The 288,358-nt window shown below is 40.9% G+C and overlaps 5 protein-coding genes and 2 long non-coding RNA genes across 18 annotated transcripts; 2 read left to right on the forward strand and 5 right to left on the reverse strand.

The window, feature by feature from the left end:
- Window positions 1-12,267: 12,267 nt before the first annotated feature.
- Window positions 12,268-156,553, reverse strand: pacrg (PARK2 co-regulated). Of its 6 annotated transcripts, none has more exons than XM_005463970.4 (6): window positions 156,326-156,553; window positions 132,832-132,966; window positions 78,882-79,053; window positions 70,182-70,331; window positions 65,009-65,233; window positions 12,520-12,641 (listed from the first exon to the last, which is right to left on the reverse strand). In XM_005463970.4, the coding sequence occupies exons 1-5, from the start codon at window positions 156,392-156,394 to the stop codon at window positions 65,031-65,033; spliced, it is 729 nt and encodes a 242-aa protein (XP_005464027.1). In that variant the 5' UTR covers window positions 156,395-156,553; the 3' UTR covers window positions 12,520-12,641; window positions 65,009-65,030. The 6 variants fall into 6 exon arrangements, 5 of the variants coding, with proteins under 5 accessions (XP_003458863.1, XP_005464027.1, XP_005464028.1 ...); XR_003215318.1 differs by lacking the exon at window positions 65,009-65,233 and adding an exon at window positions 66,790-68,615 and having other exon boundaries at window positions 12,551-12,641; window positions 78,882-78,957; XM_003458815.4 differs by lacking the exon at window positions 65,009-65,233 and having other exon boundaries at window positions 12,268-12,641; window positions 156,326-156,551.
- LOC102077110 (uncharacterized) lies at window positions 64,687-65,201 on the forward strand. The gene is made up of 3 exons (XR_267861.4): window positions 64,687-64,837; window positions 64,924-64,984; window positions 65,116-65,201. It is a non-coding gene; the product is annotated as an uncharacterized LOC102077110 (long non-coding RNA).
- A 49,005-nt stretch (window positions 156,554-205,558) lies between the features above and the next one.
- Window positions 205,559-239,731, forward strand: LOC100704118 (uncharacterized). 2 transcript variants are annotated; one of them, XM_025901099.1, is made up of 6 exons: window positions 205,559-205,702; window positions 236,875-236,928; window positions 237,766-238,038; window positions 238,474-238,614; window positions 238,725-238,752; window positions 238,835-239,731. In XM_025901099.1, exons 1-6 carry the CDS (start codon window positions 205,696-205,698, stop codon window positions 238,947-238,949), a joined length of 618 nt encoding a protein of 205 aa, XP_025756884.1. In that variant the 5' UTR covers window positions 205,559-205,695; the 3' UTR covers window positions 238,950-239,731. The 2 variants fall into 2 exon arrangements, with proteins under 2 accessions (XP_025756884.1, XP_003458854.1); XM_003458806.5 differs by lacking the exon at window positions 205,559-205,702 and adding an exon at window positions 236,193-236,776.
- Window positions 231,234-232,281, reverse strand: LOC112843148 (uncharacterized). 2 transcript variants are annotated; one of them, XR_003215312.1, is made up of 3 exons: window positions 232,073-232,281; window positions 231,844-231,958; window positions 231,234-231,742 (listed from the first exon to the last, which is right to left on the reverse strand). It is a non-coding gene; the product is annotated as an uncharacterized LOC112843148 (long non-coding RNA). The 2 variants fall into 2 exon arrangements; XR_003215311.1 differs by having other exon boundaries at window positions 231,844-232,281.
- On the reverse strand, window positions 239,333-243,160 carry LOC112841642 (platelet-activating factor receptor). The gene is made up of 2 exons (XM_003458807.5): window positions 243,000-243,160; window positions 239,333-241,119 (listed from the first exon to the last, which is right to left on the reverse strand). The coding sequence occupies exon 2, from the start codon at window positions 241,111-241,113 to the stop codon at window positions 239,989-239,991; it is 1,125 nt and encodes a 374-aa protein (XP_003458855.3). The 5' UTR covers window positions 241,114-241,119; window positions 243,000-243,160; the 3' UTR covers window positions 239,333-239,988.
- Window positions 243,161-249,348: 6,188 nt separating this feature from the next.
- LOC100704653 (platelet-activating factor receptor) lies at window positions 249,349-265,136 on the reverse strand. Its single transcript, XM_025901098.1, has 3 exons — window positions 265,049-265,136; window positions 258,756-259,583; window positions 249,349-250,546 (listed from the first exon to the last, which is right to left on the reverse strand). Exons 2-3 carry the CDS (start codon window positions 259,572-259,574, stop codon window positions 250,145-250,147), a joined length of 1,221 nt encoding a protein of 406 aa, XP_025756883.1. The 5' UTR covers window positions 259,575-259,583; window positions 265,049-265,136; the 3' UTR covers window positions 249,349-250,144.
- A 4,970-nt stretch (window positions 265,137-270,106) lies between these two features.
- LOC109196048 (platelet-activating factor receptor-like) lies at window positions 270,107-276,322 on the reverse strand. Of its 5 annotated transcripts, none has more exons than XM_019349239.2 (3): window positions 276,209-276,322; window positions 274,472-274,660; window positions 270,107-272,176 (listed from the first exon to the last, which is right to left on the reverse strand). In XM_019349239.2, exon 3 carries the CDS (start codon window positions 272,165-272,167, stop codon window positions 270,947-270,949), a length of 1,221 nt encoding a protein of 406 aa, XP_019204784.1. In that variant the 5' UTR covers window positions 272,168-272,176; window positions 274,472-274,660; window positions 276,209-276,322; the 3' UTR covers window positions 270,107-270,946. The 5 variants fall into 5 exon arrangements, with proteins under 5 accessions (XP_019204784.1, XP_019204786.1, XP_019204785.1 ...); XM_019349241.2 differs by lacking the exon at window positions 276,209-276,322 and adding an exon at window positions 275,440-275,455; XM_019349240.2 differs by lacking the exon at window positions 276,209-276,322 and adding an exon at window positions 275,430-275,448.
- Between the last annotated feature and the right edge of the window lie 12,036 nt (window positions 276,323-288,358).

Consider the following 288,358-nt stretch of genomic DNA (forward strand, 5'->3'; position numbering starts at 1 on the left):
AAAGATCAAACTTGCAGTCCATATCCTACAACATGCCTATTGTTACTCAAGACTTGTATATCTTGTTATCCGTCTGGGACTGATTGATCAATGCTCTGGTAATCAATAGAGACTTTTCATTGTCCTGTCCTTGGGAGAACCTTTCAACATGTCCTTTGAAGATTAAAATACTTGATCGATGAAATGCACACATGCAACCAGCTACCTCAAATTACATCTGACTTTGTGTGAAAATAAACCACAACTGGTGCAATCTTAACAGCTGTTGGTTAAGAGGCACCCAACTATGTCTGAGCCATGACCTTGGCAGCCATTCGATTTGTTCACTTGTTGCTCACCCACTTGTGTTTTTGTTTAACAAAAAAAAGAAAGAAAGTTCCTACAGTGGGTGCTTAAACAGCTGCATCATAACCTCCTGGCTTTACTTTGTCGCCACTGTGTTGCAATGAAATACAAACAATCAGGTCCAAGGTATTAGAATCAGTGCAGCATGTCCAATAAACTGATCAAACAACACTAACTATATGTGGTGATGTGCTTAGACTAACATTGTCCCGCAGTATTATTAGCTCGAAAAACATATGCCACACATAACATACCAATCAGCCAAATCATTAAAGCCACTGAGATGTGAAGCAGATAGCATTGATCATCTCGCTGTAGTGCAACGTTCTGTTGGGTTCCCGGCAATCACGTGGATCTTTCTTTAATAGCAATTCCATCTGCTAACGGTGGGCTCCCTTAGCAGGATAGTGTGCACACACATTCAAATCCAATTCAGGATCCACAGAGGCTCCCATGTAAAACTCATAGGATCAACAGAATCTGCCTGTCTCCCAGTGTCAGGACCCCAAAGGACTGGTGTCCATGCCCTGAATTGTTTTTCAATTTTATTTATAATAGTGCCAAATCACAATAACAGTTGCCTTAAAGCCCTTTACATTTCAGGGTACAGACTTAGCAACAATACAGAGAAACCGCCAACAATTAGACAACACTCCATGAGTGAGCACTTGGCGACAGTGCGAAGGAAAAACTGCCTTTTAACAGGAAGACACCTCTGGTAGAACCAGGCTCAGGGAGGGGCTGCGACCTGTTGAGCGTGAGGGGAATGAGACAGGAGAAAAGACACACCGTGGACAAGAGTCAGGGATTAATAATACCTAATAATTAAATCCAGACAGGTAAATAAAACACAGAGAATGAAAAAGAATCACTCGTTGCTTCATGGGAAGTTCCCAGCAGCCTCTGCCTATTGCAGTGTAACTAAGTGAGGGTTCACCGTCACCTGATCCAGCCTAAGTATACATTTCATCAAAAAGGAAAGTTTTAAATTTCTTCGCCTGCTCCGGTGTAACAAGGGGGGACCTATACAATATTAGGCCGTTGAGTATGACGTCAGGGCTACATCTAAAATGCCTGCTCAAAACCAAAAGAAATAAAAACTAGTAAAACACGTGTAACCAGCCGTTCAGTCCTAGATGAGGGCAGTTAGGAGAGGAGCATGTCACAGGAGGCTTCCCGTCAAAGCTGGAGGACAGATATGGTTGCCTTAACAACCGGTGCAACACATTCATGGATATAGCTACATACATTATTGCTATAATTACTGAGCTTCAGGTCAGACAAACTGAGCTCAGAAGAGACACAATCCTGCTTCAGATTGTTTCTGAACTACCTATTATAAATCAAAAGGACTTTAGGATCTAAAACTCTATATTTGAAGTGTCTGGAATTAACCATTTGATCACAATTTCAACCAGTGACCAGGGAAACTCAGATAGTAACACTTTTGCATAAAGGCTCGTCACTTACACCGCCACCAATTACACAGGATATGTAATATTAGTCCCCGTCGTCCAAATGGTCTGCATTATCACAGGGCTATCTTAAACCCCAGATGATAAAACATCCCTTGAAGTCAAACGCTGATAAGTGATTTCAGTGGATAAGACTAAGCAGATAGGCAGAGGGAACGAGAAACCCAATTTTCATGTGACTTGGAGATAGCTAAATTGTTCACGGTGTTGACTTTATGTTTCTCTTTTTTCCCCCTCCTGCCTTATTCTTTGAATATAAGCGATGGAAAAAGTCATAGTCTTCTTGTATCAAAAAGAACCTGGCATTTATTCTGAGCTTTGAAAATGGGTTTAGTTCTTATCACCAACGGTGTGCATGGTAATTTGCACCTTGCCTAGCGCTCATTCTTCTGAGATGGGTCACATACGCCCTGTGTGTGTGTGCGTGAGTTTATACGTGTGTGAAACAGCAACAGAGAGTTAGAAGAACTGAGCGAAACGCAGCAATAGCATACCTAAGTGTGTGTTTCTGTGTGTGTGTGTGCCCATGCATGCTTGTGTCTTCTGACAGCCCGAGAGTAAACAGAAACGATATTAATCCCCCCCTTTTGCTCCCCCTGCCCTTGTGTTTTCGTCATTTTTAATAACACGGTTTCTATTCAACAATTAATCCAATTAACAAGGATCCAGATAATTAATGAACATGCGTTTAGGCCCTTTTGAAGAGAGGCTGTTAGCTCACTCACAATGAGCTCTGAGAGCGCCTTGGGTTCTCGAATGAAAGTATGCTGCTGGAAACAATCGGGCCCTCGGTGGGGCCCCTGCAGCTTTTCACGGCTTGCCTCGGGGGCCACAGCCGCGGGAACGCGAGTCAGAGCTGGTGACTCTGTCGAGGCAAGGCTGTCTGCGATAAAGACTGCAGCTCTGGAGGAGGCGAACAGAGAGAGACCCACGGGCTCTGATAACACGCATACATACAAACAAGTACAACATCACTCTCTTTTTCTACCGACTTGCTAGTTTGGGGACTGTGGGGAAAAACTGCCGGCAGAATCTGGGTCATTTACATTTTGAGGAAGGTGTGAGCACAACGAGAAAGAAATAAATGTCCTTCTAGCAACCACAGCACATACAGAGAAACGCATAATGCCCCTATTATTCATTTTAACTTGTATCATAGGCGTGACATGACAAATGCACTATTCTTCCTTGTGCATTGTTTCCCTCACACTTGTTTGTGCTTGGTGGTACTAAACAGTGTCCATGCAGTATTTTTTTTTGTCTTCGAATAATCACCTGATGTAAGCATTGGAGATCCAATGGACAAAGAGTAAGCGCGTGTAAGTGAAGCAAAGGTGGGGCATGTTCAGATGACAGGCTAATAATGAACTTCCCCTCTAGGTATACTTTAGTGGTCTGTAAAGATTTGTAAAGGTCAATCAATTTACAACCTCTAAACTGCTTTGTAGGCACTTATTTTAAATGTCAGTATTGCCACGTATGTTGATATTTAACTGTATCTGTGTTTACCTCTCAGTAGCTCCTATCGCCTATTGTTAGGAGAAGCTCCAAACATTTCTGGACAGAGTAATTAAAAAAAGCATTTTAGCAGTAAAAGTAGTTCTTAACTTCGAGAAGCTGAGAGGGAATTTGCCTTTTTCTGCACAATTCTTCCAAAAATACAGCCATAATTTATTATGAAAAAATATTTCGATGGTGGAGAGTTATATTAATGATTAAATTGGGGCAGCATCACTGAAAATACTGGTTTGAACAGCCCTTTTGCTACTAAAATGTGTTTCCAGTGCTGCTAAATATCTCTGCCATCTGTCAGAATTCTTAATGCTCATCAGACTTAATTTTACCTGACAGTATAATAAGTGAACAGCACCACCGGTTGCATTAAAAATGTCCGGTTAATTTACAGCATCTTTTTAGTTTCGTGTAATATTAAAAATGTATTCACTAAAGTATACAGCATACACTGTAGTTTAAATACAAGAAGCCGTCTTAGCTCTGAAAAAGTGAAGCCATTGTGAAAGTAATGAATAAGCCTGATATTCTTCTAATGACCAACAGGGGGTGACCCTGCATGTTGGAATCATAGATGGTACAAAATATGGAGATAATGTCCGGGCTGGAAGCTGCAGTCTATCTAAAGCCCAGCAGATGTGGTTGCAAAAAGACCTCTGTTCCTATGTGACATCGTGTGCACATTGCTCAACGGCTGTCCGCCACATTCGATGTGATGGAGCCAGCGGTTGCTAGGGAAAAATTATATTGTCAGAGGATTCTACCTCTTGCTACGTGAAATCAATTGCAAATTCCCAGATGGTTGTGGACCAGTGTCTTGGCCTGCGTGACTGGGGGTCTTAGTCACTTGAACCTATATGATTTTTACATCCAAAATGGCCGACAAGTTAACGTCACATGATCACGTGACTGTAAAGCCGCAGTAGAAGGCTTTGGAGCACCAGATTTCTTTCTGTCGTGACTCTGTAAAAGCTTTCCCGCTCAGTTTATGGCCTCAGCCACTTATTTTGGGTCAAACTGAATAAAATGAAAGTTGCCAATCACAAGTTGTTAGCCAATGAGTTTCACAGACAGACCCGTACTTCCCTGTCACATTTCGAAATGTTCAACTTGAGGCTTCAACTTGAGAGACCAGTGGCTGACGACATCATGGTTACATCCATTTTTTATACTGTCAGTAGCTGCAAATAAGAAGACATTAAAAAAAGAAGACCCCAACTTTGACTATGGTGAAAGATGCTAATTTTGGGAATTATGTCCCCTTTTGGATTAAAATAGATGACAGACCAGATAAAGAAGGACATTTTAAGGAATCAGCTGCTGTTTTTCTCTGATAAGTACATTTTAAGTGTTTTCCCTATTCAAAACTATCATGTAATTAATATCACAGAGAATCACTCATAGCCAAGCTAGCTAGCTAGCTAGTATTAGCTTTGGCTCAGTCTTCTTTTCCAAACATGGTCACGTCCCATTTCAACTGAAATGGCGCTGGCCAAATGCCAAATCAATGTGTGACGACAATGTGTGGCTACATTCATTTTCTATCTACAGCCTATGACACATAACAGTGGCCTGTCAGTCAGTCACTTCGCACATCAGTAGGAAATGAATTCACAAAGCATAATGTCATTCATGCCAGAAGGGCCTTTCCCTTTGCTTGTTTCGTTCTTGTTTATTCTTTACAAATAGTTGCTCTCAGCAGCTTTGGGAGTATATCTAAAGAGGAAACTCACATAAACTTTCAGAAGAGTTTACAATGATTCCTCTAATCTACAAATATAAACCCTGGTGCCTTGGAGTGGTTTCTATATATATACTTAGCTAGACTGGTGTGAGTGCGGTCTCATTTGTGTGAATTTCTAGCTCGAAATACCTCGACTGCATGTCGCCCTGTGATCTATTACAGATGCGAGCGACGGGGTCAGAGACCTCTATACATCACGTTATATTTGACGCCTGCCTACTCAACACGTTATAAGGTTAGTAAAGGGCAAAATGCATGTTTTGAAACTTAGCTGACTTAGATTTGTGGTCTCTAAGTGGTTGCAGAATTCATGGACAGGAAACCAGACCAGGAAAATATCCATGTGCAAAAAATACACATAGTGCAGGTTACACTTTAAAGGAAAAGAAAGAAAAGCCAGCTGTTGGAGTGCTAAAGCATGGGGCAGCATGAGGAAAAAAAATCTATCACAATTCAATCTGACACTGCAACATTCAAGCTCTTGTGTGTTTCCACAGCCGCTTCTTACCCCCACCCCACCCTTCAGCTATACACTATTTTCTATTTTGTTAAAGGTCACCTTGGGTGTTGTAGCGTAGATGGTCCAGTGGTTTGGCAATCTGGTGATGGAAATGCCTGTTGGCTTGCCTGTTGTCACCCAGACAGGGGAAGGGAGGGAGGGAGAGAGGTGTAGGACAGCTGGAACTACTCGTGATAGTGGGCTGTGGATGGGAAAACATCGCCTCCAAACTCCCACCTTGAACCTGCTGATCATCAATCAGACACACAAAAACCACTCTTTACCATTTTGCAGGATGAGGCACCTGTACAGGCCGGAGGATATGTTTCGCAGGCCGCCCGCTCCTCGTTTCATTCCTCGTTGAGATCACACCGGTGTCAGCGCAGCTTAAAGAAGTCCAGCTGATGCTGCATCTGTCCGTACCAATTGTTAACAGTGTGGACTCGTTGCCGCTCCTCCCGAAGATGCCTGTATTTGTTTACTTGCTTTTTTGCCTGTTTGTTTGCGCCTGCCAAACCATAGCAGGGAAAAGAAATGAGTGTTTGTGAGTGATAAGACCTGTAGGAGAGGAAGAGGAGAAAGATGAACAGAGAAAGTGGGAGACGGATAGTGACGGAGGGGAGAGAGGCAGAGAATCCTCATTGATCACATCTGCAAAGAGACGGATTGATCCCGTGGTGTGGTCTGGGATATGAACACACGCGCAAACACACAGAATCACACTGGCAATCATGAGCACTGGTAAGAGAATCACTTCACACCTAAACAGCGAATCAGGATGTGAGTTTTTAGCAGATTTTTATTCATATTTAAGGGGAGTTTTGTGGAGGGCTGCAAGAGGGAAACAGAATTTGAGCTTTAAAGTGTTTACATTATTTCTCCTCTCTTGAATTAAGCCTGTGAATTAGACACCTGGCATATGGAGAGGCAGATAGATAAATCTCCATTGTGCTGTCCTGTCTCGCACATGCTCAGTAGCTCCCCGGATGAGCAACGGAGTCCGCCAGGCAGACGAGAACAAGACGAATCATTCCCCGGGGGGCATTTATTTCTGTTGCACAGCACAATCCCTTCATTGCCGGTTCTAACAATCTGCCTTTTGAGACTATAACACTGCAGTAAGAGAGACAGGACATCAGAAAAAAAAAGGGACCAGATGAAAAGAGGAAGGAAGTGATAAAGAGGAAGACAGATGAAGACTTCCCGAGTGCTTAATCAATCCTTCAGTGTGCACGGGGCTACATTACTGCATGCAACACCACAACACAGCTTTTTATCATATTAAGTGTGACCCACATGGCTGAATCATTTGATTTTCAACACGCAGAGATGTTGCACACAAAGTGGGACATTCGCATTCAGCTTGTTTGTTCAGATAAGGGAGCGTGGTGATGTTGTTAAGTGGCAGTTGTCGCCTCAATTCTCCTCTGTTTTTCACTTGCGAAGGGGGGAAAAAAACAGACAAACAAGTGGTTTCTTCTTCGGTCTCTTATTTCTCTTTTCTGCAGCTGACTGCTCCTAAATCTCAGGTCTGGCTGGAGCTAGACAGCTCTCTCTACCAGGTGACACAACATCCCCCTTCCCTCCATTCATCCATCTCGACGTGGCCCACACAGCCTCTCTTTCCCTTCATTTCTCTGCCCGCTGGATTCATCTCAGGCTGCCCGTCTGTCTCCGAGCTCAGGTGCAACCAATCTCCCTGTCCTCCTCTTTATTCAGCGTGCTCTCTCTCTCTCTCTCTCAAACAGACAGCACAGGCATTGTCATGGTGCCTTTTCCTCTTCATAATTGTCCCCTTCCTCTTCCTTCCTCAGCCTTTTCTCTGCTTTTCTCAATCTCCTTTTTTCCCTCTCTGTCAACAAAACGCTATCAGCGTGTTTGTGTAGCTTTTGTCGCGCAGCTCACTGCAGTATAAAAGCCTTTGTTGGCCTGCCACCACTATGATGTGGCGAGACGGAGATGCACAAGGACAAACTTGAGCTCTGTGGAGCCGGCTCTCACGACGTCACTGTTCATTCTGAGAGAAGCGTCTCATCCTGCTGCTGCTGGGGTGCGAGCTAGACACGCACCTACTCACTTGACTGAGTAGTCAACTGTGTTGATCTGTGTGGCTGGATGACGTCTGTGCATGTATGGTCCCATGTCGGCGTACCGAAGTGTTTCCGACAGTGAAATAGCTCGCGTGTGCTCCTCGGTAGGAGTAGCTGCACGGCGGCGGCAGCTGTTGTGAGTGGCTGAGCTTGCTAAGCTAATAATAAACCTTGGAGCGGAGCGAGTGCCTGTGGGCCCCACACCATCTATGGTTGACCCTTGAAGTTGAGCTGTAACAGAGAGTGGCCATCAGGAGAGATCCTGGATTAGAGAAAGCCATCCCAGTAACATGTGACTTACTGGAGTCAACCTAGAGCCTGCAACGTAACAACGTAGCTGGACGACATTGTTGCTTTGACACTATGTGGTCCAGTGTAGAAAATCGGGGTAAGTTTCTAAGGGATGTTTGATCGATGTTGGACCGATACAATTAGCACTCATTCATTCATTCATTCATTTATTTGTTCATTTCAGGCACAACAAAATACATATGTTGAACATAAAGTGCACAAAACAAAAAAAAAACAAACAAAAATTACCTGAAAAGGAGTGGGATGAAGAAAACTTATTAAATCCCACCCCTATACTCACTCATCAACAAAAACAATAAGCTTCCCACAGCTACGCCCATCGTTGCAAAGCATCATACATATACATACGTACATATATATCTACACACACATGGACATATATGTACATACATACACGCACACTTTTTTTTTTTTTTTTTGAATATATACCAGCAATGGTAAGAGAAAAGACATTACAGAGCACACTAACACCATTATTGAGTATACTGTGACCAGACCAACTGTTTGTAGAGGAATTTAAATCTATGAATATTTTTGCATTGTTTCAGTTGTAAACTCAGACTGTTCCAGATTTTCACACCACATACAGACACACAAAAACCTTTACGGGTTGTTCGAATTCTGGGTAATTTGAATTTTCCGAAGCCTCTCACATTATAACCTCTTTCTCGAATTTCAAATATAGTTTGTAAATTTGCAGGTAGAAGTTTATTAAAAGCTTTGTATAAGATTATGGTTGTATTGTAATTAACCAGATCCTGGAATTTAAGTAACTTTGCCTGAAGAAAGAGTTTGTGAGTATGATCTAGATAACCAGCCTTGTGAATAATACGCAGTGCTCGTTTCTGTACTGTAACTAATGGATTAGTTGTATTTTTATATGAATTAGTTTCTCATGAAAACGCGACAACACTTTGGAAAAAGAGACAAGCAGATATATGGACACATTTTGTATTTGATGTCAAGAAAAATAAGACACTTTTTAAACCATGTGAAGCAACTCTCATTGGAAAAAACACAGCAAACTTCGCCTACTATAATCTTATGATTTCGTCAACTAAAATTAGACTAAACTAAATGGTGTTTTGTCCAAAAGAATGTGACTAAAGCTAAATCAAAAATTACTGTCAGAACTAACAGTGGTTCAGAGGAATTTTGTGGTTTTCATCCCCATTAAGGACGAAGGTAAGTGTGCAGGAATGGTTAATGTTGGGTTTGTGACACCTTAAACAGCAGAAACCTGTAAAAAACATGCCAGCGTGTACGGTGTTTTTCCAAAATGCAGTCAGAAGGGTGTTAGACTTGTGCAGAAACTGGGATAAACACATCTAACCATGATTCAAACAGAATCAGCAGATTTCCCCATCTATCTCTGCAGCTATCTCTGTTAACAACAACCACAAGGATGGTGTGAGGTGGTTAAGTAACGCGTTAGATTAATACCACTGACTCCACGAGCTATCAGCGAAATCTTTCAAAATAGACAAGGAATACCAAACGAGAGCACAAAAAACAAAGCAAAACTCGGAAATCCGCTCAACTGAAAATAATAATGTGGCTTTATCTGCGGCAGATAGTATCTGCTGTAAGGAAGAGGAGCAGATTGCTGTAACCTGTGCTCTATGACTGGAGGAAATACACCGAATGGGTGGCAATTTATTTCTTTGTGAATGTTGGTGCACCTGCCGTCATAAGATGATCAATTGCTCATTATGACTGAGGGGAGAAGGGTCAACATATTATGATCAGGATCATTTCAGCTCCGTGCTAAATTTGTTGCTGCTGTGTTTTGTTTTGTTTTTCCGTGTCTGAGAACAGGACGAGAGATAAGGTGGGGGGAAAAAAATTCGGGTAATGTCATGCATGTCTTTCTGGCCTGTAGGTCTGAACCAGCCATGCGGCGATGCTTTTGATAGAGCAAATAACCTCAATGGCTGCCTTCATTCCTGTTCATTTCGCACTTCACTCTATTACTTGCATGAGCAATTACAGCAGTGTAGCTGCTTGGCGTTGGGTTGCCATTACTGCGTGTGTGCGTTTGGTTGTGTTACTCAGATTGTAGGGGTGTAAATATGTTTACACGTTCACATTGTGGGGAAAAGCAAGGAGATGATTAGATTTTTAAGGTGGAAGTATGATTTAAGGTTAGTTTGGGGTTAGGTTTAACCTATGAAGATAAACTGAGTGTTTCTGTGCAATTGCAAACTCTGTGTTAACCATCCTGGTATCAAAATAAAGGTAACACTTGTGAAATCTCCTCATAGGTGTAAGGATCACAGCAGATGCTACTGTATCTAAGTAACTGAAGGTGGAATATAAAAAATATATAAGATTTTCTTCATATTTCATATCATCTAACACCTTTAAAAATATGTTGCAGTAGACCAAAAACTCAAGAAATCCATGAATGTACATACGGACATTATCTGCTGAAATTATCCGTTTTGAAGGCCATTTTTGCAAAAATTAAAATCATACCAGCAGTCACCTCGAGGTGTTTTATATGCAAGGTAAAACCCTTCAAGAATAGAGAGAAAATCCCAACAATTAGACGACCCCCTATGAGCAAGCACTTGGCGAAAGTGGGAAGGAAAAACACACTTTTAACAGGAAGAAACCTCCTGCAGCTATCGGTTGGGGGTGAAAGGGGTGTAGGAAAGTAGAAGTTATGGTTAGGCTCACTCTGAACTGATCTTCTTTTTGAAACCATATTCTAAAGCCTTCCTTTACACACTGTCCCCTTTCTTCCCGATGAGGTCTCAGTGCTGATTAGCGCCTGTGATGTGGCCTAATTGGGAAAAAAAAAAATCACATTGCCTGGCCCTTTAAGTGTGACAAAGCAAAGTGAACTCTGTAGCATCCGTATAATATGGCTCGCATGACACGGTGTTCAAAGATGGGAGGGGGTGGCGGTGAACAGGGGAGAGAAGTCCCATTTCTAAAACCAATATTTGAAAAAAAGCTTAACAAAATTGTTCGCCCTGTTTCACTTTGTCCTTTTCTTCTAGTTCTCCTCTTTATCTCTAAGCTCTTTGCTGGCCAGCCGCTAGCCTGTGGCTCAGTAAAATTGGACAGGTGAAGCGGGACAGCAGGGCGTCACTGATACAGTTCGACAGAACTGCAGGCTATTCAGAGTTCGATATGCTCATTAAGTGAGAACACGGGTGAAATTGTACGCCCCCCACACCCCCTCCGCAACACACCCCTTTAAAAAGTAGTCAAGTGGCTATACCGTTGCTATCTTTGTTTTGCTATGCAGCTGCAGTTATTAAGGTGAAATATGTGCTTTGTCTCGGAAGGGAACCTCTCCGCACTCCCTTTCGTCTTTCACTACACAGATCAAGCACGAGGCAGGAGCAGCTCGACTTGAGTTCAGCAGTGTGGAACACCTATTCAGTAACGTTCCTTTCAGGATGTGCTGAGGTTGAAATATGAGCATTATGAACCTGTCTTCTGCTTGAGAATAGATTCCTCCGCAGGCCTGTAAAGCTGCTTTCGCTGGAGACATGACTTACAATAAGAGATGGCGCAAGTGTCCTTGTGAGTTTCAGAAATCAATTACGCTGTGTTTTCCCCCATGGGTCGCAGGGTTGTATATGTATATGTGTCTGTGAGTGGATGTGCATGTGCGTGCGGGAAATATGGCTGCTAAAACTTCTGCTGCGTCTGTGAAGAAGTTTACAGCCGAGGATAGAGAGCGAGGAGCTTCATTCAGCACAGTGTGAGAACAGAGAGCTGGTTACTGAGTTACTGGCTGCTCCGGATAAACAACGAGGCAGGCGTGTTGTCATGCACAAACACCAACAAATAAGCCCGCATACACACCAAGTGTTCCCTAAGATCACTGTGGGGTATTTGAGTTCAAATATCCAACATAAATGCACGTTCAGACAGGCTCCGTCTCCAGCTGGGTTAGTGACAGAATGAGTGCAGTAGTACAATACGATACAAACCCCCCCCAAAACAAACCCCGCCGCAGTTTCTGCGTCACTGAAACCAATCTTTTCTATATCTCAAACAGTATTATCAGCTTTTCAAAGGAAACCTTTGTGGTGAAGCGATAACGGCTTTCAGATCTGGAGATATAAAATACTTTTTATTTATATTTCGAAATATCATAAATACACACATGCTTCAGAGACAGCTGTAAGGAAATGCTGCTGGAGCTGTGGATGCCAGCGTAAGTCTTGTCGCTGTACATCTCCTTTAGTGGACATAAATCCAAGATGGCCAACGCTTCAACAGCAACATAAGTGTTTGAAAGGCGAAAAAATAGATTCTGGGTAAAGATTTACTTAGATGCAACAGAATTTTTAATGTTTTCATACATTTTAATAGAGGCTTTGAAACAAACGTCAGTATGCACCGAGGACTTCCCGTCAGCTGTCTAAATAAATCACTAAAGAAACGGGAACAGAACAACAAACTGATAGCACTTTAAACATGCCGCTGTAAATTAAATCTTAAAGACGTGGACATGGCTGACAACCCCCTCCTCCCTCCTTAGTTCGTCAGGCAGGACTGATAGGTGGGGATCATGTATTTTATGTTTATATAGGCGTCGGGTCCTCCGTAGCGCTCAAGGATCTGGAGAGTCTCCTCGATCAGTTCGCCAATGTCCTCTTTCTTCCACTGGCCGTAGTCGATGCCATCTCCGAGATTTTCTAGGGGACGAGCAAAGACATAAACCAGACACAATGAGGAAAAACAAAACAAAGACGGCGTATATTCTAGGAGCGCCCGGGTCATTTCAGACTGTGAGGCTGATGTCAGGGCTCACAAAGCACCACCTGTGGCCACAGCGCATTGCTTTGAGACTGCAGACCGAGTCGGCAAATGCCATCCTTCCATCTGACTTCAAACCCAGTGGACAGACTGAATTTAATTTACTCCTCTTATGCCGCGGCCAGTTGGGACCGAACGGCAAAAAGAGTTTTTAACTGTTCAGCTGAAAGTTTAATGAGGCGGCCTGCGGAGGGGAGAGCGGTGGAGAGGACGCACGAGTTAGTGTGCGCTCTGCTGCTGCACAGAGCACGCGCCGGTGCACATGAGGCATGAGCAGTGAGCTGGAGTCATGCTCCAAAGGTAGGAATGTGCGTGGTGTGTGTGTTTGTGCTGTTATCTTCTTTTACTTATTTAAGTGTGTGATTTTGATTTGGAGTAAAATCTGAGACAGTTAAAATCTTCAAAAACACACAAAGGAGCTGATCCTCTGCATTTCAGTTAGGACCCCTGTAGTTTATAGTTGTAGATTACGGCTTTATTCGGGGATCTCAGACTCAGTGGGTTGCAAAGAGGTTTGCAGGTAATGCTCAAAATGCCATTAGCTGAACTGGGATTGTAACTGAGCTTGACTCTGTGGTTTACTGAATTTAAGTAGATTCCACAGCTGTGGACGTACGTCTGTACGTAACCAAAACTCGTTCACTGCACGATGAAAAAATCTACATCACTTTGACCCAAGTGGACTCCTTTAATGCTGCGCTTTGGCTGCATGTTTGCATACTCCACTGTGATTAAAAATAAACTTGTGGCTAACTGAAAAGCAGTGAAACCTGCCCTCCGCCATCACACACACACACACACACACACACACACACACAGTCACAGTGCAGTAAAACACATAAAATAACAACAGCCGAGCACACAGCGCAGGAAGAACTTGTTATCAGGAAAACATTCCTGAGGTGTCCAGGCTGCACTCCTCTTTCCTCCTTCCTTTTCACCAGCAGGCACACTTAAACGCACACACATCCACACACACACACACACACGCACACACAGACGTTGACTTTATCAGCACACAGCAAACTGCCAATCTCATGCCAGTGCACCGGAGGCTCAAAACACTTTTCAGAGGAATGAGACACACACACACACACACACACACACACACACACACACACACACGGACGTCCAAATTTGTTGCCAATTTAAGGCCCTGCTCAACTAACATATCCTGAAGAAAGAGTGTAGATTTTATTTCTGGAGGCTATAAAATAAAACAAAGAAAAACAAACCGGTCATTTGAGAAGAGAAGAGAAGAGAAGAGAAGAGAAGAGAAGAGAAGAGAAGAGAAGAGAATCATCAGGATGTGATGTGAAAAATTAAAAGCAGCACTTAAAGGAGGACCCGGCAACCCCTTCTTTCACTCCTAATTAGACTTGGAGAGAGAAAGGGGACACTAAACCTCACGATCACCTCTTCCAAACACTCCATCCTTTATTCTTTCTCAGTCTTTTCTAATCACTCATCTTCCCTTACAACCCCACCAACCCTCACCACCCCTCCATCTTTCTCCTCTCCTTTCCACTCGTCCATGGCCTCCTCATTAAAACACAAAGACAGCCAGTCCCATAAAGTGGACTGTTAAGCAGTAACATGTCTATGATCTCAGTCTGCAGCTCTTGCTGTTTGATATGTGGGGGGTGGGGGGTTGGTTTCCAGCTGTGCTTTGACCAACAGTTAGCCCAGATACACTTAAGATTTTTACAGCTTTGGCTTTATTTAGCAGCTATTTACTGTTTTCCTTTTAGAGATACAACAACTGCAATACTCGCATACACTGAGGAATGCAGCAATCGAGAAAAGCTCTTATTCACATCAAAACTCAGGCAGTGGTTCGTTTTGGAGCGGCCCACAACACAGGCGTCCGCACCCTACTAGTTAGCAAAATCTTAAATAGCATCTATAATGCAGCCAGTGAAAGAAAATCAGAGATGTGTGTAAGCTGGGCAGTGAGAGGTAATGAGTACAGTGACTCTTACAGACTTGCAGTCTGCTTCAGCTGCGTGTGTGTGTTTGCGCAAAAGCATGTTGGTGTAGGTTACAAAGCCAAGTCCGTGGAGAGTTGCCCCCTGTTACTGTGGAAATGAGCAGCCAAAGCCAGCCCAGAGGGGGAGCTTGGCCTTCAGACAGAGAACACAGGGAGTCGGGGAAGAGGTGCAGCTTGGGAACCAGCGGAGCTCCGACCAGTTTCCTGGGGCCTGGAGTTGGAGCAGAGAGGTTGTGCAATCTGGGGCCTTTCAGCCCATCCAAACACATCTCGCCCGGTGAGCTGTTGGGAGGCCAGTAGCGTCTAAAGGCAGAGAGCAGAAGAATTTTCAGTGATTCTCAATATTTAAAGAGCAGAAAGGGGAGAAGTGTGTTTAAGCAGGGATGGAGGAAAAGGAGTGAGGAGGGAGAGGAGGGGTGAGGGTGTTAAAAGCAGCCTCTGCAAATGTCCTTCAGCAAAATAACTTCTCTTTCTACCCCTGCTTTTTTTTCCTTCTCTCCCCTCCCTGCCTTTTTTTCTTCTTCTTTCCTCTCTCCTTTTGGCAATATCCGCAACCCTGGGCAAAGAGCGAGACAGAGGGAGAGAGAGGGGAAAAAAATCTTTAAAAACAATCATAATAAAAAAAACCTCCCACCCCGTGAACAGAAGGAAAAGGGCCCTAGCAGGAGCCGGCTCTATGTTCCTCTGAGGAAGAGGAAAGGTCGATACAGAGGCAGACAGCGGAGGATTCTCGGTGCAGCGACATTTGCTACACAGAAGGTTCGAGGAGGAGGAAACGCAAGGTGGCTTGGAGACGCCGCTTTGTTTCTGCCTTTTATGCTAAATCCCCAGGTTTAAAGGGGGCCTTTAGCACATAAAGCGAGGTGAGGAAGCTGGAAGGAAGAGGTGAAATTATCTATCTATATATCTGTCGATGCTGTGATTTCTGCCAACCCACAGCAGACCAAATCTAAACTACACACAACAACAGCTGCAGCCTTCCTCCTCCACCTCCTCCTCCTCCACTCACACCCTGGTCTTTCTCCATCCCTCAATCCCCACGGTCCTAAACAACCTGTCTTCCCACATCAAGCTGAAGACGAGCTGTCACAGATGGAGGCAGTGCTCGCTGTTTCTCCGAATTACCTCCAAATGTACAGACAGCGGCCTTTCGAGGCATATTTACTGCTGGCAAACTGGGTCTAATGGGTTATAAGCAGACCTCCTCATTGCTTCATTTTTCCCTCTGAAGCTGTAACGGAGCTGCGCTCTTACCCAGCCCAAAGATTTCTGACTGAGGTTAGCGTGCATTATGTGTATGTTGTGAGGTTATAATCCCCTTCTCCCCTCTGCTGCCAGGGACCGAGTGACACACACAATGCAAAGGCTTTGGGAAGTTTAGCTCAAAATTCCAGTGCTGGCTCAACGTAGCATCAACCCACCTGCCTTTGTTTCTAATCAACTTACGCCTGATTACGGAGGTTCCTAATGAAAGCAGCTTAGAGAACAGACCCCCCAACACAATAGCCCTTTGATCACAGCAGCCAGATGCTGAAGAGAATCAATGAATGTGAGAGACTTGTTTTTCTTTCCTTCTTTTTTTTTTATTTCCTCTGAAGGGCTTTGGCCTTGCTGGAAAAGGGAAATGGAAGAATGCAGGTTATGAGTATGATGGAGCAGCTTGAGTTCCAGGAATATTTTGAGCATTGCTGCACAGCTGACTGTGTTACAGGAGTGCATGTGTTGCATATCTTTCCTGCTCACAAACCCGATAGCACTCGAAGTCCATTTTTCAGGCAGACTAAAGAGCGTTTTCATTCAGAAACAAAACCGAAGAGAACAAAGTAAATTCCATGAAATTCAATTTTTAAAAAAGCATAAATGTTTGTAATTGTTCTTTCATAGTTATATAGGTGCAGTTTAATGTGACTGTTTACAGAATTTGAGCTTAAAAAGGGCTAGAGAAAGTGGTCGTGCATTCTCTTCGCCTTCTGGGTACAGTGTTTAACACCTTCAGGTCTCAAAGGACAGGGAGAGAAGAGAGCACAGCGGCGGTCTGTGTGCAATGGAGGGTGTGTGGGTTGGAGGAAGGAGGTGATGGGAAGTGGATGGGACCATTGGAGGAGGTCTGTGCTTAACAGCAGGGCTCTAATTAAAAGTGCCTCACAGTTGGGTGCCAGGCAGGCCTCGCATAAAGGGACTGTGGTGGAGAGTGTGAGACTTGGTGTGTGTGTGTGTGTGTGTGTGTGTGAGAGAGAGAGTGAATGTATGCTAGTGTGTGTGTAACCACAGGTGTCTGTGAAGGAAAGGCAGAAAGACAGAGTGAAAAGGGGCTTGTATATGCTTTTATATGTGTAATTCTAAGTACTGTATGTAGTTTTATGAATTTACTGCACATATGTGTAGATGACATAAGCATTTTTAAGTGATTACATGTGACAAGGGCAGAAAGAGCTAGAGAGCGAGTGGGAAAAGGGTCCTTTCTTAAAAATATATACTTGCAAAATCTAAGAAAGGCTCACAGGATGTTCAAAAATACAACAACACCATTCTTTGTTGCTTCCCACCTCAGCCTCAAATACTTTTCTTCCCCTCTCACTGGTTATTTCCCTGTGCCATTGTCCCCCTCCCACCATAATGGATTAGCAAGAGGCTGACGGACAGCACAGCTGTGGCTCACATACACATCCACATCTACACACACACACACACACACACACGCATACGTATACATAAACATGCACGTACCTGGAGCTGGGCTCATTCCCTGGCTGTTGCTTTTCCATCACAACCTCTGTGTGTAATCAATAATAACATTTCAGCTTAACACAGCTAGCCCCAATGAGGGCTGCGGCTCCAGTCACATTACATTAAACACATACACACACGCAAACACACACATGCACAGATATCCAGAGGAGAGACGTAAAACAATAGGCTCATGGTCAGCAGTAGTTTATTAAAGCCTCGGCTCCTGCACCGGCCCTCATCTGAGTGCTCGTGCTTACTGAAGTCTAACCTTTGCTGTAGGTCAGCGATCTCATTTTCCATGTGTTCATCCAGCCCAGCAGTGCTCAATCTATAGGCTAGGTGAAGCAGAGTACCACTTCAACCCTGTGAAAGTTGGACATCAGCAAAGCAGCAAAGCAGCAAAGCAGGTGGATGAGAAAACGTGTCAAGGTCAGGTTGCAGCCCGGAAAGTAAGGCCGGAGGAGTGTGTAGACAAGGCTGAGACTAAGACGTAACCAGTCGAGGATGCTCCTGAGCTGCTCAGGTGCTAAAACTGTTAGATTCCTATCGATCTGGGTCCCACTGGCTTAGTAGACTACATCTGTGCGTGGATATACAGAAACTGAATTCCAATTCCACGCTTCCGCCAAAATCATGCCGTGTCTTCGGCTAATCCCAGGTTGTGCGAGGGATTCAAAGCCCGAGCGAGGCAAGGTGAGAGGCTCATCGCACTTCCACACATCACAAAACCCTCATTTTACTCATTTCTTTTTCAATTAGCCCGCACGACCTAGCCATGACCGAGAGCAATATCAGTTTGCACCATTTAGTCATGCTTTTAATGCACAAAGAGGGCTCATCTTAGATGATGGATCAATGCTATTTGCCAAGCTGTTACCATGTCCATTATTGTTTCAATTACCACCACTCAGATAATGGTTATCCCAGGCTCATCGTATCCAATTTTAGCTTGATACATGCATCTCGAAATCAGCTCCAGCATGCTTATCACAGGTTTAAAGGAAAGAGCCATCCCATAATATGTGTGCAGGTACATTACACTGATGGCTTAGATGGGCAGTATACGTTTTAATTCTTTTTAGATCAAATTTCACATTGTTTTAGGCGCATAAGTGATCCCCGTTGGCCTGCTGAGGTTTTAATCTGGGCCAGAAAATATGCTTTTTACCACGAGTCTGGCTAGACAGTGGGTCATGCATAACCCAGCACCGCCTACAGACAAATCCCACAGAGCAGCAGCAAAGCTACACTCTGAATTCAACTGTACTGAACTCTAAGAGGCTGCGGCGGCTCAGGTTTCAATAATACAGAGGTCGATCCTGAAAATTTGGCTTTCTCGTGGAAGAAGAATGCCAAACGTACCTGCCGTTCTTTTCAACATCCTCCACAGAGATATTATAGTAGATGATTGTGGACCACGGACATGTTCACCCTGCTTCCGTCTCCAGTGAAAGATTTCATAAACTGCAATAACTTTTATAGAAAAACGTATATTACAGTGGAAGCAGAACAAAACAAAGCTTTTAACAGTACAGCCGACCACAAAGGACCTACCCTTTCCCACTCTGCCCGTCTGTGTCTCTCCCTGGCTGGGAGCTGAGTGTCAGTGCTGTCAGGTGTGAGTCAATGCCGTCAGATGCGATCTCATTACGCCAACTTACCTCAAGGTTAGCAGCGGGCTGCTGGCTAGGCACAAAATCGATCTGCACCAGGGACAGGCGTTAAAGGCCACCGCAGTGTGCAGTGCGCACACCCGGACACAAGCCAAACACGCACTGCGCTTTGAAATGCAAAGGCCACTTAAACAGGAGTCGGCACATAACATACATACACAGAGAAACTGAATGTGTACTAAGAGCCTGAGCCCACGGGAATTTGGTGTAGCTTATATATAGATATAAAAAAGACTTTATAATGGCCACTGTTAATAAATAATCAATTATTTATATCTCAAGTTTAGTTAATATTGATTTTACTATGAAAATAAAGTGATAACAATGTTGCTAATTTTTATTAATTTTACATTTTATGTTGCTTTTGCCATTAGATTAGTGCAAAAATGGTTGCAATTGCAATTATTAATGCCAAATAATTCTTTTTGAATTAGGCACTATGTGATACATATTAGCAGATTAAAAAAAAATCCAAATCTCTGCAGCATCTTTATAATAGCCATATAAACAGTGTTTAAAAATCACGTACTAAATATTGGCATTAATAAAGTATTTATTACATTTTAAATTTTAATGCTTTAATGCAAAAAATATATGTAGTTTATAGCTATTTTACATGGTAATCAGTAACCCTATAATGAATTTAAATTTAGATTTATGTATATAATACTTACAATCTCTTTATAAATCACTTAATTCCCAAATACTAAAATAACAGAAGCAATAATAAACTGGTAAGAAACTGCTATTCTTTTCAGGCAGAAAAGAATAGCTATAACTGTTTCTAATCAGCCATGATACATTTATAAATATTTAATATTACACAAACTACTGAAAAACTGACATTAAAGAAATCATTATTAATTAGCAAAGATAAATAATAACAGTTTAATTGCCTGATAGCAATTAAAAAACGAAATACAATTGAATAAATTAAATAAAAAAAAAATACAGTAGAATATGGATGGATTCACCCTTTTTAAGGAGTGGAGTGTTTGCCCACAATTTAAAAACATGTCCCCGCACATTTACACATCTGTGGAGGTCACAACACCACGCATTCCTTACATCTCAGCATGCAGAGAAGTTAAATTAATCATGGTGACAAAAAATATACAAACAAAAGGGAATATTTTAATTCCTATTCAGGGTGGCTGATGGCTTTCAGAATACTGGAGGGATTAATATTAATAGCAAACAGCTTGGCTCGTGCACTTTTGCTCTGGTAGCAGGTGTCTATATGTGGGGGATACAGGCGCCTTGCTAGGGCTACCTGCCTTCCCTTCCTCTCATTTACACATCTTAATGGGTGCAGAGAGCATATGCTTTAGCCGATCATTTTTTTAAAGATTTACTTTCCTTGAGAACTACTAAGCTATTGAATAAAACATACTGCACAGCTTGGGAACAGTGTGGCTACTCCTTTCCATTAACACCTCCACGGTGAAAATCTGGATGCACGAGTAGTACATTTAACCTCATATTATAGTCTATAAACACTGTGAATAAACAGATTAAAACAATCCTATGTTTAAGTCTCGTGGTTCATGTCTAAGGAAAAGAGCCACGCACACACACAAAAAGGCAAGGGAAGCTGAAAGAGTTTTCTAAGGTGGTGCTGCTTTTGATCAATTTAAACTGAATTTGTTCTGTAACAAACTGAATTCATCTCAACTTTAAAGGCATGAAAAGAACAGACTCGCCAGACCCACATCAAGGCCAACCATTAAACATCTATTTAACTATTTAACAGAAAAAAGAAGATGAGAGATATTTCAGTGGAAAAGGACAGTTCAGATGTACGAGCAAGCCCCGGGTTGTTACAAAACAATTCAAAGACGGGTCCCGGCATGTGAAAAATCAAAAAAATTGCTAAAACGGACTCGATTCGGAGGAATATCGTCTCGTAAACGCAGCAGAAGTCCAGACGGCAGCCCGTGTGGGTTTCAGGTGGAAAAACTGACAAATAGAAAGCGATGAAAAGAGAGAGGAGGAGAGGAAGAGCGAGACGCAGAGGGAGGAGGTCGGGCGGTGCAGCAGATTCCAAGAGCGTTTCCCTTTGTCCTCTTTGCTCGTCACAAGAGGAACATTTGAAGTGACGTGCTAATTTAAGTCAGTGACAAATCAAAGTCCTTCATTGATGTTACTCTAAAGTGTGCTGAGTATTCTCCCTGCACTTCACGTTTTTTGCAAGTCACTGAAGGAATGTGACTGCAGTCGAAACATTAAAAAAATAAGGTGTGTTTATTTCTGTATTATCTCCTCACACCTAAAATAGTACCTGTACAGCCTTATGACTGCACAGCCACACACGGACGCACACACATACTTATGCCCATACACAGTGATGGGCTATGTGCCTGGCTAATAAAATCACTTTAGCCTTCATAACCACTTTAGCCTTGGAAGCTGCCATCAGTGGAAGGACAAACACACACACACACACACATTCACGCACAGGAACGAACAGTGAGCGGTCCAGCCCTTCCATTAGCCTAATGAAGTGGCTCCCTAAGATGGATGACATGACATCACCTCCACCACCAATCACAATATCACCCCTAAAAAACCTTCCACTAAAAGCCCCACCCCTCCTCCGATACCGCACCCCCCCACACCGTTGCTTACAGCACCAAATGGATGGCGAGCTTTCCAGGACCCATTCGGCCCGCTCACAACACTTTTATTGGTCTGGTTATTTATCTCTTTAATGCAATTGGCTGGAGCAGAGGCCCCATGGATGGGGAGAGCTAGTAAATCACGGCGGGTTGAGGGCAGCGGTGTGATTAAAAGAACTTCGGCTCAACAATGACAATGGCACCGAGCGGACGGCACCGAGTCCACTTACATTCAAAGCAGAAAGTAGCGCAGGGGAGGGGAAGCTGTTCACTGATGACATTTACAAGAAAGGACAACGCACATAAATACAAAAGTGCATTATTGTTTTTTTCTCCATGCAGACAGAAAATCAAGTTTTTCAGCCAGTGAAAAATGAGGATGCTTTCTCCTAATCGGATAAATGGGAGTCACATATACTGATATCTGTTGTGTGATATTATAAGCAGTACTTCTGGATGTAGTATTCCCGTTATGAAGCTTTGAGTTGCCATCTTGGCAAACCCTACGCTGGCCAGTGAGCAGCCAATGAGCATATCCTGAATAAAGGTGTCAGTATACCTGCCGCATTGGTCCAATGGTCTCTATTTACGCTCACCATTAAAGCGCAGTAAGCCCCTGCAGCATTCTCCTGGACAACAGGTGTCGCAAGTCACACAATACCACCACACCAGTGCTGATACAGGAAGAGAAGAAGTCAAAACCCAAGACAAAGACATTTCTGAGAGTTTGTTTCAAAGTTTTTTCCACAAAGTCTCGTGTTTCCAAACTGAAATATTAAAATCATGGCAAAAATCTACATGACACAAGTGTACATCTACACTTGTGTCTTCAACTCAGCTGAGACTACGTAAAAAATAAATAAATCAAGAGACAGGGGTAAGCGGTAAACACAAAAACGACCAGATCTTCCTGACTCAGAATGACATAATTTACAAAATGGACTTCATTATCTATTCGATATGACCCGACACTAGGGAGTGAGTCCATGAAGACATGAAGAAGGTGCTCGCTGAGGTCTCAGGGTAAGGAAGCTGTTTTCCCATATACGTCTATACAACCGAAAGAGCCAAAGGCTTTTTGCAAAAACAGGAATCGCCCCCTTCTGGTCATTCAGATAAATGCGTATTTCTTGCATTTCTATGACTTTCCGCTTCAGACCTGGAGGTTAGCTCCATATTTTAAAATATCGATGTTCAATATCAAATGTTTCCTTGTCATTTTGTAACGGGCTGAAATCTTTAACCACCCTTAAGATGCTCTCTGTTAATGGGTTAGAAAAGAACAAAACAAAAAACAGATGCTGTCAGTGTCACGGTTCAAATCTCATGTACTTGCAGAAACTTACATGCCTCTCCACTCATTTAGAGTTCTATTGCAGATGGCAAACTATCTACCAAAACTACGGACAGGGAACACTTCCTGGTTGAAGTCACATAATCTAGTCCCCTTTCGCTCCTTTTCCTCCGTCACTTCCACTTCCCAGAAGGACAAAGGAAAGCGTTTATGGGTGGAAAGCTGCAGGTACAGCCATCCATAAACAGTCAGTGTTTTATAGGCAGCGGTAAGGCCTGGGGTTCTGTCAAGGTTTATGACTGCCCAAACTCTTTAAAGCAGGAGAGTTTAAGTGTGGTATTTACATAAAACAAGCCAAGGTGTCTGTGTGAAGCAGACCTCACCGCAGCACGAGACATGCTTAGCGTTTCTTACAGATTGATAATCTGAGGGTGACAATCACAAGTAAGAATATTACTATATATTTATATTTTTTCTCTAATTGTGGATCTAAACTAAAAATTGTCTTGTCTAAATAGTATGTTTTACACCTGAGCAGCTGTGTGTAATAAAGTGTAACTCGCAATATTTTATACCTTTGTAGCACAAACACATTCAGTACACAGCCAAACTTATCTCCAGTGTTAATGTGGCCTCATCACCTTTTTTGCACTGGCCAACTCTTTGTCTCCTACCAGCTTTCCCCTTTTTCCTCCAGCTTTATTTATTTATTATCATACTCCTCATGGGAGGGAAAAAAGAAGATGACTGATTAAAACACGGTAAACTCTATTCAACTATCCAACAGGACTGCACAGGTATCTGTGTGTGCGTATGTTTACTTATTATTAGCGGATGTCCCCTACCTAGTGAGGAAGGTGCATCCCAAACCGAAGCAGAAGGGGAGAGTATAGGAGGCATAGGAGGATGCACAGAGGGTGACGGGATGAGGGGGTGTAGAGATGTGCTGGGACAGCAGTACCACCCTGATGTGAGTCATAGGACACATTGTCAGCAACCATCCAGCATCACACACTGACTCATTACGCTAGAGGAGAGAAGGCGACAACAGTAGCCATGATCAAGGAGAATGGAAAAAGGCCCATCAGTGATAGATGGAAAGAGAGGAAATAGTCAGCATCAGCAGTAATGGTGGTGGCCTGTCTGTCATCGTCAGCGATGATGATGATGATGATGATGGTGCAAACACTTTCAAATGTTTACAAGTGCAACGAAAACATGGTAAATTATTGATGCTCTGAACTCCATTTCTTCTCCATTTTAGGTGATCAGATTAGGCTTTATCTCATTTATACATATTTAATTTTTTTATTTGGCGACTGCCTTTCCAAGAAGCAAATGTTTCTTTTTTTTTTTTAAAAAAACACCTTCAGGGCAAAGGAGGTGGATATGGGCTTTTACACAGCACACTCTCACTTTTGATTTCTTACTGCCACTCAACTTTGTTTCTTTTAATCCAAGCCAGATTTTTTCCGTGACCCTAAAGAAATCATAATCAAGCCTTAATCACAGCAAGATGAGAAACCGGCAATGATTGCATTTTCCCCATCTGTGATTTGCAATGTCCTTTTTAGTCCTTCCAATAAGGTCATAAAAAAATTTCTTAAGGACTTAAAAATGTGATGAGGACAATAAACAATTAACTGGGATATTCAATTAAAGGGAAAAAAAGTCAAGCAATCTGACTTTTGCTTTTTTTTAACAACAGTGGAAAAAATGAATCTTTGCTACATGTATTACGTACTATATTTATAGTTGGAGGGACTATAAATGCAATTTCAGAAGAGCCAGATGTAGGATATTCTTACTAGCATGCAAGCAAAACTTGGATACATTACAACCAAATTTGGGTTAAAATGAAGCTAAGCTGATGCACTTGTGTGAAAAACAAGTCTTATGAAATACTAAGTATGCCGCATGATTCAGTAGCATGTAGAAGCTAAAACTTTATATAATTGTTATCATTGTTTTCTTAATATCACCATTTTGGAGGGATTTTTCCCTCTCGTCTTTACAACGTTGTTTCAGGTCATTGAGATCTGCAGATATTTGCCACAACATTTCAATCAGGTTGAAGTCTGGACTTTGACTGGGCCAGTGCAACATCTTGATTCTTTTCTTTTTCAGCCATTCTGTTGTAGATTTGCTTTCGTGCTTGGGATCATCGTTCTGTTGCATGACCCAGTTTAGGCCAGGTTTTAGCTGTTGGACAGACGGTGTTTGACTCTAGAATACTTTGATATACAGAGAAGTTAATGTTCAACACAATGACTACATGGTGTCAAGGTCCTGTACCTGCAAAACAACCTGTCGTCTACTGTGATTCATAGTTGGTTTGAGGTGTTTGTGCTCATAAACGTATCCATTTTGGTCTCGTATGTCCAAAGGAGATTGTCCCAGAAGTCTTGCGGTTTGTTCAGTTATAATTTTGCAAACAGTCTGAGATGAAGCTCTAACATCTTTTGCAGTTTCTCTGAACATCGCACAGTCTGACCTTGAGGCAATAGGACATGAACTCCTGGGAGGATTGTTCTTTTGAATGCTCCAGCACAGAACAAACTTCCAAAACGTTGCCTTTTATAGAGGTGCTCACACTCCCTGATCATCCTTTAACCAAACACATTTAATTAGCATGATCTCACCGCTACACACCCTCATAATTCTTATGAAAGCAGCAATGGTGTAATTAGTTTTTCTGTAGAAAACTTTTGCTTTTCCATGACGATGCCTAAAACACTCAATATTCTACATTTTTCTCCAGTGAGAGGGAAAAACAAGATGTGAAAAAGCCGATTCAACATAAACGCAGACTTGCAAAATGAAAAAAGAAAGAAGGAAAAACTCGTTTTATGTTTTTGAAAGATAAACAGTATAGTAGTAATAATATATTGATGCCATGTTGTGATACACCCTGATAGCTCAATAATCACAACTGCTTAATAATCCCACCACCTGGTGCGTTGACAGAGGAGACAAATTCATAACATATGGCATAACTATCTCCAGTGAGAACCACAAATGAAATGTCACAATGCAATGGATTTTCCGGACTTGTTTAATTATGCAGTCTGCTTACACCTCGTTCTCGTTGACAATATTTAACACGCAGTTGCGCTAAACTGTACAACGTAAAATGCATTTTCTTTTGACATCTTGTTGGAGTTTTTTTCCCCTGAACTTCAGAATAAGACGCACGTTTTGAAATATGTTGGCATCTATCGCCGATCTCCAAAGGTTATCGAGTGCTGCATGCGTATGAATATTAGCGTATATGTGATAGCGCTTTAGATGTGATTAGGGCTTTGAGATTTGAATTATCTCTCCGTTATGTACTCCTGCAACAGACACCTTCATGTCACATTCATACATCACCATGCAAATAGCACAATAAACATCCCCCCGATAAGCCCTGTATTTGTCTAGGGATATGCTGACAGCTGACAGGCTTTATTCATAAGGTGTGTGTGAGGCTTGTGAGTTTTTCACTTTCCAAGCCGACGTTTGTATCCATGTAGTACCCAGGCTAAGCACTGTCCTCTGGCCAAGTGGAAAGCAGGACCATTAGGTCGGCAGAGAAGGGACCATTTATTTGGCTCTTTTTCTGGCTGTGGCTGTATTATCTGCCGTGATGCTATTTGTCTGAGACCAGCCAAGCCGCCAATGCGTCAGGAGTTTGGGGGGGAGGGTAGATGAATGATGGGCTCCGAGACTCAGCCAGTTTTGCTTCGCTGACAAACTGGGGCAAGAGCTGGAGGGCTGAGGCGATGAGAACGATGACAAAGAGCGAGGATGGAGGCAGGCACAAGGGACACTCTGTGGTGGCCGGTTCACCAGAGGACACAGTTTAACAGCACCTGTATGCAATGATTGATCAAAAGAGGAGGAGAGAGGGCAATGGTGTTTGGGATACTGCATGATATAGGATGAAATGATGTGACAGACATACAGAAGAAAACAGAGTTCGAGAGGTATAGGTGTGGAGGAGGAAAGTAAAGACAGAGGGAATAAAACAAACAAACAAAAGAAAAACTACCAAAAAAAACACACAAAGAGCAAGGGCCCCAGATGAAGTCATAGCAAGAGAGTGGGAGACAAATAAAGAGAAAAGGTCGCTGGTGCAGGAATGTGTGAGCAAAAGAGACAGAGAGAATATATATTTGTCCCCTGATGGGAGTGTGTTAGGAGTCCATCTGGGGAGAAATGAGATCAGTAGCTGACTTAGTGGTAGAGGAAGACTTTGCTGCCCTGGAGCTTACACACAGACTCAACACCTTCTCCCATTCTCTCTGCTTGGCTCTCTGGTCTCACACAACCTGCAGCGCATTTAATCTGCTGGACCATTTTGTGCATGTGCTCAGGCTTCTGTGTGTGTGTGTGTGCCCACGGACACCTGTGCAGTCTTATTACCCAGTCCTACTCCACCTCTCCATCAAATGACTAGGGCAGCATGGCCCCTGCCCCACTCGTCTCTCCTCGCTATTTTTTCACTCCATCCCAGCTGAGACCACACAGGAATCTCCTCATAGAATCACCCACTAAATCATCTATCCACCAAAGAGACACCTTGGCAAACACTCTTACTGCCAGCTTTCATTTTCAATCCAAACACACACAGGATACACAGTGGGTGGGTGTGCATTTGGGGGGAAGATACGTGGAAGAGCTGCATTCATGTTTTACTTTGCATATGGACCTAAATGTATTAATTATAGGAAGTTATCAGTAACTGCTGTTAGCAATCAGGGTCTTTGGTGGCTCAGAATGGGCCTTTGGGGGTTGACTACATGTGCATCATGTGAGTAAATCTCAGGGTAATTTGGGGTTTTATTGACTTTTTTGTAACTGTTCTATACACAGGCTCAAATATAAACACACACTCCTACTATGTATCTTAGCAAGTTGCCCCTTTAAATTAATGTCAGGCTTGAGCTTTGGTAGTTCCTCGGTTGCTCCTGAACATCCTAGCCAAATTTCCTCTCCTTGTGTACAATTATTTGAACTCATGATCTTGGAATCTATAGTTCTCCTCCTTAGATCTTCACTCTTGCTCAATCCAATGAGTTCTGTCAAAAAAATATTTTTTATGTTGCAAAGTGAAACTAACACTTGTAGTCAAGCATAACCACTAGTAGAAGTTAATAGGCCATGGCTAAGATTTAAGTGAGTGTATATATATTTTTGAACCTGTGTGGATTAGTGGTTAGTCATTAAAGATGAATGTTGTAGAATTATTCCAGCCTGGAAAAAGCCCCAAATTACCATGACATTCACTCCCATGATGAGTGTATTTATGTACTTCTGACCACAAATGTATCATGGTGATGAATGTGTGTGGTTCAGGTTTGGGGAAGACTGTTTTCGTATTTCTCTGTGTTTGGTTGCAGGTGGTTTGATGTGCGGATCCAGCCTGGTTTGCGCCCTCGGGTAGAGCCGGTTTGCTGTCGCACACCTGCAAGCAATCTGCTCATTGAAGGCTGTTTGTTTAAAGCTGCCTGTGACTGGCTCTGCACCAGACTGTCCTCATCACTGTGGTAGTAAATTAGATTTCTGAGTTGGTTCCTGTGCTTATTCATCAATGTTTAGTAACTCCTGTCTCCTGTGTTTCCTCCAGTGCCCCCGGATTCCCAGTCTGCCACCTGATCAACCCTCTCAAGAAACTCGCCCTCTGGATCACAAATAAAATTTCCACAATCCGCTTATTTTTGCCATACAGCTCCTGTATGCTGACCCACTCTGAACTTTGCCTCTCCTTTTTCACAGGCCCTCCCTGTGTGCCAGTGTTGCGTTTAGGGACAACTCAGGTTTTCTCTAAATATGTTTCAGAGTTGTTTTAGCTTCATCAGCGGCTTCTGTTAGCTGTTAGCTCTGTTACCTAAGACATTTGCTCTCTTGGCCACTTGAGGCTGGCTCCACAGGCAAGTCCATCCCCACAAACCCCCAGCTTCAACCATGAAACAAACTTCTTGGTAGAAGAATAGGTTTGATCTACAGGCAATTTCACCTGCAAGGTCCAGTTATGCTAGTCACATAACTGGACCTCTGGACTGTTTTTGTGGTGGTAATGCCTTCTGGAACACATTTAATTGAGTTAACTGAATCATAGTATGACTTTCTCTGTTGATGGTTATGAATGGGGCTTGCTAAAACTTCTCTCTCTCATTCAAACTTGATCAGGCTTGCTTAAAAAAACAAAAACAAAACAAAAAATAAAAACAGGCAGCATGGGATTAGCAAAAATGCTTATGCTGAGGCTTTGAAGTCACAGTGGCAATGTAGTCTACACTACATTAACTTCATCTGGTCTGGTGCAACCAGGTGACACATGTACTGTGTGAGTCCACTGTGCAAAGGATCCCTTTTATACAGCATAATCACAGGGTGCACCCAAATCCACTGACGCATATCAACATCCCAGATGACACAGCACTGATCTTTTTCTACCCAGGAAACCAAAGGAAGACAGAAGAAGGCTTATGTATAGTTCTGGTGACGCTGAGATGAAGTGTGCCAGAGGGGAACCAGATGAGGTAGGAGAGGAAGGGAAGCCATCGGGGAGGCAGATTAGAGAGCCTGGAGGCTGCTGAAGAGGGGAAAAAAGGAAAGAAAAGCTAGAAAAGGGATGAAACACAGAAGGAGCGCTGTGGAGGAGTTAGCTAGTGGTTAACAGTACCTGACAGAGATAACACTGCCGGTAGGCTTACCTGATTACAGCAGTGTGCTGGAGGACAATAAAAAGACGTATGCACATGGCGCGTCATCCTCATACACAAACACTGCAAGCACACACACACACAGAGCCAAAGGGCTCAACAGGAAGCAGTAGCTGCAAAATTCTGGATAGATTCGTACATCAGAGTGGACTGTTTATATCTTCAAGTACTTCTGTATTGCATAAGGTGTGCGAGTGCATTACATTCAAGAGGAAGAAATACATCAGATGTATTAGCGAGTTCGCCAAAGCTATTCCTCCCCCTCACTCTTCTCTGGTTGCAGAGCAATCAAGCAGAGGCTCATATAATACAGTCTCTCCGCGCTCAAACTTTCCTCTTGATCTATGTTTCATGGTGTACGAGACCGAGCCGGAGCGCACAGCACTGCGGCACTCGTATAAAGTCACAAAATTATCCTGGCCTTACAGGACAAGGAAGCGAGAGGAGTTAATTAATCACTAGTGCCTCATTTTCTCTTTATAACGCTCTCATTTACTCTGTGGCTCATTTCTGTGTGTCACTCTTCGCTCACTGTCTTCTCCCACTGCTGATCTGTGTAAGGTGTTTGATGAGGGTAGCAGTGGCTAAAGAAATAACTGATAGTTTTATTTTATTTTTTTTGGTTAGCTCTAATGCCAGCTTTGCTCTTTATTAATGGATGGACCCAACTTTATGCAAGCAGCATAAAGCCGAACGATTAGCTAATTAGCTGCGTGTGATATTTCGTGTCAAAGAAGTCGGTTTTCTCTCTACACAGGCTGTTCTTTTAAGTAGAGATGAAATTAGTTTATCATCAGGAAATTAATCAGCAACTATTCTGATAACTGATTAGTCTTTTTTTGTTTCCACAAAAAAATAGACACATTTTCTGATCCCAGCTTTTTTTTAAAATTAATTATCATGAGGTCTTAGAGGCTGTTTGGCAGACAAAAACAACAATTTCAGGACACTGCCTTTTTACACTGAACTGAAAAGTTGATTGCTTAATTAAGAAAATGATCAATTATGGAAGTAATTACTAAATTCCTAGTCTACTTACAGCTGTTGCAGCTTTTTTAAAAGCTTCGCCTAGAACTGAAGACCAGGGGAAAATAATCCCTTGTAAATTTGATCCTAATTAGGATTATCTTTTTTTTTTTTTAAATTATGCTACATGTTCAGAGAAACTCATTTGACTTCCTGGCTCAAGAGAGAGGGACAGAGTTGAGTCGATTAGTCATTTTTGGTGATCATTTATATTAATAACAAGCGGGAGTGTGTCTGCAGCTCATGTTCCTGTGATGAACGCTTTATTAGTTGGTGTCCGATCTTTCTTGAATATTCATTATTAGTGTACACATATAGATTTTTATGCAGCCGCGGGTACAGTGATTCCTTTTAATCGCCAGGAGTGTTATAAAATAATTAAACACTGAGAAAAGTTAACACATTCATGTGCAGTTGCACACATCAAGGTAATATGTCGTTAACAAACTGCGCCCAAAGTGAACACAGTCAAAGCCTCGCTGTATGAACTTCCTTCAAACTGCAATCTGAAGTTACTACACGACCCACGGGCCTCCTTCTGCGGTATCCTGCAGAGCCGCAGCTGGACATGGGCGTGAGATAGAAAGAGCCAGATGCACGGCGAGAAAAAAACAGGAGTGGGAGGTGGAGAAAAGCCAGTCAAAAGTTATGAAACGTGCCCCTTGAATAATCAACGCCCAAATCAATTTGTTCAACGTCCAAGGGAAGCGGATGGACTACAGAGGAATGTGTGGAGTGGGCGGTCGCTCGGTGCATCCAAGTCCATATCTCAGACAAACACACAACAGCCAGAGAGACTGCCTGAGTGTAGAGAGAGATGGCCAGGAGGGATGGGACCGAGCTGAGAGGGACACACACACACACACACACACACATACACACACACACACACACACACACTCTTCTTCTTCCTCTCATTCGTTCTCCAGTTTTTGATAGATACTGCAATGCACATAAATTTCCATATTTCTTGGATTAGTGAGCACTTCTATGTTCATTCTGGCTTCATACATTTTTAACAATACTTGCTATTTGGCCAAAAGTATATGGACACTGATGCTGGAACATTTCACTCATTAAGTTTGAGCTAAGAAGACAGATACAACTTGCATACCTCTATCCATCCATTTTCTTCTCCTTATTCAAGTAGTGGGGGGAACGGCCGAAGTAAGGACGTCCAGACCTCGGTCTCCCCAGCCACCTCTTCTAGCTAATCCCGAGGTGTTCTCGGGCCAGCTGAGAGATGTAATCTCTCCAGCGTGTCCTGGGTCTGCCTTGGGGCCACCTTCGGGTGGGACATGCCTGAAACACTTCACCCAGAAGGCACCCAGGAGGCATCCTTGACGCCAGAGCTTGCATATCTCTCAGTTAAATATAATACCATGGTCCCCGTGGTTCACTGCTGGTCAGCCGTTTTGTTTCCTTCACCTCTCTCTGTGTGTCTGCCTGGGCGTGGCAAGTTGCAGTGCACATATATCCCTGGTCCTTCCATTCACTCTTGCCAGACTATTCTGCTGCTAGGGTGTAACGCTTACGCTAGATCCTAGAGTTTTACTTGTTTGTTAAGTTTGAATTATCCTTGGCTCTTTCTCCTTGTACTCTAGATCCTTTTGTGCCAGCCGTCACATCACAGGCCCAGTCTGCCGGACTAACGCCAAAGAGCGTCATTCACCTGCCAGTCCACCCCACCCTGCCTCTGCTTTGGCAGCTAAAGACCTAAACATCATTTTCACAAATAGAAATCAAAATATTCCTGCAACAACAACACAAAAATATAAGCATTTCTTTAATTTTTCCCCTCATCCTCTCACTGTTTATGTCTTTACTCAAAACGTCCTGACAGGAAAGCTTCATTGGACCAAACTGAAGTATGAGTACGACTTGTGGAGGTGCAGTGCAGTACAAGAGTAGAAAAGGCCCGCAGGCAGCAACTGGCCCACTGTGCCCCGCTCAATAAAGGCAGTCGTTTTATGACCCCGCCTCTTGGCATTTTGATTTTAATACTCTTCCTCTTTTCCTTGTGTCTTTCTCACTTCCCCTTTCACTGTTTCTTTTGTCGCCAAAAGATCTCTTTTCCTTCACTTCTATTTGAATTCTTGCCTCGTCTCCAAGAACGGCGTGCCTGTCTACTGTCTCTGCCTCCTCGCTCCTGAACACTGGCAGAGAGGCGGTCTAAAGTGGCGGTGGGAGGGGGTGGGACAAATGCTGGCCTAACCAGATTAGCAAGTATCCTATTTCTTACACTGACAAATTAATTTCCGTACAAATTAAATGAAGGGACTCTCCCTTGATAATTCCCTAGGAAATTGAAGATGGTTTGGAAGAATGTAATAAAACAGCATCTTCTACAAGACACACACACACACAAAAATCTAATTACTAGCAGAGAAAAATAAAGGTAGGCTAATAAATTAGGGGAAATATAAAGGCAAGAAGCCAGAATACAATATGGTCTCTGAAACCGAGTAATGTGAAACAGAGCGGTTACTAGTCAGGTGGAATTAGGGTGAGCAGAAATCCAGAAAAGGGTGAGAAAAGAGAAAAACAAAGAAACAAAAACCAGCCATGTCTATTACAGGATCTGCTATATTCCTGCAGGCAATGGCAAGGCAAAGGTAAAAGACAATAATGAAAGTGAGAGGGAGAGGGTGGGTGGGATAACAGAGGATGGGGAAGGAAAGGAGAAAATAAACAGCTCCCAGACAGAGACAAAAAAGAGAAGGATGGATAAAGAAGAGTGTGAGTGGCAGGCGACGGCACAAGGCTGTCTGGGCTCCGGCTGTTCAGATCCACTGACATTTACAGAGTGGCCGATCGCTCCTTGCCATCCTACCCTTGAAAAGTTCAAACGCACACTGATCCACAGAGGAAATGCTACGCCATGTGGATTAACACACTCTCTCACATCTCTCTGCAGGCCTCCCCTCTGTCTTTGTGTGCTGCTGCTGTCAGTCTGTCTGTTTGCGCATCCGTCTGGTTTCACGTCTGTCTCTTACCCGTTTCTGCATTTTCGACAGCACAGGACCAATTCCCCCTCTGATTCAAAAACATAGCAAAACTTTCCGTATGTGCGACGGTGTGCTGCAAGCTTGTATGTGTGTCTATATTCTCTCTAATGCAACCTTTAACCAGCTTTTAGCACATTTTTTCGAAATAATCTCTGTCTGTAAATGCATCACGCTGGATGAACACGGGGGCATGTGTGTGCTGGTGTAAACAGGTAGCTAAGGGCTGGATGTCTGCAGAAAACACTACAGAAGCAAAACAGCAATGGTATTTTTTATTTATTTTTTTTGCTTGGACTGACAATGGAACTGTCACTGAAAGTAACACACAAGTGACATGGTGGAGAAAATAGATTAGGAGTCTTTGCAAAACAAATATGGTGACATACCAAAGCCGTACCGGGAGTATTATCCATTTCCAGGACAATGGGAAAGGAGCTCCCACACAAGAAGGATTAATTTACAAAGGGTTTCTGAGCCTAGCTTTAATGTTTTGGCTCAGTTTCATTGTCAGGAAGTTGGGAAGAGATAACAAAAGTCCCTTTTTTCTGTAGAGTCTACATAAAAGATGGACACCGGAGATGAGAAATAGGTAGGGTGCGAGATAAAGTTTTCTCACTTTCCAGGTGAGCAACAGAAGTGACTACCAATGACACTGAAGAATACATTGATTGACATATGACCTAGTAGTAAATGCATAATAAGGCTACCTAAGCAACCGGAGCCTGGAATGTCCACAAGCAATCAGCTGTCAGCTGCAAAGCAATGTGCGACGAGTGGGCCGCTTCCAGTGCGGACGCAGCTTAAGATAGCAACAGCCAAAATCCTCAGATCGACGCTTCACAGGGCCCGGCTAACAGATGGTTGACCTCATGGTTGCTATGTCCTTCTTTTATAAACAGTCTATTGTTTCTGACAGTCCACACTAAAACAACTAATTCAACATCAAATTAAATTATAAGTCAGAAAGAGAGTTAAACCAACAGAGAGACTATTACTTTGTCTTCGACACATTTCACTGTGTGAGATAAATGGGCATTATATATGGGCATTGCTGCTCTGCCACTCATTGGGCCTGTAGCAGGGGAGCAAGTCCCTAAAGTCCTCAGAAAAGTCATTGCATCTAGCAACACAGGCACTAAGCTGGCAACAATAACGCGTACTGAAGTGTGAGGTCAGTGAGAAGGATGCTAAGGGAATCGCCGAAATTGAAAATCCTACCCAAAAAAACATAAATACAAAGATATAAACATAATAAAATGTAAAAAATTTAAGTTGAAAAAATTGGTTAAGAAGTACACTGTGTGCATGAGGACCTGCCTCAGCTCTGATTGGCTGACAGACAGACAGACAGAGGGTGATGAATGGGAACCCCCGGCTGTGGAAAGGTTACTAAGATAGGTCCAATTAGAGATGAGCAGTCGCTCAGGTTTTGGCCCAGCAGAGGAACTCCCCAGCACCATATCAGTGACATTTACCCCTCACACTCTACTCACTGACACACACACACATACACCCACACACACAGACATATGTTTGTTGATACTCTGACGGCTGGGCCATTCTCCCACGACAATGACAAGAGAAAACAGTGTTCCTATCACATGATGTGCACCTTAAACAGAAGGCGAAGCCTGTAATAGCTCATGTGAAATTTACATTTATAAAGAGTAACATCAAATGGTGCAAACCTGTCTAAACACTGTACTTCTTAAACCTGCAACCATGAAAAAAGGCCACGTTCCTTGTAGTGCTAATATTTACCAGCCAACTTAAGCTCCTGACCACAGCAAGTCAAACAATGCTTAAACTTGGGAGCGATACGAGTGGAGCAGACGTGCGTCTTTGTTATCTGGCAATATTTGGATAAGGCAAAAACAGACAACAGCTCAAGAGTAATTTTAGCGCCTTTGCTGATTATCGCTCTGGCTACGGTGCTTGAACTTTCAGTGCCCCCCCTCCCCGGCCCACACGCATCCCAAAGTGACTCCACCTGTGGAGATGATGGTCGGCCTGCCCTCTTCATCACCTCTTAATCAGAGTGTTGGCACTGGCTGCCCAGAATTGGATCAACCCCTGTGACCCCTGCTGCTGCTTTCCTTCCAGAGGTCAGCCTCACATCGCTGCGCTCTGCGTCTGCGAGGCAGCGGCGCGTTCTCTTAAATAAAATCTTATTTCTCTCTCTTTCCGCCTCTTTGTCTTTATCTCCCTCTGGCTTGGTGTATTAACCCAGGCCTGATCTTTTGCAGCTCAGACTTGAGTTTTTTCTTTTTTCTTTCCTTCTTTATTCTGAGTTTTGCGTAACAGCTCGTGTTAGTCTGGATAGAATGTTTATTTATTTGTTTATTTATTTTCGGTTTTGAGTGTGTCAGTCGATATTACCACGACCAATATTTATGACAAATGATTAACAAGACAAGCTATTCTTTTGACCACAGGTAGAGCAGGCATGCAGAGGCATAGCTTTCTTGATTGGATTCGATTGCAGGACAGCTGTAGTGTAAACAACACTGATTGCACATTGTCTGCACAAACTCTTACTTAGTGTCCAAGATTAGGGTTTGTTCACCCTCCAAGGACTGGTAAACAATGACAGAAAATAAAATAAATAAACCCACCAGCTGCCAAGAATAAGTTTCACTGGCTGCTTTTATTGTAAATTTGTTACCCAGACAATTTGCAGCCAGAAAGTTAAGGACACCAAAACAACTACTTGTAACTGGAATAAATCTCTCCCGGTTACACCCTGCATTTAGCTTTAATAACTGACTTTCACAGGTCAGAGTAATTTTCCAGGCAGGATGAGAAGATGTTACATCATGTGTGCTCAAAGTGTCAGTATATCAGCGATGTGTGACTATACAGCAAAGCTGCTTTCAGACATTAATCTGATGTCTTAATGGGGCATCTGCATGTCTAAATGAGGACCATAGTAAAAGCGGTCCCACCAACAACCTCACTAAGCCAGACCTAGTCACCCCTTTCATAATGGCACAGGTCTAAAATGCTGTCAGGGGTTGTGGTGCTAGAGAGAGGACACAAATGCAGTTCTTGGAGGCAGACTGTATGAAAAATGAGCCTTTACTGGCCAATTAAAAAAAGCAAGAAACGCAAAGCCCCAAAATGAAACAAAACATGAATCTAAAAAGAGGAGAATGACGAGGATAAACAGACCGAAATGACAAAGACAAAGGGAAAGACGGGATAGCGGGCTTTTCAATTTCACTAATTTGACCCTCCTTGTCTCCTCTGTCCTCAGGCCTCCTGCCCGTGACCAGGAAATCAATCTTAGTACGGCATGCTGAAGGATCTCTCTTCCTGAAACGCATGTGAAGGACAGAGGAGGCTTGCTGGCAGAGCTATAATTGAGGACGCACAGGTGCATCCTTTGCAGAAGTGTGTTGTTTTTTGTTTTTTTTAACCTCAGACAGACAAAAGAAGCGTAGCAAGAGGGGAACTCTAAACAGCTCCTTTTTATTCATACGCTGTTTCACTTAGGTAATCAAACTTGGCTTCATTGGAGGAATTCAGGGTGTGCAATTTGGGAAATGAGAACAGATACAGAGGGGTGATTGGTGATTAGGCACATGTGGGGATGAAACACAGGTGAAACGAAAGGAGACAAAAGAGCAAAAGATCAAGAAAAAAGGGAAAAAACCCTCCATAAAGATGCACAAGCGACACCCTGAAAGTGAAAGTCTTACAAATACATATGCCATAGTGCCACAAAAATGTTCCTCTCCATACCTTTCAGTCACAGAACTGACACTGTGCCTCTTTAGTAAATTCAGCAGATTTTTAATCTTAAAAGACGTTTTGTGCTTCTGCAGACGTTAGCAAATCTGTCCCAAAATGTTCCTGTTTCTTTAAGATTCCAGCCTTTATAATAACGGGATATTTTTCATAGCATGTTCTTGTTTACATCACCTGCATTAAACAGCAAGGTAAGAACACGTTGGTGAAGTAAGATGCACATTTTGTTTGTTATCGTCTGCTCGTGTAGTTTCAAGACTGGACGGATGTCCAGGGTCACGCGTCAGGTAAGGTCGTTCAAACTCTCAGTGCACTGCTCTTCTCTTTTCCTAACTCCTAATCAAGTCTCCTAACCACCTTTCCTTGATCTCGATGACGTATTCATCTAGATCAAAGAAAGGTGGGTAGGAAAAGGATCTAGGACGCACCCTTACTCTTGTTTGAATGCATCCTTCACATTGTCAGAGAAGTGTTGCTGTTCTCACCTTCCTGTGTTCACTGACCTGCATATTCAGTATAAACGTTACATTTATGTTTCTTTTGCTTCTTAAAACTAACTCAAGCTAAACTAAGAAGGCATCAACAACACATACACGCACATGCGCACACACACAAACAATGTAAAACCATGCTTTTCTTGACTTCCATTTTAGAGCCACATCCAATATGTTGCCTGATGCTTTGCTCCTGAATCATTCCCCTCAGGTATGTAAGCTCTTCATTAAAGCTGTGGCAATCAGAGAGGGGGGGGGAAGTACTGCTCCTCGTAAAGAGAATAGATTACTTCCCCATCTTTCACAGAAAGCTGTTTGCAAGAGTAGACACTCTCCTCCATTTTCATTAGCGACCTGACTACTATATATTCTCCATATAATTGAGGTTGAAACCTTTTGCACTGTAATGGGTCTTTCCATAACAGTCTTTTAAAAGTGAAAGTCTGCCATCCTTGGGCACTGTGTGATACGGGCTCGTGTCGTGCAGAGTGAATGTGCAAGTGCTTTGCAAGGTGTGTGTGTGTGTGTGCTGTTATCAGACCCATCAGTCCTTCTTATGCCACTTTTCAAAGGCAGCTTTGAAAAAACAAAGGCACATCCTCATGGTCTGAGAACTAATATTGGAAAAAACTAGATGGACAGAGATATTTTACACACACATATGTGTATATCGGTCTTTGTCATGTGCAGCCAAGCGTTTCAGCTGGTGCAATTTGGCAAAAATAAGCGTAATCTTCGGAAATCCAATTTTTTATGCATGAGTTTAAAATTCTCCTAATCATTATTTTATTGGACTCCTTTTATGTTGCTTTTATGTTCTGTCCTTTAATGAAGTTTTATGCCCGCTGTTGTTTTATGATAAGATGTTTGTGCAAGAATGAGATTATAATGTTTATGATTATTTTATACACTACAAACCACTTTATAGGCCTAACAGTAAGCAATAACTGCAGGGCTTTCTGAAAAACACAGGCTTTGATACATTCACCCGCTGTAGCTACTAATCCTGCCTCTCTGCTCTGCATGCAGCGCGCTGGGCTAGTTGAACTCACGTGGCCGGGGTTTCATTCAAACTACTTTCCTTAAATTATCAGGCAGGGGAGATATTACCGCACGGTGAGCTCAAACACAACGCAGGTGACACTTTTCCCTGTAATCTTCATTTTCTCTCTGTTTCTCAATCAGACTGAACATCTGAGAAGATGACATCTAAGGGAGACTTAAGCTGATGAAAGGCAGCTATCGGGAGTCGTATTTAAAGCAAAGTCAAGATGGTCAGCGGTAAATGCAAGGTAAATTACTCAGCTAGAGCAATTTAAACGGCTAATGAAATGAAACATGTCGAGTATGCCATAAAGCAGCAATTTTAGATCAGATCTCCTTCAGGGCCTTGGATGATTTGAGCTTTGCTTTCCACTATAGATGGATAAAAGTATAGAGCAGACACTGTGGCATAATATGAAAAAAAGAATGATCTGCTTTCGCCTTCAAGTAGATGAAAGTCATATAACCCCCTCCTCCTACCCATGTGGCTTTAGCTTGTGGTATCATCATCCAAACCTTTGAAAACAAGTTCCTCATTATCTGAAAAACCCACCTGCACTCTCCCTGCATCTCTTACTTCCAGCCTATTAGCCTAGCTTACACCATCAAACCTTCTTTGAACATGGACAAGTCAGCATCCCGAAGTTAGTGTGGGTGATTTGTAGCTGTGTGCAAATTGGAAGTTGCAGCCTGAGTCAAAGCAGAGTCGTAAACGGGAGGGAGGAGAGGACGACAGCACTCAGATTCAGAGAGGGAACTGATGAAGGCCATCAGCCTCCCGTAGATCAGAAGCGCATTCTTAATAACCATCTCGTCAAAACACGACCCTCTGCTCACACCCCGGGTCAAAGTGTACAAAATAACAAATCAGAGCGTCTACGGGGAGGACTGACGTACAGGCTGGCAGACAAACTGCATTTCTGTCCCTCTGCTGAGAGTAAACCCCACAATTCTCTTAATTCTCTCAAAATCTTTTACACTTACAGAGTTTCTTCTACTCAAGTTCACCTGTGTGGCTCTGCGATGTGGGGAATTCATAAAAAAAGAGGGTAAAACTATTCTTCTTCGATTATTTTTGAAGCCCAGCTTTTAGCTTATTCATCCAGGTTGATGTGGTGTGCAGTGAAGTGACGAGTTTGAAAGGTCACTGCTTCAGAGGTTGTGAAGTGTATTCAGGCTGAGCGCAGAGTTAATTAATTTTTCTTCACTTTTGTTATTTTCTCTTATTGTGTTTTTTTTTAGGGCTAAAGGATTTTAAATGTCTGCATCTAAACAGAAAACACTGCAAGCTAGCAATAAACACATGGATTTAAACCAATCTACATTTTTATATAAATCTGTGTATGGCTAATGCTCTAGACCCGGGGAGGGCAATTAATTTTCCCAATGGACCACCAATAAGCTGAACTCAGTTCAATATTTTATAAAATTGCTGCTGGTAAGAGCACACGCTACAATTAGGCACTTGGAAATGTGCAATGAACCCAGTAAAAACACCAGCATTTATTATCACTGTTTAATCAACATTCCTAAAATCAATTATGAACAAAATGCGCCTGTTTTTACAAAATCTGTGTCACTTCTATGTGCTAAGTGAGAGAAATCTGGTCTGTTTTGGGCTTAAAGAAGTGCATTAGAGTCAGGTTCAATGTCTGAGGTTAAAATATGAAGGACAGCAGACAGGTGATCCCCACTGAGAGAGGATCTGAATCTGGATTTGTTAAAGTTTGTCACTTGGCTTGAAAGAAACTGCAACCTTCTTGTGAAAGCTTTCAACTTGCCTTGCAGTTTGGTATTTAGCTCAGTCATTAGTGCAGTCACATCAACAGCAAATGCAAGATGTGCTGTGAGCTGTTCCAACACATTTTCACATTGCTTTCAAAATGAAAGCAACAAAGTTGTATTGTGAGTTGCAGTAAAATGGCAATTACGTTTAAACAGTAATTTCTCATTGACCTCATGCAGTCCAGTCAGGGACAACCCAAGAGCCAGATGTGGCATGGGGTCACATGTGCTATAGACTCACTCAACACACACAGATATCATCAATATCATTTCTGCTCCTTTTGGGCTGAATTCATGCCCAGTGAAAGAGACTATTACTGTCTAACACCCTGCCTGAAAAGTGATAAAGTTCACATAACACCTGCTGCTTATTAAGTTAATTACTTTGATAGCATATTGATAATCGGGGCATAATTGGGTGAAAGTTGGTTATGTTAATGTACCAGCATATGTGGTGTCAGGACTGTAAACTTATGCAGGTTAGAGAGACTTTAGAGAGGACGTCTAACTGAAAGTACATAAGTGAAGAAGTCCTGCTCTCTCGTTTCACAGTGGAAATGACACCAGTGGTTAAGAATGTTGCGTCGCTGTTCAAAAACTCTCCTGCACACATGCTATTCTTTCTGCTTTTCAGACACTGAAGAGCCACACATTGAAACAAACTGAAGATTTTACTCAATTTCATCACACATGTATCTTTACATTATTTGGTACTATGGCCATCACCCACATCTTTTAGCTTTGTGTGTAAGAACGTCACCTTTGAAAGTTCTTTATAGCTATAACCAAGATGTCCTGAGGGACCACCTTTTCTATTGAAATACAATATTTTCACTTAAGATTAGGGTTACATCTCTCATCATGGCCATTATATAACCGCCTACATCTCCACAAGGCTGCCAAAACTATGCCATCACTGATCCGCATACAGCTACACTGTTACCAGTAGATGTGAAATGCTGACTCAGACCAGGATCCCCCAGCTTATTCTGGTTTCTGTGTCAGAGGGTGTCTGTGTTTGCTTAAATTAATGCGCATGTGTGAGTACATCTTGCTTTTAGTCTCTGCATCTATAATGTATGAGGCAACACTGTGCATGTTATCGTGAGCATGTATGCCATTGTTTGTGTGTGTTTCTCTACAGTGATGTGATAATGCATCAGCATCTGACATTGGTTGCGTATGTGTAAGAGTATGTGTGTATGTGTGTGTGTGTGCGTTGGTAGCTGTACAAGCTGGCCCTCCAGGGGACCATCAGTGTGTGAGTCTTTCAGAGAATAATAAATTTGTGCAGGGCGAGGAGAAGAGAGGCTGGGACCACCAATCGATCCCACCACTGTTTCTCAAATTAGGAAGGAGGGATGAGCGCGAGAGACAGGAGGAAGAGGAAGAGAGGAAGAAGAAAAAGTCAGACAGAAACAGAAAGACTAGGGGAAGGGGAACTGAAGTAGACAGTGGCAGAAAGCATTTTAATTTGAAAATGTACAAGCAGAAGGGAAGCACGTGTGCAAAAAAAGCATAAAGAAAGGAAGAGCAGTAGATGCAGGTACTGTTGCAGTGATTGAAGGAAGTGAATGAAGTGAAAGAGCCAAACACTGAGTCCAATTAAGTATGATCCCAGTGGGGAAGAGTGTCACCATCCTCCTCTATCCGGGCTACACGTCCGCAGCTTCCAGGGACACACTGCTGGTCACGTGGCTCAACACACAAACCTCATGACACATTCACTACAACTAATAACACGTACACGGCTGCACAATTTTCTCACAGCTGGAAAACACATATCTTAACGGATTGTTCACACAGAAAAGACATTAACACACATGCATGCACACCAATGTGCAATCGTGCACATCTCCTGAGGGACACAGCCTTTGGAGGACCTGGGGAAGAAGCGGTGCCAAAGATGGCTGGCGCCAGCAGCTACTGCTCCCAGGGTGCAGATGTGTGCCAGGGGCTAACCCACTCATCTCTGCTCTGCCCACCCACCAGCTGCTGCTGAGGGGTAGCAAACACGCTGCCCCAGAGTAAGCCAAATCGATTACAAACACACACGTTACGTCCTCCATGCAAAAAGAATACACTCGCATCCACAAAAAGGAACACGAGCACACACACAGATGCACACAAATAATCTAACTCATGTCTCACACATAAACAGGCGATGGCCTCGGGGGTGGCTTGCTGTCTCTTAGAAAGGCCAAGTTAATGAGTGAGGCCTCCGGCTCTACAGGCTTTGGACTATAGCAGACAGAGTGTCTGAATGACTGACTATGGCACTACAGTGGGATTAGAGGGATGCTTCATATTGACACAGAGAACAAATCGACATACTCTAATAATTCCCTTTCACATTCTGCGGCGGTGTGAGAGGAAACAGCAAATGGATAGGAATAATAGAGGTCGAGGCTGACGGTCCCCTGTGAGTGCTTTCACCCAGCTCCCCCTCCCCAGCACATCCCACGCTCAAACAGACAGATACGTTAATGCACACATCTGAACACATGCAAGTGCGCACACAGACACAATAGACACACATTGAATAGAGACAAGTGATCCTTTTGACTGCAGGCACTGAGTCCTGAGTTACAAGAGAAAGACAGCGCGAGAAATACGATTTTTTTGGTGGTGATGGTGGTGGGGGAGCGTATGAAAGGCTGAGCGAGGCAGACTGAATGGCAGGAGGGAGGTGACGAAGGAGGAATAGAAAGTGTAAAAGTGTAAAAAGAAAGCCATGTCTGCATTTCAGCATGTGTAAAAGGCAGCGAGAGAAGAAGCCCTGCTTCAGATTTAATCTGGGCCTGGATGCAAACAACACCCAAAGCCCAGCCTCTACAGGGTGCTACGGGCACAGAGAGTGTGTATGTGTGTGTGTGTGTTTGTGCATGTAGGGGTGGGGGAGGCTGAAGGATTGGTTGCCAGGGAGATTCTGACATATCGGGCCCCACTCCCTGCTGCCCTCAGTTTAGCCTCGACAAGTCGGAGAAAACGCTCAGCGGCGGCCCGGCTAATTTACAATCTTTCTCTCTTGTTCTTTCCCACCTGTCTCTCCCTCTTCCTCCTGCCGCTGTCTTCCTTTGTTTGCATCAAGGTTATATGATTCTCTGCTAAGAATGCTTACTGGTCTTTGTACTAGTCTTGACAAATTTTCTTAATCGGTTTTACCTGGACCACTGAACGATTAATCTCCCTTTCTCTTAGTCTTTCTAGCACCTCTTCTCATTTCTTCCTCTTCCTCTTCACAAGCCTCAGTACTCACTTTCCTCTATTCCACTACTTTACTCTCACTCTAAGATAGGCTGATATGGTCGGGACCTGTTGTTCTCATCTGGTGACAGCCAAACAGGGCCTGTTGTAATTAGTGTGGAATTCTAATGAGCTTATCAGGTCAAAAGCAGCTTAGTCCTCCAGGACCCTAGCAGGGTGGAAATTAGCCCTGCTCCCCTCCCAGACAAAACGCACACACCCGCCTGCACATTACACAAAAACACATTGTGCATACCGATGATACAAGCTCGATTCATTAACAAACACTCGCTGACAAATTCAGCCTCACTCTCTCCCCTCATAAAGGGATTAGCCCACTTTACATCAGCCGGTTAACAAAAAAGCGAATTATTAATGCGAGTGGCAACAACAATAAAGAAGGCAACAGCACTGATGTGTAAGGCTGTCACTGTGCAAAAGGAACAAGTAGCTGGAGGGGTGAATAAGTTATCTGAAGACAGGATTGTAGGCACAGATAAATAAACAAGCAGATGCTCAAACAGGCGCATGCATGCAGTAATCGCCAGCATGTACACAAAATCAGTGCAACCTTTTTTTTTACTCTTCTGTGATGGTGTGGAAAGGAGCAGCAGCTTTTAACATAAAAGCTCACGTTCTTATGGTCGGCAGTCTGCTGCTGCAGCCAGACATCTCCATTAAGCATCTCCACAATTAGTTCTGTGGAAGTTGCGCTGATATGCAGAAAGCAGAGGGGGAAAGGCGAGGTACATTGATTAAGCACTGCAACAGCTGCACCAACTGAATTACACTCAAGAATTTCAGTTGCGCATTTCAGCCATCCTCAGATTTGATATTTCCATTAAAAGGAAGCCTATTTCAACTCGGGGGCCTTAATAAGCCTAAAATGTGCTCTCTTGTTAAATTAGTCTGTAAAACAGATGGATTGTTTTATAAATCCTAAATGTTTGACCCGCAAAGTCAGCCATAACTACGCCAAATGCATTATGGGTTAAGGATATAGGTGTTATTTCTGGTGGACTGAGGTAAGAAGTATTAACATTTTTTTCTTTTTGTTTTTAGTGAGCAAAGTGGGCTTCACAGCCAGAAAGTATTTGCAGATAAAGACAACTTCAGAAAAAGAAACATGGCTGTGTTTTTGGTGCTTCTCTCGTCATTTTCCTCCATGTCCTCCTTCACTACATCCATGAACCTTCTCTGACGTTTTCCTCTTTTCCTGGCAGCTCTTAAACATCCTTTGTACAAAAAATCCACTATTCCTGCTCTGCACATCTCCAAACCATCTCAGCCCTGCCTCTTTAACTTTGTCTCCAAACCACTCAGCTAGTCGTTTCTAATCCTGTCCATTCTGCTCATTCCTGCATAAAACGTTAACAACTTTAGCTCTGTCTCCTATCTCTTGGTCAGTTCCACTGCATCCAAACCATACATCATAGCAGGTCTGACTACCCTCTTGAAAGCCTTCCGTTTCACTCTTGCTGCTGTCCTTCAGTCACAAATCACCCCTGACACTCATCTCCACCAACTCCACCTTGCTTGCACTCTCTTCTTCACCTCTCTTGTGCACTTTCCATCACTTTGGATGGTTGACCCCAGGTACTTAAACTCATCTACCTTCTTCTTCTTGCATGTTTACCTTTCCACAACCTGCTACGTAGTCTCACTACAGATCATAATGTCCTCTGCAAACATCAACATCCTACCTGACCTCTGACCTCATCTGTCAGACTATCCATCACCACGGCAAACAAGAAGTGGGTCAGGGCAGATCCCCCACCTTGAGCCCAGGGACCTACCACAAGCCTACCACTGTCTCACTTTCCTCATACAAGTCCCCAACCATCCTCATATACTCCTCACGCAGTACCACAGATCTTGGCACTCTATTATTTGCTTTCTTTAGAGCTACAAAGACACAGTGCAACTCGTTCTGACCTCCTCTATACTTCTCCATCAACACTCTCAAAGCAAACATCACATCTGCAGCGCTCTTTTTCGGCATGAAGCCGTACTGCTGCTCACTGATCATCGCCTGGCTTCCTGTGATGTAGAGTCTGAGTAATGTCTTGTAATGTATTTCTCCTAATTTACATTACACCCGGTTTCAAATTGAAAAGGCGGGACAGAAAACATGGTTATGGCGCTAATTAAACATTATTCTTGCAGAAACAGTGATGTTGGCCCATGAATGAAAGGATTATTTCAAATCCCTTTCCAATCTCTTTCAATATCAACGTCTTCATAGTGGGGAAATCTGTAAAAAAACGTATAATGAATGTACATTTGATACAGTGGTGAAATTGTTAAATGCACAAAGATCAGCTACACTGCTAAAACGTTTGCTTGATATTGTGTAGATGCAGCTCATGTCGCCAAAACAGCTCCGACCCAGCAGGGCACAGACACGGGACCTCTGCGGGTGTCAGCAAAAACATTTACGTGGGTGGTGTGTGTCACCTTAATGACGGGACTAAAGGTTTCACAGCAAATGTTGCATTGTAATGAGATGATTAATGTTATCCCCTTTACCTGTCAGCACTTTTAATGTTGTGGATGATCAGTGTATCATTGTATGTCAGTGTGTAATGGTGGGAGGCCAGAAGACAGTAAAGGATTATGGGAAAACAGGAGGAGGGTGGGCTGAATAAATCCATTTCCTGTGTTTGGTGCTGTAGCACAGCCCTTCCATCTGTTTTATTCCAGACTGGTTAACATCCAATCACTTACTGTGATAGTCCTGGGTGTGTGTGTCTGTGTGTGTGCCTGCATTTCTGTACCAGGAGAAAAATAGGATGCAAAAACTCCTACACTCAAAATGCTTAGATCTTGAAAGCAGAACGGTGAAGCAATGCGTTTGAGGCAGAAACGAACGCCGCATTTCGCCCTTTGCTCTCTCTGAAATACAGCATGACCCGCTGAAACAAGCAAAGCGTATCGCCTGGCACACGACACAGGAGATCATCAAAATGCAATCACGCAGCCACGGGAAAATATTAAAGTCTGCAAGGTGAAAACATTAACCTACCTCTGTTAAAACAATAAAAACACTGAGACATTGTTATTTTTGTAAAATAGTGGTACAAATAACTTTCTTTTCATGCTTTAGTCTTGGGTGTTATAGTCTGGATTTAAGCGCATTAGAGGAGTCTAAATGGACCGTCTCACTTGCCTTTATTCTGTAATACACACATCCTAACGTCATCGTGTCATTTAAAACCACAATGTCATGTGGAAAGTTGCCCGAGTTATTACTTATAAATGTCTTCCTGTTGGTAGATTAAGCCATCCATCTTTATGTAAGTGAAATTTACACATCTATCCAATACATCTTGCCTAGCACCCCCTGTTATTAATGCAAATCCTGGCCTTAAAGGGGGACCAGAAAGGGCCAGACACAACTGAGAGCAAGAGAAAAAAAAGAGCAAGAGCAGCAGTCTTCCAAGGTGAGCAACACAGACAGCCACAGCGAGACCACATAGCCGTGGTCCCTGAGAGTTAATGAAGCAGTCCTTCCCTAATATCTCAGCCTGCATCCACTACAGCACAAGGTAAGAGACTGGCAGATAACCCTCTCCTCTCCTCTGGCCTGAAAACTAATCCTGCACACAACTCATCCCTCACCACTCACCCTGTAAACCATACCTACCTCTGTCCCAGACAAAGGCATAAATCTGCTCTTGTTTCCAGGTAATAAAGAACTTCTGATATAGCAAGAGAGCAAGAGTGAGAAAGAGGGAACTGCAGTGGCAAAGAAACAGATTTATTATAGGAGTGAAAACACATCCTGACTAATGACGTGAGTAAAAGATTCATGGTGTTGTTGTCAAATGATCTAATGAGCATGGTGAGAGAGAATTACAATTAGGGAATCTAATGCAATCGCAAAGTCGGACAAAATACCGAATACCAAAAATTTAATGTTTTTCTAGCGGAAGGTTGTTCAGAAAATAAGCAGAAAGTTATTTTGCCATTAAGTTGAAGCGAAACTGAAGTCGTTTTTATTGCCAATAGTTTTATATTAAGTGCATAAACACAACAACAGTAACAAATGGAACAATCAAAGCTCTATATGTTTGACTCAGAATGGAAATACTATGTTCCTTCACGGCCAGCTGCATCCATGAAACACAGCAATGGAAAAGATGCAAACATTTTTAAATGTGGGTGATTTTTGTTTCAAGACTGATACCAGCAAGACAGATACTTCACTGATTAGCTTTTGACTGTTAAAACGAAGCTAAAAGAACCGTCTTTGATCAGGAAGCAGCTAAAACAGCTCTCTGTGCTCTGTTTATTCTGTGGGGTAAACTGACACCACAAATCTAATCACATGTTTATTTTAAGATAGCATCACTGCACCAGTCTGGATTTATATAGTAGGAGTGGAGTGGAAACTCTCTTTTTCTTTTACCTAAGTACCAAAAGTAACCTCTAACTCTATCATACCAACCCGTGATAATACCAATAGTAATAACAATGTCGTATCATGATATATAAATGATTGTGTCTTAGGAAGTAGAGCAAATCATCTAATGATCAGCAGGTTAGTGGTTCAAAGCATCCTTGGGCAAGATGCTAAACCCTGAGTTGCTCGCGATGCATTCATCAGAGAGTGAATGTGTACAAATGTCAGAAAGACAGCAATTACAGACAGAAAAAAAGTGCTTGTATGAATGTGTCTGTGAATTTTAACATGCTTTATAAAGCGCTTTGAGTGCTCAATTAGAGCACTCAAAGCACAATAAGGAAATGGAAAGACCTGAGCAGTTACATGGTGGTTAAGAAGGGCTTTAAGAAGATGGTTAAAAAGCTTGACCCAAGATAAAGTATCCCAGGTAGAAAATATCCTTATTATGTGGCAAATATTGTTCAGCTCCTGAAGAGTTTCAAGGTTAAATTACTTTAGTTATCATTAAACTCAAGTGTTAGGCAGTTATTTTATACTTGTAGTTTAAATTTCCATGGAAAACACTATCTAGGCCTAACATGTCATGTGCTGTGTCACTGTCACTGTATACAATGGTGAGTCACTGCTATTGTCTTATAAAGCTGCTGCTGGCACCTTGTTTCAATTGATTCACATTTCGAATTAGACAGTCTGTCATCAGCGACAATCGCTGCTGCCTGCAAGTTACAATCACTGTGTATCTCTCTGTATTTTATTTTCCATATTGTCATAAATATCACAATCATAAATAAATATCGTTATATAACTTTGAGGCTATGTCGTCCACCCTTTACCAGCATCTTACCTTACCTAAGATGCTCTTAAGTGCTACAGAGTAACTCAATCAACCTACTGTGGTGTTATTTTCTGTTAAAACATTACCTGCTCTAACCAAGGCAACCCAGAGCCAGCATCACAAGCAGTAACCGGGCCACTGGCTAACATCATTATTCTGACTGCCTGTCACTGGCAGCAGTAGACACTGTCGCTATGACTTGCCACCTCAGTAATGCCGGCGCGCCAGATGGAGGAACGCACAAATTAGTCACCGGACTTGTCTATTCCTGCCAGACTAACACATCTCTTGAACCAAGAGGGATAGCGTTTCTGTATTTGCATTTCCAGACGCAATGTGCATTTTGTCAAACTAACAAATGTGTTTTTAATAGGAATATTTTTCTCTGTGTGCAGAGCAGAGGCAGCCTTAAGACTGTCAAACTGCTGAATGCGCTCAGGTTTTTTTTCATGGTGGGGGTGGGAGCTGTGCAACCTTACTTAACTCTGAATAAATAAACACTACTTAAGAAAAAGATTACATTTTATTTATATATTGTTTTAAGAGGAAAACCCCGATGCTTTGCTGATTTGCTTGGGGTTCTGCCTTGGTTATAGTTGTGTTGGCTACCAAAAAGGTTAAATAACACTTACTCTTTGAGGTCTGCTTAAATGACTTGCTGGGATCTTTTCCTTTTTTTTTTTTTTGAAAACTGCCTACAGCTATACAGAAGCCTTTCAAGCTGTGTGAGTGTCTGAGGATATTGCCTTACTACTGCTCGTCCCCTGGGAAGCCTGGGTTTCTGCACTGTCTCACACATTGTATCTGATAACATTTCCACTAATATCAATATTGTATAACTCAAATGCTTGTCACATCTCATTTTTCTCAGTTTCATCAGCAAAACAGACCTGACGAATTGTATTTCTTGTAATACGACAGTGCTCTTCACTTAATATATATTTGATCTAGATATTTGTCTTTCACACCAATGCACCAGACAGAGAGGGTGACTTTGTTATTGTTGTGTTTGATTCAGGCGCACTTATACGTCCATCTGTTTCCACAGGAGTTTGTTAATTAATATCTTTGATTCCCTCCCTGGTAACTGCACCTGTATTCTCACCCATTCGTAGCACCTAGGTTTTTACAAATCTGTCTTCAGCACAATCAAGTATAAAGCAGAAATCAATGCCATCCATCCTGTTTCTTGTGGAGACAAAGTAAAGTAAAGGCATAAAGGTTAAGTCTGCCCGTCTGTCTGTCTTAATGGCAGAGTCGGTCCTCTTTAAGTAACGCCAGCTACTCAATTATATAACAAAACTCACACAGGTAACAAAACAGGAGCAAACTTGTTAATGTGCACGTTTAGTTTAGTACTTGATCGAATGATTCATCAGTTTTCAGGTTTCCCGTTGTTTCCTCCTCGCAATCTATTTGACTGTCAGTTGGCCCGCGACACATTTAAGGATTAAATGTGCTCCATTTCCATTCCACCACGGCAAAAATCACATCTCGTGTCTTGACGCCCGGCTGTCATTTCACAGCCATGCGTGGAGCACACCAGAGATCTCAATCTTTAATGCGGCTAATGTCAAACAGGGAGAAACGGAGAGGGAAGGGAAGAGAGGCAAGGAGGAAAAGACACCGAGACCAAGAAAGAGATGACAGCGGAAGAAGAGAGACAAAGGCGAGAGAAATCAACAGTGATATTCTTGGACTGGATGTGAGGCGGTAAGTATGAGAGGATGGGGGGGAGGGAGGGAGGAGGAGGAGGAAAATGTCACGGCCAACCTCTAATGAAGGGCCTTGCGGGAACTATAGTTAGATAAATTATTTAAAGGCTTTCATTTAAAAATGTCCAAAAAACTGTGCTGCGATGATTTGCGCAGGGGCTGGGGAAAGGTCAGCTGTGTGTTGGGAGTGCTTCATTAACCTCCCACCACCTCCCCACCTCAATTATTTCTGTCAAAGAGCACCTGGAGGGGAGGGGGGGGAGATAGGGAAGACGGGAGAGAGGGAGGGAGCGTGACTGCTGCGGTCGAGCTGATACCACTCTGCTGCTGGTGTGGCTGCCGCTCAGGAGATGAGAGCTGAGGGGCTTCGACTATGTTCAGCTTATCTCAGAACCTGGTGGCGGTCGTTTCCAGGTGGAATGTTTGGGTGACTTCAGTGTTATAAAATCCCCTGAGATGTGCAGGGGTAAAGGCTGGATGAACTAGTACATGTCCTAGTATGTCTGTGTGTGTGTTTGTGTATGTAAGTGTGTGCGTGTGTGTGAAGAAATGGGTTGGGAGGAAGCTGGCTGGTGCCCAGGGCTCGGGAGTGTTAAATGCTTTGATCTTGTAAAATGTTTTCTACAACCGTGGAGCTGACGGAGCTGCAAGGAAGTTTGATCGCTTAAACACATGCACACACACACACACACACACACACACACACACACACACACACACACACACACGTTCATATAAAGTTACTTTTTTCACATGTGTAGCAGGAGGTCGAAACTTTCTGCCATTTTTCACTCCATCACTTATCTCATCTCTCACGTTGCTCTTTTAACAGTCCATATGTTGAAAAACGTTACTTTCAGAGTAAAGTGTATGCGTTTGTGAAGAAGAAGAAAGCATTTAATGGTTTAGCTGAATTATCCTATTGGAACTGCACACAGTTTCAACAAACGTAGATACATTTGTGGTCCGAGTTTTACATACACCATACCCGTCATCAAGGGTAGGACTGTCATGGTAATTTTGAGCTTTTAATGATTTCTTTGAACTGCTCTTTCTCCGGGGTGAATGATTGTACAGCATACATATTTTATGTTTTTTTTTTTTAAAGAAATGGACAGTTAAGTTTGTATTTACTTTGTATTTTCTAAAAAATACCTTGTGTTGTTATTCATTACCACTTAGCAAGTGTTTACAAACCACTTGCCATCTTCAATATAAACAGCATGGGACTGTGGCAATCTGCTCACGAACAAAGCAGTCGCAAGAATGTTGTCTGGGTAGCACCGTATACCTCTCTTAGATACCTTGCGTTAGAAATAGCTTTCAGCAATGACTCGCAACTGGTCAGGGAATACTCCTTTTCTGTAGTGACTGGTGGTTGCTAGGTGGTCCTCAACTGATGAGGAAAAGCCTCAACTCTAGGCTTTACCTCATGATGTAAAATGGTAAGCCGTTCAATTTATATTTCCAGTTATCTACATGCCAGCATTATTGCTAACTACTACATAGTTCTATGTGGATTAGTTTGTGACTGATGACGTAATTTGGAAATGATAAGCTAGATTATTAGCCACATCAGCACTGGATCTTATACAGAGTGTTTTGCTACAAGACATGTCTGGAAACTGGGTACTGTTAGCAGAAAAGCTAGCAATAATTAACTAACATTAGCTGAAAAGAAAACCAATTTGATGCCCGTTTGGAGAAGAAGCTGTCACTAGCTGTCTCCCATCAACTTCTTTTATCTTACCCTGCTTTTCTGGAATATATATGGCTCCATAAACAACTGAAATAATCGCATTAGCTTGCTGTAGGGACAGTATAGCATTGCATATTTTCCCAGTAGGTGAAAATGAAGCATGTGAAATAAAATGTCACATACTGCTAAGGTCATGATAATGCACCACTTTGGGGAAAAAAGGAAAACCCTTAATAGGTGTCTTTAAATGTTCCCAAGGCAGGAATTTATCTTAAACCTGTCTATCTTCCTCTCTTTTGCTCTTTGTCTTGTTATTCTGATCCCATCCCAGTGAGGCAATAGCAGACTAATTGTCAGGCTGTTCCTCTAATGCCTGATTTCAGGGTTAGAGGGCAGCTGTCGGCTCCCCTGAGCTTGTAAAGAAGATAGTACCAGGGGGAGAGAGAGAGAGTGAGAAAGAGAGAGAGGGGAGGAGAAATGAAAAAAGTAGATGGACAGGAAGTATGTATTTTGCTATGATTCCCTGAAATTTTACAGATTTTCTAAGAATCCACATGCAGGAGTGACAACAGTCCAACAATCTGCAACACAAAAATAGCAATAGTGAAGTAAAAAAAGTGTTGAAGCTTGGCATATGATGGAAGATGGTGTTTCAGTATTATGTATTATGAGCCCTATTCAGCTAGCAAGTGTCAGGCTGTCTTCTACTTAAGAGCCTTAATATAGGCTGCTACATCAAAGAGGTGACTAATCAGGCAGACGGAGAGAGGTGTCATAGAGTGTCAATCCTTCAGGGCCGCTGCATGTCTCTCAGGAAGCCCAGTCCATCAGCTTTGACCTCAAATACCCAACACGCAGCACATGCACGTGCTGTGTATGCAAAAAACACACAAGCACACGTAGCGGCGTGCAAACACAAATGCACATATATGCCCAAACACATGCATACGTCCATGTTCGTTTGCTAACATAAGCACATACATGTACTGCAGGCATGCTAACCCAGCAAAACTCATTTAACTGCAAATCAATGTGAAAGATGACTTGGTTCAATGATAGGTCTCTGTTGATGAGAGCTGATTAAAGAGGTAAAAAATGGAAACTCATCTTGATGTATTTGGGTCAATTTCACGTCCACGGCCGTTGCTTGGTCAGGCCTATTTCTAGCAGAAGTGGTGGCGGTAATTAATGGGTGATAACGGACACATTTAATTGGCTGTAATCTATCCGATGAAGCGAGGAGCTTCCATTCTTTTGAGGACAAAGGCCCGCTGGGAGGGCGGAAGAATGTAGCTTCATCTTTAATGCTGCAGGCATACAGTGCAGAGTGGACCATACATCAGCATAACAATACAGCAACTCTGTGATGCCAAACAATTAAAAGCTACACTGCGCATTTAAGACACTGTAAATACACATCCTTCACTGCGTGAGCATGGCTGCATCTTTCTCCATGAACAAAGTGCAGGATAAAAAAGTCCTTTCTACTTAACATAAAACTCAGAAAATCAGTTCAAGCAGGCGATGCACTATATGTACTCATAGCTGTTTGGTTCTGCCCGAGAGCTCACTATACAATCTAGATCTTCCTTATGATAGAGAAGAGAAAATGCAGTCTGCCAAGAACTCCTCCCAGAAGAGGGGTGAGGACTTATTTGCATTGAAATGAACTGTCTGAGGCATGTGTGTGTATGTCTCTGTGTGTGGCAACAATACTTGCTCTGTGTGTTTTGTCAAGAGGGTGCTGGCTTGTGTGCATGGATCACTAGTGATGGGGTGACTCTGCAATCTCACCACCCGGCCTCCAGCCCCAGGGGGATGTGTGCATGTAGCTGTACTTACACATAGTCTGTGTTTTCTGTCCATTCCAGCTCCACTACCATGCCTTCTCTCCCCATTAATCCCCTATAGTAACTGGCAAACGTAGCAGTGTCAATGCCATTGAAATGACGGTATCATAGCTAATTCTTCACTCATCTGTAATTGTTCTAAATCAGGTCCTAACCTTAATTACCATGGTTACCAAACAGTTAAGACACCATTTGCAAGTTTGGATTTATTTTTTTGATTGGGGATTTATTTTGTGTGAAAGGTCATGGGGATGTAGAGCACATATTTCACCTCCGGCTCTCTTATAGCTAAGAGACAAAACAGTGGATGCTGCAGCGTAAGCCTTCTGTACCTTACATGTAGTTTTGCACAAGCCAGCCTAAATCTTTTAAGCCCCGGGTTTGCCACAACATTAGTTTGGAGAACATCAAACAATAGTTGATTGAGTCTGGCAGCAAATCTGCTACGGGGCATGGTTTTACTTAATACTCACAACAAGAGAGATTGTGTTATGATTTCAACTGACAGTGCTGTTATTCTAAGAAAATTTCTATTGAATCTTGCCAGTTTACACTTGGTCTCAATACAACATCGCTCTCCTCTTTCCTCATTTGCTTTCCCCCCCTGCAAAATGAATACTCCATATTTTTCTCCACTGAGAGCAATCAGCTCAGATTAGGGATGGGTACCGAAACCCAGCATTAAACAAGCACTGGGGCTAAAACACAAAGGCTCATATTGATAAGCTCTGACATTATCAGCTCCGCTGTCATTACTGAGAAATTATGATGCATTTTTACTGTTCCCTCTCCAGCAGAGATCACTCTTGGAGTCTGTGTATAAGGGGCGGACGCAGCTGTCTTTCTTACAGGTTTCAGCATCATGCAGCAATCACACACACACAAACCCACAGAGACCCTGCTCTTAGTTAGAGAACTATATGTTTAAGAGGGTGGTTAAGATATTATAGCAATGGTTATAATTCTCATAACTGGGCATTATGCAATATACTCATATGCTTCACAATCTGCCGCACAGTTATATTATAAATGAGGCCCAAAAGCTAAATTGTTTGGGAAAGGCCACACCCCTTTCACCTTAGGTCTGACACGTTTGGAAAAAGGATTTAATCAGCATATAGCCACTTATAATATTATCAATTGATTAAACTGCCACTTATTTCTCACTCCACTGATTGTTCTGTAAAAATGGTTCATTAACCTTGTGAAACAGATAAACAATGAGAAATTTCTCAGAATTCAAAGTGACACAGCGGTCTGACCCATACTGTAGTTAGTCAGACAAGCAAAGAAAAGAAAACTAGCAAAAACATAAAAAAAAGTTTTTTTAGCTATGATCTTTAGCACTGTATTTTTATTAGTCATTGTGTAATAGCAAAAATATGTAAAGCAATTAAGATCTACAGCACTAAAAACGATATATTCCAATATTTGCCTCTAAATTCTGGTGGACTACAATTATAAAAAATACTCAGAAGCATCTTTTGGTAGTAATTGCTAGTAATACATTAATTAAACCCTTTAACAGAACTAATATTTATCAAATGCGATAAACAAACACAAAAAAGAAAATAAAAAAGGGGGAAAAATAATGTGGAAATCACAGACAGTCAAATCAATTATAGACAGTTCCAATAACAGAGGAGCATTTTTACCATTAGGCCTATGCAAACATTTTCTAGGGTAATAGAAAAAGTCATTAATGAAATTGCCTCTCTGTTCAACATTATATGGAAGACATTATGTGTGTTGTCTAAGATGAATTAAATTTAGGCTCTAATAAAAATTCAAGAAGGAAACTTTGTTTAGATTCATTCCCAGACTGATGTCGTCCTTTGCTCGGTTCTATTTTGTCGCAAAGCCAAAGCTTGCAGCGGTTTTATAAACAGACAAGCACAATGTCACAGACTCACCAATCAATCATCTGTTTGTTAGCAGTAGGCCTCAGAATACATTAGCATAGCAACATTCACATGTAATATTGCTTTTTTTTTTATTGACACAAGAATAAATGTATTTATTCTGTGTGTTGTTCCTGGCTCTGTGTGTATGTGGATGCCCACGAGTCTCTGTGCGTCTTATTGTCGCGACTTCAAAGCTGAGGTCTTATTGGTGCGGTAGCTGAGCCCGCACTGATGTTCAAATTGAAAGCCCATTTCGTTACCACTCCATTATTCTGCCTGATTGCCTTCTTGTTAGCTGCTTTCTGTGGGAGGTTTTGATTTTGCCCTGAAAGACATGTCTGGCTGCTTTGACGTCATTTTTTTTCCAGCACTGAGGCAGCATTAGCAGGTATACTGCTGTTTGCAGGGTAAGCAAGTCCATATCCGGTCTATGACTATGTGCTGTTAAATGAGCTACAAACTAGCAAATAATTAGCAATTATGCTTTAAAAATATCTAACGCCTGGTTCTAAGTATGCTTAATCTCTTGAACTGACACAGCTCACTACCACTGTGCTGTGTACTCCTGCCTGCAAAGGCTCATTCTCCAACCTGTTTGCCAGATCCATTTGAATTGCTCAACAAAATTTGAGATGTGGGTGGTGATGCAGAGGTTTGGAACCAGGGTAAGTTGAGCCTCCCTGTGCAAAGCATTATCTATGGATCACAGCACGTCTCCACCGAGTGCTCTTTATAGGTAATCAATAGGCAACTGGCTTATGATGGCTCTCACTCATTACAACTCTTTAATAAAAGCCCACCCTGCGGTGACTGCTGCATTGAGCAGTATGAATACACACAGCCACATGGGAAACCAAGTCTCTGTTTACTAAAACTCACAAACAAATACTGAGCACATCATACTTGCTAGCAGGCAGTTTAATCTAAATCATCTATAGCTGCTCCGACAGCATTACTCATTAAGAAATCTAGCCCCTTTCTTACATATCCTATTGGTGAGGACTTCTAAAGTATCTCTGACTTAATCAATATGCACATCACCCATTTGATAGGGCACTATGTCGTGAGAGTTTCCAGGAGACTCTGGAGAAAAAGGTGGCGCACCCGCTTTAATGCTCCAATCAATGCATTGCTGCCTGCATTTATCAGCGACTAAACTGCCAGACTACAATTCTCAAGCTGAAAGCATCGTTCTTGTGACCAAGAGAGCTGAGCGTCAATTTGCATGGTCTCACATAACCTTCAGCAACATACGGTTTCCTCTCTTATTCGCCCCTAAAGCTGGAGGTGTGTATCCTAGTAGCTATTTTCCAATGGCTGAAAAGCAGCTGTCCCATCTCTTCGCACATATGGAGCCAGGTGATGAAATTCATACTACGCCAAAGTTGTTGTTTTTTTAAATCTCTGTACTTTCCAATGAGGGGAGGCCTCGTGTTAATCTATAGGGGCGTCACTTTGTTATATATAGAGGGTGAGGGGAAGGGGTCCCTGCATGGATCAGTTTCCCATCACTTTGCCTTCATATGTCCAGGAAACACAGGGAGACATAAATAGAGAAGGGAGTAAGTGACCCTGCTTCAACTGCTGCATACTTCAGTAGTCAATAAGCACAGATGTTCTCAGTCTACCTTAAATTACCCTACAGCATCTGTTTCAGCTTGCCATCGGCCACCCACACACATATATATGGATGCAAATACACAGCACCCTAAATGAAAACACAACAAACATTCAACACTTCAGTTTTTCAGCTATACAAATGGAAGTCTCCATATATAATTAGGGATACCTACTGTAATAGGAAATTTGCCTCCACTACTCTCTACTTTAAGTACAAATATAAAACAGTACAAACCAAAGAGGCTAAAAATCATCAGCAGAGAACCTGCTGACTTCTTCTGTAGAAACCAGAGACAGTGTGCAGTTATGAGCATCCTTAAGGTGCCAGTATCCGAGGGGAAGATGACCTTTCTCTTCCCAGAATAGCAGGCCTGTGGGAAACAAAGACTATGGTGACAAACACAAGAGAGTGACTGTGACCCCGTAGGGGCCAACACACATGCTCTGAACACAGGCTCAACTCCAGAGTTTGCTCACCTGCGTGCAACACACACACACATATATAAAATATATATATGTAAGCTATAGCCTTAAAACTTTTGCTTCAAATCACCGATTTCTCCAATATTGGATTTCAACGATAAAATGAGCAACAATCAGAGTTGAAATAGTTGAAAGAATATCTTTGTGGACCATGTTATGCTATAATAGTTTTGGCATTAGATGAGAAGAGTTAGATGAGTCACATAAGAAGTAAAACACCACATGCATACGTAAATAAGCCACAACCGTCTCACGGTTAGCCAAACTTAACAGAAAGACTCTAAATCAAAGAGTGAATGATAACAGTAGCAGCATTTTTCTGTATTTCACTGCCTTTGAAGTTCACGTGGCTGTCTACTTCTTGACCGCCTATAGTGACGTCCGGGACTCTCGTTGTCATGGTGCGGTTGCCAGGCAACTCCAAGATGAGTGAGCTCACAAATGACCATGAACCCTACCCAGTTCAGACTACAGAAAACAACGAAAGAAAAGAAAAAGTGTTCAAAACTTTAAGTGAGAATTGTGTTATTTTAGAGTCACCTCTCACATAAAAGCCCCCTTCCGCCCCCAGGCCAGCAGATGTCATATTACATACATATTTTAGCCTAGCTTAAAAATAAAAAAACAATTAAAATTTAACTCCATATGATTCATAAGATTATGGGTAGATTTGTGTATTTAACCCTGTGTCTGCAGCTCTTTACTGCTGCCTCTTTCCAGTGAGCTGAGTGTAGAAGCATCGGCTCCACCACAGATTACACCTGCATCAGAGTCACTGTTGTTTTGTGAACTTTTTTTCTTGAGAAAAACAGATTCTCCTCTGGATGAATTTTACTACTACTTAAAAGATACTGTATTTTTAGTAGCCTTGTACACTTCTGTTGAAGTGAAACCTTTAGAGTACTAGCTGAAATGGAAACTTATTAACTTGTCATTGGTCACTGGGTTACCTTGAATGAGGAAATAGTAAGTTTCCCTGGACCTTTAAGATAAAATGTCCCTGGTGTAGCAGCATATTTCCATATATTCTTTTTTTTAAAGCAACCAGGAAAGAAAAATACATTTTTGAAGAAAAAGGTGAGAGGAAGATACTGAAACAGTTTGCTATCAAAGCACCGTGAACCACATCTGTGTAGTATAGATGTGGTTCACAGTAAAGGAGAACATTGAGGCTTGTAGAGAAATGAGGTGAGAGAGTCTGGGGATTTGCCTCTCCATCCACGCAGACTAAATATTTGATGGGAGGAGGTGGTGGAGAAGCCAGAAGCTGAGGGGAGAGGAGGAGAACCATGGGTGCATCTCCTTTGGGAGTAATGTAAAGTGTCCCAGGCATGCAGAGGGGTTGGCGGGTCAGCACGTTACAAGAACTGCCACAAACCTCAAGGTGAATAATTCATCTAGCTTGGGTCAACAGTAGAGCAGCGTTACGGGGGGCGGCGGCACGAGAGAACAAAGAAGCCAAGGCTTTTAGCACTTGGGCTACACTGAAGGAAAAAGCGAAAACTAAGCATCAGTTCGGTTATGAAAAGGAGGACTGGGAGCAAACACGGAGCATAAAAGATAATGTTAAAGCCTTGGCTGGTAGTGAAGGTGAGATAAAGTTAATTATGTGGCCACTGTTGCAAGGTGTTAGATGAAGGGTCCACCTTACATCCTTATCACCAACACATACACAGAAAAGAAAACTAGGAGTACCGGATTTGTATAAATCACCACAGCAGTGTTTTGTTTATGCTCCCAACATCTTTTGATCCTGTGTTTCCAAAGCGAAGATGTTAGAAAGTGCATGGCATGTGCAAAACTTTCACCGCAGAGGTCAAGAATCTGCCTATAAAATATGATCCCAAGCAGACTGCAGCAGGCATACTCTACATTCCACGTGACGGTGTGACGTAGACGTTGATGTTTATATCCCCTCTATTGACTTTGAAGGGCACAGAAAGTGTGTGTGCATGTGTGTGTGTGTATCCTGCGCTCACGCTTGTGTGACAGAACAGATCCTGAAAGTAAATAAGGCACTAAAGTGGGAATTTTCTCACTGTTTGCGCAGCAGTGACAGTGTGCCCTATTGCACTCGCACGCACGCACACACACATATCCTGATAATGGTCTTCTGTGTCTGTGCAACTGGTGTGGTAACAATATTATTTACAGATGAAGCTGCACTGAATTAATTATGCAAACAATGTGCAATGTGCATTCTAAATGATAATACTGTACATCGCCAGCAGCCTATTTAAATATTAATCTTTCCTTTATTAAATGAAATTTAACCATTAGCAATGTTGCAGCACTGAAAAGGCAACGCGCTTGAAGCATATTCCATGGAGATAAACATTTCAAGTGACTCTATTGAGCACACCGTTAGCTCGTAGCTGAATACTGAAGTCATGTGCTACATTTGAGAGATTTGTTTAATGTATGTCTTTAACACCGTGCAGCTTACAGATGACAGTTTATGTCAGGGAACTTATTTTACATGACAGGCCACACACAGCCCACTTTGATCTTAAGTGGGCAGAACCAGTGAAACTCTCCTTTCTGTAGACGAAACGAAGCTTAACTGCAAATTTGATCCCTGCGATATATTATTGCAAGGAAAAGCAGCATTTCTTTATCAGGTTTTTCTACCTGATAAAGAAATGTTCCTGTATTAAAAAAACATCTGTCGGCGTGACTCTTTGAGTTTAAATTGTGAGAAATTATTGTGTAAAACAACATAAAAGGATTTGAGAGCACATTGCTTGGACTGTTCTGTAATTATAAATCAAAAGGTTTTTGTTAATTCACAGAAAACAGCCTTTTAAAAGAAATAGTGGAACATACAGGACTTTTTCTGTCATTTAATTGTTAAATTGTATTATTTTATTACTTTGGTGCAGTATGAATGGCCATGCAGGGATACTTTTATCAGGATGAAAAGCTGTAAAACTAGAAAATATATAAAAATTAAACAGTTAAAAGTCAAAAACATGTGCTGTCGTTCACATTTTCCAAAGCCATTTATTGGAGTCTGTGCCAGGCATTATTGGACAATGAATTCTGGAGTTATGATAAAACTAAAAAAAATAATTGTGAGTGAACCATGATCTTGACTGCTGAACATCAAATTCACCATTTCATTGATTCTGTCTAGGACAGCGATCAGTCTACATGTAACAGTCCAGTTCTTTCTGAGACCTTCCATTCATAAGAATTTTACCCTCAAAATTCAATCAGCTGATGAAAAAAATAATGAAAAAAAGACTGGAAAAAAAGTTCCCTCGAGCTGTAAATGAGGATAAGATGGACAGACAGATCAGACAGACTGACAACAGGAAAGTTGGCCACAGCTGTCACCAGTGCAATGTAAAAAATAAACTAAAAAACAACAGAATAAAATAGAACCAACATGGTATGAGTAAATAAAATTCCAGTGTTCCTATCACGCTTTCTGAAACATTTGTATGATAGAAATATGATTAAAAAAAAGCTGTGTTATTGACTGTATGAGCAAAATATGTGGGGTGTGGTTGCTTGCCTGTTGTTCAAACACATCAGTTTGAGACGCAGTGCAGAGACTGACTGGCATATGACGAGATAAGGGGGTATATCTGTCAGTGAAATATGCCCAGAAGGGGCAGTAATGGGGTGTGGGTCTCTAAAGGGGTAGGGCTGGGGGGGGCACACTGTGGCAGCATTACGCTGGCTTTGTTTGGTTCAGTGAGAATGACTATGGGTGACTGAGTGGTCTTCCTGGCAGCATTAAAGTGGAACTTCTGTGTGAAAGAAGACAGAGGTGACAAAAAATGACAGTCGCAGATGTAATATGACTGCCACAGTGGGGACTCCTGAAAATCTCGAGCGCTTTGCAAACAGTGACCTGTTTGAAATGCGGGTGTATCACACGAATCCAGACACAGGTGATAAAATCTATTTCATTCATTGTTTATTATGAGTGTCCTTGCCGGAGACAACAAAATCAGGAGGCTGTAGAAATGCCATTTGTTATTTATTTTGCAAAACTGTGCTTTTTTTCTCTCTCTCCACGTTCAAGCGGCGGACCCATTCGTGGAGGTGCGCTTATGAAAGCTGACAGCCAACCTGACGCAGGGTGCGAACGCTGATCCAAAGCGGGCCGGACAAATGTCTGCACACACACCAGCACTCTGTCGCTGCCTGCCCGCGGAGATGTCAAACACAATGATGTGGGAAGAAGCTGGAGGAGAGCTCTCTGCTTGCCACTACCAAGTCAGGAAGCCCAAAAAATTCTCATGCGAGGACACGGATTCATACGTATGAATACACGCGAGCCATCGTCACACATGCACTCTAATCTGAATGACAACAAAGCAGCCCACGAGTCTAATCCAGGTTGTGACTGGAACGATCACCTGTTTTTAGCAAACACAGTTAATGCCGGCCTATTCATCTCACTCTTTTGTCTGGTTTCGATAATTGTGTTACACATGTCAGGCCCCCGGAGCCAGGACAATCCTGCAAATCGTTTCAAAGTGCCCCAAATTCATTAATTACAGAGTGTGTTAATCTCATTGAGATGGGAGGGAATCGGGTGAGGAAAGGACCCTCATAACTCATCCAATTAAGTAATTGGGTGCTTCTTGGATTTAGAGGGAATGAAAGGAGCAGCTCCACTGAGAGTGAAGACTTATGTTTCATCACTAAGGATACGGTACCTACATATTCATCTACAAAGCAGAAGTTACTGTGTTCAGTAACCCGATCTTAGCTGTCTAAAAGCTCAACATTCAGCTTTTAGAAGACTCATCCAGAGCCTAAATTCTTGTCCAATAAATATCCAAGATTTAAATTTTAGTGAAGATTGCTGAACTAGCTACTCCTAGGAACCACAGGGAAGGGAATTACTGTGGATGTTTTTTTTTTATAATGAAATACACCCATTCTACTTCATCCATCAGCTTAAAAACATTTTCTGCATCTTCTGTTGCAGTGATTCCCAAGGTGTAGGCCAGGTTCCCCTGGTGGACCGCGAAGGTACTGCAGGTGGTAGTTTGTAATATTATTCATTACTCATTGCTCTGACTAAATTTGAAGTTTGTGTCCTAGTGGCAGGTGGGTCACACATTGGTCTTAACACTTTGCATATGACTTGGTAGCATTAGTAACGTATAGCCAACAGCCTGAGTTGTTTTCGTCTTTTCTAAATACAATTTTTAAGGAAATGTATCACTTTCTCTGTATTTTAATATAAGTGATGATTTAAGACTGGGTTGGCTGGTTTTTAACTGGGCCGCAGCACCCTTACTTTTAAGAATAGCTGTCTTGGTCTAACTCACCAATTCACACCTGTCGGTGGTCAAATGTTGCAACTCGCTTTAGAGCCTCCTTTATTTAATGTTTTGCTAAATATAATTGAGTTTTCAGCAAACAAAACAAAACAAATTTAAAAGTTACAAATGTAGATCCCTGAAAATGAATAAATCAATTAAACCTTTTGTGGTGGTGGTTAAGGTCAAGGAAATATGAAATAGAAAGGTAAGCAATCAAGCAACTCTGCTGACCAGTGGGACTGAGAAGATGGTGAACGAGGGCATGTGAGTTCTGCTGGCCGTCCTCAGCAGCAGCTGAAGTGGTGCTTGTTAAAGTAGCAAACTGCCTGGGCAACGAGGCCAAATTCTATTTCATTTCAAGTGCACTGCCAGCTTCGGTGCTTTGTCAAAGATCCCGTAATTCCCCTAAGTGCTTTACATCGCAAAAAAGGCACTATGTACAAAATGATGAACAAATCAACAAACATAAAGCCGGGCTCTTTCTGAGACGCTCCTCTCAAACAATTAGTAAAAAAGTACATTATGTGGCTTGATGGAACAATAGAGGCAGGCATTCATTCCGGCTGGGAAAGGACACGTGAAATACGTCTTCTTCTTCGTTTTCTGAGGGTCGATCAGACCAAGAGAATGAGTTGTGTATGCTGGGTGTGGATATGTGTGTGTGTGCATGCTCATTGAGCAGTCTGCCTGTCTGACTGCGGAGCAGCCCAGATTATGCATGAATCTGGCTGCTTATCAGCTGACCTTTAAATTGGAGCCGCGGAGTGACTGCAGGCCCAAGGGCTGACGCTCGCAACTGATTGGCTGCTCTGCCTCAGACCTGCTGACAATAGAAATTAACAGAGCCAGGTGGGCATATCCGCAGGCGCAAGGAGTATTGGAGTGGAGGGAGATAGAAAGAGGTAGGCGGGAGGGGGTGGGGGGGTGGGCGGCATTAATATAAAACTATATTTCTACTATTTTCCTCAACCTTGTGTCTTTTTTTAAGCTTCAGGAGAGAAAGAAAAAAAAGTCATTATGTGCTGTGAAGCATGCTAACAGTGCAGCAGGTAAGGACAGGCAACTCTGTATACCTGGATTTCATCTCTTGCTCACTCATGCTATATCTTCTTCCATTTCTCTTTTGGCTCTCCGTTTCTCCCATTCATCTCGTATTGTAATGGCGGAGGGGTTTCGGCAGGATGTGATGGTTTGATAGATATCTCCAGTTGGAGGGGGGCTACGTGGGAAGAGGAGCCCGGGGCTGAAGATGAGGTGTGTGTTCTGACGTCCACTGGGGGAAAAGCAGCTCTCCGTGCCTGTGGAAGATGATGGATTATAGTGGGGGCATGGGCTTATGTGTGTGTTTTTGTGTGTTTGTGCGAGCGCGGCTCCTCCATTGCGTTGCTATGTACACAACGAAAGCGTGGCAGTGAATTAATTTTTCACAACAGCAGCTGGAAAAGGTCATTAAATAAAGCAAATGTTTGTGAATGGGAATCCCCAGGAATTAACTTCAACATCATACACGCCACAGTGCAGTGGTGTGGCAGTAAATGGGAGTATTATGTTGTATTGTGGACAGGAGCACAGGTGGTTGAGTACACAGGCATACGCTTGGCCTTCTGTCTTATTAAAATGAGCCGAGGGAAAAAAAAAGGGACTCTGGATTTAATTTCCTTGTGTTTCTGCTCAAGGTGGCCTTTTCTCTTAGTATCATAGTTGAACACAGTGGAATAGGTCTCCTTCTTCTTCTCCTTCCCTACGATTTCCTGACTCTCCATCTCCTTGTGTCAGGGTGTGATGGAGGGGGGCGGGGGGCGGCGGTTGTCTGGTCAACCACCTACCCGTGTTTATTTCCATTCAATTCCAAACATCGGTATGGGCTGTAACTGAGCCGCCGTATAAATAAAAAAGGCCCAACGTGACCTGTGAGTGTGCCTGTGATCATGTCATGTGATACTCAGATAGAGCGCAGTCATGAGATAAGATACAGCCACAGTGCTGCATCTGTCACCAACACAAAAACCTCACCAGTTGTCCAGACACAGAAGACAGAGAGCCACTATCACAACTTGTAGAGTGTGTGTGTGTGTGTGTGTGTGTGTGTGTGTGTGTGTGTGTGTGTGTGTGTGTGTGTGTGTAGGCTCAGCAATGCATGTGGGCGAGACCCTATCATAGCTGGCCACATTCCTAGCAGAAAGATAAAAGAGGCTAAATGAACCAGATCACTGGTGTGTGAGCAATAAGTGTGAATAACTGTGTTTCTGTGTGTGTGAGAGAGAGAGAGACAGCGAGAGTGCGCTTGTCAGTGATGAATAGGTGTTTAAGGACCTACACCTTACAGATAAGCGAAGAAAATTATCAGGGCAACAACAACAATGCTACCCCGGGAACCAGACGAATCGGAGAGCTCATGTTTCATTCGCTGTGGCAGAGCACGCCAGGCCCTCCTCCTGGTCATACAGATTTCTAAACGCTTTGTCTCCGCTACACCAAACACAACAGCTTTAATACGACAGCTGCATATAAAAGCTATATGATTGAGCAATTTCGATAAACACACGACCAAGATGCTTGCCACTGATGTGGAGCACCCTGTTAAATCCACTTTTGTCACTATTAAAGGAGTTAGATGGATAAAGAAGAACAAAAAACTGAACTTGAAGACTTCATCTGAAGGCAAGCACTAACATCTGGGGCTGAAAAATGAAGCAAATATGAAAGTCCAAAAAAAGCAACTTAAATAGCCACTTGAGGCTGGCTGTGAAAACAAGCCATCCCTAATAAACTCACAGTTTCAAATCCTTCGCTCTCGCCTGTCCTTCTTATTTTGTCTTTATTTTAAGTTGTATCTTTTTCCTTAATAACCAACCTGTTATAACAGAGGGCTGCCCTTCCCTGCACCTGGCTTTGTCTTCCTGCCAAAACAGAGTTCTTCCTTCCCACTGCTCCCCAGTGCTCGCTCATAGGGGATCATCAGAAGTGCTTTGAGATGGCTGCTACTGTAAACTGAAAACTGATTTTAATTTTAATTGAATTATAAATGCACAACTTAACAGCAGAAATGTTTAGGGAGTATACTGTGGAGTGATTATTTTATATAACCAATCTGTTGAATTGTTTTAACGTCCCAGCTATTCTTCGAGTCACTGAAATGACCATTTTTGGGTCCCACTGGAAGTGATTTGTGTCGAAAAGACACCATGTATGCAGGATTTTTTTTTAAAACTTGAGTTAGTGTTCATAGTTTTCTTTATATCTCCTCAGCTCACCAGGACCTATTAATCGTAAGGTAACATAACCGAGTGTGAAAAAGTGGAATTTAGTAATATAGAATCTGTATTCACTGATCTAGCCAATATCTAATCTACTAAATAAAATCAGTACTGGCATGCATTTCATCTTCATTCACAACCCAACAATATATTTTCGATGTTGTTTACTCCGCTGCAGTCCCCTCCTGATATGATGTACAGTACGGCAGATGAGTTCCCATCCTTTGAGCTCAGAAGAGGAATTTGCTGGATGACGGAGCACATCTCTCCTTCTTAAGGAACATTGTTGCATTTCATTAGGGATAAGATTCATCACATCAAGAAAACAAGAGAGCCATGCAAATCGTATTGGAGAAATTCCTACACTGTCCTCAACATTGTCTTTCTAACACACACATGCACACACACATGCACACATAGACAAATACACAAAGAACAGTTGATAAACAAAAGACACAAAGCAAACAAAAGCTGAGAGCGCTGATTCAGGAGACAAAAGGGTACATCAAGGATGGTGATACTATGTGATTGCTCATTATTGTGCACTTCAAAATGACGCATTACTGTGACAGTGGGAAGAATGGCAGCCAGCAGCCCGGAGTTAAACAGGCATAATTTTCTCTCTTTGAACAACGACAGAGGCCTGGATCCCAAAAAGACTGAACATGTGGGTTGGTGGGTTGTAACGCCGTTCTTCTGGTCAGAGGGCCAGCGCTCTGTCTGAGTGAAAGGACACCCGAGGGTCCATTTTGGAGATGGCTGTTAAGTTCCGGCTCTGACCTTGGAAAAATGGCTCAGATAAGGGCTGTATACAGACCAATTTAACAGGTCACAACCCTGTCTCGGAGTGGGAGCGACACAGCGGAAGCGTGGGAACGCAGCCTAAGGGATCTGTCCTGTGATGAGATGTCGGTGATATCTAACTGTGGCCCTGACCCTGCAGCAGTGGCTGTCAGCCTATTGATTCGGAGCTCGAACAACTGGGCAGACAGGAACAGAGTCAGGTTGTGTAGCCTCATCTGGACCAGCGTGTGATGGTATATGTGCAAGTATATGTGGGGCATGTCGTAGATGTGTAGTAAAGCATTGTGTGCCCAAGGCTGGCAGACCGACAACAGTGAGCAGGGAGAGACAGAAAGCACTGAAGGCAACAGCTGCATATGGGATACAACAGATCTATTCATGACAGACGTACACAAATGTGGACACAGACACACATATTTGGCAGGAAATGGACAGTGGTCCCGTTGTGGCGCAGGAGATAAGAGGGATGCCATGCAAGCTCTGTGAGTTACAGTGTGGGAGTTACCGCACACAACTAGCCGGCCTTCTGTGTCTTCTACTGTATTAACACAATGATCGTGCCTGTCTGCTAGAGGCTCGGTCTGAGGCGCTGAGACAGCCGATTGAGCGTGGGATGGACCTGGAGGTGTATATAAGTAATATTAGATAATAGATGGACTTCAATGAAAGCTTTGATATTGATATAAACAAGCCATAAAACAGAAGAGAGAAACAAAGACAAAGGCACACAGAGAAAGACTGTGAGAGAACAACAACCCTGAAATATTTGTGGATTAGGTAGAAAGAACACAGAGTTCTAGTTCACACAGTGTTTGTTCCCCCCTCCCCAAAAGGGAAGCATCTATTCTCTGTATTTGAAGTTATATCTTTCTCTGTTAGAGGGGAGTGGGTAGAACAGAACATGAGTTGTGACAGCTCATCTAAGGCTGAAGCCTCAGACGGTGATCGGGGGGGAAAAACACGGAAATTATCCAGCTATCTATGAACTTACAGTATATAGACGCTCGCCTGCACCGACATACTTTACTTTGGTAACATTTTCAGCCTAAACTCTCGTCAAACTTTACAGGAGAGAAACTCTGCCGGATGCCTATAAATTACTGAAGAGGAAGCTCTGTCCTTGTTTAGCAGATTGGGCCCTGTGCTTTGGACCTGTATGGACCTCTCTCTGGCAGAGGCTGGTCTCAAGAGGTGGATAGCAGAGACGCCTGCCAGGTGAGAGGTTGGCTCGGATTTAATCGATGCCTGCCAGAGGAGGACAGAGGAGCAGTCGAGGCAGGTGGACAGGACGCCATGGTAACTACCAGGCAGATATATTCATGGTGAGGTTCACCGGCTGACTCTGGAGCTTTTGGTGTGGCGGGGAAACTCACGCTTCAAAACGGTTTAGGGGATTGATTTGACAGCTAATTTACGGAGGAGATTTGCATAAGGCCGTGCGCTAATAAGGCGGGCTTTCCTGTTCCGTCCTTTGTCTTTTCTCACTATCTCAACAAACAGATAAATGTAAGCGAATTAAAGAGACAACAGATTCAAATTGGATATTGATTAAGAGACTAAAGCCTTGTGTTTTCTCCCGTTAAAGCTTGTGTTTAGATGATTGATTCACAATGTCAGTCTCCACACCCTGCTGTGGTGTTTGGGGCTGGTTGTGCCTTTAAGCCTTCAATGGGGCCACATCATGTCACACCATGCTAAGTGCTTTGACACAGCCACACAAAGAGCCCTGCCTATCTGATGCCAATCTCCCCAGGTCCTGGTGTCACCCAGGTGGAGCCTTTCAGAGAGAGCAAGGACAAAGTCTCCTCCTCAACAGCACTGCACAATGCCGCCTGACTGACAGCAGAAAAGACAAAATTGAGCTTCTCTGTCAAGTGGATGCTTAAGTGGAAGGAGGAAAAGTAAAAAGGACTCGAGGGCAGAAGCTTTGAGTCTACAGCAAAGAAAATGCAGAAAACAGAATCCTTTTTTAGTTGGACTCAAATAAAAAGAGACACTTAACCTCTACGTGGCACTTCTCAGGGCTGTCGAATCACCTGGTTCACGCCCCTCCCCCCATGACTGCTGCTCTGCAGTCATGCCAATATTAGAACAAGCTTACACATTATCTGCTCCAAAAGACAAACACCTTCCACATCATCTGTCCTTGAATCGAACACTCCAGAGCTTGGTGCCTGAAACTCACTTCTGTTGTTCTTGAAGAGGTTAAAAACGGTGAGGATCTGCCTGAAGTAGGGCACCAGAGCTTCTCCCACCTTGTCTGCAGACATCACCAGGTGCTGCAGGACTTTCATGGTGGTGCACATCACCTGATGGTTCCTTGTGTTCAGGGCATCTGGAGGGCAGCAACATAATTTGATATCAGTTAACAACATCAGTTAAATACAGTAAATTTACACATTGCTTCTTCATGTAAGTGAAGGCGATGATCTGCACAATCAAACAGAACCTTGGGAATGGGTTTAGCAGACTCCCTTTTCCTTGAAAGAATTTTCCTTAAAGCAGAGCTTTGATTTAGACTAGCTTGTCTGCAATCAGTGATTTCAAATGCACTGGGGAGGCAGGAGTAAGTGAGAGCCAATCACTGGGCTATTTGGCCTACAGCTGCACTTAACTCCATCTCCCACCGATAGAGAGAACAAAAGAGAATGATGGTGGGAGAAATGGAGAGCTCGTGATCCAGAGAGACAAATATGGAGAGGAAAAAAAGGGGGAGAAAACAACATAAGACAAATGTCAAATCAGAGATTAAGATAGATGAAAGACAGAAAGCAAAGGGTTAGAAAATAACTTGTTATTAGCCTTTAAAACTGGCATATTCATACTTGTTGTTTTATTTCGGCTGCTTTGGATTTTATGTGGCCCTTTGAATGAGCACTGGTAATTCCCTTTGTGCAGTCTAAAACAGTATATCCCCACCAAAAAAAGTCAAGTCTCTTTATGAAACCTTAAACTGTCATTTGACGCCTACTTTCACAAAAAAGGGGTTTGCAATACCATCACACTGACTATTCTGCCAGTAAGCACTTAGAAAAACAAATGTGAAAGACATGAAAAAAAGAAAAACCTTTTAAAAGAAATAGTCAAAAACAAAGAAATCAGCTACGGAGTGCAAAAACACTCAGAGCCTGTGGTTGATGGTGAGGAAAATAGGAATAGGAGAGAAATGCCGCTATTATACAGTTTCAATCTGGTAGAAGATACTAGGACACGGCAGAAGTATTAAAGCCAGCCATTTGACTTAAAAGATGCAATGAATGAGGATATCAACGTCTCCACGCCAGTTTAGAGAAACTGTAGCCACAGGTTTTGCTTCGTGGTTATGCTACTGACTTTGGTTAGTAAAGCTGTCGTAATATTAAATGCCACAGAACAAATGTCAGTCGACAGGCAAGTCAGTCAAGATTGGAAACAAACAGGTTTGCCTTTCAGTCATGTTGATGATGACAACATTCAAAGACAGTAAATTGTTTGTTTAACGTGAGGTGACACAAATTCACAGGAAAGCTCTTTCATCATCTTGGCCACCTGGAGGTATCCGGTTCCTCCTCTTCATAAACTGCTGATGTTGCAACTAAAGAGAATTTTGTTTCTGTTATAGGGAACAAAGGCCGCATCTTAATGAATGACTCTGAAACTACTTTGCTTTGGAGATCTTTTTAGAATTTCAGCTTGATTATCTGTTCAGCATGGACTGCTTGTAGCAGTTTTCTATTAACAGCAGGTCTCTACCATTCCCTGTCGTGGGTGGTAGAGGCTAAAAACAGAACTAAAAGGCAGGAAATACTTCACATTCACCAGAAGCCAGAAAGCCGTTCTGGGAGTCCATCAACTGCTGATTTTTAGTGAAAAATGCTATTTAAAAAACATTTAAAAACAAGGCAAGACAGTCCTTATAGAATCATTGCAATAAATGGCATCCATCTCTTCCTGTCAACATGGACCTCTTACCTGCATGCAACAAACCCCCATGTGAATGGTCCATAGCACTTAGACTACATGAAAGCTGGGGGTCCAAAAATTCCATTGAAATGTTGAAACTGTTTATAAAGATCATCAGAAACATGCCTAAATGACAAAATGAGTGGCACAGTGCTTCATACCAAAAGAAACAGTTTGCTAAAAATAAGTTTTAAATAAAAAATAAAGGTGAAATTTCTTTTCACTGCCCTCAAGTCACAAAACCTAACGAAATAAAAAAAGTTTCTGGATTATTATCCCCATATCAGTGGCTAGTACACACACACACACACACACACACACACACACACACACACACACATATATATATATATGTATACACACAGTGGTTGGACAGTGTTGAAACAACATTGCATATTTGTGGAGGAGTTATTTAGGCTGTCCTTCGTGATAAAGTCTGCAGATTATCATAAACATAAGCAGCTTTGAGTTTTGTATTTTTAGCACAAACTCATGAACACAATTTCTACCGGCAGCATGTGTGTATATACTGTATGTTTCAAGATGAGTACAAAATTGATTGTAAGGGTCAGCAACACTATATGAATAGCCCTGCATGTAGCTCAAAGCCTTCCGGAAGCGAGAATAATGACTAATTAACTTCCATAAACTGCTACTGTGAGCCCCTGTCTAAATGAATGGAGCCTGAAAGTGGTTCTACCTGCCTCTAACTAACATGTAACAGTAACTAACCCAACCAGTGGGATTACATGTTTGTGTGCAGCTAAGTTAAACCCTTTGTCTTTCAGAGGAATTGGAGGGACATTTGCGATCTCTGCCATGACAGAATTCTCCCATGAATCTCTATTCATTCATTCATGGATCTCAGTTTTTCTGAGTGCTACTTAAGTCTTTTGTACATTAGAATCAATACATATTTTAAGTCATTAGTAGAAGTAGTAATTTACCCATACCCATCTGCAGCACCATATTCGAACTCACATAAGACTAACCGAGAGAGAGGAAAAGAGCACCAGCCCTAAAAGATTGTGTGTGAGCAGCAAAGAGAACAGCGTACTGCATCACCCAGTGTAAGTGTTAAAACAGCTAATATGCAAACATGGAGCAGTCCCGAGCACACGGAGTCACACTCTCATACACCACTCACACATCACACACACAAGCGCACCCGTACGCATGCACGTACATGAGTGCACATTCCAGTGCAAGCATTTTACAAGCAATGGGACAAAAATGTCAGCCTCAGTCATGAGCACAGGCAGTGCTGAATGTAGCAGTAACAAAACACGAACCAAGTTACGCAATGGTAGAAGAGTCACATAAACAACATGAGGCTCAAAGGTTCAAGGAATATTGCATACTGCATTCAGAAAAGACTAAGTGAACTAGGGCCCCTGCTTTGTGTCCATCTGAGAGCAGGAGAATGAGAAGGTGCGTGACTTTGTCTGTGCCGGCGACAATGTGCGAGTGTGTGAGTGAGCGAGTGAGTGATTGAGTGTGTGCTGAATGAGCAAATGTATTGTGCTTCACGCCATCTCTCCATCGTTGCCTTAGTGTCTCCCCCGGATAGACAAGCGCCGTGATATCTGCCATCACCGAGATAAGGTGGAATGTGGAATGACAGGAATTTCAAACCTACATAACAAACAATGAAATTCTAATTACCAGCCAGCGCAAACAATTTTCCCTGCTGTGACATTTGGACCGCGGGACTGTTCAATTATTCATCAGCACTCTTGCCTCACTGCAAAAAAGAAAAAAAAAGAAAAAGAGAAAGGAAAAAAAAATTAAAAGAGCCAGAGTGGAAGGCAGCCGAGGGCCTGATATATTAATGCTGGTTTAAAACCTGTGTTGGGACAAATCTGAATAATCATCTATTCATGCTAAGGCCTGTTTCGTATTCAGCGTGGAAATAAAACAACGCTGACCCCGTATTCCGCTTCCTGTGAAATGTCAGAGGCAGGGGCGACACCTCGGAGAGTTTAGCAGTGAATTGTTCTCGCTCGGGGTATAAATACACTTCTGAGATCAGAAGAAGATGTTCTCGTGCAGAGGCGTAACTGAGGATCTCCTTGTAATGAAAGTCTCATTTTAGTTCAAAGCCGAACAAATGCTCTGCCAATCAACTGCACGCAGGCATGGCTCAGAATCTTCCTCCTTATTTAAGGACGCCAGAGAAAGCCCAAAACAACAGCGTTTCAAAAACATTCTGCCTTGTCTCCTGAGTCACCTTGGATCTGTTTGGCTGAACAAAACCATTTTTTATGACTTTACTTACACAAATTGATGTTTCATAGCAAACCATTTGTCATTTCAAACACACACCGGGAAAACAAAAGCCTTCTGAAATGCGTCAACGCCACAAAAATATATTAAATGCTAGAAAATCTGCTCTCGCCTCTTTTCCCACAGTAAGGTATTCTTTCTAAAGCAAGCAAAAGGGAGCATAGTGTACAGTAGGAAAGAGTTCAGTCTTTAAGTCACTGAGGACAGGGCCTCAGAGTATAATGTCAGCCAGAGCCTTCCTCATTGTGTATTCTCATTGGGTGACCTGCAGTCATCATCAAAATTCACCAGGGCCTGACGTGGCTCCGTCGCTCTGCAGATAAGAGTCTGCCAGCCACACTGAAGATGTATTAACGTCAGAGGAGAAAAATATATATCTTGCCATTTTAAACTGTGGATGGCTTTTTACTTTCTTCCTCTTTCTGCCATCCCTCCTTCTTTCCAACGCCATAGAAAAGTAATTAATCTGCAACAGAGACACGGACTGGCGGCTTTGCCTTGTGGATGGCAAAACGGGACTGATTTTTAATAAACGAAAAAGTTAATAAGGAGCAAGCCATTTAAAATTCCATTATCAGGGCGAAGTGTGTGTTTTCATGAGGAGCATAACCATCACCTTTGGTCTGGCCTCCAGAAGGCAAATGGCCAAAACTGCTGAGCAGTTTGAACTTATAAAATGCTGTCTGGGTTACTGAGTAGCCAAGTACCACTGTGTATAATGTTTAGTTGTGTGTAAAGTGAGTGCTTCATTACAGAGGGCCAAATAGACATTATGCTTTCACGTGCCTGTATAGAGACTTACAATCTATCTGTGGTGGTAGAGGAGGTTGCAAACACACGTGTGCAAGCAAAAGGAGGCAAACCAATGCTTGAATTAATTATTAATATGAATACTTACTGCTGAAAAATTTTGAAGCACGAACTGGTTATCTCATTTATCAACAAACTCCAGCTGAGCGACGTTGAACTGCAGCTGGTAGGCCTTGCTCTGCTTAGTGTAGTGGCAGCTCATGAACCAATTCTCCACCAGCTGCAGGTTTTGGTTGGAGTAACCCTCGAGCTCACAGCATAGGAAAGGAAGGGCTATCTTCACCAGCTTCAACACGAGAAGGTGGATTTGAACAAGAGAAAAAAAATCAATCAAAAGATTCCGAGAATGTGGAGAAAACTCTGTGCACAAAGGGCAAGCTTGACATTCAACACCAGATGCCTGTGATCGTTAGGCCCTTAGGTGGCACTGCATTAGAAACATGGAAATCACTGCCTGAAATCACAGTTTTCTGTGCCACCCAAAAATGTAGGTTAAAGCTCTATCATGCAAAAAAGAAGCCACAAAAGCTGCATCTCAGATGGAAATACAAGCTTGCACATCTGGAAAGCTACCATCAATCCTGAGCTGTAAATACAGGTTTTAAAGCAGCAACATGCTCATATCCAGGGGGCTTTCTCAGGAAAGAGCTTGCATATTTCAGCAAGACAATGCTAAACCACATCAATTATAACAGCATGGCTTTGTAGTAGAAGAGTACAAGTTGCTGAACTGGCCAGCCTATAGTCCAGACCTTCCCACAAGTGAAATGTTTGTCACATTATAAAAAGAAAACTATGACAACAAAGATCAAGGTCAGTGGACCATCTAGAATGCTACATCAGACATCAGACAAATTTGGGACAACACTGCTCTCCTAAAAGTCCACCAACTGGTCTCCTGAGTTCATTTATTGTTGTTAAATGAGAAGGAGATGCTACACAGCGATAAACATGGGACTGTCTCTTTTTTCTTAAAATGGTACATTTTTACATAATCATTTGATAAAATATCGTTTTATGAAATTTGCAAATCACTGCATTCTGCTTTTATTTAAATTCCACAGAGCATCCTAACTTTTTGGGATCTGGGTTGTTATAAAGCAGTAAAGCGTACGTGCACACCACACTTCGGAGTTACACTGTATGATGTGAAACAGTTAAGACCGAGCAGCTCGTGCTCAGTGCGACTTTCTGCCAGGGTCAGTCTGTCACCGTGTCTCTGTGTCTCCAACAGGCCTGCCTGGTGTTGGCCGTCATGCCCCTCTGCCTCCACAGACATCCAACACCCACACATAAACAAGAAGCACACACACTGCACACACACGTACACACCCCCAGCCAACTGCCCATGACATGAACACTACCGCAGGCTCACTGGGCGCCACTTAAAGGCTCCCACTTTGAAACTGACACTCCACTTGGCAGTGGCGCCAAACAAAAGAGTTTCTGTGTGTGTGTGTGTGTGTGTGTGTGTTTGAGACTTTGTGCCTGTGCATGTGCTGAAATTTTTTCAACAAAGCCACACTTTGCATTCCTCCAACTTCTTCTTTCCTTAGTCTTCCTTGTTCTTGCCGCGCATGAAACCTTTCCTGTTCACATCCCTATAAATTCCGACGTCTATTTTTGAAGTCGTACACCACTTCGCCCTCAGGCACGACCTTTCCGCCCTCCTTAAATGTGTGTGTGTGTGTGTGTGTGTGTGTGTGTGTGTGTGAGAGACTGTGCGCACGCGTGTAAACGTGTCAGCCTGGAAAGGTAAGGAGGCACAGCATGATGACACAGTTAAATGTAGCATGTCACCACATTCATGGCAGATTATCAGGCATACTTTTAGAGCCAGCGTCTTCCGGCAAATGCAAAATAGAAAAACAGAAAAAAACAAAACAAGGACGCTTCACCCTTAGGGTTAATGTAATAATAGGAACTGTATGACAGCAAAACTAAATTAGGACGTCACATCAGGACTGGTTGTATAATGTTAGAAGTGGCTGTAGCAGTAGACTGCAAGACAGGTGATTCTTTTCCTGGTAAAGCATGTTGTTCTATTTTTGTTGCATCGAATCTCCAAAGCAAAGTCTGAGAAAAGTCTAAGAAAGATATGTATGTAAATATAATAAATATATATTATATATAAAACTAAAGTGAGAAATCCATTTTCATCAAGGTCAGATTCCTTACCCCTCTTACCCTCGCCCCTTACTGCTAACTATAACTTTACCAGGCCTTTCATTTTTAGTGTTTTTGATACATGAAAGTTAGATTTTGTCAAGGTTCTGGGTCACAGACCCAGCGTTTGTGTTTTGACTTTTGATTCTGGTTTATTTAATATTCTGTTCCTCGTATTTCGTTATTATAGTTGTGATCTCTGTTTGTAGCCTGAGGTCTTAGTTTGTTATCTAGCCTTTAGGTTTCCTGTTATCATTCCTCTCTGTGTTCCCCGTCCTCTTGTGTCTAGTTTCCTGTGTTGTTGTAGCTCCCTGCGTAGTCTCTCTCTCTCTCTTTCTTGTCCCTTGCTCTCTCACTCTCTGTCTTTTGGTCATGTCTGTATGTGATTCTTAGGTTCTAGTTTGGCTACTGCTTGCTTCCATGTCTTCTATCCCCTGTAGTATAAAGCTCATGTGTCCTTGTCCAAGGCTCTTGTCACTTCCTGTTTTATTCTGATAGTCACTTGTCCTGTGTGCAACATGTTCGGTTTTGCTTTGCCTGTCTCGTCAGTTAGATTATGTTCAGTTCTGTTCCCACCTGTGGTTCATTCCCGCGTTTGTCCTTGTGTATGTAAATAATGTCTGCATCTCCCTCTTTTTGCTGTTTGGATTTCTAGTATATGCCCAGTTTTAATCTGTAATTCCAGTAATAAAGTTGCATTTTGAGTTCAGTTCTGTCTCTGAGAGTCCTGCATTTTGGGTCCTTTCCTGCCTGCTTCCCACAGTGTAATGACAGATATAGCTTCCATGCCCGTATAGTGAAGCCAGCATCGGCGTACTTCTAACTCCTTTGGTCGCAAAAAGACCTCTGCTTACGTAGAAGTAGCCTGCAGGACAATGACTCTCTCCTCCTGTGACGTCAGTGAACACTTTCCTGGCCAGTTTATGGGTTCAGTAATCGCTAATAAAGTAACATGTGGTTCATTTTTTAAATTTGGGTCATTACTCAAGTCAGAAAGGTGCTCATGCAGGACAATCACAGTGACGTCACAGTGGCTGGGCCCATCTTGCCTCAAGGAAGCAGAAAGGCACACACTCAGCAGCTGGGAATGCCTTTTAGTCTTGGGATCTGTCAGAGATCATAAGCTAATGAGGCTGCCACCAAATAGTGAATAATGAAATAATGACATGCAAAAATATTTATTAAGGCTGCAGTTTAAGTCTGAGATGATTACTCGGCTGTCTATCAGTGATAAAATAATAATAATATTTACATATACAAAGGTTTGGAAAAGTAATGTAAATGATGATGAGGACATTTTGCTGCCAAAGCTAATTGAAACACTGCTATATTTTCATCACAGAAAATTGCCATGATAATAACTCTGTGTGATTGCAAAGCAGACTTTAGCCCTGAAAAGTAATCATTAAAACCATCAAGTTACACATATTTGAAATTTCATCTTTGGTTTCTCTCTCCTTCTAATTAGCTTTAAAGATTTGATTTTCATGTTAAATCCGGCTCCTTGTTTCTACTAACACTGTAAATGACATGGATTTGTCTCCAGGTGACTATACATTTCCCGAAAAAAACGTGAGAGCGAAGCGAAGGTAAAATGACATGACACACTGGGTCACGTGAGAGAGGAGCTCTGTTTTGTGTGGTTGGTAAACCGTGAGTGCGGGCACCCTCCCAGACTTACTCCTGATGGGCATGATGAGCTGGGGGATGACAGGCAGGATCTTGGGGCCTCCGCGGTCCAGCATGTCATGGATTCCCTGGCGGGCGAAGAGTTCATACGGAAAAGCAGTCTCAGTTAAACCATCAAAGAACAGTGGCAGGTAGTGGTGGTAGTCCAGTGTCTCGACGTCCACCTGAGGACAGAAACACACATTTATATCACAGGCAACATCAGCTCCCTATTAATCTTACTACTAAACTTACTAAAAATACTTAATCTTAAGCTTGTCTCATTAAAGCTTTGGGTGTGTAACAGAAGGTTATAAATGTAAAAGCTCAGATTTTGAAATTTAAGTCAAATTTAAGTCAAGACTTTAACTAAGCCACTCCAAAACCTTCATTTTGTTTTGTTTTTTAGCCATTCAGAGATGGACTTGCTAATATGTTTCTAATCATTGTGCTGCTGCATAATTGAAGTGTGCCTGAACTTCAGGGCACAAACTGACAGATGAACATTGTCCTTCAGGATTTTCTGGTACAGAGCAGAATTCAGGGATCCATCAGTTATAGCAGGTTGTCATGGACCCACACTATCACACCAATGTTCTTTGGACTGATGAGACAAATGTTGAATTTTATTTGTAAATGCTGCATCCTGTTTGCGATGGAACGGCCTCATGGATGCCATTTTTTCCCAGTGTCGTTCTTATTGCTGAATTGTGAACTCTGACCTAATTGAGGCAAGTGAACCTTGCATGTCTTTAGATGTTGTTCTGGGTTCTTTTGTCACCTCCTGGATGTGTTGCTGATACACTCTTGGAATAATTTTGGTAGGTTGGCCACTCCTGGGAAGCTTCACCACTGTCCAAGTTTTCTCTATTTGGGGACAATGGCTGTCACCGCAATTCACTGGAATCCCAAAGCCTTAGAAATGTCTTTGAAACCCTTTCCAGACCGATCATGCCAATGATTTTGTTTCTCAGCTCTTTCATTAGATGGTGGTTAGATGCTTCTTGTTGAGATCTTTTAGTCTTCTTCACTTTCTCAGACAGTTTACATTTAAGCAATTCAACAGGTCTGACAGTTGTCAGCCCTGCATGTGGCTAGTGAAATTGAGCTCAGCTTTCTATGAGTTGAATTAGTTTTCACATAAGATCAGGAAGATTTATATTCTTTTCACTTAATAAACGAATCATAATTTAACACGTATTTTTATTTATTTGTCTTATCTTTGAAATTGTTTGATGACCTGAAACATGTAAGTGCGACCAAAACCGCTTATCCTTGTCAGGGCTAAATGTGATCAATATGGAAAAAAAAGAAATCAGGAAGGGGACAAATACTTTATCACAGCATTGTTATATTCTGGATTACTCCCCTAAACATAAAAAAGAGAAGTGTGTGTTAAATGTGAAAGAGGTCCTGATTAAGTTTCAGGATTCGGTGAGCTGGTGAATGTGTTGCTTACAGCCATGAGGCCCCCTCTCATTCTTTGCCCTTTCTCTTTGTTTGTCCTTGGCTCTGCACAAAACTAGGGCTAAATCTCCTCTTGCCCTCATTTATAACCCTCGCAGTGAACACATACACTCACCTACACACTCTCTCACACACACACACACACACACACACTGCTAGGGGACAGCTGTTCAGAAGATCATGACACCACAGCATGTGGCGTCCTGTGGGGGCTGACATGTTAACACCTGTTTACACCATTTACAGGACAGACAGAGAGACGTGCAGAAACACAATCAGGTGGTAGATGAAGACATTTGTCCGGCTACAGGCTGCTGGCAGACTTTCATGTTGTTCAGTTGTGTGTGTGTCTATTGCATGACACGTGAAAGTGAAGTCTTTCATGTGCGAGAAGCTATTGGGCCGGAGCCACTCAGGCACAATGAACTCGAATGCACAGGTGATCCAAAGGAAGCTGTCCTTGAGTCACGAAATGCACGCAAATCTCACATCTAACCGTGGCTCACACAGCATGTGCATGTATACCGAGGTACCGAGTGTGTATCAATATATGCTTTAGTGCACAGGCAAAAAAGGCTATAAAAATTACAATAAGGTCACCTTCCCAAAATGACATATCTCTCCCAACTCCAAAGTACTGAAATAATTTTTAAGTGACCACGTGTATGTTCACATGAATTCTTGTGCCAATGTGCTCAATGCTATTCACTTTACCTGTCAGTGGCTTTAATGTTGTTGATGATTGGTGTGTACAGATGCACCCTACTGGGCCACGCTGCTCTGTGCTGAAATGTCACCCAGGCAGTGACACTGTGTGCTTTTAAGTCCCTCGCCCTCGCCCCACTGCCGGTCAGAGCCGAGACTTCAAAGCAGGGCTGACCGCCCCTACCTCGCTCAAGCTGCCAATCCTCCCCGACGCACAGCTAACTGCCCCCCCCCCGGGTAAACACAGAGATGGAGGAGGACAGACTAAAGATGGAGACAGGGCAAAGATGGCGACAGAGACAGAAAGCTTGCGCTGTTAGCGCAGAGAGAGACAAGGCTGATTGCTTTGAGGCAATTTGCCGGCCAACCTTGACCTTTCCCCGCGCTTGGTCAAGATCATCACCGTGAGTCAGGCTGACTGGAGAGAAGAACAAAAGCAAACACGAGCCCAGAGAGCAGGGGTGGACAGGGGATGAGAGGGTGAGGAGAAGCGAGATGACACTACATCACCGCGCGGCTCACTAGCCAGTGGCAGTCAGTGGTACACAGGGACACGTCATGCCATAAGCAGCTTTTCTGGATGAGGCTACAGAAATAACACAAACAGCAGACACAATAAAACACTATCAAAAAACCCCTTTTAACCAGTACACTTGGCCTTGTAGAAGCAACTTTAAAAATCCTTAACTATTAACACTGGACATAGCAGGCAGTGAATTTCCCAATGTATTATTTAAATACTACTACATTAGAAACAATGCTAGACACAAAGTAGGATATTTCATTCAGCTGTAAATGAGATAAATTGAATGATTATTATGGAATTAAATAACATAAAAAGGGAGGAAAAACACCCTAATTTGAGTAAATGGAAAAGTATAATACAGAAATACAACCTATAGAAAAAAATACCCACAAAATGCAATTAGTATAAATGTAAAAAGATGTGAACGCTACACCAAAATGTGAAAACTTATCTGATATCTTTCCCCCCAGCTTCAAATTATGCTTTAACATAATATGCGACTTTTTAAAATGAATTCTTACTTGTAGAAACAAAAAAAATGACACACAGGAGAGCAAAAAGTCAAAGTAATACCTGGGGCTAACAGAAAGTGGCACACGTAGTTTTACTTTTCACTGTTAGCACATTATTTGCTCTCACACGACTACGTTGTGAACCTGCGATGTTGCGTGAATAATTACCTGAAGCATTAATTTGCTGCTGTTGTGAACTCTGATGCTCATAATCAAAATCACATAAACAAGCACTTAGGGACTGACTGAAGATTCCAGTTAGCACCGGCAGAGTGAGGACAATCAGCAAACACTCCTGCAAGCTCGCACTGTTTCACATAAACACATACATTCCCGGGGAATCTTAATCAGACACTGTGCTGAGCGCTAACTCTTGCATCCGCTATTGATTGTCCGCCCAGGTTTGTTTGTCTTTGGGTGCCTGAGGGAATCCCCCCGGAGTCTGGGGAGTCAATGAGAGTGGAGCACAGAAAGACTATCAGCCCAGCAGCAGCAATTAGCCCTGGGACTCAGACCTGCGTGTCTCCTCTGGTCAGCGCTGCAACGGCAGACAGACAACAACAGAAGCAGGCCAGCCTCTGCTCATTAAACAGCGGTATCAGAGGCCCCTGACAGCCGCAGGAGACCAGGAGGAACAGAAAACAGCAGGTTGCCACTTTAAATACATAATACCTGGACGCCATTTGGTGTGAGGTGTGTGAATACATGTGTGGGTGCCCGTACTCATGTACGTGCCACTCCATATGAAGCCCGGGAGTGTGCACAGACGTGATAAGCTGCAGTTTTTCAGTGGCGGTGTGTATTATTTCTGATACACACTCTGAGGACATAAAGGCTATAGAGGGAGTGTGAAAGTGACACGGAGAATGGCGGGGTTGTTTTGGGGGGTTTGAACCTGAGGTAAGTGCCGTGGACTATGTCACATGTGATCTGATGTAACAAACACGCTGACACTTCCCATTATATCGACTGTTAGCTTGTGGGTCCAAGGTTTTGTGGGAGGGGGCGGGAGTCGCTGTGTGTTTGAAAGTCAGTTGGTAATAAACTTACATTTCCAAAAGAGCAGCAGCAGAAATCTAATCAAAATAAAGTAGCTGATCAAATCCTGGCCTGGTGACGCACTGGTGTTGTACCTGCACTTTCAACTGAACTTTTGCGCTGAAACAAAAAAAACACTGTCATCTTATCTTGCTGTCTTAGTGAAGCCTGCCTCATAGAACAGGCACGAAACAGGCTGCAGTGCAGCTGTTTGACAGCGATGCTATTTTAATTGATGATGCCATAATGACTTGACCTGGATTCTGCCTCCTGTTAACACAAGTACAGGTTGCTGTATTTAGATGAGCTGGCAGATGAGCTGCTGTCAATTATTTCAGCTTTAAGAGGAGAACAGGTTTCCTATTGGAGCCGCTAACACTGTGAGTCATTCACCGCACAGTCACTGTAGCCAAACAAGCATCCATTAGTTCTGCTGTAAATGTATTACACAAGACCAAAAAAGAATGCAGAGCTCACACATGACAGAAAAAAAAAAAACAGTGTGCGTGCATCTAAAAGATAGGCTCAGGAGAGAAATACACCCTAGAAGAGCTATAAGTTATGAGGGATGCAGGAGGCAGGTGTGAACCAACCGGCACTAAAAATAACCACACAGCACAACAGTGTAGTCTGGGCTCCACCACGTAATTAACTAACCAAACACTGACTGTACATTGTGTGTTGGTCATGTTTTCATTTTTCCTCTATAACCTGTGTTGTCCAGCAGCTTTAGCAAGCAGGATCATGATCTGTTGAGCCAAACACACTTGCCTTGCTCTATAAACTCTCTATAAACTCTTCTCAGTCAATTTCTTTTTTTATTCATATTAATAAACAGATAGTGTACCGATGCCAAAGTTGACAGACGGGGAGGGTCAGATTAGCAAGAGAAAAGAAAAAGATGATGATGAAAGAGATGAAGAACTGGGGGAAAGATAGAAAAGATAGAAAATAAGAGAAAAAGCACAAATAAAGTCAGATTCTGTTTCATTTTTTATATGCATGCATTCTTCTTTGGTAGATGTCAGATTACAGCACAGTCAGTCTGCAGCCACATCATCATGACTGAGCAAATTTTCTTAAATTTTCTTAAATGAGATTTAAAAAAGGAAATTAAATTTGTTGCAGAGCTCAGTGTATCTGAGTGTGTGCAGAAACATTTATCTCCTGATTGATATTTTGTTAAGAAGTCTTGTTGCTATGATCATAGTAAGCTGTGAATAAATTTGATATCCTCTGTGTCTTTTTGCAGCAATATAACACATATTACATATTTACAAACCTTGCTAAGCATACTGAGGATGGCTCAGGATACCATGCTGTTTGTCAGGTTTTGTCAGTTTTTGTGGTGAACAATCCCAAATGCAAACTCTTGGGCAGATGAAAACAACCTTTTATTGAAAGCAAAACAAAATCCATTCACATGTCATGCAGTGCAGGACTGCCAGGAAACACAGGAAGCTCAGAAACAGGACTCGGTACACAGCATGAAATTAAGGCAAGCTCAGGAAATAAATGCACAAGAGGTAATAAGGGCAAAGGGGAGACACCTGGGAAGTACATAAAGCTGAACTAAATCTGAATAATGAGACACAGGAAGCAAAAGCACAGACACATGTCTATCAAAATAACACAGGATGTAACTAATGGCCAGTGCCATCCTCTATGCCAGGGGTGTCCAACTCCAGGCCTCAAGGGCTGGTGCCCTGCAGGTTTTAGATATCACCCTGTGTAAACACACCTGAATCAAATGATTAGTTTATTACCAGGCCCTTGGAGAACTTCAAGACATGTTGAGGAGGTAATTTAGTCATTTAAATCAGCTGTGTTGGATCAAGGACACATCTAAAACCTGCAGGACACTGGCCCTTGAGGCCTGGACACCCCTGCTCTATGCCGTTGCATGCTGGAGCAGCAGGTTGAGGGTCGCAGATGCCAACAGACTCAGTAAACTGATCCACAAGACCAGTAATGTTGTGGAGATGGAGCTGGACTGTCATGGTTTGCCAGGGCAAGCTGTGTGGAGTGAAGAATAATGGACCCAAACGCTGGCACTGGCTGAGATGTGAAGAGGGAGCTTTATTGACGTGTGGTGAAAATACAGACAGCAACGGAGGTGACGAGGACAAAAACTAAGACAAACCTAGACTGGGAAAAAACTAGCAAACGAAAATGAAACCTACCGGTAAGCTCACGGGAAGAAACACAGGATGACGCCAGGGTGAGACACGGAGTGACACAGGGAGGTAACACAGACGGACCGACAATGAGCATAGGTAAACACACATTATATATACATACGGAGGGGAATGAGGAATGCAAAAGAGGACGGAGGCACAGCTGATTCTAATTGACCAGACGAGACAAGGGACGCAGACCTTGAAAGTAAAACAGGAAACACAGAACACAGGGGAGCCACATAACAAAACCTAGAACTAGAACTCAAGAAATACTAAAAGACTAAGGAGCTAGACAGGTAGACACCGTGAGAAAGAAACCAAAAACAAAAAGTCCAAAACATTAAAAAACACTGGGTCACCGACCCAGAACCATGACATGGACTCCCTTAAAGTGGAGTCGGAGAGGTGGATGTTGTTCAAGATAAGGACACCTCCCACCCACTCTATGACGTGCTGGCCAAACACAGGAGCAGGTTAGGTGAATGACTGAGATTACCCATAATGCACCACTGAATGGCACAGGAAATCATTCCTGCCTGTACAACTCCTTCATCTAATGATCAGTACACAATGCAATAGTTCCACCCGTTTGCACATCCTCTACAGTGAAAATAACAAATAACCAGGTTTTCCAGTTTACAGATTAGAGTAAAATGTCAGTCATAAATAGTTAATCTCTGTAATATTCAGGATATTTATAATTGAGCTATTTGTATATATTAGAGCCATTTCTTATATTTTGTAACTCTGTTACTCTTCTTATTGTCTTGGAGCAACTGTAACCATATAATTTCCTTAGGGATTAATAAAGTATTCTGCTTCTCATTCTGATAAACAGCAAACACTAACAGGGTGATTAACTGTACAGAGGGAACACAGGAGAGGCATTATAAACCAACAGAAGAAATACGGTAAGTGGAACAGAAGCACTGAGAACACAATAGGCAAACTAAGAATCAAACTGCAGACGATTAATAATCACTAGAACTTAGGAGTCCAAATATGCAAAATGCACATTTGGGTAAAAAAACCCAGGATAATGACAATATTACACTAACGCTGGGCATTAATGCGATGTGATTGTAGTAATACATCAGCGCTCCCTGTCATTGATATTTCTTTAACCAGAAGCCCTAGAAATTCTCCACCACTTACTTTTTCCTTTTAAAACACGATTTAACACTAATAACATAACAATAAAAAAATGACCTTTTTTACCCAGCAAAATAATAGTAACTATTATACGTAAAATGGAGTGTGTATATTCAGAGTTTTCTCTAGTGAGCAAGCAGATGCCGTGCTGAGCGGAGGCACTGAGTACATTTTTATTAGACCAAAATTTCAGCCACTAAGTTGGCTAATACCTGCTGCTTTAACGCATCAAACCAGCTCATAAAAATATAAAGAAGTTTAGAAAAGGAATAAAGAACCAGGCAAATCTTGTGACTTAGCACTGTTTTACCTATTTATTTGACATGTCCATCCACTTAATGTCTATTAATTACTGAATATGATCTTTATATGATTCTGTTTATTTTTTTATCAGTGGAAATCAACTCAAAGCGTCTTGGTCTACCTAAGAAGGTCTGCTGCTCTCCAACAATTAGGATTATTGCTAAGGCTAATCTCCCTTTCTTGACCTTTATCTCGTCATAGGGGTTTGGCTTCCTAGATTATCAAATAATAGGTACATAAAGCATTGGATTAAATTGTTATTCAGGGGGAGCATTTCCCAGAAATCCCAGTCATTGTTTAAATCCCCCCCTAGTGTGGAGGCCGAGGTTTTTTTATGAAGATCAGATGAATCCGCCATGACACAAGTCAATAAGTAGGAAAGGTCAGTTCACCATCAACATGACACATACTGTGTGGATAGCAAAATCACTCTTACTACTATAAATGCATAAACTGTAAAGTCGATACTAACATTAATGGTTGGGCAGAGATGCTCAGCATGTTTAGTTCGAGATTCATCTTATATAAAAAAACATGAATTCAGCTTTCAATTTTTTTCCACACACAGAGAACAAAGATAACAATACACATAGGAAAATCGTGCCTGAACAGATGTGTGCAAACGTTTTTTTCTGTAGAGGTTGCTGAGTTAGCCAAATCCTGAGAAATAACAGCTGGTGCCCACCTGACTGTAGGTTGCTGCTAACTTTGTCTCTTAAAATGCCACTGAAGCACTTTTGTACATCCAGCTTCCTGTTCTCTGCGAAAGTGTTAACACATGTTGATGTCTCCTCATTAACTAAATTAACACAGTGGCAGCAAAATAAGTTCTGGCTCTGACATAAATATTGTCTTTTATTTTGAAGAAAACTGTGTTTGGGTGGATGCTGCACCTCTTACACACAGCTTTTTTTTTTTTTTTTTTAAATAAGCTGTTATAGCAGCACCTCTCCAACATTTCAGAAACTGTCGTGAGCGCACAGCACAGACAGGTAATAATTTATTCATACTAATCCAAGCTTGTTTCCAACTGTGCCACAGGTGCACAGCACACCTGTGGCCACAATGTTTCCAAAAATCAGTCGGCATGTTGCGTGAGCTCACTGTGAATACAAGACGGGGGGAAAAAAATTAAAGGGAAAAGGATGAGAATATTTTGACTTTCTTGGAGGTCACAATAAGAGGAGCAAGACTGGAATAGGCAAACCATAAGTGAGGGAAAGAGGAGTGAGTCACTCTCGCTATCTCCCCTGACAGCTGTTTCCATCTAACAAGCATGCAAGTATGCTCAATTCAAAGCACTAGTAGCCGAGTGCATGGTGTCAATTGAAATGATACCTAACACAGGCTGGATGAGACAATTTCGTGGCTTCAAAGATAGTTCAAAACCGGGACATAGTGAGTTATGAATTTTATGTGAACCAACCGCTCTCTCTCTCACACACACACACACACACACACACACACACACACACACATACACATACATAAAAACATGCATACAAATACATGCTGAGATGAAAAGAACTTTATTTAGGTACGCAGTCGTGCCGGCAGTCTTAAATGGGGTGTTGAGGATTAAAAGCAGGAGGTTGTTATTAGTGTAACAAACATTAGCCAGGCGAGCCAAAGGAGCGACCCTGTAAGACAGTGTTTCCATTGAGAATCTGTTTCTATTAACACTGTTGTTAAAGGTGACGAATATTCACGGTAGATGTTACAAGCTGCAAACTGTTGGAGCGTTTCCATTTTTCCCGATAAAGTCTTCATCGCACGGTGAGAGAAAACTCAAATGAATGTTTTAGCTCACATAACGTGTCATTTGAGTATGTAGCAAAAAATGGGAGGAAAGAAATGCTGCAGGCTTTTCTAAAACAGGCATATTTGCACAAACTGTCATCGTGAAAATCATTACAAAGTTTGTGCTTCTACAGTTTTTTTGTGTGTTTACATAAGAAACAAAGAATAAATTTGGCTCGTTCTCGCACTCCCACTGAGAGCCTATCACAATTATTCCTCTCCAAACGAGAAAGGAAGTAAACCAATTAATTTGCCACATACATTTCAAACTTGCCAGCAGAAAGCTGGTAATATCCTCCGGTGGATGTGTTTACCAATTTCAATCAGCTCATGCCGTTTGTGTTGAACAAAACATACACTGCTGCCTCTGCTAGCTGCACTTGAGCTGCCAAAATATATCAGGCACTGTACGACTGCAGCGGATGACAAAATGTAAACAGAGTGACGCAAGGGCTGATGGAGGAGTGGAGGGGATTGAGAGCAGTAATGTTAGAAGAAGCTGAGAAAACGGTGCGGAAGCTGCTCCAGTTTTAAAGGTGAGGCAGCTAAATAAAGCTCGGATTAGGACTCCGCTCGGTGTGCGGGACCCTCTGCCACTGCGATGGAAGTAGGCCAGAAAAGTGGAGAAAAGCTGGAGGGATTCAGGAGTCCGTGACAGGAGTCGTGGAACAAAATAAATGTGATCAAAGGTTTCGTTCGAGTAATATAAGTCCAGACCTACACGTACGCTTGCATGTGAGGTACAGATATTTAAAACAATCTAGCGGTGTGACCGTTCCTGCATCTTGTCTAGCAGAGCCACAGCGTCTGCTTTTAGCTTCCAGTGATTACAGCTCAGCAGCCGAGCTTGACAACACACGGGCAGAGTGTAATCAAGTCGGAGAGAGCGAGGTGTAATCAGCATTTCGCCTCCAATCAGCCCCAAAATCACTGTCTCTAATCTGCAGCCAGCCATTGATGGGTTTGATTGATAGGATGGATTTGTTATCTGGCTGTGGGGGTCTGCAGGGAGCAGAACAACAAGCAAGAGACACAGTCAGCTTATCAGCTATTGCTACATTTGTTACCGCTCCCCTTGTTGAGCAAGCAGAGCTTTTCCTCACAGGCTACAACTGCAGTTCTCCTCTCGTTTATCATACAGAAGAATTAAATGTGGACACTTCAAAGTACTTCCACACACAAGGGTCCCCGGGGGCATGTGTTTTCTCCCTGTTTAAAATGGAAAAGGCCTATCCATCACTGGCTGTTTGTGACGGAAACAGAAACCACAGCGAGTATTTCTCCTTGTGTGTGCGTCTGCGCGTATGACTTTGCAAGTGCATGTGGGGTATGCATGCATTAATTGCTCACGCATAAGTGTATGTGTCTGTGATTTGTACGTGTCAGAAGCCTTGGAAAGATATGGGGACAGATCCATACTTTTTCTGCAAGCAAATACCGTGACTGCAGCATCTACTGTCTGCAGTTTTGATAAATCTCGCTCCTCTGCCTCAAACTACACAGACGAATCCTCACAAATGTTCAAACAAATATGCTCATTTTCAATGAGCATGTGATGAATGAGCTCCATTGATTTTGTGCACAAAGCCAAAACAATATAGACCAAGACGAATGCTTGGCCTGTTTAAGATAACAAGGGAGCTTTACCAGGTTGAGCGACAGTCTTTCAGTGCGTTTCAAGAAAAACAGTCAACAAAGACTGGATAAAAACAACTAAACCGGTAGTTTACATATGTGAATGTGAATGTTATACCAGTTTATACTGGATTTGGCTTTCATTTTATTAACCTTCAAGTGAGCAAGAGGGGTAATTTGTGATATTTAAATGTCCCATTGTGATATTTTTAACTGTTGCAATAATGTTTCTTTCCTATTTGGGCTCACCTATAGTCTAGGAAGGATGATCTGATATCGTCGTGTTGGTGTTGTTCCCAGATCATCATGAAAATGTTGTTCCAGGTTCAACATTGCAAGTGACCAATCACATTGTTGTGACGTAATGGCGCCAAGCCATTCGTGCATTTATGGAATTCCAATGTTGCAAGGACAATATCAATTGTGCTTACCGTTTATTAAAGGGTTAGGGTTAGGATTAGGGTCAGGGTCCGTTGATCAGTGGACAGAGGCGGTTTCTCGCAGCTTAAGTACAGTTTTTTGTTTTACGGCGGTTTTTCCCGAAGTCGCAAAAGTATGACGTCACAACATTTTGATTGGTCACTTGCAATGTTAATCCTGGAACAACATTTAGTATGATGATCTGGGAACAACACCAACACGACGATATCAGATAGGAAATATTTGTTTTTTTTGTTTTTTTTGTTTTAGGTTAATAGGCTTTTATTTTATTGCAATCTATAATTTTTTGGCAATTATCCCATAATTAAGCATCTTATTTTGACAGTGACAACCCACCTGCAGGGAGTCCACAATCTAGTATACGCCTAGTGCCAGACGGAAAAACAAAAAAATGGGGGAGGTCTGCATCAGGATGGGCACAAAGATGATTTGTGGATGTAGTGAAGGAGGATAGGTAGAGAGTTAGTATGACAGAGGAGGATGCTAGGGTCAGGGTCAGGGTCAGGGTGAGATGGAGGCAGATTAGCCACTGTGGCGACCCCTAATGGGAGATACTGAAAGAAAAAGGTTTTGCCTGTTGCATTTTTCTGGGTTTTTTTTTAGTGATTCTATAAAAAGTATTTAAAATATTACACATCTACAAGATGTTTGTTTAGATTTAGTTTTAAATAGAATTAGAGAAGTAACAAAGGAGGAAAAAAACAATCTGTGATGCATTCAGTGTAATTTGTTGTTGATCAAAATATTACTGATCACCAGTTGGTGTTAAAATGGTGCTTGCACAATGTAATACATAATTTACTCAGGAATACCTCATGCTTAGCAAGACGTAACAGACAACTTTAACAGACAAGTTTATTTGTATAGCACCAAATCACCACAACAGGCACGTCAAGGCCCTTTTTGCTTCAAGATAAAGACAGAACTACTAGACAGTAAAGACAGTAATGGGTCATTCCTCAAATCATCGTGGGAAATCACCACATGCGATTTTATGGTTCCTTTTATGGTTGTATATGTTACATTTCTTGCAGCTTTCATTCTGGCGGCTATCATCCCAGCCGCCTGGCCCCTGCTTGCCTGTGGCAGGTGTGGCTTTAGGGTTTGGTTAGGGTGGGGTTAGGACTAATGGATGGTTTTAAAAGTGTGATGATTTGAAATGGAATAAACCTACTACAGTCTTAAAGAGAACACACCAACAATGAGATGATCTCCTACGAGCACTACTAGGTGCTTACAGTGGGAGGAAAAACTCCCTTTTAACAGGAAGAAACCTCCATCAGGACCAGGCTCAGAGAGAGACAGCTATCTGCACTAACCTGTTGGGAGGTTGGTGCTAGGAGAAAAGAAAAGGGAGAGCATAAGGAGACTATGAAAAAAAAAAACTATTTAATGACATGCAGCAGTGGTATACCCGTATAAACACCTGGGGAGCAAAAAGAGGTGCATGCTCAGTGCCCATAGCAGCCACAGTCCTACATTATAAGTCTAATCTTAAGTGTAGAGTGTCTGTACTCTGAATCCAAACTGGAAATTGGTTCCACAAGAGAGGTGGCAGATAGGAAACTCAAAATTTGGAAACTGTATGAACCACAGAGCGAAGTGCACTACAGAATAATATGTTATGGGACCCTTCATAATAAAATATGATGGGACCTGATTATTCAAGTCTTGTATGGGAAGAGAAGAATTTTCAATAAAGTTATAGACTTAACAGAGAGTCAATATATACCACCGTTTCAGTATACCAATATAATACCAACACCTTTATCTGAAGACATTATTTTGTGTATTTTGTAGTCTCTTTTTGCATAAAACTAATTTGAAATAATAATTAGCCACATTAGAACATTTTAAAATATCTTCCATAGATAGAGGAAGCAGTACAGTTACAACAGACACAAAATAACCTTGAAAAAAAGGATTTCTGCACAAAATATAATGAAGTTATAAATGACCCAAATAGCTTGGTTGATTGAGGGCTAACTAGGCCCACCAATTCCTTTTAAAACCCAGCTTTCACTTCCACCACATTTACATTTTGGTGTTGAATAAACGTCTTTCTACAGAGAGAATAGATTCATGTTCAGTATTGGCCTGAGCTGTTCATTAGACTGCACTACATGGAGTAAAGTCTGTGAGCTAGTTTCAGCTGGCAGCTTGAGCTGCACGGCATGATACACATGTAACATGCCTCACTATCCTTATGTCATGTACCGAACACATCTTCACAATTATGCATCATATTTAAGCTGCAAAACATCTCACATCCAATCAGAAGGAAGCTGCCCTCTACCAACACAGCATCAATTACTTATCACTCTTCATTTTTAGATGCATCATATCAGTGGGGGGTGATGGCCTTGGGGTGTAGACATATATAGACTTTAAATCATTTCAAACTTGACTTGTCTGACTGATCTGCACATTATCACGTGTAATGCCTTAAATCAGGCAAAAGAGAGATCGGCACAGAGGTCGATTTCTGTCTATGTCACGTGTAAAATGGAACTGTTGGCTAAAAGATGTTAAATAATATCTTTGAAACAGTCACCAAAGTGCAAAATAGGTCATCTAAATAGACCTTGGAGAGAAATTGTGTGATCAAGAGAATATCCTGGGGAGTGCTTGCCTAATTTAAAGTTCCAAGTTCTGCTAAGACACCTTGAACCAGGCACCCAGTCAAAGTTTCAAAGCCACAAACACCAATGGCTGTCATATCCATGACTAACCCAAAAAATAATTAAAAGACTGCATTTTAAAATTTTCGATTCAACAAGTGAACCTCACTCTGAGCTTGTGCGTCAAGTGTACTGAGCCAGTAATGCTCACCCTGAGCTACTAAGGAGCATCGGTAGCAGCAGGCAGTGTGCTTTTCAAGCCGAGCTGCTGCAGCAGCAGCAGTCACGGCAGCAGTGACAGAGAGTGTCTGTCAAGGCTCTGTCCGGCTCCTAATGGGATGTTCTTGTTGTTGCCAGCGGATAACTCTCATCCTGTGTTCTGGACTAGAGATCAAAGAGGGCCTGGACTCCGCAGAGCTCTTGAGGCTGCAAGGATGGAGAGGACAGGAACAGACGACAGAGTAAAAAGGGTAAGTAAAGGGTAAAAAACAAGAAACAATGAAAGGAACAAAGCACAAAAACAGGTAAGGACCAAAGCAAGGAAGAAAGAATTGATGAATAAAAAGAGAGAAAAAAGAGAAAATAAGAATCGTGTCCCTTTGTTCACCCTCACAGGCAGATTATAGCCCATTCTTTTATTTTTTTTGCTTCTATCAAGGTGAGGGGAAAGAGACGAGGAAGAAAAAAAGATGAAAGGCAGCTATAAAAGTCAAGTGGGACTGTGGTGTTTTATTTAAACCTAATCCAGGAAAGCTGGGAGATTGATAAGGCTGTGGGCAGTAGCCCAATGTTGGGACTGCACAAGACAGCATCACTTAGAACGTGTTTGTCCGGCAGGATCAACACTTCTTACCTTTCGAGAGTCAGCCCTGCAAAACAGAGTCATGACTCCACAAATGTGGCATACTTGCTGGGTCAGTAAACGTTAACGTGGAGAAGTGAGGCGTCTTCACATTCAAAGCTGACCAGGGTTTTACCATGTGAGCACATGGCTGCCCTTTTTGTCACGGTTCAGCAGTGATGTCAGCGCAAAGCTCTTTGTCAGGTGACATAGAATCAACCTTTTGAGTTATGAGTGGCAGCCAGCTGCAGAGGTGATGGTCCAGAAATCAGAACATGGTCGCGTGCGGTGACAATCAAGAGCGGGAAAAAAAAGGCATCTTGATGGGCGGCCAGCAAAAGAGAAAAAAGCCCTACTTACAGCGTTACACACTGAAAGAGACACACACACAAACACACAGTTCGTCATCCACCTGCAGGGAGAAAGATGTCTTTCCCCAGTGCTGATGATAGCATCTTCAGCCCTGCAGTTCAACACAGTCACTCAAGACCTTTGACAGAAGGACTGAATTCAAAGAAAAGGATTGTTTCAGAGAGATTAATGCTCTCTACATGCAGGGCTTTACGAGTGGGATGAAAGGAAGCTTTTGAAATAGAGCAATGCACCAGTACACATGGAATTGCTGCTGCTACTGCTGCAAGATTCATGTTTTGGGACAGCCTGACCATTATCTTTTGATAATCATATCAATAACTAAATGGAAAGCAATGCCCAGCACTACTGAAAGGACAGAATTTTCTTCCACTCTTGCAAGCTTTCATAACAAAAGAAAATATCAAAGACAAAGAAGTTGGAAGCTAAAGACATTTAAAAAAGAACTATATTGCCCACCTTATCCAGCTGCAGTTTAAGCGAGAGATTATAGCTGCGGACACAACAGATGAGTAGCCATTGCTGTTATAATTTTTAAAGTATAGATGGAATGAATGATTTCAACCAGACTTATAATTATGCCTGAAGTTTGCAAAGTGAACTGTCTCTGCAAAAAAGTCATGGAGGTCACAAAAAAGCCTCAGACACGCTGGTACCATCTGATGATGAAATTCAGGCCTCTCAGACCTAAGCAAACCCTTTCATAACAGAGGACAAAGAAACTATAACACCTGCAAAAGATACTCTGATCAACAACAGCAACCCAAATCCCCACACAGAGACACAACTACAAGAATACATAAAAGAGCATTAACATTTTAGTTAAGATCTATTTATTGAGGAAATCTCAAACAAGATTAAATCTTGTTAGCAGAATCATTTTTTCAGGGAGAGCTTTGCTCTTTTCAGCAAGGCCAGGTAAAAATACCCTGCACACTATGAGTATTTCAAAGTTGATACTGATACCAAGAAAACACTTTATACTCAGCACCATTTATGATACCACAGGGTGGAAAAAAGAACCAAAAAAATGTATAAAATAATATAAAGACTAAAATATTATAAACAATAACATTAATTAATAACACTTTTCAAGTTGCCTGATATAATGCAATAAATACATATTTTTAGGATGTCTGAGGTAGTGCTGTGCTTCTGCTTACATTTATTTATATTTTTGTTGCTAATCAAATCAAGTTGCTAAGAGAGGCTGCTACTGTTTCCATCCAGTTAATGTAACACCTTTTAACCACAAATAACTTTGACGCTAACACCATCTATTAATATTACAGATGGGCAGAACTGATATTATTTGCTTCCTTGGTTCCCACATTAACATTATTGTTTTATTATTAACTACAGCTGCTAGCTGCTGCCTTGACGATAACAGACGACTGATGTGGCTAATTGCTAATAGTTGAACATATCATGTTCAAGAGTGTGCTGGCTAGGGTAACATCTAAGATAACTGTATAATACATCACTGTTGCTCAAACAGGAGTTTTAGTTTTACTGATCTCTCGAAATTCCTCTTAAAATGTTGTTCAGAGTTGTGAATGTCAAACTACTTGAGCTATTAGTGAGGAGAGGTGTAGGATGGCACTGTTGGTTTCTTTGGTGAATGAGTGTCTAATCCCATATTAATTTTTAGTAACTGTCAGTTCCTAAGTATCAATTTGTTTGACAACCCTACTTTCTACATATATTATCGCAGTGACTGAGACTTAAAATAATAGAACAGATCAACTGTTCTGCCCAGACACAGTTATTTGGTGAGTTATTAAATAAAAAAATATAAAATAAATATAGAAGACAAAAGAAAAGGCAACATCCTACAACAATGCACCTTTAAAAATTTGCAGAAACCGTTTATATGAATGAGGAAATGTTTTTCAAAAACTCTTACAGCACTTATGACAACATTTAAGAAAACAGGGTATGGTAGCTGGGAAGAATTTAAAGCAAAGTATTAGTATAGCATTATAGTACACCTAGAGATGGGTACTGAAAATTTAGCAATTCTGATTCCTTATCATTATTACTTATCGATTCGATTCCTTATCTCAGTGGGTTCTCGTTGGCTCTGCTTTGAGAGTCACTACCATCACTAAGCAGCATATCAGAGACATTACATTTGTGCAAATTAATTGCATGCTGTGTGGTAAATGGTTGTGCATGTTGGAGGTATTTCCCCTCTTTGTTGTGATCAACATTAGAGTCATTACTATAAAAAGAAACGTATTACACATATTACATAGAACATTATAAACTTATAGGCTACAGTCCCACACACCAACACAAATCCCTAACCTAACGAGGACACAAAGATCCTTCTCTTATTGTTTAGGTATGAACACAAAGCACGACACAACACAAAGGAAAGATGAAAGCACAAATAGACACAGGGATTCTACTTTAGAAACATGAACAGGTAGAAACAGAAGCTGCAGAATGACTACTCATCCATCTGGTACCGGCTGAAGTTCAGGGTCTGGCTGATGGGCTGGGGTCAGCATTCACTCAGATTTAACATCACTCTGCGTTCTTGGCTAGCTTAGCGTTAGCATGTGGAGATGCTTACAAAGAGTGGAAGCTGTGTTAGCAGCAAAATACGGTTGTTTCTGTCCTGGATGTGTTTTGGTCTTAACCAACGCACTCTTGTCCTTTTGTGCAATAAAAATAAAAGTAATGAAGTAATGTTCACATCCACACTGCAGACCAGCATTCTAACTGAAATTAGCTGATTGTAGCACAAGTGCAAGTCGAACCGATATGCAGAATCGATAAGCAACCAGGAGCTGAACAAGTGGGAAACGGTTCTCTACAAGTACTGGTTCTCATTTCACACCCCAACTCCTGGCCTGGGAGATAAAACTAAGAAGACTGACATAACATGTGGATCTTCTTCATGCTGTTTCGTAAAACACTCACTTGTCCAAAAAATAAAATACAAATAAACTACTTGCAATGTAAAAAAATCTCTTTTCATCACTGCAAGCTCAAAAATACAGGCATGTACACACACAGCTGGAGAATGTGAAGATTTTTTGTTTCTGGGAATGAAACAGTGGACAAATATATTCTACAGTCTGTAGAAGACAGTGAAGAGTCACAGTAGGGGAACCATTATAGCCAGTGGAGGGTGGCACTACAATGGATGGATAGAATAAAGATATATGTACTTGAAAAGACAAAAGCCTTTTTTCAATTTAATGTTTGCTTGGATGTAAGAAAAATAGCTGTTGCCCGGAGATGGTGTACAGGGATTACGCTTGTTCAAACATCCCCAGCACACACACGCACACACCCATCTCGCTCCTACATGCATGCATGCACATACAACCACAAATGTATTTGTTATTTGGAAGAAGAAGAGAGTGTGGGGAGCAGAAACAGTGCAGTGAAGCAGATGTAATTACAAAAGGCAATACAAGCGGTGCGTCCCCAAGTCTCTCTGACCCACATGGAGGAAGTAAGTCAGAGCTTATCAGTTTGCCACAGAATGAGGAAATCTTCTAGCAGGGGTGGGTGAGTGCTCCCTGCTCTTTTCAGAAGTGACACATTGGGAAGATGATGGTAGTGGTGGTGGTGGAGAGGATAGCAAATAAGGAAATGGTCCCTCCTTTCATTCCTGATAGGAGACAATCTCTATTTTATGCCAATTTTGCTCCGAGAAAAGTGATATGAAGCTGATAAACAACACCGGTCATACTGTGACATCAGGCACAGACAGGTTTAGACAGGTTTTGAGTTTTAATAGTACTGCAAAAAAATTAGTGCTTCTTTTGCTTGTGTTCTGCGGTTTTTGGTGTGAGGTACATCTGTGTGTGTGTTGGAGAGCATCATTTCTGCAGGAGTTGTCAGATGACAAAATGAACAGCTAGGAGATGAAGATTGGTATGCTTCTGACAGGTTTATTGTTAAAAAAAACAATAACAAAAAACAAACACGTAGGTGCAACCTGCTCGGTCTGGATGGTGCCCTGCAGCTACAAGCACACGCTTCCAATTGTATGCAAAAAGCAGATGCCATCCATACACTTGGTCTCCCACAGCTACTTTCTACCTTTATTCTAATCTTCGGTATGCAGCAGAGGGGAAGATAATGAGAACAATTTTGCAGAGATTCAATCAATTTTGGTTTAAATTCTGCTCATCAATCCTTGTTCTTACTGCGATTTGGTTGTCACTCTTGGCACATTATTTTCTTGCTAGAAATTAAACTCAAATAACCTGCATATGCTGCCCTAAACTTTAATAAAGCACAAATAGCAAGGATGTTTTTTTTCCATGTTTGGTTAAAATATTCAGAAATAGTCTTTTGGAGAATATATATACTACGCATTGTGCACTGCTAGAGATACATGCATAGATACATTTACAACAGGCGATGTCACAGAAGTCTTAACAGGTCCAAAATTGACTTTCAGCATGTCCCGGACCCCTGGAATAAATAGCACGGAGCAGTGAGAAAATTGAAGAACAACCTCCTCACAGTGCATTTTGCCTCCAGAATACAGTCCCCATTACCTCTGCTGATTCACCGGAGGTAATCACCAATATAGCACTGGAGAAATCGGAAGGATAAGGAAAAGGGGAGTGGGGGGATGGGGGGTCTGTTAAACAGAAAGAATGAGAATACATGGTAGGGCCTTTGAATGAAATATGGCTTATATTATTTCTTTCTGCTCTCCAGACAGGACCGTCTGTCATGGCCAGGAAGGGGCCAGAGAAAGTGGGCTAAGTGGCCAGGCCATTTCTTCGTGCCTTTCCAAGTGGCTGAATAGATATTAGGATTTTACAGGCTATTACACATGATAATTGCACAGCATATTGAATTTTAGGCAATTTTCTCACACCACCTCTCCCTTTCTTGCCCCTTCTTTTCTATAAATAAACATTTTACAGTATGCAGAGTATCCATCATATGCATTATGATTTAAACATTGTTTATGACACACAAACGGCATCTGTGGCGTTCATGCGAATTCAATAACAGCGGTCTGCTAATTGCATGGCTTAAACCCAGCTTTAGCTCTTTAGATATTCATCTAAGCCAATTAAGTGAGAGGCAGGTTGGGGATGGGGCATAATCCTTGTTCGAATGTTAAGAGTGCACATTCAAGAGCAATGTCAGACGAAGACCCAGCCAACTCTAAAATAACTGCTTGATTGCCGGAAAAATTTTCGCTCCACAGAAAAAAACACACAAAAAACAGTTTCTGCAAGAGACTTTTTAACAAGCCACAGAAAGAGAAATGGATTATTAAGAATGAATAGTTAAAGTTATATGCTATTCTGTTTATCTACATTCACAAAGGACTGTCAGTCTCAGTTTACAGCATGTATGTGCACTTTGTGCCATGTTTTTCCTCTGCATTAACAATACAAAACAAGAAAAATGCCTCTACTGCTAACAAAAAGCAGAAAACGCTATTGTAATTTATGCCGAAGAAAGAAACAACATTATGTAATTGTTCCAGATCACAATAAATAAAGGAATCTCAATATGTGTTTCTATCTAGCCCTAGTGGCAGCCCTATGAAATTGTGCTACTATGCAATCTCTTTATGTGTGTCTGTTTTCTCAATAACCACTTTTCTCACCTAAATCATAGTTTGTAGGTTTATTATTGAGGATATGGGGAAGTGCAGCGCTGACTCTGAAGATCTTTGGATGGATTCTCATGTAGTTAATGTGAGAATAGCTGTTTTCTGTTAGTCTTTTCATAACCACCAACTGCTCGCATATGATCCATTTAGGAAACCTCAGTAAATTGCAACCCCCCACACTATGCACCACTATAAGCAGAGTTTCATTCTGTGGTAAACACTGCTTTGGCACAGTGATCCAAGAACAGATCTCACCACATACAGTCCACAGTGGCTATTTACCAATGGCTGCCTCAGTTAGCTTATTCTGTTCCTCAGGATTTCTTCAGGCTTTTTATCTTCATTAGCAGCAGTGTTAATTACCATTAGCACACACTGCGTGTACGTGTTTCTTCTTCTGAATAGTAACATTATTTGTGTCCTTTCATAACACCTCAATGTCAGGCATTCAGGGAACATCTATAAATTGTATAGTCTACTAATAGCCTGCATTTAAGGTACTGCAGAAACATCAGTGAAGTGTAGTTTCTACAGATTGCGGGAGCTGATGCATTCTTTTTTATTTCTGTAAAATTACTTGAGTAACACTCTCGCCATTGCAGCTAGTAGTTACATAGTAGTAACTATGCACAACCAGTACGACTTGAATCGAAGCAAAGTGTCTGTGTTACTTTAATTCTTAGGGAAAAAATGAATTTATAGAAAATGTCAGCAATCTTAGAAAAAGTCAGAATTGCAGAAAATGTTTGAATTCTCAAAAGAAAAAAAAATCTCGGAAAACTAAGAAAAAAAATCTGAAATCTGATAAAGTGAGAATTTTGAGATTAAATTCAGTTTGATTGATTAATTCTGTTTGATGAAAAAACAAAACCTGTCGTTGGGCACTAACATTTTTATATGCAGGAAAAACATTTTTTACATACAGAAAATATGCAGCAGTCCTACAATCTATTTTACCACTACAGCAGTCGTGTAAAGACAGTGTATAATTACATGTAGCTCATTCCAAACAGGCTTGTTTTGAACCAACACTGTACTACTCTTTACAAAAGAAGACTTTTTGCTACAAAAAGCAGAATTATGATGAAGGCAATTTTTTTTGCCATTACTAAAATTAGCCCCCGTGCCTGCTGCTTCAGGCAAATAAAGGAGGACACATTGACACTGGTCAAACAGCCTTCTCACTAAAAAGTATTTTGCATAACTGTGGCTGCGTAAAAACATGTTGAGTTGCACAACTTTTTTTTTTTTTACATTTTAATTTAACATAGGCAAAGACTCCTCTTATTCTTTTAGTGGCCTGTGGAGAGACTTGAGTTCTAAGAGCCTATCCAAGTCAGAGTTCAAGCATGATGTGTATGAGTATTTAAGCACCATTACCATTTGCATCAACCTGCACACTGGCACAGCTTAGCCATGATAAAAGAAGAGAGCGAAGACAGATTATGAAATGCTGATGGAGTACCCTCAGCACTACCATTTATCAACATAATTAACCATAATCAGCGCCATCCTCAGAGAGAGAGAGAGAGAGACAGAGAGAGGTGGATGATGGAGGGGGGAAGAAGGCTGTTAGTAAAAATGTATTTAACGTGGCAGAGCAGCAAGACAAAAATACTTTCACATAAAAAAGAACATGGAATGATTATGGTTGATTGTGTCTCTTTTTTTCTGCTGAATATCAGTGTAATGGGGTGTGAGCGAGTGAAATACCATCAGAGCACACCTGGCCAGCCATTACGGATGCACAACTTTTTATTATTCACCTGTGTTAAAGATCTCCATTTGACTCCTTGTTACATCAAAGTCCTTGCATCTATCTATCTATCTATCTATCTATCTATCTATCTACCTACCTATCTACCTACCTACCTTCCTTCCTTCCTTCCTTCCTCCTTTATATGTTGTGATTTTTCTCTAACTGAAAAATAAAATGTCTAATCCATCTTCAGAGTCAACCACTTATAATGATATCATCTACTATGTGTTTATAATGCATTTAAAAGCTGAACGACACCCCCCCGACACACACACGCACACACACAAACACTGCAGGTTTGTCAGCTTTTGTTTCCATCAAATGTCTGCAGCTCATCTTGCATAATTGTAATAACTGGTCACCGGGGTCAGCCGACATTCTGACGAATCATCTGAAATACCCCGTCAGCTCACGCCACGTCTTCAGCCAAGTTCCCATTACACATGCTGATCTGTTCGTCTTCATTCAATATTAACAGCCAAATGCAGCCGGGGCCATGTAGGCCACTTTATGGGAGTTTAACATTTAAATACTTCAAAATTCCTGGGTAATTTGGATGATGACCTGACAGCAGAAAAGTGCCTCACTGCGTACAATCTCAGAGGGACTTGCAGCCAATATTGAAGTGACAGCATTAAGGCTTTTATCGGTGACTCAGACTCTGCATGCATTCAGCAGTTATTACCATTGAAGAATTACATGTAGTGTTATTTGAGCGTAATACTTTTACCAAAAAAGGAAAGGGAGGGAAGTGTGACTATAAATAGGGCTGGTAGGTGCTCATAGAGAAAAACAAAACACTTGGAAAGTACCCAAGCACTCTCTCATACAATAATGTTTAATAATCTTTAATTCAAGTATAGAATAGTCATGAATAAAAAATTACCTCAGATCAGTAGGAACTAATATTTATATTCAAGCTACACTTCGCAGATTTGATAACAATCCAGAGCTCCTTTTTAATACTGCATGAGTTTTGTCTTCACAAAAGAGGATTTGAAGTTACTTCGAGCGTAGCCCCCTTTTTAAAAAATTATCTCTGTGTATGTACGCAGCATTCTCAGCGTTAGGTATTTCACGAGCAAGCCTGCCAGAAGCCGCTCTCGTATGACCCTGACCTTTTCAGGAACTAATAGAATTACAGCACACTGAATGCCAATTAAATAAGCACATAAATGGAAAACAAAACGGGCAAAGAGAGCACAGGAGTGTAATTGGTATAAAACCCCTTAAGGTAAACACATGTTCCCGCAGTCGGCAGCCTCAATGAGATAGAGGGACGGGAAAGGCGAGGGGGAGTGTGTTTGTGCGTGTGCAGTAGGTAGAGGGGGAAAAAAAGAAAGCAGGGGAGGAGGGTTTCAAATAAGCGAGGCAGGCTAGCCAGTGAATGTGTTGTTAATTTAGCCATGTTTTAATTAGCTCTTGTGCCAGAGAGAAGCAAAGCAGAGGGGGCCCTGAAGATCTGGGCGGACTGGCAGGACCGAAAGAGGCCACCAGATTGGCACACCCGACTCCTGCTCGCCTTGAACCTGCCACAGGGAACACGCATAACCCCACAGCTGTTCTACCTACCCAAAGGTAAAAATATAGAATCCACAAAAGAGCCTGACAATAACTGCACCCACACCCACTCACTCGCACTATTTTATTAACTTATATGCCCCCCCTCCCCATCATATTTTCATTCCTCCCGTGCCCTCTGTCTAGCTTTAATTAAATCATGGTCTGCTCTTTTTTTTCTCTCTACTTAACAATGCAAAGACAAAATCTGACAGTTGCTTATGATAATGTTCTTTCTTCTCGCTCTCTAAGGGACAATCTCTGTTTACAGAGTTCACACTTCAGCTACGTTGAAAGCTGGGTGGGTGTCTGCTCTGCGTATATGAGGCCAGCTGATATTTAAAGAGTCTGACTATTTCATGAGTTTTCAGTCTTAGAACAAAAAAAAGGAAAAAAGAAAAGGATGGCGGATGGAGACAATCCCCTCTGAGCAGCAAACAGTGCGTGCCCTGACGGAATGAGCAAATATGAGCCTAACTGCCTTAGTTTTCTAAGGGGATTTATGACATGCCGTCTTATTATCTGTAGGTCGGATTACTGCCATACGCTCCACTCCAAAATAAAAAGGTTCCATGCCACATAAAGCCCAAAGTGTTACACAGTCCTTTGCACTTTCAGCACAGATTTAAGGGATGACTACACTGTTGCACTTTTTCGGCTGACAATGAGTTAGTCAGCTCTCGCCGCTTCTCTTGTTTGTCTTGGCACTTGATGCATCACGACAATCGGAAGGTCAAGAGAACGTGTCCATTTTTTTCCTTAGTGAGATCGCCCTGATGAGACCTCCACTTGAAATGGATAGTAATTGGTTGGTGAGTACCAAAGTAAAGCAGCAAAGCTCTCAAGTTAAGACAGATTAAGCTACCTGCAGATGGAGATTGAGCAGGGCCAGGGGACAGGAGGGAAAAGGGTCTCCTCTTGACTTTGAAGACACACAGAGAAGATGGAAAGCTTGAGATGAAGGAGGCTGATTAACATACTGTGAAGGAGAAAGTGCCTCTATCTACCAGTCAGACGGCGTCTGGGGAAATATGCAGCAATCGCCACAGCTAACAGGAACGAGTCTGTTTGTGGTCCTGTTAATTAACAAGGATGCAGTTAGGGCTGTAAAGATACATAGTATATGAAGTCAGGGAGGATGCAGGAACAAATCAACAGTGAGCAATGACAGCATGTAAGCACGAGCTTCTCTCCTCAAACAATAAAGACAAATATTGTTGGTCAGCCCCTTTAACAACCCTCCAGTGAACGGCTGGAAATTTTCCCTGCATCACAGCTGAGTAATTGCTGGGTGTGAGCAATATTTCCTGAAGCCTTGGGATAGGTAACTGAGTTGTCTGCCAGTTGGGTTGTTTGATCTGCTAACTTTGATCATACAGAATGTAGAGTTGGGCAGTCTGATTTGACTGCATACCAGAGTGTGGAAAAAACATTCACAGTATGATTTTTAATACAGTTTTCTTCTCTTCTTCCATCTCCTTCTCCTGTGCATTTTTACATTTACTTATTTTAAATCCATGCAATGGATCCATACTGCTTCCATACTGCTCCCGGTGCATTTGTGCTCTAACTACATAGCTGGTCTAAGCAGACAATATCCACCCAGCACCCACGGCACTGGACTCATTTTATGCTACTTTGTTTGGCACGGCAGCACGGAGACAAATACTCAGTGAAATATAGTAAAAATAATATCAAAAACCTGGCAACCACTGTTTGGTATCATATCTGATCCCCAGAGAAAACAAGGGATTTTTTTATTTTTTTTTACACAAAGCTTCTGGGCTCAAAGCCCCCAACAGTCATTTCCATAAATCATATGTCAGCCAGAATGTAGTAATGTTGGACACCAAAATAGAAATAATGGATTTCCTGGTCTTTCTTTTGTTTTGTTTTTTCAGTTATCCCTTTCCATACAGTACCTGCAAACAATCCACCTACACAAAGAGAAACAAACAGACACACACACACACACACACACACACACACACACACACACACACACACACATACATAGAGGTCTGGCCTAGACCAGTAGTATCAGAAGCCTGTGCTAGCTCCAGGCTTCTAATTGGCCCCATTTCTCCTCCTCTTTTCTCTCCCTTTGTGCTCGCGAATGCACCAGCTACTCTGTCTGATGCATGTTTCTGAAAGGACGGACACAGTGTACCCTGCTCTTATCCAAATACAATAAAACTCCCCGAATTAAAGTAAAGAGAAAAGACAAGGCCAGTGTCCTGAAATGTATCTGTGAGAGAGAGTCTGACAGAATGGGGATGAGACGGCGGACAGAGACACAGGGAGAATGTGCGCTGGCTACAAACTGTGAGCCATGAAGGACGCCCATTGAGGGATCTGATGCGAGCATCTCACAGAGAGGACTGTGAGCGTGACAGGGCCCAAGACAAAACAGAGGACTCTTCAGAGCTGACTGTGGCATACATCACTTAGAGCTAGTGCATCCCACCCACTGTCCAGGCTAGCCAATCAATGAGCCTATTGTTGTGATGTATGCGGCCATAGGTTTATGGGTGTCCATGTGCTGCAGTGTCTGGCTAGCTCTAAAACTGTTACTGCTGATTATGAAAGACCGCTGCCGCACACCCTCACTCTGGCTCCCTCTCCCTTTATTCTTCCATCTACCGCAGAGCCAATTTGCTAATGGATGCAGCAACCTTGTGATTTATTGTTGTCAAAGATATGCTTCAAGTAAAATGCACTAAGTGATTTAAGTTTGCAGGGAAAATTTACATTTGAAAGCCTGCCCACTTTGGAGAGTGCCTCACATCAAATATGCAAAGTTGATTATGTGGAGCATCTATTTAGTTGCTCTAAATCATTGTTCTAGACCTCTCAGTGATATTAAACTCTGTATAGATCGTCTGTGGTTTGTGTCTATTCTTGGATTCAGAGGATGGGATGGAAATTAAAATACCAGTACTGCAACACTGTCCATATACTTTACTGTCTGGCAACTTCAGTATTAAAGCTGCATAAAGGTCAAAGTAGTTTTACTGAATGTTACTGGAAATTTCTACTTTGGTTAAAACACTGTGGGCCGTATGCTAACAAAAGAACAGGCTGTGTTGAACATAACAGCCTGTGCCCAATTTTATTTTTGATCTTTTTGTGTCTTTTTTCAGTATTCAGTGAAGACTGTAGGCAGACGGCAAGTTCTTTGTCCTCTCGCTTGTTTAGGCATGCCGGATCTATGGCACTCTATCTATCTGACACTTTTTAACCCCTGTCAGCACAAAATTATTGGAAAAACAGACCTGTAGGAATGTCTGCGAGTTCCCCGGGGTGTCGGGCCGCAGCTGAAACCAGCTGCTGCTCTGAGAGCTAAAATGCCCTCTACAAAAAACCCCAAAACAAAACAGACACTTCATAGCTGTTGATGCAATAATGTTTCACTCACTCTCTACCAACTGCTTCACACATTTCATTCAGTCTCACCCCACCTCAATATTTCTGTCTCCGTCTCCCATTTTTCCTCTTCTCTTCCTTCCGTGGCACACTCTCACACATACAGTACCAAAAAGTCACGTGGCTCAGGCACAGTAGACTTCAGCCTTCTTCTAAACACTGGTACAGTTTACAATTTGTTGGCCAGTCTAAATTTGAAATCTGTTCCCCCAAACAGAGAGCAACAGGCGTCTTAGGAATTACATCAATGACTTTAAAACAAGCCAGATTAAATTACTTGCCTGTAATTTAAAAACTTAATTTACATCCACTGCAAACTTTATTGAATATGATATTGTTCATTAAGAGTAGAGCATGCCAATAGCAGTCCCGATCTGGCTTAAAATGTTAAATTGTGAAATAAATAAATATTAAACTGGCACATAGCACTGGAAACTGTGAGTTTTGGAAGATCAATGCACCAACACCTCCACAGAGACTTTCTCTGGCCAGACTGTGTCCAGACTTTCTCTGGCCAACGGAAAGTGTCACGACATTAAAGCTAACAATGGACTCAATTATACTTAAATTAAACTTTAATTGTAGTTGTTTAACTTCAGACACAAGTAGAACTAGCTGCTTACAAAGGCTGGACAGTCCCCATTAGCCATTCCTTGATATATGAGCTACACATCAGTATCAGCATTGCTAATTTCAGCTTATCTGCAAAGAAAAAATAATGAAAAAAGACAGACATCTCAAAATATATTTTGATTTGTTTGTCTCTTTGTCTTGAGTAGGAAATGATAATAATAATAAAATAATAATAATTATAATAATAATAATAAACAAACTGAAAAAAAAGGAGAAGCCTTGTAGAGATCATGTAGGGATCATTAAGCCACGTGCTGGACTGGTCTGCCTGTGTGCTTGGACACATGCATGTATGCATTATGCTGTAAGCTTAACCTGTGGGCTTACCTGTGGCTGTAAGGCCAGTACTGAGACACATTTGGAGGCTGTCAAGGACATGTTAGAACCCACTGAGCAGCCCTCGGGCACTGCCTTGGGGTCTCCCAGCAGCTCAGTGACACAAATGGACATACATACACTCAGCATGAATCCACTCTGACTTAGAAGTGCTGCTTTCACCACAGGGAGAACAATACTCCGTGCTGTAAAAAGGTAATTCGCCCTCTATGCCTCAGCACAGACCCAAGCACTTTTCAAATGTCATTAGTCATTAAAAACCATCTATTAGTGATCATATCAGCACTTGCAGATAAATCACAGCACATTTGACACTCAGGGCCCATTTCCATTCTGCACCGATGGAAGTCAAGGATGCTACGCAGGCAACCTGAGGTGCTGTTTCCACGCTTGGTTGAGCTTGCTCATCTGCTAAAATGTTTTTCACTCCTGCGTAAAATCCAAACACTGACTGATAGAAATAAAAGCATCATGCAAATGAAAAATAATAAAGAAAGCATGAGAAAGACCTGAACCCAAATTGTTTCCAGGCCTAAAGCCCGGTACAGTTATAAAATATTAGTTAAAACATTTAATTGGAATAAAGGCAAAGCACAAAGCAGTCAGTGCAGAGCTGAATTATCAGATTGTTTAAATTGCTAAGGCAGAGGGGGCAGAGACTCATGCTAACCTTTTAGTTGGTGACGCACCAAGGCTGTGTGGTTCATTCACCCTTTACAATCATTGCAAAGGCTTTGAGCATCAAGTGAGTCATCAATATAGAAAACTTACTTTAACCCACTTTTAAAATGCTGTGGATCTGTGCAGCACACAGCAGAAAAATAAAGCAAAACAAAGGGGGTAAAAACACTCGAGCACAAGCGGCACATGACATATCTGATTCGTATCTAGCATTTAAAATCCTTCCCTGCTTTGCTCTGCTGTGCTCTACTGGGACTAGGCCTGCATGTATGATCAAAAAGAAAGATTTGGACAACTGACTCTCTTCCTTCTCCTTCACACTGTGCCATGCTGAAAGGCTTCATTAAAGCACAGGGCTGAAGATACAGTATCAGAGGCAATTTTCCATGCCTTTTCCTTGAGAAAAAAAAAGAGGATCACATTGTTAGAAACAGAGGGAGAAAAGTCTGTCAGGGCCTTTAGATGAGATATAATACAGAGCTCTACCGCCTCTGTGTTATAATCTACAGTGATGTGCTTGGGCTAATGGGAGTCTGACCTGCAATAGAGCTCATTGGGAGCCATGCAAAGAGGCAGAGGAGAGGAAGAAGAGAAAAAAGAGGGGGTGGCAGGAGGGCAAAAAAAGAAAGAAAGACAGAGAGAAAGCAAAGGAGGAGTAAGATAAAGAGAGAGGGATGGGGAAGAATGGTTTGAAATTTTCTGACAATGAAATGTCTCCAGTAATTGTTCCTGCAGTGATAAATGGTGTCCCATTGTACGGCGGGTCTCCTTGTCCTTGGGAGTCAAAAAGATGAGGAGCGGGGAGGGGATGAGGGCAGGGGAGGGAGCAGAAGCAAAGATGGACTGGCAAAGCAGCATTTAACTTGGCTTCAGCTGCGTGCAATCAACTTTCTGAAGGTGACGATGTGTGGGACTGTACACGTGTACAGTGCTTGTGTGTACCGTCTGTCTGTGGCTGTGCTTGTTTGTGTCTGCATGTCTGTGTGCTGCATATGTCGAAGCATTTCTGTCTAAGTGAACCAGCAGGCAGCACAGTTGTGAGTGGGGTTCCTGCCCTTGGGGATGAGACTGACAGAATAAAAACACATCATAACACTGCAGTAATATTCCCTTGACAACATGCTCAGAGCACTTTGTGCCCCGGAGACATTTTTTTCCATCATCCATAGGGAAGAACATTTACCATGCTGTGATTTCTTTAGCAGACGGTCTTTTAGAGCCCTAATCTTTTAAATGATAACTCCACCATGATTTCTGATTTTATCTTCTTTTTTTTTTAACTTTCTTGTGTTCTTTGATATTTTTGTTTCATAGGTTTAATTCATATGTAGAGTCCAAGGTTAAAGTTGTTAAATCTTGTCGGGCTTATGCACACCATTAGACTGGAAGAAAAAGTCAATGGCCCACTGCAATAAAGAGCTTTGAAAACACAGGAAATGATGTAGAGTGAGGTACATCTGAATAGTTTAAATCCCAGCGCACTGACAGACAGCTACTGTACAATCTCAGTATAGAAGAGTCATCATCTTTTTAGCGATGCCAGATTTGACTTGCCTAGTGTGTGTTCCCTTTGTTTAGCAAACAAAGCAAAACACCAAAATTAAAAGATGTGTGTAAAATATTAAAGTACTATTGAAGCGCTCAATTTTGTGACTGCTGCAGATGTGTGATGTGGTTTCCACTTTTCAGTTTCAGTTTTGTTTGTCATATGCAAGTTAGCACAGGGTCAACATTGCAATGAAATGTGTAGCTGAATAGCATTAAGGTTTAACTAGCACTGTACTGCGGGGAATTCATATAGCAATTAACCATCTGCATCAAGTTGGTTGTAAAAAATGTTCAATATAAGCTACAACTTCAGCTGTGCACACAATGGAAGTGAGTCACTTGGCGCACATCGCTTTACAGCTTGCAGACTCTCCAGGCTCCAGTTGCCTAAGTCATTTAACAATATTTTTCACTATCACTGTAAGTTGAGAAAACTTACTCTCAGGTCCCGCCCTCTTCCTGTTGCCGATACGTATTTTACCCGTAGCGGCATTAAGTCGCATTCACTTTCACGTCTTTTTATGCTTCAGGTTTGGTCACGACATTGCTTCTTAGTTAAAACTGTAACTACAGTACGAATACAAAAATTACAACACAGTGGTGAACAACCAGCTTTTGTTTTTTTGTTTTTTTTTTACAGCACAGAGTAATAAACTTTAGTTGTAACATACAATAACTACAAAGTAAAATAAAAGTTTCACCCTAGCAAATCATTTTAAAAGCACATGTACAAAAAGAACAACAGTGGGCACAAAAAAGTGACGGTCCTGATTTAGCTCAATCACCTGTGCTAGTGAATAAAAACATCAGTGATGGGATTTTGAATTTATGTGATAAATCAATTCTGTTTGGTTCATTTACAGGTTAACTTGCGTTAAAGGCACCTTTATTTTGTAGGTTAAAGGATATACAAATAAAGATGTTTCACTGAAAAGACACCTAAAACAGGTTACGGGAACGGTTTTGTTAAATGCTTCCAAAACCCAATCATTTCTCTGTGGTTTGCTTGTTGTGGAAATTTTTTGCCAAGATGTTTTAACGTCTATGCAGTCCATACACGAACAAGTCATTTCCAAAACCAAAAAAAACCCCCAAACCACAACATATACTATGGTTAAATAAAGAAGGAAATGACAGTATTTTAGTTGCTTTATAACAAGAAGAGACAGGACGTGTACAAATTTGTTAACATTGGTAACATCTATCATTGTGGGCCTAAGAAACAGAAGTAGACCAGCAGATGCTATCTACTGCACCAAGACACAAGGAAAGAGCAAAAGAAGTTGTTCAGGCTTGTGAAGGCGAGAGGAGGAGAGAGCCTCACACTGTAAATGCTAGAGAGACTGCAGAGCCTGAAGTTACCCATGGCACACATTAATCACTGGTGGCCTCTACGCTGCATACGAATGGGTGGTGATGATGATCCTCCCCTCTGCACCACAATCTTACCTACAGCTGTGACACAATCGCAGACCCAGGAGTCACATGAACGTCTTTCTTTTCCTCTTTCCTTTTACTGTTTTTTCCTATATTTTTTCTTGCATTATCTCATGTTATCTCCCTCTTCTCACCCTTACTCCTGTCCACAACAGCCCCCACACAGCGCGCCTGCACAGAGGCATTCATCTTATCTTGCTCCCACCCCATCTTTGGTCCCTGCTGGCCTTGGACAGGTCCGTGCCAGGCAGAAAGCAGGTGGCTGAAAGAAAAAGGTTACGCTCATTATACAGATTAAACCTGTAAATGCCCTGTCATTGGTGTAATCGATGTGCCACTTCATTGCAGTGACTTATTGATCAATCTCTTCTGGGGGTCGCACACAGTGCATCCTTATAGCATTGGTAGTAGCACAGACTGCCTTTCTTGAATAGGCACTCACTCTTAATGGCGGTCTACTTCAGGACCCCAGGATCCTTGGCCTTGTAGCAACATCACTATTCATACTATTTATTCATTCATTCTATTTCATACTATTCAACAGCAGCATGAAACTACAGTGCCATAAAAAAGTATTGGCCCCCTTCTTGATTTCTTATTGGTTTGGGTATTTTTTATATACCCCACCCCACCAAAAGAAAGAAAACACATCAGCAAGTCCACCTTTGAAAGGCTCAAAGAACAAAATGGACATTTTAGAGTCAAAGTAATGCTTAAATCAGACTGAGATTCGTTGGCATGACCTTAAGCATACTATTTATACATGAAAACCCTCCAGCATGGCTGAATTAAAACAATTCTGCAAACAAGACTGGGCCAAAAGTCTTCCACAAACGATTTATTGCAAGTTACTGCCATCGCTTAAATGCAGCTCTTGCTGCCAAGAATATAACCATCTGCTGGCACAACCAGTTATTAGGTTTAGGGGGTAATTACTTACTTACTAACAAAGGGGCTTGGAAGGTTTGGATAGCACTCACCTAACAAATGAAATCCTCATTTAAAAACCGCATCTTGTATTTATTTGGGTTATGTTTGTCTAATAAGAAATATGCAAAAAACTAAGAAATCCAGAAGGGGCAAATACTTTTTCACAGCACTGTATACAAACAAGGCAGCAGCTCTCTTTGACAGTTTAATTCTATTTGCATTGCATGTTTTATGTCTATAAGCTTTCTAATAAAAACACGTTTCACCTGCCGGAAGCGCTTTTAATGGGTACATTTATTAGTCTATGTTCCAGATGAAGCATTACAAAAGAGTAATAAGCACTTCTTGCTGTTATTGGTCATTCAATAAACAGTAAAAACCACTGCAACTGTTACTTCATGTTCTGTGCAAATCCAGTTTCTAATTTTTAAGATGTCATGGTAACAGAAAAACACCAAAACCCAAAGTAAAAACTCAAAGTAAGTCTAATTCTGTTGATGACGGCAGTTAAAAGCGATAAACATCTAAAGTACTGTTTCCTTTACCGGTAATTGTGTTTTTCAGCTATACTCAGGTCTGCAGATCTGCTGGTTTAAGAGAAAATATAAACAGTTTCAGGGAAACGCATCGGGATACACGTATTTCTACTCAGAGCCATATTTTCTTAGTAAAATAAAGATAAAAATAACTGCATAAAAAGCAACACACAGCAAAATCCTGGATTCAGCTGAGACACATAAATGAATCACAAAACGGCACAGAAAACACACAAAAACATATTCATGCAGCTCCAAATTCCCGAGAAAAGGAGAAGAAAAGATATTTGTGGGAAAGTCATCCTAACACCTGTTCAATCTTATCTGAAGGCTCAAATGAACTACAGTGACTCCATTTTGCCTAGCTGAAAGGGGATACATTTGGCTCCTTTGAAAGGAAACCCTTTACTGCAGGGAGGGAAGAAAGGAAGAGCAGCTGCCTTGCCTCACATGATGCATGCCTCCCCCAACACACAGATCACACCAACCCATAGCTACAAAGGACATCAATTTGTAATTACAAACAACAGAGCTTGTCCCCGGAATCAGAAGGGCACTGCCCCATACCACCCGTTGGTCGTCTTTAGAAGTCTTCTGCCCCTGCTGCATCAGTCAGATGGGGAGAGGTATCACGGGCACCTTTGGATTGAAAAAATAATTGGCTTTGGTAAATGGATAGATAGAAGTGTGTGTCAGCTCAGTTTGGGAAGCAGAGTTTACACGCTTATCGTGCTGCACAGCTGCACACTGCATGCTTTCTTTGTTTTACGGCGCTTTGCAAAGAAGAGCCTTGATTGCTAGTGAGACAGATTATTTTGTGTTAAACCGGCGGCGGAAAACAGCTCCAAATACATGGACTAAATCCAATATTGTGAATTACTGACACCAAAGAAGGTCTGTTTCAAAAGTTAATACTATTATCTAACCTTTGGACCGAATCATTCTGTGCCTTTCTTTCAGGGAATCAAAGCAATTGTCTACAGGGAGGTATAAGAAGACGTTAATGCATAAGACAAATATGACTGAAATCTCTCCTAAGAGGCAAAGTCTTTATGTTAGGCAGCTAAAAAAAATATGCCACACCCTTCCTCCATCTGGTAGAATACCACAGGTCTGCAAACAAAAATAATCAGCCGAGCACCACATCACTGACAAATACGTCATTTTTAAATGGTGAGTATTTGAGAACTGAGCACTGTGCTGAGGAATTTGCCACAAAGTTGAGAGTGCGTGATTCTTGCTTGCCACCGCTTACTAGGAGTAAGCTCCTACAGCATCAGCATCCATATTAAAGTCGCCATCATTCACCATTTTTTTGCCCTCACCTTCAGTTATGGATGGAAACAGATGACCGGGAAATTGCACCCTGTCTGACAAATGGCAGGATGGCATCGCTCCACGGGCTGCCCACTGGCAAACTGCTGCTACTGAAGGAGAGGACGTGAACAAATCGGCTCCCGCTGCTCCAATTACCGAGCGCGCTCATCTCACAGAGGGGCTGCAGTGAACTCCATAGGAGGAGGATGGAAAAACACTGGCTTGTGTGAGGGCACACAATGATGGGGGTCAAGGGTAAGATGACATATAATTCCAATCAACCATCAGCATTAATGTGTTATTTCACTAAAGTGGGACTCCATCAGACAGGTGAGGTATGCAGTTGGGACACTGCTGCATAATTCAAATCGTTAACTGGTATTATAGTGCTGTCTGCTTAACATAAAAGAAGAAGCATGTCATGGCAGTGCTTAATATCTTATTCTAGGCTTTTAAAAAGAGGAGACTCAAGGATTTTCTGTCAGGTTAGGATGTGATATACTTGAGCTCTGCAGTGGGTTTGGCTATTCTCTATTAGCTTGAAGTGCTCCTTAAGGGAATGAGTTGCTAAGTTTTAAAAATAAAATCGGGGCAAAGCAGAGATGGAGGGTGGGTGCTCTTTGTTAGATTTAAATGCTGCACTATGTTCTCTGTGACAGGCTGTTGGTAATTTACTGCTACAGCCATTACGGTTATTAGAAAACTCACTCAGGAAGACAAATGGCAGGCTGGCCGGTTGTTGGTCTTCCGTCAGGGCTGACAAGGGAGACGTGGCACTCTTTGCTATTGACATTTTCACACCTAAAGCCAAGCCCCGCGAGCTCTGCTGCAATTCAAACCCCAACTTAATGAGCTAAATCATCCCTGGCCTTGGCATACAACTTTTCCTTACTTCTTTTATTAAAGGAGGAGTGTTCCGGTCAGCAACAGGGTGCAGCCTGTAGGGACAAACATTTCACGGGCAGATTTTTTACTCCCCAGACTGACAGATTAAAATGAATCTTCCCATAAATAACTTCTATTACAAGGAGCCATTAAGAGAGACCGTTAGGAGTGTCTAAATTGAAGCCATTTCTTCTGTATGACTGAGAGTGCGGAGGAAAGAAAGAAAAGAAGGAGGAGATTTGAGACCAAGGCAATGTGCTTGTTCAAATTCAACATTTCTGAGACCTATGAGTCATATTTCACTCAGTGGCCCAGAAAGAATGACAAATGATTCCAGTTGTTTTGCAGCAATTGAATGTGAAAGGTGACAGGGCTATCAGTGAGGGCTCCAGCCTCACAATAACACCATGTTCGGTAAAGGAAGAGAAGTGCTTTAAAACAAAAGGAAAAAAAACCCTAAAAGTTTCAAATTCCTCAGTACTATTTATCCTCAAAGACTATGGGGGCTTTACATCTATATTTACTTCACAAATATTTATTACATGCATTAGCTGATGGGGTAATGTTTTCATGGAGATTTTAGGATAAACTGCTGACCAGAGCATGCCTCCTTAAATAAAATATGTAAGGTTCTCTTTTACAGTAACAATCATATATAACCACTGAAAACTTTAAAGAAATATAGCATATTCTTTGTAACATCTTTTTCATAATCCAAAATATAATTCGAAATTCTTGACTTGTTAATAATGCTACATCGACGTTCCTTAGGGCCCACAAAAGCAAATTGGAAAACAAAAAACTAAATACACCTTAGACTACTGCTTCCATTGGAATTCAGAGGGTAAGTAGCAGCCAGGTGCTGATAATTAAATGCACTTAATTAACTGATCAGCAAGTGTGAGCGCTCCTGTAAAAGCAGAAATTCTGGCAGCTTGCTGGTCTGAAGCATTCATGTGTGTCTTAACACAATTGCACAATCTTCCCAGGAGTGGACACCCCATCCCATCCCATGTTTGAAACTAAACACAGTATTTCCACACAAACACCTCACACCAACTGTCAAAAAGGCTGGTGGAGGGGCGATTGTCCAGAGCTCTTTTGTAGCCAAAGAACCTGGGCACCTTGCAGTCATGGAGTTGACCATGAACTCCTCTGTATACAGGTCAAAGATCTCGAGCAGCAAATCTACTACAGAATGGCTGAAAAAAAAGAACCAAGTTTGTGCAATGGCCCCTTTTTTCAAAGCCTAGACCTCAACCTGATTGAAATCCTGTGGTGGGACCCTAAGAGACCTGTGCATAAATGAATGTCTGCAAACTTCAATGAAGTGAAACGAAGCTCTAAAGAAGAGTGGGCCACAATTCTTCCACAATGTGAAATCACGATAAAGTCATAAAGAAAACTTTATGTTATTTCTGGTAAAAGCGATTCTCTAGACTACTGATTCATGGGGAGTATTCAGTTTTTCACCAGACTGCATGGGGTCCTATCAAAACTTTCATATGACTGTAAATTGCCAGTGGTTGCCAAGATATCTTGCTCTGCAATAAAAATGCAATACAAACAAACTGACAGAAGGACAGAGAGCCAGGCTGAAAAACATATAGGCCAACACTGAGAACAGGGCACGATAATAACTGAGCAGGTAATTACAAAAGTACCTTCACACCTACATAGACTCCTGTAAGACAACAGTGTTTAGTTGTCTTTAGAATATCCAATAAAATCTCATCATACACTGTATTTAACAGATAGAAGTTGCCCACAGGTTTTTACAAAAGTGTTTTAAGGATTTAATTTTCAGCATTTTGGCTTTAACAATCTTAGTTTTTCAAATTCAGATTAAATTCAGATAAAAGGTTAATATTACTGAGAAATCAGCTGAGACTGGCTAAATGACAAATTATAACAAATTATAGTTTTTTTAAATGGCTCAAATAATCCTGAGTAGAAATCTGAAGAAGAATTCTGAAACACTAAAGATGGTGGCTGTCCTGCCCCTGTCTCCACAAAGCTAATCAACAACCAAAATGGCAAACATAAAATGCATCAATCATATTGTTGCACTGACATGCATGCAGAGCAAGTTTAAAATCATTTCAGAAACCAGAATTGTAGGAGCATAACTTGAGGGGGAAAAATATATTTTAACAATTCTATAAATGCAGACCACTGAAATTACACCCAAGCCTGGTTCTGCCAGACTTTCCTTCTGTTAAAAGGGAGTTTTTCATTCCCACTTTTGCCAAAGCTTTTGCTCATAGGCAGCCATGTGATTATTGGGGCTTTCTCTGTTCTCTTATTTTAGGGTCTTTACCTTACAATACAAAATGCATGGGAGGCAACTGTTGTTGTGATTTGACGTGATAAATAAAACTGAATTAACAACATACTACTTATAGATATCTATGGGTGAATGCCTTGCAAGCCTCATTTCGAGGAATGGCAGTTTTTGACACTTTTCAGCCCTGGACTTGACCCTTGAATTTCACTCATGAAAGAAGGAATCTCCAAATGTCTGTGTTTACTTTACACTTGGTCGTTTTATTATCTTCTCCAAGGATGTGCAGATTATTTGAACTTAGAAGTTACCAACTGTCTGCATGTGGCTTGGGTTATGCTGTTCTCATCTTCAAAAAAACCCCCAAAAACCTGTCTCTTAGGTCATTTTACAAACATGATATCGCTGCACTGATTACGATTGCCATTCCATTTCAAAAGCTAACCTGGCTCTGTGCTGGTGAAATGCTGGATACATGAGGTTAATACGGATACTGTAATACATAACACATAGCCAGGTTCCATTACCTTATGTCAGTAAACAGGGAAACATTCAGACCAGAACATTTATTACATTTCAAACAGTTCAACCCCCTCCCCCCCATTTTTGACCTGTAGCTCATAACAACAGTGAGGCTTTCCTGGCCATAAAGGCAAATTATTTCATTCTTACTTCACGAGGCAGGGTAGAAACAGATGTAGGCCTACTCATTGGGATGTCTGCATTCTTAGTGCTTGGCCTTTATTGAAAATATGTATTGGTTTAGTGAAGGCTAAGGTTCAGGGCAGACTGGGGTTAACTGCCCTTCCCCGACAGCACAGATGAAAAAGTGACGCGCACAGTGGGAGGTCACTGTTGTCAGTCTGCCAGCTAACACTGGCTCATTGGGAACCCGGCACGCTCCATTTAACTTCACAGGGCATCCATATAGTGCGTGCTCCCCTCACACAAACACACACGCGTCGAGGTTCTTGCTCCCCCTGCCTCTCCTGTATGGCCTTGCTGGGTTCCCTGCCTCCCATACCCTTCCAGGAAAGCCAGAGTCACTCTGCCTCATTAGGGTAATTGAGACAGGTCCTCCCGGGACTAAAGAGCTGCTGAATTGCTACCCACTCGCGCATTTAAAAGACCACTTAATCAAGACCTTCTGTGTATGGTTTTATTCTCTTTCTTTCCCAGCACTCCCCTTCTTTTTCTTGTCATACTTTTCGTTCATTCCCTTTTTTCTTTCCTCGTTTCTGTCAGGTCTCTCAAACAGTGAGACGTCTGTGTGCTGCTAATTGCCAGCAAGGAAATGATCTAGGGAGTTTCCATCTCTACTACTATGCAGTCCCTTGATACTGAGAAAGCCTCTGGTCCGTGGAAGTGTGAATGGGTGACAGCAAAGAAAAAAAAATGCTGACCTGTGGATGCTGTGAAGGAATAAGGGTGGGAGAGGGGGGTTGACAATGAGTGAGGAAGGAGAGGAAAATCCACCACCTCAGCAATTCTGGGGGCCGAGCTGCTACGAGCTGACAAAGACACCCAGACTGTGGCCAGAGGTTGTCTCAGCGAGGCGAGGTGTGCCAGAGCACTCGTCATGTAACAAGTCAGATTTAGCAATACTGCTGGGTCAGGTCAGACTCAGACTGAAGTAAGAGTCACGGCTGCCACCACGCTGCTGTCCTCTTTTGTTGCTCGTCCATCTGAACACAAATTACCGAACTTTCCCACTTTTGCTAAGAAATATAGACTGGAGTGTGTTTTGTGAGGGTGTGTGGTTGCACTTTAGTTACACACACACACATAATCAGAATAAAATTGACTACCCGAAAGACGCCCGAGGACGGCTGATTGCTCAGTGTGTATTTTCTCTCAAGATTTGCTTACAATACTGTAGCCCAAGTAGATGAGGACAAAACAGATATGGTGTTTATCTGCTCCCAGGAAAAAACTGACAATGACAACACAGCGTGTTCAACAACCTACATAGCACAAAACAGAGGAGGGGGTGGGGAGGGTGTCACCACAGAGACCCTTCTCCTTAATCATGCCCTATTTCTTTCTCTATTTCTGCCTTTCTCGGTTCATTTTTTTTTTTTTACTACACCTCTCTTTTTCTTCTCATTTTTCTTCTTTACCCAGCTTCTGCTCCCTCCATTCCCTCTTATCAGTGACAGGCTGGAAACAGAAGCGAGATAAGGAGACGCCAAAGCCAATACAAGGTGTGGTGGTCGAACACCCGGGGAGATTAGTCATTGACATGTTTGTCAGTTAACAATGGCATACGTGCAGCTCAAACTGGTAAACGGGCACAGAAACAATGAGATGAATTTCTCCTCATAATGCATTATATGCCTCGCAGCTTTAACAGCCAGATCCTGGCGCATACTGTTGGTTCCCTGAGGTATGGCGGGACAGATTACTAAAACGGCGCTGCCACTGCATACCTTAATCAGTTCCTGTCACTCACTCACTCAGACACACAAGTTACATTTGCACGCATACATGAATTCAGCTGCATCTGCTTCTGATCTAAATAACAGAGCCCTTAACAGTCGAGTGAACCAACACTTCTTCGTGCTCTTATTTCCTTTGAGTATGTCAGTATTACTGATTGTCTGCTGTGGTGCTCGACGCTGTACGGATATAGCATAAGTTAAACATCACACCCAAGATATTTTCTGAGACAAAATGTAAGTGGTATTTTCAAGGAATGATGAATTTCATGCAGACTGCCTCTTTGAAAGTTAATGCGCATAGAGCTGGAAATATTGCATGCGGATTTGAGGCAATAGTTCAAATAGCGTGGAGAAGACGTTAAGTTTTAACCCCCCACTCCCACCTCATCCTCCTGTTGAAAGAAATCTTCTTCTATTTGTATTACTGTATGATTAAGGTACAGAGTTTCTTTCATCGAATAAAATGTGAAATTTCTCTGGGGTCATTTACAAAGATCAAGATTTTAAAAGAAACACTATTTTAGCTTTTGTGTCTTAATACACAATAAATGTTTTCTCCTACTAGGGAACATTGTAAAAAAAATTGTAGCATTAAAAATTCTCAAGACTGAATAAATATTTTGACCCTTGAATTCTGCCATTACTTTGCATGCACCGTGCACTCCTGGTCAATGATGTGAATTGGTTGCACTCCAGAGCAATTATTTCTAACAGTCCACAGTCAAAGAACGCCACACTATGGTGCCTTTGATTGCAATTTTCAGTCCACAGGAATCAAGAGAAGTGATATTAGGCTTCAGAGCTTTCCTGTCAACAAAGAAAAGGAGAAAAGAGTGCGAACAATGTTTGTGGACAATAACAACTTCCGAAAGACCTAAGGCATTTCTCCCCTTATGTATTTAAAAAATGAAAAACGTAAAAGAACTCAGAAACGCTGCTGCCTCTCCAGACAGCTAAAGTCAAATGCTTACAATTTGCTTACAACTGGAGTGGAAATGTTCTAATAAAGCAAGTGAATATCGCTTCAAGAAATGTGAAAGATGGAAAATAATAGCTCCTCTCCTGCTATGCAGTAAACCATCCACTAGGGAAACTTCTGCTTCAGAAATCAAACGGCATGATCATTCAGTTAAATCAATAATCAATGTTCTCCAATTTAGTGGCCTAATCTCTTTGTGAATGCTTCGGTCTTAACCAGGAAACTAGAAATGGGGGAACATATACCTTTAAAGTAACATATACCTTAGCACTGCAACCAACACATTTCAAGAGGTGCAACTTCAATTTTGGATGCAAATGGACTCTGTTTCCTGTTTGCATTTCACTTTTTCACAGTTTCATTACCAGCTGGTGACCCATGACCATTTACATGGTAGGAAATACTCTAATTTCAGTTTCAATAGGAAATACTTCAAAACTCGTGAAAATAAGTTTCAAAGTCCAAAATTTATGCTCTTCACATTTTCCCAAACTGTCCAGTGGGTCAGACTAGTCTTTGCTGGGCCGATTTTGGACCACAAGCCTTATGTTTGCCCTAAGATGCAGCTACTCAGACAGATGCAGATGGCCCATAGATAGTGTGCAAACCAGTAAGTGTGGACCATGTATACGTACATGAACAAGAAAATGACTAGGATAAAAAAGTAAACGATTACTTTATTGCGGTTCATGTTAATCTCCAAAATGGCTGTTAGTGGAATTCATTTCATCATAAAGTGACAATTTGATTTGTATGCAGGCTTCTAACAGCTCACGACAGAAAGCAGAGCTCTTTAAAACAAACTCTCTTTTGATTGGCACAGAAGAGCAGTTGCTACACAGCAACCAACAATTCTGCCCCAGTCATAGCTCTGTAATCGTCTACAATTTGATGTGCATCTTCAGTAATGTCTGGTATATTTATATGTGTTTATTTTTGCTGTAGGGTCCAGAGATTGGAAGAAAGAAAATTGCCAACATTTAACGTCCCTAACCAGACTGCATGTAAACAACAAAGGGAGCCTAAGTGGAAGGAAATTTTTTGATTTGCTGATTTTAATATGTGCTGTACATGTCTTCACAGTCAGGGTTTCCTTTAAGAGGTGGTTATAAGCACAATTTTTAGTTTGGCAACCAAACCTGGTGAAATAGTGTGCATACAATAATGGCAAAATAGGGTGCACATGATGTGGAAACTTGGTGCCTCCTAACCAAATGCTGAGAATAGACTTACGGAGCAATTAAATGAAACCAGTGAAATGAAAAACATTTGCATTTTCCTGTGTCTTGGAATTTTAAATGAGGGCTAGTATGTTCTATTTTAAATATTACCAAACTTGCTAATTATATTTCTTTCTCTCAAAACCATGTCGGACCTTAATGTCCTATATTATTATAGGGCATTAAGTTTTTCAGATTAGCAAATATAAAAATAAATCTGCTAATTAGAAAATATAAAAATACATTTACTAATTAGACTCTTTTTACCATGTGAGATACCCATTAGAGAATTTCTGAATTTTTGAACATGTGTGTGGAGCAGAACTTTAATGATTCTGCAAACAATATTTTAAAATTGTTATGATTTGGCACCACAGTTTCATGACGGATGGATAATGTTGGATAAGCTGTGTGCTAAATTCCTAAATTAAGTCTCTTCTGAGACTGACAGAGATGTATTCTCACGTGTTTTAAATACAAATAACTGCTGCTTGTCTTCTATAATTAAAGCCAGAATGTTCTGCACCACTTCTGCAGAAATGCGTGCAACGGTTTGTTGAACCCCATTTAGCTTAGATTCACTGCTTTTCACCACTTTTCTACAGTAATCCTACATTTTGGCTGCTAAGCGGTATCTTCATAGATAAAATAACTGCCCAAAGCTCACAGGAAAATTGCTCCTATTTGACATAAAAAGCCCAACATTTGTTGAAGTTCACCATGACTAAATATATAATGCTGTTTTCAAATGTACGTCTTTTACCATGTCAGAGCTCAAGGTGCTCTATTTTCTTTTTGTGATCCTCACAATATTGGTCGAACTTGAGTATGAATATGAATCTCCAAATCATGATCTACAAATTGCAAGAACATGAATTTTGTTTAATGAGCATTCTGACTAGAGTTTAAATTTATCAAACTCTGAAATATCTAAGGAATTAAAGCTCTGGTCTCTGATTAATAGTTGATGAACATGTTATCGACTTTACAGCTGTTGAAGTCAACAAATAATATTTTTTTGATATAAAAGCGCAAAATGTGTTAAAATCTTTAGATGCATATGTTTCTCATCACCAGCGATTAAACATCTCCAAACTAATACAACATCTGAGACTGTGTTATAATTGTCTCTATAATTACACTGTGTGCAGTGAATAAATATAGATCTGAAAAATAAAACTAAATTATGTATTTTTCACACATTGGACAACCTGAACATGGGAAGAGTGTGTGAGAGTTGTTTTTCCAAATGCAGGGTGCTATGCAACCTGTTTTCAGTCCCACTGGCACAGAGGTATAAAATTAAGCCTATGTCTCCACACATGTGTGACAGAATGGGTCATTCTAAAGAGCTCAATTAACCATGGTATTGTAATAGGAGGCCACCATTTGAATAAATCCATTTGTGAAATCTTTGCCCTCCTATATATTCCACAATCAACTGTAACTGGCATTAATGCAAAGTGGAAGGAGGCTGGGAACCACAGCAACTCAGCCATGAAGACTGCATAAAGTAACAGAGCAGGGTCGCTGAGTCCTGAGGTGCATGGTGCATAAAGCTTCATGGAGCAGCTTCTGTAGGTGTCGTGTGCAGGTGGCCCAGTGCTTTTTTTCCATATATTGTATTTGCAAAGAAGCTTTTTAAGGTATGAAGACTTGTAGAATATACTATGTTTTATGCACACTTTACTAAAGTGTGCTTGTGGGTTTCAGGTGTCACTTCCAGAAAAAAGTCCACAAAAGACAAAGGGTAAAGCCATCTTCTTGCACTTGCCAATTTAAATGGCAGTTAAATCAAGAGAATGGCCACGAGTCCTCTACTCCCTTAAAACGCTGCCATTTAGAATTATTTCTGCTTTAAGGCGGTGAAGGCTAGATCAGAGCATATAGAAGCATATAGTAAATCCACAGCTTGTGTAATACTGTCCTTAAAACTATGAGGGAAAACAAAGCGCCTTTACATTACAGCACTGGCGATTGTGTCCCTCGGTTCCGCAAAGTTTCTGTTTTTCTCCCAGACAGCTCCCGCTGGCTCAATTAACTATTGATCAGATTTGTGGAACCGAATGTAAATAATTAACAGAAGTGGAGATAGCATCTGCAGCCCTGTAAACAACTTCAATACACAGGCCTCTGTTTCTCTGATCAATAGGGCGTGGACAGCATGCACAGCAGCCACTGTGAAGACCTCTGCAAGGTGGCCATGGAAACAGAGAAAATCACATTTTTATCAGACATCGCAGCTGCGTCAGCAAAAAAAAAAATGAAGAAAAAACCCATCAAGACCAAAGTAGTAATCAGGCCCTAACTGTTTTATTGTAGATACAAGTGTAGGAAAAACATTATCTTCTTGACATTTAGATGTCTAATTAATTTTCTGATAGGTAATAGTTAAATGAATTTTGAAATCACTGCTGTTGAGGCCCCAAAGTGACTTTCGCATACAGGGACTACACTGAGAATGAGGTGGCCCCAGTAAAAATCTATCATCCTTATAAGCAGCTCTGAGGGAAGAGATCCTGGTTATGCCCAACAAAGCTCATGTAAGAAAAGCTCCAACACTACAGAGAGAAAAGCAGGACGCTCCTTGGGGGAGCAAGTACTATATGGCAATGTTCAGGGGAACTGAGAGAAGGCCTCTAGGTAACCCTATTTGAATATCAATGCCTCCTGTGATCCACATCAAGGGCACTGACAGGGGCACCTCTATCTACAACTACCTCCAGCAGATGTAGGCGTGTGTGTATACGGATCACTCTGCGCAGTCATCAGCCACCGCATTATTCCAAGGTACTTTGTACAGTGCATTAATCACAGAGACCCTTGAGCGCTTCCATGGATCCAAATATTCCGACCTTGAGGTTACAAGAAAGACATTAGTCCTGATCCATTCAAAGTATTGGAGACAGGGAGGGGAGGAGAGGGAGGAGGCAGAAAAGCTTTCAAGGTAATGAAATTCTGCCATAATTTAAAGGAAAAGACTTGTGGGGACAAGCCAGAGCTAGAGTAAGAAAAAAAAAATTAAATTGGATTTTTTTTCCTTTTCCCCCTTTATTTTAACTTAGGCTTAAGTGCATGTGGGGGGTAGTTTTTCTTTCTCTTTTCTTTTTTTTTTCAAACAAAAGCATGATAACAGCATTAACGTTGAGAATGAATCGAATCATTTCCAAACCAATTAACCTTTGACAGAATGGATGAGTGGACAGGAATAAGAATGGTGCAGGGGAGAGCGGGAGGAAGAGAGGGGTGGGTGGAACAGAGTGGGCAGCGTGTCTGCAGAAACATGGGCTTGGCAGGAAGGGGGCTAACATTTCGAGGTCACTCCTGACTTCAAGCAGGCTATGAAGGGTCTGAGTGTAAAGGCTATATCTGACTAACACAGACATGCCAGTACTGTTGGCGGTCGGTCTGAATGGGGAAATGTCATATTGTCGCAGACATTGCTACTGGAAGAATGGCGAAGAAAGTCAGCACCAAAAAGGAAAGGTGGACACTGAGGAACGGGGAGGACATTGGTCCCTTCAGTCTCACCTTCTTCTCTGTCCTGGCCCGCCTGACTGATTATAGAAGGGGTCTGCAGTTAACCCCACTTATTCTTTATGCTGGCTCACACTCCCTCTCTACCCCAATCTATCTATTTCTATTCCTCCCTTACTGGCTCGCACACAGCTGCAGCCGGTCCATTAAGTTAATTAAAGGCTCCATTTTGAGCTGGAGCCCGCTAGCAAATACGAGTGCCAATCAATAGATCTCTGGCTTATTTTGTGGGAGGGAGGGGTAACGGTGCCGGTGCTGCATTCGGGGACATGATTTGTAGCCTTGGCAGACACACCATGTCCCTCTCTGTCTTGTCCTCTGTCTCTGTCTAATTTGGTAGCCACCCTGCCCGTTCTACAATCTCCTTCCCTCACTTCACTGTGATGTCATCTATCACCTCCCTCTCCCGTCTTTACCCCAAGCTATCCATGGCTCTTCCCATCTGTCTACAAGGAATCACAATCCTATGTTTCCCTAAGAGAGTGCGTGGGCATTTGTTTTAGTCACCATCTGCACAGGGAAGCCAGCTGTGTGGGGTTGCATCTGGCGCTGGAGGCATGGGAGGTTAGGGGGGAAGACAGTGGCAGGGCCGGGATCAACAGGGTGTCCACAGGGATGATGTTAGCTTGGAGACAAGGAAACGAGCAGTGGGCCAAAGGGGAAGAGCTTCTCAGTGACACCAAAGATCACAAAAAAATGAATTAGAAGTTGATCGAGCCACTCTAAGACTTAATTTAGGCTGTGGCATATGGGATGAGAAGAGATGCTCTGATTGGTCGGTTGCCTGCCACAGCGTCCTGTTTGGAAGTTTTCCAAGATAAAGATCACTGCTGCTGGGAGTCAGGATCAGGAAGGTAAGGAGAGACAATACCGATCATCATATAACTTCACCAGCTCATTGCACATGTAAAAAAAAAAAACTTTCAAAAAGGATTTTTGAAAGTATTTGTAAAAATATTTCCAAAGTCTTTGCAGTACTTGCAAATGTGACATTGTCCACCTAAATATGTCCAGACATGCATACATATCTAGAATAGAAAGCAGAACATTACATAAAACCAGCTTAGAAAACACTGTTCAGTTTTGTTGACACATTAAGTTGAATGCTTTTACAGAGGGGATATTGGAAATAGCTTTTTATCGCTTAGGAATCAAACGTGTTATAAATAAGGTGGTGAACAGTATGCAAACAAGCCTCTCTGTAAAAACTGTGGGAATATAAACGGGTATAATACTGAAGAGTTTAGAGTAAGTGGTGCTGAAGTGGACATTTGTGGCTCAGAATCTGAGAAAAAATACATTTTGAGATGACATCCTTTAGAGATATGCATTGTTAAAATGCATCATTTCACTGGAAACTAAAAAAAAAAGAATAACAGACATCACCACGAAACATCTCCAGATAATTTCTTGCATTGCATGATCTCTAAATGTTTATGTCTAACCATGCAAATAGTAACTTATTAAATATGTAAAATCCAGCAATTTTTTTAACTACTTAATTTAGGGTCTCAGGAGAGCGGGAGCCTTTCCCAGCTGACAGGTCACCAGTCAACTGTAGGCAAATTACGCACTGACATTTGTGAACTGAAAAAGCTCAACAGACAAAGCCCAGTAAAATATAAGACACATGTGAATTTTGGATTTCTTTAAATTTATAGCCCAAAATTAAACAATGCATCTAAAAACAATGTTTTTCTCCTTAGTATTTTGGCTTACATTTGCATGGCCATAACTCTGGGTCCTGTACAGGACCCAGAGGAAGGACCAAAGAGCTAAACAGCTTTATACTGAGTCATATCGTAAGTCATCTTCTGAAATAAAAGTATCTCCAATGATCCACCATTTTCTCCCAAAATCCATTTTTCCTATTGTCTCATATCACAGCAAGAGTGGAAGGCCCACAGGCTAAACAACCATCATCAGCTTCATGCGGCGTTCGTCTGCTATGAGTAATGGCTCAGGGCGGCGGGCGGTGTAGCAGTTCAAGATCCACAGACAAGCTCTCTCTCTACTGGATGCCTCCATTCCAACAGTCCCCCTCATTCCTGCAGTCACACCAGCAGCATGGAGGTGGTGCAGCTCATCGGGCTTCTTCCCAGCAGTCATTCGGCAATTCTTTCCCTCCAGGGAGGCAGCCCATGCATATCTTGATGGTTAGCCAGCGTTGTTGGTTGGAGGCCTTTTCCTTCCACCTCCTTCATCTACTCCTCCTTTCTCTTCTCGTCTCTCATTTTTCAGCGAGGATGCATGCTGCTTTTTCCACTTCTCTAATCTAAACTCCCTCTTTCTCTCTTCTCTCTCCTCTCAGTGAAAGCCCAGGGGGGCTTGTTCATATTCTCTCCTCTTATTGTGTTTCATCTCTTTCCTTATGACACAGAACTATCCCCCCAGAGTATCCAGCTTTCAGCCAGGGAGCTGTAGAAAACGCATGGTTAACCCCATTTTATTCTGTCTATTCAAAGGTTCCCTGACAAAGCTCTAGTGCCCACAGCAGATAAGACATCATTGCCAAGGAGCAGAAAGGGAGGTATGGTATGCATTCACCAAAATTAAAGAGAAGGTCATTTTCTGCAAAAGGAGCAGTATTTCCAAGCAAGATGTTGCACCATATTGTGCATCTTAAAAAACAATGGAAAAGCCCACTTGCTGAAGCGTATTTATGAAACAGCTGTTGGGAAAGTGCTTTGCTGCCGTACTTCTGGCTGGGAAAAGTGTTTGCTCTTAGATGGGTTACTTTAAGGTTTCTAATATCTGAATAAAACTTCAGTGGATAATTTTAGCATCATGCTACAGTAACCTTCTGTCAATGATAATCTGAGACATGAAAACTATGAATCATGTAATAGCTAATTTAGGTGCGAGACAGTGGAACAAATGCCATAGCCTTATATACTGCACACGCAGACTGTGTTTCACTTTGCTATTAAATAAGTGAAAAATCACTCGAAAGCAGCAGTTCACTAAATTGACTCCCAAGAATAAGAATACACTGATAATATGTAATATAGCTGTCAAAAAGAGGGGGTTATCAACTATAAGGTATGACACGTAAAACTGCAAATAGTTAGATGGTATAAAAAGAGGATGTGCAGAGAGGAAGGCTCCTTTCCACTGCTGTATCTGCAATGACCTCATCTCTCGTGCACCCCACTCTTTTTCCCGTGCTCTTTTTTCATTCTCTGTCTATCTTTCATTTGTATCAAGCGCGCACTCCCACTGCATCTCTCAAGCACATGCACCCTCATCCTCGGTCACCCTAACCACCTCATTTCTCCAGCCCTCCCTCTTCTCCAACTCTCACTCTGTGCATAATTCAATCATCCCAAGGAGATGGATATCCGTCCCCTAGGAGCGCTTACGCTCTCCATTTCCTAAAGCGCTTGATCAGATTAATTGATTGTCCCCTCCCCATACCCACCACCAGCATCTCTGCGCCCCCTTATACTGGCCGAAGTCAGTGTGGTGGCGGAGGACGAGCAGAAATCAGGTTTGCATTGATATTTTTATAAAATGGCTTTTTCCTCCTGCCACTAGACAGGTCTTGTAAAAGGACAAAAGGGAATAGATAAAGTAGATGGGCTGGGAGAGAGAGGGGGCAGAGAAGCATGATTTTTAAAAAAAGGAGAATAAAACAACAACCCGGAAGCATACAAGAGAAACACAGAGCTGAACATAAGATCAAGGGACAAGATAAAACAGATAAGCGATCAATGAAATGAAATATACAGACTGTTTAGGGGGTTTATAGTACATGTGAGGTGAACGTGTGTGCATGTATATGTGTGCCACGATGTCTGGCTGTAAGCCTGCAGAGCACAGCGGAGGGTAGAGATGGGGAGTCAAACCAAGCCCCGCAGGGAATGCAGGAAGACCTCAACTCATCCATTATAACTGAGAGCCAAACGGCTGCCATGTCTCCTGATTGCTGAGTCCCTGTGGAGCTCTCTCTCTCTCTCTTTGTCTCCCTCTCTCTGTTCCCTCTCTTTCTCTGTTGCTCTCTTTTTGGCACCAGGGATCGCTGTAGATTACAGTGCTGTTCCAGGCCTTTGGCTGCTACGTTATGGCAGTGGCCAAATACAAGTACAAACCATACAAGCACTCATGCACACACACACACACACACACACACACACAACACGGCACACAAACACACAGGCACACAAAAACACATAGACAGGGCTAGGAACTCGCTCGACACTCTCTTATCTACCTGCCGCACATGTTCCCCATACGTGTAAAGCTTTTACCTGAGCGCCCCATTACAGCTGAGGCTTTTACCTCTGGAGAGCCAAATTACCTTTCAGATACAACCTTCCCTTTTTCAACTTGCCCTTGACATTTGGTTCACTTGCTTTTCCCCTGAACATATAGACTCAACCACACATTATAAAGCCACACATACACCGGCAAGCTACACGTACAGTCACAAAGCTGCATGCCACTGTGATCATAATGGATCACCCGCGCCTAATAATTCCCACGCATTTATAAGAAGTTTTGTTCTTCAGTTAACCAACTACTCCTTAAAAACCCAATTACACACTTTTTAAAATATGAACATTAATTTATATGAAGACCTGTTAAATTATTTGGTTGGTTTGGAGCCCATTCCCCTTTGAGTGAACGCCATAATCTGCAGTTATGCACAGCAGTGCTCACAATTCCACACTGCCCGCCCAGCGAGATGTGGAGGAGAGTTTTATCTATTGAGTCACTCTTGAAGAAAGCATTTAGTGAGTGAAAGAGACATTCTTTTAGCGGTACTTGAACCGACTAAAAGGAAAGCATGAGTGAATTCTGGTCTGACATTTCACAGTTAACAGTAAAGAAGTTTCCAAAAGTCAAAAACACCAACCTGCTTTATTTCTCAACAGTGTGTAAAAAGTAAGTTAGAGTCTCCTCTCTGATTTCTAACTGTCAAAGGAGTCACATGCGTTGTTGTAGCATAAAAGTATTCTAATTAGCTGGCTAAATAGGGAAAATCCAAGTACTAATAAAAATGTAAAAACAACAACAACAACAAACAAACCAAAACAACAAAGAAAAAGAGGTTAAAGGCAAAATCTAAAATATTTTTTTCCAATAAGCTTCATGTTCATGATTAACAATCGTACAAAAATGTCTGATCACAGGAGCAAAACTGGGAGTAGTTATTGTTTTATTCTGGATTTATACACGTAGGAAAACCAGTAGTGGGAATAGCCCCCTCTTCACTGCCACGTAGCAATGTTTGGGAAACAAAATGTGTTGCCAGTAAGTTATGACATATCTGATTTTCCACCAGAATATTAACTCATGCAACTGCCTAAAGCCCCAGCGCCGGGCTACTACACTGTAAGAGGAGAAATGTTAATAACGTGTAGCTGGTGATTCATTGAGAGGCCAGTAACACATGCTGCTCACCCTGCTGCTCAGAAAGACTATGACTATGTACTGTAAGTGGAAACAGGGAAAAAAGGAACTACCTGTCTGCACCTTTACAAGCGAAATGCTGATATTGATGGCAAAGATTTGTTTGGCTGTGCATGAAGCCTGTTTGTCTATTTTGTTGTCAATTTGAGATGTGAGTGGCGTTGATGTTGGCCGCTTTGCAGAGGTAAATAAGCATAAAAAATCTTTGTAGGCGGCTTGAACTGCTGACCTGAATGCACAGACTAATCAGCCGACAGTAGAAGCTGATATGTACAGCATACACATATATGCTCACAGTCTGTACACATGAGCACACAAGCTAAATAAACATACCAGTCATTTTTCTTTGCGAAAGGCTCTCTCTGTTTCTTACCTTCCCCAGACTTTTTATTTGCTAGGGGGCTGTGTTTTCAGACTGGGATTGATCCTGAGCTGCCGTCTTGAACCCGTGCCCCGAGGGCAGCTCAGTGCAAACACGCAGCAACCCCTCTCCACTTACTCCGATCATAGCTACACTTTTTGTTACACTATACCCACACATACAGTGCAACATGGGCTGCCTCCAGTAAACAAGAGGCTGGCTAAAATGAGCAGGTTTCCCAGACATGGATTAAAGCTAGTCCCGGACTAAAAGATCACTTCAGGAAAGCCAAAACGAACATACCCGCCAAAGATGCTTCAAAGTGCTAGCCCTAAGTGTGAACGAGCACCCAGGAAAACCCTTCTCTTACCGAGGATTTAAAAAAATGATGAGGCTGTGTGTAAGTGCTGGGAGGGAGGATCAATAAGCACAACAGCAGCACTGGGTATGACAGCAACAATTACATACACCACATCCCATTTACTGAGTGTTTTTTTCATCGGCAAAACACAAAAGAAATCCATTATTTTTTTTTTCCAAACACATTTGAACACTTTACATAAATAATTCATTCAAAGGGAGATGCTTTTACAGTGTTTTCACCTGAAGACAGACAGCTAACTAGCAAGAAAGCTCACTCACTCACCCACCCACCTCTCCTTCTCCCTTTGAAGTAGGAAAAAAAGAAGGAGGAAGGGGGCATAATTTGCTTGATTCATTTATCATTGCTTACTATGAATAAATGCCATTAAGCATAGCGGCTGCATGCAGTTGTGAAGTTATGGAATAGCTGGCAGCATAGTGGGAGCTGAAATAAAGCAACATGGTGATTAGAAAAAAACAAAAAAAACTGCATCAATCCTACCCACGCTGCAACGGTTCAGAGCGGAGTGTTGAAACACACATATACAATAAACTTGCAAATGCATACACAGTCACTCCCTGAGTTTTTGCTGCGACTGCCCTGGGTTCCTATGGAGTTTGTGATTGATGGATTCTCTGACTGGTGCTGTGGGACAGGTGAAGCCTTTCGAGTGAGCTAATCTACACTGCCTCCTACAGGATAACAGCCCACACTGGGCCCGTGAATATGTGAGAAACTGTCATCTTCACCTCAGCCGAGTCGATAATGATGACGATAAATGGTGTTTGCACAGCACTTATCAAGTCTTCAGATTCAACCGTCACATGTATTTGACAGCAAGGATGGTTTGAAACATTAGACAGTGCAAAAAAAAAAAAAAGACTTTACTTGTATTTCATTCCAGAATTGAGATTGTTGGGGTTATTATCAAAAGATGGCCTTGCTGAGGTTGTCAAGACTTTAATTTGCTGCTATTAGCTTTGCATTGCTCCCAAAGGTTATTTAAAGTATCTTTTTTCTGACATACAGCATTACAGCCTTTGCTTCAATACATTAGATTGTGAAAACCACAAGGATAAGTCATCTCTTATCAGAGTGTAGCGTCCCTACCTTCCATGCAATACTGTTCCCTCGGTTTTCATGTTTCACTGCAATCGGAAGCTCTTCACGCTCGTAGTATTTGCGGAATGTGCTTGGTTTGGCAGGGCACTCATGAAAAACCCTGGAAGCTCTGGGACCCACCACCTGGTCAGGCAGAAAAGAGAAAATGGTAATTAGGAGAAAGGAGCAAAATAAAGATTTAAACAGAAGGAGACGTGCACAGTGAGTGAGAGTGTTGTTTTATGAAATCAGAATTGACTGTGTTTTCTCCTACAAGAATAGAATCACTCCCACTGCCTTTTCTTTAAAGTAATTCGGGGAGACACATGTGCCTGCTCTTCTGCTCCTCCAAGGAAGGCAAAACACAGAGCGAGTATGTGCGTTTGTGTGTGTCTGCATTGGCCATGTAGCCAGAGGCACTGCCAGAGGCATTGTTAGGATCATCTTTTCTCTGCCTCCATATTGGATATGTGCTATTACTTTGCCACTGAAAGCCAATGGGACTCCTAACACATCAGCCACGGTGTCTGCCAGTATTGCTGTGGGAGCCATTGATGGTGGCGCCACATAAGATATGTAAGTAAATGCAACACCCCTACAAAAGAGAGCAAGTAGAGAAAATTATTTTTTAACAATTTCCATGTAGAGCTGTGCTGGTGGATGATGATCTCGGGGCACTGACCGTGTTTGATTGCAAACAGCTGGCCAATCATGGCAGCTTTCCCATTAATACATTCAATTAAGATTATCATTATTATTATCAGATTAATATGAAATTTAATATGCCTGACTGTAGTCATTTGTGACAAGGGCATGGACACGCACGGTAGCACGCTCACACCTCTGCGATCTTTGATGTGTTGCCCTCATCTCAAAATGAGAGACAACAGCATTTCTGTCCCGTGTCTTTACAGAGATGCTAGTTTAGCCCAACTACTAAAGTTTGTTCCACCGAATGTGTGTGTTTGTCTGTGACACGCTGTGTGTGGGGAACCAATAGTAAAGAGTTTTATCACACCTATATAAAAACAGGCTGAATGAGTTAGCGGTACTATAGACCTAAAGACAAATAAGCATAAAAAAGCCATGTTTAATATTATGACTTTTACGTGGTCTTTCGATATTCATCTGTTTATGGTCACTAATTACAATAGGCTGAATAATTCATCTCTGTATGTGAATGGGGCTCTCCTGCTGCTATATCCTCACGTGTTTCTCATCACGCTGAAAGTGGCAAATAATCTCCCCACTGTCTCTCTCTTTCTTTCTCTATTTCTCACACACACACACACACACACACACACACACATACACACACACACACACAGGCTGTGTGTGGGTTTTTTGTGTTTGGGCTACACAGTGTGCATTATAGAGGGTGGGTAGTGCTACCATAATGGGTAGAGATTAAAAACATCCCCCTCCCTGGCAACACTAGCACTGGGTACTGGCGATCACACGGGGGGGGGGGGATAAGGCTATGAAGGAGATCGCCCCAGCCCTAGTACCATGTTACAGTACAACTGGGACACAAGAAATTGAACTTTTTCATAGCCTATTATTTTTTTCACAGGTGACACATATTTTGGCGACTTCAAAATATCTTCTCGGTCATATGAGTGGAGAGACTATTTAAGCTGAAGCAGCTGGATTTGTTTAATCTTACAATATTGATCGCCACATATGTATGTGTTTGTATGTACCCTGTCTTTCTTTTATTGGATGGGCAAATCTGAAAGAAACTTTGCACAAAAACAACAACAACAACATCTGTAGGGTTTAAAAAAATGTGTTATGATTCCAGATTTTTTGATTTTCATATATATTATGTTCATCTCATTACCTCCCCTGTGAATGGTTCATTTTTTATTGCATTTGTTTGTTCATAGTTAAGACTAAAATATTACACCTTTGCAACAACACAGTGGAGTGGATGAATGGCAGAAAGCCAGAGTCACTATTTTCCTCATCTGTGTCCCTTGTGTGCATTCCTTGCCATCTGTGTCACACTGCCACATGATTGTCAGATGTGTGGAAGTCATTAATCCTCAGATTACCACTCTTGGAGGAGCTGAATTATGCCACAGAGACCCACACACAGAAAAGTGGGTCTGGGATGCGTTATCTTTGGCAGGACATCCTCAGATGGGTGTCCAACTTGACAGATTTTAAAGAGGATCCGAGCTATTACATGCTACTCAAAGTTTTCATGTTACATCACTCACTAGTGTTGCCTGTTGGTGACTTGAGTTCAATTTAAATACTAGAAGGGCACTAGGAGAGTGCATCCTTCACTAAGGCCAATGAGTTCACCAAGATTCATGAATTTCAGCCTGGTAGGTTTTGCATAATCTTGCTGACAGACAATCAAACTGCACCGAAAACATACCTCTGCCTGGCTCTCGCTTTGGAGCAGGACTATAAAAAAACAACAACTCCAAATGTATCTCGGTAAAACTGCCACCAAGGAATGATGCAACGTGGATCAAACTTTAAGCTGCGCGTACAATACGATGTAGTGGGTGCCAGGATCAATAGACTCTTGAGAAACAAAAAAGAGAAACTACCATGAGGGACCCCAGGTGAGTGTCGTCGAGCGCTCAGTGCATTTAAACAGCCCTAATGCACCGTGGGATTGCAGCACAGTCATTTCAAATGAATCCGTTTGGAGCATTTGTTTACCATGCCAGGGAATACTGAATAATATTATGCTGATTAATAGGCACAGGTTTGTATACCTGCAGGAAAAAGACAACCCAAACAAAATGTCTGTGACTAACAATGCATGTAAAACACAAGAAAAGGCACTCTGCAGTACTGCTACTCTACTAGTCTTAAGGAATCCCAGCAAACACGTATACCTATTATCAGACTGTTATTTTAAGTTTAACTTCAGTTACATTACCATAAATGTTACCTATTGTTTCGAATAATCCCATCAACAGTGCCTTTATAAAGAGACTTTTCCTTTTTATTAGACTCAAAACCAATTAGTCTATAATTGCTTGGATTGCTTTAACTTAGCATTTTCATGAATAGAAAGTGTCAGCTTGCCTCATTAGAATTTTATTTCTGCCTTGTCACATCATATAAGTTAATACAACACTGGAATTGTTGTTTCATTTAGACTCTGAAGCACACACCACTATTATCTGTTTGCCTTCTCTCTCTTTTTTGTGTGTGTTTTCTCATTCTCTTCACTGTTGGAGTTTTTTTTCCCCCCTTTTTTCCAGCTGAGGAAATAGCTGAGGAAATAGGAAGCTGTAAGGCTTGCAAGATCACTGCTGCTCCAGCCTGCAGGAGTGACAAAACCCTCATATCCAGGTAGCTACGGCGGTGGTTGAGCCACGCTGCACGGGGAGGCTAAAAATAGCTCAGACTGTCCAGCGAGGAGAGAATGAAGCCAGACTGCATTGACTGGCTGAGCAGCTTTTATGGTCAGGAATGATGACGCTGCAGTCAATTCAGTGGCCTGTGTTCATAGCTGAAGTGTTGCAAGGTTCACAGTCACCTCCCTGTTTTCTCTTCAATTATCATCACCGGCACACAGTTCACGTCAACATTCATATGCACGTGTGCATATGAATGTTGCCAAACACAGAAGCCCCTTCCCCTTTGTTACTGATATAGGCCGCCATTCCCAGCAGCTTACAGAGAGCTATAAGAGGAATAGCGTTATGGGGAGATTACTACGTGCTGCCTTCCAGATGTTATTCCTGTTATCTGCCTGCTCCTTTTCTGCCATTTTTGAGAAGAGTTTCTAAAGCTTTTGTATGCTGTGAGGAAACCCACAACGAATAACTACAGCCACTAACTTTGTTCATCTCAATTTGACTCCTAACATGTACTCTATGAGGAAAGCCATACAATCCTCACTTAATGCAATGTCTATATGTGAGAAAGTCTGCATATCTGCGAAAATGTGTTGATAAATTGTAAATATTAGCCTGGCCTTTTCTTCATTCTGTGATTTAGGTTTGTCCTGGAATCAAAGTAAAATATAACATAGGATATAGCAACAGGATTTGATGTTATAGAAAATGTGAGAAACCTCCTTTGCAATCCTAAAAACATCCCTGTTCTAAAACACCGGCATAAACAGAAAAAAAAAAGAAAAAGAAAGGGCAGACAACAGGAGCCTATACCGAGACCAACACAAGCAGATAACCTCCCGCCCCTCTGTAGAGGCCATAAAGAGAGTCTGCGAGACGACAGACTACAGAACAGAGAGAGGTGGTGTAAGGCAATAAGTGTCTGTTTTGTGTGCCCCTGGAGCACATATCAGAGAGTCATAACAAGGCAGTGCTGGTCAGATGAGCTCCAGGCTGTCATTTCTCTCCTTCGTCTTCACTCTGCCTCCAGATCTGTTTCCTCCCTAATGCTGTTGTCCGCTCCAACTACATTCACCGTAAACCTGGCTGCCGTTAGAACCACCGAGGCAGTAAAGCACAAACACACGCTTGCACACCACACATGCTGAGTTCCCCACGGGCAAGCCGAGCAGAGGTGTGATTGAACAGCAGCAGGGCCTTGTGGTCCTGTCATTTATAAAGGTGTCATCATGAGAAACAGAGATGCTCCCTCTAACCTTATTAGTATGGGACTTCAATGGTTCTCATAATGTTGACATACAGAGTGAAGTCGAGCACCCAAAAACAGGCAATATAGCAATATATGTGATATTGTATATTGTATAAAAATTATTTCCCAAGACATTTCTCAAATGGAGGTTATTTTGGTTCAGGAGTATTAGCATTTTTCCTTATCAAATAATCAGAAATAAAAGGAAAATGCATGGATGCCTGTCAAATAAGCTGACGCACTCATGGGCTTTATTGTACACGAAGCAATCGTGCTTACTGTTGCATCGCCTCTCAAAGGACCGTTCTGAGCCAAGAAAAATCCCGAAAATGAGAGATAAAGGTGACGCATGAGACAGCTACTGAAAATGCTGGAAAGAACTGGAATAAGAAAAACCAGAGAGACAGACAAGAATATAAGGGATAGAAGTAGGAAGCAGGGGAAGGAGATGGAAGACTTGTGGATATGATAGGAAGAGGGAGACAGGGAGACAATAGGTGTGGCTCATCAATTCTGAGGGTGAGTTCAGCATGGCGGGGCTGCTGCAGCGTGTAGGTGATCCATCATTTTGCCTGGGCCTTCAGCTCCAGCGCTCTCTCGCATCTCTCCATCTCCAGCACCACCTTAAAACTCCCTTGAATTCTTCTGATAGATGTCTGGTGAAGGCCTGTCAATTCATTGACAGCTCAGGATTGCCTTTGCTATTGCACTTCTTGGAATTCCTGAAATGTGGCTCATCTCCCATCACCTTTCTGCACTTTGCTGGGGGGAGAAAGGCATTTTGCTGCCTTGCATTTGTACGGGAACAAAGGTGCCACTGCACATGGGTGCAATTGCATCACCTGTTTACTGAAGGGAGTTAGGTAGTTGCTAGCTTTCTCACTTGCTCTTTCTCTCTCTCTGAATTTCCCGAGTGAGAAGTTATTGAAACCTACTTCCATGCACAAGGCCGCTTTTCCCAATGGAGGGTGCGGGGTAAGTGAGTCACAGAGGATGGAACAGAAAGGCCGAGGCTCTCCTGATAAGGTCAGCTTGCACATCGCTGCCACTGGCAACAAAATTAGCTTGGTTTTTTTTACAGAGCATTTTTCGCTGCCATATAGCCCACTGCCTGACTGCCTGCCCGCTGGTCACAAGGGATGCGAAGCTGGGTTACACATGCATACTTTAGTCTGAAAATTTAAATGAGGAAGAAGACAAAATAATGGAGGTATTTAGGCTGTTAGGGAGCCAGTGTTACACGGCCATGTCCAAGCAATCATTCAACACAATATTTCTGCTAACTCATTCCCTCTGCAGGGCAAAGCACAGACTGGTGGGAGGCAGATTCCTTTCAGAAGAATAAATGCACAATATTTGTGCAACACTTCATTAATTTCTCATGACCAAACAGCAAGTGCAGTGAGTTTCATTATGTGCAGAAATTAGCCGCGTTGCGAGAGACAAGGTCGGATGAGAACAAATGGGTAAAGAGGTCTCACTCGACGGGAAAACCACAGACTGATGAAAGGTAACAGCCTCTTTTGTTCTGAGTCACAGGTACATAGAGGTGAGCTTTATTGTCATTGTGTCACAGGCGTTTGCGTCAATGATATCGTGCACACAGGCACAAGGGCAGGGATGTTTGTAATGAAAAATGACGACACGGCTAGGTAAAGACGGCACTACACGCCTCGTGTCACTACAAAGACACGAGGATGAAACAGGTGACAGCCACCTACTATTGAACTGTGCTCGAGAGGGACAACTTTAAAGAAGAACTTCAAAAAGCATCGTCAGGCATTGAAGAGCACCCCACTGTTTTCTGTCTCCTCTAGTTTAACCCCATCACTTAAAAGAACAGCACAGACACGGGGAGACGTTAAGGGGATGTGAAAGAAAGAGTTTGAGGTAGGAGTGCGAGGGGAGGAGTGTAAATGAAAGAGGAGCTGTGCGAGGGAGAGAAAAGAGAGCGAGCAAGACAGAGCAAGGGGGAGAGAGAGAGAGGGAGTGAGAATGCCCTGAGTATTTTCCATCTTCTCTGTGTGGCCCACTTATCAGCCAGGCAGCAGGGCAGCCTTGTGCTTACGGAGCCCTATTGGCTGATTCGTATCACCAAACCACAGTTGAGATGATGGCACATAGTGAATAAGCCTGCATGGAAAAGGCAGAAAATGTTAGCTCCTGCTCCTTGTTAAGTGAATGGAAAACCAAATGCACTGAGCCTGCGAGGTTAAACTTTAGAAAGGAAAGACCACGTGAATACTTATGGTGCAACACATATGCACCAGAGGTGTTGAATCCACATAAACCGTCATGCAGATGGACTCTAAAAACTTTTATTTGAATATATCTTTTAGTGCTAGTTCTAATTTTTGCACTTTAGTGTGGCTCATGGACACTTAATCATTTTTTTTTTGGTTGGTTTTTTGTTTCATTTGTTTAGCAAAATACAGAATAATAAAGATCAGGGGTGCAATGCTGATCATACTGATGCAGATGATTTTCTGAACACTTAATAATACAAGTGTTTAAAATACAGCTTGTAACATCCTTTCATCTATTTTCCTATCCACTTATCCAATTCAGGGTCTTAATGTTTAGTATTCCATTTCATGTTTCATGTCTTCATGTTTCAGTATTAATGCCCTTTTGACTACTTCCCATTTCCCACCTGTGTCTAATGATGTGTCACTCCTGTGTGTGTATATGTAGACATGTCTTCCCGTTTGTTCTTTGTTTGCAGCCTGCTGAGCTGCTTTGTTTCTGCTCCTTTGTTTGTGCATCCCCTTGGTGAATCTTAAGCTCCTTTTGTATGTTTTGAACTCCTGTTTCATGTTCAGTTGTGGACTTTGTTAAAGTTTCGATTTTTGCAACATCAAAATGAAAGGCTTACGTTTTGTTCACTTTGTTTGCATCCGTCTCCCGCATGTAGGTCCACTCCAGCTTAATCCTGACATTTTCTAGCTATTTATTTCCACCTGTGTGCCACTTTATAAATGTTTGGATCCTTTGCTCATACCGAGGCTGCTGGCTTGTGGCTGTCTCTGAGTTGTGTATGTGTTTTAAATGTATGAAACTCATAAACAGAAATATGTGAGGCAGCCCAGCTGGTCATCAGGCTGGACCAAGCAGTTGGAAATCAACCATTCCCCCACAAACGCAGATTCAGTTTACCGTAATTCACATGACTGCATAGACTTTTACGTAACTGAGTCACTGTGACCACATCATTACACACACATACATGGAAACAAGCACATAAACATCTCTGTAAGACAAGCTGACTTTTTTTTATTTCTGACTGTTAAAAGAGCAGGACATGCGCTGATCCAATGCTGTGAGTTTACAGCTCCAATCAGTGACAACACCTGAAGGTATTAAAACACAGCTCAGGGCCGTGAAATTAATGAACACACACAAGAGGACCTAGAGATCCCTTCCGTTGCCACTTTTGCTGCCGAGAATAAAGAATTTGACTCTCCTCCCAGTTTTACTCACTGAATAACTAGCTTCTTGTCAATAACCATCCACATAACTGCATTTAAAAGAGGACTGACTGAAAACCACCTCACAGAAACTTAATGTTCATGAACTCAGTATAACAACACACTTTGTTAGTTGTGGCCAAAGCTCAGAAACATCTGCATGACTCATCCAGAAGTTTAAACCTAACCGCGTGTCTTATTTGCAGGCAGTAAGAAGACAGCCACTTCAGGAGATTAGGACGCATTTGTGGAAATAAATAGCCAACCAGGGAAATGCTGAGATGTGCAAGAAGGCTAGAAGAAGTCTAGGCGAGGAGATGAGGTGATTGATGGTGAGACCAGCCAACAGGTAAACATAGGTATGACCACATACTTTAAGGGAGCAACATGGGAGCTGTGGAAGGGTTATCAACAAGCCTCCGGGGGCAGGGACAGGAAAAGAACAGACCCAGAGCAACAGGAGGCCATCGATTTCACCACAGAGCTGCAGACAGACAGCCATAAAGATGAGACAGGAGAGCGCAGGTCAGTCTGCAGCTTCATCCACACCACACCACAGCCACATACACACACATTCCCAGGTGTCACAGGTAGCCCAGCACTGACAGATCCCTGAGGAGCAGTGGGAGGCGTGAGGAGATAAGCAGACTGCACATGGTAAGTGATACAGGTTCTACCTCTGATATGGGAATATTGTTTAACACTGAAGAACATTATCTAGGTGATTAGTATGTATTGCAAAACGAACCCCAGGCCCTTGGTCTTATCGCAAGCCCAGTGTGACTTTCTATTCCTGGAAATCAGTCTTGCTGCCTGTAAGGGCGTCTGTTAGAAACGAAGCTGGAAGTTTGCTTACAGAGACCAGAGGTCTGAAATGTGACCTTTATACAAATTAAAGGGAGGAAAGCACACTGAAAGCTACATCACTGCGACCAAACACCCTACACGGACAGCTAGCCAAAATCAGCTGAACTGATCAAGTCACACAAATGCATGTTTAGCTAAAAAGTTTTGTTTGGGTTACAGACAGTGAAAAATAAAAGACCAGAGGGCTACTATTGTGACCTCCTGCAAAGATACTTCCTTGAATGACAGTCCCTCCAATACAAAAGAAAAAAAAACATTTTGCTGGCCAGGTGCCTTAAAAACAGGCACTTCTCCCCGTTCTCAAATCACACACTGAGCTTGTTGCTTCAGCAGCTCTCTCAGAGAGAGAGGCGGCACTTTTAGCTGAGCTACAGGGAGGCAATAACACATGCAGACAGTCAAACAAACAAACAAATAAAAAGAAACTAAAGCAAAGCCATACCTCAAAGCCTGCTGTGCCAGCAACACCTGGCTTTTGAGCTGATTTATTCAAAAAACATGATTTCTACTAAAGTCATAGAGATTTACTTCAGTATCATTCTCTTACAGTGCGATCCATTCATCTAGCTACCCACCTTCTATTCAATCACTCCTCCTACTTCTCCACCTTTGCTCTGCATTGCAGGTTGCTGATGCTCTGACAGTGAAACAGGTGTCTAGGCTATTAGTATGAGTCTTGCTGCGCCACCTCCTCTATCTCACACCTTTGATGACAGGCATAAATCAAGGCTGTGTGAATGAGGAATAGTAAATAACGGGTTTGCTACAATAGCAAACTGTGTGCCTCCAGTCTTGTTCTCAAACACCAGTGATTTAGCTTACAGTCAGCGTAAAAGATGTCAGAAACAGACCACACCAGCGCAATCATTGAAGAGATTATTTTCCTGTTTATTTAGCAACAGCAGAAGTTCAATCTGAGCAGCACATTCTCCTTCACTCGTAAAACGCTTACCCATTACGGGATGCGCTACGTCATCCGCTCCCTCTTGAATCTTATCACTCTTCGATATCTTTCCCCTCAACTGCCTCGAGTTTCCTCTCATAAAAAGGCTGCCTGACTCTCCTTGGCTTGAATTTTTATGTCTTTCTCTGGCCCATCTCAGAGGAATATTGTCAAGGTAATATGATGATGACCCTTAAGACTCCTCATTAAATCACTCAGTATCAGAGCATCAACTAAAAGTCTAAAGTGTTATCATAAAAGTACAACCAAGACAGTCCAGACGACCTCAAAAAGAAAAAAACGGGGGGGAAAAGGCGTCAGGGAATTTCTTTTATCTTTTATAACTGAAGGTCTTAGTCACAATATCTTACATTAACACTCACATCAGCATCCATGTCACAACCTTATTCAGACAGCCAAACAGACAGTCCAAACAAAGTCAGTTAGATTCAACAACACTAAAGAGATGGGTGTCAGAGTGGCAGATGGAAAGTTGAGCATCTGTCACTGTGCTGAACCATTTGGCTGAAATCAAAGGGAGATGAGCTCCTTCAAAGGACAGGCAAAGCCTTGTCTGAGGCCAGACATGCTCTGGTGTGCTCCGAAGATAAGGGCCAAGAGGTTATATTGCTTTTCTTCTGTCTCTCCCTTTGTTCTCCTCTGTCTTAAGGGAGTGGGAGGGAAAGAGGGAAAAAATACAGACAGAAGTAGAAGAGAGAGAAAGGTAGAGAAAGACAGAGAAGGGGAGAGAGAGAGAGAGGGAATGAGTCATGAACAGGTTGCCTGTCTTCTTCTGCTACAGCTTGGCGTGTTGATCAAACACTCGTTAGCGGAATTTGCTTGGTGTTTCCGGACGACGATCGTAATGAGCAGAAGTGGCTGGAGCAGAGGGGGGTTGCTGGGCCGTGATGTGGATCATTTCTGACAGTATCAGAGTACTTTTCCCTTCCAGCTCTTCCCTTTCCCTGCCTTCTCCAGCTTGCTGCAGCAGAGCTGTTGCCTCCAGCACACCTTCAACTGGGAGCACTTCAACTCAGCTGGATGTAAGGCATGAGCTAAATAGCAGAGTAATCCTCAGTGGAATTTCGAAGGGAACATACACACTGCTTCTAATCTCAAAGGGTTTGCAGGTTTACTTTCTTGGCACCGGGTGAAGAACACCACAGCCCTGGAGCACCATCTATGATGTTGGCTGCTGTGCTTTTTAAACTGCATCCATTGTGCTGCTGGTGCTGTTTTGCTCTGCCCTACCATCCATTTTCTCTTTATAGAAAGCATCTAGTTAATAAGCATTGTGGCAGAAACATTCTTTTACATTTAAACACATTTGTTTTCTAAAAATCACAACAAGGTTTCAATTGCTGTGTTCCACTAATGGATAGCAGATTTTGTCATTGTCTTTGAGGGGTTACAGATAAAAAGGCCTTTTTGGTCTTTGTGCTGGTCAGCAAAATTCAAAAGGTCAGGCCAATGTTTTAGTGTGATGGCGATTTTAAAAGATTTTCACAGTAGGGGGTGGCGAAACAAAGGCCACCACTTGGTATTATTGGATTGGAACAACTGCGTTTGTCAGATACATAGATTTTTTTTGCCACTGGTCGCCATTATGTTGATGTAGGCAGTATGTGAGCTGTCACATCTGACCCTGTAGTCAAGTTCATAACGCACACTTAACATCGGACGATTAGAAGACTCAGAAGAGGCCATTCTCCTCTAGCAAGGACAAGTCAGTGCGACGGGTGATAATGATGGAGGATGTGTGTATGTCATCTAATATCTCATCAGTGTACCACACTTGATCACATCCTCATTTATATTAAAGTTTGTCCCTGTCACTAGCAGGTATATTCTAAATGCACACACACATAGAAGAATGACTTAATGTTGAGGTAAAATTATGAATACTGTTTTCAGCTATGAAAAGTCTGAGTTCTTAACTGGTAATGAGCCAAAGCACATGCTTGAAAAAGATGGCAAAATGCAGACAAACTGGATTTTAAAAAAAAAGTGGTCACAGACTGAAACTAATAGTAGTTTAATGGGCACACAATGTACACCACTCAAATCCTGCTGAATGGAAATTAACTATTTGGAGCATTTCTAATTATAACTTTAAGGACCGGTATTTAGGTCATATAAGTCACATGAAATAGATTATTATGGTTTATGAGTAGCACCAGTATATGCCTGGAAATGCTCTGAACATGCCATTCCTCATGACACCAAAGATGAAGGATTTAAAGGAGTGAGCAGGGACTGCGGTGCGACAATACAACCTTGTCCAAAAGAGGACACCGGACTTAAAGATAACACACTAATGGTGGAGAGAGGGTGCAGCTTCTGAAATACTGTCAGCAGCAGTGACAGTAAGCAGCAGTATAACTTTTTGGATGGCTTTGTGCAAAGGAACGTAGCAAAAAAAAAAAGTGAACAGAGCACTGTGATTTAAAAGGTTTATTTTAAAGGATTTATTTCTTGCTTCCTTACTGTCAGTCATTTTCAGATATCTATCATCAGGCAAACATTTTGAAAGCTGCTCAAAGCACAGTATAAGCCCAATCAAGAAGGTTTATTGCATAAACCAAACAGCAACTCAAACTGAAAAGTCTAAAACAAAACACATTACGTGAGCAAAAGCTAGCATTACGCCATATGTTAAAGTTTCACAATGAGCCACCTTCACTCTGAACCTCCAACCACAAGTCTACTCATTGCAAAATTGAATTCAAATCACTGATTTTTGTTTTCCATCAGACAAAGCTGTAAATCTGACTTGCCTATGTAATCAAGCAACCTTGCAACTCTAGGCAGTAACATGAAAGGTTCTGGAAGTGGCTACTTAGTGTGGTTAATCCATTTGCTTCACATGTGAAAGATCCTCGGTTTGATACTTGGAGGAGATATTAAGCCAGCCTCAGAGGGCCAAAAGCCTAGTGCTGGTCCCAGGCCTTGATAAATGGGAAGGCTGGCTCAGGAAGGATATCTGGAGTGAAAACTGTTATTGTTTATTGTTCCTGAAGCACAACAAATATGTGGTAGACTCAGTGAAAACCTGCCAAAATGAGCGAGGGACATGGCACTACGCAAACAACAAAGACTGAGTTATAACTATAAGGAAAGGGGATTTTATTTTATGTTAAAGTCTGCAAACTTGTAAAACTGTTTTTATCAGATTTTATATATACGGTTTTGGGGATGACTAAAACAATTATTAAATAATGTTTTAAATTAATTTTCTACAATTAAGTGTGAGCAAGCTCTTAAAGATGGCCGTTAAGTGACAAGGACTTCTAAAAATACTTTAGTTTATCCTAGAAACCACAAGTAAGCAGTTTGTGTCTCAAAAACAACTCCTATATTCCTCACAATGTGACTGGAGGCCAAGGTAATGCCATCCAAAGTAAGCATCTGGTTAGAGGTCCTCCAGGCCTTGATGGCTTTAAGATATTCTTGTAACCTAACTAGATAGAAAGATAAAGCTGGGTATCATTTGGATATCAATGAAAATGTATGTGTGAAATGATCAGGTCCCACACAGTGTTCAAGTGTCACTTCTGAGCACCTTTATTTTTAGATACTGCGTTCCCACTGCTTCGGCACCGTATATATTCCACCACAAGGCCAGCTTTCCAACTCCTTTAAACACCACACACTGCTCCTTCCTGAGTCCAGGCACTAAAAAGGGGCAGAGTTTATTAGTTGTAATCCCTCTCACCTGTCCCCACCGTCTACTGTACCACCCCTTCACTACTGCAGAGCCAGAGACCACACCCCTCCCATGCCTATGTCTTCTAATGCTACCTAAGCTGAGCATGTACCATGTAAACAGAACTGGTTCTTCTGGTTCTAAAACACTTCGCCTTAGCGACCAGTAGTTATCACTGGGTCACTGACTGATTTCTAGGCCTGCTTGATTGGGGTTTTATTAATCAATTTTACAGTGACTTCCAGCAACTTCCACTCACAACCATTTGGGAGAAAATCAATGTGAAAGCTGTCAAATACCCTGTCTTACAGCTTAGAACAGACTTCACTGGCAACATATTAAGCAAAATATGTTAAGAAAACATATTTTATGGTAATTCCTGATCATTTCTAGTAAACTGTACCTAACATACAAAAAGAAAAATAACTGTTTTTATACAAGGACACTGCTCGTAGAAAAGGCGTAGGTCTGGATGCCCTCAGTGATGGTTATCACATGACATAGGGCTAATTAACTCTTGAGCAGAAAATAGAGGCCCTGCAAGGAGCAATAAACATTTGCTATTAAACGCTATCTAATTAGAATGCAAGCTACAAGGGCATGAAGGAGAACATAACAAACACAGAGGCCAGTATAATTGTCAACCAAGCTCTGAGGAAGGCAAACATAATAGATATAATCAGCTGAGCACTTCCTATAAGGTCATGATAGAATGTTGTGGAAATACTTCCACATATCTGACTGAAGTTTACTGACGGTGTTTTTCCTCAATCGCGGAAAAGGTCACAGACATTTCAGCAGACGTGCACTTCAGACGGCATGCTATCAATTATAACCTAATCTATTTGTTGATACCTGGCGAGAGAACATGAATCAGAGAAACTGCTTTTTGTAAGTTCTGCCAAATTTACCCTGAGCAGAAATGTAGATCTTTAATGTGATCTAAACTCCAGATTTGGGTATTCTGAGGATCAAAGCAAAGTTTCAAAATGGCATTGCAGAAGCAAACTTATTTTTTCTTTTAAGATGACTTTAAATTAGCAGCATTTCATGGATTTCAAAAAAACATATCTTTATATAATGCTTAAAATGTATTTTCATTTTTAGGCAGTATTTCATGCAAAGAACAACATATGAAGTTATGAGGAAAACTGTAAGATGTCCAAGTCAGCCAATGTTTTGTGCGCTTAAGACCTTTAGGCTCCGTGGTTGATCGATAGTAATGGAAATGCCAGCAGGCCTCCAGAGTCCATTGCCAATTTAACCTTTTTTGTACCATGACTCAATTCTTCCTCAAATAACCCAGCTGTTCACTGGGATGGACTGCAGGCTTCTGGTGCTGATAAGATGAACACACGGGAGTGAGGGGAGGAAAAGACGGATACGGAAAAATAGTGCATGTGTCTCTATAAGTACTGCTGGTTCAGAAAACATTTCCGGGAGGCAGTTCAAGTGTGGCGGCCAAGCAGATGGGTGAGGGCATCCAACTTTGCTCAGTATGCCTTGCCTTGCATAGGCAAGACACAACACAGACACAAAATACCTGAGTGTGCTTCATGGGCAATTTATGGCTCATGCTGGGCGCATTATGAGTCTCTGTGTCAGTAAACGTGTTCAGAGTGATGGGGAAGAATGATTTTGATGGCAAGTGAGAGTAGTAAATAGGCAGATTCATCTTCATAAAAACTTTCAAGGATTCAATCTTGGTCAAAAAGGAAAAAAACTGCTGCTATCGTTTAGCCTCATTTTTATTTCAGACTCTTATTGTTGTCTTATTGTGTTTGCTATGATTATTCTACCCTATGGTGTTTTTCAGTAAATAGGGTTTAATCATTTTAAATCAAGCTTTAACTAATGCACATAAAGCTATTAGAAAAACTTTGAAATCTTCTAAACAAATCAAATTTGAGACAGCATTTTAACCAAGTTTACATTACATTTTTAAAGTGAGATTACATTTAATCGAGTTGTACTGAAATTCTACATTCATTTAAAGCCCTAATCAAGGATCAATTCAAAGCTGTCACTTGTTTAATTTGTTCAGATGGATTCATTTATTACGATGACACTCTGGGGCTAGAGCATCGAAAACAAATAGCTAAGATGTGCATATACACATCTCTGACACACTCTCTACAAAGCATCCTTCCAAACTATCCACTAAAGCAAATTACTATGATACAATACAATTAAATCAAAATGCATCTATGCTCTGTTGCTTTTTAATTTACTGTCATTATTATTTAATTGATTTAGTTTACGATTTAGAGTGCATATGAAGTAATTGTCTGATAGCCCATTGTTTCTCTGCATAAATGTTTTCATCTCCAGAGTGCTGGCTGGTTGAATAAAGGTTCTGAAATGAAAGAAAGAGAGAACAAGGGAGAGCAAGAGAATAGCAGGGGAGACTGTATAAGGGGCTGAGACATCTGCTCAGGTATATAATGATTATGCTGCGGGGGAAGGATAAGATATGGAGGTCACGTTCGCTGGCATGGAGTATCCCATCTGTCCCCTGAGGTTAGTGGGGTGAAAAGGCAGGATGACGGCAGGACTGGGGGATTGGAGTTGGCGGATAGTGGGGAGCCTTGTATGAGTCTTGGGGACACTGTTTGCTGGCCTTGGTTTTTACCACAGAGACCAAGTAAACAGTAAATGAGGTGTGATTTTCCAAAATCTATCATCTCAGCAATCTGCAGAGCCTTGTTTCACAAAAGTTGAGGTTGGGATCTGGTGTAGATTGTATCGATTTGCCCTCTAAGGTGAATTGTGCAGCACAGCATGAGAGGGTCGTGTTCATGTACTTGAGCATGTATTACGTTGCAGAGATTCAGACAGGTGACATATTACAGGAAAAACCAACATTAACTGTCGCTGTAAGGTGTTGGATGAACACATGGATTTGAGCCTCTAGATTCTTCTTCTACTTGCAAGGATGTAACAGATTGTTTCCAAAAGACATGCCATCATTTTGTGTTTAATATGTTAGCCCAAAATTAAAACCTTTTAAAACTAGGTGGAATTGGAGGGACTCAGTGAAGATGCAGCTGGTTATTGTGCTGTTATTTCTTTAAGTAAGTAAGTAAGCTACGAAGCCGCACCGCTTGATGGATTGTCGGAGCATTACGGCTACCATAGTTAGGAGCCTCGCGGAGTAATACGTACTGTGCTTCAACATAATATTACCGCATTGTGTGTGTAAAACCTCTTTTTAAGTTTTGTGGTTAAATATACATGGTTATGCTCAGGATATGTCGGTCAGTTTCCACTGGAAATGCCTTTTGGTTAAACTGTCAGAAAGGAATTTGCATTTGCACTGTTAAATTTTTATATAGCTTTAATGCACATAAAAAACAGCTGCTTGTTTAAGTGAAAATACATTTGATGGGGGGGGAGAGGGGTTGCACTAATAAAGTTGTGGAGTTGTAAAGTATTTTGTCTCGCGTCAATTATATCGTCAGTTATGTCGTCAGTTATATCGTTATCGCAAATTTTCAAATATATATCATGATAAATATTTTTGGCCATGTTGTCCTGCCCTAGTTGCACCTCCTTTGGCGTGCCCTTGGCACATGAATCTCCAGATTTAGATCTTGATTTTGTGCAAATGTAAAAAAAAAAAAAAAGTACCTCCAAAAATTGCCTGGTGCTTTTTTAAAAAACTTTATTGCTCATTGAAGAATCATTACTTTAAATGTATAGCATATTATTTACTAAGAGTATTGCAGACTACTATATGTAGAGTGTATGAAATACGAGTGCAGAAATGTTTGAAACTTTAAATTCTTTTATCACCTCAGAAAGGAGGATTTCTCTAGATAAAGGACTTTGTGACATCTAAGACCTTGAAAGACCTCAGAGCTGAGGTTGTTTAAGCATAAAAGCAGTACACACAAAGAGGAAACATTGCAGGATGTGTGATGGCAAACATCCAACAACTTACAGACTACATAAATCAATCTCAGGGCATGACAATCATCAGAAGTCATATATTCCTCTCTAATTTAATCTTCAGAATTCGATAAATCAATACCCAACCCAGAAGACAGATCTGTGAGCTCAATAGTTATTGACCAATGTTTTTATTTTCAGAATGGTATTCATGCAGCGAGATGTAATAACATGCCCTGATTAAACACCTTTGACTGGTTGCCCACATCTCTGACTCTGACAACTCAAACAAGGTTGACCACAGAAATCTGCTTCTACCAAGTATATACATAGATACTTAGTTTTGTGAATCTCTAAAATTTCACTGCAATACTTGCTCTGTCATTCCATTCAGCCACAGCATAGGTGATGAACAGGAGCTCAAAGTTGAAAGAAAAACACCTGTGGTCAAGAGAGGAGGACCTGACTGTGCTCCGGGCTCAAGCAGCTCCTCTTTATGACAGGGAAGAAGGTGAGGCAAAGATAATGGGACACTCTGCCACTCAGAACAAAATGTGCCACAAAGTTTGGAATCATAATCCCAAATACAGTTCACAGCTCCACTGTGCGAAGCATTAGCGCTAACGAGCCAGATGCTAACTGTGTTTTAAAACGGTTGAATGAAAAACTAAGATCTAACTGTTAAGGACTGATTACACCTGTGCCATATATATATATAAAGATATATGTAAAGATTGTGGTGGAAGAGTATATTAATTATTGTTTTTATCTTGTTTTCATGCTTTATTTCTCTTTTATGACAATATTAAATACAGATACATAAATAAAACATATTCTACTTCTAACAGAAGAATGAACCATTCTAATCTTCATAAAAACATACTTGTGCAAAAATAATATTAAGAATTTTTAATACTGTGACTTTTAAATATTAAGTGTTGTTAACAAAGTAATTAAATTAGTTATTATTCGTTATTAAGTATCAGGCATTTATTTTATTCAAGTGGCCAAAAATATTTCCATATGATCCTGAAAATAATTTGTGATGTGTATCGTTCACTCACACCATTTTTGGGGGCATTTCTTTCCATGTAAAGTGTGTGTGGTCATATCCATTCATTTTTCTGCACTGCGCAGTTGTTTGCAGTCTCTCTCCAACCTGTTATTTTTTTCTTGTTTTTTTTGTTTTGTTTTGGGTTTTTCTTTTTGTCATCAAGCCAGAATAAGCCTCTGACACAGAAAATAACAGCTTTGTTGCCCTCTCTGTATGAAGCGTACAGTGACGACCTCCCACCAGAATGTAAAGTGCATCTTGTTTCTCTTTAAATGCTTGAGGATGAATCACTGGAAAAAAAGAAAAAAAAAGGAGGAAGGGTTTCAGGGGCCTGTGCTATTGATTCAATTTCTATAACCACAAATACTTTAAAGCATAATAAGCCTATGCTTCAAGTCCCCATACCCTTTCAAGGCTTGAAATGGCCTTGTCGTTACCTACAAATCACAGCTCTCCGCAAAGCTGCCCTCTCTGGAGTGAAATGTCCGTGACCACGGGGGACGAAAAAAAAAACAGGGAGCAAGAGACACAAGCAAGCCCCTGAAAAATGTAATGGTTTTTGTTGAGGATTTAGCCAGTGGTATGGCGGTGTGCGCGTATCATTCATGTTCCAGACACAGCAGATCCTCTGGGGAGATGGTGAATATTAAAGGGCTTTGCAGGAGCCTTCCTCATGAAAGCTCTTGACAACAGATTTGTTTATGACCTTCAACAAAGGAAGAGCGAGTCAATGATAGCTCTACACAGCCTCTTTTGCATCTCAAGGCGGTCGCGGCTACAAAAAAATAAAAGGCAGCTGTGGCTTCAGGTTCAAGTATTTGTCGTTGTCATTAGAACTGTGCGGCCCTTCCGCAAATATTCATCACAGTTAGGCAAGATGTCTCAGAACCAAAAGCCTTCTGACAGAAATTTTTAAACTGATGCTCATATTTATTCATTAAACTAATGACTGACCAAGAATGCCACACTTTCCAATACAGTACCCTAAACAGCCATGAACCAACTCAAAGCTTTCAACATAACAGCTTTACAACAATAAATCTAAATGTAAGGTATTCTTTGAACTTAGAGAGGAAAATAAAGCTTTTATTTTTTTACTGATTCAGCATTTTAGGATATTGTAAAGTGGGCCTGGAAGCCTGTTTTCAAAATACTGGAAAACATTTTTTTAGTATGCACCCTTTAAGAAATAAGCTCTAATGAAGAGCTTTGTCAGAGCATTTGGGGGAAAAAACAGTCAGATGTAAGCAAAATATAAACATTGTGGTTGCCTCTGACATGCTTTGCCTCTAACCAGCTGCCACTGCCTTTGTGGCAACCAAGAATTACTGTAAAGGCAACAATAGCCCTTTGAAAAGAGACAGTTTTTTTTTTTGATACACCCTGTATTTACAATGACAGAGCAGAAGCTCCTGAAGTTGGTCAGGAGGGAAGGGAAGGTTGTGGGATCATTTGGCTGTTTGCTTTCAAAAAATATAGTTTACTCTTGTTGGCTTCTACAAACTTACACCCTACCTTTAATGATCCTTTTTGTCTGGCAGGTAGGCCAAGACCCTGACTTTTAACAAGTTGGATAAAGTGCAGCCTGAGCACTGAATCATTCCAGTTAATCTTCCAGCCTTGCTCGACTCTGGAGACTTTACGTGGGTGAACTGGAGCAACTTTTATTAAAGCTACATTTAAGTAATCTGACAATGTGTGACTATGACACCACTGCTTGTGTTTAAAGAAAACCTATTATGCTCATTTTAGCTCTAATTTTTTTTTTTTTGTTGGGCTAGAGCAGCTTTGCACTCAGCATTCAAAATAAATCATTAGTTATGTTGTGCTGGTCGTTGGTGCAGTTTATCCTTTGTGTGAAACACACATTCAGCCTTTTACCAACTTCCTTTAGATTTGCTTCCATTTGTAAACAGAAGGCTTGACCAATAAGATCACCATATTAGGGATTTCTACCTTTGCTGACATAATACAGAGCCAAGAGTAGAAAAAAAACTGTAAAGCGTTAACTCTGACCTCATTCTTTGAAAATTTGACCATGTTTTAATTAAACAGGACATATGCAGGATTATCTCACTATGAAATATATACCACATACGTTTGGGTCATTATTATGCATCTGATTATGCAAACTGTTCTGCATATAGTTAAAGCAATGAGTCTATCTGCTTTATCTGCTTAACAGAAGTCTATGCATTTCACTGTTATTTCAGGCAACTGATTAAGAAAAGTCATTTAAAAATGTTTAAAAATATTTTTAATACACTGTTTTTTTCCTTTGCCGGCCACTGAAATTGTTTGTGATGCAGTAAAACCCCTGTATATGTCACTGACTAAAAGGAAAGACATAATCGCTCCCCTATAAATGTTCAATGTGAGACATCCCAGAATAGCAAAGCACAGCATAACTTTACTCCTCAGACACAGTAGTTTTCCAAAAACTCATTAAAAAGACTGCAGTAAACTATAAGTTATTCAAGTAAAATGATATGGAGTTCTGCACAAGACAGCAGTCAAGCCCAAATACAATTAGTGTGGATTTTAAATAATAATCTATTTCTGGCCAGACAAAAACTAGTTTTACTGACCAATCAATAAAGTCCATGAAGTCAATAGAGACTAATGTCCACTGCCATACAACCTATTACACGTTCCTGATCCATCTTCATTTGCAGTAAATGAGAAGAAGAAAGTCTTTCTTTGGAAATTAGTCAAGCCCTTCAACAGTTTAACTACACTTGAGGTCCCAAATAGGGACTTCTTGACAAGGAAATCAAGATTCAGGAGGTTTCTTGTTTGTCTCAGTGTAAGACAAGAGGCAGTACAAAAATAAATGCAGTTCCTTTTCTATTTGTAGCAAGGCAATCAAAACGAAAACTATAAGCTTTTAAGCTCAAACCACGTGCTGCACACAACTCCACCACCCCACAAGCCCGTTAGTCTATAAAAGGAAAATGCTGTTATAAAAAACAGCATTTGCATTTTTCTTAGCACACGGTTTCTGAGTTTCATAGCATCTAATCATTGCCTTATAGCTTCTGAATGGGCTTTATAAGTGTCATTTTAGTCCATAAATGTTATTGGATAATTTTAGAGTTCCCAAATCTCCATGTTTGTGTGAAACCCACTCAGGCTTGTCTGACCAAAAGGGTTAGGCACACACACACACATACATAGAAGACAGATACAGTAGAATAATGGTTGAAGAGTTTGTTCAGGCATTCTGATTTTTCCTATTGCTACCTCAACTCTCTGGGTTGATTTGTGCACAGAGATTTTGCCCTGCTCGCAGAGCAAAAAATAACAAGACCATGCAATTTCTGGAAAAATGGCGGTAGGATTGTTGCTACCGCCAGGCTTGAGTCTGTGGCTTGCTGCAAAAAAGTTGGAGATAAATAGGTAGACAAAAAGCTGAAGAGCGACAGCACTTGATATTAAAAACATAAATCAATAGGGGGTATTTATTTTGAAAATCTGTACCCCCTAAAGCGGATAAATGTGTATAACTGAGGTCTGCTGTTTTCAAAATTATCTGAGTATTGTGTTCATTGTCTGAAGTTAACTGTGGCTGCTTTATTTTTCTTTTCTTTTTTTTAAATTTCACGGCATGAACGCATCACGATAACATCCACTAAATAAGTAAAGACATTTATTTAGAAAAGGTGAGACTCCTGTTCAACTCCTATACTTATCCTGGCTGTAATCAACAGCAAAACTTCCTGTGTGAAACTGTGGGTTTTTTAGTAGATTACAAAATTTTAAAGCATATTGGCTATTCATTAAGGACTGCAATAGGTTGGCGACCTGTTTAGATGGTACCCCTACCTCTCGCCCTATGACAGCTGAGATAGGCTCCAGTTCCTCCACAACCCTTAAATGGCTAAGTGGAAGAACAAGGATGGATGAATGGTCTTCCTTTGATAAACTGTGTTCTTTTATTCTTAAAATTTGACAGTGACCTGTTCCCTGCTGTTAGTCACTGCCAGGTTCCTTACTGCTAGTTGTCCATCAGTATGTGTGTGTGAGAAAGAAGCAGACAGGAGGCGCTTTGAATTGTGAATGAAAGCTTAAATAGTCTAAAACTGCAGTATGATCTCGGCTGGAATTAAATAAATAGCTTGAAAACATTTGTTTTCTTTTCCCATAATGTTTGTCCATGATTGATCAAAATTGCAGACAACAAGGAACACTGACAGACAGATGGATAAATATCTTTAAATTGGTTGAAATGTGTCTAACACCATTTCTAGCGGGTCCCTATAGTCATATTTAAGCATTTGTCTCAGACAGAGACAAGCATTTGTCAGGAGGTAGTGCAAATTGTCCACTAATCAGAAAGTTTGTGGTTTTACCCTGGCTCCTCCATTCAGCATTTTGAAGTATCCCTGGACAAGATACTGAACCCCAAGTTGCTCCTGATGCAGCCATCAGAGAGAGAGAGAGAGTGTATGTGTTTGTGTGTGTGTGTGTGTGTGTGTGTGTACATGAATGCTAGACATAGCACTTAAAAAGATAGAATAAAAGCACTGTGTCAAAGAAGTGCTCTGGGTGCTCAGTTAGAGTAGAAAAGCGTTATATAAGCACAAGTCCATTTACCATTTAATGTAAAGAAACATGACAAGTATAAGCCAATCATGAAGAGAGGAGATTCAACTAGCCAATGAGGTGAATTATATTCAGTTACTTCCTGAAAATAAGACTATATGCCAGGCCTCTCCAGCTGTAGCAGGTAAAGTTACAATGATAATGACATTCAATGTGACTAACTGTATGTAACCAGCTCTATAAATTTTGCCGCAATGGGCTTGGCACTTCTCTCACAAAATGGCTTATAAAATCCATCCCTCTTTTTCCATCAGCTACCATATTAATATCTGCACGTGGGCTTCCAGGATGCACGCAAGGTGACAGTCATCTCTTTCAGAAAAAGAAAGTGTATACGAACGCTCCCCACTGCTATTATAGCTAGTGCTAACTGAAACAACTACACTCACCACTGCGTTCTTCAAAGTGGCCTTTACGGTGAAGCCCTCTGCGTTTAGCTCCGTCTTCCTCCTCGACATTCCCACAGCTTCTATTGGTGGAAGTCCAAATTAACGAAGGGCAATGTTGCTGGAATTACTAATTATTCTACGCGGCTCTAAGAACTTGACGCCTGTTGCGTTCTGTAGTGGTTGCTATCAACTTCTGAGACGCTTAGACCCGGTTGCCCCGGAGACGTGTGCGCCTCCTTGTTACCATAGAAACTATGGGGCGCCGCTGAAAATATGCAGATCAAAGTGTCGTGGTTAACCAGGGGCTGAATATTCACAATAATAGCTTTAGTTTTTTTTTTCTTAGTAATATATAATGTTATTACGATAATACTGTTACAGCAACACAGGAAACGAGGCTACTTGACCTTACTTGAAACTCAAAAATAAAATAAGAATGAGCTGTTCTTAAATAACTTATTTTTAGTGTGTTTTTTTTCATGATGGACATTATATAGCTCATTTCAAGAGCATGCAGATATAGTTTTTCCATCATTAGAAAAAATGTTTTTTTCAATGAAACAGAGTTTTTCATGGTGAAGTGTTGAGGGTGAATTCAGTCCTTATGAAAAATTCTTATAAAAGATACTGCTCAATAATTTTAAAGTCCTTCAGGCTCAGACCTCTCTCATCCTCATTAATGCTTTTATCTGTGATGTTCTGGACCTGTTGCAGAGCCTTGGGTTGTATGGGCTTGTGATGTCTACAATTACCATGACTTTTATTCCTCATCTATGCTAAAAACAACTAAAATGATCAGCCTTGGTTTCCTTAAGAGGTGGGGTCATGTCTGAGCTTTCTTCACCAGTGTGTAGATGGGATGGGAGCATGACTGGTTCTTTACTATACTGAGCCTCACCTGTTCCATCTCAGCCGTACTGATGCAAACAGGGGTGTGTATCTTGTCCTCCTTTCTTCTTAGTTCATCAACCAGGCTCTCAGTTTTGCTGATGACAAGCAGTACGTTCATCAAACGTTACTGATTTGACAAACTCTTACCACTGTTTCTGGTTGGTGGGTTAATCCACAGTCTTCAATATAAAGGGATAATGCATAGTAAATGTGTACTGAATGGGTCCCACAGCCCGCCAAAAGATCTACAATGTTGTTGATGTCAGTGGGTCAAATTGGTGTTCTCGTCGCTTCTTTTTAAACTACTCGGCTGCAAACGTCAAAAAGCTGACCTGCACTCAAACAGGATGACCTGTCTTTTCTGTGCTCCTGCCACAACTCCCAGGCCACTTCAATCTCAGACACGCGGGATCGATAACACCCTCAGCTCATCATGCAGTAGACACTCATCCAGAAGTAAATACTTAATGATGCTCTTTGTCTGGCAGGTAGACCAAAGCCCTGACTCCCAATAAGCTGGTTAGAGAGCGGCCCGAGCACTGAATCATTCCAATTTAGGGATGTGGCACTTTTAATCTTCCAATATCGTTCTTGCTTCTGGAGACTTTCTTGGGTGAACTTGTGCAACTGTTATTAATCTTCAGTGCACAGGCAATTTCTCTAAAAGCCCCTATTTGTTTTTTATGGCTCCATTGAGAGAGGAGGGTATAGCAGCAGGGAGGGAGACTGTAAACAAGGTATGCAGGGTAGGCAAGTTATGTCCCTGTCAGCATTCAATGCTGGTCTCTCCTTCTTTCTCCACACCGCCCCACCATCTCACTACCCCACCACCCAGAGGATTAAAAAGAGGAAGAGGGGAGTTTTCAGAAAGCAAACTGAGCAAACCGGAGCGTCAGCATGAATTCAGCTGGACTGAGAAATGATTGTTCAAACAGCGCTGGCTGCGCTATCTCACTTTTCTGAGTGTGCTGAGAGGACTGGAGCTGGTCTTTTTTTTAATTGTAGAAACAGACCTTTCAAGAAAGGAGCGTAAAAAAAAAGAAAAATATTGCTAGTTCATCTTGGTACATGTATGTAAATGTGCATCTGGATGTCAGGCTAACAGTGTGGATCAATACACGGGTCAAGTTAATATCTCAGCTTCTTACACCCTGTTCAAGGACACACACTGACTGCACTGACATTGACTGACACAGAGAAAACACATTTGCATTTCTTCTTTACACTAATGATGGATTGTGGATAACCATATGGTTTGGCTGGTAGGGAAAGAATGAGGGAGACACATCGGTATTAAAAAGGGACCGCAATACATTCTCCTTTGATGAGTATGTCTTTATTTTTTATGCATCTGTACTATCTTCATTGTCGTGGTGTCCCCGGTTTGATCTCCAGCTCATTTTCTAGGCCACCTTCAGGCTTGGCAACCATTGTCCACTGTGTGGGAAAACAGCAATTATGATATCATTAGAGAAGAAACTGGTACCTACAAAGCACAGGACCCAGAGGGGGCCAGCAGACGAATCTCAGTAGTAAAAAGCGACAGCAGAGACTTTGCTGCAGTGTCAGTTGCCCCCCAATTACAATGAAACAAGACAAACAGCCATTAGAGTAGGCCATTAGGCAGTGGGGGAGAGCGCCCAGGGCCTTGTTGGGTATAACACTTCATCAGGTTGTGAAAGTCACACAAAGCATACAAGGTATGTGGCTGAGATAAATGCCTTCCACTGTAGGAGTGAATCTGGATAGTTGCATGTTCTATTTCCCACTGTGTTACATTTTTATGACTATTAACTAGACATGAAAAATACAACCCAAGCTATATTTATGTCCTATAGAAACACTATAGAAGAGATATATTAGATATTAAGAACTAAAAAAAGCGAAGTTCAATAGAACTGCACTATTTTAATAGCTCGGTTAAGTCCAATAGATAATTTAGTCCTCCCAGTAGGAATATCATTAAAATATTGCAGTGATTTGTGTCCTGATCTCTGCCACATCCTTACTTCTTCCCCCTCATGTTCCTGGTGTTTTTACCTTTGTTTCCAGCATGGCCCTGTGTGTATCTCTCCCACAAACTGTGTGTGTCTGTGTGAGTCTGTGTAGTAAGGACATGGCAGAGAGCAGGACACAAATCACTGCAATATTTTAATAACATTCCTGCTGGGAGGACTAAATTATCTATTGGACTTAAGAGTGCTATTAAAATAGTGCAGTCCTATTGAAATTGATCACAAGTAGAGATTTTCAGCTTTTAATAAGTCTAAGAATCACAAGCCCAGAAGGTTCAGAACAAGTGCACTGAAAAGTAAACATCAGTAGATATAGTTTAGGTGGACCTGGGTACAGTTTTAAGCACCAGAAGTCCTGCTTTTATATTCATCTGCTTTAATAATGTTATGAGCTGTATGTGAAAACAAACACTGATAACTTCTTTGGCAGAACAGTGTCCTAATGGCCACTGAAACCCCAGTCTGAAGCCAGGTGCTTCTGTTTGAAGTTTAAATGATGCCAAATGGGCAAGTCATTACCTGGTTTCTCTCAATATGGAGGGCCACTGTGTTTACTCGCCAGGTGCCCAGTGTATCCTGGAATAGGCTCCAGCCCATGACCCTGACCTTGAAAAAGTTCAGATATGAAATGAAATAGTACGACTGACTGACTCGATAAACATCCATTCTCACACTCCAGAGGAGCTTTTAACGACATGTGGATGTGTTAGAAAAATCACTTGCATAATGTAATGTGTTCTTCTGGATATACGGCTTCACAATAAATGTACTTATGCATTAAACCCATTTTGAGAGGTAGGGGATGAACAAAATGTATTCCACTGAAAATAGCTGAACATAAATGGGTTTCATTTCTTGAAAATAAAAAATAAAAATCTTCAGGGAATCTTTAACTAATCTATGCTGAGTGTGGAGTGTCTTCAGTGTAATACAAAACTGTCACCACACCAGGGGGAGGGGGGGTGAACTGCTTTTGGAGAATGTGAGAGAAGCAGATTTGACCAGCTTTGACTGTTCCCAGTACTCACTGTGCTTGCTGATGAATATTTTTCTTTAGTTTTGCATGCACAAAAATACTGATCATTTTCATTGCCTGTAAGATTGGGTCTTGAACTAAGTCGCAATTGCAAACACAATCGGACAAAACAAATAACACTGAATTAGCTGTAGTTTTCGTGTTTTTATTGAACACACAGAGTAATCACACAGTGCAGGCTGGAAAAAGTAACCTCTATGCTAATGACTCTTCCAATGTCCGCTTAGAGTCATGTGTTGCAATTAGGAGATTAGGGGTGTGGGTCGTCGAAGTGTCCCTCCCTATGACTAATGGCTTACAAAGAATGGTTATTGAAGTCTGCTTTTAAAAAAGATTGTTTGGGGTGAACAACCAGTCTTTTATATGATCTTAGAAAAAGTGTTATACAGAAACAGAAAGATGGAAATGACCCTAAAAAGCATGTTTAAAGCCATTTTTGTTCATCAATCCAGAATAAGACAAAAGAGCAATGAGTGGGAAACTTCAGGATCTTATTACTCTGCCTAGGAGCTGGTGTCCTGCAAAGACCATGGAAGAAGTTAAAACCCCATTGGCAAAAAAAAAAAAAAAAAAAAAGCAAAAAAATTATTAATCTTGCACAAAGATGCTAAAATCTGTGTTCATGTGCCCAGTATAAGAAAAACACAGAATAAAAATGATGTTAATGGAAGGACATGTCAAATAAAATGAGTGCTCTCCAAAAAACTATTTTTTTCCCCATTCATGTGGACAAATGAGGAAACTTTTGAACAAAACAGAGTCCATCACCTCAAGCTTAGGAGAACCTGGTCAATTAAGAAGATAATGACCCAAAGAATAAAAGTAAAACAGCAACGCATTCATGTTTAAAGAATGGCCAAGGTGCAGCTGTGACCTTAATCTATTTGTGAAGAGGAAACCAAGTCACCAGCCCCAATTCCTCACTTATTCTAATAAGGAGCTGCAGAAAACAACTGATGGGTGTTACATTTTTCAGCTGGCACTGGGACTGTTTGGTCACTTTATTCAGTAAAGACATTAAAAGCACACGAGCGAGTTTGTGTGTCATCATTGTAGTCAAGTTGTGTTTGACTATTACTGTGAACTATGAAGATCAGACCACACTTTTTTACTAGTCTTTTTCTTGAAACTGTAGCTTCAGATATCCCTCCAGTGATGTGCTGATACTGCCCAAGCTTCCATTATGACCATGACATAAAAACTATTTATAAAAAAATAGATAAATAATCCAATAAAAACACCAACCATATTCTTTAATGGGGAAGCTTTAGAGCACAAAGTTTGGAGAAACGATGGATTACTGGTGTAATGCCCCTTTTGTTCTGATCTCTTGAAAATGCCTCTCTGAAAGCCGTCATCAAATACTGTCGTAAAACTGCAAATGTCAGAAATACCCTAAACACAGCATTGCCAGCTTTGTTTTTGTACCAAACAATAGCAGTTTGGGTATCCAGCCTGTAGTCTGTTATCCCCAGAGCCCTGATAAATCCAAAGGCATAGATCTCTTCAAACGGCAGGGCAGTTGCCGAGAATACTTGATATGGGCACAGAGTTGCAAGGCCTCAGTCACAAAGCCACAGTGTATTGATCTTCATGCATTATAGAAGCAGCTTTGAGGCCAGCTGATATTGGAAGTCATGGCTTGCACCCCCGACGAGCATACAATCTAACATGCCCACTGGACCATCCCAGCAATAATCGGACACATTCCCAGATTATAAACATATGGGTAATAAATTCTTTATAGTATCAAAGCACCCTGATTATTTTTCTCGTGGGTAATACAGATTTTTGATTCACAAGTGGCATATTTCTCTTTGACAACGTCAAACATCGACAGACTTTAATCTGAACAGATTCCGGGTCACTGGGTCACAGCGGGACTGTTAGACTTTTTCTGCCTGAATCATTAAAGTAAATGCATCGAATGCCACATGCCTCACAGCGTGACCTCGCTGGTGGCGCTTTCAGCAGCCTTGGCAACACCTAAGTCTCCAAAGAAAGGAGCTTCACTGTCGCCCACAGGTCAATGTCACACGAACCTGAATGTGTGAACAGTGACACCGATGATCCCACCGGGACGGCCAGCTTCTTCTCGCCACCACTCCACTGTGGACTCGGTGAAGTGCGGGGAGTGAAAGAGAGCGAGGAAAAGGGATAATGGAAGTTTGAAATTGACAGTATCTGCTTTTGAGAGCTCATCTTTAAGGGTCAAAACCACCAGATTAATGTGAATAGAAGGCCAGGGTGAGTGATTTCAAATGTATTTTCACTTTTGAAATTCTTGCTTAATGCTGGCGTGTGAATGTGTGGGTGAGGAAAGGTGAGCTTTTTTTTTGTCAATACTAAAAGACTTGCCACCAACTGTCAGATGATGAAATATCAAGGATCATGCCTGATATGCATTGCAGTTTTCTATTTTTCTTCCGCTTTGTTTTGGAATGTAATCAGATGTAATTGAATGTAGTCGAATGCAGGCAGGCGTTGTGTTTTTAGAAAATATGTTGAGTTTAAGTCTAATTTGTAGCATAAAAACATGTTGGGGAAGCGGAAATTGTGTCGTCTTGTTACTGAAAGATTTTCTTTTATCTCTTTCAGAAGTCTGTGAAAGCTTGTTTCTGTCACTGATTGTTATTATTTATTTCATTGCATTGATTTTTTGTTTTTTACCATCTATACATACGAATTTGGGGTTATTTCACATTAGACCACCACCCAAAAAATAATAATTAATTTCTAGTATTTTTGTAATTATTATGTGCAAGCTCTTTAACCAAAAAGATACTTTTAAGAGTAAAATTTCTAGAATTTGTGTTTTCTTTCTTTTTTTTACGTTATGGTCTTATAAGTGTGTTAAGCTCCACATTAAGTTAAAGATTTAAAGATGTTAAACCCAAATTTGGACCTTTTTTGTTGGTGAAAAATGAAAAATCAGTGGTCAAAGCTTACATAGAAGACGGCTGTTTCTGTAGATCATAATGTAAGTCAGCTAAATGTTCAATCACCTGCTCTTCCTGTGGGTCTGAGGCTCTCGCAATCTCAGCCTGCATGTGTGTGCAAGTGCTGGTAGCAAACAGAACGATATGTCATTCATTATGCAGTCTGCCAACTGAAAAACAACATAATCACAGGGAAAGCGCGATGTGACATGGCCAAATCAGCTTTAGCAGATCCTGACTTTAATGCACCATCTTGTTTGTGAAAGAAGAAGAGGAAATGTAAATATTGACAGCAAACAGTTCGATAATGATCTAAAAACAGGATTGTGGATGATAAAACTTTCCGCCCATAAATTACATTTTCAGATTTATCCGCGTTAGCGTAAGTCTAACATATTGTACACAGTTTGATAGTCTACATTTTGTTTTAATCAAACTATTCATATGGATCCTGCTCTTCGTCATTCACAACAGCACATGTGCACACAGAACATCCCCGTGGCGACGAACTGCGTATGGCGGAGCAAATGCAATTTGGTTTAATTTCTGAAAAAAATAACAGCAGGCTTCTCATTCACCTGACTGATCTGGCTCTGCTCGCTGTGTAAAACATTCAAATGGAGAGAGACAAGCATTTTATAAGGCCTGTATTTTTTAAAAAGCAGATTCCCCTAAGTAAAGATGATACTGAGGATCTCATCAAATAAGGGCAGATGGAGGTAGTGAAAAGGGGACAAGAGGAGTGTTCTCCCCCCCCGAGAACTGGAAAGTCATCTCTGCTCACATCACATCTGCCTCTCTTTTCCTGGAGCAGGAGGCTTAAAGCCTTCCTGTCTGGTGTTTCTGACATCTTGGCTCTGTTAATTGCAACATTTGCAGCCGTATTGGTATTCAGGTTAGACCCTGGGAACAGATGGCGTTTAACTTTAAATATTATTAACACTTCCCAGAATTCACGGCACTGGGTGTGGGGGTTGTGAGGACAAGCAAACATGCAGGTGAAATGAGCACAATTAATCTACCAGCATCAAAGGAGAAAATACAAATTGGGGTGATTTTCCAAGTGTCACCACTTGCTTTGATGCGTTTTCTTTCACAACCACCAGCGTTTCTGTTTTCACATGTTTAATCTGTGCATCATTATTTATGTTAAGAGAAATTTGTTACTAAGAGTAAGCAGCAAATATCGCCGATGACACTAAAGAGATCCTTTTAATTAAAGGAATTAAAAAGTTGCCTTTTGGTTCAGTGAATACGTCTTCTTAAAGTTGATAGGAAAAAAAAAGTGAAATATTTTATTTGCCCAGGTTGAAAGTCACAAAATCATGAGTACACTTATACGCTACATTGACAATGAGAGCATGACATTCAAAAATGTCTTATTGAAGGAGGGAAAAACGACTCCGAAAAGCCACTGTGCGAATATAAGCCCCGCACAGCCTCTTGGTGAATGTGCATTCTGTCCGTCTAAATCGGTTTTTGAAATGGTTTTGAAATATATATGACAGCCTATCTGAGAGGGTCTGCAAATGCACTTAACTGTCGGCTGGTAGGAGAGGTGTGGGAGAGGTGGGATGACATGGAATGACTGGAAGGCACCGCAGTGGAGAGGAGGAGTGAACATCAGGAAAAGAGAAGACAGTGGAAAGGGAAAAATAAAAGCAAGCTGTTACTTTTACACAGTGTAGGGCAGAGTGGCTGCTTTTGATGACAGCCACAGGGGGAGTAGAGTGTGTGTACCTTCGTGCGTGTGTGTGTATTCATGCAAGAGTGAGTAACTATATTTCCCTGTTTGAGTGTATTTGTGTTTCTGTGTCTGCTTTTGTGAGGAAGACAGAGTGAACTCCTTCTTTTTTTTTGGATGTATGTGTCTGTTCCAGTGTGTGGGAGTGTTTGTGTACCAGGGAAAGGAACAGAAGCAAAAAAAATAATACACCAATATGAGTGAAAGAGGGCGATGTTCTTGAGCATGCACTGACATGTCACATCATATTTGTCACATTTGAAGGGAGAGCACCCCGTAGTCCCTTGTGCCTTGACCCTGCAGAGTTGGGTAGTGTTGTCTTGCTCCAGCCACACAACAGCCACCATCTCTGGGACTGCGGGGCTGCAGATCAGTGACCCTCAGCAACCCCACTGGCATTACTGTAACGCCCAACAACTGTCTTCTTCTCATGACAAATACACTGAATATTGAACTGCGTGACCTGATATCACCCTGTTGGTGTTTCTACAACATCATAGTTAATTCAGATCCATTAGTACAATCAGCTGAAACTGACTAATATTGTGACTTGGGGAAAAACAACAAACATGGGAAAATTGTGTTTTTTAGGGCTTTCTGGATAAATGGTTTTCCAACATATAGTTGTGAAACATTGTAACAGGGTCTAAAATTACTCCTGAAATCTGAAAATCAGTGAAAACACCAAGTGAACTACATCCAAAAATAGTAAATCAACTTTTCTATTACTTTTGACCCCAATTTCCTGGGTGAAAGTTTTGTGTTTGTCCACCCAGTCTCCAATTTTGTTCACACTTTTTCTACTACTATATTGTATTTTTATGCTCTTTTTCTCTGAATCACGGAGCTGTGAAATCAAAGGTTATTGGTCAGTTGCAATTACAGTATTGTGCAACATTAATATAAAGTTGCAGGAACAACCTCAAAAAAGTCCTATCTGAAAAAAAAAATAAATAAAAATTAGACCACCCGCCGATTTCTGTTCGTCCTTGTCTGTTTTGTTTTCTTGCGTTTCAGTGACGTAAGTTTTGCTCTCTCAGACAGAAAAAAATATTACTAGCTAACTAAAATCTTCAAAGAGGGCTGGTGGTCACACCCCTAAAAAAAGAAAAAGAATAAAAGATGTTTCAAAGGACTACAAGGAGACAGATAACTAAACATGTAGCTGATGTTTTATATAATGAAATGTCAGTACGCTTTCTGTTTCAACTACAGAAGCAGGACACCTGTCAATACATTCCTGAAGTCAATGAAGGGGGAAAAAAGTCATATCAAAAACATACTAATTAGGCAAAACTCAAATTCTATGGACTTGCTATTTAATAGTTTAAACTTGGGAGATAGTCCACAATAAATGGGGCCCTATGCAGCTGCAGGCCGGAAACAGTCATCAACAAACAAACAGCATTGCACGCCCTCTACATCCTGGTCATCAGCTTGTTCGCACACTGCTGTGGGATTGCATCCCATCTGTTGTAAGTCAGCCAATGTGTTTGTGTTGGTCACTTTGGCATGAGGAGCATGCCCAAGTTGATCCCACAAGCGCTCAGTGGGGTTGAGCCCATTCTATCCTCTCTACACCCAAATTCTGGAGGAAGTCTCTGCTCTGTGGGGGCAGGTTCAGTCCCAGACTCATATGGGATTGTCACTGGTTGCAGAATCTCATCTCGATATCTTTCTGTATTTAGATTGCCCCCAGTGATGACAAGCCTTGTTTTTGCAGTCAGGGAGATTCTGCACCACACAATCACATTGCCCCCACCAAAAGCTGTTACCCAATCAGCAGATCCTTCTCCATGTCCTCACTTTGACACTGCAATCAAACTGTAGGCAGAATTTGATCATAACATTCCTCCAAATGTTCAGTTTTCAGTGCACATGTTGCTGACATCAGCTCAAAAAGGCCTGATGGTAGAGGACACATGACAGGTCTGCTGGACCTGCAATAATATTTTGCAAACCTTGACTACAAATCTGTAGAGGACTGCCTACAGTTCCTGAGAAATCACAGGGTGAAGAAATCGTCTTCTTGTTGTGTCGTCTTCTTGGGACTTCACAGCCTGTCTCTGACATCCCCTGCTGGAAGGAACTTGACCTTTGAGTTGATGATGGTACAAGGACTCACTTCAAATAATTCTGCTACGTGGTTTTGCAGGACACCAGTTTGAAGTACCTCTATGGCATAGGGCCCATCCAGATCAGTCAAACATGGCAGCAAATTTCAACTGACCGCTGTAGCAGGGTCCATTTCTCACTGGTGTTGATAATCAGTTGCCAGTCAGGCACCTAGTTGTCAGCACCTGGGGTACCAGAACCTGAAAACAAGAGTGATAATAAGCTGTTTGGCAGAGAAGATTTGGCATGTTTTTTATGCTTGCAACCCACATACTCAATTCTGCTGATCAACCCAGAGATCTTATAAATGTGACATAATTTAAGGGGAAATAAACAGGTTTTCCAATGGTATAAGATTTTTTGCATTGTTACAACAAAGATATAACCAAACACAAATTTGAAAACAGCAAAATATCAAATTCCCTGTCAAAATTAGCAATCATTTTCAGCTGATTGCTTAGCAAGTACAATGCTGTTTGAGCATTCCCCGTCAACAATGCAGAACACCCACTGAAATGCTGCCGGTCTAGAACCATAGGAGGTTATTAATCTATGAATAGAGGTGATTGCAGTCTGGCTTCAGGTGAATCATCTGCTTTTCCTTTTCAGTTCTTAACAGGTGCAAGAGTAACTGCTTTAGTTACCCTGGAGACAGCGATTTTAAAGGGCAGACGAATCCGCTCCCAGATCAGTCGGGTTAATGGGAAAAGGCTAAGCTTTGCTGTAAAGTGCATGCTGCCACAGCAGAAAATGACATTTTGTGACAGCCTTGAGCTTCACATGAGACAAGCAAATGCTGCTTTATGTTTATTTCACCTTGTTGGACATTTATGTGCAATCTTTGTATCAATTTCCACAATAGCTGTATTTTAAAGCTTAGAAACCTCATGCATTAAAATGGACTATGACACTTAACAATACAAACAGATGGTAGCACCTGAATTCTCTTATGCTTAGCTCCTTCCCCAGACTCATGTGTTATTTACTGTTCAGACTTTATATAGGCAAAAAGCATCTATTATTCTACTTGGAGCTTCATACTGCAGGCATCGTTGATATGTCAGTTTACAGCAATCACGGTGTTTAAGATGCAAAGTGGTGCTTAGACAGTATGCCTCAGTAGCAAGGCTATTACTGAGCTACTGCAAAACAATGAAAGGCTGAAAGTTTCCTTCAAAACTCGAATCCTTGGATCCAGAATCCCGATCCAGAACTTGGATCATGATTACTTTGTGATTTTGTGTGTGTATGTGCAAAATTCCTGAATCCTAATCCAAATCAGCTCCAACGTTTTAACAGACAAACAAACACCTTCTTCTTAGAGGTGATATTGTTTTACTGTAATCAGATTAGAGTTCAGATTTTGCCCATGGTGAAACTTAAAACAACTCACTACATTATCATATCAGTCAGTGCAGTTGGATAAACAGACTGGACAATGTGATGTTTTCTCTGGGCCAACCTCTGGGCTCCAACCCTTGTCAAAGTAATTACGCAAATCAGCCTCTGCAGTTTATCCTTGTGTGCAATGAACAGACATGCCAGATACCTTCACAGTTCTAATTGAAAGAAACATATTGCAAGCTCTCGCCTATTATCACCACTGCCTCCTATTCGAGGCCCCCCTCGTAAAAAGTGGCTGATGTTTGTTGTCAGTGCTATTTTATCCTTTATTTCATATGTGTACATCAGTTCTTCATTAACTGCCTTTTTATACGAACTATAGGCAGGGGGTTAAAAGCTGTTTTCTGGTGTGAACCAATAGTCCTACATGTGCTGTTACCATACGTGGCTTTAATTTAATTAGCAATAATCTGTAATCTGCACAGCACAGGGATCAACCATGCATGCAACATAATATACCACCACTAGTCAGATGCTAAATGTGATCAGAATGTTAAGTTGCACTATCCATAAAGTTACACAGACCTAGAGACCTGCTGGCAACCATCTGGCAATCACCAGTTGCTAGGGAAAAGTATGTTCCACGACCAATTAGCAAGTGTTTGCTGGAAGTTGCTAACAATTGCAGCAGTGTGAAACTGGTCAAAAAGAGGTGTACAGTGCAGCTCCTTGCAAGTACTTTGGTCACTTGTCAAAGTAACTACAAAAATCAGCCAGCAAACCTCCAGCCAGACGTTGCTGTGGTTGCCTGTACGGAAGATTTTGTCTGCAAAACTTCCAAGCTGCTCCCCAAGCAGCACTGAAATTGTGAAAAGTGCACTGCAAACCAGAAAAAGAGATATCAAAGTGAAAGTTGCACCTCTTGAAATTTGTTGGCTGTAATTTTTAATCTGAAAGTGAACATTCTCCATTTCTGGTTGAATCGCACTTTTCAAGTTCAACTGCAGCCTGGAGAGTAGAATGGCAAGTGTTTGTAGACAATTTGGCATCTTCCATACAAACTATGGGCAGCTGTGGCAATTACAAGGAGGGTTGGGGTGCAGTATGTTCTCTATGGCCAATTTTACCTGGCAACAACCAGCAACCTCCAATATTGGCCAATAGGTTAGGGAATAAAATTTTTCCCCTAGCGACTAGAGGTCGCCGGGGGGTCTGATATAATAATAACAGTCCTCCTACTGTTTTTCAATACAAAATCCTTTTTTGATTACATGCTTGAGGATCTCCTTCACTCTAAGAAACCACTGATCCTTTAACTTTAATTTAGAGGAAGAGGAAAAAGTTGCAGAATTCCAAATAGAGGGAATGTAGAGGGGATGGTGAATTTTGTTGGTGTGCAGAAAACTTTCAGGGCATGGTTCTGTTCACTCTTGTGACCTGATGTGCGGCCTCTTGGCTAAAGGTGGTGCAAAGACCCACTTCTCATCAACTGTCATGATCTTGTACACGAGTTGCGTCAGTTTGATACGAAATTTCATGTTTTGTCCTGGTTAAATGAAAAATATATGAACACATGAGCTTAATGAAGTTGCAAAATGTTTTGACTGCAAATCATTTTTCAGGTTTGTATATAGGAGAGTTACAGAATTAAGACAATAAATTTAGGATAGGTGGTGAGTGGTCAAAATATAATACGCAAAGTATAGCATTTAAATAAGAAATTGCTTCACCTATTAACTTTAAAAAGCGATTATGTTCCCACGTTGCATTTGCAGCTTGTCATCACTTTTCAGTTTATGGGAATTGCAAGCATTTATAAAGGAAATAACCCAAAAAGATACAATGACTGTGACTTTGATTTTGAACTTTAAAAGAACAGCGTTTCACTGTCGAATGAAATTATATACACTGGCAGGTCGATACTTAAACATCCTGCATTGTTGTGTAAAGTTGCTTCTTAAGAAATGTATACAGAGAGAAGAAATACTATATTTCCTTTTTGATTTGTGGTAGGATTTAAGGGCATGCATATTGGTCATATATCTGCCATTTATCCTGCCAATAATTCCATCACAGCAAAAATAATTCCCTGTAGGATGATTGACTTGTAATTGTAGCCATGACTCTTAGTGTGTCCCTCTTTTCAGGACTTGCCTGAATAATTTATGCATGAGTAAAACGATCAGTTGTAAAGCTTTTAGATCCAAGTGCAGTTTCCATTTTTGCAATAGCATCCTTCAAGGGTCATGGCCTATGTCTTGTTGTACGATACCAACTTGAAAGACTGAACGGTGGATGAAAACAGAATAGTAAGGAGACTTGGAGAGACAGTCGAGGGGGAAGACAGATTCAGTGTGAACAAAGGGAATAAAAAAACAAAAGACAGAGTGACAGAACGGTGGGAAGTATATGCTGTTTGTCAGCGTAAGGAGAGCAAATTGTCAGTTTTTGTGCTGCATCAGTGAGTGATGGCTGCCATTATCCCACCCAATGGGCATTAGCAGGCAATATTAGCATACTCTTTCCACACCCAAATGAAACAGACAGATTTCTCCACAGTGAGAATACCTAGAGCCAGCATTGGAAAATGGGGTGTGAAAGCACACGAGGCATACAGATTGGCCGGGGTATAAAAAGAGAAGCATAAAGAGACTAGGTTAGGGGAAAAAAAAAGAAAATAAAGAGAGGAGGAAAGGAGCAGGTGTCACTGCACAAAAAAAAGACAGTGCCAAGAAAGCTAGTGTCAAAAGCAGAGGAAGAGAGGAAATTAGAACAAAGGAACTGAGTGGCCCTGCTGTTTCAGAACTTCCTACAGTGCTTTAAATATAATGGTCTCTCAACATAGACCACACAGTGAGATCTGACATCCATTGAACAAAGTGGCTGAGGCAGATATGGTGGTTTGGGGCATTGCAGTGGGATGTGCATGATGAGAGTTGTAATTATAGAACAAGAACACCTCAGTCGCTCTCTTAACACAGAGGGAAACTACCTGTAATTGTTTTAGCAGTGAGAATAAGTGTGTATACGTGTGTGTGTGTGTGTGTGTGTGTGTGTGTGTGGAAAAGAAGAAAGATGGTAATGTACTAAAAATCCACTTTGCTGAAGATCAATTTAATTCTAGAGAATATGGCCACCCCGACTTTTGGAAACTTTTTTGCCTTTTACTTTAAAATATTGTCAAATAGAAAAATATAAAATTAGTTTATGAGACAAATAAATAGCTTTGTTTGAAAAGGTTCATCATTTGAAATTATTACAAACCGCTGCGCTGCCTAATTAATAATCTCCTCCCACCTGTAATATCTACAATATGTACAGTCCAAAACAAATTGTGTATCCCATTTCTGTCTCTGTAGGGACAATAACAGATGTTCATCAGTGATGCATATTTACAGTCCCATTTGCAGTATAGCAAACACCACAGAGACTTTTACTCCCAATTGTCACTTTTGTTTTTCCAAGCGATGCCATCATGTACAAACAGTTTCCCCCCCAACTAAGCAATTGGTATGGTTCATGTGCTCAAGAACATAATTACTGTGACTCAAATCATGCATATTTACCTGCTATTTTAAGTGCACAAGTGTGTGTATTTACAAGTGTTACACTACTAGCTACCCGGATGGTGTTTTCATAATAGTCTAAAAGTTGAGGGTGAAAGGCTGATCTCCATCCAGGCAGTGATTCAGACGGGGAATGATCACCAATCCCTTTTCTGCTAGTAGGAGGCGGTTACACTGTCATCTGCAATGATGATTCCAGTGCTAGCAGGATTATTAGCTAGCTAGCTAGTTTAACACACTGTGTTTATGTATATTAATTATTGTCTTCAATATAGACAAATTACAAACCAAATTCAGAAAAAAATCTGGGACACTGTAAAATCAAAATATAAAAACTTTAAAAAACAAAAAGTAAGAGGTACAAAAAAGAATCGACTGTAGGAAAATTGCACGTAATCAGGTTGATTAGCAACAGGCCAGCAACATGATCGGGTATAAAGAGCATCTCACGAAGGCCGAGTAAAGACGGGCAAATTTCATCATTCTGCAAAGATGGCATCTACAAATTGTGGAACACTTCCAGAAATTGCAAATGCAGGTTAAAGCTCTATTATCCAAAGAAGAAGCCCTATGTGAACATGATCCATAACTTCATCAGTGTAAAATGGACTGGTTCTTATATAGCGCTTTTCTACTATCCTGGAGTACTCAAAGCGCTCTATACAACACGCCGCATTCACCCCATACACACCCATTCACACAAGCTGCTTTTCTATCTATCATTCATACGCATTCATACTCCGATGGATGCATCAGAGAGCAAGTCGGGGTTAGTATCTTGCCCAAGGATATTTGGCATGCAAACTGGGGGAGCCAGGGATCAAACCACCAACCTTCCGATCAGCAGCTGACCTGCTCTACCTCCTGAGCTACAGCCAGTGTGAATGGAATTACATACTTGGGCATCTGAAAGAGCACTATCAGTGCTAAAAGGTATACACAGGTTCTAAAGAGACAAATGCATTTTCTTATTTTAAACATCTGATGTTTTCTACCTTCAATTGTGAGTAAAATATGGGTTTTAAGAGGTTGTTAAATGCTTGATAAGTTGTAAATGTTTGTTAAATGCTGCAGCAAGTGTGTCAGTCAAGGTCAAATGTTGGATATGTCATCTTAGACAACTTCACAACTTAGACATCACACATGTGAAATACACCCACTGTGCTATTAAGTGTATAGTGTACATGGAAGTGTATGCAGAAAAAAAAAAGCGTCCAAAATGAGACACAGTGAATCAATATGTCTGTATCCAACAGCCCATACTAACTGGGCAAGATGTTGGCCTTTCATTGTTTTTATTATCTGTCTGTGGAAGCAATCATCTTCTCAATGGGGCCCCCTCTTCACATTTACATTTGTCCACTGGTGTTTTTCTAAGAAGAATAATTTGTGTCATCCATCGCTGGAGAAAGTTGCAGTTTGTCTGACACGGTGTATGACAAAGCTGGCAAATTAAAGAGCCATTATTACTGAGTAAATGCCCTGTATAGGTTATATCCTCCATATTGATCAGTTTCCCCAACTGGTACAATCCAAGCAAGCAGTCATAAGAGCCCAGGAAATTATAGTGATTAAAGCTTGCTGAGAAGAGTTGCTATAAAAGCATTTTATTTTGCCACGGCGGTTTACTGGTTGAGGCTACACATTTTGGCAGATAAATACATGAGTAGGTAAGAAATATAATGGTTGTGGTTTTATGAGAAACTAAAGTGCAATCTGGGAAGTCTGGAAAGCATGACAAATTAATGACAGAGCCGTTATTGATCAATAACACTGTCAAATAGGCTATCCTATGATTATTGTGTGATTGGACGGTAAAAATATATTAAAATCTTATTGTCTGGTCAGTAAACTTTATTGGCTAAAAACTAATGTCTGTTGCAGAAATACTAAAGGTTTAACTCGGAGGACTTTACTTCAATTTGCAGTGTAGAATAATTTAACGTTCAAGTGAAACAAAATATGTTTTCCAGACACTCAGAAATGCCATTATTTTTGTGGCACAAACAGGACAACATGCTGGCACCTGCATGTGACAAGATGAAGCCGCTGAGATGGATTTTGTTCAGTAAGTGATTCACAGTCCCCTGGGCCTTCAATCAATGTTATTTTTCCTCTGAGATTTGTAATGGCATGCATAATGACACTTTTTACTCACTTTTTTTTTAATGTCAGAGAAGCTAAGAGAATGACGCAGGAAAGCAAACCATTATCAGAAAATGGCATGCTGACTCAGATGTACAGAGGGCGTTTGTGCACTCTCAAACAGTAGGCCAGGTACATAAATCTCTTCAAATGCTGCACTTTCTTTGTCAGTCATGTCCACACTCGAGTGCACAGACTATGGCTGAAATAGCAGAGAATTCAGACAGTCTTAGCCGTTTCAAACAGAACCGAGACATAATACAGCCGACATCTACTCAGACGTCACCGGCTGTGGCTCACCTACTCTGTCATTCTCTCTTAAGCGTCCTTATCTGTATAAAGCAAGTCGACAATATGAAGGCTGCAAAGTAATCAAAACAAAGCCCTGGCTGTGTACATTTGATCAAGAAGAGAGGCGAGGTAACGAGAGGTGAAGCTGAGAAAACTGTAATTCTGGGCTTTTTTTTTCTGACAGGAAAAGTAGAAATGAACTGAAGATGCCAAGGTGTCAGCAACGAAAGGAGATTATTTGTTTTCAGAGCCGGATGAGGGCAGAAGCACAAGGCCCGCGTTAAGAGGCAGACAGCTGATGCGGTGGTGCCAGGAAAAATCATTTTCTTTTCAGCCTGTTTGTCTTCACTACAAGCACAGGCACAGCTACAGATAGATTACTGGAGAAGCCTATGGAAACCAAGGGGTATGGAGCGAGTGTGCCGCAGCCTCCGTTTGAAACGTGAGGTCAGTGTAACAATCGCAGTGTAACAGCCCAACATGAACTACAAAGAGATACAAAACAGCAACAATTCAAAGACACGAAAAATGACTATACAAAGGCAAAAATACAGTTTAAAAGAGATGCAAAATGTCATTGTCACACCTAGTGTCTTGCTCCTGTGCGTCTGGGTCTGTGCCCAAGGGTTTGTTCTTTCATAATCTGTCTAGTGCACATGCAAACACACTCTTTGGTTTTTCCAATAGCAACAATTCAGCAAAAATACCGGTGGATATAACGTGTCAGAGGTAACAGGTAACATTCCACCTCCAGTTAGCTCCAAACCTCTATACTTTTGTGTGTTTGCCTCCTCCTTTGTTTTTTATTGGAGCGGTGACAGCTTGGCAAGGCAGCGTGAATCAGATTGCAGGAAATGATTGTGCTTTTCCATCAACACAACTGGTGAATGCGCTCATTGTGCCCGTGATTGTAAGAGCGCTGACAATTGATTTAAAAAGATCTTTTCCCTATTATGTCTGCAAAGCCTGGAGTATGATGCTATCTCCCACCTATTCTCAACCATCTTTTAAACACCTCCTACAGACATTTCTGTCGGTTTTTTTTGTCCAGATTGAACTAAATGAGAATAGATGTCATGGAGTTTCATTTTTGGGAAATGGGGACAGCTTATGACTCTTATTCTAAATCAGCTCCATCAGTTCAGTGAACTCCGCTCCTCGCCGTGACAGCTGAATATGTGTGGGTGACAGTACAAACAAAGGTGAATCGATGCATTTCCCCAAGGAAGGGGGGAAAAAAGAGAGGTTGAGAGGAAGACAGAGTGAGAGCAAGTGAGGGAGAGAAAAGACTGAGAGATGAAGGTGGCAGCGTGACATAGGGAGTGTGACAGTGTCATGCAGACTGGTTTCATCGTTTCTCCCCAGCGCCCTAGGGAGATCATTAGCTCACAATATGGAGTCTATCAATCCTCACAGAATACCACTCTCCCCTCCAGATACATGTCCCGTCTGTCTACTGCTCTCTCTGTCTATCTGTCTGTTTGTCTGCATGGCGTTCATAGATGTACGTTCGGCGTCATGAAAATCGGGTTAGTGGGAAACGCGTGGTATTTTATCTAGCCTTTGGCGCTATGTCACAGAAAACGGAGTAGCTAAAAGAGTAGTTATTATCCTTTATGAAAGCTGGACTCCCACTCTGTGTGTGTGCCTGTCAGAGTCCTGCCTTTTTTCCTCTGACTTGGGTGAGTTTAAAGAGTTTATCAACCATATGTTGAAGAACAAAAAGAGATTTCAAACGCCAGAGCATCATGGACAGTTACAGTATAGCACACAGTTATTATTCCGACCGTCTGTCGCCGTTCAAGCACCAGATTTTTTCTGGGAGCGCTTGCAAAGAAAATGAAAAATAAGAACTAATATACATGTGTGGCTTCTTTCAGCCATTGCAATTAGGAGGACAAAGTCATTTGCAACTTGCGAAAGGTCACAAGATAAGATGACAAAGAACCATCACGTCCTACGCTGCTGACATTTTCTTGTTATATCCTTTTGGGTAAGCATTGGGACATTTTAATGTTTACATTCGACTGCACATCTAGGCAAATACTTAGTGATTGTTATCTGATTGCCTAAGATGCCAAGAAAAAAGTATAAAGTGGGACAGAGAGGCGCAGCAGCTGAGGTGAAAGTGTCTTTTACCTATTTAAGATGTTCAACTATGCATTCTTTGGAATATCAGCTGTGCAATCCACTTCCTACTAGAGGTGAAATACAATATTATCATAATACTTTACTTGCAACATGTTATTGGGTTTTACCATTTTGTGATAACATATATTGCAATTTATCGCATTATGTTGCAATAACACTGAATCAATCTGCTATGAGTCTGCGACTGAATGGGATCAATTTAGCTGTTTCTAATGACACAACAATTAACTATGGGAATATAACAATACAACCAGAAGGCAGCCAGTTAAGTTGAGTTCCCTCAAGTTTTGCTCATTGACAAAGACTCATCCAGACAGATCAGCAACATTTATAAATTAGACAGTTTGCCTCCTATCAGGCGACCTGTGCACCTGTCTTGCAGTGGTGCATGAGTGCGCAATACCCCAAACCATTTAGTCACCACACATTGCGGTCGATAGCAGAATGTGAAGACGTTAAATATAATCACCAGCCAGTTACTGAGGACGTTGAGGACGCCATTAGCTTGCGTAAGCTTGAATAATGAGGTAGCTTTGCTGCTAATTATTTAATTGTTTCAGGATGGCTTATGAGATGAGCCCTCTTGTTTGTAGCATTCCTAGAGTATTTTAATTTATTTAACGTAAATATCGATATTTGTTGTCCTTATATTGATACAATATAGCCCCACAAAATATCATGATACTATGCTTCATTGTTCCCCCCACCTCCCCACTGCTACCTTTTACCCAGATCATGCAGTGACAGGCTTCAGCCACAACATACATGAAATTCATTGAAAAATACAATCCCAGTCTTGCTACTATGCATGCAATAGCATCGTGTGTGTGTGGGTTTTTTTTTTTTTTAAAGAAATAGTAGAGCTGTAAAATCACAGTTTTACTATTTTTACTAACCTTAAATGTAAGGTTTGTTCAACCCCACCTCTATACAGCCTTGTACCATCTTATCTCAAAGTGCACACTGCTCCATGTATTAAAAATACCTGAACTGACCCTGTCACATTGTTTGCGCCAACATTTAGAAAGTATGCAGAGATAGGGCTGTGGAAGATAATGCTCTAATGACCCTGGTGGCAAAGAGGGGAATGTGTCCCTAATTGGAAGGCGATGTCACAGACACACATGCACACACACACACGGGCACAAACACATGCATGCATTCACACACTCATGTGAGCACATACATGCACACGCACCCAGAGAGACCCTCTGGGAGGTAATCTCTCTTCCTGTTCCGGCTATGCCTGGTCAGCCAAGCGGAGCTGCCACCTCATTGTGTCCTTCTGTACCAAGGCTCTGTATGGTCTTCCTGCAAGCAGAGAGAGAGAGAGAGAGAGGGAGAGTCTGTCCATCTCCTCCAAGGCACAAACAACACACACAGACGCACAGAGGGCCGCATGGAGCCCGATGCCCTCCAGTACAAACAAAAAGATTTTACAACAGCTGCAGCAGCTGATTCATAGTCTGCCATTTTCTGTGCATGTGTCTGTGTGGTGTAGCTGCGGCGGTTGCTTGCATGTTTCATCGTTCTTAGTTTTTCATTAAAAATATATGGCTAAATTACAGAAGTGGCGCTCAAAGTTAATAATAAAATAAACAACAGAGTCTGGTGTGCAGCATATAATGTATTTGGTCAATTTGGTTGTAATTTTCAGTCCATAAAAAAACCCTATGTGTTCCTTGTAATACTTTAGCTATAGCTTTTTTGTAAATTATACTTTTTTGAGTATTTTAGAAGAAATTTGTATTTTATGTAAAACATAAAACCTGCTTTTATTTTAGAGAAAAGTTATTTCCTCTTCATATGTTGTAGAGTGTTATTATGGGCTGTATCAGAGAGTATCCTAACATCCCCTTCATATATCATCATTTTACATTATTTTGGAGTTTTGTTTTGTGAGTAATGTAAAATTGAATAGATCTATTTTTTCTAATGCTAGACTGTGTAGACTATGTAAAAGATACTACTGTGCCGTAAATTGATATATAATGCAAGAAGTGGAAGCTAGGACAGTCTATTAAACAACTGTTATTACACATTATAAATAATAGGACGAAACATTATTTTTTCTTTTATCTAAAATATGCAGAACTAATTAACTTAAAAATATTTACAGTATAATGTACATTACAGCATAATCTTTGTTTTGTAAAACCACTGAAGCACTCATTTAAAAAGAGAAATATAATTTCTGTCCTTTTTTTGAAAAAAAGAAGAAAAACAAAACAAAAGATTTGGGTAATTATTCATATATACTGAAAATTACACCATAGATTCAGCAAAATTACATGTCAAATGTAATATAAGTCTATATAAGTCATGGGCGACTGTTAAGTGAATGCCAGCAGCACTGTATCTGATCATCACTGGCTTCTACACCAAAAATATTAAACAGAAATGGACACATTGTTCCAGAACAAAATGAAATCAGTTGCTGAAGAGGGATTGTGGGATTGTGGTGGTGGTTTGTTGAGATAAAGCCTAAACTTTTACACATGCAGTGCTGTGAAAAGAGATTTCTGCATTATTTTGCGTATTTGTCACACTTGAATGTTTCAGATGATCAATCAGATTTTAATATTAGAAAAAGACAACGTGAGATGCAAAATGCTTCTTTTTTTTTAATGATGACTTCATTTATTGGAGGAAAAAAAGCCATTTAAACCTTCCTGGCTCTGTGTGAAAAAGTAATTGCCCCCTAAACCTAATAAATGGTTGTGCCATTCTTGGCAGAAAGAACTGCAATCAAGCATTTGTGATAACTGGCAGTCAGTCTTTCAGTTCACTGTGGAGGAATTTTTGCTCACTCTTATTTGCAGAATGGTTTTAATTTGGTCATATTGGAGGGTTTATACGCTTGCATGGCCTGTTTAAGGTCATGCCAGAGCAACTCAATCTGATTTAAATCCAGACTTAACTAAGTCACTCAATTTAGTTATTGTAGGCATTCAGAGGTGGACTTGGTGAGTTTGGATCATTGTTCTGCTGCATGTGCTGGACATTCTCCTGCAGGATTTTCTGGTAGAGGTTCCATCAATTAGAGCAAGTTGTCCAGGTCCTGAAGCAGCAAAGCAGCCCCGGGCCGTCACACCACCTCCACCATGTTTGACTATTGGTACAGTGATCTTTTTATGAAACGCTGTCTTCGTCATTGAATCATACGCTCTGACATTATTGACTCCAGTGAGGCGTGCAGTCCTTCAGATGTTTTTCTGGGTTTATTTGGGTTAGTTTGTCAGACAGTTTGTATTGAAGCCATTTCTTGATTCAACATGTCTGGTAGTAATGGGGCCTGGGTGTGGATAGTGAGATTGAACTCCTTTTCAAAATGTAGAAAATTTAATTCATGATCCCTTTACGAAGGAAATTATCATTTAAAAACTGCATTTTGTATTTACTCAGGTTATATTTGTGTAATTTAATAAAATGTGTTTGATGATTTGAAACATGTAGGTGTGACAGAAAGAAAGAATTTAGGAAGTGCTTTTCATAGCACTGTATCAAAAAAAAATCCTTATGATTTTTATGCAAACATTCATCCTCTTTTTATTTTATGACTACATAATATGTTAAAAAAAAAACATGGGAAAGTGGAGGTGCCACTAATGTGACTTATGTATTCATTTTCATTCCAGACATGCAGCAGTCAAAAGGCACTTGGAGGTCAAATAAAAGGAAATGAGCCCGGCAATATGAAACACAAACTCACAACACATCAATACATGTTTAACAGATATCAACAACGCCATAAATGTAAATTAAAATGATATGTGGGGAGCAATAAATATGATGTATAATGGCTTCGCTTCTCCAGAAGGACCAATATTTTTTTTTAACTTCCACCCTCCCTCTCTGCTCACCCACACATTTACACATTTACATACAAAACAATTTCATCACCGAGACCGGATGCAGACAAAATATAAATAAATTTTGCATTTTTTCCATATCATTTACTTCATAATCTGTATGTGGCATTCAGCACCCTTTTAGTTTACTTTCTTCAGTTTTTCAATCTGTTTCACCTACCAGGTTTTTAAAAATTCATTAACGTTTTGTGCAAAACACTCCTGGGAGTCTCTTATTGATTTCTTATTAATAAGTTGTTTGTCGTAATAAATTATTTCACTCTTAAGGCAAGAAATATGTAGAGTTGAAATGCACTTGGCGAAAAGAAATGCCCTCAGGTGCCACAACCAGCAGAGAGGAAAAATATGTCTTTATTCACTTGCTGAAAAAACAATGTTGAAGCAATCGTTTACTGTCATTTACTACAACTCATAAATTTATATTGTCGTGCTCAATCAGTTTTCTCCCTGAGTGGTTCACTTGTGATCGATAACTGTGTATGTATGAATGTGTATGTGTAATACAAAAATAGGTTGCTACTGACAAAATACATTTTTCTAAGATTAAATCAGTGTAAAGTAAATACAGATAACAAAAGTGCTCCGGAAATATGTTACATCCATGAGTATATCAGCATACCTGCCAGCTCTGGTTAGCTGTTTCAGATACTGTTCCTGACTAATAAGGGCACTTAATGGAAATTTGACCTGATATTCATCTATTTTCTTAGCTGGAACTGCAGGGGCTGGGTACCAGTCCATCACAGGGCAAGATGTAGAATTACCAGTCCATTAGAGGGCTAATGCAATGCCACAGATGATTCCACACTCTCACATCCACATCTACAGCCAACTTTGAATCATCAGTTAATCTGACATGCACATTTTTGGCTTGTAGGAGGAAACAGAGTGCTCATACTAAACATGGCTATAGTCATCACAAGCACACACCTCTGGTCGTTAGCACAGAGGCTTTACCCAGCTGGTATTCAAACCTTTTGTTTGCAAGGGGCAGCCAGTGAGAAAAAAGCTAGCTTAAAAGTAGCATAGTCTTGAAAGAAGAGGAGCTTTTATGATTTGTTTAAAACATAGATGAACTGAGAGGCTGTGCCAAGGCCCAGTGTGAGATAACATATAATTCTACTCTAACAGAATATAATATGCTTGAATAAAAATACAATATGGATTTGATATATAGTTCCCCCTTTAAAATTCACATATTTCTCCTCTTCACAGTCAGCAGGCTCTGCAGGACCACATTTTTCTCGCACCACATTATTTGATCATTCTCTTAATAAAAACAAAACTTAGTTTCTTTCCTTCTCCATGTTGCTAACCCGTGAGCCAGAGCTGTAACATATGGGGTCTCGTCCGGGATCAATCAGTCAATGTGCCATGTGACTTTGTAGCATCTGCGAAAGTACATGAATGCCAGTTTGAGTGAAAACAAATATAAAGGATGAGAAGAATAAGTGCTTTCATAACTGCATGGTAAACTGTAGCTTTATTTGAACAGTTTAGCATTACACTGCCAGACCCCAAATTTATCAAAGAGACACAGCAGAGCCAAAGACAGGTTTGTGTATTCTGCACATTTTTCTTCTTTTGTTTTTTTAGGGATTCAGAATGCTTTTATGCTGGAGCCTCAAGCCTTAAACAGAAATGTGTACACTCACATGAAATACTCTTACATTAAACATACAGTAGCATGTCTTGTGGCAGCAACTCTTGTTAATGTGTTATTAAAGCTGCCATTCGGATTCACTCTATTTATTGCCTTTTTTCAAGTTTGTTTACTGCAGCTCATAAGTCATGTCATCAGCAGACAGACCATTTCTATCTTCTGCACGTATAAAACTTTTACTGGGCTAGCAAACTGCAGCCGTCGACAGGTACCCTGGTAGGCCAAGGATGGGAGGGAGAGAAGAAAAAGGAAGGATTTATAGCTGCTTGTAAATGTGTCCATCAAAGCTATCGTTCTTATCGGCCACATTTGCTCCCTTTGGCTTCACAATGAGCTGTTTAACTTCCACTGTAACCCTTTAAACAAGGAATATTCCATTTTAAATGTTTTATATTTGGAAGTGGGAGGAGGAAAAAAATAGTTTTCAAGCCTCTAAAGCTGCTATTTCATTGTTGGATGGATTCTGTTTCACACATAGGTTGGAATAAGTGGGGTAAATGAAAGGTAACAGAAAAAGGGGCTTAAATGTGGTGACGAAAATGTATGCAAAGCCACAAAAAACCCAACAACACACCTTTCTGCTGGATGAGAATCCCTCTCATTAGCTTTATGAATTTAACACCATGGCAGAGAAAGCCACAGCATTCAGTTGGCCTGCTCTGTTTGTTGGCAAAGCTAGTGATTATTGTTTATTACCTCAATAAAAACCATACAATCCTCAGCCTTCCTGTGCCCATCTGGTATAATGACAGCTTAAATATTCAGAGCTGCGCAGCCATAAAATAAAAACAGAATGAGTAAAAGATAAAGTGTGTGTAGTTGCTGGCTAGCTTTCCCTTAGGGTTTCTTTTTTTTTTTTTTTTTGCCCCCATTCACCTCAAGTTTGAGGTTGAGAAATGGACTGGCATTTAAAATCATCTGCTTTGCTCCTTTTCAGCGGTAACGCACGAGGGATAATCTTTTATTTACCTGCGTGCATGGGCATATGCATGTGCACGCACACACCAGCAAAGATATATTCACGCGCTGACGTGCACGCGCCCGCTCAGCAAGTATACACACTAATCACATGCCCAGAGGACATGATATAACGAGATAAACCACAACAATTTTCCATGCACAATAATTACAACGAAGTATCATACATACACTGTACCAATTAAGCTAACACAATTAACTCCAGGGCCACGGAGGATCTAAGAGGCTTGGTGAACCTTATGAGGATTTGTAGCAGGTCCCAGTCATTTCATATCATTTTTCCATGTATCAGGTAACCGTCTGTGCTGAGCACCTGTGGAGTATTAGAAGGGCCATTTGGCTCTGATTACATCCTCTGTCTCTGGTGGGCACTGTGTTTTGTTGTCACATTTTCTCTGCCAAACTGTTTTGCTTTTGTAGGAACACTTAGCTCACCGTAGAAGTCTCCCTAGCTCTCGCTGTACAAACCTCCTCATCAGCACCCTCCTCTCTGCATCACCTCCCCCCTCTCTCTTTGCTTCCCGTTCACATCCACACCTCACTCTCCGTCTCTTTCTGTCTCTCTCTCACTCGCTCCCTTTCTGCTGTGAGGGAGACTACTGTGGGCGATCAATACCTGACAATATGGCAAAATCATATATTTTTCCTCTTCTTTAGCAAATTCAATTTGGTCCTTAACATTCCAGTGGCTTTAATTAGATGCCCACGGAAGCAAATTGCAATTTACATTTTTATAGTTTTTCGAGTTAATTAGCTTGCTCACTCAGCCAGACCTGACTTGTTTATGCTTTCTCCACTTCCTTTTCTCATTCTGCCCCCTCGCCTAATGTTTGAGGCCTCTGCATATGTTGCGTTTACAGGGGGAGGGGGAGGGGGGCGCTCGTAATGTCACACAATTCTTTCTCAATGAACTAAATAAAACATTAAGTCCACAACCACTTCTTTTATTAGCCATTAGGCTGCCACGTATTGTGTGTTGTTTTGGTTATATCAAAAAGTTGCGGCCCATTGTGCAAAAAACATTTTAATTGTTGTTTTTATAAGGACACACAGGTTAAAAAAAACCAAGTAACTTGTCCTGTGTGTTTCCTGTTTAACTCCCTGTGTCATATTGAGTTTTACCTCTTTTCTGTGGCAGCGACCTCTTTGTCCAAAAGCACCTTTACAAATACATACAGTGCAACCTTATTTCGCTTCAGTTTCTGGGTCTAAGCTTCTCTTTAGACTTAGCTTTAATTTTTTTCTAGCATTGTAAAGAAAAGGACAAGACTGCTGCAGAGAGGCGAAGTCAGTCAGCACGACAATCAGCTGAGCAAACAGGCGAGTCACCTCTACTGTCAGTCACCACTCCCCCATGTGACCAGAGGACTAAATGAAACAAGGACTTAGAGGTCCTCCATGTTGTGTTCTGTTTCATCCTCTTCCGTGATCGCTCTTCATCTCCTCAACAGACATCTGACATTTCAGTCATGCGGCCTTGGAGAATATGGGGCTGGCTCGGGGGACCGAGGGGTTGGCGGCTGCCAAGAGACCATGTAAGCAATGACCTCCATTACAACACAATTAAATGACTCGTGTCCTCCTCCAAGGTAAGAAAGCACTTCCTCCTGTTCCTTACATGTTTTCCTGCTTCCCACCCTCCTCCATCTCGCCTGTCTCGTCCCTTTGCTCCTCATTAAAACATCACATCTATTTAGTCGGGTCTAAACTGACATATTGAACAGAACTGGTATCGTTTGACCAAGGCTATTTCTTTCAGGGCTTCGTGAAGGCAGAGGGGTTAGACAGGGGACTAATGTTCATGTTAACCACTAATTGGTGATTTTATGCTGATAAAAAAGGTCAAATAACAGTCTGAAGATCCCCGGATACTCTAGCTGGTAGCAAAACATCAATAGACAATGAGTTATAACCTGCTGCTAAAGGACGCAATGATTGCTGAAATGGGGCAAGTCAAAGTTTTCCATCACATGACAAAGAGACAGTAAGAGCATCAGTATTTAAACATCAGCTGTCAGATCATTTCATGGTACAGAAACTGGGGGTGCATTTATTCTTCCTGCGAGCCTTTAAATACCACCGAACAAATGAATGAATCAATCTTTCAAGAAGTCTTTGTCAATTTAGAAAAGACAAATAACCCTGACTTTTTAGAAAAAGGAAAAAAATATAACAGGACCATCTATCCACAAGCTAAACTAACAGAAATATCTCGCTGAGTGGGGGGGCTTCTTTTAAGTTTTGAAGTACTAAGAGTGCAGAAAAAAGAGCTTAATTTAAAAGTCTGTGGGGATACCTCTAGGCCCTGCAGGCTGCATCATTATAGGCAATATTTTGGTGGAAAACATGCCCAAGGAGAAGCTCCTGGCTCTGAGCGAACACTGTTTGAAATCACACAGAATCTTTGAAAGCAAACTTTTGTGTTTCTTTGGACTTTCTGGAATCACTCTCTTTTTCTTTTTTTTTTAACATAACCCTTTTAATGGGCTATGCGCTCACCTCAATCAGAATTCACCGATATCCTCTAATTATAGACTTCTTGTTTTCCTATAAGTCCACTGTGCCTTTGAATTCTGAATGTTATTCATCTCATTTTCCTGACAGCTCGGTCCTAGTTATGTTTTGAAGTGCTTTTCAGCTATCCTAACCTTATTTTTCTCCACGCAAATTGCTATTGCTGCATCTATTCTGTCCTAAAAACTGATAACTAGAAACATAAACACAGCCAAGACATCGGTCCAAAAAAGCGGCATAATCTCTGCCTGAGGGAAAGAGGGGAGAGGGTGAGTGGTAGGGAGAGGAGGGCCTCTGACCTGATGTTCTAGCCCCTATCTGCTAATTAGGCCTATTCGCTAACCAGATGCTTATAATTAAATTTACATGCAGTGGTGAATAGCGGGATAAAAAAGAACAGATCCATCAGACGGCCGTGAAGGAGGCGTTGAGCGACCATCACATGGTGTGTAAAATACACAAGAACATAAAAGGCTCATTAAAAGAGACAATAAAGGGAAGAGAACCCCGGAGCACTTCAAACACCATCTTGAGCTGTGCCCTGGAAGCATCCACCCACCTTCACCTGCCTCTCCTCCTCTCTTCTTCCCGCCTTTCCCCTCCTTCCCTGTGTCATGCTTTCCCTCCCGTTTTCCTTCAGTTGTTCATCTGTCGTTTCAATCATGTTTGTGTTAGCCTGTCGATTTGCACTCCCATCCGTTCACTCTGCACCTGCTCCACAGCGGGGTTGTTTGTTGTCACACAGGTGATGGGAGGCTACCAGAGGCGGCCCTTTTCTCCTCTGGAGAGGTTCAGAGGAGAAGAAGAGGGGGAGAAAGAACAAGCTCCTCTTTAATGCAGTGTTGGCACCATGCCCTGGCTGATGGAACGAGCTGCAGAAGCAAAACAACAACAACACACCACAACAGAAAAAAGCCTTACTCAATCACTTACTCCCACTTTGATGCTCTGGCTAGTTAATTATTGCTCGGAGCTATTTAAATACACCTAATTAAAACAAATGTAAAGTAGATCATTAGTTGAAAGATGTTTGCTCCCCACTGAAGGGGAACTGGTGTTGTGGGCAAGCAATCAACAGGGCACCCTAGATTGCTCTGTGGTCAGTAACAACTGAGATATTCATCGGGAGCAGGGCCGATGGAGGATAAACTGGCACCAAAATGCCTGTCGATCTTAAAAAGCTGAACAATGGTTTACGTTCCATCAAACCGCAGCAGCCAGCAGGCTGCGAGCCGATCAAACCAAGTACATATAGAGGGCAGACCATCAAAAGTAAATATCAAAGGATCTGACAGCCAGAGGTCTAATTGCTGTTATTTCCCATGAGGAGCTCTTGTGTTCTGTAGATAAATAAACCAGAGCACGGTGAAGAGAAAGTGGAGGTATGGAGAACTCACAAAGAGCACTTAAGGGATGCGAAGGAACATACATTTGAGAGGGTATTGTTCAGGCAAACATTTTGATGTGTCTTAGCAGGGAAAACACAGGGGTAATTAATATTGGCTGAATTTAATGTGGATGTTCATACTGCTTTATTGATATGGTTTAGAGAGACATGAAACAGAGCCATCTTTAGTGTTATTATGCTGTTCATGCTCCGACGAGTCAAAATATCTACTGTGAAAACACCCCATTGCTTTGAAGGTTTACTGCTTATGTATTTACAAATTAGAACACCTTTAAAATTCGAACTTATTTCATTGTTATTCTCATGTCTGCTTGATATAGTGGCTACTTAAGGTAACCCAGTGAACTGTTTGTGAGAACGTCAATAAACTGAAGATGATCTGTTTCCGGATAATTATGTGGGTGATGAATAGTAAGAATAGACAAAAATATCTATCAAATTAAAAAAACAAATGTAAAATATTTAAAATCACAGCGAACAGAAGATTCGTGCTACATAAGATAAGATAAGATAAGATAAGATGGCCTTTATTAGTCCCACAGGTGGGAAATTTGTTTTGTTACAGCAAAAGTGCAAAGTTATGTAGTAGAAATTAGAAAACACTGGAATGCAATAAAATACAATAAAATAAAATAAAATAAAATACTATATACAATAGAATAAAATAGAATAGAATAATATATACAATAGAATAAAATAGAAATACAAATACTATATACATGAAGAAGACAATCAGAGTGAATAAGCCAGTTTACAGAAGTGCATTCTGAGACAGGATTTTAAATTTGAGAGAGTTAGTGCTGGAAATATCTGGTGGGAGGGAATTCCACAGGGGAGAAGCAGCACAACTGAAGGCTAGACCACATAGTAGATGTAGGTAGGTGAGATGGAGAGAAGAAGGAGAAGAAAAACTGAGAGTATAAATGGCATTTCAGAGAGGTACTGCAGAGTGAGGTCATGGGTTGCCGTAAAGGTGAGGAGCAGAATTTTGGAATCATCACAATAGTTAACTGGAAGCCAATGGAGCTGCTGAAGAACAGGCGTAATGTGACTAATGGAAAGAGATCTCGTGATGCAAGCACCAAAGTTCTGGACCAGTTGAAGTTTATGTATGGACTTCAGAGCAAGACCAAAAAGAAGAGAGTTAAAGTAATCAATCAATGTGTAATCAATGTGAGATGGACAGAGGTGATTAATGTTATGAAGATGGAAGTATGAGGACCCAGTGATGTTACTGATATGCTCTTGAAAAGAGTCCATGCTGTCAAAGATGACACCTAGACTCTTGACCTGAGGGGAAGGAGAAATTGAACAGTTGTCAACTGTTACATTAATACAAGGTGCCAATGAGGACGACCTTGGTTTGATCACTGTTTAATTTGAGAAGGTTGCAGGAGAACCACAATTAAATTTTTTGAAGGCAAACACAGAGGGCAGAGGGTGGTACAGCACTGGTAGGCTTGATACACAGGTAGAGATGGGTGTCATCAGCATGATAATGAAAACTGATATTACATTTATGGAAGCCCAAGAGGAAGTACATAGATGAGAAATTAAAGAGGGCTAAGTACAGATCCCTGGGGGACTCCAGTAGTAACGATAAAAAGGATGCAGATATTACTTTTATTTAGTTAAATTAATTCTAAAATCTATATTTCTGCAGAAGAGTGTGCTTCTTGCTCAGTAAAGGTGTGCAAAAAATTAGAAAGTAACTCTCAGAAATACATAAGCAACAAGGTCAGCTGGTTACAAAAAGTCAGCTCTCTTTGCAAAAACTGACAGTACGACTTTTTTTCCTGGTATTTTTAATCTGTTTTTTTTCTTTAATTATAAGTTTGTGGCATTAACTTCAGTCTCCCAAATAACAGTCAAACATGCAGAATGCACACCCATCCTCCATCATGACTTACCATTTGCCTTGAGACATGAAGGCTAAACTATTAGGGCAAAGTCAAAGAAACTTTACAAATGACATAAAACATGAATCATCAGCTTTGGATGTAAACCGAGTAGCTAAGTCCCTGCAGTGTTATTATTATTATTATCGGTGAGCAGATACTAGTTTTAATAAGTTGTATGAAACCAGAAATTACCATAAAATTAAAAGTTAAAAAAAAAGAAAGTGAAGTAAATCAGAAAAGAACCGTTCCACACTCCAGGAGTATGAAGGCTCCTCTCCTGTGTCAGCCTTTAATTAACTATTGACCGTGCCACCAACAGAAACCAAGAAGCAGCAGACGAAAACCCTAGAAGGCTAATGGCCTGAGAACGTGATACATCCCTTAAAGGCCTTCTCTGCGCTCTGCCCATCCTCTATCCCAGATTTAGGCAGCGTTTCAAATCCTTGCTCACATGAGCCTGCTGCAAGCAGCACACACCATCAACAAGTTCAGTCTTCCCAGAATCTATGAATTTGTTTGATCCAAGTCTGATGGCAATTACACACCCACACAGATACTGCCAACACACTCATAAAAGCATCTGCCGACGCCGCGTGCACAGAGACATTTTCTGTTTTTGTTCGCTTGTTTTTTGTGTCAGCACATACGGCTCCGCTGCTCGTGTATACCTGTTTGACTGAACTGGCAGCCAAGACAAAGAAAGTCAAACAGAAGAAAGCTGCAAATGTCTGCGAATATGGGGGGATTTGCAAAGACATAACTGCAGGCAGAATTAGCAGTCACGGCATAGGGACACAAACATACACTCACGCAAACACAGTACATACAGCGAGCCACAGGGACCCTGTTTCTGCTGCCCACAGTATGACAGGGGGCCATATGCAAAACACATACACCCACACGCAAATTATATATGCACACAGGGAAAGAAATAAACATCCCTCCAGTTATGTGCTGCAGCACGCCAGGGTCCAGCCCCTATGGACTGAGAGCCTGAACCACCAATCCTAATCTGGTAAATCAGGTTCATCTGAAAACCAAAATCTGATGTACTGATGTATTTTGTTATTGTAAAATGCATATATTATTTATAGTACACTGAAAATAGGAGGTAATTAACAAACACAAGCAGTCAATCATTATGCTCACTCATTAGATGTAGCCACCTGATGGAAATTAAGAGTAATTGAGGTAGAGCTACTATATTTATCTGACATGTCCATTGTTGTCTGTCAATCACTTCCATTTATGTATGAGGAGATTAATTACCACCTGCAGCACCGATAGTGTACAGATCTCCTCCATACCTATAATTATGGAGAGATAATGCCAAGCTGAATGTGTTTCCACATATTTGACAGAAGTGCCTGTTGGTGTGAGCCATCCTCCCACTGCAGCGGTACAGTATGAGCAAGCACACAAATAGTGCACCGTATGTGCAGGCGAGGCTGGAGGATGAGGCAAGATAGATAATTCAAAGGTGCTCGGAGACGACATATACTTGGTCCGCTGTTTCTCCTTGATATTGTAATGAGTCTCCACGGTCTCCAAACATGCCCATAAATTTTCATAACTGGTGGGTGGACCGTAGTTGGCACAGAAAGTGAACAAATGGCTCAGTCTCAGGCATCATGAATATCAATGAACGATGGGAAATATGACTGTCCTGACAAAGCAGGCACTGGGCAAGCAAATCCTGGGCACTTCCAAACCATAAACTGGATCACAAAATTTCCCAAGGCTCATGATGACTTTCCCCATTTCATTCTGCAGTGTGTCTTAATTATATTTTTCACAGTCTTTACGACAGAGCCCTAATCAAATGTGAGTTTATGGTAAGCCTAGATATAGAGAAGTAATCAGCATCCTGCTGAGATTCAGTAAAATTGAATTGTGTTATATTATATTGATTGTTGAAATGTTAAATCACTTGACTGCAGCCTGATTGTAGTATATCCTCCTTCAGAAGACAAAACAAATAATTTAGCTTTAGTAGTCTCAGTCATTGCTTAGAAGATTGACAATGTGATCGGGAACTTTTGTTGAGGTTTTTGCTGAAAATCTGCACATTTATTTTAAAGCAATGGGGAAAAGTGGTTGCTGTTCTTTCTTCAAGACAAGAGCAAACTCTCTGAGAGGTTATCCCACCGGCAGATGTAGGAAGTTAAAGGCTGATATGGAAAAAGGAAAAAAAACATCAGCTTTCTTTCATGTTTATTCTCTCTGCACAATGGAAAACCTGTCACTGCAACCTACTGTTGCATTTTAAAGTTAAGCAATGTCAAATGTGTGAATATTTCAATATTTAATGTGCAGTGATCTTAACACAGGATGAAACTTACCAGTCTAGTAGACTAGGAGTAAGGAGCCACAACCAAAACTGGCTTTACCTGTGTAGCATCATATTATTTTCCGGTATATAATATAAATTTATATGAGTTAACATTGATGATGAACAGCACAAAACATAAGTTATGTACTAGTTTAGACAAATATAAAATATCACCTTATCATACTTCACTATTTAAAACCTATATACTGTATATCTATATCTATCTATCTATCTCACTAGGTAGATAGATAGATAGATAGATAGATAGATAGATAGATAGATAGATAGATAGATAGATAGATAGATAGATAGATAGATAGATAGATAGATAGATAGATAGATAGATAGATAGATAGATAGATGGAACCCATAGGGTTTAAATGTGACACATGAATATGTATAAATGAGAAACTTTGTTTATGTTTTACTAAATTATATGTCAGATTTAAACATACATTATTTTAAAAGTACAAATAAATTGATCCTCAGAAAATTCACAAAACTTTCACATATTAGTATTTTCTTGATTTTATTTAAATTTTGAATTAAATCAAACTTACCTTAAATGCAAGGTTGCAAAAAACAGACTCAAAGAAAAGCAAATAATGAGCAAAACTTCCTCCCAGACATGTTTTTACATCTGGCTGAAAATCTGTCCTGCTTTATGGCAGCTGGACATTGTTGCACTATATTACACTTCGTTTCAGTTATACTTAAAGGGTTAATATCATAAAGTAGAAACAAAACAACCAATATAATTTCGCTGAAGAACTTGCTGGGACCTGATAATGTGTGTTGTGATTTTTTTTCCAGTTTAACTGAAGGTGACTACAAAATTAAACTATTGATTATCATAAGCTCAATTTTGCCCTGAAGATACCCTGAGGATACCCAAGTGGTTGGTTCATTCCAGCATGAACCAACCGCTACAAGGTGTGCCAAACACAAGCTAATGACCCACAATGCACCCGTACAAGCTCAACTGTCCCTGAATCCTGCTGTAACTCAGGACAAAAGCTTCTTGTTAGGGCTGTGGATGGATTTAGAGGCAAGAAAACATCTCTGCATGGCTGCTGTGCTGCTAGGAAAACCCAGTGACAAAGGAAAGGACATCTGCTATTAAAACAGGAGCTGTAACCACAGATCACTGTTGTAAAAGAGCTCTGTAAACTCTCACCAATATTCTAAGTAATACTTGTTAAATTATCAACGCATCAAAAAGGTTCCGAAAAAGCTGTTGATGTGTGCTCGATGTCGTCTCACAGTAGAAGTCAATGAGTTTGGTGGGTGAAAGTGAACCGAGCCAGGAAGAGAGAATATAATGAGCATGTGCAGAGGACAAAACAGACAGAAGGAAGCGAGACATAAGCGAGACACAGTCAGTCCTCAAAAGATGCAAGTGTGCTTCTAATGTTTGTCCAGGAGGTCAAACAACACATTTTCCAGCTTTCAGTGAATGAAAGTTAAACTTAAATAGTAAAAATTTTGCAGTCTCACATATCTCATTTTGAGTCTGTTTACCTTGCAAATCTTCTCTTCAGCCATTTAACTCTCTGGTTGGAATAAGTGAGAAACAGGAAAGAGCTTGTTACCCATTTTGCTCTAAAAAGCAGGCGAGACGATAGTTAGAGGCATCAATAGGCAGTTGGCTTTTCCACTAAAATAGAATAATGAGCAGGAGGGACAGTTGAGTCATGACATCGATACTTACTAATTCATGCATCCGTCCAGAAATCAGTCAAGAAAAGTGTGATTGAGCTCGTGTGCTTCATGGGTTCACTTCTATTGACTCTCCTGCATAAAAATTATTGGAATTTGCATGTGCATGACAGACACACAATGATGCCCATAAAGCGTAACAAAATTGTAGCAATATAACAGCTTTTGCAGTTACTATGTGTTAGCATTACCTTTGGTTATTGTTTAGCATCATCCTTTGATATTTTCTAATTTACTCTTTTATATGGATGTCTATAAATATCAGAACAGAGGAGGTCAGACTGATATCGTTTTGTCTTCCTCACAGTAACGCACACTTACACACACAAACTAGCGTGATGCAGACTTTCATGCTTTGCCAGGCCAAACTAGACAGCTAGTTTGCTGTGAATTTAAAGCGATAAGCTGAGGAATGGCGAGCAGAAGCTATTCCTGGACATTAGGTGCACAAAAAGCGGGCACTGCCGGAAGATTTATCTCCTCCTCTGAAATTTCATTTGGGCAAGGAATAATAAGGCATAGGAAATGAAAGTTAATCATGAATTCTCTCTCAGTCCCTCTCCTCTCCTCTCCTCTCTCACTCTGACATTGGCTGTGAGAGCTTGGCTCAGGCCTGCTTTATTTAGTTGGGAACCTTTTGTCTTTTTTCCCCCCTGCAACCTTTTAAATGCTTCATAAATCAGAGACAAGGCACGCACTTGTGACGGTTTGTTGTTCCACAGATATTAATTACAATGAGAGAGCCCTTACACCAGTGAAACAAACTGGAATGAAATAGCTCGCTATCTAACGTCCATTAGAAAGGTGGGCCAGTAAAGCAAAGGCATGACTCAAGATGTAATGTGATTTTTTTCTTACACAGATACATTTTTCTCTTATTTTCACTTAAATTTTCTGTTTTTCTTCAAGTTAGTGTACAAGCATATCTGTTAACATTTCACAATAAAAAAAAAATTAACTAAAGTAGATACATGGAATATAGAGCTCAATTATTACTAAACACCTTATTCACATTTGAAAAAGAGTTGTGCCTTTGTCTGCTCTGTCTAACATCCACCTGTTCTTTGAAAGTGTTGTGTTTCTGGCTCCGTCCTTTATCAAACTTGCTGTTTACCTTTCTTGTGTGTCCACGTGTTTTTCATCCTTCCCCTTTTTCTCTTTGGATGGTTCTTTGTCGGGAACAAAGAAAACTCCCAGACACCTTTTGTTTGCCAGCTTTTATTCACAGAAAATTTTATTAAAGTTACTTTTGTTTGCTTGAACTGAATGTCTCTGTGTCTGCATTTGTACTTCAATACAGATACAGATTCTCACTTCATTGTGGGAGAATTTTGACCTTTTTCTCTTTACAACATTGCTTCAGTTCGTTGAGGTTTCCGGGCATTCGTTCGTGCGCAGCTCTCTGAAGGTCCTGCCACAACATTTCAATCAGGTTGTGGTCTGGACTTTGACTAGGTCACTGCAACACTTTCATTCTTTTCTTTTTCAGCGAATCTGTTGTAGATTTGCTGCTGTGTTTGTGATCATTGTCCTGTTGTATGGGTCAACATATGGTCTCACATTTTACTCTATAATACTTTGGTATACAGAGGAGTTGATGGTTGACTCAGTGACTGCCCAAGTCCTGTGGCTGCAAAACACCCCTTCACCAGTGTACTTCAAAGTTAGTATAGGTGTTTACTACAGGCTTTTATGCTGTTATGTTGTGTCTGGTGCCACTTTGCATTATGGTCAGAGATGCCCACTTTGGTCTCATCTGTCCAAAGCACATTGTTTCAGAAGTCGTGTGGTTTGTTCAGATGCAACTTTGCAAACCTGAGCCATGCTAATCCTTCCAAAAGACCCATGCAGTGTTTTATCTAATTCTACTGTGATGAACTTTAACATTTGGCAACCTTCTGAGATGTGAGATGTAGCTCTTGGGTTTTCTGCAGTTTCTCAGAGCGTTGCACAGTCTGTCTTTGGGGTGAATTCGCTGGGACATCCACTCCTGGGAAGATCGCAAACTATCTTGGCTATTTTCCACTTGTGAATAATGTTTCTCATTTTAGAATGATGGACTTCAAATTCCTTAGAAATGGCTGTATAACCGTTGAAGGACAACAACAGTTGTTTCTTTAAAATCACTGCAGATATCTTTGCTCTTGTTGCATTGCGTTAACACACAGCTGAATACTCCAGACCAGCAAACAGACAAAACTTCTGCTTTTACAGAGACTCTCACAATTGCTGATGATTAATTAATCAAGGACAATCAAGAGCAGCACCCAGCTGCTACTTACACTCCTAATTCCCGTGGAAGCAGTAAAGGTGTACTCAGTTTTTCCACACAGTGCTTCTGAAATTTGAATGAGTTTTTGTTAAATAAATAATGACACAGTGTAATATGTCATGTGTTGTTCATCTGAAGTTGTATTTATCTCATTTTAAAACCATCTTATTTTGTCATGTACTTTAAAGTGATGAATTTAGCATTTAAGTCTTATAAATTATAATCCATTCATCCATCTTCTTCCTCTACAATCACTTAAAGGGGCCAGTCTTATGCAGCATACTATAAATTCAAAACTTATATAATTTTCTGCAGTTTCTGCTTACTAGGCCTGAATGATCTACACTTGCTGATTTTAAAAAATATATTTTTTCGTGTTTTTATCCATTATAAGAACATGTTCTTCAGAGTGTGGCAGTCCTTGTTGGTACAAGTAAACCATTTTGCAAAATAATCCTTTCAGCACAAAGTGTAAACATGTGCATCCTGCTTGTTTGAATAGGGAGTAGATCATTGTTGTACAAGTGGAAAACATCCTCCATGATAAACAGTCATTTTGTGCTAGAATAAGTAGCTGAAATGGGTGTAATAAACTAAAACAAAGGCTTCAAATGGCACAAAAAGGAATTCGGAATTGCTTTTAACCTTCTCTTATTCTGTTCTATTATAACCTTATGTGCAACAGATAAATGTTGGTCTGTGTTAAAAGTGCACTTAACCTACTCTTCTGTGGTGACCACAGGTCATTCTAAAGAAGTAATGGGGCATTTCACATGTAATTGAACAAGTGCCAAGGCAGATATAGTAGATTTGTCCTGAACGCAAAGCAAACAGGGAGAGAGAGAAAAGGGAAGATATAAAACAAAAGGAATAAAAAAACAATGAATCAAGGAGAAAATCAGTGAAAGGTGTTTTTTTTTTTGTTTTGTGTGTGTGCTCATGCTACTGTAGAGCTGCTGAATTGAAATAACATTTCAAAATGACCTTGGGATCAGCTACTGTTCCTCGTGTTTCCCAGTAAAACACATTAGAAACACACTTCATGCAAATAGGCAGAAACATGCAAAAAGCCTGCAAATTAGCATAGTGAATGTGAGGCTGTTTATTGCTGTAGTTTATGGCGGGGAAGCTGGAGAGCGATTTTTATAAGGCTCAGGGATGTAAAAGCTTTGGGCTTTATGGTTGTTGAACCGCTGATAGCAAAAACCAACAGCATATTTTTCTATCCCTTATTGAGATCATGAGGCTTGGACATTTATACAGGCATACATGTGAGCAAAAACACAGATAAATACGCCACAGACACCTACTAATGTGTCAGATGGAGTGTAGTCAAAAGCTTGAATGCAACCATTAAGCAGTGGCTGATGAATCCAATTTTCCTTGAATAAAGGAAAGCTGCTGTCTGTCATTCCTCTCAGAAAGTCACTTAACCTGAATCGCTTGCGTAAACACCCTGTGGGATAAATGCGTATTATCTTAGGGGAGGCTAAGAGCTGGCAAAGCTGAGGGGTGATGGAAATAACTAGGAAAAAGCTATCGCTTCCACTTCCTGGACAATGAGAATGGCTGTAATGAGTATGGGTGTTGTGCGTGTGTGCTCAAGGGGGACCAGGGGAAAGACGGAGAGAGATGGCGACTGGCAGAGTGAGGTAGAGAAGAAGGAAAAAAAAGAGAGGGGGCAGAGGGAGATCGCTGAAATTAGGTGTCTGGGATGCTGATGTGTTTTCAGAGATCCACAACGCGTACAGCTAAACAGTTCTCTGAGCAGGGTGCTTTAACACACACGCACCCTGACTGAGTGGAGCTGATCCAGATTGCTTCTCAGTGATGTGACTGCAGCGAGCAGGAGTGTGATTGGCTCTTGTGTTTACTTGCCAGTTAGGGCTTGAAAACAGAAAGGCTCTTTGTTTCTCTCCATCCTTCTTTCTTTTTACACACGAAGAGCAGTTTTCTTAGAAATTGCTGAGGCGTCTGATGTAGATGGCAAAACGGATCGCAGATGATTTGTACAAATTACAAAATTACTGCAGAAACTGCCCAGTAACATTCAACAAAAATCCCATAGGATGATATTCTACACATACATATGACTACTTTCCCTTGGTTTTCTCTTACTGCTAATTGTCCCTTGCGCTTTAATTGGATACTGTTCATTTCCCATCTGAGTAAGAGGAACTTGACTCTGGCTATAAAAATTTCACAAACAATGCATCTCAAAGAACATTAAGCTGCCAACTATAAGACCCTTAAGTCATTTCCAATGATTTAAGAGCCTGACATCCTTAAAAATGTCAAGTTAATTCCATCTCCCAAATTGAAAATGCAAATAAAAAAAAGAATGCAATGATTTGCAAACCTCATAAACCCATATTTTAATCACAATAAACCATATCAATTTTTAAAAATGTATCCAATATAAATCTAGGAACTGAATAGACAGGCTGTGGGACTTTTGGGAGAGGAATGTTGTCCCATTCTTGCCTGATGTAGGATTCCGTTTGCTTGGACTTCTTTGTCATATTTTTGGTGTGATAATGCACCAAATGCTTTCAGTGGTGGAAAGGTCTGAGCTGCAGGCAGGCCAGTTCAGCACCTGGACTTCTACTACGAAGCCATGCTGTTGTAATAGATGCAGCATGTGGTTTAGCATTGTCTTGCTGAAATATGCAAGGACTTCCCTGAAAATGATCTCATCTGGATGGGAGCACATGTTGCTCCCAAACCTGTATAACCCTTTCATCACTGATGGAACTTTTCTAGGTGTGCAAGGTGCCAATTCAATAGGCATTAATGTACCCTTGTACTATCAGAGATGCAGGCTTTTTAGGTAAGCACTGATAACAAGGCGGGTGGTTCTTTTCCTCTCGATGTCCCTGTTTTGAAAACATATTTCAAATTTGAATTTGTCTGACCACAGAACAGTTTCCCACTTTGCATCAGGACATTTTAAATGAGCTTTGGTCCGGAGAAGACAGCAGTGTTTCAGGATCACGTTCACATATGTCTTCCTGAGCCCCTGCAAGGATTTCCATGACAGAATCAAGCCTGTTTTTTAATGCAGTGCTGCCTGAAGGATTAAAGTTCACAGGGGTCAAATACTGATTTTCAGCCTTGTCCCATATTATGTCCTGTAGATGAACTATTCAAGTCTTCATAACTTTATGTTAATGACCATTATTCTGAAATTGTGCCACAAATTGTAAATGCAGTTTGTTGCAGATTTGTGAACCTCTGTCCTTATTTATTTCTGAGAAATTCTGCCCCTTTAAGATGCCAACCTGTTGCCATTTAATCTAATTAGTTGCACAATATTCTTCCAGCTGTTTCTTTTTTATTACCGCATACTTTTTAAGCTGTTTGTTGCCCCCATCCCAACTTTTTGGAGTTGCCACATAAAATTTTAAAATGTCTCAGTTTGAACATTTTCTCTGTCTTCCGCGTTCTACTATAAATAAAATGTGGTTTTATGAAATTTGCAAATCATTAAAAAGAAGCTGCTTTCGGCTGCTTCCTTACTCACAAGGTGTTGCCACAGCGGGTAGCTCTGCATGTTAGATTTGGCAGTTTGTACGCTGGATGTCCTTTCTGATGCTACCCCAAAGGGATGTGTGTTATTTCCCGGGATCAAACCAGCAATTTTTCACTTGTTAGGCAAATGTGGAAACACTGCGGAGCCACTAAATCGTTGCATTCTCTTTATATTTACATTTTACACAGCGTTCCAACTTTAGAATGGGTGTTTTATTTGTAGTATCTATTAGGTATGTTTCAGTGACATTGCCTGTTGCTCGGTGATCGATACATCTCCCACTTCTCCTTTCTCTTCTTGTTTCTGCCCAATTGTCTCTCCCTCGTTCTGGTCTCCAGTGAATCCTGACTAGAGCCCAGTTTCCTTCATCATGGGCCTGTCCTGTCTGCTACTGGGCAAAAACACACAATATGCACGATACGACTGGGCTAAAACTGTGTTCGTGTTCCTTAGTGGGTATACACATCATGTGCGAGTATAGATCTGTGTGTGGGTTAAGTAGGGACGACTCTGAGGCATGCATCATTTTCCAGGCAGACAAATAAAAAAATGCACAGCAGTCCTTGCGTGACACCTCCGTCGTCATCCATCCATCAATCAAGTTTACAATATATGCACACAGAGAGCGCGCACACACACACACACACACACACACACACACACACCGTGGGGATGCAGAAATATGCTGATTGAATGTCATGCCATTTATTATCCAATATACTGCTGAGAGATAAATTGAGAGAAACAGGTTGAGCGCTGAAGAAGTGAACATGACACCTCACCAACCCTGTCTTAAAATCAGGTGGCGCCGATTCTCGCCACAGAGTACAAAACCCATTTTGTCCCTCATTTGGTCGTCACTGCATGTTTGCAGGATGTCAGATCAAACATTTGTGGATTCTGGGGGACAGGATGGCTGAACAGTGAGATGCGCAGGAGGATGTAAGTGGTGGAGGAACAGTAAAAGCTGGCAGATGAAGAAATTATACCTCTAAGGTGTGTCTGGTTGGTGGCAATCTCGCGCTTGAATGAGCTGTCATTTCATTTTTAAGTAATATTTCTAACACAATCTGCCAGCCAGCTAAATTTAATCTTACCAATACATCATTACAGTGTGGGAAATTTTAATTACTAACCATATATACTAATGTCTGTAGCCAACAGTTGGCTCAGGGCTTCCCTTTCCTCTCCGGTCTCCGTATCCCGAGTGTAAATCAGAGCCTTAAGCAGGCAATATCCTCAGCTAGTTCCCTCGGCTCTCTCTTATCTCTAATTCCATATATTGCCTTTTCCATGCAGCAATTTCCCCAAACTTAGCCCACCTCTCCCCTCAAGACTTATGAAGATCACGTTTTATTGGTTGGGGGTCTACTACAAGTGGATTCAGAAAGGTACGGTGCGGGGAGGGGGCAGGATGGGGAACGTACAGATTTATTTGCAGGAGAGACAGAGGAGTGGGCTGTCAATTCAACCGGTATCTTTTTCAATTGTACACAGTAGATATCAAACTCTAGGCGGGCTGTACTGTAGAACTGTTTGGGGAAAAGGTCACGGCGCTGCCTCGCTCACTGCATACAGTCAATTTGTTCAGCTGAAGCTAAACCAGAGCGAGAGGACAAGTGTAGCATTTGAGATGTGTCATCATGCTTCACTTACCACTTTAAAGAACAGCCATTAGTATGATTAAATGCCATATGAGAAACACAGAACATGATGCATATTGATTACATCATTACACCACATCCAATTGATTTAACTCCCTGTTTGATATTTTTCGTAATAGTGCTGCAGCTGAGTGACATCTGGACTCTGCAGGGCTGAGATTGGAAAGGTTGTTATAAGCCAAAGGCGTGGTCATACAGATAAAATATGGTGCCAGTCGTTTTTAATATTAAATGTATTATGCATGGATGGATCTCATTCATTTTGTGCATGTTTGAGTTTGATAACTAAATGTAAATGAACTGTATTTTCAGCCACAGTAGGAGCCCATTGTAAATGGAACGTCAAACGAACACTGTCATCTTTCTGGGAATAATGACAAAAGCAGTGGGAGAAATTATTCAGAGACTCGTCTTTATAGCTGTTTTTCATCCTAAATTGCATTGCTTGAATTGCATCTTATTATGATTGCTATTTGTAAAATATGAAGCTTTAGTTTCTCAAAGTTAGAGTGGCACAATTTGCATTTCCTTAACTTGGAGGGAAGAGGAATTGTCGGAGAAACTAACCAGATTAGTGATACCTGAGAATATTCTATTAAATTTCGACTCATTCCTCCCCCAAGTGTGGCGGAACAGCTCGGCAAAGCCCTGCGAGAGCAGAGCAGATTCACCGTAATCTGCTGTATGATGTCAGCATGTTATTGTTCCCCTGGTTTGAGCCATGATTAGACAACAGATTGAAGACATTTGTTATGTGCAGTCCCGCAGATTACTGAGAGAAGCGATGACAAAAAAAACACAACCAGCACAGTCAGCCATACATTCAGGACTGAGTGGGAGGCGTTGCTGCCGTCATGACAAAGAAAAACGAAATGCCCGTGTGTCACGTCATATTACACAGTCAATAGAAAGTACACAATCAGCTGCACAGTAATCTGTGCTATTACACTCACTAACATGAGTGTGAACGTTAAACCGTTCATACAAAAAGCAATGAAAAGACAAACGTTGACACAAGGAAGACTAAGATTAATGGATTCTGACAACTGCATCGTGAATTTGGACACAGTTAATGTGTCAATACAATTCCAAAATAAAAAATCTGTGTGATTGATATTCAAATCTATGACTTCACTAGTAACACAAAAAATGCATATTTAGAAGGCATTAATGCACATTCATGTGAAAAAGTACACTTAAGCACAGTGTGGGTGTGTGTGGTAGGCAACGACGTGTGAGTTTCCCTCCTGTCTAGCACTCTAATAGTGTGTCCTCTGGATTAAGTGATATAAATGGATAGCTCTTCCCCTTCATTCACCACCTGCAGGAAAATAGAGGCCCCCAAGGGAGACGTTTTCGCACACAGCCAAGTCTCTCTTGTAACCCCTAACCCCCCCTCTGGTGGGGAACGTTATTCCGGTGGCCACTGTTACAGTAACTGAGGATCAGCAACAAGAGGGAAGAGACAAATGGAGGAGAAGAGGCAATCAGCAATTAAGATGAGTCACCCTGGCAAAAGACGTGGGTCACAATATACATCTGAGTGAAGGGAAAATGCACGGAGGGAATACAGAATCGTCATGAAACAAAATCAGCCTTTTTTCGGGTTTCATTTCAAGTGGAGAAACAATGCATCCTGTATTTATTTATGCATGCAAGAGGTATCTGTGCAGTCACAGACATACAGTGACTGACTGCAGCGCTAGAGCAGGAGAAACAGTCTGCTAGAGCACAGTTTCCCTTTAAAGTCCTTAAAAATTGTCGTTTATGTGTAAAATGGTTTTAAAAAATGTTCTCAAAGACTTCTTTCAGAGATCCAGGAGCACCAGTGATGATAATCTATGCATTTTCCAGCTTGATGGAGCAGCATGTCACAGGGCAAAAGTGATAACTAACTGACTGAGAGACCATCACATTAACATTTTAGATCCATTGCCAGGAAACTCCCCAGATCTTTATCCAATCAAGAATTTATGATCAATCGAGCAAGTGGACGAGCAAAACTCCAAGCTGAAGCTGAGCTCAGTGATCAGCTTTGAGCACCGATAAGACAGAAATGGATTGCAATCAATCAGGATTTGGCCCGGAAGCTGAGAACTGCAGAAGTTATGAAGAAGAAGGATCAACACTGCAAATACATCCTCTCTGCATGCATTTATTTGCCAATAAAAACCTTTGAAACTTTAATATGCTTACAATTGTTTATCATTATATCACAGAATCATTAAAAAATATAATCCGAGTTTACCTGCAAACTTGAGTCTCTAAGTTAAAGTCGCTGCTCTCTGTGTTATTTTAGCTTCACACCTGTTTTACAGGAATATGAAAGTTACCCAGAAGTCTATTTTCAGGACCCCAACCTACATTTGAAACATGCAAAAGTTTCTAATTTGCATCACAACATCTTCACGCCATTTGCCTCCCCTCGGCTCTTCTTTGTCTTCCTCCTGTCTCCCTCCATCACCTCCACACCTTCGCTCAACTCGCTACCACACATCAGTAACAATCTCATTTGCCGCCCCATTAATTGCCAGAATCCCAGACACTGGTGAGAGAGGTATGTGTGCATGTGTTTCTGAGTGTGTGCCTGAGTGTGTGAGCTCGTATTAGTCATGTTGTGGGGACATAAATCTCTTTAAATAGTCAAAATGTGGGAACCCAGCTATCCTTTGGAGACTAAAAGGACTAAATTCTCACATTTAGCAGTAAAGTTTGGTTTGATCCTTGGAATAAGGTTGAGGCTAAGATAATAACTTTGTAATCATGAGTTGTATTTAGGGGTTATTCTGCATTAACTTAAATCAATGTGTAGGTCAGTGGAATGCAGGCAAAGTAAGGGAAACAAAAATGAATGCACTCATGTGGCCAAAAGTGACGAGCATTGCAATGAATCCTCTGTTGTGCCAACAGCAAAGCATTCTGAAAGTATTCGTATGTAGGGCTGCTACACACCCATGCCTTACTCACAGTTCTCCCCCAGAACCCTGCCGTGTACAAAGACTGGTATAAAAACCAGCCATTCAGGACCAATAGCGGTGACAATCCGTGCATTTTCCAGGGTGATGGAGCACCGTGTCACAAGGCAAAACTGATAACTAGTTTTCTTGGAGATCGTCAAACTCCCCGGATCTTAATCCAATCAAGAATCAGAGGTCAATCTTTAAAAAGAGGGGGGCCCACAAACTATGATCAGCTTTGAGTACTGATAAGGCAGAAATGGATCGCCATCAATCAGAATTTGGCCCAGAAACCGATATCCAGCATGTCACAGAGAACTGCAGGAGTTATGAAGAAGAAGGGTCAACACTGTAAATGCTGACTCTTTGAGCAAATTTGATTTATTTGCCAATAAAAGTCTTTGAAAGTAATGTAACGCTTACAATTTCTTTTCATTGTATCATAGAGGCAGAAAAAACCATCAAAAAAAGCAATCTGAATAAAAATTGAAGAAGCAAAGTGTATAAAAACCTTTGGCCATGACTGTTCTGTAAAAGCAAACCTAGTCTCATTTCATGATGGTCGTACAGTATAAAAGCTCTTTATTCACAGCAGGAAGCCTTTTACACCAGATCCTCTTCCTGAAGCAACCCCCCCAAGAACTTGTGTCTCCTCACAGGACTGAACCAAGGATCTTCTGCTTGTTAGGTTAACTTAGCAGTCACACAAAAACTCTCAATCGGGAGTTGTGAGATGTTTTTATTGTGACATACTTTATTAGTTTACTTTTTAAACTGAAACCATTTGAATGTGGCCAAAGGTGTTGGTTTGTCACTATCACCAGACGTGTAATTGTGGTAACCATGGACGCCCAAACATGGCAACAAAGGAAATGCTAGATAACCTTGATGCACTTGGTTGCCTTTTAACATACCGTTAACTTTGCAAACAAATCTATTTTAACCCGTTATCTTTCCTCTAACCACGGCTACATCATTAACTCTCAAATTTAAAGTCAAAAACAAAAGGAAAATAAGGGCAGAAAACATGGCCTTGTACAGGACTTGAACTCTTTTGTTCTTGGTTGTTTATCGTGAAGTAAAACGACCCTAAAGGGGTATCACTGTCTCTCTGAAAATGACCCCAAGATGATACACACCGTGTGTTAAAATATGACAAGAAGAGGGTTTTTACGTGTTTCAGGACCTCATTTGAGTATTGCTTCCTGTACAGAGTTACATATACCTCCTGGTTGGGGTGGCTGTGTCTCAGGAGGCACAGCAGGGACTGTACCAGTGGAAGGGTTGGCGGTTTGATTCCAGTTGTAACCCGAAGATGCTCTGAGATGTTAGATAGAAAGCACTTTGACATAATAATAATGGATTGCATTTATATAGCGCTTTTCGGGACCCCTCAAAGCACTTTACAATACTACTATTCATTCACTCTCACATTCATACACCGGTGAAGACAAGCTACAGTTGTAGCCACAGCTGCCCTGGGGCAGACTGACATATCGCGCCATCGGCCCCTCTGGTCAACACCAGTAGGCGGTAGGTGAAGTGTCTTGCCCAAGGACACAACGACCGAGACTGTCCGAGCCGGGGCTCGAACCGGCAACCTTCCGATTACAAGACGAACACCCAAGTCTTGAGCCACGATCGCCCCACATACAATAAATGTGCCTTGGTGAATTGTAGAAAATGCTTTCTGTGCTAAAGTGCTATATGAAAATACTAAATATCAGTGCTCCTGATTCTGTTGGGGTGAATCCATGTGGAAGCCATTATTTTTTCATTGATTTCCCTTATTAAATCCCAATGACTCACAAAGGAGGATATGTGAATGAGGACTACATAAAAGAGAACAAATTGCGGACTGATCAATATCTGACAGCTTTGGAGTTTGCTTATTTAGTTAATACTGCAGAACCACAGGCACACAGATGTCTGTTTCATCCTCCGTCATGCCTGCATTCAAACACCTGTACATTGTGTTTGGAGCGCAGACGTGCACTTTTCCATCACACAACTTTTCTATCCCTCTCTTCACGTATCACAAGCCAGTGACACACACAGACTGGCGAACGCACACAAAAAAAGTACAAAAAAAGTAGAGTGGCACATTAGCAGGGGGCTGTTAATGAAGTGAGTCCCTGCCAGCAGTAATGAGAGCGCATATTTAACCACATTAACATCCCATTCTTCTTCAGCGGTGCATAAGGTAGGGCATGACAGCGCTCACAGTCAGACATATTAGAGTTATTTGTTGCAACATTGATCCAAGCATCAGGAACCGACTGCTTTACTAGCAGAGGGGACGCAGGGGGAATTCTACTCTGATGCAGGGTAAGTTCTGTGGATTCGCTCTGAGCTTTGTTTGTATTTGTAGTAATGCTTTGAGAGGGTTTGTTGTTTGCTCTGGTGTTTTCTTTTCATGAGCATCACAGGAGAGACTGTGCTCATCCAAAAATTAGATATTTACTCCCCGAAATGAAAAACGGGGGGAAAAAAAACTTGCCCTAAAAGTCATCAAAACAACCACTAGAACCGTCATAAGGAAAAAGTGTTTGCATGCATGCAAATGTGAGCGCGTGCTCTTTATGTGCTCGCTGTTGTGCCGCACTGCACAGTTGTAACCCCTGCATCTTTTACTGGCGCTGCTTTCGCAGTCGCACCCTGACAGTGCATCTACTTTTGCTTGCTCTCAACAGGCAGATGCCAGTTATATTCTTGATGTGCCATAACCCTAATGAGTGTCTCTGCATGCAGGGCACATCATGTGGATACTTGGCCATGAAATGAAAGCATAATTACACCAGGGAAGTGCTTTTGTCTCTTCATTTTCTCTCATCTTTGCTATTCTGTGCTCGGTTGCTCTCAGGTGGCCCCCAGTTCTTACGCGAATGCACTCAGGGGCAGCCTCTCTCTGTCTCTCCATCTTCCTCGGTCTTTCTCGCCCTCGCTCGCACGGGCACACATGTAGACTCCCAGCACTCTTTGTAACAATCATTGTCAGTGCAGGCCAGGAGAGAGTGAAAGAAATAGAGAGGAAAAATTTGAGTGTAGACAGGCTTGAGTCCAGGATAAAGGTCAAACAGATTGATGCTTCTGAAACACTCGGCGCAAGGACACAGGGTTATGACATCTTATATCACCACTGTCTCCGCCGCCAATGCCATCAGCGTTGTCTCCATCAGCGTGAGTTTTATATTACCAGTAAGTGGCGAGAGGTATCTGACATTCCAAGGCTTTCGCAAATTGTTCTCTCGACAGTTTGAGTTGGTATTTCTCTCTCCCGCGCAGGTTTTACTTGGAGATGAATAGGGATGTTTAAGTGGTGGCTGGGGATGCCGTCAAATCGTCCTTGAGTGTCATACAATAGACACAAAGCGGAGCAGAGAGGGGCGAGAATAGGAGGCGGAAAGAGATAAGAGGGAGAGGGTTAACAAAGAGGCTGTCAGAGACTGAGGCGCTTTGTCATTGTCTGGAGCATTTAATGAGCAAGAATTAAACAATGACACCCTGTAATAACCTGAGAGCAGTTTGTGTGTGTGTGGGTGGGTGTGGGTCGAGGTTTGTGTGTTTGTTTGAGCAACACTTCACCTTGTCTTTTGAGTGTTTAACTGCTATTAACAACACAAGCCAAAATTATGATCTGTAATGAAAGCATACTATCAGTACGTAAGCATAGAAAACAGCTTCACTTACGTGATATTTTTTTGGTTGCCTGTCAATCTCTGCTGTCATCTGTCCAATCCAGGGGTGTCAAACATGAGGCTCGGGGGCCAGAATTGGCCCTAGAAAGACTCCAAATGAAATGAAATGAAAAAAATGTGAAAAAGCGTAGAAATCTTGGACTTTTTATTGTGTTTTAATAAATGTTATAGTCTCGGGGATTAAATATGTATTTGATTTCTCTACACTGGCAGAAAGAGCAGTTTCACTGGTCCGGCCCACATGAGCTCAAAATGGGCCCAACGTGGCCTCAAACTAAAATGAGTTTGACATGCCTAGTACATTTAATTCATTAACTTTATTCTGTAGAAACCCACAAGGGGCCGCTGAAACTCATTCACGCTAGCATTGGGCAAGAGGCAGGGTTCACCATAAACAAGTATGTCACAGGACCTGGTCTCTAATGACAAGCAGTGAAATAATCTGAACAGGATAAAGATCGCTGCTGTTTCGCTGACGATCTGTGAGGTTTCACTTATGCACAGCAGTTCTTTAGGCTCCCTAACACAACTCATGGTGTGTGTGATTTCAACTCCAACAGAGTGGTCAGTGTAGCTGTTTTGCCAGGTGTTGCACTCCAGCGCAGGATCAAGACATCTGTGACCAAGAGGATTACAAGGTTCAACAGAGTTAGATGTTAGCAATACGGCTACATAGGGGGAAATGAAAATGCTATAATTTAAATGATGCAGCAAATATTTGGGAGGTTTTGGAGAGTTAGTGAACACATAGGTCCCAGTTGGCATATGGCCAATTAAAAAAATCAACAACTCTTTATGCCTTGCATTAAAACTGGGATTTTCAACAGTACAGAGAACTGTAAATTTCTGCAGAAATTCAGGTTAAGTAATATTCATTGAAAACTTGCAGGAAATGATGGGTACTGAAGTAGAATTTGAATTTCTGGCAGTTTTACAAGCCTGGCAAAAACTACAATACCTTTGTGAAACATTTGCAGTTTGATTTTATGTTTTCTTAAAAAAAGAAGCAACAAATACAAGCGCATCCAAACGAGTGTTTGAGATAATACCATCCACAACAGGGACAAGGCACTGCAGCGTGTTCAAAAACCTCAGCCAAGGCTTGGATCCGGAAGCTATTCTTGTAGGGTCATAATGTTTGTTACGTCCGCAGGTTGGTGTAGGGGTAAAGAGAATAACACAGTACTAGATGGAGAAAACGAGAAGACTGTTTGGGTCAGTTTGAAATAGTTTATTGCCACAATATTGAAAAAGGAAGAATAAATTAGCTTTAGGGAGAGCTAAGGCCAACATTACAAACAAAACAGCTGCAACTTAAAACAAAAACCCCTCAGCTGACTAACTTAGTCACAAGAAAAGTTATAATTTTACACATCAACTCACTAACAAACCACGGAAAACCAGGGAAGGAAAAAAATGGCAGCTCATCTACAAGCTTCCTCTCGAAATGTAATAGGTGATTAAAACTATGGTGTAGCTGCGCAAACACCTACATCGTAACCTGATAAGCGCGTCCCTGCAGCTGTAACTGCACATAGCATTGACTGTTGTGATCGACCTGTTCAGTACAGTTGATTTCTCCTGCGTATTTTAAGCTACTTTTTTGCTGTAATTTTTTAATTTATCAGTAAGAGAATAGTAACCACAGTAACCATTACAGCAAATTTTGGAATAATTATCTTAGTCTCAGTATAAAGATTCACAAATGTCACATGCTTTATTTTACAGTTTTATAGCAGTTCAACTATATGCTATCCAAAAATCATCACTAGTTGTCTTTGGCAGTTTGCAGTTTTGGTTAATATGCGCTCAAATATGGGACTTTGCAGGAGCATTGGACTATTACTTCTATTTTTTAACTAGCCAATACTTAATGAATGCATCACAAATTACAGACACTGAATCACTTTGATGGTAAGAAAGATCGGTTTAACTTTCAAGCTTTTATCTTTGATAGTTTCTGAGATACAGTATTGAAATATTGCCAGATTAAAAAAAATAGACATGAAAGTGGGTCAATGGACCATTTTTCAATGAAAAACATATCTTGAAAACCATTTGATATGTGAAGCAAAAGCAATCATTATGAATGTTCACATTTTTTGCGGTCGAGGAGAACGCTTGGTTGAATTGAGACTGCAAGGTAAACATTAACTCTTTATATACAGTTTAAAGTCTTTTATGGAATTGTAAGTCTTATATTTTGCCATGCACATGATAATATAATCTTAGTTTTAGCATATTTAGTATATTTGCATGTTGATTAGCACTACAGAGCTGAGGACAAGATGATTGGTCATAGGCCCGCTGAGCAAAATAAAAGTAGGCTTCTAGTAGAGAGTCAATAAACCACCAAAGACATTAGAATTCATGCAGTAAATGTTATGCCTATATGTCTAAAATTTGTGGAGACATTTCTCTATAAGCCAAAAAAATGTCAGCGAAGGAAAATCCTGTGATAACACAAATCAAATTTATTGTCCAGGGACAAAGAATGTGTACAAAATGTCATGGCAATTCACCCAATAGTTGTATTCAGATTTTTTGACCTGGACCAAAATAATGGACCAACCATCCCATATTACCTCTCAGTGGAGCCGCCCTGCTAAACACAACATTAAATTGAAGAGATAAGATGTTCCTAAGCAGCTCATCTACTGGCAGTGGTACGTGGAGTAGTTTAACCAAAATAGTTCATGCTGGGGAGGAGCAATAACACACACACACACACACACAGTATACGCACTTATTTGATTTATTGTTCTATTATATTTACATTAAAGTTGAAGTTAATAGCGTTTTGCACAAAGCAATGGTGAAAAGACTGAATAATAAAAGGGGCACGACTCTGTAAAGACAAAACCAGCTGACAATCATCTGTGATTTGGCCCATTTTTATTCATTATTTTGTTTATATTTAGTCTTTGCTGCTGTGCGTAGTAACGAAACAACTTACATGGTTTCTCTACATGTTTTATGAATCAGTGCTCTTTTTTTTTTTACCACAAATACAATAGAAGGGAAAAAAAGAGGTTTTACGCTGTGATTTAGGCATTGCAACACCTACTGTAGGATTGCAATGCAACGTTCACACTGAACAGAACCAGAAGAGGCCGCCCACATCTGCTAAAAACGCTTCTTTGTAATTGTTTAAAGGAGCAGCAAACATGGACTCGGTGTATTTACTCATTTTGATTACAGAGGGACCCACGCTGAAGCCAGTAAACTATACAGGAAGTTAGCTGGAACATTTTTAGAGGTACATAATGCAACAAAGGCCCATAGAATGACAATCCACGGATAATTCAAATGTTTAGTGCTGGAAAAATGTAGTTTTTGGAACAATTTTCAATTATTAGGTGAAATAATGAGCTCAAGTAACTTGTGCAACCATGAATGATGCACATACAAATTCCCAGAAACCTCCCCACTCGCCTCATCTGTCTTGACAAACACACACACACACACACTTGCACGCAAAATAAATTGAGCACTAGAGTGTTTTAATGAGCATAATCCTCCATGTTTGAATCTAACAGCCCAGTAAAAGATTTGGCCACCCAGTTTCTCTGCTTTCCAGCTGATTCCAATTAGATGCTCCCATTAAATAATATTGTAATGCAGTGGTTTACTGAAAAGAGACCAGGAGCGAGAGGAACAGAGAGCATTAAGAAAGCTTCTCATCTCCAGAGGTTAATCTTCCATTTTCAGCCTAATTTACAGAGCACCGGGAAACATGCATGCAGCAAGAATGTGAAAGAGGGGGAGAAAAACCTAGAGGTAGTGAGATCTCAGAGGGGAAAGCAACAATACAGCAAAAGAGAAGACGAGGGGCACAATGAATAGCAAGAAACTATACAGATATTCGCTGTATTTACAGAGGAAAATAAGGGAAGGGCCTCTGTGCCTACTGGATCCTAACCATGCACAGCACTGCATGTAGCAGAGACATTTCATTTGCTCTCTATTTGAGTGGAAAATGATTGGTTGTGATCCAATCAGACTGCCTGTCACTGCAACGTCTGAGTGAGCGAGGGAATATGAGGAAACATACACGGACCAGCCTACCCTGCTGCAAGCATCAATCTCCACTATCAGATTAAACACACTGAAATGAAGCCAGACCAACTGGTCGATATGCAGATCACACTGCTGTATGTAAATGATGGAGCGGCTGCCTCAAAGGTGGACGGGAACTCTTTGCTTATGACCTAAACAGCTATCGATAACTGGTACCGTTTAGATATATATGCCTCAGTTGTTATGTCACGGGATCAGATGTTTATTTCTTGTAAGACAAAGAGGATTTGTAGGGTGAAGGCATCATAGAAATGTAAAATGAGTCAACAGTAACATTGTGAATATGCTGAAATGGGTCAAGCTGAATGCGGCTGATCTGAGGTCTTCACGCAGCGTGTTGAATCGCAGCCATGAGGAGACATCGTCTGCTTCACACACACCAACCAGGATGAGGCTTTGTGTCTGGATACACAGCACCCCCTAGAGGATAATCCAACCAAGGCCCACCCCCCCAACCCTTCCCAATCCCCCAACCCCCCTTTTGTGTGTGCAAGCGTGTGTGAGACAGATTGAAAAAGGGAAAGCAAGAGTGAGGAGATGTGTGTGTGTGTGTGTGTGTGTGTGCACGCTAAGCGCTAGACTAGGCTGAGCTGAGAGGGAGACTCAGTGACTTTATACTCCTGATAATCTGGATTAAAACCCTCTGGGACAGCATTAAACACTGCCGGCTGGGCATTACATGCACACAGACACACAGTTACACACACATGCTATATCCCTGTGTGTGTTTTAAGTCTACACCATTTCTCTCCTGCGTGCCGCATTTATGTGAATTAAAATGAAACATATTGTGACTCTACATATGCCGTTTGATCTGAGTCTTGTAGTATTGAACGTTCACTCCCATTTCATCCAAACACCTCAAATAAAAAGTTGTTATTTTACAGAGCGAAACATTTCCTCAAAAGCTTTTTGACATGGCCGCTACTCCCTCCAGCGCCGAATACCTAAATCCTTTCATACACTTACACCACTTTGACGAGGAGATTCCACCTCAGAAGTGCCGAGCGATGTTGGTGTTTGATGAAGCTGATGGGAGGGATGGCGGGTGGGTGGCTCTTGCTTGGCCCAGTGAGAGTATTAGGTTTGATTGGATTGGGGTTGGGGATTTGTGTATTAGACTGAGATTACCATGTGATCCAGTATTTCGCAGGGAAATCCACACAACAGCGGGAGACAGAGCTTGCGGCTGGAGTCCGCTGACCTCCTCTAGGCCGCCTGATTCCATTTTCTTCTGCCCTGTCTTGCCAGGCTCTGGCTTTGTTTAGTGTTTACTTATTCTTAACGTTTATTTATTCTGTCCTTGGCTTTCTGTTTTCTTCTGTGGCATCCCTGTTTGTATATTTCTGTCCATTTCGCTTTGCTCCGTTTTAATCCGCTGTATGGCGATCTGTTCTGCTCGACAACATACTGTTTTGGTCCTTCCCTTTTGATTCTGCTCTCCTGCCTCTATCCACTCCAGTCTGTTCCATTTCATTATGCTCAGTTTAGTTCAGTTCTGGTCACTTCTCTTCTGTTATATTACATTTTCATTCCATTAATCAGAAAACCAAACGCAATTCAGCCTGATCCAGTTGGTTCGGAAAGTCATTGCCTTTAAAGCCTTCAAAATGATTACAAATCAGAGCTGCAGAAAAAGAGGGAAATGCATTTATTTGCTTTGTGGCAGTGAGTTATTTGATAAGAATGATACCCTCCCGCTCACTTAACTTAGCACAAAGACTGGAAAGTGGCATGTAAGCCCTGCAAAGATGGCAAACAGCTGTCCAGACCTTTATGGTCAGATATGAAAGAGTATAATGAGTTTCTCATGTGACTCCTTAAAAGAATGCCAAAATCCATGCTTTTTTTTTTTTTTAAATATCTCGGACATTTCCTTTGAGGTTTAGTGAGAGCATCATAGTTACAGGAAAAACAATCCTTACTTCAGGGAGGAAAAATCCAACAAGCATCACAATATCCGATGTCAGTGCAACATTTGTTCACCCGTCCGGCCACCATGAAGTGTTTCTCTGTGAACTGTCTTGGCTCTGCAACAAAGCCACTACTCTGCCTGTCCTTACTGCAGATAAGCCTTATCATTTCAGGCTTTGTGAACTGCATGTGAAAATGTGATAATTTTAAGAGGCCTTTCTTAAAACAAGTAACGATGTTTCGACCAGTTTCAAACACAGCAGGGAATTCTTAATACAGCTGAGATTCAGAGACATATAGCATATTATATTACATATATATACATATTAGCAATGTGATGTACACTCACTAGCCACTTCATTACCAGTACCTGGCTGGACTTCCTTTTGCCTTCAGAACTGCTTCAGCTGGCGAGAGTGCCACCTGCCGTGGTCTTCTGCTGCTGCTTGTCATGTATTAAGAGATGCACTTCTGCATACTTTAGTTGTAATGAGTGGTCAGCTGGGTTACCGCTGCCTTCCTGAGCTCAAAGCAGTTTGGCTATTCTCCTCAGAAACTGTCATCAACACGGCTTTTTCACTCAGAGAACTGTCGCTTGGATCTGGATATTTTCTCTTTTTCAGTCCGTCCCTTAAAAGTGTAGAGATGGTTGTGTGAGAAAGCCACAGTAGTTCAGCAGGTTCTGAAATACTCACACCAGCAGCAACAACCATGCCACATTCAAAGTCACACAACTCACCTTTCTTCCCCATGCTGATGCTCTGTTTGAGCTTGTTTTGACCATGTCTCCGTACCTAAATGCATTGTGTTGCTGCTGTGATTAACTGATTAGATATTTAATAAAGTGTCCAATGACTGTGAGTCAATACATGCACAGAGGCTCTCCCCACTCGGGTTAAGATATCCCCCATTGTTTTTTTTCTTCCTTTTTTCCTTTTTCCTTATTTGAAATGTTCTGTATAGCCAATTTTGCTGTCGAATCATATTACTTTTGCTGCTGTACCCAACTAATTCCCCCATAGGGATCATTAAAATTTCATTTTATCTTATCTTAAAATTCTAATTTAACTTTGAGTCCTCACACCTTCACTGCAGATTTTCACACAGCTCCCACGTGCCTTGTCTCAGACTCAGCAAGAACCACAGTTGACTGCCAGAATGCCGACAAGACAGTACACACTCTGCACTTTTACTGTTTAACTCCGTGGAACTCTTCTTTCCATTTTCTTTTATTGTTTCTCATCTGTTCTGTTGCCCAAGAAGCGTCTTTAATGACTAAAGTTGTGGGTAATCTGATTAACCTGACCCCAGTGGGGGAACGTTAGACTGCAAGTCTCTAGCTTAATGCTTTTTTAGTAGTGCAAATGGTATTGTGCATCTGGTGTACTAATCTGTGTGCTGTCAAGGTTGCGTGCAAGCATGAAAGCCCAGGAAGATTAGAGTCCACAATGGAAATCAAGATTCAGTGACAGGAGATGTGTGACAACTCTGTCATAAGCCCTGGACATGAATCCATAGTGTTTACAGTGGGTCAACCTCACTCTCTCCTCCTCTCTCTCTCACTACACAGAGGTAGAAGTATTGGGCCTACAGAGTGGGTCATTGATTTTCTGTCAGCAACGCGTGGGCTGAGCGCCTATTAGGCCAGGACCAGACAGACGGACAGATGTGCGCACACACGCTCACACACATTTGATGTGCCACCGCATGCATCCCAATCACGTCTGGGATACAGTTTAAGATTTTCCACCATGCATTTCTCGTGTTGCAGTAGACTTCTGAAGTTTAAAGACTGCCACACCAATTTATTGTAACAGCTTGAGTTCAGGTTGGGTACTTGAAAAGTAGCTTCATATCAGACTATATTTCTCATTACGATCTCAAGTTGCAGTTGTTTTTCACCCAGCAAAACACAGATAATGTGAACCTGTAATCTCACCAAACCGTGACCTCACTGGCACTGACACTGTGAGGTGGGCTACTTTTTCTCCACACTTCAGATTTGTAACATGGTTTGTGCTAAAATTAAGACTTTTATAGAGGACCAATCTAGGTCACCCATGGGATGACCCTTAAGTAATTTTCTCAGACCTGATAAAGCACAATTCAGGATCACAAAAGACCTTTTTGATAGGATGTCTGTCACTAGTAATTTTATGTCACCACATCCGGTTGCTAAGTGATAAGTGATAGCATATGATGGGTCCAAACTACTCTGCATTCATTAACTCTGTTGTCTTTTTAATGTGTTTTAATGCTTTGTATCTTGATATATTTAAGCTGAACAAGCCCCTAAAAAATACTTCTCTGGGTTTTTATTAGCACTATTCATCTGTAGCACGTTTTAAAGCTCAGTTTTTAAAACCTTATGATGTAACTACAGCCTAACAACTCACGGTTTGATGGTTTGCCAGACACCAAATATTTGATCAGGTCAGAAAAGAATCACTCTGAGGCTAAAAGAGATTTCAGGAATTTTTCATAATGAGTAATCCAAACCATGCAGCAGTACAATAATGACTCCTGACTGAAGTTTGGTCCGTTTAAAGCATCTTTTTCCTGTCACGCGATTGCATTTGTCTCTCTAACCTTCGAGAACCCTCATGTTACCTTTTATTGAATGGAAAATAGTAAGCTAACCATGTATCATATGCTAGCTGCTGCAACTTCAGTAACCCTACAAACATCACTGATATTTTGTTTTCTGTCTTCATTTATGTCCAAAGTGATAGCAGAGCTGTACGTTTTAGAAATCCCTCAGTCAGAACATGATACATCATCTTTGGATGGGAAAGCGAGCTAACTCCCTGCTAACTTCTAACTCTGTTCATCTTCATAAGTCCTGTTTTCATGGATGCCTGGATGTTAAATATTATTGTTACACCTGGAAGAGCAGCCAGATCATTTTATTAAAGATGAAAGAATTTAGACAGTTGTTAACTCTCAGTGATGCCACACTGTTTGTTTGACTTTGGGAACTGAAGAGGAGTTTGGATCTGATAACAGCTGTCAGACTTAAAGAGCAGATTGATGGAGAGCCCAAAAAATGATTGTAAATATGAGCAAAAACCCCAAAAAGTTGCATGTATTTCCATCCTCACATGTTTGACACAGTAATGCCATTTGATACATGAGTTTTTGCGATTTCTAAATCGTCACTGTGATTTTTTTCCCTTGAAAAACAAAAAATCAAATAGCTTAATACATTTTTAGGCAATAAACTGGAAGAAATTGCCAGATATAGCAAATATAAATGCAAATTATATATATTATGATCTAATTTACTTTTAAAACATTGTCAGAATGTTAAAAAACACACTTGTTTGTTTTGTTTAAATAGAATTTTGTGGCATTTATTTCATGGTTTAGGCTTTAAAAGGTTAAATTTATAGTATTCCTGCACTGCATCACGTCATTCTTCCTCTCTAAACTTCAAACACTTTCACTCCCTCTCTCTCTCACTCTCTCTCTCTCTGAAGGACATTTGGTTGATTGATGGTGGTCCAGGCGTTTGTTAAGAGGCTCCAGGTGGAAAGCTGTTATCAGCTGTAGGCCACAAGATTACCTCCAGCAGCTTTCTGCTCAAACTTCTCCCCTTTAAATCCTCCCATTCACAAGCTGCTCCCAAGATGGCACACAAACATGCGCACGCGCACGGCCACACGGCTCGGCGGACTTTCACTAACTCATACACATAGAGACGCAGATGGCGACATACACCCACAGAACAGATTTTGTCTTTGATATTTTTCCATTATATTTAATACTCTTTTTTTCCCCTCGTCTTTTTCTGTTCTCCTCCATTACTTTTCCATCCCTTAAGTCAACAGCTTTAAGTCAACACTGCAATGTCGAATGTTGACTCAAAAAAAAGAAAAGAAAAGAAAAAAAATCCTCAGTGTAGACTACTTTGGCTCAGCTCTCTTCTATGTATTGACCATTGGATTCAATCTGCTTTACCTGCTCCTGTCACTCTGCCTGATCTCTAACCATTAGGGCCGTTAAAATATTAACAAAGGGTATTTTCCATCTTGCTCTTTGAGCACCGCTCTGTGACAGGTCTGACACTAGAATACGAGAAGAGGCTTAGGCCTTTAAAGAATTTGGCAGCAGCAGCAGCGAGACCCAGTGTAGTCGCACCTTTCACCTCCAGCCTGCTTTTGGCAGGATTATTCAATGCAGTGGAGGAGAAGGGAAGACTAAATGGCATTTTATAATCTATCTATAAAAGCAAAACTGGCATCATTTTGTCAATTAAGGTCAGATTTCTATTCTCAAATAAGACCAAGGTTCATTTTTTAAATGTTGTCATTTTTCTTGGATTGTTGGCGTCACTCAGATTCGTTATAAGTATGTCTTATTTGGGATTTATTCTAAGCTCTTCACATAATGTCACTTCCAGCATTGAGGAGTTTCTGTTAGTCAACGCAGTCTGCAAGAGCTGAGTCTGAGGAAGTGAGTCTGACAGCCTGGCAGAGACACAGAGAGACCTTGCAGGCTGCTAAAGGGCAAAATAGAGGGGGCTGCAGAGATTGGCAGCAAGATGGATACATGGGCTATTATGCAGGCAAAGGAGATAAAAGCAGCCAGGTTGAAAGACAAAAGTGCCATGAAGTCAGAGGTACAACTGTATGAAGGTGACTGGCAGGTTATAGACAAAAAAAGACATAAGACGTGTGAATAGCCAAAAAAAAAAAAGAAAAGAAAAAGAAAGGGCTATTTGTTCAGTCTGAAATGGTATTTTTATGAGTATGGGGTTTGGGATTCAAAAAGATTAAAAAAAAGATTAGGAAAAAAGAGGGCAGAGGAGATGAGAAAGTGAGCATTAAATGGCTTCATGCACCTGTTTTGTAAAATGGAAAAAGTTTGACAGGCATGCATTGTATTTCATATTGAAAAGATGTCAATAGGTAAAGTGCAAAGATCTCAAGGACACAGCTAACCCATTCTTAGTCCACCGTCTGCCGATATCCTTTTAGATCATCACCAGTTTTCGTGTTGTTTTGCACCTCTAAACAGCAGCGCTTGGACAAAATAGTTCCAGGGGACTGCCTCAGTGTAAGTACCCCCTAGCAAGGTCCTCTGGGAACCATATACCGTCTTTTTTTCTCTTTCTTTTCCATTTACATTTGCATTGCTAATAGGGACTCGGGAGTTATGTAATAGCCAGCCAGCAGCTGTTAATGCAAGATCACCCCTTGCTGTGGTCTTTTGCATTCTTGTAATCCTGTTTCAGCCTATAGTGTGCGCTGGATGCTTATAGTAGTATTTACATTTTGCTCTGAGAGACTCAAAATCAAGGTCAGTCTCTGAAAGAGATGCACTTTTCCAGTATATGCTGTGCTAAAACACAGTCGCTTCAGTGGTCAACCATAGCAGTTTTTCCCAACCAGTTTTCCCTAGCGACAAGTAGTTGCCAAGGGGGTCACTGGCCAGTCTGGGCCTCTGATTGACGCTTTAGAGATCATTTACCCAGCAGCTGCCATAAACCTCTAGCAACCACTCGCAACCAGTTGGGAGCACTGATTTTTCCCTCATGCCTGGTAGTTGTCTAAATTGTTGGAGACTGCTCTCTAGGCCTGTGTCACTGAGGCCTTATTCATTTGATCCTTCATCATCACCACGATTATCACTCGTTCCAAATAGCGGACGAGTCAGTGCTGTAGGTGGTAAGTGGTCACTCGTCTGTGAAACGTCAGTAGTGCAAAATTATCTTGGTACAGAGTTTACCTTTTTCTTTATCATGGGCTCATTGAATCAGCCTCAGCTCCAGCTGTTAGCTATCCTAGTGGTGTGTCTGTAACAGGAAATGTAGGATGGACTGTCATCCTAAATAGGTATTTGTGGTCAGGTATGCTACCATAAAGAGTATTTATAATAACTGCAACAACACCTGCAAAACTGTTTGCAGCAGAAACTCACAATGATTCTATTTTAAATCTTCTGCAGCCAGACTTATTTTAGGACGCTAGACCTCAGTAGGCCACATCTGTCAAAGGAGGTGATCCCTAAAATTGGACACAGCATCTGCGCCCGTCCTGCTCTCTCTAATTTGCATGCTCTTCACTGCTCTAACCTTGATTCGGCTTCAGCAGTGACTCAAACCGGGAGGAAGGTTGAGCACGAGTAGGTAACAGACAGGAACAAGAGGGGAAAAAAACAAAAGGCGAGAAAAGGGAGACAGAGAGAGGGGGAACTGATGACGAGAGGAGAGGAGACATACGGACAGACACAGTCCAACAGATGGAGAGCTATGGGGATATTTGGAGGATACATGAGGCAGTTATCAACCTATTTGGTTTCTTCTACAGGAGCGCCCAAGTGTCACTAATGGCAAAGTAGGGGCTGGTAAACACATTTCTGTGACAGCACGACACTGCTGAAAAACAAATCAAACTCTCTTCTCGCATTTCACACCCTCTCAACCCTTTTCTCTCTATCTCTCTCAATTACTCATTTCTTGCCGCTCTGCCTTTCTTCCTCTCTCTTTCTCTCTTTTTCTTCCAGTCTGTCTTTGTCTGGTCATCTCTATCTCCTTCTTCCTTTCTGTTGCTTTGTCCTCTTTACTAGCTTCACCGTCTCCTCTGCGCTGTGTACACCCAAAAAAATGAAAAACAAGGCCATATGTGTGGGGACAGCAAGCAGAACTGCACTCCTGATGTTCCTGTGGAGGCAGTAAAGCGTCTCTCTGCAGGCCGCGCCCACTTCAGCCGTGCTCAGGACATGTGGACGGTTGGCAGGCTCTGCAGCGCCGAGCGGCACGGTGGCTGCTTTCTGGCTGGGTGTACTGTGATGAGACTGGGAGTATAATGAAGCTGCTGGGTCCTTGTGTAGACTCGCTACCCCATGTACAATGGCTGTCTGAGCTGCTGGTGCAGAACAGGATGGAAAGTTTGTACGGTTTCACTTGCAAGAGACTAGGATAATTTGAAATTCTAATTGTCAGAGAATTTTTATGAAGGCCAAATTAAAATGGCCTGATTCCCCATTGATTATTACATGCACAACATGTAGTAATAACATTGTGCTTTCAAGAGGCCCAAAGGTAGCTCTAACTTAGCCCTCAGTAGCCTAAAATCTTTTTTAATACCCTATATCAGGGGTCCCCAATCCCAGTCCACGAGGGCCGGTGTCCCTGCAGGTTTTAGATCTCGCCCTGGGTCAACACACCTGAATCACATGATTAGTTCATTACCAGGCCTCTGGAGAACTTCAAGACATGTTGAGAAGGTAATTTATCCATTTAAATCAGCTGTGATGGATCAAGGACACATCTAAAACCTGCAGGGACACCGGCCCTCGTGGACTGAGATTGGGGACCCCTGCCCTATATGTCCGATGGCCTCAAAGTAGCATATCAGCATCAGTTGGAAGCATCAAAGCCAGTGTTAGCCGCTCCTGAGACTTCTCCTTTCTTCACAGCCTTAGCTTGGGTTAAAATCATTTAAACACAGAGCTCACCTCCTTCTGACCTTTCCTTCAGGAGAGCTTTACACACGTGTGCGTACGTGTCACTTCTTTTCACACTCATTCCCTGTTGTCCTTCAACTTATCGATCTAGGAGTTACATTTTCTTTCTTTTTTTTCTTTGTGAGGGGTCAGAGCACAAGGGCTAACTTACTCAACAGTCTAAAGAGAGCACTGGTATTAGATTAGGAGGACTTTAGATTAGGTATTAGAGACTTATTAAGGGTGTCACATGACATTGCTTGCATTTTGGATTTCTGTTTTCACAGCAGACTGTTTTAGTAGACTGTGCTCTAGTGGCACCACATACAAACAATATTTTTCTATAAAGAAACAGCTGGAGCATCAGATTAATTGGATTCATTGATTAACGGGCCAGAGGTAAGCGATATGACTGGGTATCAAAAGTTCATCTTAGAAAGGCAGAGTTTCTTAGAACCAAAGGGGAGCAGAGATTCACCAATCTATAAAAAACTGTGTATACAAATTATGGAGCAATCTCAGAATTATGTTGGTTAACATAAAATTATGAAGACTTCATACATAATAAATAATATCATCAAAATGTTTAGAGAATCTGTAGAAATCTTTGCGCTCAAGGGAGAAGGTAGAAAATCAGTAGTGGATGGCTGTGATCTTCAGGCCCTCAGGTGGCACTGCATTTAAAACAGGTATGAATATCTCATGAAATCACTGCATCGGGTCAGGAATCAGTGGGAACACAGTTCACCATGCAATCCACAAATCCACATTAAAGTCCCATCGTGCAAAGAAGGAGTCATATGTGAACATGATCCAGAAACACTGCTATCCAAAGTTTTAAAATAGACTGAAATTCTTTTTTGAAAAACAGATGCAGCATCCTCCAGACTAAAGAGGAGGAAGAGCCTGCATCTCTGATGGTGTGGGGCACATTAGTGCCTATGGACTTGCAGCTTCCACATTGGAAACGCTACATCAGTGCTGAAAGGTATAGGACAACATATGCTCCCATCCAGGCTGCGTCTTTTTCATCGAAGGCCTTGCATATTTCAGCAAGATAATGATATCCCGCATACTGCATCCATTAGAAAAGCACGGCTCCATAGTGGAAGGTGCTGAACTGGCTTGCCTGCAGGTCACACCTTTCACCAGTTGAAAACATTATTAAATAAAACATAGGACAAAGAAGACCCAGCTAGAATTTTATTTCAGGCCAGAATGGGACAATATTCGTCTCCCAAACGTTGAACAGCTGGTATCTTCAGTTCCCAGATGTTTGCAGACTATTGTTAAAGAAGAGGGCTGCTACACATGGCCCTGTCCCAACTGTCAGACACATTGCTGCCATCAAATTCAAAATGAGCAAATATTTTTCTTAAAATTGTGCATTGGAAATAAATGATGGGATTCTGAGATTTGAAAAGTGTTCCTTTCTGAAGATTTTTTTGTAATTCAGGTTGTATGTGTAATCTATTTAGTTTTATTCACATGGTGCTGCAGACTTTACTGTCAGTTCAAGGCTTTTACTTTTGATTGTAGTCACATTAATAGTATTAGTAGCAGTCCTGGTAATTTGTGCAATTATTACTGGGTTGCCAACAAGGCAAAGAAAGAAACTGCCCCAGTTCCATCTGGGATCCATGCAGTTTACTCTGTCAGTTCAATATCTTTATATATATATATATTAATATATTTGTGAAGCACTTAAGTTCAAGATCAAGTAAATAATCGTTTGTTATGGGGGGGTTTTTGTGTTCCCAAGGTGCAAAAACACAGAGAAAGTTGCGCATTTGAAATCATGTTGTTGAGATCCATGAGGTGTGTTAGGGTGTCTCAGCGTTCACTGCAGTCAGTGGGAATTTGTATGCAATAGGGCACATCCACATAGAACAAAGGTTGGGAGGTCACAGGTGTGTCAGGTATGGTTTCTCTTTATGACTGGGTCCCTCTACGCAAGTTATTTTTGCTGTGAGCACCACAGGAGACAAAGAGGGCTCTATTTAATTGAGTTGATGTTTAATTATGACATTAAACACGTCTTAGAAATTCATCCACTGTCTCCATCTTCTTTCTTTCTTCTTTAACAATTATCTTTATCTCATGCAAACTTTGATTCTGGACTATATTTGTCAAACATCTTCAGTCAAACAAACTTTAGGATTTAAGCCCAGAACTGAGCAGCGAACAGAAGGAAGACTCTAAGGCTGGACGTTTCACTAAGTAAAGTAACTTTGATGCCGTGTTTACTAGAAGAGGCTTAAAAACAGTTGTGAGTTTCATAAAGTATTTAGTCACAGAAAATCTATATTATTCCAGTGGAAATAGAGTTCCAAAGCCACAAGAATGCCAATTTATCGCACACGTTAAAACACAGCTCAAATGCTCAGCAGAGGCCTTGTGCTGGCACTACTTTACTCTAATTCTGACGGCGAGGCACAGTTGCTGTTAGCTCCAATCTCTCCTTCTCACATCACACCCTGCATGCATTCTGTTATCAGGAAAGGTGTCAGAGGAATGCGCTTAACACTTCCACCGAGCGGTGTGTATATATGTGCGTGCCCATATTTAGCGAGGTGACACTTTGGATCGACCGTGCGCTACTACTGGGACCGACGCCAGTGTGTGAGGGGTTACATGGGTCACTAAGTCACTAAATACTGCCGAGGGGAAGTCGGTAGGTGGTTGCTGATGTTTACAGGGGCCCTTGGTAACACCTACTCAGCTGACAGCGTGATTGTGCGTGTATGAGCTAGTGTGATTGTGCTAACCTCTTCCTGGATTTCCATTCTTCCGAGGAACATTAGTAACAGACCAAAACACTCCCATCTGCCACTGCGCTGTCCTCGGATCTGCCTCCCATCCTTTCTTCTCCCCTTGTTTAATCATCTCAGCTTCTCCTTCTCCAGCCGCTCCTTGTATCGCTTTCCAGTCAGTGCCTCTTGTTTTCATTTCGCTTTCAAGGTTTCTTTTCTGTCTTTTGAAAAAGGTCCAGTCATGCTTTTTGTTTCTTTTTTTTTTATGTCCCCTTTTTACATTTCCTGCTCTCCTCATTCTGTCACTCGCACCACCTGCTCTTGTTGAGTTGTCCCTTTGTAGGCTACTGCCATCCACTCCTGCCTCTCTCAAGCACACACTTTCATTTCCTTGCACATTTTAAACTTGCATATCGGATTATAAAACGCCGCCACTTGTGAGCGCTCCCCTCGCTTCTGCCTCTGTCTTCGCGTCTGAACATCTGTCTCTCTCCCTGTTTCTTTCCCTCTCACCCTCTCGTTCGCATACACAGCAGCGCTGCCAGCGTGGGGAATGGCAAAACCGAAAACAATAAACGTTATCACAACAGCCACTGAATTCAGAGAGATAAGAAATTCATTAGGCGCCAGCTTGCTAATGACGTGCAAAGAGATGAAATTATGGCAAGGACAAAAAGGGTGTAAGGGATGGGGGCTGGAGGAGGAAGGAGGAGAGGAGGTGAAATGAGGAGGAGCGCGGGGTAGAAAATGTTCCTGAGGATGGTACACCATATCGTAATGCGCCAGCTCGATTGGCTTGTGACCTCTGCGAGTCAAACAATGAAACAAGGCTTCACTTGTATGACAACAAGCTTTCTCTTTGTGTTACTCTCCGTCCATCTTCTTCCCTGTCTGTCTACTGTGGAGCTGTGCTCATGCTCACATTCACTTACTCAGCGGCTACTCAAGGTCGAGCGAAGTGACGGCCTCCGTTTACCAATAAGAGAAGTTCACAACCCTTTGCCTTGGTTCAGCACAGACAGGGAGACAATGAAAGGGAATCTGGGTGTTTCATTTGAGCACTACTATCCACCTGCGTTTTGTGCTGAGGACAATAAAGCAGAGGTCCATCTGTGGCACATCAAACACAGAAAACCATAATCCCAATGTCGGAACCTCAGCTTGCTTAACATCCCCTCTAAAATGCACACACACGCACACACACATCATGCATACACATCCACCATCTGGTGCCAGTCCTGCCCCATGTTCAGACCCCCCTCTGTCCTGTGCTGGATTACCCTCTCAGTATTTACATCTTCCAAATCCAGCCAGCAGCCTCTGATAGGGGCCATCTGTAATCTGAAGGTTATATTTGCTGCATGTGTATGTGTGTGTGTGTGTGTGTGTGTGTGTGTGTTTGTGTGTGTGTATATCGGCCTGTAATTTGTTCCTGCTCAGCATGGGGACAGTATCAGCGTCCGTGACATCTGTTCAACACAGGGCCTACACAGCAGAACTGAGCATATCATCTGCACTGTGCAGCACAGGGATAATGCAGTCTCACACACACACACGCACACACACACACCTACCCCACATATATTGCATGTGCATGGGTGCAAGTGCAGAAGCGCATGAATTCAACAAAAACTGGAGTGTTTCACAGGTGTTGCAAGACCTTTTTAATGTTTTTCCCCCTCTTTGCTTTGCTCATTTCTCCTTGTGTGAATTAGTGTCTGCTACTTCTGTCTACTAGGATATTTACTGGAACCTGATCTGTCCTCTCTGTTCCTCCTTATTCCAATTAAGGATGAAAAAGAAAAGCCAAAATAGATAAAAAGGGATTTTTGTGTTTGTGTTCAGAATGTCATTTAGGGACATTTAATCATATACTTGTGATTCTAGGAAACATCAAGAAGAAAACTGAATAAATGTGATTGGCTTAAGGAAAAATAATTAGACTGCCATTTGCTATCCTCTTTAAAAAATATATATATACATATATATTTTTTGTTTGTTGGTTGGTTTTTGGGTTTTTTAGAACTCAAGACCCTGCTGGCTAAATGAAGGTCAAATGACATTACATAGATTAGATTTAAGCATTAATTTAGTCATATAATGCATTTAATTTACTATTACACTTACAGATGTCTACAGACTAGAAGAGATTCAAAAAGGAATGCTGATGCGCAAAAGATATTTCAGTAAAATGCTCAAAATAAAATCAGCAGAGGCCAGGCTTTTATAAGCTTTTATTTTTTAAAACCTACTGAATCCTGTATTTGCGAAAATACAGCTAAAAAACGTCCTTCATCCGAACCTTTCTGCCTGCATAAAGCTACTTTCGGCTGCAGGTATCTTTCTGACTCAACCCCCAAAGGGATCTATATCTCCTCCCGGAATCAAACCGGGGATCTTTCACTTGTTTGGCAACCATTAAAGTCCGTAATCTTTAAAACTCCATGCCTAAACAAGATATTATACCTCTGCACCATTTTTAGCTCCTACCTCTTTGGTAAATTATAATACAGTAGCTTCATATATGCATCTGCTTTGAAAAGCAGAGATTGCAAAAAGATAAGCAGATGCATATGTGAAGTATATAAAGGCAGGATAGTCAGGAGTTAAAACGGTGAGGACAAACACACAAAAATCGTTTTTAAAAATGATTCAGATGTTCTAAATACAGCTGCAAGAAAAACTGTTTTGAAGAAGTGATTTTTAAAAGAAATCACTTCTTGGACTTCTGCCCTGATGGGTGGCAGTCACCACTGGATTTAAGTTTACCCTTTAAAACAGCCAGAAGGGCCTTGTCTCAAGATCGAAGGTCGTCATTTCAGTTTTCATATTTAACCCCCCCAGAAGTACTTTAAAAGTAATCATCCATCTATCCATCCTGATGCTTATCTAATTCAGGATCACAGGTGAGCTGGAGCCTATTCCACCTGTCACAGGGTAAGAGGCGGGGTAAACCCTGGACAAAGCCAAAAACTGATCAGTAAATTATTCAAATCAATTCTTAAATAATCAGGAAGCAATGGAAAGTGGCCAGACTGAGGTGATGTAATGTTGTCTGCTAAAACCAGCAAGAAGCCTCTCTGAAGCAGCGGGAGATGAGAGAGTGACTTCACGTGTTTTACATCTTTTATTTTCCTGTTAAAGCTCGAGCTGACAGTACTTGCTAACATAAGGAGCTCCTTTGCACCTGCTGAAAACATTTCTTCAGGCATAAAAATAGAGAGCTGTCCATTAAATTACATGTTTACTTGAAATCTTTTTCTTTTTTCTTTTTTAAATATTATTATATTTGCATGGATGTTTGCAGGTCATTCATGTTGCATCCATGTCTATGCAGATGAGTGTGTTTGCATGATAGCCCTGCCACTGTGCACATCTGTGTGTGCTCTGATGGTAAACTCATTCCCACTCCGTTCAGAGAGAAGCCGCAGCAGGCAGCAGAAAGGTTCCGAGGCTAAATATTCACGTTTGAAAGTCCGCCATTCCTCGCTGATGTTGACAACAACTTCAGCAGAATCCAGAGAAGGAGAACAAAAAAACTGGAATAAATTTACAGCTCAGCCGTCGGATGTGTCGGAGATGAAGTGATGTTCTCTGCTGAGATGAAATATGACGGCGAGGGTGCCTAGTTGCATTTCCTGCCTGGCACAGGAAGAGCCCATCTGGAGTTGAGCGCTGGATGTACTCTGTTGTTGTGTTGCATGTTGCTGTAATGGCACTTCTCACTTCTGTTGGTGTTTTTAATACTGTTTATTATTATTATTACTGAAGCGACATGCAGGCCAGCTTACAAAGACACGTGAGAGGATATCGTTCTCATGATTTAAGATGCTCTGCCGAAGATTAGATGGAGAAATGGACAAAAGGTAGGGTGTTTATCATGTGTACCGGGGGGCTGAAGAGCAGTGAGACGCTGGCTGGCAACTGCCCCATATGACTGTCACATCCCACCCACCACCCGCCAGAAAAGCAGAAGGAAGCAACTCGTCATCGCTGTGACAACCAACGCGTGACGAGAGGAGGGAGGAAACTTATCCATCAAAGAATGATGCAGGGATGAGTGCACTGCTCGAGCTTTCTGCACACACACACATACACGCACACATGAACACACACATAATGCTTTCATATTTCATTTGGGTCATCAAGAGCAACTGTCTCCGAGAGGAAATCTCTGACTGAATCTCGTGCTTTCTCCACTCAACAATACAGTAATGTATTTTCCTCCTAATGAAGTGACTGTAACCCCCCATCGGGCAAATGTTCAGAACACAAAGACAAGCGGGGGGAAGCATTAATTCAAGTGCGAGCTAAAAACACCCAAAGCCAGAGACAATTTGAAGGCAAGTGCATGCATTCATTTGAAGGAAATTAACCTAGAAGCTTAAAAACAGCTGGTTTATACATGTAGATTTTTTTTACTGATAAAACTGCATGGTTACAATTTGATTACTACCACACTGCCATACAAAACGATTCTTGTGCTGTTGCAGTCTTCTTCATAGTTGGAAAACCTGCCTGCCAGTATGTAAAGAATAAAAAAATCACAAGAGGAGGTTTTTTGCTGAGGCTTTAATACATGTACAAACAAGGTGTATAAAACCTGAGCATTGAGCACCATCCAGTGGAAGCATGTGTGTTTAGCACTCACTGAGAGACTTGAGCTGCACAAGGAAACTGGAAAACATAATGCATGAAGGCACTTAATTATAAAAGGGTCTCAAGGGTTTAGTGTTTTGTAGCCGTACACTCTGCTTTACTCTTAAAGCTGCTCTAATCCATTATTTTATAGCACGCAAAACTGTATTTACATAGCACATTTCATTCCACAGAGTGCAGCATAACGTATAATGCATGGCTAAATCCACTAACAGACAAGTCGGTGAATTAACAGAACAATTAAGAAACACTAATCTCTCATAAAAAAGAAACAAAAAAACAAAATAAAGAAAAAACGCAATTTTTAATCGATCCAATACAAGTTTAACCCATAAAAGAAGTACGAATTAAATAAGACTCATTAAAACCAACAAAATTTTTGCATCTTGCACATTAAAACCTGTAACATAAACATAAATAAGGTGAAATAATAGTAGGTGAGAAATTCATCACTTTAATTTTGTTACTACTCGACTCTGCTGCCGCCAAGTGGCCAAAAATGATTATACCCACATGTTACAGGTTTAAGGTCAGACTGTGTAACGTCTGAACTGCCATTAATCTGAATATGAAAAAGTGAAATTCAGTTTACTTATATAGCGCCAAATCACAACAACAGTCACCTCAAGGTGATTTATACTGTATGGTAATAACTCTACAGTAATATTCTAGGAAATATTTAATCATGCTGTGAGTAAGCACTTTGCAATGGTTTGTTGGAAAAAAAACTCCCTTTTAACAAAAAGATATCTTCAACAGCTTCAGGGAGCGGCAGCAATCTGCTGTGAGCGGTTAGTGGGTGAGGGGAGAGAGAAAAGAAAAAAGAGCACAAGGAGAAAGACAAAATTTAATGGCATGCTAGAGTGATATATGAACATTAAATCTCACAGCAGTCTGAGCCTATAGCAGTATTAGGGTTCGGGGTCACTTGATCCAGCCCTAACTGTAAGCTTTATCAACAGGGAACATTTTAACGCAATCTTGACAAAGTAGAGAGGGCGTCTGCCTCCCACGTCCAAAGTGGGAGCTGGTTCCACAGTAGAGCGGCCTAAAAGCTGAAGGCTCTGCCTCCCATTTTTAGATACGCTAAAAGCATAAGTAAGTGCTCCTTTGAGGTGATGTGGTACTATGAGGTCTTTAAGATGGGGTCTTGTTATTGAAGATTTTGAATGTGTGGAGAAGAATTTTAAATTAAATTCTGGAGTTAATGGGGAGACAATCAAAAGAAGCCAATGTGGGAGAAATATGTTCTCTTTTTCTCTTCCCTTTTGGCACTGTCGCTGCAGCAATGTAGACTACCTGGAGACTGTTTAGGAACAATTTTGAACAACCTGAATAAATAATTACAATAGTTCTGCCTAGAGGTAGTGAACGGGTGAACTAGTTTTTCACCTACTCTCTGAGACGGGATAAATAGAGCTCACTGGAGACTTTGGTTTGACTTCCAGTGTGCTTCATGTCCCGATCCCTGGGACTGGTCTGGTCCTGGCCATGGTACAGCGGTGTCAAGCTGTTTTCTGTTTGTAGAATGATTAGCAGGGCTAAAACATTATCAGAGAGCTTGCCGCCTTCTTTAAAGTAGAGTCTCAGGGTCTCCTATTATCCATTTTTAGTTTTGGTTAGCTTGTGCAAATTGTAGCTTCAGTTTCCGGGTCTTCTGTTGCTTTAGTTCATCTTCTTCAAGGTTGACCTAGGTTGAACTTGAGGAGGTTGTCTTGATGTTGTCAACATGCCTAAATTACTTGCTGCCATGTGACTAACTGTGCAGATATTTGCAAGCAGGTGAATCAGTGTACCTTACAAAGTGGCCATAGTGTAAGTTTCCTATTCAGAGAAGATGACTCATTCAATCTTCCAGAGATTCACGTGACACACAGTAACCAGCTTCGTCAACCACTGGGCGGATGCTGCCCTCTGCAGGTCAGTAAAAGCAGCATAATGAAGTGTTTAAATTTTAGTTTTTTTATGTCCAAGAAGGTAAAAGAAAAAAAAAACTATGGTTTGCATTAGCCCAAATCACACATACTACACTACAATATTTTATCGCTATTCAGGAAGACTACAATTATGGTTGAAGTGAGAACCAAAAGGTAATGACTACAGCCAGAATAATGAATGCGTGATGAATAATAGAAGAATAATGAAGATAATGGCTTTGAGGGAAAAAAAACAAACACAAACTAATAGGCGCACACATGAGGATAGATCATTTCAGTATCACCATTTGCCTTTTTTCAGAGAGACAGCAGTTCAGTTTCATTAAGAGGAAGTCGTGGTTGGCCAAAGGGCACAAGAGAAGCACAATCACACATCAGGTCTTTTGTTACATTAGAAACAGAAAAATAGTGTTTAAGTCAGCAAGAACTTGGTTTAACCTCTATTAAAAATAGCACTGTATAAGACTTCTCTGGCATTTCAGCATGGGTGGCTGTCAAGTAATGCAGAGTTTAAAAATCACTCAGAATTAAGTGAATGCATACTTACTGTTCTAACATTTTAAGCTACGCGTCTTCTCTCGAAACATGAAGCTTGAATCAAACGAGTGGCATGAAAAGAAATTAGAAAGCACATCTAATCAGCATCGACTTCTATTTTATTTGAGTCTGTACTTCTTCCGTAGAATTCAGGGGGAAGTATTGTGCACCACATAATTTATGTTAACTTGCAGCTTATCAAAGACTGCTTTTTTTTTATCTGTTACCCAAAATCTATCAATTATTTCTAGTAATCCACTTTTCTTGAACCTTATAGAAAGGAAAATAAACGTACCACCAAGTGAGTTTATTGAGTTTGGCTCCTTTTCCTGTTTGAGGTTTGGGTTTTTTTCTTGTGCTTTTAGTTCCCTCTTTTTGTTCCCATTTAGCCTCCCTCTGTTCTGTCTGCCCTTTAATACTCCAGTCCTCTCGTATTCCCTCCATGTTTAGTGTGGTTTCTGTGTCTTAATGTTATTTACATTTTGGTTATTTCCTGTTTCACTAATGGCTTGTTTTCCTCTTTCTAGTTTTACTTCTTGTTCTTTTTTCACTTTTTACCCTAATTTTCTCTATTTTTGAAATTCTTCTCATAATTACTGTACTTGCATTACATTCACTCTATCCAGTGTTCCTCATAATGCTTAAGATATGTGTATTTTTGCCTTTTCTCCTGTTTAGTTTGTAGACTCTTTGCCTGTTCTTGGAAGTTTCAGTTCCTAAATTGTTTCACTGTACTGACTGACTGCCCAAGCTCCTGCCAGTATTAAAGATTTGATTTTGGATTTTACTTTTTTCACATTTTTCTGACCCAAGGAGTAGACTCCAACCATAATTAATAGCCTTAAAAGGTTTATTTACAGAAAGCTCAGTGATAGAGAGTTATGACAAGGGGCGGGTTTCAGTCACAACTCAAGTATTCTGTGCATTGGAGCAGAGCTTGGGAGGGGGTGTGGTTTAGGAGGTGGCAGTCTAAGGTGAGCAGTGTCATGGCCCCACAGTCCTCCTGTGTGGTCCTGCCCCTGTTCTTGCTCTCTTTTTTTTTATGTGTTCTTGTTTACCTGTTTTCAGCGGTGGTTCTCATTTGTGCCATCTATCTGCCCTTGCTCTGCCAGCCCAACCAGCCGACCACTCCTCACTCCCAGCTTCCTTCCACGTTAAGTGTTTTTGTAAATAACTAGTGTCCTGCTGAAGTCCAGACTCTTGGTGGAACCATGACAAGTGGAAGAACGCCGATGGGCAGTTGGCAGGCAGGTGAGGAGCAGGTACGTCTGTGAATCCACAGAGAGTGTTTGGCCGAGACTTGTGAGCTCCTGACTCTTTGAGGAAACGTGGAGTGGTTGTCTAAAGGATGGAAAAGCAAACGTCAGACAAAGAACTTGGACAGAGAAAAATGTTCAATTACAAGATGACATAAACCACAATAAGACAAGTTACATACATACCATATACTATATCCAGAATGGACCTACCAGGACACCAGAGTCTTCCCTGAGGACTTTGAGGAGGTGATGTCAGCATGTAATAGCTCAGGCCCTGGACTCTATACTGATCATTTTCCTGGTATAGTGGATTTTTTAAATGGGACAGAGATAAACTGAATAATTCTATGGTGCTCTCCCCAAATTCCATCTCTACTCCTCAAGTTACAGCTAACAACCAGCCTTTACTTACCATGGTGGTTTGTCTCCTCTTGCTGTTTGCCCTCCCACACCAGATGGGATCTGCCTCTAACCAAGTACCTGGCCTCCAGAAGAGATCCAGCTTCACCAGAGACCTCTTGTAGGACCACCCCAGCACTGCTTGCTGTCCTTCCCTGCCTCTGGACCCTCCTTAGAACTGCCCCTGCTCTGCTCCTCCCCTTATCCTCTGTCTAAACCTTTGGACACACCTCCTAAATTTGTAGGTGTTTCTTTTAAAAAGGTAACTGTGGGAAATTTCAACAACTTGAAAAGTTTCTTCGTGTGCAAAATATTTGAATTCCATTATAAAACTTTAATGAAGTCACTTTTACCACAGAGCATACATTCATTAAAGTTACTAGTAACTGGCATTTAAAGGTACTTAAAGGTATCAGTGCTTGGGAGAGTTTAATAAGAAGACACATGTTAGCATTAACAGTTCAGGCTAAATCGACCTTCAAAGTAATCTCTATTGACAGAGACTAATATAATGGTAAATGGCCTGTATTTATATAGCGTATTTCATATTTATATGAAGAAGAGTTTAAAAGCAGCAGCTACTTTGGCAAGAAACATCAAAAGTGTGGACTTTTTTTTGTTTCCTGTGTCTGTCTGAGGTGCAGAGAAGAAGAACTGATAATCTACATGTGGTTTCCCCTCTGACGTTTGTAGGAGGTGGTGGGATGGTGTGAGGTGAGGAAATATTTTAGTGAGCAGAAATGAAAATAAAACTTAAGCTTTTATAAAAACAAAAAATCAGTATCAAGGGAAATATCTGTGTTTCTATTTAAAATAATGTCAGTTCCTAGAGGACAGGTTTCAGTCTTTATCACTGCGCTTGCACAACCTGCCTCGGTATACTTGATTAGTGAGGACTGAGTCAGCTGCTTTCAAAAGTGCTCTGTTTTTATTGCAAAGCTCACTCTGGACTTCTGAGAAATACGCCTCTGATCAAATTCACAATCTTTAGCCAGCTCTCACTGCAAATGATTTCCATATTGTAATAATGAAGAACCCTAGCTGAGAACTGACACCCCCACCCCCTTCTTGCAAAAAAGCGAAGCTTTACTCGGAAACCAAAACACACTCGATCGATCAACATTCACAACATTTAGCAGTTACACACCACCCAAGCTGTTTTGTGCTTAGTGGGGCCATTATTTGTTTTACAGCAGATTAAGGACCCTAAACGCATCTCAGATGATCACATGGTTCTGCTCAGATCACCAGATCACCCATCAGATTAACTAGCATCTCTAGTCAGAACCCAGCTGAGACAGCGTGAGATGACTTGAACAAGCTACAGCTGTTTTTTTTGTTTTAACAGTTTTAATTTCCAACTGTAGCCACTTCCTCCCACTTAAAACTGCAGGAAAAACCTCTAGATGATACCAGAGCTAACCAAAACAATGCCAACGATTACGCACAAAAAAAAAGTTTTCTATTTTGAATAAAGTTTCAGGCACATTTCCTCTCTCTCTTTATTTACCACATACCTCCCGATATCCTATTCATGTATTTATTTTCATTTTAAATAACTTTTTCATTCATTTTCTGGGTAGCACGGTGGTTAGCACTGTTGCCTCCCAGCAAGGCGGTCCTGAGTTCAACTCCACCACCAGGCCAGGTCTTTTGCATGTTCTTCCCGTGTTGGCGTGGGTTCTCTCCGGGTACTCCGGCTTCCTCCCACAGTCCAAAGACTTGCAGTTAGTGGGGTTAGGTTCAGTGGAAACACTAAATTGCCCATAGGAGTGAATGTGAGTGCGAATGGTTGTCTCTAGCAGTGTCCCAATTCAGGGTCTGCATCCTGTACATGGGCCAGGTCCTCCGAAGACCGAGAAGGCCTGAAGTGCGAGGCTGTGAAATGGGCCGGTCTCACCTTCAGATTTGCATCACTAGCTGTCTCGGTGGAGTTTAATAAACTCAGCCCCTTGCTATCTAAAATATAACAGGACATTGGAACTAATTCTAAATAATAATTTCATTAATAAAGTATTGAAAAGAGTAATAAGAGTAATATTACAACTAAGTAGATGCTGCCATTTGTTGGAAACTGGAATTCTGCGATAGGTTGAGGCATGAAGGATACACCCGACCCATGCTTTAAATTCGGGGGAATGAAGGACGCATTTGTTGGCTGCATTTGGAGCAGCCGAATTGAGACAGCCTTCGTCAACCTGGCTGTACCTGGCTTCAAATGCAGCCTGCGAAGGGTGCAGCCCCTGAATTGGGACACAGCTTATGTGTTAGACCTGCGACAGACTGGCAACCTGTCCACGGTGTACCCTGGCTCTCACCCAAAGACAGCTGGGATAGGCTCCAGCGCCCCCCATGACCCTGAAAAGGATCAGCAGAAGCCAATCAATGGATGGATAAATTTTTCAGTATGTGCAAACATTCAGTTGGTAGCACGTATAAATTCCCCACAATGGCAATAAACCATTATTATATTCATGTATTGAATTTATTCATCTGTTGAATTTGCTGCTCTTGATGATAGTTTTGACACATTTGGCGCTTTTTGTTTTGGGGTTTATGTATGGAGTTATTAAATTTGCTTTTGGAGTTCTTGGATATGTCAGAAGTGATACTGAAAAGCAAAACCTTGGCTTATTATAAGATTTAGTGAAGGTTGTCATTATCTGCTCAACTTGCACTTTCTGAAGCCACATTAGTGTTTACTAGGGCTCAACATGGTGAATGTGCAGTCCAGTATTCAATCTCCTTTTAGCTTAGATAAAACAGGTAAGCATGAAAATGTTCTTTGGTGCACCAACATAAAGCGAGCCTACTTTAAGTCATTCTTTCCACTGTTGTGCATTTTAAAAATGCTCCAACTGATTCTTTCGATGTTTTTGTTGTGCAGAAATGATCTGAAGCTCTTGCTTTGTTTTAGCAATAGATAAATTATGCAAGAGTAACCACTTCCTATTTCAGAAGCTTCACTTCAGTGAATTTGCAAAAACAATGCACATGCATGAACCTTATCGTCAGCTAATTTCTACACCACTCTGTGGGTAGAACTACACTACCAGTAGGGACAAAGATCAACAAGCAGTGGTGAGATAATGAATGTGGGCCATTGAAGGTACAAAAACAGCAGTGTATAGATTGAAACGCTTCAAAATACATTTAGAAAATAGCTTATGTGACTCATTATTATGGTATTATGAGTCATGGATTAAAATAAAAGCAGCATTTTTGAAGGTGTAAGTCATAAGTAAGTACTGTTGATGTCTTTGGTCATCTCTTGTTGTATTTTGCAAGGAAATAGGTGTGATTTATTGAAACAGGTGCAAACATACATGTGAATACAGTATATGAGGCAAAAACAGCATTTGGTATGACCACCTTTGTTCTTCATCTCTGTATTCTCTTTCTTCATATTCTTCATTATTCTTCATATCGTCTGAGGTCTCTTAGGCAAACTTTCTTGTAATATATTTTCTTCAGACTTCATGAACAAGCTCTTCTTTCCACCGTGTGATTTTTCTGACACACTCTCACATTGTCAGTGTGTTCGGGATCATTTTCATGCTGAAAGTTAAGATGTTGTGAATCACGCATTTTCCAGATCTTATTGCATGGTGGTTTCAAATCTTATTTACAAACATTTTGAAAATATCCCCAACACCACTGACACGGCCTCCACCGTGTTTCACAGATGGCTGTAGACATTCACTGTTCAAACTCTCTTTCCTGACCTTCTCCGACAAATCGAACCAGAAATTAAACATTTGGATTGATCACTCCATTAGACTTCAGACTTTTCTCACTCTTTCCCTTCCTTAAGATCATCAGCGACCCTTCCACTGAAAACATTTCTTTTTCAGTTCCTGTATCAGCTCTTTGCTGGATTTTTTGTTGTTTCTTAAGAACATGACTTTTAGAAAGTCTTCATCTTCTGTAAAAAGGTTTGTAGGTCTGAAACCTTTTCTTTTGTCCTCCAATATTCCAGTCTCCAGGTTTACCAAGACGTGCAATGTCTTAAAAATCGTAAGGACTCAAGTTAAAAAAAAAGAAGCTGGATTACATTAGCACCAGTTAATGTAACTTAATCCTTGAGTTGAGATGTAACTTCACACTCAGTCAGGAAAAGATTGATGTTGCAGTCTCGGGCGGGGGGCTGTAGCTGCTCTTTATATGGATTTAAGGCTGTTGTGTGTGAGACCTGGGGGGTTTTTTAATCAGTGGCTGTGGCTCAGGTGGTAGAGTGGGTCATCTGGCAGTCAGAAAGGCAATGGATAAGTCCCTGAATTCTCCTGTCCACATTTCTGATTGGATGCTCAATTTGGGTAAAAAGGCATTATCTCAGCTTCAGTCCATTTTGTTTATCACTCTGCTCATTTGTGTTTATGTATATATATTTTTTTGTTTGCTTTTTGCTCACATTGCCAATTGTTTTTAGGCCAGGCAGTGGAAACACTGCACACAGTTTCCCCTGTGTGGAAGATTGAGGAGTTCAATTATTATTTCTCTCTTTTTGTAGATTATTTGTATAAAGGAACTTTAAACTTCCCTTCTCTCAGTTTGACAGTCTTTTACTTCCCCCCCACTTTCACCTATATTTTAAAGTGCCACAGTGATTCATTTTTATACCTGTTAGCCAGAGGTAACTGCAGTATTTGCTTCTTGTTCATCACAAACAACATGCTGCCTGTCCTTTTTCTCCTTTTTATTTCGTTTGAGGGTACAGGTAAGCACATTTCTTCCATTTAATTTTAAAACAGAATCTAGAAAGTGGACTTCTAATGCTTTGTCATGAATAATTTGTGCCTCTTATTTTGTCTGCAGTTATAGCCCAAAACAAGACTACGAGTTCACCGACAACTCCAATGACTCAAAAAGGTAATACAGACTCTGAACTTTTGGAAGGATAGATCGAATCAAATGATTGAAACTAAGCTGGTGGCTCTGTGAGCCCAAACATTGCTGTGTACTGCGGTATTTAGAGCTGTTCAATAACATGTTACACCCTTCTTATGATTTAACATTTGATAATTAAAACTAAACATTAAGTGTAACAGAGGCTCTGAAATATCTTTGGCATTGAAGGTAATTAAACCTGACCCAAAATATTGGACAAGACAAACATTTTATGATGACAATGGAAAGTTATTAAAGATCATTCTGTGCTAGGCATGGATATCCAAGCTAAATGAACAGTTTGTCACATGTTTAAATATTAAAAACAAAGGGAAACCCAGGAGGATCACCTAAGTTACTGGAATAAATCCTATGTGATCGTGCACAGTTTACTTGCCATTCATTTTACCAGATATTACTGACATATTTTACTGAGTTTGGTCAACAGCAATGCTAAAAATGGCACCACATTAAAAGCTAGATGATCACTAATGTAGTTAGGACTCGGTCTTCATCACCATGGCTCGCTTTACCTCTTATGAATCAATAAGAGTTTTTGAATATTTCACTGGGGAAAAAACTGTACAGTGGCACAAAAAGGAAATAAAAAACCATCAAAGTTCACTGAGTTCATTCTCTGCATGAGTAAATCAAGTGACCAACAGACCAACATCGCTATTTCTAGAACTACTTCGCTTGTGTGGTCAACAAATAGTTTATATATACGCATTCAGCATGCAACATCAATGTCCTGCTTAAAAATGTGATTGGTTACAATTTTACCTCAACTTCCTGTTATTTCTACACTCTTCTTCACAGAAACATTTCCTCCTCTATGGGTGGTGGCCACGCCGGACTACCCGGTTGCAGCAGGACAAAAAGTCAGCCTATACTGTAGCAGTTCCATAATATCAGGGACTGGGACTTGGTCATGGGAACGCCTGCGAAATCAGAGCTGGGAAAAACAGGGAAACAGTAGGGAACTGATCCTGACCAAGCCAGAGCAAAGTGGGGAGTACCGCTGCTGTTCTTCAGTTGTCAACTGCGCAAACCAAACCCACACAGTTTACATCATTTCAACACAAACCACGGGTTGGTGATGTGTTTGTTCACACTCTAAAGTTACTAAAATAGGAATGATTGAATCTACTTATTTAAAAAATAAATAATAAATATTAGAATTGCCTAAATAGGACATAAATATATATTTATGTAGATAAATAAATGAATAAAAAAATACATACATTTAATTAAATACTTGACAATTTATTATTGTTAATACATTTTGGTGTATTTACTTGTGTTTTGAGTAATTTATATTTAATCCATAAAAACTTGGAAAAATCTTTGAGGCTTTCTCTTTTAAACTGAAATAGCGAACTGTAAAATGATTATCATACCATAGATAGCAAATGGCACCCTCATGACTGACTGGATTCATTCATCTTTTATTTATGCTGTGTGCATCATCTGGCTGTCAAGTTATAAGTCTTAATGTCTCTTTTCTCTTTCCTCAACTCCCAACAGTGGGAGAGAATTTAGGAATAGCAGCCTTCGTCTTTTCTTTTCTGATCTTGATCATCATCATCGCTGCTTTTATTTTTTTCTGGCTGGGCTTCCAAAGGACTAGTGGAACGGTGACCACCTCCAGCACTCCAGCAGTTAAAGGTATCACTGAGCTTTTTCTTGTATAGAGGGCTACAAGTATGGAGGGCCATGAGTGCCATAATCAGTACATATTAAAATGTTTTGTGACTCTTTTTTTTTTTGTCTTTAAGATGTTCCTGGACCTGAAATTACATCAACGTAAGTCTTGAGACACTCAGTCATGCACTTTAACTCATACTACAAGCGATTCACAGACTGATAATATTTCTGTTTACACTAGGGGAGATGTTCCACAGCCTGACACAGACGTGTACATAAACTACACTAACCAAGGCTACGCCGATGTGGAACCCTCCAACGTGACCTGGGAGGGTGTGTACTCAAGTCTCTCGTGAAAGGAGATCGAGACATGCAGTGAAAAGTGGACTGACTAAAACAAGCCTGTTTTTTTTTAACTCTATCTCTGGGTTAGTTATTCGAAACTAGCAAATTTGTTTACTTCCTGACTGATCAGATTTTATCTGTTGCGCAGAAGCTATCACACCATAAACGTGGTTAAAACCCAGAGAAGCTGAGTGCATCTAAGCAGGCGATAGCGTTTGCACGTTTATATTAACTGGAAGCTTCTTGCTTTTCTTCTCCTTTTAATCGTGACATTGCAAAACTGAAAAACATACAAAAGATTTGTTGTTGTTGTTTTTTACAAAATATGATAACAAAAAGTTATAGTTAATACAAAAATACAAAATTTGCGGCAACAAAAAATCTCACATTAGAAACACAATTCATTTCCACAGATATACAATAAATACACATACTTACACTAGTTCTGTTTGTTTCAGTGAATTATCAGATTTCTACTACAAGATATAAATGAAATGTCCCAACACTGAACACCAGAGAGGCAACGTACCCCAGGCATTATTGTGTTTGTTCCTTGGTGTCACAATGCCTGATTTAACTTGTGTGACAAAAAATAATTAAAGTTGTTGTCAGAGAGGACAGACAGTGCAATTACAACATACGTTGCTGACATAATATGAGGTGTACCGACACATGTACGTTACCCTGTAATTTTCTCCTGCTTTTGTGTCCTAATGTTGTGTCAAACAACGCGGCAGGATTTGTGTGAGAAGATGTCTTGTGTCGTCATCGAGTGATGCTATCGTTCTGTAAAGACACATAAAGTTTTGGCTGCTTGCAAAACTTCTGCTTTTCAGTTTATTCTTCACACAGGAAGTGCAGAAATTCTGGGGCAACTCAGAAGGCGACGTGCTCGAGATCACATGAAGTTAAACAGTTTAATGTCCCAGATGTGCGTGCCTCAACGCCTTGTTGAATGTAATCTTCGCCATCAGCGTGAGAGAGTCACACGAGTTTGATAGTCAGATTATACATGTACTGAACTTGTTTGAATCACTCATCTCTGGTCAGCTAGTGCTCGCTCGGGAGTCTCTGACTTGGAATCCTGCTGTCCATGGAAATCTGTGTGGTGGCCAGTTGAGAGCATCCCTCTCCCTTTGCTAATTTTTTAATGTGGGCTGTGATGAACCTTCTAAACTTCCCTGTGGCAAAATAATAAACTACAGGATCTAAAATGCAGTTGAGGCCCATAAGAACCAGGGTGATCTGATGAACGTCATTCAGCAACTGACGAGTGTCCTCGCTGTAATTCACGTGGCCAAAGCCGACTTCGATCTCCAGCACTGCCAGAGCCCAGGGGCCTTGAACTATGTGGTGTGGCAGGAAACACAGAACAAACACTCCCACCACTGCCCACAACATCTGGAGAGCCCTCCGTTTCACCCCTCTGGGTCTTTTTAAAGTCGAGGATGCAGTGGACTTTTTAGAAAGAGCTGCTGAGGACCGAATTTCTGATTCAGGAGGCTTTTGAGAAATTAAGACTCGAGCAATAAGGAAATTGCATATCACAACGAGCAAAAAGATAACAAAGAACAATCCAATTATTAAAAAATGAGTGACAGCCACTTTTTTCTTCTCGTGACTAGTTTCATTCTGGTATCCCTCAAAACAGCGACGTATGGCAGTGTTGTTTTTATGGTGCACGTTGATCCCTGGACTCACCAGATAAGGAACAGACATCGCCAGAACAAACACCCAGATAAAAACACAGACGATGATTCCACGAATTCTGTGGTCCGACGAGGCTGCGTCCAGAGGCCGAGTCACCGCCCAGTATCTGTTGATGCTGATGGCTGCAAGGAAGAGGATGGTGCCGTAGGTGTTGATGAAAAAGAAGGTGCCTGTCACCCGGCACATGAAATCTCCATAAACCCAGTCTCCCTCACGCATATAATAGTCAATCCAAAAGGGAAGAGCACACACAAACAGAAGATCAGCCATGGTCAAGTTGGTCATGTAGATGCGGATTTCTCCCATGGCCTTGGCTTGGCGAAGGCAGCGCAGGACAAACAGCACGTAGAGGTTAGAGATGAAGCCCAGGATGAAGAAGATGATGTAGAAAACCGGGATGAACACATAACGAAACTGAGAGTCCAGGAAAGTGGATTTATTGGTATTCCCTGTAGTTTCATTCATCTTTGTCTGTGGGAGACAAAATACATTATCATCAGTACAATGATTTACTCAGACTTTTGATGCACATGACAAATGTAGGGTATATTAGAAAGTATAATCTTTGAGAACAACTATTTTTTGTGATATTTCCCTTTCAAGTAAAATAAATAGAGAAAAAACAAAAAAAAGTAAATGAGTAAAGAAAGAGGACACTTTTCTTGCTGCAAGGACTAAGTTATCTATCAACTTTTATTGGCACAAATGTATTTACCAGATAAATTGTTAGCCATACATTTATTGTATTAATTAATTTCTTGTTGTTATCTGAACACATCTTCTGAAATTGTCAGGTAATTCTAAACAGTCTGAGAAGTCTTAACATTTCTTTGTACTATGAATCATATGTCCCAAATTGATGTAATGGCACAGAAGTATGATAAGTTATGAACTGGAGACCATCTTGCCAGGGGAACAACAGAAGCATGAAATCACTGAGTTGATGGACCGCACCCATATTTGAACATACGCGTCATGTGAAGTTTTGCACAGCTGTAGTTTTATCATAGTAATATAATCTGTCTCCAAACAAACGTCTCAACACTCTGTATAAAACGGCCTGTTAGGACTTTATCTGCCATAGACTACTTATTACTCATCTAAGATCTAACTGTCAGTCAAATACTTTATAACTAGAGTCATTAATCTGCATCTTGCAGTAACATCATGAAGCCTTTGAAAACTCAGTTGCAGACCACGAGGAAAAGACTGAGGTTGGATTTGTGACTGTTTTAGGTTCGTTTTATCTTTGGTTTTGCCACCAAGACTAAAATGGTTATAGAACTTGAAGCTACTGATAGCGATCGCTCTGACATGACTTGAATTCATTCAAAGATAAGTATCACAATTAAAACAGAAAGTAGTGCAAAAAGGTCAAGGGTTGAACAGAGATGTGGTTCTCAGACTTTAAACTGCTGTAAAGGAGCTGACACTGATTGGAGGTGCAAACTCTAAACACCTAAAGATGTTCGAGGAGAATTTGTCAGTGAACAATGGGATTTCACTGGGTGCGGCGAATGTGTAAACCACAAATTACAGACAACAACCCACTTACAGTAAAGAACAGTAGTCCAACAGTAAATGAGCTGTGAAGCTGTTTGATAAACTGACACATCCCTGTTACTGGGAAATAACTGACGCTGCTAAATAATATCAGTGAACAAGTTTAACTAGTACCATTTTTTCCGCCCTTTTTTCTGAATAAGTGCCACACGTATTTATTTTATAACCTGTCTGGATCTGTCTTATGCAGATCTGTTCAGAGACATGTTGAAACCTGTTCAATGGTTTCCTCTGAACAACCAATGACCTCATAACCTGTCCAGGAGTGTGAAATACAAACATTTCCTTTTGTCAACTATTAATCATCTATTAAATATTGATGGAATTAATCACAGCATTGTAAAGACTGTGGACCCCCAAAAAATTAATCCATCAATAGATTTGAGTAGAGCAGCAGTTACAATTATTACAATTAGTTTTTTTTTCAATTACTGACGGAATCAAACGGAATTAATTGCACTATAATGGCTAGTCAATATTTACTGATCCAGTTAATATCGGATGATGTGCTGTAATTAATAGTTTAACATTTTGAAAATCTTAATTTTACACAGATATGAAGCTAAGAAATGAATAAAGGAGGCACAGCAGAAACAGAAAAATGCGATTAATTTGATTAAATAATAAACTGACGATTTTTTCAAGCAAAATAAAAACTGAAAGATTTGTGAAAATAAGCATGCTTTTAGCTTTACTGTCGTCTCTTCTTGACTAAAACATATTATTAGACTGATGATTATTAGTGAGTCACGTAAAACAAGAAATAACAAGGAGAACTGTACACTTACACAACTGCTTCTTCTGTTTTCAATCTCCTGATGCGCGTAAACACTTTGAATGAATTTACAGCTTCAGTTCAGCAACAGTGCGACTTCCGACTTCTCTGAGAGAGAGGGAGTTTGTGCGTCTTGTGAGCGTGTGAGTGGGAGTGTTCTCTCAGGGCAGAGCGGAGGAGGTGTCGTTTCAGTCTTCTTAGGAAAGACCCGAGTGGCGCAATACAAGGAACGTTCAGCTACACGATTTCACGAGTCCCGTGAAAAGGAATAGGAACGTCCGCTTTAATGCAACGCTGGAGTTTTAGCATTTTTATTTTTTTTTTCATAGAAACATCACGTGTGCGATATGAGTAAAGGAATCGGGAAACTATTCCCTATAGGGGCAAATTAAAATCAGCAGAGAAAGAAAGGAGTGTTCTGAGTTATAGAAATGAACTGCAGAGGAATTTCGTCCAAAAAGGAGCATGACTGCGACACGCTGATGGAGTGATGTACAGTTATTATGTTATTATTAGTCTGTGTATGAAAACTCATATATCCGTTCAAACAATGCAAAAATTCCAATTTCAAGAATCATGAATCGGGAAGTCGCCGTAGGCTGATGCTGCATTCCATGGATAGTTTATCTTGTTGTGGTTTTTAAATGCTTTAAATGTGATACCAATCTGATGTGAACAAGTGAGCAAACAAAAGAAGTTGCCTTTGTGTGTGTTTATTTAGAATATTAAAAATGAAAAGTGAACTTATAAAACCACAAAATGTGGTTGAAACATTATTTATTTTGTTAAAAAGGTTTTGCAGTTGCTTTCATTTATCAAAAACACTGGCATCCCCAGACATGGACGTGACATGTCCTTCAGCAGTGTTCAGTGTGAAAACCACAGCAAGACTAAACCTGTCCAGTAGTTTTGGTGCCTAAGCATATCCCACCAGCTAGAGTGAAACAACAAAATACTGAGTGGAAGCCTGATTTCTCCATGTTTAGTTCAGCATCACTTTACTAAGAATAGTTATTCCCCTGCAAATCCTGTGAATGTCTTTATTTGGTGGTCTTTGAGAAATTTGCAGCCTTCTCCTCTATTTGGCATTGTTTCTTTTACGAATTTCTTTAGAAAAGAGCCTCACTCTGCTGTGCAAGGGAAGGGCAAAAAATGTTACACACTGGTGGTTGTGATTGTTTCATACTCAGAGTGCTCAGAGTTGGAAGTATCATAGTTCAAATACTTTTAGTAGAATTTTAATAGAATTTTCAGGTATCTATATTGTACTTGAGTATTTATTTTTCTGACAGTTTTTTATATTTACTCCCTACATTTTACCACAAATATCTGTATTTTCTACTCCTTACATCTTCAAAATAGATTCATTACTTTAAGTTTAACACATTTGAGGGAAGTTTTTAATTCCCAGCACTGTGTGCCTTCAAACATCAAATCGATTTGGGCCTAAATTGAGGGAATAAGAATGGATAAATGGCAAAGTTACTGATGTAGCCTCAATCACTGCTTTTTATCCAATCCAATATCACGTCAAATCTTGGAGCCCACTGTGTCGATTTCATGTTTTAGAGAGGCATATTTTGTTTCAAGTCAACGTGAAAATAATCACGGGAAAGTGTCCCTTTATTTACCAAGTATCATACAGGCCACCTGAACTTATTTGGTTATTTTGGCTGTCAAAGGGTCAGAAATCATACTATAAGTGAATGATTTTGCCCTTTTTTCAGAATAACCTCAGCTTTCAATATCCGGCAGTCATTTTACATTATTGTATTATTATGACGATGGAACAACAGTTTAAAGTGGCAAAAAAAACTGACTGACTGAGTGGAAAATGATATTCAACATGAACAAAATGTAAGGCAGTGCAACACCAAACAGAACAGAACGATATAGACACAACATTACAATAAAATGTGCAAAAGACTGAGTATTGTGCAAAAAGTAACTTGTTGTATGAAGGTGTGTGTGTGTGTGTGTGTGTGTGTGTGTGTGTGTGTGTATAAGACTCTGCAGATAAGTGCTTGGTAGTGACGTGTATGAAGGTATGCGTGTATGTTTGTCGTTCCCGTCACTGAGTGTTCAGCAGTCTGACGGCCTGAGGGAAGAAACTGTTTCACAGTCTGGCAGTGAGGGACTGAATGCTCCAGTACCTCTTCCCAGAAGCCAGCAGGGTGAAGAGTGTGTGAGAGGGATGTGTGGGATCCTCCACAATGCTGGTGGCTTTGCGGATGCAGCGAGTGCGATAGGTGTCTGTGATGGCTTCAATAATCTTCTCCGCTGTTCTCACTATCTGTTGTGGGGTATTGTGGTTTGATACGCTGCAGTTACCATATCAGACAGTGATGCAGCTGCTTAGGATGCTCTCGATAGTCGCTCTGTAGAAGGGGGTGAGAATGGGTGGTTGGAGATGGGCTTTTCTCAGCTTCCGCAGGAAGTAGAGGCGCTGTTGGGCCTTCTTAATTATGCAGCTGGTGCTGAGGGACCGGGAGAGGTTCTCCGCCAAGTGAACATCAAGGAATTTGGTGCTCTTGACGACTTCCACAGAGGATCCATTGATGTTAAGCAGACAGTGATCTCTCCATTCTGTCCTGAAGCCAACAATCATCTCTTTTGTTTTGTCCATGTTCAGAGACAGGTTGTTGACTCTACACATGTCCGTTAGCTGTTGCACTTCCTCTCTGTATGCTCACTCATCGTTCTTACTGATGAGACCCACCACAGTCGTGTCATCGGCAAACTTGATAATGTGGTTTGAACTGTGCATTGTTGCGCAGTCGTGAGTCAGCAGAGTGAACAGCAGTGGGATGAGCACACAACCCTGAGGAGCTCCAGTGCTCAGTGTGGTGGTGTTCGAGATGCTGTTACGGATCCGGGCTCTCTGAGGTTTCTCTGTCAGAAAGTCCAGGATGCAGTTTCACAGGGAGGTGTTCAGGCCCAGCAGGCTCAGTTTTACAATCAGGTGCTGAGGAATGATTGTGCTGAATGCTGAACTGAAGTCTATGAATAGCATTCGTATATATGTGTCTTTATTGTCCAGGTGGGTGATGGCAAGATGTAGGGTGGTGGCGATGGCATCATCTGTTGACTGGTTTGGGCGATAGGCGAACTGCAGTGGGTCCAGCGTGGGTGGCAGCCGGGTCTTAATTTGAGTCATGACAAGCCTCTCAAAGCACTACATCATGATGGGAGTGAGTGAAATAAGACAGCAGTCATTGAGGCAGGACACTGGGGACTTCTTTGGCATAGGAAAGAGGGTGGTGGCCTTGAAGCACGTTGGGACAACAGCAGTGCTCAATGAAGCACTCACCCGGGGATGTTATCTGGACCAGCAGCTTTCTGAGAGTTAACTCTGCAAAGAGACACAGAATCTGGTCATTTGTTTGTTTGTGTGTGTGTGTGTGTGGGGGGGGGGGGGGGGGGGGGGATTCCACACTAACACGTCATTCTGAGTGTCAACCGCGCATAGAAGCTGTTCAGCACATCTGGGAGGGAGGCGTCACCCTCGTAGGCAGTTGTCATCTTCCTGTAGTTGGTGATGGCCTGGATGCCGTGCCACATGATGCAGTTACAGTCATTTAAACAGCGCTTGTAAAATGGGCCTGCCGGTGAGCCCGTGGTAAATAAAGAGTTAAATGGACAATTAAAACACATTTGCATGTATATACATATTAGCCACCCAGCTTAATAGTTTCTGGCTATTAAGGACCCTGGAATGTACTTCATAAGTTTATCCGTAAGTTTGATCATGTATAGCTAGCTAGCTCTACAGAAGAGGAGCAGGAATAAAGGGAGTAGAGCTTTTTAAGTAGGAGCTCATTTTACATGCAATGTTTCTGTGAGATTAACAAATAAGAGCAAACACAAACTGGTTCTATGCAGTTCATCTCCTAGTTTGTCTGATAGCTAAAAGTAGAGCTGCTGTAATTCAAAGTGAGAAAAGAGTGAGCGATAACCTCACTCAGAGATGGAGAGAGATGTAAGAAAGTCAGGAGAGGAAGAAGAGAGGTTATATTTAAAAGTAGGAACTGCTCAGTAGCATTTGATAAACTGGAAATTTGAAGCTGTGTTTTGATGAATAATATATTTTTTCATTGTGAAAAGGTCCTGTAAAACAAACTGAGGTATGCTAAATTTGTGTTGTTCAACAGTTGCATGAAAATACAAGGCCGTGTTGAGAAGGACAAACAGGTTAGCTTGCTGTTCTGTGGTGAATATGCAATGATGCATTGTGTTGTGACTGTTGCACATCCATGGTCAGAGTTGATTAACAGATATCTCCGTGTTGATGTTGTACTTGTATCATCAAAATAATGTTGCTCCAGGATCAACACTGCAACTGACCAATCAAGCTGTTGTGATGTAATAGGGGGAAAAGAAAAAGAAATGCTCTCGTTTATATAAAACTCTCTTCCGGAACAAATGGTAAGCATCTCAAGGGTTTTCTTTATGCAGTATAACAAACATATTGTGATTCTTTCCCCAAGCTGAGCCACTCCAACCAATCTTAGAGTTGCTACACTCTACATAGATATAGATGTAACACTGTCTGTGAGGCCGGATTTAAGAAATAAGTGCTGAAAATTCACATTTTTAGAACATGTTTAGCGCCATCTTGTGCTAGTACAGAACATCACATCACCAAGTGAAGGTTGGTTGAGATTAATGAACTTACATAAACTTTGCTAACTAGTGATAGAACCAATAACTCAGTGGAAAACAAGGGGACTAAAACTAACAAGCACTCTGTACTGGCCCTGACTCCATTAGTTTTACGTTAAGAAACTGAGGATATACTGTCTCTTACTAAGTCTCTTACTTTCTTCCAGGTTAGAGCAGGTCACAAGAACATCTTTAATTTGCCCCAAATTAAAACCAGAGTCGCTTTAAGTTTCTGGGATAGGTTTTTTTTTTTTAATCTTCTGCATCATACATTTCATTAATGTCTGTGATTAATTTACAAGCTGCCAGGGATCTAATTTAACAAGTTTCTGTCTCATCAGTGAGTCATAATTGAAGCTATTAGTCAGAATGATGACAGCTAATCAGCTAATCAGCTAGTTTAAATAAAGATCTGATTGATGTTTTGTTTGATTTCATTAGCATATTTTCATCACTCCTAATATAACACATCAAAGATGTCCACGGGCATTTTGTGGGTCAGTTTTTGTTTCTTTGCCTTCATTTAATGTTGACAAAATATAAAAATGACAGCAAACTACACAAATTCACCCTGTGCCACCATCCCTCTGTAGATTCAGGTAAGGTATTGCGGTGTTCTTTTTCTACTAAGAGAAGTTCAGGAGGCAATTTATTAGTTCACACTATTTTAGGTAACAATTTAGAGATTCAGGATGCACAACTGTGGAGCTCTCAGTGTCAGGACACGGAGAAGTGGAGAATAATTCATAATTCAAAGCATATATTAGACACATTGAAATAGAAAATATTTGTGGGGAGAGGCCCTGGTTTAGACTAGGCTCCCTTATTTGTTCTCCTCGTAGTCCTTCCTCATGGCAACGGTCTTTGACCTCCAGTCAGGGATCCTGTCCTGTGTGACAAAACTCCTCCCTACTCTACAGTTGTTATTGTTACTGTTGTTTTATTTCCATGTTGACGTCAGCTTTACCAACAGCTTAAAGTTTCTATTTCTTCTTGTGTTATCATCAATACTGGAAACAGATGTTATCATACACCCACACACGGCCGCCTTTCCCTAATTGAAAGTTGTGTTTTGTAAGCGTTTAGCAGTTTCACTTTCAACACTTAACTCTCCTATGTCTTAGTTAACCCTTCACACTGTCAGGTTAATGCTTTTATCCTTCTAACGAGGAGTGCATCAACTCTATTATGAGCATACATTGCAATTAATGTTAAAAAGAAACTTTATCAAAACTTATTTCTAACATTATCAGAGCAGAATCTTGTCATTGGTCCCGGCACCACAGTTTGAGACGTCAACACATTTAAAATTGATATATGTGCCTGAGTTGCCCTCAGTTATCATCATGTACCCCAAACAATGAGGATAATGAGAAACAACAAGTGCTTTATGGACTACTGCTCTACTGATAAGGGTTCCCTTGAGGAATGAGCTGCAGATGTAGAGTTATTGGTGCATTCAGTTCCATCAAGTAACTCTTTTACAGGGGTGGGGAACTCCAGGCCTGAAGGTCCGATGTCCTGCATGTTTTAGATATCAGCCTGGATCAACACACCTGAATCAAATGATTAGTTTATTACCAGGCGTCTGCACAATTCCCCACCTCTGCTCTATTAAGGTTAGCCCTCATTGTAGGCATTCAGTCAGAATGGAAGAAATTAATAAAGGTGAGATCATCTGATCAAATTTGATTTCATGTTTTTATTTACAAAAACTCATAAATTTCAGAGAGAACAACTTCCACAAGATGATGTGTCATAAATGACAAATTTCTTGTATTTATATTAAAACCAGTTATTGGTACAGGTCAGTTAGAGGTATAGGTCAATAGGTACAACCCTGTGGAAAAGTCTTGAGCCACCCCTTGTTTCTTTATATTTTGAAAAAGAAGATGGACAAGGGCAGAGATTAATTGAAGTTGTGCAAATATGCATATAAGGAAAAACCCGAGTGTCCATAATTCTAACAAGGGCAAAAGTTAATATTTTACAATACCACATTTATTCTTTAATACACCTTGAATACTCTTTAAGTAATCTTCAGGAATAGTTTTCCAGGTTTCTTCAAAACTTCTTTGGATGTTGACTCTCAGAATGATCCCACATCTTTACGGGACGTTAGTGCAGTCTGGAGATCACACTGCTTTCTTTACAGCCACTGAGATAAGTGAGCAATACTGCATTTAAACCACATGATGGAGGTAGAGACTAATAAAAGCACAGTGGGGGAGACTTTCAAGAAGGCTCTATACAGCGCACTGTGAACTGCGTGAACCAGCGCTCTCACTCACTGTAGATTTAAGCAGCACCAGCCCCCCTCTGTGGTAAATGGTTAATTCCACGTGTACAAGCACACAACACAATAAATCCTCCTCTCCCTGATTCCAGAGTATAATTCCTAGAATAAGGCTAACAAGCCTCTCCAACCTTTAATGTGGACATGCTCTCCATTTCATCTCTGTCATGAAATGGAGAGAATCTTATCTGAGAAATACTTTATGCAATGACCACTGAGCTCCTCCCACCATGTTGACTTTGGTCCTCCACCCCGGCCTTTGTGGGTTTCCTAGGAGGATTCTGATTTGCTACCAGAATCCAAACAGGTGATGCAGGCTGGTTTAAGTGGTAGCTCTGAGGTTGGGTGAATGTGATTAATTTTTTAATGTGGGTCTTGATGAGTCCTCTAAACTTCCCTGTGGCAAAATAATAAACTACAGGATCCAAAATGCAGTTGAGGCCCATAAGAACCAGGGTGATCTGATGAGCATCGCTCAGCAACTGACGAGTGGTCTCGCTGTACTTCACGTGGCCAAAGCCGTCTTCGATCTCCAGCACTGCCAGAGCCCAGGGGCCTTGAACTATGTGGTGTGGCAGGAAACACAGAACAAACACTCCCACCACTGCCAGCAACATCTGGAGAGCCCTCCGTTTTACCCCTGCAAGCTGTTTAAATATGGATGTCACAGTGGGCTTTTTAGACTGTGTTCTTGAAGACTGAATTTCCGACTGAGGAGAGTTTTTACAAACTAAAATTCGAGCAATAAGGAAATTGCACATCACAATAAGTAAAAAGACAACAAAAAACAATCCAATTATTAAAAAATGAGTGACAGCCACTTTTTTCTTCTTGTCATTAGTTCCACCCTGGTATCCCTCAAAACAGCGACGTATGTCAGTGTTGTTTTTACGGTGCACGTTGATCCCTGGACTCACCAGAAAAGGAACAGACATCGCCACAACAAACACCCAGATACAAATACAAACTATGACGCCACGAAGTCTGCAATCTGACGAGGCTGCGTCCAGAGGCCGAGTCAATGCCCAGCATCTGTTGATGCTGATGGCTGCAAGGAAGAGGATGGTGCCGTAGGTGTTGATGAAAAAGAAGGTGCCTGTCACCCGGCACATGACGTCTCCATAAACCCAGTCTCCCTCACGGATATAATAGTCAATCCAAAAGGGAAGAGCACACACAAACAGAAGATCAGCCATGGTCAAGTTGGTCATGTAGATGTGGATTTCTTTAATGGCCTTAGCTTGACAAAGGCAGCGCAGGACAAACAGCACGTAGAGGTTAGAGATGAAGCCCAGGATGAAGAAGATGATGTAGAAAACCGGGATGAACACATAACGAAACGGGGAGTCCAGGAACAGACTCTCAGTGGAATTAATGGTCGTGGACTCCACACTACTCATTGTTGTCATAGTAACTGACTGAGTCATCTTTGTCTGTGGGAGACAAAATATATTATCATCAGTACAATGTCCTGTGACAGATAAGCAGAGTTTTGATGCAGATGACAAAGGTAGCGTACAATGGAGGGAAAAGCCTTTGAGAATAACTTCTTTTTGTTGTCCTTTCATTGAAGGCAGGTATAATAAATAAAAGCAACAAATAAATAAAAACAACAGTAAATGACTATAATAGGTTTAAAATAATGAAAGTAACAAGTAACAACATTTTATTTGAAGTGCCTCAGTTCTATGCTTTATATTAACTAAAACGCCATGTAACCTTGGGGGGTAGAATGGGGGTAGAATGCTGTAGACTCTGGCTCACGCTTGGCTGGGAGAGAATACATAACAGGGGACCATCTTCTAGTGGAAAGTTACTGAGACACTGTTGTTCAGACTAAAGAGGGACCAGCAGGCACCTAGTTTTGAGAAAACAAAGGTTGTTGATTTCTGTGTGTCAATGTGCTGCTGGGACTGCCCCAGTATATTTTGAGGTTGGAGGCTGAGCTATGAAAATCCCCAGGTACATGTAATAAAATTAATTGATGGTTTATTTTGAGAAAAACAGGAATGGGATATTACACTATTTTATGATGCATTATACTACTGATTTATAAGAAATGCTGTTTGTGTAGAATCACGACCTTATTTCTCTGATTAGGGAGAACAAAACATTCTGCACAGGAAGCCAAGGTTGTAACTTAGGCTCACTGAGAGAGAGAAAGAATGTGAATGCTTAGCTGTAAGAATATGAAAAACGGTCAGGCACTTCGAGATTTTGCCGATTTAGCAGTACCCAGCAGAACATTGCCCATCTAACCATTACACTGCTACCGCCAGCTACTTCCAGTTCATCCTGGGATCCCTCAGGTAAAGATATAAACTTATCCAGCCATCCATGGGATGTAAAAGAAAATGTGACTAACCAGTCCAGAGCACCTTCTTCCATTGCTCAGTGGTCCAGCTCTGACACCTGTGCATTCAGAGGATACACAACAAATTGACACTTTTCTATTAGAACCAGCACTAACATAATTTAAACTACAGTAGCTCACCACTGTTTAGTCTTCTAGTTTCTAATTCGTTTTTATTTTTAATTCATTTTGACTTTTTGCTTTAAATTCACTCTATTTTCCATTAGTTTCTATAGAGAATTTGGGTTTTTTACTGTTTTTAGTTATTATTGTATGGAGGGCATATGTCAGAGGAAGGTCTTAGGAAAAGCAGTACAAGTATCCAAGTGTTTCCTCTATATTTGTATTTTATTTTAGTTACTTTTCCAAGTTCAACAAAATGTTTCAGTTAGTCTACTTTTTTTTTTCAAAAGTTTTCAAAAGTGGGGTTTTTTTCACAGATAATTATAATACTGACAACTGTACACCCCACAAGAGCTGCAGTTCTAACTCAGTTGAATAACCATAAAAGGTCGTCACTTGTTTAAATCCTTCCATTTGCCCATTTTTCCTGCTTCTAACACATCAACTTTGAGGACAAAATTATCATTTGCTCCTTCATGTATCACACCCACTACTTTGTGCCATGAGGAACAGATAATCATGACAATAATGTCTGATCCGTGTATATTTCCACTTTATTCTCTCCTTCTCATCTGTTTTCACTTCTTTTATTTCCTTTTTAAAAAAATTTCTGCTCTCTCTTCTTTCATTATCTTAAATAATGTAATAAAATGCTATTTGAGGAAATTTTCTGGAGAGAATTCTGCAATTGGATTCTCGGCCCACACCCACATTCGAACAAAGGCTTTGTGAAGTTTTGTGACCGTGTTTTATCATGTTTATATAATCTGTCTGTAAACAAACATCTCAACACTCTTTATAAAAGAGACTGTCAGGACTGTTAGGACTAGGTATCTACTATTACTCAATCTATTAACTCTCAGTCAAACACTTTATAGGTAGACACACAGACTCATTAATCTGCATCTTACAATAACGCTATACATCATGAAGCCTCAGTTGCAGACCATGAGGGAAGGACTGGGGTTGGATTTCTGACTTGTTTATGTTCATTCTATTACTTACGCTAAAGTGATTTCAGAACTAGAGATCTCTCTCACAAGGCCTGAATTCAATCAAAGATAAGCGTCAGAATTAAAACAGAAAGTAGAGCAAAAAGGGTCAAAGGTTAAACCAGGATGTGGTTCTCGGACTATAAACTGCTGTAAAAAAGCTGACGCTGAATGACGGTGCAAAGTCTAACAACCTAAATACATACGAGGGGGAATCTGTCATTGAGGAGAATCTGTCATTGAACAAGCTTGAAACCAACTTACGATAAAGAACAACAGTCCAACAGTAGATAAGTAGATAATAATCTCTGTTTGTTGTTAGTTTTACTGTATTTTTTTCTGAATATGTGCCACACTGAAATTATCAAGCATAATTGTAATTGCTTTATCAATGGTTAGTTGATGTTGCATGACCTGCTGTCATAATATATCCTCTGTGTCATTTTAAAAAAAACAAATTACAGAAAGAACCGTACACTTACCGTCTGCTTCTTCTGTTGTTTAATGATTTTACAGCGTGGCTTCTCTGACAGAGAGGGAATTTACGCATCAGACTGTGTGAGTGGGAGTGTTCTCTCGGGGAAGACGGAGGAGGTGTCGCTCCAGTCTTCTTAGAAAAGCCCCAAATGGTCCAAAATACATAAAGTTCACCTCCACAGTTTCATACACCTGACAATAACAAGCACCAAGAACAACAACAACAAAGAAATGATGTTACCAAGTAAAGAAAGAACTGCTTACACAGGAAAACTGGTCCTTAAAAGGACATGCTGATACGAGACATAAAAATGTGGGGGTTATAGTTGTTAGTCTGTGTATGAAAAGTCGCTGCCACTATTCACAGATCTTGGTTACATGTAATTTTCTTTAAAAAAAATGCTGCAAAATGTGCTACAGATTCTTTGAAAATCACCCTAAAATAAAACGGGAACCAGAGTAGAAGCAGGCCCTGTGTCGCTGTGCCAACCTTTTTGCATCATATACATAAGCATCAACTTACAGAAGGAAGGAGGAATATATTAATCAGAAATAATCTAAAAACCTTACCGTGAACAGGTGTGTCTGCCAAACACTGAGCTTGTCGCTGTGTCTATCAGGCTGTCGCCTGCCGAGGGAATTCCCGCAGATCAACTTAATTGCATCCATCCGAAAGCGAATCAGAAGATTGCAACTGACACCCTCGTGTACTCAGTCAATCTCTCTGTCTCGATGGCCCTAATATTATGCTGTTGGAGTTTAATTACTGTAATTTGAAGAAAACATTGGGCACTTTCTATAAATATGTGAACTCTCTTACACGCTTCAATAAAACTCTGGATCTTTGTTATGGTTCCATTAAAGGTGCATATACATCTGTGGCAGGCCCCGCCCTCAGATCCTCTGACCAAAACACAGTGCATCTCCTGCCTGTTTATAAGACTGTGCTACGGAGAGAGAAGGCGAGGACACACCCCACAAAGGTATGATAACGACGTCTCTTTAGCCCTGCAGGGCTGCTTTGCCTGCACTGACTGGCCGGTGTTTACAGAGTCATCCGAAAACATTAATGAACTGACCGACGTTATCTGCAGCTTTTGTAGAGATATGATTATTCCTTTAAAAGTTGTGCATTTTTTCCCAAATAACAAATCATGGTCTTCGAGGCTGATTCATGAAAGGAAGAAAGCTTTTATTGAAGGGAATATCTCTAAGGTAAAAAAAGAAATTACAAAGGAGATAAGAGTTTGTTTCTTGGTGTTATCAGTCGTTTTTAAATGTCAACACCTTGAAAACTAAGGACATGGTGATTGAATTCAGGAAGCCATCCCCTCATCCTGCACTGACAGTAGTAAATGGTGCAGCCATTGAACTGGTGGATAGTTATAAGTATTTGTAGGTTGTTCTTGATATTGCTCCGTCCTTTGAGTCACATTTTGCTGCTACATTGAAAAATGTCCAACAACGACTGTATTTTTTCAAGGAGATTGAGAGTTTTTAATGTTTCATCTGAAATGATGACCCTTTTTTTTGAAAGTTTTATTGATTTAATGTTTTGTATCATTGCTTGGTACCGATATTTGTCTTTGACCAATAAGACCAGACTTGGAAGGCAACCTCTGTCATGTTATGTTCAGACAATCCTCTCTTTAGAGATTTCCAGTTGCTTCCCTCAGGTCGTCAGTATAAAGCGCCACCAGTGAAGACCAAGAGACATAGAGTGTCTTTTATACCTGCTAAACCATTAGCGTGGTTGCCATCACCACTACACATTAGACTTTGATGATTCTACTGATGAAACCTGGGCTGTTCATTTTTTATTTTTTTAATGTATGCGTTGCTTGGTGTGTGGACATACTGTAAATCAATGTCCCATTAGAGACAGTAAAGTTACCATTGACCATTGGATGTCTATCGGTTCAAACAATGCAAAAACTGCAATGGCAAGAATTGGGAAATCTCCCTAGGCTGAACCCAAAGTCTATAGTTTATTTAGTAAACCGAAAAAAAAGTTAATTCTGTTGATCTACACGTACCGTTTTCAGTGGAAGCAATGTTTTGTCACTCATCTTGCAGGTTTCCCCAACCTTTTAAACAGTACATTTGCATTATGACTGAGACTAGTACCAGTGGCAAGCAATGCGTTGTGAGGTCAGGTTCATCTCTTCGTCTCTTCCTTCATCTCTCTGTTGGAAAGGCTGTCGACTGTGTGTGAGAGCCCCCTTCTGGCAAGAGAGCGCAGTTGCGCATTTGGGCACATGATCCAGAGCACTGAGGTTAAGATAAGACGTAGCAAGAGCCACCTTTGAAGCGGATTCCACAGAGGACATCTAGGCATGGTGTGAGTTGTGTGCGTCGCTAAAGAACTGTAAGATTGATTCGTGCCTGGAAAGGACAGTCTTGAACCTTTTATGTCATTTAGTAAATCAGCTTATGTAGAAGAATGTTTATTATAATGTTCACTGTGTGATTGCTGGTAAGGCTAGCTGTTATGTTACACAATTCTAAGCTGTAAGCTAAAACGATTTTGGTGTTCTGTGATGTATGATTATTGGGTGTATTTATAATTAATTGTAAATAGGTTGGAGAAACCTGCAGTCAGCTGAAAATGAAGAAGTCACTTGGATGAGTGACAAAATGTTTCTCCCATCCAGATGAACAGAATCAACTTTTTTGGGATTTCCTTACCTGGATGATTGAGCATGCATCAAGACATTTATTTACTAAAGTTTTACAGTGGCTTTTAATGCCACTAAGATGCCTTACGTTCCTGGTTTACAGGGGAAATGCAAACCCCGGGGCAGGGGTGTCACAAGGGCAGTAGGTACAAACTGTACTTGTGAATAAGGTAGCAGTGAAAAGAAGTTCTCCATGTGTGCATCTCAGAATATTAAAAATGAGAAACAATCTGATAATACTAGAATATGAATCATGTCAGCATAATGTTAAAAAATGTTAATAGTGGGAAAGCACAAAGGATACAGCACATCTTCTAATTTGTCAACACCCACCACATTCCTCCATTCATTTTATCTTTCAGAATATTACTATACTTACTCAGCTGGCCCTCAGTTATCATCATGTGCTATCATTGTAGGCATTCAGTCAGAATGCAATGAATTAATAAAGGCAGAGATCCTCTGATCAAATTTGATTTCATGTTTTTATTTACAAAATCTCCTATACATTTCAGAGGGAACCCTGCAAATGTTAAAAGGTGAGAAAAAAGAAATCCTTTCATTAAAAAAAGGTTTGACCAGTGGGTGACTGATGGGTCTGTCTAGCACAAACCCGCCGCTGGAATGAGAGAATTCAACTACACAGCAAAGCAAGACACAAGTAGTCAAAGTTCTTTGTGTTACTCATGCATGAGGGCGAGAACCACGACAAGCGCCCTTCCTTCGCTTTATCCCAGTTGCTCTTGTCTGCTCCCTCCCATAGAATGTGACCCTATAAACGACTTCCCTATACTTGCTGGTCTGGAAGTCCGGCAGTTCATCTAAACAAAAGGCACTTAGAGTAAAATAGATATAAATGTGTTTGCTATACAATATATCAGTAAGAGAAGATATAACCTCTCTCATGACCTTAAGCTGTGTGTGTGCATGCCAGAACACTCTGGAAGGCACACACAGTCTTTACAGACTGCTAAGGATCAAACCTCTATCATTATGCAATCTTTTATAAAACTCTAACCATATATGAGTAAATATTTTTAAGCATAAATGACAATCCGTTAATATAAACCTGACAGTGACCATGACAATAAGATCCTCAGTGATGAGGAAATATTTCAAACATGTGAGACAGGTGAAAGGGAAGAAATGGTAAAGAAGAATGACAGAAAAAGCATTTGCAAATATGCATGAAAATACATTATAAAAGGAAAGTCTTTCAAGCAAGCTCTATACAGCGCACTGTGAACTGTGTGAACCACCGCTCTCACTCACTGTCGTTTTAAGCTTCACCAGCATCCCTCTGTGGTAAATGTTTAATTCCATCTGCATGTACAAGCACACAACACAATGAATGCTCCTCTCCTCTCTCCCTGATTGCAAAGTATAATTCCTAGATTAAGGCTAACAAGCCTCTCCAACCTTTAATGTGGATATGAAACACTACATGTATAAAGGCAAATTTACACAGTGGAGCACTACTCTAAACAACTGTCATATATTTAACTAACATAACACATTATATAACCTAATGTGTTATGTTAGCTAACTAATGTGCCTGTTAGCAGGGGAATAGTGTTTATAGTTCAGGAAAATAGGTGTGCTTTTTGAAAAATAGTTTAAAAAAAAAAGATTGGTTATAGTGTTTAAGCAATTGAGAAAAGCTATAATACATGTAGTGTTTCATGGCCACCTTAATAATGTAACTGAGGATTCAAAATTATTCCACAGTTAGTCACTGAGATTCATCTCAGTCATAAAATGGATAGAATTTTATCTGAGATGGGGTTTGGTTCAAAATGCTGGATAAGTGAGATTTCTGAAAATACTTTATCCAATGACCACTGAGCTCCTCCCACCATGTTGACTTTGGTCCTCCACCCCGGCCTTTGTGGGTTTCCTAGGAGGATTCTGATTTGCTATCAGAGTTCAAGTGGTAGCTCTGAGTTTGGGTGCATGTGATTATTTTTTTAATGTGGGCCTTGATGAGTCCTCTAAACTTCCCTGTGGCAAAATAATAAACTACAGGATCCAAAATGCAGTTGAGGCCCATAAGAACCAGGGTGATCTGATGAGTGTCGCTCAGCAACTTACGAGTGGTCTCGCTGTAATTCACGATCTCCAGCACTGCCAGAGCCCAGGGGCCTTGAACTATGTGGTGTGGCAGGAAACACAGAACAAACACTCCCACCACTGCCAGCAACATCTGGAGAGCCCTCCGTTTTACCCCTGTGGGTCGTTTAAACGTTGACGTTACATTTGGTGTTTTAGACTCAGTTTCTGAAGACTGAATTTTAGACTGAGGAGAGTTTTTATAAATTAAGACTCGAGCAATAAGGATATTGCACATCACAATGAGTAAGAAGACAATAAAAAACAATCCAATTATTAAAAAATTAGTGACAGCCACTGTTTTCTTTTTCTCTTTACTTTCATTCTGGTATCCCTCAAAACAGCGACGTATGTCAGTGTTGTTTTTAGAGTGTTTGTTGATCCCTGGACTCACCAGAAAAGGAACAGACATCGTCAGAACAAACACCCAGATACAAATACAAACAATGATCCCACAAATTCTGCGGTCCGACGAGGCTGCGTCCAGAGGCCGAGTCACCGCCCAGCATCTGTTGATGCTGATGGCTGCAAGGAAGAGGATGGTGCTGTAGGTGTTGATGAAAAAGAAGGTGCCTGTCACACGGCACATGAAATCTCCATAAACCCAGTCTCCCTCACGCATATAGTAGTCAATCCAAAAGGGAAGAGCACACACAAACAGAAGATCAGCGATGGTCAAGTTGGTCATGTAGATGTGGATTTCTCCCATGGCCTTGGCTTGACGAAGACAGCACAGGACAAACAGCACGTAGAGGTTAGAGATGAAGCCCAGGATGAAGAAGATGATGTAGAAAACCGGGATGAACACATAACGAAACTGAGAGTCCAGGAACGGATTAATGGTTGTGGACTCCACACTACTCATTGTTGTCATAGTAACTGATTGAGTGATTTCCATTATGTTTGTCTGTGGGAGACAAAATATATTATCATCAGTACAATGGTTTACTCAGACTTTTGATGCAGATGACAAAGGTAGGGAAAGATTTTTTTTGTAATATTTCAATTTCAGGTAAAATAAATAGAGAAAAAAACAAAACCACTAAATGAGTAAAAATGATGTAAAATAAATAAAGAGGACACTTTTCTCCTGCAAGGACTAAGTTATCTATCAACTTTTATTGGCACAAATGTATTTACCAGATAAATTGTTAGCCATACATTTATTGTATTAATTGATTTCTTGTTGTTATCTGAGCACATCTTCTGAAATTGTCAGGTAATTCTAAACAGACTGAGAAGTCTTAACATTTCTTTGTACTATGAATCATATGTTCCAAATTGATGTAATGGCACAGAAGTATGATAAGTTATAAACTGGAGATCATCTTGCCAGGGGAACAACAGAAGCATGAAATCACTGAGTTGTTGGACCGCACCCATATTTGAACATATGCTTCATGTGAAATTTTGTTTTGCACAGCTGTAGTTTTATCATAGTAATATAATCTGCCTCCAAAAAAACGTCTCAACACTCTGTATAAAACGGCCTGTTAGGACTTTATCTGCCATAGACTACTTATTACTCATCTAAGATCTAACTGTCAGTCAAATACTTTATAACTAGAGTCATTAATCTGCATCTTGCAGTAACATCATGAAGCCTTTGAAAACTCAGTTGCAGACCACGAGGGAAAGACTGAGGTTGGATTTGTGACTGTTTTAGGTTCGTTTTATCTTTGGTTTTGCCACCAAGACTAATATGGTTATAGAAGTTGAAGCCACTGATAGTGATCGCTCTGACATGACTTGAATTCATTCAAAGACAAGCATCAGAATTAAAACAAAAGTAGTGCAAATAGGTCAAAGGTTGAACAGAGATGTGGTTCTCAGCCTTTAAACTGCTGTAAAGGAGCTGACACTGAAACGGTGCAACCTCTAAACACCTAAAGATGTTCGAGGAGAATCTGTCAGTGAACAATGTGTCATGAACTGTGTGTGGAGCAGGCAGGGCAGGACCCAAATGCAGACTCTCGGAGGCGAATGTGTAAACCACAAATTACAGACAACAAGCTTGTCAATAAACAACAATAAAGAACAGTAGTCCAACAGTAAATCAGCTGTGAAGCTGTTTGATAAACTGACACATCCCTGTTACTGGGAAATAACTGACACTGCTAAATACTATCAGCTTGTGAACAAGTTTAACTGAGTACTATTTTTTCTGGCTTTTTTTCTGAATAAGTGCCACAGGTGTTTATTTTATAACCTGTCCGGATCTGTCTTATGCAGCAGCAGCAGTTAAATTACAAACAGCTGTAAGGTACTTTTCAGATATTACAATTATTTTTCAATTACTGACATCATCAAACTATTAATATCAGATGATGTACTGTAATTAATAGTTAAGTTAAACATTTTGAGCAAAGCACTGGCTACTCTAAAACCTTCATTTTTCACAGATATGAAGCTAAGAAATGAATAAAGGAGGCACACCAGAAACAGAAAAATGCGATTAATTTGATCAAATAATAAACTGACAATTTTTTCAAGCAAAATTAAAACTGAAAGATTTGTGAAAATAAAGATGCTTTTAGCTTTAGTGTCTTCTCTTCTTGACTAAAACACATTATTAGACTGATGATTATTAGTGAGTGAGGATATTAAGACTGCCTGTCTTAATATGTAAAACAAGAAATAACGAGGAGAACTGTACACTTACACAACTGCTTCTTCTGTTTTCAATCTCCTGATGCGCGTAAACACTTTGAATGAATTGACAGCTTCAGTTCAGCAACAGTGCGACTTCTCTGAGAGAGAGGGGGAGTTTGTGCGTCTTGTGAGCGTGTGAGTGGGAGTGTTCTCTCAGGTCAAAGTGGAGGTGGTGTTATTTCAGTCTTCTTAGGAAAGACCCGAGGAACATTCAGCTACACGATTTCATGAGTCCCGTGAAGAAGACACAGCCTGATTTTTCCAAATGTTTGCTAATGTTTACTAACAGTAGTTGTTCCACTGAAAACCCCGTGAATCTGCAGTTCTGCACGTCTTTATTTGGTAGTGTGTGAGACTTATGCAGCCCTCTTCTTTATTTGGCATTGTTTCTTTCATGAATTTCTTTAGAAAAAAGAATCTAATAGTTCTCACATTCGCAGCTTTACTTTGCTGTACAAGGGCAAAAAATGTTACACACTAGTAATTGCGATTGTTTTATGATGTGTTTGTGTATTGGTATGCATACTAAATATGCACTGTGTACAGCTCTCCATGGACACCTTTTGTTGTGCTCAGAGTTGGAAGTATCAAGGTCCAAATACTTTGTTACCGTGTTTAAGTAGAATTTTCAGATACCTATATTTCCCTGAGTATTTATTTTTCTGACGATTTTTTATATTTACTCCCTACATTTTACCACAAATACCTATATTTTCTACTCCTTACATCTTCAAAATAGATTCATTACTTTAAGTTTAACACATTTGAGGAAAGTTTTTATTTCACAACACTGTGTGCCTTCAAACATCAAATCGATTTGGGCTTAAATTGAGGGAATAAGAATGGATAAATGGCAAAGTTACTGATGTAGCCTCAATCACTGCGGTTTATCCAACCTAATATAACGTCAAATTGTGAAATCAAGCCAGTTCACCGTGTCTATTTCACATTTTAGAGAGGCAAAGTTTTGATATTTTGTTTCAAACCAACATGAAAATAATCACAGGAAAGTGTCCCTTTATTTACCAAACATCATACAAGCCTCCTGAACTCATTTGGTAATTTTTGCTGTAAAAAGGTCAGAGATCATACTGTAAGTGAATGCCTTTGCCCTTTTTTCAGAATAACCTCAGCTTTCAATATCTGGCAATCATTTTACATTATTATGATAAACTGGAAATTTAAAGCTTTAAAGCTGTGTTTTTCTATACTATATTTTCGTATCGTGAAAGGTCCTGTAATATAACAAACATATTGTGATTTTTTCTCCCCCAAGCTGAGCCACTGCAACCAATCTTAGAGTTGCCACACTTTACATAGATATACTGTAGATGTAACACTGTCTGTGAGGCCGGATTTAAGAAATAACTGCTTAAAATTAACCTTTTTTGAACATGTTTAGCGCCATCTTCTGCTAGTACAGAAGATGGCATCTAATTTAACAAGTTTCTGTCTCATCAGTGAGTCATAATTGGAGGTATTGGTCAGAATGATGACAGTTAATCAGCTAGTTTAAATAAAGATCAGATTGATGTTTTGTTTGATTTCATTGGCATATTTTCATCACTCCTAATATAACACATGAAAGATGTCCACAGGGCATTTTGTGGGACAGTTTTTTTTCTTCTTTTCCTTCATTTAATGTTGACAAAATATAAAAATGATATAGCAAATTACACAAATTCACCCTGTGCCGCCATCCCTCTGTAGTCTAAAGCGCTTGGAAAGAAAAGCGTCTGGACATCTTTAAGTTGCTTCAAGACATTTCACTTCTCATCTGAAAAGCTTCTTCAGTTCTAGGGTCAAATGGTGGAGAGTCCCAGATTTAAACCCTATGCGAGTGTCCCCGAAAAGGGTTATGGACCCACTATTAATCCTCTACCTAATCACACGAGCCAAGGTGTGAAAATGGGTGTGGGTCACAATCAGCCAAGGTTTCGGGTAAAACCATTGTATAACCTGCCCCCTCCTATCATGTGATTTCCCAATCTCAAAAGGCCCAGGATGTTCATGGGCGTTAAGGCGTCTGGGAAGGGATCTCAAAACTGGATTATAGATGGCAGACAGTTGCAATGTTCCCTCTAATTTTCCATGTGTCTGAGCGAACACACAAACTCCCTGAGCGATCCCTTGGACCACTGTGAGCAACAGCAGACGTGTGCACTGTGGTCACGCCAGCATCTAATCCATCCAAGTTACATGGTTTATTAAAATAATCAAATTACAGCATTTACATTTATGTTCGACTACTTTTAAGTAACTGCTTTAGCCCACTTACAATGAAAATGTAAAACAAAAATGTAGTCATTGACCTGTGTAGTATGTTAACACTATTGGAAGTAAAAATAACTTGAACTCCAATTTTGAAAACACAACTTTCTTTTTTTTTTTTCTAGAAAGCTCTGACTTGTATTATGAGTCTGAGTCTGTGGTCTGGGAGAGTCCTATAACTCTCTGTCTGCAAAATACAGTATAGTGACCAATGCTGGGCAATTAATTATATAGTTACTTCTTCAAAAAAGTAACTGAGTTATGCAAACAACAAAGTTTTTTGCAGCTGTTTACTTAAAAATGCAGCCAAGGTGTTTTTTAAATAAACATTTCAAACTATTTACAGAACAATCAGCTGTTCTGCATCAAATCTGATGCCACACAAATTATTTGTGCCACTCCAAAATATAATTTCTGTCCCCTATGAGATAAAGGAGAACAACAGCCTGATACCTGCAGGCCTGACAACAGGAGATGTATCACTCCTGTAACATTCAGCAGCCGCCTCATTGTTCTGACACACACAACAAAACTATTGACCACACTACACACTAACTACACACTAACTACACAAGATTTGCGCTAAACGTTGCAAATCTCTCACATCTCAAAACACCGCCGTCACTCCTAAAACTTCCCCCCGTTTCTTAACAACTTGCCATATCATTTTTTGATTGGTCGACATGGTACTTTTTTCGACCAATAGGAAAGGGTGGGAGTTTTTTTGGTTTTGTTTCTGCTCACAGGTAGAGAGTGCTTTCGAGCGTTTTCCTTATAAAACGCCGTTTTTAAGGTTTCGTCCCGCAGTAAATATAAACAACGACAGTATTCAGGAAGAAAACCAAACATTGCAGATATTTTTATCATAACTCTGGTTTTACGTGGCCTAGCAACACAATTTAAAAACTGGTATAAAGTCCACACTTTTTCCGTCAATTGTTCCGTCTGTCCTGCTCACATCTCCAGTGGTTGTACACGTTGTCATTAACGTGGCTTCACTCCACATCAGCCACGCCGCTTTGCCAGCTAAAACACCGGTGTCGGCACATAAGGACGCTGTCATAGCCTGTCAACGACGTTGATTAGCTGCGTATATACGAATGTGAATCGCATCATTGGCTGGACTATGGGATAAGGTGGCATCGTTCTAATCCCATACGGGAGCAGCCAGTTACTTACTGACTAACACTGCAAAACACAATTGTTAAAGTTTTGATTTTAATTTCAATTCAGGTTAGATTTTTTTTGTGCGCAACGCAATTTTTCTGTGCGCAGAGACCGTGCCAGCAGTGTGCAATTGCGCACGTGCGCAGTTTAGAGGGAACATTGGACAGTTGGTGACATCATATAAGCTCCTTAGGCTACAATGACCTGGATGACTGAGAACCTTGACAGACGATCCCTGATTTGCTCCCAACGCAGGGGAAAGTAATTCTGTCAGAGACCTACCTTGGCAGTTGTGCAGGTGAAGCTAAAGGCAAGATATGCTTTACCATATTTTCTAGTCTTTGGCGATGCTTCATCCTCTGCTTTGCATTTGTGTGGGAGCCCTGTCGAAAACCTGCCCATTATGCTAGCAGTATCTAGGCGTTCTTTTTTTCTCTCTCTCTCTTATTAATTCACGCCCCCCACCAAGTGTCCTCTTTTTTGAAAAACAAAATATGGTCACCCTATGTTATGTTATCATCAATACCAGAACGGGATGTTATCATACACCCACACACGGGCGCCTTTCCCTAATTAAAAGTTGTGTTTTGTAAGCGTTTAGCAGTTTTACTTTCAACACTTAACCCTTCACACTGAGGTTAATGCTTTTATCCTTCTAACGAGGAGTGCATCAACTCTATTATGAGCATAAATTGCAATTCATGTTAAAAAGAAACTTTATCAAAACCTATTACTGACATTATCAGAGCAGAATCTTGTCATTGGTCCCAACACCACAGTTTGAGACGTCAACACATTTAATATTGACATATGTACCTGAGTTGCCCTCAGTTATCATCATGTACCCCAAACAATCAGGATAATGGCCTAGCTCATCTGATCAAATTTGATTTCATGTTTTTATTTACAAAAATGGTCCAAAATACGTAACGTTCACCTCCACAATTTCATGCACCTGATAATAACATGAAACACCGAAAACTACTACAAAGAAATGATGTTACCAAGTAAAGAAAGAACTGCTTACACAGGAAAACTGGTCCTTAAAAGGGGAATGACTAGGACATGCTGATATGAAACATAAAATTTGGAGGTTAATTATCCTAAAATAAAACAGGACCAGAGTAGACGCAGGTCCTGTGTCGCTGTGCCATCCTTTCTGCATCACATAGCACAAACCAAAAGGAGTGCAGCAGTCGCTTGGCTTTCTTGTTGCAGTTTATTAATCAGAAATGGTGTAAAAACTTTACCGTGAACAGGTGTGTCTGCCAAACATTAAGCTTTTCTCTGTGTCTATCAGGCCGTTACCTGCCGAGGGAATTCCTACAAATCAACATCACCGTTAATTACATCCATCCGAAAGCAAATTCGAAGATTGCGACTGACAACCTCGTGTACTTGCTCCAATCTCTCTGTCTCGATGGCCCCTAATATTATTCTGTGGGACTTTTATCTGTAATTTGAAGAAAACATTGGGCACTTTCTATAAATATGTGAACTCTCCTACACGCTTTAATAAAACTCTGGATCTATGTTATGGTTCCATTAAAGGTGCGTATACATCTGTGGCAGGCCCCGCCTCAGATCCTCTGACCAAAACACGGTGCATCTCCTGCCTGTTTATAAGACTGTGCTACGGAGAGAGAAGGTGAGGAAACACCCCACAAAGGTATGATAACGACGTCTCTTTAGCCCTGCAGGGCTGCTTTGCCTGCACTGACTGGTCGGTGTTTACGGAGTCATCCGAAAACATTAATGAACTGGAAAAGCTCATCAGGAAGGAGATTCTCCAGCAGGTAGAAAAGCTTAATGTTCCACTACAGTTTGCATACAGGCCTTGCAGGGGTGTTGATGATGCTGTGGTCACTTTATTAAATTTCCTATGTCGCCATCTCAATGGGGCCAAAGCCCATGCTCGGCTCCTATTTACTGACTTTTCTTCAGCTTTCAATACTATTCAGCCACATCCTTTAGCTTTTAGCCATCCCCCCATCCTGCACTAACAGTAGTAAATGGTGCAGCCATTGAACTGGTGGATAGTTCTAAGTATCGGGGGGTTGTTCTTGATAAGGCTCTGTCCTTTGAGTAACATTTTGCTGCTACATTGAAAAAGGTCCAAGAACGACTGTAGTTTTCACGAGAATAAGAGTTTATAATGTTTGATCTGAAAGGATGACCCATTTTTATAAATGTAACTGAGCACTAAGGTGTCAAATAAAATGTGAAAGAAATACTGCACATGAGACCTATCAAACCAAAGGTGTGAGCAAATAACACTACACTGCAAACCGTCACACCCAGTTTAGAGACACTGCTATCAATTTACCTGTGGGCACGCACTGCAAACAATTTGGCTCTCAGTACAGCTGGGATTCAGCGCTATGCATGACCTGCAACCTGGGTTTATAAAGGTAAGTGGCACAAACAAATAAACGAAGGTTAGTCCGCCCTTACAAGGCTCACTCTCAATCATTCATAACAGCCTTTACGGCTCGACGGACTAACCAAAACAAAATTACAAATCAACCAAAAGAACAAAAAGAGGACAGCAGAGGCAGCACAACAACAGCTGCAAAACACAAACAAAATTATTGATTAAAATGTTACCCAATAAACCCATCAATTTTATTAAACCATGCAAAATCACAGATCTAAAACAAACACCCAATATACCTGCAATATTGATCGGTTTCCCTGCGCGCAGTTGATCTAGAGCTTGATTGATTCTGCCATTAAAACTTGTGGTCACACTAAAAAGTCCAACAACACGGATTAAGAGCGCTGACCTCACCTCACGCACCACTACCCTGTCAAAGTTCCTTTATCAATCACACGGCACAAGGCAGCAAACTGCCAGGTGACACTTGTTACATAAAGTTTTATTGAATCTGTTTTAGTGTTTTGTATCATTGCTTGATACGGTAATTTGACTTTGACCAATAAGACCAGAATTGGTCTTGGTTAAAGTGGCTGTTCAAATTTCAGGGAGATCTCAGGTCCAGCTTGTGGACTTTTATAACAAGTTGGGGCTGGCGAAGCCCAATTCTGGCAAGTGAGAGCAGTTGTGGTCCAGAGCACTGGGGTTAAGCTAACACATAGCAAGAGGCTAAGGACGCTAAAGAACTGTAAGTAGACACTATTTCCTGCCTGGAAAGGACAGTCTTGAGCCTTTTATGTTATTTAGAGAATCGGCTTATGTAGAAGTGCAATGTTTATTAATCTGTTCACTATCTGGCTGGTTCATGTTATGCTGTTATGTTACACACTTGGGCAACTCTAGGGCAACTCAACGTGCGTGAAGTGTTTTCAACTGAGTATCATGTACCTGGAGTCAAGTGTTTTGACCAATGCATGAAACTATACAATTTTAGACATAAGTTTTAACGGGCGCCATTTTCTATGTAAACTCTCACCTTTCACGTGATTCTTGCGTAGGTGGTAGAAGAGGTTTGTCGTGTTTGAGTCTGAGGTGGGGACCGGTTTCCTGCATAATTTGCATGGTACAGAAGCATAGTTCATTACTTGAATGTTTATTATACTCAACACTTTGTATATGTTTTGTTTGCAGACCACACACACTCCCACACTTGTGAGTTCTTGTATGTCACATCTGTAAGCCTGTGGTTGCATTACTGTGCTGTTGTGTTAAAGAATGACAGTAAAGGAGGAACAACCTTATTTGAACGTCCTGTGTGTTCTAACCGACACCCCAAGGTGACCATCACTGCTATCCAACCAACGCCTACACAGCCCTGGGTGAAACCCAAATAAATACTCTGACTTTCAAATCCCAAAACATGCTGCGCCAAAATTTGGTTCACCCCAAGGATCAGCTCCCCCAGTACAAATAGAGTAATATAGTGTGGGAAATCAAACGACCTCTGGCGAAGCATATGGCACAGCACAGAAGAGCTGACTCGTCAAGCCAGGACTCCAGAGTCCATTCACACCTACAGGCCAGTGCCCACCCTTTCAATGATGAGGATGTACACATCCAGGACAGGGAGGAATGCTGGTTTGAGCGGGGAGTCAAGGAGGCCATTTACCTAAAAAGGTAAGGTTACAATGCTGTGATTGCAGCCATTCCCCATTCCCCATTGATCACTGATCCAATGGTCATTGATCAATGGTCTTTCATCAGTGGTTGATTATATATGGTAATGACAATTTAATTAAGGATTTTGTTTGAAGTATAATAAATCATTATGCAAGCATTTGTACTCCAATGAGTCCAACAATAAAGCTGCATTTAAGTTTAGTTGTGCTTCTGAGTCCTGTACTTGCGTCCTAACTCTGCCTGCTTCACATAGCACATCCGGACAGTAACTTCTGCATCATGCATTTCATTAATGTCTGTGATTAATTTACGGATATCTAATTTAACAAGTTTCTGTCTCGTTAGTGCATCATAATTAAAGCTATTAATCAGAATGATAACAGTTAAACATCTAGTCTAAATAGAGATTTGATTGATGTGCAGTTTATTATCATTAGCATCGCTACTAATATAACACATCAAAGTTGTACACAGGCATGTGTGGCAGAGTGGCAGATCTGTAACACTCCTGCACCTGATTATTACAGCAGTATCTTTGTATTGCTCCTGCCACCACAGTTGACATCATATTTAATGTTGCTATACTTAACTGGCCCTCAGTTATCATTGTGTGCTATCACTGTAGGCATTCAATCAGAATGCAAGGAATTAATAAAGGCAGAGATCCTCTGATCAAATTTGATTTCATGTTTTTATTTACAAAAACTCATACACATTTCCGAGGGAACCCTGCGAATGTGAAAAGGTGAGAAAAAAGAAGTCATTAAAAAAAGGTTTGACCAGTGGGTTACCATGACAATAAGATCCTCAGTGATGAGGAAATAAAAATAAAAACATGTGAGGCAGGTGAGAGGGAAGAAAATGGTAAAGAAGAATGACAGAAAAGGAGTTTTCAGTACATAAAAATTGGGTTTTCCATATTGTTTAACAATTCATCTTCCATGAATCAACTTCCATTAAACAGTCCATCATGTCTAAGAGAATGCTGAGTAATAATTTCACAAGATAACAAAAATAGAGATGAACTTCCACGAGATGATGTGTCATAAATCACAAATCTCTTGTATTTATATTAAAACCAGTTATAGGTACAGATCAGTTATAGGTCAATAGGTACAGCGTTGTGCAAAAGTCTTGAGCTACCCCTCGTTTCATTATATTTTGAAGAAAAAGATGAACACAGGGGCACAGATTTATTTAAGCATGTGAAAACATGCAATATAATATATACAATATAAAAGGCAAAACCAGAGTGCCATGATTTTAACAACAGAGAAAGTTAATACTTTATAATGCCACATTTATTCTTCAATACACCTTGAATACTCTTTAAGCAATCTTCAGGAATAGTTTTCCAGGTTTCTTATAGGCCATTCAAAACTTCCTGGGATGTTGATTCTCACAATGATCCGACATCTTGACAAAATGTTAGTACAGTTTGAAGATCACACTGCTTTCTTTACAGCCACTGAGACAAATGAGCAATAATATATTTAAACCACATGATGGAGGTAGAGACTAATAAAAGCACAGTATGGGAGTCTTTCAAGCAGGCTCCATACAGCACTCTGTGAACTGCGTGGACCACCGCTCTCACTCACTGTAGTTGAGTGAGAGCGGTGATGTTGTGTTATAAATGTTTAACTACACATCCTATGTACAAACACACAACACAATGAATGCTCCTCTCCCTGATTCCAAGGTATAATTCCGAGATTAAGGTTAACGAGCCTCTCCAACTTTTAATGTGTACATTAAACACCACATGTATAAAGGCTAATTTACAACATGGAGCACTACTGTAAACAACTGTCATAGATGTAACTCTGTCTATGAAGCTGGATTTAAGAAATAAGTGTTGAAAGTTAAAGTTTTTAAAGCATGTTTAGCGCCATCTTGTATCGGTAAAGAACATGACATCACTGGGTTGGTGGTATGTTGCGGATGACAACAGTGTCCAAACACTGTTTGGATGTAATTGAGAAAAAGACAACTTTATTGCATAAAAAAGTGCTTATTGCATCAAGCGCACATCTGCGCTTTCAACTGATTGCACCGTTTGGTACACCCAACCTGACGAGGAAAAATCAAAATGCTGGATAAGTGATATTTTTGAAAATACTTTATGCAATGACCACTGAGCTCCTTTCAGTGTGAGGAGTTTGATCCTGCCTCCCGGCCTTTGTGGCTTTGATATGAGGCCTCTGATTTCCTCCCAGAGTCCAAACAGGTGATGCAGGCTGGTTTAAGTGGTAGCTCTGAGTTTGGGTGCATGGGATTAATTTTTTAATGCGGGCCTTGATGAGTCCTCTAAACTTCCCTGTGGCAAAATAATAAACTACAGGATCCAAAATGCAGTTGAGGCCCATAAGAACCAGGGTGATCTGATGAGCGTCGCTCAGCAACTGACGAGTGGTCTCGTTGTAATTCACGTGGCCAAAGCCGTCTTCGATCTCCAGCACTGCCAGAACCCAGGGGCCTTGAACTACGTGGTGTGGCAGGAAACACAGAACAAACACTCCCACCACTGCCAGCAACATCTGGAGAGCCCTCCGTTTTACCCCTGTGGGTCGTTTAAACGTTGACGTTAAATTGGGTTTTTTAGACTGTGTTCCTGAAGACTGACTTTCCGACTGAGGAGAGTTTTTAAAAATTAAACTTCGAGCAATAAGGATATTGCACATCACAATGAGTAAAAAGACAACAAAAAACAATCCAATTATTAAAAAATGAGTTACAACCACTTTTTTCTTCTTGTCATTAGTTCCACCCTGGTATCCCTCAAAACAGCGACGTATGTCAGTGTTGTTTTTACGGTGCACGTTGATCCCTGGACTCACCAGAAAAGGAACAGACATCGCCACAATAAACGCCCAGATACAAATACAAACAATAATTCCACGAATTCTGTGGTCCGACGAGGCTGCGTCCAGAGGCCGAGTCACCGCCCAGTATCTGTTGATGCTGATGGCTGCAAGGAACAGGATGGTGCCGTAGGTGTTGATGAAAAAGAAGGTGCCTGTCACCCGGCACATGAAATCTCCATAAACCCAGTCTCCCTCACGCATATAGTAGTCAATCCAAAAGGGAAGAGCACACACAAACAGAAGATCAGCGATAGTTAAGTTGGTCATGTAGATGTGGATTTCTCCCATGGCCTTGGCTTGATGAAGGCAGCGCAGGACAAACAGCACGTAGAGGTTAGAGATCAAGCCCAGGATGAAGAAGATGATGTAGGAGACTGGGATGAGCACATAACGAAACTCAGAGTCCAGGAACAGATTAATGGTTGTGGACTCCACACTACTCATTGTTGTCATAGTAACTGATTGAATGATTTCCATTATGTTTGTCTGTGGGAGACAAAATACATTATCATCAGTACAATGTCCTGTGACAGATGATCAGAGTTTTACTCAGAGTTTTGATGCAGATGACAAAGGTAGGAATGGAGAGAAAAGCCTTTGAGAATAACTTCTTTTTGTTGTCCTTTCATTGAAGGCAGGTAAAATAAATAAAAGTAACAAATAAATAAAAACAACAGTAAATGACTACAATAGGTTTAAAGTAAAGGAAGTAACAGCGTTTTTCCTGCTTCAAGGACTAAGTTGTCTGTCAGTTTTTGTTTGTACAAATGTATTTACCAGTCAAATATTGTTTCCCTTTCATAACCTTTTTAGCCATTTATTTAATTTCAGATGTATTAATGTATACACTGATCAGGCATAACATTATGCCACCTGCCTAATGTTGCATTCCTCCCCCTTTTGCTTCTAAAACAGCCCTGAACCATCCAGTTATGGACTCCACTAGACCTCTGGAGGTGTGTATCTGGCACCAAGACAGTAACAGATCTTTGAAGTCCTGTAAGTTGTGAGGTGGGGCCTGCATGGATCTGACTTGTTTGTCCTGGAGAACTCACAAGATGCTTGACTGGATTGAGATCTGGTTCATTTTGAAGCCAAGCCAATACTTCAAACTTGTTGTTGTGCCTCTCAGACTATTGCTGAACCATTTTTGCTTTGTGGCGGGGCACCTTATCCTGCTGAAAGAGGCCACGGCCATCAGGGAATACTGTGAAAGGTGTATATGGTCTGCAACAATGTTTAGGTAAGTGGTGCATGTCAAAGTAACATCCACATGAATAGCAGCACCCAAGTTTTCCCAGCAGTACATTGCCTATCTAAGCATTACACTGCTCCCGCCAGCTTCTTCCCATAGTTCATCCTGGTATTCCCGAGGAAAAGACACACTTATCCAGCCATCCATGGGATGTAAAAGAAAATGTGACTCATCAGACCAGGCCACCTTCTTCCATTGCTCCATGTGTTTAGGTTTTGTGTTTTTTATTACTGTATGGAGGGTATATGTCATAGGAAGGTTTTAGGAAAAGCAGTACAGGTATTACAATAAAGTAATTACAGATCACAATTTGTGACTGTGTTTCGCAGAACTGTAGTTCTATTGTGTTAACAGAAACTGTCTCCATACAGACATTTCAATATTCTGTATTAGCCTTCATGTATGTATAGCCTCCATATTACCATTTTTCTAATCTAATTCTCAGAGGAAAATACTTCTGATTAGAGGACACATGGGTCTGCATCTGACTGTAACACTATACATCGTAAGGCCTTTAAAAAGAAGTCATAGTCAATTATAGATCAAAAGAGGGTGGGTGGGATGGGATTTGTGACTGTTAAAGTTCCCACTGAAGACAAAATGGTTACGTAAGAGACGTTATTGAAACTAAAGTTGGTTAAGTTCTTATACTGATCTTTATCACATGACCTGAATTCATCAAAAAGGTGAACTAAAAAAGTATGCAAGTGGTTTAACCAACATGTGGTTCTTAGACTATAACCTGCTGCAAACAAGCTGCTGTATGTTGGTGCAAATGGACTTTTTTGAATAAGCAATGACCAAATAGCCTGCTGCAGTTTGCAAGAGGTTTGCAACATGTTTGCAGTTTTGAGCACACGATGAATGGATTTGCTTAGATCAGCAGCTACACCACAAACAGTTCTAAGAAACCAAGTTAGAGATTTTACAATTTTGATTTCAACTACTGACAATATCAAATGTAATTAATTAATTAGTCAAAATTTATTAATCATGTTAATGATGCATGTTATGCTATAATTAATAATGATAATTTGATGTTAAAATTAAGCTCAACATTATGAGAAAGACATTACCTTCCCCAAAGTATTAATTTTATAAAAATTTCAAGCTAAAAATTGATAAAGGAAGCACAGCATAAACATTTCATCATTTGATTAAAGCATTAAGTGTCAACATTTCACACACCACATCAGCGCACATGCCGACATGCTGGCCCTACTAATTTACTGAATAACATGTCTCATAATTTTTGCTTTGGTAATTTTATTTCATTTTGTTCATTTGCAATGTTGATTTTATTTATATTTCGGGGAGGGGGGTGGCTGGGGGGGTGTCCTTGTCTGTGATTATTTGGTGTCAATCCTGACACCAAATAATCACTCTAATGATTATTAGTGAGTGTAAGACACTGCAGCCACTACACGAGCGTCACACTTTACAATAGGCTTAATCTTATCTCCCTCTCTTAATATCCTCTCTTTGTCATATAAAAACAACAAATGACAGAGTTACCGTACACTTACCTGACTGCTTCTTCTGTTGTTTAATCTCCTTGTGTACGTAAAAACACTTTGAATGAATTCACAGCTTCAGTTCAGCAACAGCACCACTTCTCCGACAGAGAGCACATTTATGTGTCTGACTGTGTGAGTGGGAGTTTCTCTCTCAGGTCTAGACGGAGGAGGTGTCACTTCAGTCTTCTTAGGAAAGACCTGTAAGATACGGAACATTCACCTACACAATTTCATGCACCTGCCAATAACATGAAGAGAAACGTCTACTTTGCTGCAACATTTTACTAACTTTTTGGCAATTCATAGAGTTTTTTTTTTAAATGAAATACCAAGTAAAGAAATGAGCTTCTTACACTTCTTACAAACTGGTCCTAAAAAGGAGAATGATTGGCACATGCTGATATGAGACATAAAATTTGAGGGTTATAATTGTTAGTCTGTGTATGAAAAGTCACTAACACTATTCACAGATTTACGGTATTTTTCGGACTATAAGGCGCATTAAGCGAAACAAAACAGTCAGATAAGTCAAACTTTACTTTAAGTCAACTCGTTCTTCTTGCTTCCTTCACTTCCGTACCATTGATTCATTAATGTTGAATTCTCTTGCAGCTGCTCTATTCCCATTCTGTTTTCGAGGATGCCTGAATGTTAAACGCTATGTCCACACGTACCCGGGTATTTTTGAAAACGCAGATTTTTCTATGCGTTTGCACCTTTCGTCCACACGTAAACGGCGTTTTCGGTCACTGAAAACGGAGATTTCTAAAAACTCCGGCCAGGGTGGATATTTTCTAAAACTCCGTTTTTGCATTTACGTGTGGACGAGAAAAACGGAGAAAACGCAGTGTCAAAGGTGTGCGCCTTTTTTGACGTCACAGTGTGCGCCACGTTGTTGTTTCGGTGAAATGAATTTCTACAATACTGTTACTGTTAATTGTACTCTCTGCAGTGTTTAAATGCTTACATATACACACACAGTTACTGTCCCTTCATATATACGACTCGGTTCTGCTTCTATGCCCCATCTTTGTTTACTTTTTCCCACCGAGTCTTCTAGACTTCTGATTGGCCAACATTTCTACACGGTTAGGAATATAGCGCCACCTGCTGCTTTGGCATGTTCCTAGCAGCGTTTTCCTTCATTTCTGCCTTTACATGTGGACGGGATTATTTTTTAAAACGAAAACGGAAAATCTCCGTTTTCAAAAATACCCGGGTACGTGTGGACATAGCCGTTACACCTGGTAAAGCTACGGTGGCCCTAGATTTAAGTTTTTGCCAAGAATTTAGCTTTTTCCTGTGGCTGATCCGAGTGAAATGTTAAGATGGTGGGGCACATGCTGCGGCCCCGTGTCCTCCCCTTTGGATTGTTGTTTTGTGATTTGATTCTAACAACTAAAAACATGACATTGAACTTAATTGGATAGACTACATCGAATATATTTGAAACCAACAATAACACTTTTCACTATTGCCAATATCAACAAAAATGAAAAGGGTAGGCCAGGTTATAAAAAAAAAAAAACCCAAAGAATTCACAAAGTCTTGAAAAATAGAAATGAAGAATAAAATGAAATAACCATCCAGATCTTTACCAACAACATAAAATCTATCTTAATTGGAGGGCATAATTCAAATAAATTAGAAGAATTAAGTAAGAATAAAATAAGACCTCTCAATATAGCCAATATTTACTAAACTAAAAAGGGTTGGTATAGTAATTTTAAAAAACCCTGCAAATACCTGTTTATCGCGGTTTCATGGAAACTCAAATTAACAGAGACTGTACTTCATCTCAGAGGTAGGTTAATAAATTGGATTTAACTTAACCACAATACTTTGACATGGGTTCTTTATAAACTTGAGTACAACTTGAAGGTGGTAGCAAGATGCGCTGCGTGGATGTTTCCGGGGGAGTTCTCTGCCGAGTGCTGTGTGAGCCTGCAGTGGACGGAGGCAATGAGGGGGTGAGACGTGAAACCTGTCATTTATCTTGTGCCTTTTCCAGCGGATCCTTCAGCTGCCGTAGTAAATCTTGTCCATATTCAGTTTGTGGGTAACCTCCCCCTCTTGCCCCAGCATATGGTTTTACCGTCGTTGTTGCTAACGACAACGCATAACAGCAGTCGCTTGTTCGTCCGGAGTGTGGTTATATTAAATATAAGCGAAAGAGTATGGGGCGCCGTTTGGAAATTAATACTACAGTGACCATAAAAACCATGAAAAAATATTCCCGTAATATGAAACGATAGGCTTTTTCATATCGTCATCCGATATGTGTCGTTATATCAAACAGCCCTATTTTGAACTCTCCTCGTCCTTTGAGTGCGCAGTCACCTTTGTTATATAGCAAGGTATTTAAAATGAATAAATAAATATCCCGTTCATTTCAATGCGCATGATCTGAGCATGCGCGGAATAATACAGAGCGCTTCTTTAATGCTTTGATCTTCTCAAAGGAGAGACTGTGACGTGGCAGTCGACGTCACCATCTCTGCCACATGAATCCATAAATACAGGTGCTTTAACACAGTTTACTTACCTTCGTGCGGCTTCAGAAACAGCGAGTTGTTTTTGCAAAGCGAGTTGTCTTTGACAAAGATAATACTTTTACATTCATACAATTCATACAAAGTTTTTTTCTTTTGACACTGTGCTTTTATACTGTTAAAGAAATGTCAGAGGAAACATTAAATAATTCACCTACGGAGAGAGATAATACAGAGGAATCACATCAACTGCGAGAGAGAGCGCTTCTCATTGTAAAGCTGGCCAAGGCTAACAGTAAGATGTGTCAATTAGAGAAAGAGAACAGGACTCTCAGGGAAACTATACATAATCTTGAGATCCAAGTGGCAAATCAAAATGCAACTGAACGTGAGACTTCCTTCGCAGAACCATATCGTGACGAGGCTCACACTAGTGGTCGGTGCCGTTGTGCTGCCAGATGCCATGAGTCTCTGCAGCAGTTGCACAGAACGTTTGAGTCAATCGAGAGAAGAATAGGTCAGTGTGAAGGGTTTCTCGTGCAGCAGAACAGAATGATTATCACTAAGCTGGACAACATTGAAAGGGGGGTAAATGAACTAAAGGAAGAGAATGCGAAAATCAGAAGTGCTTTAAACAACCTTGTGATCAAAGCGGAAGTATCACAGCGTTTAATAATTACACGTGCAGCTGAACATGAGGAACATAACACTCCTGTCACAGAACCACCTCCTGATGAGGCTCAGACTAGTAGTTGGTGGCGTGCTGGTGCCAAACTCGCACTTAAAGTAGGTCTAGGTCTTGTCACAGCAGCCGTTGTTGTTCCTGCAGCTTGCTGGGCCGTCTCAAATATTTTCAGCTGAAGTGAATGTCCGTCCTCTGTGGGATTATCCTTATTATCCATTCCAGCCCTACTGTAATTGTGGATGTCGACCGGGTGCCTTTTGAAAACAGTAATAATGTTTTCCAGCCGGTCCACAACCTGTCATAGCTATACTGTGCTCTCCTTTATGTTCAATTTTATTTTGCCCTCACCTCCCAACCAGTCATGACAGAAGACTGCCCCTCCCTGAGCCTGGTTCTGTCACAGGTTTCTTCCTGTTAAAAGGGAGTTTTTCCTGTCCACCGTTGCCTTGTGCTTGCTCATAGGGGATCACTTGATTGTTGGGGTTGAATTTTTGGATTGAATTTAATTGGCTTAAACTGAAAAACAAAAATTCAACTGAGGGGTTCTGATAGTAGAGAGCACAAAATTTGTTAACTGGATTTTTTTTATTTGTAGTTTTTGTAGTGCTCCCTACTACAAAAACTACAAATAGAACCAATGCAGTTAGCAGCAAATCAAAATAAAGAAAAGTAATATTTTAAAAAAAAATCCACTACTGCTCTGTGTGTTTACTTCAATGAAGACTTGTATGTTTTGTGATAGAAAAATATAAATTGTCCAAAATATTTGAGAGTTTTTACTGCATGAGTTTAACTGTGGCACAGATGGCTGTCGGCCTGGTGAGTGAGAGTTCAACCTCCAAACTGAACCCAGTGTGTCACAGATTTACTCACATTTACTGATTGTTCTGTAGGGTCTTTACAATTTTCAGCCCCTTCAGGTGACTGTTGTCTTCTGACTCCATCTTTAGGGTTTAGTTAGATTAAATATTTAACCATTTAATTCAAGAATGAAAGACACATTTATCACAAAGGCACTCTTATAATGTAGATTAAATGTGTGTTGACATAACATCTAGATGTATGATTAGAAAGAGAGAAATGCTGTAATGACATGAACAAAGTGCAGTATTCCAAGATGGCATCAGAGTTTTAACACCTTTTATACTCATGTTTTTTTTTTATTATGTCAAGAGTAAAACATCAAAGATAATGACATTGATTCATCTGTTTATGTTATTATCACAATAATAACAACATAAAATTATTATGGTGACATTTTTTCTGTGCTGTATTAAGGTTACCAGAGTCAGCTGGGGATTCATGATCATCATCAGTGATGTTTCTCCACAGCGGGCTCATCAGTACCTGGTGACAAAAGGTCAATCCAGCTCTGACTTGAGGCTGTTCAAGAATCCGCGCCACTTGATCTGGTTCCCCCTCTACCACAGGCAGAGAAACACAGGGTGAGATCTCCTCCTGCCAGTCATCACGCTATAACTGTGTCCAGGTGTTAAATTCGTCCATGTGATTCAGCAACACTGTAAAATAATATTCATTTCTTTGGTAAGAAGTGTGTGTTTCTGTTCTTAAATTGATCATCACCAGCCTGGACTCTTTGTTGGCCAGACAAAATCAGGAACGAAATCATTGGTTTTCACAACTGGGTCCATTTCCACCTGCAAAGGATATAAGACCAGGGAGCATGATTTGGTAAGTATAACATTTCACCAGACAGAAGAGTTTCATTTCCTTTGATTTCAGTATTCTCAGCCGGTCGGCCTCATGTGTGCCTGATCACAAGTCGGTCCACTTCATACATGCACAGTAGCGCAGGCAAATAGTTGCTCACACGCTCACTGTGGCCATTATTGAGCTCGCGTTTGGTGGAGACGAGTTGGGCTTCGATTCAGATTTACAAGGTCCCGAATCGATCGATTCAATCAGTGAGAGGATGGACAGACTTTCACTTCTTGAAAGATCAGATCCAAAATCAGTTATGAATTAAGAAATGTATTTATTTGAATATTTTGTGACATTGTTATATGTGTTGCATTAGTTTAAAAGTTTTTTGTTATTAATAAATTGACTACAACAAACACTAACTGTCACTGAACTCATTTTATTTTCAGGTATTTTTAACATGTATGAACATAATGCTAACTTTGGACAATTTTACATGGATATTTATTTGATGGCAATAAAGTAAATAACAACAACAATTGGACAAGAATATTTCTAATAAGCCAACAATATTTAAAGAAGGAAAAACAATATCAGTTGTTTATACAGGATTAACCTGAGTGATCTGTTCCTGGACCGTTTTTTTTTTTTTTAACAACTGTAATAGATTACAGGAAGTCTCTGGCTGTGTTGCTGAATCTGCCGATGCAAGATCAGACATGGATGGATGAGGTGCTGCAACTGAGACCTGCCGTTTGTCTTTTCTAGTCGGCGAATGGAGAATCACACACAGTGGTCTGCAAAGAGAGCTTCAGGATGCTTCCTCCCACTGTCCACTGCATCGTCCATCCACAGGGTTTGCAGGGCTGGCTCAATCCATGGCTGCCACACCACTAAGATGTTTTCAGAAATATGCAAGCAGGAGATGGTGGATGCTATATTACTACTAGTACAATACTTTTAACTTTGTAGCAGACAACACTTTGATAAAATGCTATGAAAAAAAGAAACCAACAGATTAGATTCTAAAAGTTTCAAAGAGATTTAATTTACATATTTTATATAATAAAGTAAATGTACGAATGACCGGCAATAATTCAGTCACTGAAATTATCCATGAAATTAGCTAATTAATTCCTAAAAGTGTGTAGATTAAAGAAAATTATTTTACCTGGATACGATTGTCTCTGATGAGCCTGAGGTACAAAGCATGCTGGTGATGACGATAAAGTTTTCAAAGACTGATTGAATAATCAAAGAGACATTTATAAAGCGCAGTCTACAACAGACATACTTACTGTGTGAAAGGGAGAAGAGAAACATGCTGTGTTGTTGCAATTCTCTTTTGCATAAGCCACACCGGAAACGCTCTGTGCAGAATAAATGGCTGAGAAAAAACCCATCAAAGTTGAGGTAAGTGGTTACTGTTCATCACAACTAAACAGTATCATGTTTTTGTTTTTTGTTTTATCTGATATTAGTTTGTGAGGATCAAATTTCTCTTTGGGTAAAAATTAAAAGGCCTCTAAAGGCTTCGTAAGGTCGGTTCTAAAAAGCAAGTCAGTCCCTGAAGCTTATTTGTCCCACAGATGCTAATTCAGTGACAGCTCAAGTCTGTGGGCATGTGTAAGGAAAGTTTTGGGACTGGACCCCTGTCTGATCCTAAAAAACTAACTTTGTTGTTACTTACAGCAATATTGAGGAAACATTTAACAGTTGGAGGTTGATCATGGAACAGGAAGAAGTTCAAAGGGAAAGTCCCTGCCACGCTTTCAGTCATGCTTCAATCCGACAGTCATTCAACCGGTCCATGCTATATCGCTCCTCTCGACCCGGAGTGGTATAACGTGCTGTAGAAAAGTTTGATCGATTTGCTCTCTCTCTCTCTCTCTCTCGCTCTCTCTCTCTCTCTTTTAAAAAGTTGTAAATTCTCCGGGGGTTTTTTCTTATACGCTTATGGTATCCGACAGAGGGAGTTGAAGCATCCCGAGCTCTCGGAGGTAATTGACCGGGATGAAGCGATCCTATTGTCGGTCGTCTGACTCCTTCTTGACCCGTGGTGTGCGTAAAACAAGGCCGTTTCCCTTAATCTCAGGGTAATTTTCTTTTAGGGTTCTGTTTTTCTGTCTATTGAGCATTTCTGCTAATGTGAAGACCTGCTTCCTTGTTGTAAAAGTACATCTCAAAAATGAAGAAAAGCTCTTTACCTCACTTAACTTTGGTCTGAGAAGGAGTGGCTGCACAAAACCAAAATACCTCATCAGGGGTGAAATTGTTTTAATAAAATTATTTGGGACACTAAATAGGACCGATACCTGAATATGTGTGCTGTGTTTTTTGTTTTTGTTTTCTTTTTTACTCAGGGTTATATTGAGTTGAGTCGGCGGCGTGTGCATGTATGAAATTCTTTGCACGGACATCGATACTTTGCTAGGTTACAAGCAATAGGATAATCAGATAATCTTAAAGGTTAAAATCTCGTGCGATGACAAAGCTCATTTTATTATGTCTGTAATAAGGTTATTATAAGAAAGTAAAATAAATCTAAATCCAGTATTGTAAAAAAGAAAGAAATAGCCCTCAGTCTTTCGATGTTCCCTCTAAGCTGCGCGCGTGCGCAATTGCGCACTGCTGGCACGGTCTCTACGCACAAAAAATCTGCGTTGCGCACAAAAAAAATCTAACCTGAATTGAAATAAAAATTAAAACTTTAACAATTCTGTTTTGCAGTGTTAGCCAGTAAGTGACTGGCTGCTCCCGTATGGGATTAGAACGATGCCACCTTATCCCATAATCCAGCCAATCACTCGATTCACATTCGTATATACCGAGCTAATCAACGTCGTTGACAGGCTATGACAGCCTCCTTAGTCCTTATGTGCCAACACCGGTGTTTTAGCTAGAAAAACAGCGTGGCTGATGAGGAGTGAAGCCACGTTAATGACAACGTGTACAACCATTGGAGATGTGAGCAGGACAGACGGAACAATTGACGGAAAAAGTGTGGACTTTATACCAGTTTTTAAATTGTGTTGATAGGCCACGTAAAACCAGAGTTATGATAAAAAAAATATATGCAATGTTTGGTTTTCTTCCTGAATACTATCGTTGTTTATCGTTGAAATATACAAGCATGCAAAAATTGCAGTAAGCTGTGGTTACAGCAGAGGGAGACATTTTATTTCAAGCCAAAGTGAAAATAATCACAGGAAAGCATTTAAAAATGAAATTATTAACACATTTACAATGAAATATACATCAGCTGCCTAGCACTGCTCTGCTCACTACTGTGATATGGAGTTGCACACAAGTGTTTCTGTTTGCAACACTTTGCAAGATGTTGAAAGAGATGGAAGGAAAGATCTTACTGTAAACTAAATAATCACAATAAATAATAAACAAGGGCAGCAAATACATTGGCATCTCTATATATTTGTGCTTTTACTGATGTATATTCTTCTGTATATTTCTACTGTAAAACCTCCATAACATGTAGCATTGGGCTAAAAGCACCAAAGAATACATTCTCAATAATAAATATTAGGATCTAGGATAAAATTACTGTATTTAAATGCATTTAACACTAAGACTCTTGCAGCTCAGTATTTGGGGGAATTCCTGCACGTAGGCCTCACACATATGCAACAAGCACAAGCACAGCCACACAACTGACACACTTACCAGGTCTTTGTAGGTGTTGCCTTGACCCAGAGTGCTCTGTGTCATATCCTCTATTATTAACATTCAGCAAAGTCTGCCTCTCCAGAGATATGCACTTCTAGTACTTGTCAAGATTCTTTTTAAGAGAATGGCAGAAAATCAGCAGCCGGCTACTGATGGACGGTAATTATCTGTTAACTATTTGATTGATCTTTCTGTCAAATACATTATGGACTTATCAAATTAAGTTCCAATTAAAATTGGAAATGTATTATTTGTCTTTCTAACTTTTCTATGCTGTGGTGTGCTGGGGGAGCAGCACAGCAAAGAAGGACTCATCCAGGCTGGAAAAACTGATCAGGAAGGCTGGCTCTGTGGTCGGCATGAAGCTGGACACTCTGGTGACAGTGGCAGAGAAAAGGACACTAAAAACTAAAAAGAATTGCTGGACATTATGGACAATGCTGGGCATCCTCTGCACACAGCCATAAACAACCAGAGGAGTCTGTTCAGTGACAGGTTGCTTCTCCCAAAGTCAAGAACCAACAGACTTAAAAACTCATTTGTCCCACACGCCATCAGACTGTTTAACTCCTCTCTGGAGGGGAGAGGGAGGGGAAACAGGAGGACAAAGGACGGGGGGACAACTAAGCTGTAGTGCCTTTTCACTGTGCAATACTTTTTGTTAATATCCAACGGTGCAATAGACTTGAAATGTGCAATTCCCTTGTATTCTTATTCCTATTTATTCTATTTATCCCTTTTGTATACTCTTTATTTATATATGTCTCTGTATTTATATATGTGTATATATGGTATTCTGCTCACATTCTGTAACTTCTGTCGGTGTTGTGCTATTGGAAACCGAATTTCCCAGAGGAACCCACCCAAGGGATTAATAAAGTTTTATCTAATCTAATCTAATCTAATGTAATGTCAGACCCAAGAGCAGTGTACCAGGGTCAGAAACAGCAGATGTCTCAATTTCTCTTTTCTTTAGAAAGTAGCGCATTACCAGGGATCCCGAGTTTCATCAGTACCACAGCCTTTAGTAAATGTGTAAGTTTCATCCCTTCCATAATGCAGTGCTCAATAGGTGTCATTTCTGGATAATTAACTTCTCTAAGTTTAGTTCATACAGCTATACTAACTTATCTATCCCATGCCTTAACTGGGGTTCCTAGTGTCAATAAGAGTCACGTCTGCACCCTTTATCTATTAAACTTTTCCTAAACATTCAATATTATTCTAATGTCAGAGTGTTAATAATGAATATGTTTTTAATGATTTCCTGTCTAATGGGTACATGTGGTCTAACTGCTATTAATTATGTTCTTTTCCTACTGGGAGAGTAACACGAGGGGTGGAGCCCAGGGCTTTAAACTTATTAGTTTGTTGGGAGCATTACTGATGCAGCTGCTTCATGTTGTTCACTGCACATATCATGGATAGTTAGGTACTCTGGTATCAGTCACAGTCCATGTACTGAAGATTTCTCTTGGCAGTAAATTCCTTGTTGTAATGGTACTGCCCACATTCCTCTCGGAGTTCTCCAGGAACATCCACACAGGGAACATCCCAGATGCAGACGATGTTGCTTTTTAGAGGCCACTGGTTGTCGCTCCTCAGCAGATTAATGAGTATGTCAGCTGACTAAAGGTGTGTTTTAATACAGTTTTCCAGCCCTCTGCAGATATAGTCTTTCATTAGACTCGAGGAGATAGAGCACCCTCTATCTCTCTCTTTCATGAGTTGTGGATCTTCCCTTGGACGCCCCTCTCTGGAGTTCCTGGGCTTTTATCCATGTCAACCATTAGACGTCATCATCTGGCCGACTCCTCCTCTCCACCTTTGTGCAGGCCTCATCAGTGACGTAGCCCTTCGCAGTGCCAGTGTTGCTCTCTTCCACGGGCTCTTGACCTGCTGTCTTTCACTGGTGATCTGTGTTTCTCCCCTTCATCTGGTGAGCTTCTCCATCTCTAAGGAGTTATTTCTTCTTTTTTTCATAGCAGGAGAGTTGTTGTTTCGAGTATGTGCATACATCAGTTAGTGAGTAACTGTTTTCATTTGCTCCACTTTTTTCTTTTGCCTTCCTTTCCTCTCACTCACAGCTTTCTTTGTCCCACTTGTCTAATCACCCACACACTCTTCAGCTCCTTTATCTGACTTCCTACATCTCTGACTTTCTCATATTTTCTTCTCCTCTTCTGAGCCAAAATCACTTTTGTAGTATATTTTTTAAATACAAAGGCTCCTCATTTGATTTTTCCTTTTTACATTTTAGATTCACATGTTTTCTTTCTAATTACTAACCTTTGCTGGAACAAAGGCTATATCCTCCCCTCCAAACCCGGCTCTCGTGTATCTCCCCCTTGCATGATGCACACTGCTTATAGAAGGAGGGTTGTGTTTCTTACTGGCAGCACAGATTTATCTATATTTGCTTCTTTATTTTTCTTGTAAGATTAAAACAAGATCATAAGGGTTTATTATCATACTTATATTTATTGTTATAAAACAGTTTTTAGGTTTTTCTGCTCAACTTTCCTGTAAGTGACAAGATGCCGCTGTGGGATCAACCCTGTCACTATTCAAAACCCTGATTCCTGAAATATCAGAAGAAGGATTACACACATTCTGACCAGTATCAAGGCAAGTGTTTTAGACACCAAAGATCCCTTCTTTAATCCTTTCCCCCATACAACATCTAACCATGCCTTTTCCTTTTTTTGATCAGCAATTCTATGATCCACAGCTGCAGGTTAACCAGCCATGCATCCCATCACGTTTATTTCTATTTCTTTTCCCAGCCAAATAGTCTTTTTCTCAAAAGAAAGAAAGTCCTCAAGTGTAATCACTTTGCATTCATTGCTACGCTTCCACTTACTGTAATATTACACTTAATGACATTATTTATTACATCTTTCTAATTACTGTTATATTATCTATTAACATTACACTCTAGTCAGTTATTATTATATTTAAGCTTTTCGTTTACTCACTGAATTGTGTTATTATCTTTTTTCCACTACTTCTCTACTCTAATGTATTACGTTCCTCTTTCACTCATTTATGTCTTACTTCCCCTGTTCTTATTTTAATAGTTGCCTTATCATTTTCCTCACAGATGTTCATCTAATATTTTTTTCTTATATTTGGATTTTCTTTCTTTATGTTCCTCACTCTAATGGGCACTATTCTTTTTACATTTCTTTTTGTTTTTTTGTTCCTACTACTCAGCATTTGATCACTTGTTTAAGCGTCTTCACTGACATGGGCCCTAAATTTTACTTTAAATTATTAAGTCCACAATCTCTTACTTATTAAACCACCATATGCGAAAAAACTCCCCTATTTCAACTCTCTGTTTTCCATCCAGTGATTTTAGCTATTATGCTCAGTATACCAGTTGGTTGTATTTTAACCCCATCTACCTTCTTTTCTCTTCCCAACTGCTTATCTGTGACGGCAGCATTTTAGACAGATCTATAGCAGGTGTCTCTTTATGTCAATTTGTTCATATTTGTCCTCACTACCACTTCACCCCACATGTCAGCCCATTTATTTTGAACTCCTCTAAGCTTGACAGAAACTTTTTCCAACACTCGTTTATTTCACATCATATTACTCAGGTGCCTCTTGCACTCTCTGCATGCTTTTTGGTGAGAGCAGAACTCTCTAGAACAGACAAAACTTCATTATTTACTACGCTCGCACTCCTCTTTGGTGAGTGATAACCAAACTTTAATATATATTTCACATGCAAGCTCTGAGACGTTATTAGAACTCTTCTACAACTCCTGCATTTTATTGAGATGTATTTATGGATGCTGCTTTGACTCTCTTTACTTCTTTCTAACCCAAACATGTTCTTATTTATTTGATTTCTATCTCTCCTTCCTTATTAAGATGTTTAGATGTTCTTAGATCATCACCACTCCCTCCTATATTTGCCACACACCACACAAATCTCCCCATTTCATTTATTATTTTTTGTGTGATTTATTTAATTTCCCTCCATTTATTTTAGGCTGGGGTTTTATCCCAGCTACGTTTTATTATTATTTGTATTAATTTGTAGTGGTTATTCTTGCTATTATTAGTTTGGATATGTTTTAATTAAGCTCTAGTTTGGTTTATCCTTTGTTTTATTTTTTACTTCAGTCAGCTCTATTTCCAATCTATGTAACTTTTGGTCTTACTTTCATTAGGATGAGGATCCAATAAGGTGCCTGCGATCCCTGTTTTGGGAATTAATATTGTCTTTTAGTCAATTTTACCCACAACCTTTTCACTTTACTTTGTATTGTTGCTTAACAAATACTTTATTTCTGCAGATCTTTCAGTTTAAATTATTTAAACAGCAACAACATTATGTTTCGGCAGCAGTGTCTGTTTTTCTCTCTATATTCAACAATTCTTAATTTTTGCAAACTTATTTCTTTTCACTGCTCTGATGCTCCTCTCACTCATCCACATACTTAGGGATGGTTCACAAACTGCCTGCAGACACAGTGCTCTGCAGCGCAGAGAGCTAATTTTTTCTCAGTCTCTCGAAACAGTCCCTCTACAACTTGCTATTTATCTGCCTACTTCCCTTCATTTTCCCACGCGTATTCCTCTAACTCGCATTTACAGCAAGAGTTATTTTAAGCAATAATTAATGCAATACATTGGTTATATTCATAGAGTAATATTAAGCAGTATTTACAGGTTAAATTCTAGACTACTAATATTTACAGCAGTGATTATAGTCAATGGTTAGCAACAGCTAACCACATATTTACTCTTTGGCCAAAGGCATCGCCTTTCATACAGCGACACGCGCAGTTCATCTAGCATAGTGACTCTTCTTATGATTTAAACAGGCAAATGTTCAGCATTCAAACTACAGGTGAACAATAGTCAAAGTTTCCCCCGTTATGTCAATGTCAGCTAGCCAAGTACACACCTACACAGCATGTCAACAAACCCTGAAAAAAAGCCACAAAAAATAAATGAATGATTGCTAGTAAGGGTTTCTATACATTAGTATTTACGAAGGGTATGTTGTGACGTACTTTCAAAATTACAGTGGTCCCTCGCTAAAATGCGATTCACCTTTCGTGGCTGCGCTGTTTCGCCAGTTTTTTTAGTGCAATTTTGCATGCTTGTTTTTTTTTTTTTTGTTTGTTTTTTTACAAAGGTTTGAACTTTGAGAGTGTTTAAAGAAGGGAGAAAAGTGTAAAACTGTTCATGCCTGTATAAGAAAAGTGTATAAAGTGTGTAGTGAGGGGTTTTACAGCCTTAAAATATCTATAATTGTAAAAAATAATGTTGGCTACTTTGTGGATTTCACCTCTCTGATATATAATTTAAGTATATCTCCAATTTCAACCATTATATGTGTGAGAGACC

This window comes from Oreochromis niloticus, linkage group LG19 (assembly GCF_001858045.2).
Source record: "Oreochromis niloticus isolate F11D_XX linkage group LG19, O_niloticus_UMD_NMBU, whole genome shotgun sequence".
In the NCBI taxonomy this organism is placed as follows: domain Eukaryota; kingdom Metazoa; phylum Chordata; class Actinopteri; order Cichliformes; family Cichlidae; genus Oreochromis; species Oreochromis niloticus.

Coding starts and splice junctions, on each gene's coding strand:
- LOC112841642 (XM_003458807.5), bottom strand. CDS start 241,113: ATGAATGAAACTACAGGGAATACCAATAAATCCACTTTCCTGGACTCT.
- LOC109196048 (XM_019349239.2), bottom strand. CDS start 272,167: ATGGAAATCATTCAATCAGTTACTATGACAACAATGAGTAGTGTGGAG.
- LOC100704653 (XM_025901098.1), bottom strand. CDS start 259,574: ATGGAAATCACTCAATCAGTTACTATGACAACAATGAGTAGTGTGGAG. Junction 250,547..258,755: donor TCCAGATGTTGCTGGCAGTG/GTGGGAGTGTTT, acceptor TTGCTGGCAGTG/GTGGGAGTGTTTGTTCTGTG.
- pacrg (XM_025901118.1), bottom strand. CDS start 156,394: ATGTCGAGGAGGAAGACGGAGCTAAACGCAGAGGGCTTCACCGTAAAG. Junction 132,967..156,325: donor CCACTTTGAAGAACGCAGTG/GTGAGTGTAGTT, acceptor CTGCCTGACCAG/GTGGTGGGTCCCAGAGCTTC. Junction 70,332..78,881: donor GCTCATCATGCCCATCAGGA/GTAAGTCTGGGA, acceptor GCTGCCCTCCAG/ATGCCCTGAACACAAGGAAC.
- LOC100704118 (XM_003458806.5), top strand. CDS start 236,731: ATGCTGCCTGTCCTTTTTCTCCTTTTTATTTCGTTTGAGGGTACAG. Junction 236,777..236,874: donor TATTTCGTTTGAGGGTACAG/GTAAGCACATTT, acceptor TTTTGTCTGCAG/TTATAGCCCAAAACAAGACT. Junction 238,615..238,724: donor CAGCACTCCAGCAGTTAAAG/GTATCACTGAGC, acceptor TTTGTCTTTAAG/ATGTTCCTGGACCTGAAATT.